The sequence below is a fragment of the Pempheris klunzingeri genome, chromosome 2 (assembly GCF_042242105.1).
Source record: "Pempheris klunzingeri isolate RE-2024b chromosome 2, fPemKlu1.hap1, whole genome shotgun sequence".
In the NCBI taxonomy this organism is placed as follows: Eukaryota; Metazoa; Chordata; class Actinopteri; order Acropomatiformes; family Pempheridae; genus Pempheris; species Pempheris klunzingeri.
This window is the reverse complement of record NC_092013.1, coordinates 12,045,920-12,331,743: the sequence shown is the minus strand read 5'-3', so window position 1 is coordinate 12,331,743 and position 285,824 is coordinate 12,045,920. Positions and strand designations below refer to the sequence as shown.

At 40.8% G+C, this 285,824-nt stretch overlaps 17 protein-coding genes, 1 long non-coding RNA gene, 1 other non-coding gene and 2 pseudogenes across 22 annotated transcripts in view; 7 read left to right on the top strand and 14 right to left on the bottom strand.

The window, feature by feature from the left end:
• LOC139217185 (protein disulfide isomerase CRELD1) overlaps positions 1-3,469 on the bottom strand; it is a 3,856-nt gene extending 387 nt beyond the window's left edge. Inside the window, exons 1-6 of one of the 2 annotated variants that reach the window (XM_070848499.1) lie at positions 3,255-3,469; positions 1,969-2,140; positions 1,777-1,860; positions 937-1,032; positions 662-802; positions 1-583 (exon numbers count right to left, since the gene is read on the bottom strand). The exon at positions 1-583 is cut by the window's left edge and continues 387 nt beyond it. In XM_070848499.1, coding sequence (XP_070704600.1) covers positions 363-583; positions 662-802; positions 937-1,032; positions 1,777-1,860; positions 1,969-2,140 — 714 coding nt within the window. In that variant the 5' untranslated portion in view covers positions 3,255-3,469 and the 3' untranslated portion in view covers positions 1-362. Of the gene's footprint in view, positions 584-661; positions 803-936; positions 1,033-1,776; positions 1,861-1,968; positions 2,198-3,254 lie in introns of those variants that run through there. The other variant, XM_070848490.1, reaches the window with a different exon arrangement.
• Positions 3,470-3,524: 55 nt separating this feature from the next.
• il17rc (interleukin 17 receptor C) lies at positions 3,525-9,403 on the bottom strand. Its single transcript, XM_070848477.1, has 15 exons — positions 9,280-9,403; positions 8,635-8,970; positions 8,076-8,313; positions 7,212-7,315; positions 6,983-7,094; positions 6,834-6,875; positions 6,626-6,747; positions 6,441-6,497; positions 6,287-6,347; positions 5,947-6,161; positions 5,581-5,634; positions 5,439-5,490; positions 5,218-5,313; positions 4,787-4,825; positions 3,525-4,691 (listed from the first exon to the last, which is right to left on the bottom strand). Exons 2-15 carry the CDS (start codon positions 8,740-8,742, stop codon positions 3,991-3,993), a joined length of 2,001 nt encoding a protein of 666 aa, XP_070704578.1. The 5' UTR covers positions 8,743-8,970; positions 9,280-9,403; the 3' UTR covers positions 3,525-3,990.
• Positions 9,404-11,715: 2,312 nt separating this feature from the next.
• LOC139207342 (inter-alpha-trypsin inhibitor heavy chain H3-like) lies at positions 11,716-26,122 on the bottom strand. The gene is made up of 20 exons (XM_070837038.1): positions 26,051-26,122; positions 25,076-25,236; positions 24,879-24,983; positions 24,431-24,593; positions 24,204-24,314; positions 23,991-24,116; positions 23,178-23,294; positions 22,807-22,975; positions 22,610-22,720; positions 22,080-22,261; positions 21,561-21,740; positions 21,347-21,468; positions 18,391-18,620; positions 17,548-17,580; positions 16,274-16,354; positions 15,903-16,004; positions 13,076-13,244; positions 12,115-12,263; positions 11,920-12,004; positions 11,716-11,830 (listed from the first exon to the last, which is right to left on the bottom strand). Exons 1-20 carry the CDS (start codon positions 26,120-26,122, stop codon positions 11,716-11,718), a joined length of 2,583 nt encoding a protein of 860 aa, XP_070693139.1.
• A 1,782-nt stretch (positions 26,123-27,904) lies between these two features.
• Positions 27,905-50,994, bottom strand: wnk2 (WNK lysine deficient protein kinase 2). Its single transcript, XM_070846057.1, has 29 exons — positions 50,305-50,994; positions 46,160-46,332; positions 45,313-45,533; positions 44,258-44,415; positions 43,024-43,112; positions 42,596-42,815; positions 41,419-41,683; positions 40,839-41,150; positions 39,248-39,354; positions 38,611-38,657; positions 38,284-38,401; positions 37,668-38,094; positions 36,836-37,488; positions 36,450-36,499; positions 36,169-36,331; positions 35,961-36,077; positions 35,704-35,874; positions 35,366-35,408; positions 35,095-35,256; positions 34,011-34,882; positions 33,166-33,223; positions 32,981-33,045; positions 32,258-32,847; positions 31,916-32,148; positions 31,593-31,823; positions 31,386-31,484; positions 30,527-30,571; positions 30,108-30,430; positions 27,905-28,953 (listed from the first exon to the last, which is right to left on the bottom strand). The coding sequence occupies exons 1-29, from the start codon at positions 50,977-50,979 to the stop codon at positions 28,669-28,671; spliced, it is 6,972 nt and encodes a 2,323-aa protein (XP_070702158.1). The 5' UTR covers positions 50,980-50,994; the 3' UTR covers positions 27,905-28,668.
• Positions 50,995-55,743: 4,749 nt separating this feature from the next.
• On the top strand, positions 55,744-60,953 carry ninj1 (ninjurin 1). The gene is made up of 3 exons (XM_070847044.1): positions 55,744-55,993; positions 58,562-58,799; positions 59,891-60,953. The coding sequence occupies exons 1-3, from the start codon at positions 55,934-55,936 to the stop codon at positions 60,031-60,033; spliced, it is 441 nt and encodes a 146-aa protein (XP_070703145.1). The 5' UTR covers positions 55,744-55,933; the 3' UTR covers positions 60,034-60,953.
• Positions 60,954-61,758: 805 nt separating this feature from the next.
• LOC139220679 (U6atac minor spliceosomal RNA) lies at positions 61,759-61,886 on the bottom strand. The gene has a single exon (XR_011585855.1). It is a non-coding gene; the product is annotated as a U6atac minor spliceosomal RNA (small nuclear RNA).
• On the bottom strand, positions 61,759-65,392 carry card19 (caspase recruitment domain family, member 19). Its single transcript, XM_070842793.1, has 6 exons — positions 65,357-65,392; positions 64,714-64,853; positions 63,728-63,884; positions 63,522-63,584; positions 63,298-63,363; positions 61,759-63,155 (listed from the first exon to the last, which is right to left on the bottom strand). Exons 1-6 carry the CDS (start codon positions 65,361-65,363, stop codon positions 63,046-63,048), a joined length of 543 nt encoding a protein of 180 aa, XP_070698894.1. The 5' UTR covers positions 65,364-65,392; the 3' UTR covers positions 61,759-63,045.
• Positions 65,393-66,120: 728 nt separating this feature from the next.
• LOC139212661 (protein bicaudal D homolog 2-like) lies at positions 66,121-78,113 on the bottom strand. Its single transcript, XM_070843159.1, has 8 exons — positions 77,541-78,113; positions 73,355-73,567; positions 71,954-72,106; positions 71,249-71,668; positions 69,673-70,662; positions 69,309-69,460; positions 68,548-68,779; positions 66,121-67,490 (listed from the first exon to the last, which is right to left on the bottom strand). Exons 1-8 carry the CDS (start codon positions 77,778-77,780, stop codon positions 67,488-67,490), a joined length of 2,403 nt encoding a protein of 800 aa, XP_070699260.1. The 5' UTR covers positions 77,781-78,113; the 3' UTR covers positions 66,121-67,487.
• Positions 78,114-81,893: 3,780 nt separating this feature from the next.
• LOC139215983 (transketolase-like) lies at positions 81,894-91,403 on the bottom strand (annotated as a pseudogene).
• Positions 91,404-103,526: 12,123 nt separating this feature from the next.
• On the top strand, positions 103,527-157,208 carry cacna1da (calcium channel, voltage-dependent, L type, alpha 1D subunit, a). Its single transcript, XM_070843411.1, has 49 exons — positions 103,527-103,831; positions 105,725-105,830; positions 118,702-118,841; positions 122,747-122,922; positions 123,770-123,922; positions 125,141-125,337; positions 125,718-125,821; positions 127,346-127,515; positions 129,001-129,075; positions 130,823-130,910; positions 131,304-131,330; positions 131,814-131,974; positions 132,327-132,552; positions 132,670-132,877; positions 133,758-133,878; positions 134,199-134,286; positions 134,401-134,431; positions 134,525-134,679; positions 134,785-134,914; positions 136,448-136,507; positions 136,586-136,645; positions 137,944-138,050; positions 138,769-138,856; positions 138,990-139,097; positions 139,220-139,272; positions 139,365-139,511; positions 139,665-139,866; positions 140,141-140,299; positions 140,650-140,760; positions 141,830-141,913; positions 142,569-142,580; positions 145,979-146,011; positions 146,955-147,083; positions 147,177-147,242; positions 147,334-147,425; positions 147,541-147,700; positions 148,117-148,244; positions 148,353-148,449; positions 148,564-148,666; positions 148,852-148,953; positions 150,626-150,759; positions 151,607-151,723; positions 152,166-152,554; positions 154,379-154,405; positions 155,101-155,229; positions 155,354-155,493; positions 156,087-156,193; positions 156,445-156,762; positions 156,903-157,208. The coding sequence occupies exons 1-49, from the start codon at positions 103,527-103,529 to the stop codon at positions 157,206-157,208; spliced, it is 6,429 nt and encodes a 2,142-aa protein (XP_070699512.1).
• A 3,189-nt stretch (positions 157,209-160,397) lies between these two features.
• Positions 160,398-163,278, bottom strand: LOC139210715 (parapinopsin-like). The gene is made up of 4 exons (XM_070840851.1): positions 162,948-163,278; positions 162,374-162,702; positions 161,226-161,468; positions 160,398-160,520 (listed from the first exon to the last, which is right to left on the bottom strand). Exons 1-4 carry the CDS (start codon positions 163,276-163,278, stop codon positions 160,404-160,406), a joined length of 1,020 nt encoding a protein of 339 aa, XP_070696952.1. The 3' UTR covers positions 160,398-160,403.
• Positions 163,279-172,569: 9,291 nt separating this feature from the next.
• On the top strand, positions 172,570-206,455 carry cacna2d3 (calcium channel, voltage dependent, alpha2/delta subunit 3). The gene is made up of 39 exons (XM_070841907.1): positions 172,570-172,685; positions 174,519-174,600; positions 176,364-176,585; positions 178,036-178,152; positions 180,152-180,211; positions 184,347-184,509; positions 185,098-185,229; positions 186,536-186,596; positions 186,731-186,881; positions 187,050-187,124; positions 187,235-187,324; positions 190,034-190,147; positions 191,191-191,269; positions 192,851-192,984; positions 193,250-193,267; positions 194,902-194,973; positions 195,582-195,662; positions 195,762-195,836; positions 196,739-196,822; positions 197,093-197,164; positions 197,267-197,328; positions 197,443-197,510; positions 197,662-197,707; positions 197,821-197,918; positions 198,075-198,168; positions 198,901-198,996; positions 199,119-199,240; positions 199,909-199,986; positions 200,080-200,141; positions 200,233-200,277; positions 200,365-200,427; positions 200,998-201,068; positions 201,187-201,262; positions 201,539-201,579; positions 202,115-202,170; positions 202,306-202,423; positions 202,556-202,668; positions 202,932-203,014; positions 205,505-206,455. Exons 1-39 carry the CDS (start codon positions 172,594-172,596, stop codon positions 205,595-205,597), a joined length of 3,459 nt encoding a protein of 1,152 aa, XP_070698008.1. The 5' UTR covers positions 172,570-172,593; the 3' UTR covers positions 205,598-206,455.
• A 943-nt stretch (positions 206,456-207,398) lies between these two features.
• LOC139207335 (uncharacterized) lies at positions 207,399-226,018 on the bottom strand. Its single transcript, XM_070837025.1, has 14 exons — positions 225,984-226,018; positions 225,675-225,701; positions 225,168-225,464; positions 224,661-224,954; positions 224,473-224,550; positions 224,008-224,322; positions 223,046-223,105; positions 213,347-213,403; positions 213,169-213,225; positions 213,019-213,075; positions 212,501-212,602; positions 212,204-212,244; positions 207,592-207,669; positions 207,399-207,503 (listed from the first exon to the last, which is right to left on the bottom strand). The coding sequence occupies exons 1-14, from the start codon at positions 226,015-226,017 to the stop codon at positions 207,399-207,401; spliced, it is 1,602 nt and encodes a 533-aa protein (XP_070693126.1). The 5' UTR covers position 226,018.
• LOC139215563 (uncharacterized) lies at positions 208,419-210,031 on the bottom strand. Its single transcript, XR_011585524.1, has 6 exons — positions 209,989-210,031; positions 209,494-209,790; positions 209,306-209,383; positions 208,830-209,144; positions 208,589-208,645; positions 208,419-208,467 (listed from the first exon to the last, which is right to left on the bottom strand). It is a non-coding gene; the product is annotated as an uncharacterized lncRNA (long non-coding RNA).
• Positions 226,019-229,000: 2,982 nt separating the features above from the next.
• Positions 229,001-230,516, top strand: h1m (linker histone H1M). Its single transcript, XM_070850478.1, has 5 exons — positions 229,001-229,163; positions 229,250-229,506; positions 229,597-229,696; positions 229,777-229,826; positions 230,262-230,516. Exons 1-5 carry the CDS (start codon positions 229,070-229,072, stop codon positions 230,514-230,516), a joined length of 756 nt encoding a protein of 251 aa, XP_070706579.1. The 5' UTR covers positions 229,001-229,069.
• Positions 230,517-230,990: 474 nt separating this feature from the next.
• On the bottom strand, positions 230,991-232,028 carry LOC139207306 (transmembrane and coiled-coil domains protein 1-like). The gene is made up of 3 exons (XM_070836989.1): positions 231,691-232,028; positions 231,486-231,618; positions 230,991-231,314 (listed from the first exon to the last, which is right to left on the bottom strand). Exons 1-3 carry the CDS (start codon positions 232,026-232,028, stop codon positions 230,991-230,993), a joined length of 795 nt encoding a protein of 264 aa, XP_070693090.1.
• A 1,780-nt stretch (positions 232,029-233,808) lies between these two features.
• On the bottom strand, positions 233,809-248,109 carry tmcc1b (transmembrane and coiled-coil domain family 1b). 2 transcript variants are annotated; one of them, XM_070840887.1, is made up of 8 exons: positions 248,032-248,109; positions 244,135-244,308; positions 241,730-241,773; positions 240,142-240,919; positions 236,992-237,411; positions 235,472-235,956; positions 235,245-235,380; positions 233,809-235,163 (listed from the first exon to the last, which is right to left on the bottom strand). In XM_070840887.1, exons 4-8 carry the CDS (start codon positions 240,742-240,744, stop codon positions 234,849-234,851), a joined length of 1,959 nt encoding a protein of 652 aa, XP_070696988.1. In that variant the 5' UTR covers positions 240,745-240,919; positions 241,730-241,773; positions 244,135-244,308; positions 248,032-248,109; the 3' UTR covers positions 233,809-234,848. The 2 variants fall into 2 exon arrangements, with proteins under 2 accessions (XP_070696988.1, XP_070696997.1); XM_070840896.1 differs by having other exon boundaries at positions 241,730-241,769.
• Positions 248,110-257,884: 9,775 nt separating this feature from the next.
• On the top strand, positions 257,885-264,480 carry LOC139211415 (transcriptional regulator QRICH1-like). Of its 2 annotated transcripts, XM_070841663.1 has the most exons (12): positions 257,885-258,335; positions 259,003-259,262; positions 259,355-259,423; positions 260,216-260,341; positions 260,429-261,328; positions 261,783-261,942; positions 262,169-262,323; positions 262,404-262,518; positions 262,596-262,704; positions 262,819-262,970; positions 263,065-263,155; positions 263,247-264,480. In XM_070841663.1, the coding sequence occupies exons 2-12, from the start codon at positions 259,014-259,016 to the stop codon at positions 263,437-263,439; spliced, it is 2,319 nt and encodes a 772-aa protein (XP_070697764.1). In that variant the 5' UTR covers positions 257,885-258,335; positions 259,003-259,013; the 3' UTR covers positions 263,440-264,480. The 2 variants fall into 2 exon arrangements, with proteins under 2 accessions (XP_070697764.1, XP_070697763.1); XM_070841662.1 differs by having other exon boundaries at positions 257,885-259,262.
• Positions 264,421-267,992, bottom strand: LOC139211441 (pseudouridylate synthase RPUSD4, mitochondrial-like). The gene is made up of 6 exons (XM_070841664.1): positions 267,361-267,992; positions 266,407-266,614; positions 266,203-266,296; positions 265,942-266,092; positions 265,731-265,828; positions 264,421-264,884 (listed from the first exon to the last, which is right to left on the bottom strand). The coding sequence occupies exons 1-6, from the start codon at positions 267,767-267,769 to the stop codon at positions 264,681-264,683; spliced, it is 1,164 nt and encodes a 387-aa protein (XP_070697765.1). The 5' UTR covers positions 267,770-267,992; the 3' UTR covers positions 264,421-264,680.
• A 325-nt stretch (positions 267,993-268,317) lies between these two features.
• On the top strand, positions 268,318-278,949 carry LOC139212004 (WD repeat-containing protein 82-like; annotated as a pseudogene).
• Positions 278,950-281,573: 2,624 nt separating this feature from the next.
• LOC139213932 (cytokine-inducible SH2-containing protein-like) lies at positions 281,574-284,258 on the top strand. Its single transcript, XM_070844645.1, has 3 exons — positions 281,574-281,760; positions 282,225-282,375; positions 282,660-284,258. Exons 2-3 carry the CDS (start codon positions 282,243-282,245, stop codon positions 283,163-283,165), a joined length of 639 nt encoding a protein of 212 aa, XP_070700746.1. The 5' UTR covers positions 281,574-281,760; positions 282,225-282,242; the 3' UTR covers positions 283,166-284,258.
• Positions 284,259-285,824: the final 1,566 nt, after the last annotated feature.

Genomic DNA, 285,824 nt, shown 5'->3' with positions numbered 1-285,824 from the left:
AATAAAAATAAAAACATATTGTCCATACCAACTGAAATAAAAACTGGCAGTACAGAAAAAAGCTGATTGGACAGAGAAAAATGTTGCTTAATTTGTCACTTCAGCTGAATTCCATTAACAAGGCTGTTAAAAGGTTAATATGATCATTTCTCTTACAGGACGAGAAATGCAATATTAATAAATATCTTTCAGACCATGAAGTATTTTCACATCAATAACTTTTGTTCCTTAATACAATAAAAATGCACAAGATTCACCTGCTTTGTCTGAACAGTAGCTGTTTACAGCCTTGCTGAGCGGTGGCACATAAATTGTCTCAGCCATATAAAAAACGGGTGCCCTTTCACCCGTGGTTTTGAGCTTTAAGATCCCTTTAGGAAGTTGTCTAACAAACGGTTTCCCTTGTCAGAGAGCCAGTACCCTGCCATGGCTGCCACCGCTCCCATGAATACAGATGTGTAGACTAAATCTCCCTTAGCAGCCAGTGTGGCCAGAGCACAAAGCACCACCCCGAAGAACATCTGCTGCAGCACCTCCACCTCGTCATCCTGGATGTCCTCAAACAGACCTTTCTCCTGAACACCTGCACAGGTAGATGGACATGTAGCAGATTGCAGGTAGGTTTGGCGTTCATGTGCTTGTGTAATGTGTTGAGACTCACTAAGCTGCTGCTTCTTCACACAAGCACCGTCCTTGCGGATGAATCCTTCAGCGCAGACACAGCGGAAGGAGCCTTCTGTGTTGGCACAAATCTCATCCAGACCATGACAGGCAAGTACCCTGACACTACATTCATCTATATCTGAGCAGAGGAAAAAGAGGCATGTGAGATAATCTCATCAGGGACTTTATAACTTCAAAACTCTTTGGAAGGACAAAATTAATGCATTTCTGTGAAATGCTAAATGCTCAAAATATTTTCTTTCATGCAATCACCTAAACACTTGGACCCCGACAGTGTGTACCCCGATGCACATTTCCTACAGCGTGCTGGTCCCCTACCCATACAGCCCACACAGGCAGGGTCACAGTCTGAGGAAAGAGCATTCAACATTTACAGACTGCACTGAGTTCTCAATACAATATACGAGCAAAAAAACACCACAAACCACATTTGGATTAGATCAGGCAGGGAGTAATACTTAATATTCAATCTCACCACTGGAGCTACTCAGTTGGGCATAACACAAGACTGTAGCTACTAGGCAGATGGCTGCGGAAAACAACATATGCATGTTTCCCTGTACAGATCCCTCTTGATCAGGGGCTACAATGGAAGACTTATTAATAAAATAAAATAAACTAGAAAAAATATATGAGTAAAGTAAAAAATAATTCACATTATTAACTGGTTGGTGTTTTTTTTTTTTTTACCAGCTGATAGGAGGTTAAAGTAAAAACAGCTCTATATTTCTGTGTACACTCATAACTTATAATGTTATTTGCTGACATATTCAGATATATATATTAATATTATATAATAGATATTCTGAATATCTATATAAAAACTGATTAATTCATTGTTCAAAGCAAAAATGCTGCTTCTTCCTCTTTAATGTCATTATGAATCAAATACATTTAAGTTTTGGACTACTGGTTGGACAAAACATGATGTAAAGATGTCACCCCAGCCCTCTGGAAAATTATGAATATTAATCTTCATTACTTTCCAGCTCTTTTGAATGTTTATTTGGTTACTTATTTCGTTTTTATTCAATTTCTGTCTACAGACATAGCCACCATATTGTGTCATTCATGCCAATTCAAACGGCTGACCTGTGCACTCAAAGGAACCCTCTGTATTGAAGCAGAAGCTGTTTGTAGGGCAGATACCTCGCTCGTTGTCACACTCATTAATATCTAAAACAGATCAAAACATACATACATTTAGTCATTGGTCTGCTTGTCTTTTGCCGTACATCTATATGGTGATTTCCAGCCTCATAGACAAAGCTCTGTATACAGTACCTACACAGGAGTTACGATGTAGTGTCCATCCTGCTCTGCATTCCTCACACCGGTCATTTTCTGGACCTGAACACTGTTTGCAGCTTTCTGGACAGCTGTGCACCCGAACAGCCAACAAACAACACAGCCAAGCAGCCTGCAGCAGCTTCCTGTGAAGCATCCTCACGCCCATCTGTCCCATCAGGTCCAAAAGATAAAGTTGTTTATGTTGTCCAAAATATCACATCCAGACTTGGTAAATGTTGCTTGCTTGCAAAGTACTAAGTGCATACTGTACTAATGCAGCACTCAGGAACTTTACTTTAGTATTTTCTTCATGTGGAACTTTATACCTCTCCTTTACTACAGGTACATTATATTATTATTATATTAAACAATAATCTCTTGATGGACCATAATCAGTCTCCGCGAGCGAGTGCCTGTCAAAACAGACACACAGCACAGTGAGGACAGGAACTGGAGTGAGGGAGAGACAAGAGAGCGGGAGAGAGCACTGCTACATAGTCAGAGACTACATGCAGGACAGATGAGAAAAATGAGCGACAGAAAACGTAGTAAAATTTGGACACATTTTAATATAATTGATAGTTCGAGGGCAGAGTGTAGACTTTGCAAAATTAAAATTTCATATCGGGCAGGCTCCACAAACAACCTGCACAGGCGTGTGTACTGTTCACCCATCAATTCAGTTAGAGGAGGAAAGACAAGCAAGGGAACCTGCTGTTAATGAAGGTGCCAGTGTGTCTACTGCTCCTACAATGTCTACAGCATCATCCAGGACAACACCACAGCCACCAAGACCTACAGCCCAGAGCTCTATGAGCCAGTAAAACTAAATAATTTAAAATTAATAAAGCCGTATAAACAATAAATATAATATATAATGTGTTTTTTACATTAGTAATTCATTTTACACATAATTTGGTAATAAATTTATGGAAGCAACAAAAAAATCCGAGGAGCCACTTTGGAGTCGAAAGAGTCGGCTCTTTTTAGGGAACCGAGCCAAAAGAACCGGCTCTCTAAAAAGAGCCGAAATTCCCATCACTAATAGAGGAGTGGTGTAATTGTAGGTTTGTAGGGTTCTTGTGGTGTCCTTTAGCTTTAAAACTTTAAAACTCTGATAGCGTGCTTCCTTACTTGACGTCACATTCTGAGCGTTCATTTCAGAATTTCACGTCACATTCTGAGCTGTGGAATATAACCAGTTCGCGGGAAAAGTGAAATGGAAAAGTTAAAACAGCAAGCATTTAAGTGGACTTCAAAACTGGTAAGGCTTTCTTTACCTCCTCTGGGCGCGCTGGGACAGTCACGGCTGAGTTGTCTTTGGTAAAGTTTTAAATGTGGTGAACACACAGCTGCGTTTGATTGTTTTAAAAAAACATCCCGAGCGAGCGGAGCACACATCGGCTTCAGAGCACCCCCCCTTCGGTATGTACTGAAATATGCTTACCAAACACTTCTCCGTGTCCTTAAACTGACACCAAATTGCACCAATGACATCAACACCACTTAGTGAAAACTGGCCAATCACAATCCAAGATCCGTGATGTACAAAAATAAGCATATTTATTTATAGACAAGTGTTGACAGACTTATAGTAACGTCACATGGATATAGTTAATCTTTTAGAATAAATAATTCGTAGCTTAAGGGATAGGTCTGGTCATGTTCTAAAGAAAAGACCAAAACAAGCAATGAATTTATCTTAATAACAAGTATTCTCTGTGTAGCCAAAGTATGGTATAATTTATCTGTGAAACACAACATTGTGGCAGAATGTGACACTTTGCATGCCTGAGATTTTCACAGCACATCAAATTCCACGGCTGAAAATAGTCCCCAGCAAATACACAGTGCTAAAAACTACAGTGCCCAACAGTTTTAGGGAATTATTTCACATCTTAAGTAAAAACAAATGATTTTTGGGCTAAAAACTCCAGACAGGGAGTGTCCTGTGTGTTTATCTCATCCACCATTTAGATGAACATGTCCTTCACATGCAGAGAACAACAGTCATGTTCAGCATGACATCTGTAGGCGCTTTAAAGGCTCTGTTTCCAAGTTTTTTTCAGCTCCAGCGTATTTCCAGTGTGATGCTTTCTGCTGGTCGAGTCCCTCTTTCGTCTTTGCTCTCCGTCTATCTGAGGCACTCCATTTCCACCCTGTCCATGTCGTCCTACCTGGTTGCCTCCCTGTCCTTGCTACAGAGAGCTCAGACATGAGAGCCTGAGTCTGAGAGGGTAGCTGGAACAGGGGCAGCCCCTGAAGGAGCTCTGGTAGATTCCTGTCACCTCTTGGATGGGAGTCATATTTCACCAGAACAAAACGTTCTCTAGCTCTGCCCAGCTGCATGTCCACTTGGATGAGCCACAGGCAGGCTGTGAACACATCAGAGTAAGAGGAGCATATCTGAGACAGACCCTTGTCCTCCTCCTTCGTCTTGATAACGTCTTTGCGCCGATGGGTCCACTCCTCTGCTCTCTCCAAGGCTTTGCGGGTTAAGACGAGCACAACTCGGCCGCCCTGGCTGTTGAGCTCCAGCACCTGGGAGTGCAGCCATGGCAGAGGCCCCCAAGTGCATTGCTCCCTCCTGCTCCACTGGTCCACAGACACACTGAAGCCCTGGTTACAGAGCAGGGAGCCGAGTCGACATATTGACTCCAAAACACCATTATCCACATCTGGGGGGCTCAGCAACACAACTCGATGCTTTCTGCCTACTTTAGATGATAAAAACAAATGGACAATTGTCAGAGAGATGGCATCCTCCATCATCATCATGAATTTTTTTAAATTATAAGTAGAAAATACTCACTCTCTACAAATCCTCCATGATGCCAGCTCCACACCCATTCTTTAAAAGCAAGAAAATTAAGAGTAAATACACCAGAGGGCAAAGATACAGTACAAGGATGTTTATCATTTCAGTGACACAAATACTTGAGTCCTTAAACTGTATGTAGGTTAAACATATGCATGACCAGCGCAGACGTTATTAATAATTCCAAGATCTAGTAAACAAGATTTGGTCTATGAGGAAAATAAAGGGAGCCTTTGTGTGAAATGCCTGAGGAAAATCTGTTCAAGTTGGATAATGCATATTTTATAATGGCTTGGTTGCAAATTCCAGAGCAGAGCAATTAGACACTGCTCTGTCTTCCTCATGTACAGCATGTTTCTTCTGGTATTCTTACATATTTAACATTGTAAATGCAAAATGAAAAAAAACAAAAAACAAAAACGTACTCTTGACAAAGCCACGGAGGAGGAAGAATATGAGCACTGTCAAGCAAATCAGCAGCATAACACCAACAAATAAGAGACTCCAGCGCTGCCTGTCAGCTGCAATTAGGACAAAACAAAACCCCATTTATAAAAAGTTTAAGGGACAGGTGCTGTATTTTTGCAAAATATATCACGTTCCAACCAGAATCAGCTTCTGTAATAACAAACTGTGTCAGACTCACTGTTATTAAAACAGAATGGACCCAGTTCATGCCTCATTCCCTTTACTCTCACCTGCGCAAACGGATACAAATAAATGAGTCATTCAAGTTCAGTAACTGGGGACACTATATATATGTAACTTACAGGTTGCGAATACTTTACCATCACGCATGGTGAGAGCTGGAGGTTGATGTCTTCAAACACCCCAATTTTCTCCTGAAGAGGACACAAGTATAAATCTAGGGTCAGTCATTACAGACCCAAGCTGAGAGATCACAAAGTTTCCAATGATACCAAATATGTCAGTTTGAAATTTGGCAAAATGGGAATTGAATTGTAAATTGAATGTAACATTTTGCACCAGACATCTGCATCAGAGCTGCAGAATATATGCATATGTGCATGTAATACTGTCAGATAATTTTGGAAATAAAAGGCAACATTTAATGATAAGGAGTGTTAAAACAAAACAAAGAGAGGCTTAAAATGACAGGTACAAGGTATCAGTATTACAGTTTTTTTTCTTACCCACTTTCCGCTGTTTTGTCTCCATGTGCCATTTTCCAGCTGTTGCCTGAAGCCCTTCATCTCCCTGCAGCTGCTCTCTTTGTGACAGGGCCACACTTCGCCCTCCAGCCTGCAGGGGGCAGACAGGTTCCACAACAGCATCGTACTGTGGTCTTTCATTTGATGTGGGCCTGCAGACACTGACACATTCTGCCATATGTTCCTTTGGATTACATCTAGAATGGACACATAGGGAGCATCAGCGTTCGAATGTTAAACATCCCACCCTTCATTGGGTTAATTGAGACCAGAAAGAAACAACAACTAAAAAGCTAAAAAAAGAGGCCTTAAGACTTCTCACCTGTGTGCTTGAAGGGGCAGCTTTGAGAGCGCCTAGACTCCTGATTATCCTCATCCCACACCTAAAAACACATCCGTCATATAGTTCTGTATATATAGACACCACACTATTGATATGCTTGCCATAAGTAATCATGATGTTTAAGTGATGGTACCTGGAAACACATGCAAGGGGTCACAGAATACACTGGGATGGTCATTGTGTCCCATCTCTGTAAAGTAACATTGTACATATTATGGCTTTAATAAAACTTTCTTTATGTCTGCAGAAACAACAACAACAGCAAAACCCCAAAAACAACAACAATAACACCAGGCGCAAAAAAACAACAACACCAACCTGACATCTTCCATTTCGCTCATTCTGGATGCACACAGAGGGGCGGCTCTTATACTGGCCAGCAAACCGTAGCTCCACCTGATTCATCTCCTTGTTAAAGCTAACATTGCTGAGTCTGGGCACTGAAAGAAGAAAAAGCAAAAGGAAATGTACAGATGCAAAATGGCACAAGAAAAACTAATACATGTGTTATTTGGGGATTATTTACCATGACACTCTGCTACACGTTCCTGCAGCTCCTGGGTGCACACTGAGGACAGATAGTAATACAGTGTGTGTCAAGTACTCTTTCCGTATTGTAGTAACTAGTTAAGTGTTGGTGGATTGCAGTTTAAACTCTGACAGGCCGAGCTTTACCTTCATCTAGAGAAGGAGCAACAACCTCCCTTAGATGTGGTGGTTTAGAGGAAAAAACAACCACCTGACTGCTGAAGGAAACTCCGGCTGGCTTTGTAATCACCATGGAAAACTATAGATGTCACAAACACACACACAGTTTATATGATAAGGTGAGTGGAAGTGGGCATACAGTGTATCCCTATTGAGAGTACAGACTGTATACTTAACAGTGGTGAGTCTACAGTACCTTTGCATGGTTTTGTTGAGCAAGAGCTGCATGATTAACATTAAACTCCACCTTCTTGCACCTGGGCATGGTAGATACTGCATTGTAGCACACCGTCACGGACACTGTTGCGACAGAGAAAGTAGAACAAAGGTGGAGCTTGGAATTCAGTCACAGTAATGGAAAACTGAACTGTAAGGACGGCACTAAAAGACCTGAGTATACTCAACATATTGTACATTTGTGTATGACTTGTATTGCCAATCAGTTTTTTCAGTGGATACCACACATTTTTACAGTTTTTTCAGTTGTATCATTGCCTCTGGTGTTTATTTACTCCGCTAGATTCAAATCAACCACAATCAACGTTTTAGATTAGTCTATTATTTGTCTAAATCAATTAATCAGTGATTAAATCAAGCTAAATAGTATCTAATCTCCATGGTGGCTTGTAAGTTACATTGTTGTAGTGCGGTCAAGGGAACACTGACACGGGACACGAACAGCAACAATTTATACAAATCCAACAAACTGCTGATAATTTCACATCATCCTTTTCAACAGCCCCATGTTTGCCCATTCATTCTTCCAGTAATGATTTCTCAACATGCTGCTCTGGAGCTGGGAGTCATATCTTGGATAATTTCCAGTATCAACTGCCATGTGACAATAATGCAACTATTATTCTGTGTGTTGATTTTCATGTACAACTGAAATCAAATTAAGTCAGTGCCTGCCTCAGTGGTAGGAAATGATTTAAAAACTTGTGGTATACTTTGTGAGGTGGCCTGTCAAAGGCAGTTAATAGATTTGAATATAAAAAACAACCGGTATAGTCCTTTAGCAATAAGTAATAACAGTGACAGTGGCGTGCATGCACCTGACCTTTTGGATTCCTCGTCTCCTCGATATAATCCTCCTCATCAAGCCCAGAGTGGTCTTTGTCTTCCATGTCTTTATCTAAATGGATGATGACCTCTGTGTCTATCACCAGATATAAAGCACATGCCACTCCGTCCTTACAGCAGAGCTTGAAATATGGCGTCAGGTTTTGGACATCCACAGCTTTATTCTCTGCTTCAGTAAGAGGCATCTCATCCTTCATGTTGCAGTTAGAGAGACCCTAAAAGGAGGGAACATTTGAAATGGAGAATGAGAGACATGTTTTAATTTGTGGCATCTGGATGGTAGATTTTCTACCATCCAGATGTCATCCAGGTTCCTATTTTCTGATTAATATACATACAGCAGCTGTATATTTTGACAAGCTGTCAGATAGTTAATGCGTTATCTGTTTTTAATGTTTGAGGGTAAACAATTAATTATGAAAAGAGAAGACTGCACCAGTACTGAAAGGAAATTTAAAGTGTGTTCTGTCAACAAAAACTGTACACACTGTCCTGCAGCACAGGAAATTCAGTGTATCCAGTGAACCCTACAGTACCTGTGAGCATATGACTTCATGGCTGTCACATCTGCAAATCTCCAAATGACAGGCTGATATAGGTAGAGTCAGTAAAATGCTCCAAATGGACCATCCAGGAGGAAACATTTTGCCAGATGACACTCAAGATTTGTGTCCTACAGCACTTTTCTCCAAATGTCTGTCTCCAGGAGTGACATGAAAACCTTGCTCTCCTTCCAGATCATACGCTTAGGTTGGAGATTAACTTGATGATGTCCCGGCTGAAACTGCATGCTGGCATGGGAGGCAGTGAAATGTGACAAACTGCTGGAGCATAGTTTTGGTTGATACTTTGGTTTCACTCTTGGTTATGGCCTGTGGAAGAAGAGACATAAATTAATGCTGGTGGCTGTTTTCTGGCAGTTGTTACTTCATACCTTTCCTTTTAATGAAACTTTACAATGAAAAACACCTTGTATCCTCTTAAACTAGCTCCAGTTTTTCTGGTGTTCTGATGTTTACCAAGAACACAAATCCCTTAACAGAAAGACAAACTAGGAACCGGACAGTCCCTTCTCAAAACACCTTCAAGCAATGAACAAGCAAACAAAGCTACAACACAAGAGTTACTGTAACATTAGAAATTATATCAAGTTACACAGAAGTATCATCTAGTTTACTCACCGTGTTTCTTTTACTGATCCAAAGTAATCCATCATAAGGAATGTTTTTCCTTTCCATAGATTATTCAGCTGCACACAAGTTGCCAAAGTTGCCAACAGGTGCTTGAGTCTGGGAAAAGTGAATCATAGAGCACGTCACTGCCCTGACTCAGGCCCTCCCCCTCTCTCCCCCTCTCTCTCCCTCTCTCCCCCTCTCTCTCCCTCTCTCCCTCTCCCTCTCCTGCTGTTTGCTGGTGCCTGATTTAGTCTCTGCACCGTCCCTTGCATGTGTAAATGCACATAACACTGAGGGTTCCTGATCGAAATTCCTCATTACAGTGTAACCAGCTCGATCTAAATGGGTCAAAGTCCAAAAGTGTTTTTTATGATCAAAACAAGACTCCACCTAGAGCTGTGGGTTAAATTAGTTTTATAGAGCAGGATTTTAAACACATTTAACACCTCATAGCTGTTTTTTTTTTTTTCCCCTTGACTGGTTATGTGGAATTGTGAAAGGTCCCTCCCTTTGCAGTTCTTGCTAAACCGTGCTCTGACAAACAAGTTTATCACCTCCACTCCATTAAGAATCCACATACCTTTGACCTGCACTGATGGTGCAGTTCATTGAGAGAGGACTGCCATGCAACACAACACTCGGCTCGCGCAGCAGCTTGACTGGTTTGACCACATAATGTTGAGCTAAATACAAAACCCTTGTCACTCTCTGGAGATGTGGTGAAAGCAGCGTGAAAAAACAAACAAGAACTGTCTATTGTGCACTTCGATGTGGGAGAGTCACTTTGTTACAGCAAGAGTAGACGGTATATTTACTTAAGCTATGTGTGTTTACTGTGACTGTGAGGCACTAAACTTTTATACAATTACTCAATTTCAGTTCAGATATTTCAACCTGCTATTTTCACTCCACAGCATTTAACTGATGGCTGTAGTTATTGTTGTGTCCACAGACAGTGTGGATAAGTCCTTTAGGTGAAAAAACGACAGAAGCTAAGCTAACAACAAGTGCTGCTTTATTAGCATGCAGCAGGAACACAACAGGACTGCACGGGCCAGCTCCTGGCTGAGACACCCTCACTCTGGGCTCTCTTACACTGAGTGTATGGGTTCTAAGCGCCCCCTATAGACCTAAACACGCTACAACATAAGATACTGAGAACAGGGGTGGCATCACTGTACATCAATGCCTTTTTCACAGTATTCTTTACTGTGTGTTTCTTTTAAACACCACAGTTATCGTTTCTAGATTAAGATATGGCCCACTGCCTTTGTTTAAACTAATGACAAATAAACAGGGAGTGAAGCAGAGCCCAGAGCTCACCTGAACCAGCTCCGATGTTTACTTTACATGCAACGCATCAAATTCACTAATATTCTTTATTTCATGTGACAAAAACTTTGAATGCCAGAATTTTTATCCTAATTGCCCTGTCTGTTTTATTGTTATATTGTTATTAAAGGCTTGGAATAGGCCACTGTTGCCACAAATGTGCAGTAAGATGTGTATACTGCTCGTTGTCTCATTATCTCATTAAAAGATTCAGTAATCTTTTTTAAAATCTATACAAAATCCTCCATTACTCATTTGTTTCATAGCATTGGCTACATTTGTATACACTTTCACATACATGAAAAACAACACCGTTAACCAGGTTGTTCAACTAACAAGGCCTGGCACATGTAAACTAAAGCCTGGCTGCTTCTTCCGTTATGACAGAATATAAAGTTATGTAAACAGCAGAGTGACATTCCACTACTTCCACTTTTGCTTTTCAAACGTGGATAAAAAGGCGTATTTAGGGTTGATGGTTCATTTTTGAATTCATTCTATACCAATAAGGGTTAGGGTGCTTAGCAGAGGCACATGCTGTGTCGACAAAAGACTGCAGGGTTCAGTAGAGTCCAAACTGTGGCAGTAAGCTGTAGGTCCAGCTCTGCTATAAGAGCCTGCAGCAGTGATGCAGTGCTTGACCATGAGTCAGTATTATTCCTGGTGGTTGATCAGCAAGCATTATACATTTTAGCGATCTTTTAGTAAGTCACTGACAGTGTTTTGGCATAGTCATGTAAAACATAACAATATCATTTGAAAATGAAGAGTGTTTTTAATTACATGACTTTAATGTCTTAATTATATGTGAATATTAAATGTACAGATTCAATGCAGAAAATAACAAGTCTGAGCAATAAGGCCATTTTGGAAGGTAAGCTGATGTCATGAAGGGCTGTCGTGCTGTAAAACAAATGCCACTGTACATTCTTGATTTCCTATTTTGTCTTTTAACCTTTTTTGATTAAGACTGAGGAATTACTCCAAACAAACGAAACAGTAGATGTGGGATATTATTTATCTATCTATGTAGGCAACAGGTGAAAACTCTTTTTCTATAATGAATCAGAGTTTGGATAATTTTTTAAATGGATTCAACGTGGTTCGCAGTTAAAGTTGTGTGACGATGAAATCATCCAGGCGTCCCTGCAGAGCAGACTCAGCAGACATCAGCCAGCAGTCCCGTGTCAGGGGAGAGACGATACTGTGATCAGTAGCATCAGATCTTCAAAAGAAAGACATAAATGATCACATACCTTTGTGTATCAGAGCAATAGTAATCTATACCAACTAACAATGCAGAAAAAAACATACCTGATAACATCAATCTCCTGGTCTTTGATCTTGAGTTTTGCTGAGGGAGTTGTCTGCACCTCCTCATAAACTGGTGGCTTTAGGGCTGGACAGACAGAGGGCAAACAACAAAGTAATGAAACTGAAATGCTCACCCTGCATGAAATAGTTATATCTTTTAATGAATTAAGTAGTAAATCCAGCTTTATCACCCACCTAGAATTCCTGTAACGTTGCTGTCCACTGGATGCTGTCTTAAAACTGGCCAGAGGAAGTCTTCGCCATCCTTGGCCTGAATTAAGATGACCATGCGTGTGTCTCCGGTTGAAACATCTATTTCTCTGTTTCGCCCAATCACTGTGAAGCTACAAAAATATGCAACTTGTCTTAACTTTCATGTGAACTCTTTTCAAAGACCCTGCACACCCTCACAGGTCATGTCGCAAAACTACGCTCAGTATAACAGTGTCAAGTCACCAGACTCAAGGTACCATTACGAACGAATGTGGTTCATTCATTAAGGTGTGATTTGTCCCACTTTAGTGCAACAAAGCTAACGGGAGAGTGAGGAAGATGTCAATCAAAACACATTCTGCACACTCCAACTCTTACCATCTGAAATAATTAGAATCATCTGTGTGCCACGGATGTGCAGGTACATTAAAGTGAGCATGAGTTATAAAAGGCAATTAACATTTGTTTATAATAGTGAATTAATGACAAATTCAACATCATGAATATCATCAGTGACGTGGGGTGTTTGGGGATGACCCTGCTCTTTTTTCTCTCAGTGCTGAGCTGTTCTTTCTGTTCTGACATGCCATTATAGGAGCACTTTTTTCAAAAAAAGTTTGACATTTTAGGAACCATGCTGATTGGCTTTCTTGCAGAGAGCAGATGAGTGGATTGAAACCACCGTACAGTAAATAAGAAGCTATAGCCAGCAGCTAAGCATGAATACTGGAAATGGGTGCTGGTCACATCACTCTTCCGTAAAACAGACACGCAAGTTAAGATTGATGGCTACTAATCAATCCTGTAATAACTCTACACAGGAAAGTGAATGTGTCAAAAAAATTCTTTAAGTTGCTGTGATGTGACCTTAAGCCCCAGAGGGTCTGCACACACCACTGAATGCCATTGTAACCGAATTCTTTCCATTATAATGCAAAGTCACCTTTCAGCTGTGATGTGATCCTGTCGAGAGTGGATGGTCACTGTCTGTCCGTCTCGTACAGTGATTACCTTGGGGTCAATCTCAACATGCTGGTCAGTCTTGAAGTGGATGGCAATCTTTCTGAAGCCTCCATATGCTATTGAATCAAGCTCACCATTCACATACAGCTCTAGTACAAAAGAGAACAAATGCAGCTCAGCACCACAAATCAAACCAGCAGTAGTGGAGGAAGTATACAGATCCTTCACTCAAGTAAAACTACGGGTACAACAATGAAAAAATACATGGTTATGAATAAAAGTCTGTCATTCAAAATCCCATTAAATTAAAAGTACAAAAGTATTATTTGCAAACTGTACTCCAAGTATAAAAGGTAAAAGTAGTGTACGGTAACTCAGTGGTTGGAGTTCTCAATTGGCTTCTCTCAGAGTGTAAATGAATCAACTCACTGTTTTAACCACACTCTTGACCTTGTTTTGGCTTATGGTGTTGAAATTGAACCATCTTCCCACATAACTCTATTCTATCGGACCATTACCTGATAACATTTGATTTCTTGTTACTAGACTATGCACCATATGACAGAGAGGTCCTCACTAGATGCTTATCTGATAGTGCTGTTGCCAAATTTAAGGAGGTGATTCCTTCAGTATTTCAGCCAGTGTGTCCCTGTGCTATGGATGACCCCCATGCTAATCTTAGCCCCTCCCAAATTGATTATCTGGTCGATAGTGCTGCAGGTTCACTGCGAATGATACTAGACTCTATCGCCCCTCTAAAAAAGAAGAGAATTAAGGAAAAGAGACAAGCTCCCTGGTATAATTCCGATGACACGCGAGCTTAAGCAATATTCAAGAAAACTAGAAAGGATATGGTGTGCCACCAAATTGGAAGACTCCCGTTTAATCTGGCAAGATAGTCTTAAAACCTATAGAAAGGCCCTCTGTAATGCCAGAGCCGCCTACTACTCCTCATTAATAGAAGAAAATAAAAGCAACCCTAGATTTCTTTTCAGCACAATAGCCAGGCTGACAAAGAGCCAGAACAAAAGTCAGCACCTCCTGCCCTCAACAGGGTCTGATCCAACTTCAAACCTAGGAACCATAGAAACAGCTGTTACACCTGATGTGTATTTGGACTGTTTTTCTCCAATTGATCTTTCTGAATTGGCCTCAATAATCTCCTCATCTACACCGTCAACATGTCTCCTAGACCCCATTCCTACTGGACTACTTAAGGAGGTCCTGCCCTTAATTAATACGTCCTTACTGGATATGTATGAACACGCTATGTACCACAGTCCTTCAAACTAGCAGTAATTAAACCTCTCCTGAAAAAGCCTACTCTTGATTCAGGTGTGTTAGCTAACTATAGACCTATATCCAACCTTCCCTTTCTCTCCAAGATCCTTTTGGGTTCGGGGGGCAGACACCCTCACTACATTTAAGAGTAGACCTAAAAACCTTCCTTTTTGATAAGGCACATAGTTAAGGGCTGGATCAGGCCTTAGACCAGCCCCTAGTTATGCTGCTATAGGCTCAGACTGCCGGGGGACTCCTATGGTGCACTGAGCTCCTCTATTCTCTATCCTCCTCTTCCTCTCCATCATTATGTCTCATGTCAGCCTAATGTCTGCCACTAACTTGCTATCTCTCTCAGGTTCCTGTGGATCCTGGTCCTGGTCCTGCTGCTGTGGTTTTCTGGCTTCATGAATCACTGCTGCGGATCGTCGGACACTCGTCATGTTTTTCAATAATATCATACTACTAATCTTTTAGTCACATTCCTATTGTTAGTGCTGTTAGTGCGTTTCAATAATACTATACTGCTAATCTTTTAGTCACACTCCTGTAGCTAGTGCTATAGTCACTGCTGGTACGTTGGTTGCTGTTTGTGTTGTTTCTCTCTCTCTGTCTCTGTCTCTCTCTCTCTCTCTCCAACCTCCACCCAACGTGGAACCTGACAGAAGCCGCCCACATTGAGTCTGGGTCTGTTTGAGGTTTCTTCCCGTTAAAGGGGAGTTTTTCCTTGCCACTGTTGCTCAATATAATATCTGATGCTTGCTCATGTGGGAATTTTTAATTCCTGAATCGTTGGGTCTCTCTCTAATTAAAGAGTTTGGTCTAGGCCTGCTCTATATGTAAAGCGTCTTGAGATAACGCTGTTGTGAATTGGCGCTATATAAATAAAGATTGATTGATTGATTGAGTTTAGCTGGGAAATGTCTCTTTGGTTGAACTAAAAACGTTGTTAAAAATGTGACGAAAAGTGACAAGGGGCTCCAACTAGACACTGCTTTTTTGTAAGTGGTCACATGCCATAAATGCTGGGAGTCACTGGTTTAGTCTTTATCTATGCCTTGTGTTTAATACAATTATCATATGTTTTAATGTAGTAACTTTGGCAACATATCAAGTAAGTAAAGTAAGTAAAAAAATGTTGTGAAGTAAAAAGTACAATATTTTGATCTGGAATAATAATAGTATTATTACTACTACTACTACTACTACTAATAATAATAATAATAATAATAATTCCCCAAATAATGAGGAAGTAGTATAAAATACAAATACTCAAGTAAAGTAAATTGTATTAAGGCAAATTGTATTAAAGTACAACACTTGAGTAAATGTACTTTACACCACTGCAAACTAGATAATTATAGGTTGGTGCACACTATATAACATATATAGCCTGAGGAGAAAAGAGGGAAAACAATTTTCTATTAAACTTGGAGAGCAAAAGGCAAAATAAGAGGGGTTTAGTGCCTGGGCTGTTTAAGGAATTAAGAGGAAATGATGCTGCTGCAAAGAGGGACATTACTGACCTTGGTTGGGATGGTGAAGAAGTTTAAGGCTGACATCTCCAGTGACATCGAAGCACAGCGTGAGATTCTCTGTTTGAAGCAAAAACCTGTGGATAACAGGACCTTCAGAGGAACACAGAGACACACAGTCACAGAGCAGAAGGAAACACCTAAAACAAAGAAAGGAAATGCCTCAACAAAATAGTTAAGGCTTACTGTATACACATACGCAATGTGTGTCATACACTTGTTTATTTGTCAGTCAATTCTGCAGGACAATGATTTATTTTCATGTAGTAATTAATTAGCACACTGTATACTATTTGGTACAAATAAATAGAAATAGAGTTTATATAACCTTTAACATGAATTACGTCCATGGGATACTCTACCATGAGTTGCTGCAATTGGCATCATGGTCATCTGCACGTCACGCACTGCATCATCCACTGCATCATGAAATACAGGACCTACTACAATGGAAAGGTAGATTTCATCTCATGAGACAAGTTGTTATACCCAATGTTATCACAAACAAATGTGTATGTATGTATATAGATATTCATCTATAATGAATTCATAAAGAACAGCTGTAAATACATTTACACAAAAACAATTATATACTTTTATTTTACAAAGCTTTAGAGATTATTATATTAATTGATATACAATTTCTAAACTCAGCTTCAAAACAAACCACTTAATACAAACCTCATTCTAATCCTCATCAGTTAGCTCATACTTTAACCACACGCTTGATTTAAATGCTCACAAAGAATGTAAATCAAAATTAACAACAAATTGAAAATCTGTGCTTTTTTGGTACCTGTTCCATGAAGGAACAGCTTAATCATGTGACTTGCATTCTTAATTGTATACCAAACAAAAATACACAAATTCTTTCCTGAAAGCTTTATCATTGTCAAACTGTGTGTATGTAAATGTGGACAAAACAAAGAAAGTCAGGTCAGGGAAAAGGGCAAAATATTATACCTCTACTAAGGAGATTTGCCTCATTTAGCACAGTATCTCAAAAACTTCTAAAAAGAAATTTGGTGGAAAGTTTAGAGATAAAAGAAGTCTGTAGTTGTCAGTGGAAATTCAGATCCAACAGCCTCACCAAGTAGTTATTTGTAAAGTAGTTTACATTAGTTGGACATGGGTGGCAGGTATCATAGTTACCAAAACCCACTCCAGGATCCATTAACACAAAACTCGGAATCAGTCCTCCATAACCAGGGCTTCCCACATGTTGTCTTTTGAGAACTGGAAAGACAAATAGTCAAATTTAAGAATCTGTTATGATATCTTCCATGCACATTTTCAGTTAAAATACACATTTGTTAAAAGTATCACTAGTTATATTTAGCAATAGCTAAAATAATTAGCCTCTCACATTTTAACTCACTGCAGTCTTTGCTAGTATCACTTTGCATTCACCAAAGAAAAACATTTTGAACAACATTTTAAAATCCAGAGAAAACTATTTAAAAAATGACAATGACTTTGTTTCGTAATTGTGGGTAAAGTATTCCATATAATATAAGACTGAAAAAAACCTACAAACTTGGTTGTCACTCAAATATGAACAAGGAGTGCTTTTAAGGGGCAAAAGCTCCATATACAGTAAAATACACACCAGAGCACTGCAGATGTGTACTCATACCTCTAGAGGAGCCAACATCAAAACCACCCAGTGCTAAAGAGAAAAAATGTTACATAAAATGAAAACACAGTTATAAATTTACCTTTAAATACTCATGATTTATAAATAAGCTTGGACCCTACAAGTGTGTCTAAAGGAGTTCACGCCCTAAGGTCACTCCTTGTGGATCCATAGAGGTTTTTTGTCAAACACATTCAAATTCAAAATGCCTTTGTAGATTTGAATATTAATTGACTTTTTAGATGTAAATTGATATTGTGATTAGGCATCAATGAGCGGTATTCAAATTTTGCAAACATGCAACATCTGTTTTCATATTTTGGTTTTGATTCAATTTGAAGCATATTTGGATTAAGTAAAGATGTTCCATGTGCAAAAACCGTACACATGAGAAATAGTGCAAAGAAAGGGGGTTCACATTTCAAAATCAGTTTGTATTACAAATAACCACAGTTCTTTCTTCTTTCTTCTTCTTCTCCATTTTTTTCTTACCTGGAATTCCACCTCTTGGTCCTAAAAAGAAAATGATGATAGTGATAATATTAAATGAAGACAAAAGTACTGACTTACTTATACTTTCACTTAGTATTAGCTATTAATGTTTACTTTACTTTAATTTTAAATTACATTTTTTGTTCTCAATTATTTAATTGCTATCGGTAGATTCAAAACTAATTAATTAACCATAATTGATCAACTAATCAACCAATCAAATAATCAATTAGGCAAGTTCATTAATTAATTAAATTATATTAAATATATATATATATATATATATATATATATATATATATATATATATATATATATATATATATATATATATCAGTATGGTGTCCTCACTTTGCGCAGACCTTGATAACCCAGTCTTCGTGGGTGGCGCATGTGCTAAACGAGTTGGCCATGTCATTGGTGTTCCACCACCTTCTCTGGGCTTATGGAGCACGTCTGTGCTCTCCCCTTGAGGCTTGGTGACCACCATGGATGTGAGTGGGGTCACAAAACTGTACTTCAATGACAGCTCCAGGGCCTCTTTCTTCACCTTCTCCTTTTCAGGGCCAGATAACTGCAGCCTTTGTCACAAATTGTACACATGATTCAAACATGACAGGCAACATAACTAATAACATATAATTAACATTATGTAATCTATTGATACTGTTTTACGGTGGCCGGGAGGTGCAAAACAATTTTACAATACAAGAAACACTTTTACAAAGCTGGAGACAAATTTACATTTTAGAAAACATTTTTACAAATCAGAAAACAAAATTACATTGCCATAACACATTTACAAGTCCTGAGACAAATTTACATTTGAGAAAACAAATTTACAAGACGTGAAACACTTTTACAAACGCCGAGACAAATTTACAAGTGACGAAACACTTTTACAAGCGGCCGAAACAAATTTACAAGTAACTTTTTCAACCGGAAAGGGAATATACCGCGTTAATCGGCTTATATGTTTGCCACAAAACGGGCAAAAGACCGCTTGACTGCCGTCCATCGTGGGTCGCCATGAACTCTTTATCACTTCCGGTTCTACTCGACAGTTGGTACATTCCCTTTCCGGTTGAAAAAGTTACTTGTAAATTTGTTTCGGCCGCAAGTAAAAATGTAATGTGATTTGTAAAAATGTTTTCTAAAATGTAAATTTGTCTCCAGCTTTGTAAAAGTGTTTCTCGTATTGTAAAATTGTTTTGCACCTCCCGGCCACCGTACTGTTTGGATCCCCTCAAATTACTGTTTAATTGACACAAAAATAGCATTATTTCAATAACTTCATGCTTACTTGACAATATTAGTGAGAGTTATAATGAAATTATTATGCTAAATGATTTAATAACTTGTTTCTTTCTTTCACAAAAAATTACCACTTCTCTGTGTAGCCAGGTTAAAAACTATAGTATGTGTTTTAGTTAACAACATTTCATAAAAGGGTTAAAAACATTCATTGTAATAGACATTGTAATAAATAAGTGTTAAAAAGTACGGATGTTTGATTATAGATAGTTTGTTCTATAAATATATTATGTTTTATTTTGAAGAATTCATGTTACCAAGAGGAAGTGGTATCTGAGCATAACAGTAATACTGGTTCTTAATTGGTTGAGTGAGATGATTGAGTGTGTGTGTGTGTGTGTGTGTGTGTGTGTGTGTGTGTGTGTGTGTGAAGTGTGAGAGTGAGCTCACCTCATTTGGTTTAAATGTGCATATAGGTACATGTAAAAGGTAATTTTGAGTTGGTTTTGAATTAATCTTCAGTGACAGGGATTATTGTTTCATGTTTTGAGTTTTCTAAGCAAAACAAGGAAATTCATTATTTCTAAACTAATTCATGTTATGAGTGATTATTCCTTTACTTGTGTGTTTTAAAAGTTTTATTATAGTCATCAAAATTCAGGTTGGGACTCAAAACTAAGGTAAGCATTTAAATAGGTTAAAAATAGGGAGTTCAAGAACTCAGGGCCTTCCCTAAAATTACTGAGGAATAAATGGGCTACATCTGTTAGAAAAGGGCTGTCTAATGTAAAGAGGTGAAAATATTCTAAATATAGGGTACACTTAAAATGATTATGATTTTTTTTGTGGCTAAAATATGTTTTTCTGCTGTCCCCATCCACATAATACATTACTTAGCATCCATGCAGGGACTCCTGCCTGCTTATTCAAACTGGGAGCATGCTTACTGCAATATACTGTAGGTAGTACACAGTCTATTGATAAGTACCTCATACGACCCCATTTAAAAAAGTCTGAACTATTCCTTTAAGCACAAGGTTCTGGGAGGTGAATTGACCGTCGTCTTGCTGCCAACACCGCTGGATCGGTCCAATATCTAACGTAAGGGTCTGTTTAGGTGTCTTTTGCGTGTCCAAATTCAGTGTTCATTACAAGATTTAACCAATCGACTCCTCAGGACACGCTTCATCCTTGCCATCCAAGGACATTACAATCATATGGTTTAAAGGGCAGCCAAATGGATGGCGGAGGAGCAGATACCCATTAAGGGATAACTGGAGCTCTACCACCTGTTAAGTTATTAATATTTTGACACACAGAAGAAACAATGTTGAGCATGATGATACATAGTTTTTAAGTTACTAGTTTTAACAGTTGTTCTATCTGGCTAATTTAGTTTGTTCTAATGTTTGCTGTAACATTATCTTGCTAAACATTTCCACTGCCCAGATTTGATAGTGTAGTAATACTAGATGCAACAGTAGCAACCTCCAAAAACCTTGGATAAAAGGCTGAGAATGGCACGGCTGGCATTTCCACACATTTTTAGATGCAACATCTGAAAAGCCCCTAAAACTAAAGGGAGTCTACGACTGAACATCATTTCTATCGCCCAAGTGCATGTTCTACATCTGGATTTGAAAAGTCTGCTTTGGTTTATTTCTGTCTGAAATGGTGGCCCTGAGGCACCAATGTAAACTGCATAGGTGCCCTGCAAAAATGAAGAGCTTGAAGGGCGTAGCACCAGTAACTACGGGGGCTAATTGATTAACAGTAAATTATTCATACATTTTGATAATCATTAAATCATTTAAGTCTCAGCAAAATTGGCAAAAATTCTCTGGTTCAAGCCTCTCAAATGTGAGGATGAAAATCTTTTGGATTTTATAACCAAAGATGTGACAGGCCTTTTCCAACATTCTCAGTTCATATTATTACATTTTATAGATTCAACTATTAATTGATTAAATAGAAAAGCATGGTTTATAGCCCTTCAATAAATAATTGATTTTGAACAAGAATAGAGAAAAAAGATGGTGGACATCACACTCACTCTTTGTCTAGAAGCTGTTTGACTGTGAGGTAGGCCCAAACCCTCTGGATGTAGCTGTCAGACACTGTTTCAGTGGAGTCCATGGTTGCATTCGTGTCAGAAAACATAATCTCTCTATTCCCCTGTCATAGACCAAAGGAATCATTGTGTGAGTGTACACAGGGACTTTCACAAACCTTAAAGAATATCACAGCTGATGTGGATTGATCCTTACCGAAACAGCAACAACTTGTGGAGTGAAGGTTTCAATGTTGTTGTCAGTGATCTGACCGGCCACCACAATCTCAGATCCATTATAATACTGGCTGAAGTTAGTCTGGGTTAGATTGGTCACACCCAAGTAGATCATTGTCAGATCTGTCAACAGTGGAGTGGCCACCTCTTCATAGAAACCCTGTTGATATACATTAAGGATACTGTATGGATCTCTCCACAGCCATCCATTCATGCATTATCTATACCCCAGCTGACAGTGAGCAAGAGTAGGGTACAACTTGGACCAGACAACCAATCAGAGTCATACCTATGGACCATTTAGAGTAACCAATTAACCTAACCTGCATGTCTTTGGCCTCTAGAGTACTCAGCGTAGCGAGAGAATCTACACAAACAATGCAACAAACTCCATACAGAAAACATGATCAACCATGATCAATTTTATCTATTTTAGCAATTTGATCTAGTTTTATCTATGTAGCAAAATATATACGGCAAATGCAGGTGACCCAAATACCTTCAGCTGTAAATCAGCATCAGAGTCTTCATAAATCCGTCGTGCCACACCATTGTTCTGCAGCGACATCTTCTGAAGGAACTCAAAATTGACATCAAAGCCAAAACCAAGACAGTAGAGTGGGAATTTGCCTGCAATAGCCCCTTTTACATTTGACTGTATTGTCTTAAGATTTGTCACCCCTGCAAAGAAACAAGACATGTGGTTTAAAAAGGTAAGCTGAACTCAAAATCTCCTACTCAGTACAATCAATCAGATACAGCTATCCTGTAATTAGTAGAAGTTTCAGTGCATATACACAAATTTCACACACTTGACTGCAAATAATGGTGACATTACTTTAATTTAATTGTCCTTTATCTTCAAAGTCCTACATGGGTAGGTTCTAGCTTGCTGACAGGAGAGGGTATTGAGACTGCAGTCAAGCCAGTGACAGTCAGATCATTTGAAAATTATGGACTGTGTTGATTGGTTTCGATTTCTTAAAGTATTTGTGCTCATGTTTGAGGGCACATGTCTTTTATTGTAACCTGTGGTTGGGTCTCCATCGGTGAGAAGTATAAGGATGGACGCTGACCCTTCTCTGGGATGTGCGTTCAGCATACGTGCTCCTTCCAACACTGCTCTATTAATGTCTGTGGCTGAAATTAAATGAAAAAAAATCATTATTGCCGTTCTGCTGTCATATGGTCACATCCCTTAATAGAATACTTGTTAAAAACCTCACCTCCTCTGTCTTTAATATTTTGTGCAAATTGCTTGGCACTATCCAGGTTGTTTTTGTTGGCCTGAACAAGTTCTCGTTTCCAGTGAAAAATGTTACTATCAAAAGATATAAGGCCAAAGTGGTCATCTTCTGCCAGGTCATTCAAGATATGGATTAATGCTATACGGGTCTGGGCAAGAACATCATTCACACATTAGAACTTTTATTCAAGTGACAAACCATGTAATACATTTTGTGCGTGTTCTTAAATCAAGTAATTAATAAAGCCTGTAAGGTAAATCATATATGTAATAAACTAAACATAGATACTAAAATGCTTCCTATGCTGCTGTGGCAACCTCTCACAAAGTAACACCCTTCAAATACTGTACCTGTTGCATTTTCCTGCCGTGCATTGAGCCACTCTGATCAATAACGAAGACAACATTTTTTGGTATGCGGGGAAGACCAGATGGAGCAAAGTGATGAATAAAGTACCCAGATGATCTCTTGAGGGGAGTAAGAAGAAAGTTTGATTGATTAAAAATAATTTTTGAAAGCACGGGGGAAGATAAAGCATCCATTTAAATAACTATGCTATCTTTTAGCTCTTACAGATATACGATGCAAGTAGACCATTCAAAGTCAACAGTCCTCCAGAAAGTACTAAAAATCCATACTCAACTAAAAGTACTGTTAATCTTATAAAGATTATTCAAGGAAAAGTTAAAATCACCATCTGAGAAACTTACTTGAGTAAAATCGTTAATAAATTACTCAAGTTACGGTCTATTTTTTAAAAAAATTAAAAATTTGGACCTGGGCTTGTGCTGAAAGCTGCCTCTTGTTCTGGATTTTGCTCCATCATCATTGCATCGTAGTCAAAAAACAGGTTGCGCTTATTTTTTCTCCAGGCAGCCGGCAACTTGGCATCTCTAGCACAGGTGCTCTTAACACACTTTCCCCCTTCCCCTAAACTCAAACCCACATTTAGAGCAGACTAGTTGTAACAAAGGGATGAATGGCAAATGTAGCAAAGTAAAACTTAGATTACTGGACCAATACTATTCTCAGTTTAAAAGTAGATGTACCATTAAACAAAAGGAAAATGAAGACTAATTGTTCCTTAAAAACAAATCCTTTTTTTGATCATGTGGCTTTTCTTGTAACTCATTACTACCTACCCCTGTTAACTCTTACTGTACCTTGATGTCTCCTGAGGCGTCCCTGTTGACATCATAAACAATAACCAGATCTCCATCTATACCCTGATCTCCACAACTGTTGCATGTTTTCTGTTGGTCCTCTGTTGGGTAAAAATACACCCAGGCCTGGAAACAGGACAAATTGCTGTAAAATAACTGCTTGAGAAGAGGATAACAATTGAATCAAATAGGGATCAGAATTGTATGTTGTACCTGTTTGTCTGCATGTGTCTTGGTGATGGCATTAGCCAGGGCTTTGGTGCTTAGTCCTCCTTTAACCTCGATGAAATTGATGCCAGCTTTCTCATTAATGTAAACATCAACCTTGCATTGAGTAAAATAAAAGTTATAAGATAGTAGTTCTGACCATGGAAAATGTTATTACGTCTGTATTGTTCTCCTGAATTGTCACTTAATAGATACAAACAAGTAAGACACACCTTGAAGTCTTTGACAGGCTGCATTGGACGAGCGTGGATTTGCAGCTCATACTTGCCAAGCCTGCGTTTCAGCAGTTCCTCATACGTGAGTTCAAAGGTGATTTTTTTGTGGGCACCTACAGTCACGGAGGTCTTAAATTCCTCAAGGGTCCTCCCTACAGAACTACATCAGAGACAATAATCATGGCGTTAAAGCAGCCCCCTACCGACCTCTTCTGGCTTGCAACCCCTTGAAATGAAACAGGGCTTATATATGACCACCACATGTGAGAAGTTCTGTAAAAAAGTGACTTATAAAGTAATAAATTACAATAATTAATAAGATGAAATAAACATAATCTTTTTCTTCTCCATTATCCCAAAGGACACACACAGCTCCCCTACAAAATACAACATAAGAGCCAATTGTTTGAATCCTGGTAATACACTAATCCACTGATGCATGTACCTGACAATGCCAGCACTTTGGCCACGGGATACAGCGTCAGCATACTGCTTCTGAGCCTGCTCCTTAGCTTTCACAACACCATCGTACACCTGTCCATCCATAAACCTGAAGAAGTGAGAAAAGATCTTAGTTTAAATAAGTACCATGATTTAATTCCATAACTCTTTAACATATGTTTCTTTATGTTTCACACACACATTCTGAATTTACTGATGAAGGCATTTTTGGGAATCCGGACGTGGAATTCTATTTCCTTTGATTCGTCCATACGATTGGCCACACGGCTTGTGATGACAGTGGTGGCATAACGACTGGCCACTGTGGAGTTGATGTGAAAGCTGTAGATGTCCCAGTCAGCCTGAGCAAATACAGGAGGCACATTTCACAATTAAAAAAAAAAGGCTTTGGCTCGTCTTGCTGGCTGACAACCAGCTGACCAAAGGTCAGATGAGCATGAAACAAAGTTTTAGTGGGTGGCAACAGTGAAATCTCATTGGTCAAACTGCAGAAACTCCCCATTCTCATTATTTCTAGTCCAGTGATTCCACATTACAATGACTTACACATACATTAGTCCTTAACCATAACCTTAACAGAGTCTTACCCTATAATTCAATAGTTACCATCAAGTGGACCAATGACCCAAAAGGTTGAGTTGAGCCCATGACGTCAGTAATACACATTCACACAGACAGTAACATGTTTTTGCCACTTAAGAGGACTGTTATTTCCTGGAGTTTTACACTCATCCAAACCTTTATCAAATGCCAAGTTTTAACTGTGAAATTGATAGAATCAGCTTAATGTGACTTTGATCCTACAACAAGAATAATCCAAGCACGTTCACACACACACACACACACACACACACACACACAATGTCTTTCAATCAGAAAACTTTCAACAGCTATCAACTTGTCTATGGATATTTGTTGTAAAATAATTTACATAATTCAAGCTTGTTCAAAATAAGTTTATGTGCTACAGTGCACAAACTGCCTTGACAAACTGCAGCCTCAGTGTAGATACAGGGGCCACAGTTTGTTAACATTACTGTATCTGCAGATGTAATGACAGCAGCTGGATGTCTTCCAACATATTACTGAATATATTCAAAAGATTCAGGTTCTTTCAGTATGTAGCTCTGTCCTGTAGCTTGACTGTGACCATACCTTGTTTGGTAGTGTGGTAACCAAAGCCAGCAGCAGCCCAATGAGGGTGAGTTGCACCACAGCTCTCTCCATGATGGCTCCCACCAAAGTGCAACCCAGGCAGCTGAAACTGCCTTTTAAACTCAAACAGACAAGGACAACATTAATGTGTACATAATGTTTTTTTAAGGGGCAAACTCTTCTTTCCCTCTCTGCTCTTTCATCACTATCATGTGACAAACACACACACACAAAAACAAACTTCCACCCACACACATACACACTGCTGGGAAACCAGCACACACAGCTAAAACACATTGGTATGACAGGATGAAGAAGCAGGAATGCAGCAGAAATTCAGTTGCTTTTGAGCTTTAATGATGACGTCAGTCTGGCCAGCTCTCTTTACCAGGACTTTGTAACCACACTGAAAGCTTTTCATATGTAAACACAGACATGACATACTGGTTTGAAAACTTGAAGTGAAAGAGATACACAGTATTTGGTTTTATATGTCCAGTGTGCACTGTTAATGAAACAAAATCGTTACTAATGTATGGTGTCAAGCAAAAATGAATTTATTATTTCTGTCTTCAAGTATGTACAGCTTTTGTGAAAGAGTACCGATCTGGCAAGGCCAGGAAATGGCAGGGAAAACAGGTGACACAGCAGGCAAAAGCAATCATACATCTAGCTTTCACTGCAAGCATTAAAGAGATCAAACACAGGAGTCACTGTGAAAAGCACAAAGAAAATAGCAGCATAGAAGATGTCCTCAAGAAAAATAAAAATGTCATCATGGACGAAATATTCAATTTGAATGAAAATATTGTCACACTGTGCAAACGTAGAAAGGATTTTTGACCTCTGCTGTATCATGTTGACCATTCTTTTCTAAATCTGTCTCTTGTGAGTCTCCCAACTGTATGGAACTGTGTGCAATACTAAATCGCTGGAAAAATATTTTAAAACTTTGGGTTGGGAAACAAAAAGATCAGTCAACAATAACAAAAAACTGCATTGACCAATTTGTCTATAATTATGTCTGCCTCATTACACCCATCCTGCTTCTTGACTTCATAGGTTTTTGCCACTGTTATCTTTGCAGAATACATAAAAACATTCGACAAACTATTCCGAGGGAAGTCGTAAAAGAGAAGCAATAAATGTGTACATGTTATTTTTTTTAGGCTGTACTGTTGAAGCAACTGAAACCGTGGCAGCGTAATATTTGTTGGAGATTTTTGAATCAAGTCAGCCACAATACATTACAATGAGCTGTATGAGCCAGATGATCCTGCGAGGCCGGCATCTAATAAACACAATTTAGAAAACCTATGCATTGTACAAATAACTTGTCAAACAATTGTGGCTTCTCAATGATTCACATTCTTAATGTGCCTCTTACATTTTCATAGCATCAACATTTATCAAACAACAACCAACCACACAGTTGTCTCTTAAAAACCACAAAGGCAACAATATGTAAAGCTACAGATTGCATTAGTAGAGGTATGGTATGATCATGATTTTGACTCATATGTTGAGTCCTTCAGCCCTCCTTGTCGTATGGTTTTCAGTGCCAATTTCTCTTAGCTATATCCTCCTGTAACTCACCACATCAACCTGTGCACATTCAGAATATCAGTGTATTCATGCAGGCGATGGTGCAGGTGGTAGAGCATTCCCACAAGAAAATGTTTTCAGTGAACGAGATTTCTTTACAATCTGTGATATTTTATGGACTGTAACATGACCAGATTATAGTGTTTAATTATGTTTTGTTGTTAAATTAAATATGCTTCAACCCACATCCATTATTCAAATCACATAATTTACCTTTGAAGGTGAAAGCATAGAATATCTAGTGTCTGCTTTGAATCTAAATGCTTTTCTTCATAAAATTGAAACTGCAATTCAAGGCACTCTCACAGGTGTTTTTACACCTGAAGATAAAGTTCAAGTTCATTCAAATCTCTTTAAGGATATTTCAAGCGCTTGTGCTGGAAGCATTTCATCGATGAAGAATGAAACCTATCCTTGGACTGAGAGAGCAGAGTAAAGCAACCGGTCCTAGTGACCAGGATGTCAAGTCTTCACAGTGACGGCATGATGGTGGCTAATAAGGTGTTGCATTAAGACACATATCTGCAGCACCAACCTATGGATTATCTAATGTTTACTGTACAAACACAGGAGCTATGTACAGACTAACGAGAATTCATATATACACACTGCAGCTTAAATACATATAGGGATGATATGAGCAACAGAAATATGAACAATTTATATAAACACAGCATGAATGAACGATACATTATGTACATTCAATGGTTGGTAATGTGCATACATAAGCAATGCAAAAGTCTGCACTTGTAAGCCTGATTGGGCTAATTATACATCTTTTAATGTACTACTACCATTACACTGCACTCAAGGATTATGTACTGCAATATGGGCATGAGGTATGTTGATGCAAATGAAACAAATAACATGAAACTCAAGAATAGAGACGAGTATGTACATATGATTAAATACATGCTGGTTAAATATATACAGTATATGCACATAAGATTGACTAGACCTATAATGAGATTCTTTTTGGTAACATAATTGGAAGACACAATGCTACTCAAAAATTAGAGAGTCCTGGCTTTGGGGTCAGGCGGCTGATATGACGGAGCTGGAATGGGGTTGGGGGCACCCTGGTCTGTGGGCATGGCAGGAAAGGCAAAGACTCCTGAAGGAAGGGGGAAGAGAAACCCAGGCCACTGGCTAACAGAGAGAGTTGAGGACAATGCCCTGAATGGAGTAGGACAGTGTAGCTGATAACTGGGATGGGGCCCTGTGGAGGGGCTGGTCATCATTGTTGACCTAGGGCTGTCAAGCCATGACGAGGGACCTGGAGCTGTCCATGATGATACCTAAAGGGGTTAAATAATGGGCAGATATTGAACTCCACAGCAAAATGGTATTTATACAATGCAATGAATTATGTAGGTAAATACACAAGCATACAGTAGTATCCAGTGAGGCCTGATAACCTGTAGCACACTCAAAACTTAGTTAAAACTTTTCCATTTTTTAAATGTTTGCGTAGTTCTTCTGTGTGTGTGTGTGTGTGTGTGTGTGTGTGTGGTTTTATACCATTGTTGTAAGGACAATTCTGCATTGCAAGGACATTTTGCCTGGTCCTCACAACTTCAAGAAGCCATTTTAGGGTTAAGGTTAGAATTAGGTTTAGGTTAAGGTTAGGGTAAGGGTTAAGGTTAGGCATTTAGTTGTGGTAGTTAAGGTTAGGCTAAGGGGATAGGGAATGCATCAGGTCAATGAATGCCCTCACAAAGATAGAAAGACAAAAACTTGTGTGTGTGTGTGTTGTGTAATTCACAAGTAACAAGTTGTCATAAACAAGAATGTGTGTATGCTGCGGTTAAAATCAAGTCAGTCAAGTTAGTTGAATAACTTCAAATGTGCATAGAATAAGTGAAGGTTCAAATGTTAAAAACATGTATTTTATTTACATTGATCCTTAGTGTGTGCCACACTGCCATCTGCTGGTCAGTGGTAATTCAGCAGTCAGACAGAAGCATTCTGTTGAGGAGACAGACGAGAGAGTGCTGGATTCAATTTGCTGCTTTTGAGTGTTTTTCTACATGCTTCTGCCTTGGAAACCATTTGTCAGTGAGTGCAATACGTTTGAATTACAAGCAGATGCATTTTTAGTAAGGTTCACGTTAGATAATGTTTTCTTTTGTTTTGGTGAAACATGCTGTATTGGTGTTGTGTGGGCATCCATTAGTACATTTCACAGTAGGTGCTATCATGCATTAGGAAGTCAAATACACTCATAACAGAATAATAGCAAATGACTATATTTATGTTGACTGCTGCTATCTGACAGGGTAAATAATCTCTCATAATTTAAGACGTTTAGTATTAGCTATGTGTTTAGTTTCAGTTAATGAATTGATAGTGATTGCTCTGCTCCATTTCAGGCCTTATCATCTAAAAACTGCATGCATATATAATTTTAATCATGTTGGTTATTTTGGCCACAGGGACAGTTGAAACTCACATCTGAAGCACTAGCCAGTTGTCCATGTCTTGGAGGCACACTCTGATCCCAAAGGTGCTGCCCGCTGATGCTTAGAGAGTTAGTTCGTGGCCTGTGGGTGACAATGAGAACCTCCTGGGCCCAGTCGTCCATCAGTCGTTGCAAGTCTTCCTGCATGTTGCTTTCATTGGCATTCATGGATGTTCCCCTGTATGTGCCTGTCTTGTTGTTGCTGTTATTGGCCTGAGCTTGGGCCAGTCCCATCACTGGCTGATGGGTAGGAGGTGTGGCACCGGTAGGCGGCTGCTGCGATTGATTGAAAGCCCCCGGCCCGGCTCCAGACCCTGAGAGAGCACACACACACACACATTCAATGACACCGTGTTTAATGATTATTTTAATTAAATTCATTTTAAATGAGACAATGTAGTTGTACGTACTGCTGCCACGCTCTTTGCCAAGACACAGTCGCTTCAGTGTTGACCCTATAAGACACAAAGGGCTTTATACAAATTATCATTCCCATACGCTGGTAATAATGTTCAGTAATAGGATGCAGTGCAAAATAAAGCTGCTGACTATTGCCACAAAACAAAGGACAAACAGGTAAAGCAATCAGTCCCCTGAAACAAGACAGTCCATTTACTATGAAAATCATGCAAGTGATCAAGACGAGAGCCATATCAAAGTGCAGTGTTAGAGAGTTAGAGAGACAGAGGTAAGAAAGAGGACAGAGGGAGAGGTGAAAGAGACTTGAGAGATAACAAGTTTTATTACAGACGGGGATGCATGTGGCATGCAGATTGCCTAGTACTGCAGGGTGGATAAGTCATAAAAATTTGTTATTGTTATACAGTGAATAAATAGCACAAGCATCAGTAGGAGACACTTGGAATGTAAGTTTATGCCCATCAGTGTTAAAATGATCCTTGATTATCCAAACCTCACACTTCAGAAAAAAACGCATCCCATTAAAAGGAACAATTAGTAAAAAATTATCAAATATTGTATTGGGCAAAATTCTTGGTCTTTTTGTTTAGAGAAATCAATCAAAATGTTTTCTTCTTCAAAATAAATTTCACTCGTCAAGGGTTTGAATAAGCACTCTATTACTGTGCATGCAAAAATACAAGATAAAGGTAAGTGACAAGGATGAGGCGAAGCAAAAGAAAGCCCAGTGGTATTGCAGAGTAGTTTCACAAAGACAGAAAAAAAGATATCAGTGACATAAAACTAGAGAAGTAGAAAATATGGAAGACAAAAAAAGTGAAGCTATGCAGGAAGAGAGGAGATACAAACAGATAGACAAAGACACAGGCCCACTGAGAAATCTAGCTCGTGGCTTGCTACTCGATTTATAGGTCACTCTCTCAGATGTTTGAGGGTGATTAGACCAGCCTGTAGAGGAGTATAATCAAAGAGGGAAGAAGATACCAGTGTAAGAGGAACACACATGAAACCATATCCAACTAATATGATGTTCTGTTGTGTGTTGTTGGTGGTCACCTTGTCCGGGCGGAGCTTGTGTGCCGGTGCCATCTCCGTGCAGCCCGGCGTAAATATTATCAGAAGACAAAGAGCCCTTGAGGGAACATGGCTGCTGAGTCTGCACAGGCCCAGAGGTTGAGCTGGGAAGGTGGCTGGTGCATGAGCGTGCTCTGCCGTGAGTGGGGAAAGACCCTTTGGCTGGAGAGCCATTTAAACTCACTGTGGGCTCACCTGTACCTGTAGCAGCACCTGAACACACACACACACATACACACATAATCATCAGAAGGTATTTTCCTTACTCTTGATGTAAATATTGAACTTATAATACAGGTACTCACTGGACCTGCTGGAGTCACTAGTTTTGGCTGTGACGTTTCTAAATTGTTGAACCAGAGGGCTGAGTAGCTTGCCAGGCTTCAGTCTGTGCTTGCTGGATCTCTTTCTGCGGCCGGCATGCGGTGCAGTGTGTGAGAGACCCAGGCCAGGAGGAGGGGCTTTGCCAAGGCGGCGATACAACAGCTCCACTTCTCCCCGTTGATGGGCTTGCAGCTCAGAGATCTCCTTCAGATGTCTGAGGGGATGGGGGCAGAAATATGTTGGTCACACACAAGCTAGATGACAAAATATTTCCATGTTAAGACACTAAATATGGCCAAAAGTAAATCACTGGTAATACTTACTTCTCCCTGAGTCTCTGTAGTTCCTTCTTCATGTCCGAGTCCTCCATCTCTGAGTCATTATCACTGCTGGCATAGGCTGAACCGTGAATGCCTCCATGCCTACTTGGTGAGTCAGAGCTCTGCACACTGCTGCTGCGCCCTGAGCGACGGAGGAAGGCCACTGCCCTCTTCATGAGGTCACTTCCTCTACGCTCGGAGCGAGTGTGTCTAGACGGGGTGGCAGGAGCCAGCTTTGCAGGACTGCTCTCAGCCCCTGAGTCTGAGGAGAGGAAACGAGCGTGGACCGTGACATCCACAGGGACAGAGGTCGAGGTCAGGGCGCGAGGCAGGGAGCCCCGCTTGGCCATAGAAGGAGGTGTGTCCAGGTAGAAATCAGGCGGGGCAGAGTAGCGGCTGCAACGCGTCCTCTGTGTGATGTCATCTTCAGTGCTAACCACAGAGAAACGGCCAATTGTGGTGGAGGCAGTCATGGCCTCAGTCTGAACGTAGTCCTCATTGTATCCTACAGGATGTGCCGGTGAGGCAGCGCTGCTCCAGCTCCTTTGCTTCACATCTCGTCTGTTGGCCACATCAGGAGGAACAGAGATTATCTGCCAAGACCAAAGAACAAAGTGGGTATACACAGGGCATCCGGTAACGCTTCTGAAATCACAAATGCACTTGAACTAAACTGAAAGACATTTTATTTTCCCCTTAAATGTGGAGAAAATCTCTCTTTTGTACCTTAAACCGTCCTCTTGTTCCAGAGCAAGAAGCGGAGTGAGGAACATGCCTTCTTGACAGGGAAGCTGCAAGAATTTCCACAACAATGAACACTGCGGCACGGCAGAAATCAACTAACAGTAAAAACATAGTTAGAAGTTAATGGTGCCAGTCTTGTCAGATTAATTAGTGTCTGGAGTACATACCACACACGGCTGAGTCACTCAGTGTGCTCAAACTATCCATTCTCTCGGGAATCTGAGGCTAATAGAGGTGACAGGAAGAGAGAAGAACAAAACAGAGACATGGGAAATCTACAATACAAACCATTAATCATTGTCCTGTTATATAACTGTTCGTGTTGCCTATAAGGTTGAGGAACGCTGATGATGATATCTACCTAAATATTTCTCCTGAAATCTATAGCTGGTGTAAAATTAGGCATGTATCCAACTGACATGCAGTATAGTTAATCATATATATCCACTCACCACATATAATCCTGAATGTAAGAAAAATCTGCTCATAAAAATGTGTCAAAACTGCAAGATATTGTTAAATACAATATTTATGCACAATAGTTTTCTATGTATGCAAAAATATGTTCATTCTGCCATCACTCTGAAATTGTATGACAGGTCTTACATACTGTAAATAGACTAATATTAGACAACTACTATTAACTATCATAAAACTATTAATATTTCCTGATGTTGTTCACAACAATAATGAAAATTCAATTCACTACACAAATACAAGCACAAGGTCCATTTAGTTGCTGTTCCTCCCCTGCAGATTAAAACTCATTACTAAATGGACCTTGTGATTTTGTAGAGAGTAAATGAACATCTGTAATTGGAAAATGGACAAGCTCCACCTCCTGAGGAAGATTTTAAAGCTCAAGAACATCTTTTAATGGAGCTTGTTTTGTCAGCTGCTCTCTGAAAGGTCAAGAATGAACTGTCAGTTACACCTCTACGAGAATATACTGCAGCTGTTAAGTTAATCAAAATGTGACATAGTTAGAAAAATTACTGATTGTTGTACTTACGAGCTGTTCTCCAGCCCTGTAGCGTCCCTCCCCTATCGGCCCCGGCGTGCTGTTTCCTGACCCTCCTGTGGCGCTGTCTGGACCAGGAGGAGACTGGATGTACTCTGTGCCAGAGCCTGGTGTCTCTGCAGCGCTGCCTGATGGATACATGGGAGCATACTCCTGGTAGAGCAAATTCCTTAGTTTCTCATCCAGTGTTTTTATGGTACTGTCTACAAAGCCCCCGCGGCCCAGCCGTCCTTCGCCGTCTGACTCACCGGGCCCTGCAGCGTGCTGTGACGGTGCTGGGCTCTGGGGTAGTGAGGGCACTTTGGTACCCCCTACACTGGAAAAAGGCTGATGGAGGACCACAGGCTGCTGTGGGCGCTCGCTCCGTGTTGCAGATGAGTACGAGACAGACAGCGGCTCTTTGGCTGAACCTGGCTCCTGGAGTGGAAGAGGAGTGAGAGGAGATCCAGCCTGTAAACTGCTCACATCCAGAGACAAGGGCATGACCAGAGGGCAGCAGGGCACCTCGTCAGCTATAGAAACAGGACACGACAAGTCGGGCATGTGCTGAGCTGCATGGGTTGGGGAGATGGAGCCCAAAGGGGACCCTTGTGTTTCATCCATGGGGAAAGACGTATGTGGAGATGACGGGGGCAAAGTTTGAGCTCTGGCTGGCTGGGCCTGATGAACACTGGGCTGCATCGAGCTGCCTGGAGCCTCCACTGACGACACTGACTGAAGAGTCGGGGGGGCAGACACAGGGGGAGACAGAGTAGCCAAAAGTAGAGGATCTGTGTTGGACATGATCGGAGGGCTGCAGAATCCGTACACATCATAGGTGAAGCCTCCACTTCCCCCAGACATTGTTGAGGATGAACCTTCTTCTGCGGAGGAGGAAAAACATGAAGATGAGAGAGAATCATAAAACACTTAAAGATTTGGAAAAATATTACTTCTATGTTTAACCTTTTTTTTTACAATAATAATTGCATCGAGAGCTGCAGGATGTCTTTCATTCAGCTGCCATAGGGTGGTAGTATTGTTCCATAAAGCCATCAAATTTTGTGCTGAAGTTGCTCTACGGAAACAAAGTCACCTCTGGATGCAAAAGGCCTTGCAGTGCCGCTGTCAGCAGGCTGAGTAGTGGCCGAACTCCCAGGAGACTGCATAGTTGTACCATCAGATGTGATCTCCTGGCTGGATGGGGGCGTCTCCTCTACAGGGCAGATTATGAACCATCTCTTGCCTGTATGAAGAACTGCAATACAATCCAAGAGTTCAGATAATTACCACCTTTTTGCTTTTTACGAGTGAATGGATTTACTAGCCATGTAGATGGACACATTTTTGAAAGAGAATTGTTTTACCATTCTGCTGATAGACAGGCTGAGGCGCTCCAGGCTGCTGACTCTGTAGGAGCGATAGAGAGATAAGATAAGATAAGATAAGATAAGAGATAAGATATTCCTTTATTAGTCCCACGACTGGGAAATTTACAATGGCAGACAGAGTAGATATAAAAAAATATGTACAGCTACAGTAGAAAGTTGTGAGCTAAGTCAATAATGCCACTTGCCTTGCCACTCATTAATGTGTCTATAGCCATATCCATCAGTGTGTCTCTGTCTATGTCTAAATCTATGTATAAGCATGTGTAGTGTATCTATACAGACTATATTCATATCGATGACAAACATCCGCTTACCTCTCCAACCAGCCCTTCACAAATCTGACCTTGTTGAGGGCTACAACTCAAGGCGGAGGTCCTTTCACCCTCCATGTCTTCATTCAGCATGTCTTCAGCTTTATCCACAATGTCCTTTAGCTGGTCAATGAAGATCTCCTTCTCTAACAGCAGGATAAAGCCATTCTCTACCTGTAGGCATACAGGTTTAAAGATGTTGAATGATGCCACAGATATAATCAAGACCAAAACTTCTAACTGCAAAAATTTGAACAAACCATGTATGTGGCAATTTCCTCTGGAGCGTCTCCATCCAGATCAAATTTAAACGTCACCATTTTGTGATTGTGCGTCTCCAGTTGGCATTCGACCATTTTATCACCAGTGTTGCAAACCTGTGGGGGCAGAGGTTACACTTTATAATCAGACACATTAAGATTTTAAGAAATTGTCAGCTCAGTTGTCACAAATTAAACCATAGCTCACATTGAGCATGCTCAGTTTTGGTTTGCTGGTCTTTTCTTGCCGGGAGCGAGTGCGGGCGGATTTGCGGTGGTGTTTCCGGGGTTTTCCGTCCCCTTTCCCTCCACTAGCCAAGCTGTCATAGCCGTCACTTGTTTCCTTACCAGATGCCACATCAGAGTTAAGACTATAAAAGGAAAAGTTGAAAACACTTTATCACCTCCCGGCTGGTTTCATCAAACAAAGTTATAAAGAGAACAGAATCTGTGAAGAGCTGAAAGCAAGTGAAAAAACGCGACACACACCTGTCATAGGCATAACTGGGCAAAGACACTGGTTTGTCCTGAAGCACGTCCTAAAGACAGAGAAAAATGGGCAAGTGCAAAACAGTTAGGAGACATAGGTAAATTATTAATTCATACCGACTGGATAATTTCAAGACTATATACAGTATTTATGTAAATGTATGCAATTAGTTATTTAAGCCTCAGTTGGAAAAGTTGGTTTCAATAAAGGATGGAGGTATAAAACTGATGTGAATGTAATTTGAAAGGCAGCTGAGGCTTGATCATAAGTAACAATTAGACATCACTGATTCAGAGCAGACATATATTTTTAAGAATATGCATAAGCATATAGATCAGTATTACACTTGAAAATGAAAATGAGCAAACTTTGGCTTTATCCCCACCTCTACACAGGACTGTTGTTGAAGGGTGGTTGATGCAGATGTCGACTCGAGGCTTTGCTGAGTTGTGGCCAGGCTGGCACACTCAGACACTGAGAGCGCTGTCCGGATGCCAGCAGGCTGCAGAACTGGAGCTGGGACTGAAGCCGCGACAGAAGCTGGAGCATGAACGGGGGCTGGCAGCGTGACGGGGATTGGGGCTGAGGCTAAGCCTGGGTCTGAGAGTTTGGGTTTGCCTATTGCAGAACACTTGTCTGAGCTTGTTGATGAGCTCATTGGTGGCTCCAAAGTGGGACCAGATGCAGAGACTGGTGCTTGAACTGGGGCTGTGGCTGGACCTTGCACTGCTGTTGGAATTTGTATAGGGACTGAATTTGGGGCTGATGCTTGAGCTGATACTGGGACTGGTGGTTGGTTCTGTGCTGGGACCAGAGCTGGAGTTTGTGCTGGGGCTTGAGTTTCGACTTGGGCTGTAGCTGAGACTGACGCTGGGACTGGAGCTGGAACTTTAGGAGCTCTAGTTAAGTCTATTCCAGCTACAGTAGTTTCTGCATCTACTCCACTTCCCCAGAGAGGAGTCTGAACAGTAGGCAAGACGGTGTGGACCGGAGCCAAAAGATGAACATCTCCCAAATTCCCCTGTGGTGCAGCCGTCTGTAAATGGAAAAAATAGGTCATTTAGGCAATTGTTCATCAGTTACTACAAATATTGTTCACCTCTAAATCCCCAAACGCATGCCCTGCATGCATTACACCAACAATTATGACACACTACCACCTTAGAATTACAGATTTCCCATGACCCAACCATTACAGTGAGAACTCAGTCACATATTCACCTGGACAGGCTGTTCAGCCAGTTCCTGCTCAGGGTGGGGGACGGGGTATGGGGTGGGTTGTACCTGGGAGAGAGGTAAGGGACGGGTGGTGTGGAAGCTACCAAGGTTTGTCTGAGATGTGAGGGGGCCGCACTGCTGCTGGGGCACTGCAGGGGGCATGGCCATGGCTAGGAGGGGAATAGGGAGTGCCACATTGGGCACGTGCTGAGGTGTGGACAGAGGGGTCTGAGGGGTGCCGAGAGTAGGTATAGAGGGCAAGGCAACATGAGGGGTCAGAGGAAGGGAGGGGTGGTGGGGTGAAGGTGAGAAGTGGCAGCTAGACATGGGAGGCCCACTGCTGCTGTAGGCACATGGCAGAGGAGTGAGGGGGAAGGGAGGGGGCTTGATGCCCCCTGTTTGAATAACGGGATATGGTGAGGGAAACTGGGAAAGAAAAAGGGAAAATGATATCAAATGAACAAAGACAACCAGGCGATAGAAATAGCATTCACACATGCCCGAAATGTATGACTCCACCCTGTAACCTATGTTAACTTTTGATGGATGTTCATAGCAAATTCTGCCTCTAGCTTTGTTTGATCTCGGATTTCTAACACTGCCAAACTAACGCACCTGTGTGCTGATCTCTAGGGGCAGGAGCGGGGGAGGTGTGCTGGACACTGACTGTGGAAAACTGGTAGATATATCAGGAGGACTCAGGTGAGATGTGGGCTGGTCAGCAGATAACAGCTAAGGAAGGAAATCAAACATTTGTTTTTCATTTTCACTGGAGAGTATGAAGTTTGTGATGGAAATACAAATTAATTCTGAATTAAAGATATTCTGGTCTGAAAGCTCCAGTTAAATAAAAGTGAGCTGCGGGGCAGGCAGAATTAATGTGATTCAAATATTCTGTGACGTTTGCAGTGTGTGTACTGTGGCCCACGGTTAGTTATAAGAGATGTTGGCTCTACCTGAGGCAGGACAGCAGCTGGTTGGAGATGGCACTAAAGGAAGGAAAGACAAATGGGAAGGAAACATACCACATGAAAAGCCATCCACATACACACACACACACATATAGATACATTATACAATACATGGTGGAGCATTTAAAAGGGGACAGCAGATGCACTTTTTACACACCTCACACAGAGATTCACTATAAATAGTGTGTTTTCAGTGGGCTGGTGCCACTAAATTGCACATTAATTTCCTGCATATTTGCATGTTTTAGTTAAATGATAATCAGTTTACACTGAATGCCCTTGACAAAATTAGAAATCTTGAATGTCAAATAAGCATTAAAAACCACCTATAGTTTTATAGCTATTCACCCTAAAAGGCCTTTCAGCATAGAGCTAGCCCACATTCCAAACATGCTCAGTAGCTGGACACTAAAATGTAATGTTTAGTTGAGGCTGATCAGCCAGCAATCTAAACACACCTATATGAACATAACCTTGTCATGCAGCTCTAAGTGGGCTGCAAGGGGTGATTTTGCAACCTCTCCCTCCTAATTCTGCTTTTTCTGTCTCACTACAGCTGTTCTGGGGTCCCGTCGATGTTGGATGATGATATTAGACGGATGCAGTACCTGCTCCTGACTGGGTTGGGCAGTAAGCTGCGGCTGCAGCATGGGGTCTGCAGCTGGAAAGCTCTGTGCTGTCTGTCTACTCAGGTGTACGGTGGGGGCTGGCGTCGCTGGAGCAGACACGGTCTGTCAGACACAAATAAGAGAAATGGCATTTATCTGACCCTGTTTTCAGATACAATGTGAAATTATTATGTTTGGACATTTGCTTCAACAAATCAAGCTCAAGGTTAAAATGTTCAGTGTTTGAAAGCTGAGGTAGTCATAAGCAAGGAAGTATGGAGGCTGGCAAGATTCAACAGGGTAAGCTAAAATGGAAAAGGGAAGCGTAAATCTTTCGTCAGCCATACAGGCATACACTGTGCTGGCACATCATTTCATATGCTACAACACAACTTATCAAAAACACCAGAATTTGAAGTCTTATTTTGTATTAGGCGGGAGCAGAGACTCGCTGTAGGGTTGGCTTTGTGACTGCCATGGAAAGGCCAGAGGAGCAAAGCAGCTGGCAGAATTGTGAAAGATACAGCAGGCTGCTGCGATGGCAGGATTTAGCCTATATGAAGCCTCCTTCTCTAACATACCAGTAGATCAGGTCTGCCTTCATTGCCATGTGGTGAAAACAGCAGATTTCTGTCCAGGTTTTGGCTAGAGAAGAACGGGACATCCAGACTCAGCCTCTTGTCTATATGCTGAATTATTGAGGTGGTCGTATCCCCAAACTCTCCTTGGTTGTGCATTGGATGATTAACTGAGAGGGTGGGGGAACTGGTCCTGCGACTGACGATGTGATGGAGACAGTGGTTGAGAAGAGTTAGACCTCCATTGTCATACAAACTCCGTGGGATCCCAATTGGTGAAGGTGGGGAAAGATGTGAAGGTGAAGTCAAAAGGGTTGGGTGACCGTGTGATGATGGGGGAGAGGGTGAGGCCAAAAGTGGAGGAGACCTTGTCAGATGAGGAGATGTAGGTGAACCTGGCTTAGAGGCTGAAGTAGCCTGGGCAGATGTAGAGGAAGAGTGCATGTGTGTGTGTCCCAGAGATCCGCCTCCCTTTGTCCTATCCCTCAGGAGGACAGACATGCAAGCCTTGCAGTTGCGGTGGGTCTGTGGGCTGTGTGGGACGCTCAGACGGAGCTCTGAGCGAGGTTGTAAATTTGGGGGATGGAGAGATGAATTGAAATGACTAGCTGCGTCATGATGAAAGTGCTGATGTGGGGGCAGGAGAGGAGATAATAATGATGGATTTTGGGCAGAGTTAGAGGACCGATGGTCTGGGGCATGCACTGAGTTCTCTGTGCTATCTGTTGAAGCCAGATCCTCTAAAGGACACAGACTCATTGGATTCATTGTCTTAGTGAGAGAGCGTTTCCTACACCGTAACATCTCAACCAGGGATGCGCTTCCACGCCTAAAACACGCTGCGCCCTCAGTGATGAGCAGGTTGTTTTGGCATACAAAGGGATCACTGTTGTGACGCTGATCGGGTATCATTAAAAAAAAAGAAAATGAAAATGTTGTTATTTCAGAAAACAACTCAGAAAACAAAATGAAGGATTTTAGAAAGCTGCCACAGAAACAAGAAATGCATTCACTCACTGTTTGAGACTGATAGGTCCCCTGGTGCAGCTGTGCTTCAGGATGTTGATAGGCCCCAGAATGCAGTTGACCTGTGGTTTGCTGGTAGGCTCCCTGGTGTAATTGAGTGGATGTTTGTGTGTAGTTTTCATGCGAGGCCTGTGCTGTGGGTTGCTGGTAGGGCCCCTGGTGCAGTTGAGGGTCAGCCTGTGCAGGAGGACTATACATCATCTGAGGTGTGGAAATAGGCTCTGGAAGCGACTGGTAGGGGCCATTTTGCTGATTGTTTAGGTCATTTAATTGCATGGTAGAGCTCACCCCACTGTCAGCTGTAATAACAGAGGGAATAAAACATTATAATTCACCACAATGCCCTCTGCAGGAAGGACAGACGCTGAGGAAGGGCAGGGGGAGAAGTGGAGTAGCATCTCATTAAAATTCAAAAGCAGCTTGATGATGTCTCATTGCTGACTAATAGGTGTTACTCAGAGGCTGCAGTCACCTTTTCTCTGTTTACTCTCTTCCTCATAGATGAATTACCAGAAAGGTTTATGATACACTATACATTCATGTGTGCTTTTAATTGCAGGTCCTCACATGTGGTAGATGTGGCTGGCACGGTGCAGATCAGGGTCTGCTGCTCCACCTCTTGATCCTCACACTCTGTCGGCGCTAATGTGGCTGCCTGCGGTGCACCGGTACCGGGTACCTGCAGTAGGTTTTGCTGCGTCTTCTTCGCAGCTGCCTCGCCATTTCCTGACGAGACAGTCCGCTCCCTCCTCCATTTGATGAGAGCCACACGATCCCGGATGGACTTCCCAACTATCTTCACATCACAGTCCAGGAAAAAACCCGATTCCACCTACAGGACACAGGTAAGGTGCTCGCTACAGCTCATAGCCAACTATGTCGATGTTGTAATACAATACTGTAAATGACAAATCAACAAATCTAAATTCTATTCTTCCCCCGCCTTTTCATGCTGTCTCATAAGTTTGCATGGAAGAGTAAAGATTAACTGATCAGTTGCTCATGTTTCAATCAATACAGTACAGTGCATACCTCGTTATAGACATGACCACTAACCAACTCCCAGTTACATTACACCTAATTAAAAGAGCCTGATGTTTTGTTCCAAAGTAAAGATGGCTGCATTATTACAAGACACTAAGTCTTCATGCAGGAATCTATGCAGTGGAATGATACGATGTGTAATAATCCACAGCTTCATTGCATTACCTTGGAACCTCAATATGTATAATTGTGCTTATACACAGGCGAAACAAGATACTGTGATCAAATGACTTTTTCCCCCAAAGTTTGTAGGCAATATAATTCATAGTTAGGCCTGTTTTACAAATCAGAGTTAACTGGTGACACAGCACTTCGCATGTAGTATTGTCGCTATGGTTACCTGCAGCTTCATATTGCTCACACACTGACTTTGAACTATTTGTAGTGTCCATGTATTTTCAACAGATTTTTAACAGTCACCTCTCAGCCAATCAAAACTGAATACGTTCCAAGGCTGTGGCTGAGTTGACAAATGAACCAGCTTGTGGAGGAGAAAATGCAGTTTGACCAGTACCAATAAAAGCCAAGGTCAAAACCGAGCACAGACATTCAAACCAGTCCAGAAAAGGGCATTGGTCCTTTCTTTGGAATACCTGGTTAACCAAGTTTCAGACATCTGCAAGGTATCCACCAAGTAAAACATAATTATAGTGAAGTTAATACCTAATGGTGTGAAGAAAAAGGCCAAATATTTACTTACCATTTCTTGGGCAACAACCTCTGGGATCTCTCTCACCAAGTCAAAGGTAAACTCAATGGCACCAGTGTCCTTGTACTTCCCCTTTAGCTTTTTAGGATCCTCAACCCACAGCTTCAGAGCAATGGATGACTTCTTCCCATTGTCCTCTTCATTGAGTTCTACCCTAAGACCTGTATCTTCTGCAAAGAATGCATGATTCAGGAGGTCCTTAATTGAGTACCTGCAGGAAATACACAAACACAAGGTCACTTCCACAGTAAAACCTAATGGTGCACAACATACAGAAACATCAACTGTGCCAGTGTCAAATACTGGCATCAGCGTCACACTGCTGGAACAGACACAAGACAACACAATGTTAAGGTAAGGCTCAACTTCTGCCGACATACAAGCTCAGAGACACTGCCAAAAGTCCTGTGTCTACTTACCTTTCCTCCCATCTGTGACAGATACATTCCCCGATTATTTCCTTTATTTCTGGGTCACTGACTTTAGTGAAGCTGGCAGGTTTCACCCCCTGCAAAACAAACAGGCATTATCATGTCTCATCTCACCAACTGACACACTCAAAATAGCAGTACCTACTGCACAACAGAGGAAGTAAGTATTGTCTGCAGTGTCAAAAACATTAACTACACTGTAGAAAACACATTTTCTTCCCCAGACATTTCAACAGTGGGCATTAAGAAGCTACTGCTGCCCAAGAGGACTTTTGGTTAGTTCTGAGTGATTAGTCAACCAATGAAGAACTGATTAAATTATAACTGATTATAGGAGTCATTTATAAAATAAAAATGCCAAACATTTGTTGGTTAAAGTGAGACTGTGTCAATTCTGAGGGAATGACACACTCTGTCCTCTTCTTACAAAACTTGAATTCCCAAGAACTAAAACACAATGGAGTGCAAGTTAACACTAGTATAGCTTTACTTGGTCTAGTCTGGCCACCAGCTTTAGTGGCTAATGTTAGCAAACTAAAGGTAAATATTGGAGTTTGTTTGCTGACTTCTTCCCCACTTATTCTATTGTAACATTCTGCATCATAGCTAAATGCAGTGGGAAAAAGTAGTTTAACTGTAATTTAACATTTAGCATTATTCCATAAATGTCATTTGTGACAGGCAGTGGCTGCTATCCAGCATAAGGTGAATATACTTTTGTTGGTCTCTATATCACAATAAATTGATTATTGGTCTTGTTTTGGCTGCTGTCAGTCTAAATTTGAGAATTTAAGTAAAAAATAATAAAGTAAAAAAGTAGAAGAATTGAAGTAATGAAATGCAACTGAATTACTAACTTTTAAAAATGACTTACATTATCTTAAGAAATGTGTGTGTGGTAAACACATTTGTCAAGTTGAAATGGTTGCATATGAAATGAAAAATAAATTTAGAACTGATCAAATGGCCTCTTTCTCCCACCTCGTAGTGGGTGAGGTTGCCTGTTTTGGGCTATTGTACTTAATATTTTTTTTATGTATGTGTTCATTTAAGCGACAGAGCCAAGTAGCTTCTTTTGGGCTTGTTTCTGTAGACCTGATTGCTTGTTTCTTTCACAGGATCTTACAACACTCACAGTAAACAACTCTGAGTCTTCCAAAATCTTTCCAATACTGACTGTTGTAGCAATGACAGAGTTGAACAGCTTAGAAAGTGGACTCACACTGGTGACTTTGCGGTAGATCTGAGCAGCATTTTGACACTCAGAGTAGGGATATTCTGAGGTGGCCATTTCCAGCATACACATCCCAAAGGCGTAAACATCCACAGCCTCATCGTAGTGCTCCTCATACATCTCTGGGGCCATGAACTCTGGAGTGCCTGAAAAATTAATGCAAGACAGGGAGGTGAATAATAACCTCACATCCGGTTATCAGTGTTTCATCCTGTTTCAGTTGGATCAATACCAGTGTCAAGGACTGAAATCCAACACAGCAGCTTTATCATGATTCCAATCATTTAAAATCACTCAAATGACAGACAGGAGAGAATTAGCAGAAAAGCAAAAAACACAAATGTTGAGCAACTTAAACACAATAATAATCTTTCACAAAAAGGTCTATTTTATGATTATAAACCATTAAACTATTATATATAAAGCAGACTGTCAATTACATTAATCACAGTGTAAAACATGTCAATAGCTGTTATCAATATTGTGCATGTGGAAGGATCCAGTCATTGTTTTTGTTTTATAGCAATGTGAGCTAATACAATTTTAAATGGCCTGTGGAGAAACTGATTGTCAAGCACATCAATATTCATTGTTCATTGTTTTGGATCCCATCAGTGTTGTTTCTGGCTGCAGCAGGCAGCTGTTTTCAGTAAAAAGAAAAAAAAACAAACACTGCGCTACCTGCTCAGCAGACAAAGTTAGCGACTAGCTGGTGAACACAGTGGACATATGGCAGCTAAAGAGTCAGATATTTCCCTCAGGAGTTGGTGGAGACCAAAACAGAGCTAAATGGAGAGTTAGTATTGGACTTGAGATTTATTAGGTTACCAAAATCTGAATTCCAAATGAATGCTAACATTATGCTGTACCTGCTGGAAGTGTAAATGAGTTTGCCTATAAAAGGTAATATGTTAATGTCGTGTTCATAGCTTGTTTCTGCCGCCACTGAGTGCCTAAAGAATCAGTTACTGCAGGTTTAACACAAATATTGTGTTTGTCACAATTAAATAAAACAGTGTCTTGCTAACTGGCTGGTGACTAACCAATAACACTTTTGGCAAAGGAGGCCCTCTTCAGTGTTGCCAGGCCCAGGTCTCCTATTTTGACAGAGCCAGTAGGACCAGTGATGAAGATGTTGTCACACTTGAGATCTCGGTGGATGATCGGAGGAGTCCTTGTGTGGAGGAAATGGAGGCCTTTGAGAATCTGTCGGCACCAGCTCCTAAGAACTTTAGGCTTCATCACCTTGAAACGTTTCAGATACCTGTGGGAGGATAAATACCGTAGATGTGTTCCACTTGTCACCAGGTAAAGACACTTGCTTTTCAAAAAGAGATTGAAAAATAACTTGACGTATCAAGGTCTGCCCTCACTAGTTATTATGTTGATAAAATGTTTTCAATTAGCTGTTTCTCTGTTAATGCTTTCATTCATCAAGTATCAGCTGCAAACACACAGTCTTTGTAAATCCCTGATGACCACTGTATACTTGAACTAATCTCCTCATATTGACTGTCTGAAAACTTCTTCCCATTGTGTTGCCCGAACTGTATGCTGGATTAATTTCGTTTTTTAAACTAAGTTTTGAACAAGAAAAACAATGCTAAAATCCCAACTATTCATTTTTTAACACAAACATATTTTAGCATTAGATTTACTGTATTCACGTTATTCAGTGACATGATATATATGATGATGATATAGACAGTCTAATGGTCATTACTGTAAGCAGCAATAAGAAACTGACATTTGTGTCATTTACAGTCAAGTATAAGGCTGAAAAGGACAGATAAGATCCAAGATGGGGGACATGCCAATACAAATCAAGCATATCAATAAAGATCAATAATTACAAAATGATTTCTCTCGCATTCTCATATTGATGCTCACGTTTTTAGTGTCCCTGAGGTCATTAGCTCCGTCACTAGAACAATACACTTCTTCCCTTTAACCGGTGATTCCCAGAAGTCATAAAATCGCACAATGTTGGGGTGCTGGAGAGCCTTCAACATCTCTGCCTCCTCTTTGAACCTCTGTCTCTCAGCTTTGGACAGTTTCCGTTCCTGGGGAAAAGTGGAAAAGGACAGTTCATTTTCATGAATGAGAAATAATGAATTCCATGTCCGCCCACTCATATTTTTTGTCAGTATTCTGGAGCCTTATCAGACGAGAGGCTTGAACAGTGGTCAATTTGTCCAAATGGTGGTGGAGGAGGAAGGAGGGGCTGAATCATCATCATTTTCAATGTTTTTCTTATATAAAGTGGTGATGGAAGAGATACAATATATTTTCTAGGTCCTTTAAATAGTCGGCAGTTGGTTGAGGAGTATCGCTCTGTTAGAACAGCCTGTGGCTCATGTTTAGAGTGAACACAAATTTGGCATTTTGAGTCGGTAAACATGGGGGTCTGTAACCGTTTACTCTTTGCATCACCAGTGTGTATTAAACACACAGCAAGAAAACACCTCACAACTATGAAGGGGAATCCTGGCCACATTTTTATAGAGGAAATAAAAGGCTTATTTAATCTGGTGTTGCGATACAGACAGATGATGATGATGATGTCAAGACAGATGAACAAAAGATTAAATTGCATTTTTAAGCAGTAAATGACAAATGTGATGCTGGTAAAAAAAAAAAATGGAACAAAATAAGACCATTAAGAGTTTATAACAGCAAGCTGGAAACTATTTCCCATCACAAAGCCCAAAACATCAAGAATAACTATCTTGATCTGATACGCTTACTGTGAACAGTTCTTCTGAGTTTAAATGTTACATCTTCGGGTCTACAAGGCTGAGTGAATCTGTATAGACTGGATCAATATTTTGGCCCCTGCCTTCCCAGAGCTGTTGTATAAATAGTAAAACAGCTGACAGCGAACATCCTCTACATTTCTGCTTCTCTCCAGTCAGCATGACAGATACAACCCAATGGCTTCAGCCACGACAAATGCTGCATGATGTCCAGATTTTTTAACGGTAACAATGAGGGTGCATTTAGTGTTTTAAACGTCAGGGATGCACAATAACCTACTGCACATCTCTTGGCATTGATTATTGACTGATGCTGGGGAATCAGATTTCATTCAGAGCCCATAGTGACCTATGCAGTGCACTGGCTAATGCGTCTTAGATTACGCGCTGCATTGTCAAGGATACACCTCCAGCTTTGGCTACCTTCATAATGCCAATTCTTATGGCAAACAAGTGTATACAGTATACAGTCATCTCAGTTCGTGCATATTGCCCAATTTTCTAAGATGGTCACATACAGATTTTTAATGACTCTTTGTAAAGACGAGATCTAATCAGGGTGTGGCACTTACAGCACAAAATCTGCTTTACAGAGAATTCATTTTGCACCATAAAAACTGAGCAAGGAAACACATTAGCAGCACCGATATTTGTAACTAATGGAGTGTGGAGTGGTGAGGACGCATCCCTGGAATTAATATAAATATAGACCTTTTTTTTTGCTGTGTATGAAATACTACACGTCTCACACGCTGTCCTTAGCTGAACCCACCCATTCCCTCTCTCCTCTCTCTCTGTCTTGGTGCAGAGGGCTGCATCAGCAGGATTCACTCTCCAGACACATCTGTGTGGTAACCACAGGGGTATAAATCCATGTTTAGTATTCATTACTAAGCAATCAAACACAACAAATAATAATGTATAACAGTGAGGCACAGATCTCAAAGTGGAAATGTGTTGGCATTTTACTAAATCATGCTGTATAATTTGCTAATTTGGGAAAACAACTTGCTCAGATGTTTGATCGTCATTTAGTGGATAAATAAGTAGCAAGACTAGTAGTGTGGTTTGCTCTACACCAGGCACCAGCTCTTCTTCAAATCTGATTTAGGAAGCTTTCTATGAGCGTCTATGTTTTCTGCTGTCTCACGCTTAGCCTGACTCCCAAACACACACACATACACAGTATACAGACAGTAAAGGCATACTGTGTGAGTTACAGTGGCTTTGTATGAGCTCGACACACAGACGCAGAAGCTCTCTGAAGGGCAAGGCCTCGTCTACTGGGACAGGATGGTTGAATCATCACTAGAGTTCCCATAAGAACCTGCTCAGACGTCACACAGACACAGATACGCACACACACACACACACACACACACACACACACTGTACATATAAACTTCCTGTAGAGATCATCATGCATGATACATGCCTCTCCTGGTATACATTCAAAACCACCTCAGTTAATAATGTAGAAGTGTTAAAAATACCAGAGGGTGGTTTCTCTACTGGCAGATGACAAGAAAACCGTCATCTGAAGTTAATGTTTTACTCATGTATAGGCGATACTGAGCATTACTTTACACTTTGTTATTTAATTCAAGTTACAAAAGCATAGGACTGAGACAGAAATGTGGGATTTAACCAGAAGACAATTAATTTCCTTGTGCACAATCAATTGGGATCTCGCTTTGTTAATTCCTACAAGGATTGATTGAAGTTCCACATCCAAATGAGCGTCATTACATAAATATTGTGGTGCTGACATTAACAAAACAGAGAACTTCAGTTTCATCCTTTGCCTCACTGGAATCTAGACCTATGCTGTTGCCAGCAAGAGCTGAGAGATAAGCACAATGTAATAGTGATTTAATCCCATGTCTGAACCTGATTGAGTTGGGCTGAAATTTTTATTACTTAGTCCCTTGAGCCTGACAGGGCGAACCTGGATTCTGAGTAACAAGACAAAAAAAGCATCAACTCCCTTCCCTCTGAAGGCGGACTAAATCTATACAGTCATGCTGCAGGGCTGTGCCTCAAGTCACAGCATTATTACCATTATTGTAATTTACTGTAAATTAAAAGTACATAAAATGATGCTGAGGTGATGACGCAGCCTGGACTGGCTTGATTTGTTGCCTCGGTAAGTACCAACCGGTGCACTGATTTAAACAATACAGCAACAAAATAGCTAATCAAAGTTTGGAAACATTATTTAATGGAAAAGAAGAATATAATCCTGAAAAAGTCTTCAGAAAATAGCAATAGCAATGGAAATGTGAACTATCTGTTAAAACCAGATAGTAATTCTGGTTAAATTCTGTTTAAAAACCAGGTGAATATTTTATAAAGATAGTAACTCTCAGCAGTGTGATACTTAACTTAATGTTTTCAAAAGTAATCAGTTGTTTGCTCTTGGCAGAATATGAAAGTTTAGCACATTTTGATCCCTGGAAGGGCAACTACTGTCTAGAGGTCTGAATACAGGCTAATCTGTATATCACATGGAGAGCATCTAAACTGATCATTAGATTACCATACACAGATTAGTGATACAACAAGCTGTCACTGCTCTGAAGCCATGCATTTATCTTAGCCCCCTGCTACAATTCTGACTAATTACAGTGTCTTCAGTTCGTCTGCTGACGCTGTGAATAAGGGCTGATTGCTTTGTAGGTACAAGAGCAGAATGACTGCAATGAAATTCAATTATAGAAAGTATAGAAGGAAAAGCAGAATACAGACATCTAATTAACACCTTTGGGTGATGCAAAACTAAATGATGACGACATCTCGTTCAAGAATTATAATAGGGAAAGCTTGTGCAACGTGAGCACTGATAAAAAGTAAAAAGCTGAAGTGGCTGTGCCTAGTAAGAATAAAAGGTAACAGATGGCCATAATAATACACAGAATAATCATGATACATGTTCACTATTAGATGTAAAGGCCCCTGTAAGCAGGCAGGGTCACTTAATTAACAATATTTAACCTGAGAGGCCCTGAGTTTGTCTAGTCATGACCTGTGTGTGTGGATGGTTCATGATCAGAAAAGAAATGTTCACTGCTCCAACTAAAAATGGATGAAGTTACACTATAATTAGACTGGTCCTTTGCTCTGTGGTGAAACAGGGTTCCTGTGTGTCCCTTTGGGCCACATGTTGGTAACCTGTGCACAAAGCTGACTTTTTGCTCTGTTTCTTTTAAACAGACATCTACACACCTACAAATGCCAGATAACTGACTGATGCTGGACTTCAGAGACCACTGAACCCACCTGGAGTTCACACCACGCCACCTCAACCCAGGTGTCGGTGTCAAGACCTTTGTAGACCGTCTTGAAGGACCCTCTGCCCAGCTCAATGTCAAACTTGAGGAAGCGCCCCCCAGGTGAAGTGGACACAGCCTTCATCCCGGGCTCCTCTTCGTTCTCGTCACTTCCTGATTTACCTGAGACATCCGAGGGCACAACCTCTACCTTTGGCTCGGTTTCGCTCTTGTCTCCCTTCTCCTCGTCGGCGCTCACGCTCTCTGTGGCGCTGTCCTTCAGCTCCACCTGGCTCTCCGTGCTTGAAGTCTCCTGGAGGCCCAAACGGGCACCCTGCAGAACCCGGGTCCGACTCCGATCAACGATGGTCCGCAGGTCGATGTTGAGCACCGGGATGCTGTTGACACACTCCGGCGTGTCCACCGGCTGCTCCTCGGAGTCTGACAGCCACAAGCTGCGCCGGATGAACCTCTGGCGCACCAGCCCCAGGTAGTCCGTGGAGGGGTATGCGCTGGGGTCACTCGCTCCTCGCAGGGCTGCGTTTTGGATGTTGACATTGTGGTCTGCCCCGTTCTCATAAACAGGCCTGCGGGCATTTGCATTAATGTCCGAGTCTAAATTGGGGGCTGAGGAAAACGTGGATCCCAGCGGCGGATCTTTCCTCGAATCGTCCGCGGAATCCATCCCCGGTAACTTGTTAAACACTCACCGGCGACATTGTGCAGGGAGGATGATGAGCACGCTCCCCTCCCAGTGGAGGGAGAGTTTGCTGCCTACCTGCAACACTCGCATGCAGTGACGCAGTTCGCCAGCTCAGGATGTATGGCCTTATGCCTTGAATTTGTTTAGGACACAGAACATCCCCGCGAAATGTCCAGCACGGAGGGCTGCGTGCATTGCTCCTTCCCACCTCACGCCCCGGCCCCGCTTGCTGCAATACAGCGCAGAGCTATTCAAGTTAAGCCTGATGTCATTGCCAGTTCAACCTATGAGCTCACGAACAACACTTTGCTCCACATTGCATAAGGTCCCCGCTCCGGCGCATAGTATAAAAATGTGATCTGTTCCGCAGACAGATCCCACTGGCCTGCAGTGGACAGGCCGGGATGTTTAGGCTGTGGCACGGACTAATCCCCCCCAAAGACACACCACGGGACGAGCAAGTGCGCAGCTGTCATCGCCTGTAAACACTCATCGATCCGGGCTCTGGCTGATGCAAACAAATCGCAGGTGTTCCGGGTGAAAATCAGAATAAGTTCTGAGAAGTGTGACCTCAGCTTCTCTGTATTTTCCCTTTAACTGTCTTCACGTACTTTTCTTCTTTCCTCTCCACGGTGTCCTGGAGCGGAGTGCAGGATGGAGAGACGCGCTTATCAGATTATGCTCACTGCGGCACAGTTTCCTTCAGGTTGGAGCAGGCGGCTCTCAGAGCATCTCTCGTCCAGCTGATACGGCTGTTGTTGTCTTCCTTCATTTCATCTCTTTCAGGTTTGGGGAAACTAGAATAATTCACGCCACAACCCACGCCCCTAGCAACAACACGTATCCAATAAGTCTGCGCGTTTTTAGGCGGCACCCTCAGCCTCCGCTGGCACAGGCTGTGTGGACCACACCACCGTCCGCCCTCATCGTGACGCGCTAAACTGCCAATGGGAAGATGTCTGTTCAAGCCTGCCAGCCGGGAGGGACGCTGCCAGGAAGTATGGGCCACCGGATAAGACGCACCGGCCCCCATCTTAATATGATACTCGTCCACATGGACCCTGTGCTGGGAGGCTGAGGAGTAACACTCCTCCAGGAGTTGTTTTATAAAGAATATGGAAATGCTTAGTATAGTAATTTCCCTATAAAACTCACAGCATACAGTGTTTTCATTCACTTTGTTTTATGTTATTGTTTAAGTTTCTTTATAAGCTTTTTATAACATGAGTTTTCCAACTTTCTTTAATCCCTGAATGTGTAAACGTTTTGCATGCTGTGAGCCCCTATTGTTAATACTGTTTAACATACACTACTCACAAAAAGTTAGGGATATTCGACTTTCAGGTGAAATATATGGAAAATGTAAAAAGTGAATGCTACAGTGATATTATATCATGAAAGTAGGGCACCCAACAGTGGTAGGTATACCACAACAAAAAATTTTCAGTGTCTCAATAAATTGGGATGTGGCCAAAGGACGTCCACTCCTCTCCTTTCTGTGACTCTTCCAGTCTCTGTATCTCTGTTACAACCTCCTGATGACACTCTGTGACCCTCTAAGCTCAGTGAACACCTCCGTCTGAGGACTTCCTGTTTGAAGCCTCGCAATGGCGAGGTGCTGTTGATCAATTGTTAGGTGTCGTCTTGGTCCCATGATGTCAGAATGTGAACAGCATGATGAGGAGGACTGTTTAAATACCAATTCTAACTGAAGCAGGAAATGTATTGATCGATTCATGGATCAAACCTGCTGTGAATTTTGCTGTTAAGCTTCTTGTTAGAGAACAGCAACTTGTGCAAAAAGTACTGAAACACTGAACAGTTGGACATGTGCATTCAAAAGTTTAGAGAAGGTCACATTAAGTTCACCTGGAAAGTTTAGAATGCATTTTAGGTTCATCCTGAAATTTCACCTGAAAGCCAAATATCCCTAACTTTTTGTGAGTAGTGTAATTCCACATGAGTTTCTATATGAAATAATACAAATGTTAAAAATCTACCTTCAAATCTTATTATCAAAAATCTCCACCAGTAGAATTAAGAAATGTTTTTAAGAAAGGGGACCAGTATAGACCACCAACTTTTATAGCTTTTTCTTATGTTTTTTTTTTGTAGCATAAACCAGGTTACATATTCACTTAAGATTATGATTATCACCAATCATCAAAGTCCACTGAATATCCACCATGACACCCTTTAATGAAGGCCCCTTACAGCTTTGTCTTAAAGCCCCTTTAACATTCTCTCTCAGTGTTAATACAATACAGTGATTATTAAATCTAGTAAATATACTACAGTTTACTATCATTCACAACTTTCCTCAGAGAGTTGCCTCAGGCTGCATTCAGTTATGTTACAAATTGCTGCAATACAGAGGGATTTGGGTATTAACCTTTTAAAGGTTGTCACTGATGTGCAACTTTATACCATCTTAATAAATGTAACCTAAATACACAAAGTGGACATGTGGCATAAGTAAAGTTGTTGTTTTTGTAAAGGTCAGGGATGGAGGTTAAGAGGCCATACTGTCATTCTATGCCCTGTTTTAGGCTTGACACATGAATTAAAACTATTTTTACATTATTACACTATATTGTATACTATATTATTGGTTTGTTTTATACCACAGAATCATAACATTTGAAGTGAGAGAAATGAAGGGCAGAAAGGTTAAAATTCTCTCTTATGGTCTCTAAAGAGTTCCGTTTCTCCACAAGGATGAACCTACAGGGACAGTTTTACATTTTATGGGGTCAAACCTTAAGGACAGACCTGCCCTGATCACCAAGGAAACAGTAGAAATAACAGGAAACAGCAGGCGGGTGTGGTCAGGCCTTCGTTTACAATGTAAAACCATGAATAAAACAATCAGTGTGTGGTCCTCCGTCTCGTTCCCTAACACATGACCACGGCAACCATGCTGCTGTTTTCTCGCTTCGCTTTACACACATAATCTTAAAGAATATGACTTGTCTGAGAAATCAACTGGTAGTTTGGTTTAACATATGTGTAGTACTGTTGCCAGTCTTTGTCTCTGCAGTATCAGCTGTGATACAGAAACGAACTCTTGTGGTTTAACTGCTTGATCTCTAAAACTCTTTGGTTTTTCAGGTAAAAAGTGCTATGAGTTGTCATTAATGTAAAGGTGAAGATCACAATCATGCCAGACTTCACTAGAATTACACCTGGAAGTAGTGGAAGAAGTATTCACATCATTTATTTCAGTAAAAGTAGTAATAACACACTGATACAATACTCGATTACAAGTTAAGACCCTGCATTCAAATTTTCACTCACATTTTCACACTAGTATTAAAGTATTATCAGCAAAATGTCCTCAGGCTACTGATGGCAGATTAACAGTGAAGAGTGTGAAACCTGTGAACAGAATAGTCATACTTATACAGTCTCTCATTAGGCTAGCCTCTAGTCATTCATTCATTGTTTTTTTAATATTGCATTTATTCTTTTATTTGTATCCGTTTATATTTTCAGTCTTTGAGTGAATGATACATGAACCCAGACAGTCTGCAGCGAGTAGCTACATTACGCTCATGCGCTTGTGTGTCTGTATTTCCAGACCTAAAGAAAGGAATTAAAGGTCCCATATTCTGCTCATTTTAAAGTTCATACTAGTATTTGGAGGCCCCACTAGAACAGATTTACATGGTCTAATGTTCAAAAAACACAGATCACACGATCAACGGATCCATTTATGACACCGTAAGGGGAGCCAAATCTAAACAACGTGCTTTCACTCACATTTACGATGGAGCAGGAGAAAAAGAGAGAGGGTGGTCTTTACTCAGGGTTGGACAGGCGGCACACAGAGGGACACGTTTATGTTGAAAAGACACTTAAACATGCGTTTTGCATAATGTGGGACCTTAAAAGGAATTACTCTAAAACTCATTCAGATCTGGAGGCCACTTCTGAGTCCAAGTGTGTAGCATTAGATGTCTTTATTGTCTTTTATCTATTCTCCCATCTGTTTCTCTTTCTTCCTTCTCTCTACTGTTTCTCTTACTGTTTCCTGTGCATGTTGCTCTTTGCTTTTGTTTGACCCCACCGTTTGGCTTCCTGCTGTTAGATTGCCCCACGAGTATCCGGCTTTGCTTTGTCTGTCAAAGAACTTTGTTTTTAAAGGTGCCATATAAATAAAGTTATTATTATTACAATGAGATAATAATCCATCAATCCAACCATCCATCATCTATACAGTTTATCCTTCAGGGTCACAGGGGTGCTGGAAACCCCAGCTGACTTTGGGCGAGAGGCGGGGTACACCCTGGACTGGTCGCCTGTCAATCACAGGGCAGAGACAGACAACTTAGAGTCACCAGTTAACCTAACCTGCATGTCTTTGCACTGTGGGAGGAAGCTGGAGTATCCGGAGAAAACCCAAACAAGCACGGGGAGAGTCCGCAAACTCCACAGAGAAAGACCCTGAGACCTTCTTACAGTGAGGCAACAGTGCTAACCACTGAAATAATAGTCCTGAAATAATAGTCATACTGAAATGCTCTTCTCCTTTCTAGGAACCTCCTCATGGCACCACAGGTTGAGAGCCACTGCTCTACAACATCCTGTAGTACCGCATTAGCGCCCATGGTGGCAGTAGAGAGCCATGTAGCAGCTCTCTGCCTGTACAGTGTATCAGTTTAAGACTAAAGCACGGCTCGGCTCGGCTCGGGTATATTACATCAGCATTTCAGAGCCAGTTAGGGAAATTACCCCTTAGTTAGATGGTTTCACCGGAGAGGCTCTGTGAGCTCAGCCCCCCTGTCTGAGGGCGGTAGAGTGGAGCTGGTCTCCAGCCTGTCGTCACTGCAGCCTTTGGTACACTGTGTGTCTCTGTGCCCGCCGACCAGACCACCGACTCCTGCGCAGCCCACGACATATATGTGAGCGACCTACCGGGGGTTTGATCGACAAGATGGCCTCGGACAACATGGAGATGAACGGAGATGCTGACCGACACGGCGAGGCTGCGGAGGTAAGGCCGAAACAGGGGAGAGACTTTTAACTAGCTTCTGGTTCACTAGTGTTGTCCCAAATCCTCATCAGACTCTGATCCCAGACCAGTTTCACAGCAGGCCGGTGTCCACCCATCTCTGCCGCCCTCTCAGACACCGCGGTGTGACCGAAAAGAGCATTTTGAAGTCAGATAATGTGACCCGACCGCTTCGGATCAGCTCAGATTTCAGGGCACATCTGAAGGTTTCAGCTGTGATCGAAGTCAGCTGCTCCTCAGCTGGTTAATGTGAAGTCCGAGGTTACTCACACAGACCAGGTGGGCTGTCTGTGTGTGCTGTGAAGGGGTCAGATCAGTGACCTAAATCAGGGGTATGATCCGGACCAGATGGTCTAAAACTGTGCTCACATTCAGGGAAGCAAATAGAGGCTTAGGCTGCCTCAGGAGAGCCTGTCCACGTGCCATGCAAAACATGTATGACAGTGGCATGATGTGCCTGTGTACAGTTTCTGTTCATGTCATCAGAACTTTCAATGAGAAGTGTCATTAATGATAAATTCAATTCAATTCACTTTTATTGATCCCCCAAGGGGGTATGTTCCCTATTCCCTAAAGAATATAGAATAACAGGTTATAACTTGTGTCACAGACTGTAATTTCTAATGCGGGCTGTAGAGGAATGTAGAGCTGCAATCAGCTACAAATCATGTTGCATTATGCCACATTAGGCCTGTTGGTCTATTTGGGACCTCAACTGTATCATATGTATAGACGGAGAGTTCAGGTTTGTGTTTGGTTGAAATAACAGTGTGGTGCTTGGTTAAAGGTAAATAAAGCAGCCACAGAGGAGGACCTGGCTCTGACCCGGTGGTCAGTAATGACCTGTACTGTCCTTGTTGTTACTTAATTAGACATTTGACAAAATGAATCTACAACTATTTCAGTAGTTGGTTGATATTTTAACTTCTCTCTTGTCTTCTCTCTCTTTTTAAGTGGAATATCGTTGATTGTTAGTTGGACAAAACTAAAAGTATTTAAAGACATCAGCTTGGGGCTCTTTTCTTTCTTTTAATAGATTGACAGAAATGCAACCATTGATCCAGGTTAACTGATGATAAAACATGATCATTTGTTGCAGGCCTACTTGTTTCTCAGCTCCAACATTCAGTGTGAGGAAAATGATCATTGGAAATATAGTATAGCTGTAGTTAAAGTGTCACTATTAAAATAATAGGGGTGCTTGGTACCAAGCTTATAAGTAAATAAGTATGACAGGGACTTAGAGCATGTCAACAGTGGGCATGTCAGGCTTTCTGTCTGCCAAAACTTGTCAATTAGAGACATTAATGGTAAATCGAGTCTGCTTGTAGAGCTCAGTGTCACACATAATGTCTCAGTGGGCTTCACAGGCTCATGAGCAGCAGCAGCTCCAAGCCAAGTTCTGTGGGAAGACGACAACAAGGCTAAACGTGTTCCCAGCGCACGAGGAAAAAGAAGACCACAGAGATCACCACTCCTGTCGGTGCGAAGAGGACTTCAATATAGCTTGTTTGTGAAGACGGCTTGTAGTAGTAGAAGTGAGAGTGACAGATGCAGTGAGCCCCAGCTCACTCATCTGCTGGTTAACCACATGAGCGTCTCAGGGCGCTGGGTTGAATCTTGGTGCCTGATGTCGCCAAATTGGGCACAAGGGCTGCATTGTGCATTGCAATGAGCGCTACAGACTTACACTCCACCCAGATGAAAACCTGAAACAGGTGTCCGCGGTGACTCTGGTTTCCTGTGATGTGATGTGTTTTTTCTGTTTGTTTTTAAATGATTTACCATGTACTCGTTTCACTTGTGGGATAAATGCACCTCCTCTCTTTCCTGCTCCACCAAAACAAAGGAAATTGATTCTTCCACATTATCTCTTCCTGCATACATTAGTCAGTCCATTTCAGTGGAAATGGAACAAGAAATTCTGCTCATTTTGACTTTCCCCAACACTATACATTTCAGACTCAGTTTTATTTATTTAAGAAACAACATTGAATATTAAATACGAGTCTGTTTCCTTCTCGTGCTTCAGATGTCACGACTTAAACAGTTCGAAAGAAAGGATGTGGTCAAAGATTGACTTTTAACACCTCAACTGAAAGCAGCTCAGTGGTCTGGATGTTCCTGTTGCAGTTCAGCCACTGTAAAACTTTCACTTCCATCAGTCTCTTTCTAAGAGAGAAAAAAAAAAACTCAGATTGCCTAAATCAGGCTTTTAGTTTTGCAACCTCACCGATCAGTTCTGGTTTCTAATTTTGTTGGTGTTGATGGAAAAAGTCCCCATTAATGCTGACACACTTCTATAAGTCGTAACGCCCAGTAGGAGACAGCCAGTCACATATTTATATGATGGCAGCGCTCTATTTTTCTTCATGTTAAAATAACTATTTACACACTATGTTTAGTTTCAGGTGCTTGATTTTTATCACAGAGCAGCAGAGAGGGGTCATTCTCAAATACTGAGTTTTCAAATGCATAATATCAGCTCGTTCTCGATTGCAGACGTCACTAATGTGCCGTACTGATGTCTGGGTTTGTGTTTGCCTTCAGGCCCTGGTGCGAGGCCGCATGAGGAGGCAGCAGGGACCTCTGAACATGAACCACTATGCCAACAAGAAGAGCGCGGCAGAGAGCATGCTGGATGTGGCTCTGCTGATGGCTAATGCCTCCCAGCTGAAGGCCGTGCTGCAGCAAGGACAGGACTTTACCTTCTACGTGCCCCTCATCACTCTCATTAGCATCTCCCTCATCCTACAGGTGGTGGTGGGAGTTATGCTCATCTTCATAGGTGAGGTTATTGTGTTCTGTTTTGGGCCACGAAAAATTATTTCAGTGTCTCCTTTTGCAAAGCTGTGTTAAGTATAAATAATGTTTCATTTACTTTGTTCCAGGCGAGCGACTGTCTATGTGACAACTCAGCAATATCAGTAACCAAACCTCCTGCACTTTGCATGACACTGAAGTTACACATTGAAGTTACAATTATGACTTTTGGCCCTGTTGGGTCTACGCATGTGTGTGACTTCAGTGTCACGACCGACAGCTGCTTTCAGTTTGTACTCAAATGATCACAAAAGTAGTTCTTCTTTTTTTGTTTTGTTCTCAGTGTTTGTGTAACGTCACCGTTGTTATGATTTCAGCACAGACTCAGGCTCTACAGCTACAGACATTCCCTACACGTTTACGGACTTCAGAAATGGACAAACTTGAATTTCTGACTATGTCAGGGTTTAAAACGAGCGATTTACAGCCGCGGGCCTTATGCACATGGTTTCACAAGCTGAAAATCCTATTTACGCTTATCTGGGCACATAAATCTGGGAGCACAATCTTTGTTTTGTCAATACAACTGGCTAATGACTAACATACTGGGCTGGTAAATTGAAAGGACTGAGCTTTGCAGGACATACATTGGTGTGCTCCCCCCCACACACACCCCCGACCGTACCCTTATCTTACCCTAACAGAGAATACTATTGTGATGTAGAGCTGACTTTAGAGAGCCACAGGAGGAAGAAACGCCTCTCAGTCACCTCTGCAATCTGCTGTTTCCTATTTTTAAGAGTCATAGGAGATTTGCTAGTCCTCCGATGGACAGTAAAAACTGCACATTTCCTCTCTGTCTTAAGACAAATGTTCTTTCTCAGACCAGCGAGGCGTGTGATGTGCTAATAAAGGATGAAGCTGATGATTCACCTGAGGGGAGCGCTGTCAGATGCTGTTCATCTATATCACAGTGCTCAGTAATGATTACCTCACTTCACTGCTATTCTGTCAGGACACTCTGTGCTGCCCCCTTGAGGACAAAGGCGGTCACTCCTACTGACTAAGCAAAACTCGGTGAGGGCCTCATGTTTCGTTTCTCTTTTTCTTTCTCAGTTAAGTGGAACCTGAATGACGAAAGCACGCACTATAAGCTGAACATCATGGAGAACTTCACAACAGCCTTTGTCTTCATCATAGTCGTGGTCAATGTCTTCATCACTGCCTTTGGAGTCCAGCAGCCCGCCTCACCTGCTTGATCACCTTGGACGTGACACTCCAGTCCTACTGGTCAGCCTAGTAAAGATGGACCTGCACATTATTTGTGCAGATGAACAAATGGACAGTTATTTATTCACCATAATGAATGGCTAATGCACTGATCAGCCATTCTGTAATTCAACCTCCCAGGCTTAAGGTGACCCAACATACCGTGAGGATCAGGTTACATTCCTGTGTGTGTGTGTGTGTGTGTGTGTGTGTGTGTGTGTGTGTGTGTGTGTGTGTGTGTGTATTGGAGGGGTTGTCTTCTTCTCTAAACATATCTGTGGATAAATGTGTGGTCAGTCTTTATTAAACGGGGCAGTTCACCAGTCTGTTAACTCTTATAATGCTCAGGTTACAGGTGCAAGTAAATGATTGCCTTTAGTTATGAGAAACATATCAGGAGCAATATACTGGATGTCAGTCACAACCTTTGTGAAGACCGACATTCTGCTGTTACTGTAAGAAAAACTGCCTCTTCTGTCTAGTATCTGTCAGCCTGATGTATGCTTGCATCTTAAAAGAAACAAGAACAACACCATTACCACAGCATGATCCAAATGAAATTCTTAACAATAAGTGCATCTTGACCTGTTGCTGCCTAATGAGACATTACATGATATAACAGCTTTATAATGAGGGCAAATGTACTGTTTACAGTGTTATAAACCTCAGCCAGTTAATGAAGTGGACCTTACAGGCTTTATTTCTTATGTGCTATGCAAATTCTGGTGTGTAATGTTTAGACAAATTAACCTGTGTATGTTAGTGTTTGTGGGTTGTATGTATAGTCGTATATATAGTGGCTACTTTTAGGCATCATTATCAAGTTTTTTTAAAGACCAAAATATTTCACATCTTTTACTGTATGCTCTTGTACTACACTGTGACTATTTTACATGAAATTTATAAATAAAACTGCAAAAGTTATTTTCTATCATGCATAGTTTTTTATTTTATTGTACAAAGACGAAAAAATCTCAATCCTACAAATGGTGGCACTTCCAAATTTAAGGCTTTTTAACACACGACACAGTACACGCAGAAAGTGACAAACTACAAGGCACTGGACCTCATACCATTTTACCAAATACCATTATTTCCTTTTAGAATAATGTTACAAAATAGATACAATAACAACAACACCATGCAAGTTGCATGAATGTTTTCATGTACTTCTGGTATCCTGAAGTTTAACCGTAAAGAAATACAATTTAATAAAGCACCATCATGATAGTTATATTCAGAGGCCCTTCACTGTCATACATTTTAATGGAAATGTTTAATTTACCGTCATTTCAGTTCATTTTCTGCCACATTTTGTATCTAAATTAAGCTCATCAGAGAATACATTATCAATATATAGTCAAAAAGGCACAGTAGGAGCAAACAAATATCCAGCCTGCAGGATACAATATCCATCAATAGATTAGGGTGGAATTTACAAACAGTTAAATGTACTTTTACTTTATGAGACAGACTGTATACTGTGTATATTTTTTTAAAACACTCCATGTGTTCAGCAGTGTGTTACAACAGGAAAAATAAATGTTTCCATCCTGCCCGCCCACAGGAAACAAAGACACGGGAAAATATTCAGGCAGCTTCCGGTCTGTAAGTACTTTGTGAAAACATGAGACGAGGTCAGAGATCAGTAAATGTAAGGCAAGGAAATAATAAATCGCCAATTAAAGAAAGTCGAAGTGTAACAGATGAGTGGGAAAAAAACTTGGTTAGAGATGCCACGAAGTAGGTGGCAATGCCTTAACCGTATGTGTGTTGAAGGCCACAAGGGCCAATTCCATCCTTGTCAAGGGGAGTGCTAACCTTCTCTCCTTTCATACAACACAAGAGCATTACAGGGGCACGTCACGTTATATACACGAAAATATGCCACTTCGTTTTACTTACGGTGCAACTTTCGGTTTATATTTACCACATTCACACAGTTCTTGCGTGTTTCAATGAAAACCAATTGATCTTTGTTGACACATCGTTACTATTACATTACGATTTTTCATACGACATTTCTGTTTTAGTTTGGTCAGAGGTCTACCCATAATGCACCGCGCTCGTAGTGCCGGATATCATTGGTAGAAGAATTCACGTGATGACAAAGCTCAGTATTTAGTCGTCTATTGTTACCATACAGACACTGCTCCGTTATTTCTGCCTGTTTAAATGACTTTTTTTTTTTAATGAAGAGCACAATAGTCGGGAAGCTCGAATGAAACCAGCACAACCCAGACTATGTTTAGTGATGTAGTTCACTTTTGACCACAAGGGGGCAGTTATGTTGTACCAAGAGCTTGGCCTCATTGGACAGTGATCTTTGTTTCAGTGTGGGGAGTGCATTGTAGTGTGTTTAAGTAATCTTGACATCAACTGAGCACAAAGGCAAGCATAATTATTCCTTATGCAAATAAACGTGGCTGAGCGCACTGCAAAGAAATACACATAGTGCTGTATGAACCAAAATGAAACTCAAGGAGTTGGGACACCAAAGTGTACCACAGTATATAAAATTTAAGTTATTGGTTTTTGCATTTAATGGTAATGAAACATGTACTGATGAATTGGCGTCCATCATTTTTGTAGTGATGAAAAATGCTCATATTTAGTCATTTAAAAAGCCTTATTTTGACACTACTGAGTCAATGTTTTCCTAGTTTAGTTGGTTTGTCAATGTTGCTTTGTGCCATATTTGAAGATTATAGCAAGAACCTGATTAATCAGCTTGTTTTTGATTTCACTGTGATCATCCCTTGAGTGCATTCAATCCCTTTAACCCACTTAAATAGGTGCATGTGAGGAAACAAGAGCTAAAAGCAGAATGACGCTCTGAATTTGCCCCATCTTCCTCATATTAGATCGCAAGCAAAAAATATATACAACTGTGTACAAAATTAGTATTCAGCTCTTGAAAAGATGTGTTGTGCTGTGCTTTGGTATAAGTAGCATTTAAAGGAGCGGCACCACTGCAGCACCTGGTGTGAGGAAGTCACCCCCTACTTCATGAGGCTTTCTTCAGTGTACCATATGAGAACCTCCTGAGCTTTTCTTTTCAGACCCAGAGCAGCCATCCCGAGGGCCCGGCTGCCTCCGGTCACTTTAGCCTCTGCAGAACAAAGACATTGAATTGTATTGTAGTGGAATTGTATTTTCAAAAGCATGCTTGTGCTGAAGCTGATTTACAACAATATCTGATCATCACAACTGCAATGTCAGCTGACGTTAAAAAAATCTGTAAGACTACATACCACTGTAGTAATAGAGCAAAGCCAGTCCTACTGCAACACCTAAACAGCCCAGAAAGAAGTGGGGACCTGGTGGGAATGAACATGTAACAATGTACATGTAGTTAATTATCTGGTGTGTTTGTAAGTGCTGAGTAACTACCCAGACTTTTCCTTGTTTAGTGATTTTTGCTGTTTATTGTATTATTTATCGTATTGACAAACAGACTTTTCCATTTAAGTCTTACCTCTGTCGTTCAGAACATATTTCTGATGATTGACACGTGGATATTTGAATGGATCTAAGGAATCTGGATTAGGGACAGATACGGTTTAGTAAATATACTAGAATACACAGCTAAATAAACATAATCCTTTCTGTGATATTTAAATAATGAATAAATATGTCAGTGGGATCACACGTGACACAGTGAAGCAGTTTTCGGGGACTAACCTCTGAGGCGGAGCCGTGTGGGCAGGCTGTAGTACACCTCTTCTACATGCAAGTGAAGAGCGCGGTAAAATTCCCTGCACGCTTCCTCTCCTTTCGCCTGCAGGTGTGTCAGGAGCTCACCAAGTCGAACGCTCGTGGGCACATCCAAGTTTCGGAACTGGAAAACAATAACAACAGTCTTAACAACAACAAATATTCTTTCCTGGGATGTTTGCGGACACAGCTCGCCCAGGCCAGAATGGAGCATCTCCACTGGGCACGGGATGTGACATCAGTGCATTTAGCAATCAATCAATCTTTATTCATATAGCAACAGGTCATAGCAAATGTTATCTCAAGAGACTTTCCATAAAAGAGCAGGTTTGAGCAAGACCAAACTCTTTAATTAAAGGAGACCCAATGATCCCCACATGAGCGAGGACAAGGTGGCGAGCGGAAGAAAAAACTCCCCTCGAAAAACTAAAAAACAGAATCTGATTCAGAGGTTGGCGGCTTTCTGTCTGGGTTTAGTAAATAAATGTGAGCAGGGGCAATTGTAAGGTATTTATACTTTCCTTGGGTATTTTCATTTTATACTACTTCATTCTTTTACTCCAATTCAAGAAGAAATAATGTATTTTTTTTTACTCCAATATATGTAACTCACAGCTACATTTACTAATAATACTCTTCTGATTATGTTTTTCCATTGAAAACCTACAATGAGTTTATAAAATATGATGAATGGATTCAACTACAACACATATACAGCTACAGCACTAAATGCTGCTTATAACTAACCACATCAATAATAACAGTAATTTAATATATGCTAATATAAGTTAGACAGAGGCTATTTTTCATACTTAAGAAGAACATTGTACAAATGCACCTTTACAGTACATTTCTTAATACACAACTCATTTAAAACTATGTGTAATTTGTGCTGAATCTCCTCCACCCCTGGGTGCATGTGACCCACACGCTCTTTGTGTATGAGGACTTACTCTGGTGGCCTCCTTGTCTGTGAGGATCTGCGGGTAGATTCTGTTGAGCTGCAGGATGAGTTTGTCCACCAGCTCCGTGTCCAGTCTGCAGTCAGCTCTGAGGAAGGCGCTGTCCTCGATCAGCTGCTCGTGAAAACTGTCTGTCCATGTTAACGGAGACACGTGTCAAAAAAAGTTAAATGACCTCGTACATTAGCTAAAGACCCTGCTTCCTGTGCGGCTTTTGAATGGGACGTCGGTTTTCAGTAGCACAAATACACAAACAGGCTACTGAGGGGTAATTATTATTAACATCATGTTCAGCCTGTTTTCGTAACTGTTGCAGGAGAGAATCAGGGCACGGAGGAGCGTGAATGTGGCGCAATAACACTTCATATTTATCTAATTTGCGTGTTGACAGCGAACTGAAAAGTGAAGCCTCTACCTTACGTCAAAAGTGTTGTTAACAAACTTTCCCTAAACCTCAACAGGACTTGGGAAGAGACGCTACACTGTCGGCGGCAAAGCGAGGCGACTTCTCCGGCCTGTAGTACTGCGGTAATGTTCGTGTTTAGGACCTAAGCTGAAGACCTTACAAACATGAAACAGCAGGCTGACTAAATGGTAAAAATAAGCGTTATTTTGGTTAAAGAAAGACACGAACCTCCCATTGTGGAGTCCCCTCTGTCCTCTGTCTGGACACGCCCCCTGACGTCATCCCGCCGGCAGGGAGCGGCTACGTCAACGTCTTCAAAAAAGGAAGGAAAAAAAAGTTCCCCTTCACCGGAAACGGAAATGGATGTAGTAAAGGCTAGGCTAGGCTAATTGGCTAATTATGTTGTTATGGATTCTTTACGAATAACACAAACTGGAATTGATGTTGTAACTACGAATGAAGACATGACTTAACTTTAATGTGATAATAAATCTGTTTTATAGTGATTCCTACAATTCAAATGTGTATATTTTAAATACACAAAACATGTAGCTTCCCCTGGTTAAAATGGCGTTTGTGACTGAAAAACTGCATTTTTGTAAAGTGGCCAGTAGTACATTTGAAGTATTGTTAGATACGAGCTCTATAGTTGTGTTCATTTATATATTCCTTACAAGATTTAAAATGATGCATGCACAAAGATTCATCTCTTATTAAAATAATTTCCTTCGGGATTAATAAAGTTGATCTTTTCTTATCTAGCTGCAGAGAAATCTGCATGTTTCAGAAAAAACGGTCAATACTCGACATGCACAAAAGAAGCAATAATACAGCCAGTATCCACCCCAGGGTACCATTAATATTGTACTCTCTACTGACTTGAGTGGTATAGGATAAGTCTACCCATCTCCAAATGTTATATGTCTTTTTAAGTTATCAACAGTGAAATGGTTGTTAACTTATGTTTTATCAAAAAAGAACAAAGACCTCAGTCCTGTTAAAGTTAGATTTATTTCTTCACCAGCCATAACTGTTAGCAGACTGTGGCCCACAGTCATGAATCTTGCTAGTGTTTTACCACAAGTTCAGTCTTATTGATATTCTGACCAGACAACTCCACTCAAACTCCCTTATGAAACAAAAAGGATGAGGACACCCTGTAGTCTGGACAGCGTCAAATAAATACAATTGCAGTTATAGTAAAAACATATAAAATCAATTCGGACCGAGTATGTGAGCAACAATGTGTGAAATATTTTAACATAGCATAAACATTTAGTCGTTTCTTTTCTTGCCATATTTGCAAATTGCACTTGTATAAACAACACAAAAATGGCACTGCAGGCTAACTGTGTGCAGAGCAGACAATGAATTTTAGGACTTTAAAGGTTTACAAAAAGTTGCATTGAAACAATCCATTAAAAACTCTCCTTCATGAATAAAGTTTATGAATACTATTCACATCTGACCTTAACTTAGAAATCTTTAAATAAACTTTGCATTAACACTCTTCCATAGACATAACAAGCATACTTGAATTTGTTACAGCTCTGTCATGTCTACAAAGGAGGAGCCCAATCATACAAAATCTGGTTTAGACCCTGAATTGAAGTTCATTATTTGCAGGATCATATCATGAAAATAGCATATTGCATATATTTTTTCAAATACACGAAACAAGAGAAATGGTTATCAAAAATCAGACAGCTTGTTTCTATGGGTTGTCAGAAAGCCGCCCCCTCAAGGCCAAAAGGAAAACAACTAAGGCAGAAAATCTTACTTGTCTCTTTCATTTGATTTCAACCTGTGAGTTGAAAGTTCTGGCTTAAAAATTAATACCACATAATCTCTGGCTTTGTTGTTAAGAAAATAAATAGGGATAAAAAAATGTCATCAAGAATGGCACATAAACATGCACAGCCAGTAAAAATACTGAATAACACAAACAATTAGTGTGATTTTAGAAAGAAAGAGGAACCACCTAAGAGCAAACAAGAGAAACAAAAAGTGCTCAGTCAGGGTAACAGGCAACGAGTATTCAGCAAAGCACCCATCTTGATTCTTCCTCTGGTTTAGTAATAATAGTGGTGCGTGTTGTTGGAAGACTGAAGGACTGCAGTGGGCTGCTGATGCGATGAGTCATTCTTTCTGCAGTCAAAATGTTCAACAGAATTTTACATACAGGTTTTGGCACTCTAAAACAAGGACCTTGGCAAATACTGTTGGATATGTTCTTGTGTTGGCGATAACATGATGTGGACCATGATTAGACAAGAGTGAGGGAACCGGGAGCAGAGGTAACCGGCAACAGTCACAGACACTCTGACGGACCTCCTTAAGGACACTTGGCATGATTCATTTACTGAAAAGAGAAAGATAAAACAGAGGATAATCACATTAAATTGATGGCTGAAATCTCAGTTTCAGAATGAAGTTAGCGGTCATGAAAGTGGGATGGCTGCAGCAAGCAGAGGACTGAGGTGTAGTATGCATGCAGAGCCACAGATACTACAGTCAGTGTTTCAGCCATCTCAAGACAATTTCTCTTCAGAGATTTTAAACTTTTTACCCACTTTTAATTTTTAATACAGAATGGTGTCTTATTTGTTATTAATACTGAACTTAAAAACTCTATCAACATATTGTTTCTTGGTTTGTGTTTAGTTTTTTTTAGCCAACATGTAATTCACAGTTTTACCTTCGTTTAATTTATATCTCACTAGCTGTTCCCAGAGAAATAATGAGGAAGATAGCATGCATTATACGCTGACAGATTTGTAGTCCAACTGTTGGGACTGAGATCTATGTTCATATAACTAAAAATGCATCTTCTAATATCTCGTATAATTAAATGGTGACTAAAAACAATAAGATAAAACCTGTTCCAGAAACTGTTTTGGGTTGGAATTGCTGACCGGTTGTATGTTCATGAATCTGCGTGTGTTGACTACATGTACCATTATCCACCAACAAAAAAAATAGACATGTCACAGAACTCAAACATGGATGAAAGCTTGGTACCTTGCATGACACTTTATACCTGCCTATACTTATCACAGCAAATGTGAGAGGGATGCAGCCTGGAGGCAGATGTCAGTTGAATTAAAATTAGCACGCAGGGTTTCCAGTTTCATCTGGTTCTCGGTCCAAATAATATAAATATCACACAGAAAATAAGACTCATACACCATGCTTGGGAGACTTGTGCCTTCCCTCGCCATTATGTGTTAATTATAGTATCAAGATTAGCTCAGTGTTAGGAAGAATGAGTGTATGTGAAGCCTTACAATAATGCAAATGCGACAAAAATATAAATTTAGAAGCTTACAAAGGCCACATAAAGCCTTGCAGATGAACCCAGGGCCTCTGCTGATGCTTTGTGGCTCAGGGTTGGTTCTGCAGCACGGCCTCTGACTTACATGATGGTTGGAGGTGGCTCCCTTGCCCTTTGATTTGCCCTTGCCTCCCACCGCCGTGGCACTGCTGCGTCGCGCCTGCTCATGGTCGAACTCCAAGTCCTCCAGGCGCTGAGTTAAGGCCAGTTTCTGCTGTATGGCCATACGTAACAGAGAATTCAGGGTCTTCTTTTCATCCTCAGCAGCAACCAGCTGCCTCTGCATGTCGTCCAGCTGGGTCACATACTCATCGCACCTGAGAGGCAAAGAGGGCAGAGGGGAGGTGAAGAGAAGAGCAAGAGAGGAGAAAACAAAGAAACGAGAGATAGATGTTATTTCCAGCAGGTGGAGCAATTTGCCTGCGCCTGCTGCTCTTGTCACATGTTTTCTCCATTCCCCAGACAGCATTTTCCAGATGGGAAGATGAGGTCTGTGCTCAAGTATTACATCAGACTGTTCCCACAATGCTTTGTGGCTTTCTCACAAACATACACATAAGCTCACACAATATAACTGTCCAAGATAAGCACCCAGGTCTTTCTTTTTTCAGTTTTTCATTTAAGAAAATATACTGAAGAGATGCAGAATTAGGAAGATATAAAGAATTTTGTTCTTTTGGTATTTTTGTAACGCTTCCTGTAACGGATAGAGTATAATGGATTTCATGTATAATGGTGTGAGCACTAGAACATCTCGCCACTACAAAACCACATGATGGTTAATTTCATGTTTCATATCAGGAATGAAATGTTAACAAGTGATTATGTACATATATATAATCATACCTTGTAGCAAACATGGCACGAAGAGAGGAGAAGGTAGCAGCATCCTCTTTCAGAGCCTTGAGTTCGTTGCGGAGCTTCATAATTGTTTCAGTCACCATGGCCTTCTCACTCTCATACTTACTCTTCAGGTTGGCCAGAGCCACCTCAGCCGTCTAAAGAGAATAAGACGTTAAATAATTATCTATTTCTTGAACTTTCATAAGGTCTAAGCTCAGTAGTTATTTTTAGCTTCAGCCAATTATCCTTTTCTGTTGTACTTGTTAGTTTGAGAAACAATGGACATCCTTCCTCTGAGAAGCACGCACCGCAGGCATGCATACACACAAGCACGCACATATAGATACGCTCAGAGTGGTCTTCTGACCTGTTTGTTGGCCTTGAGCACAGCTCTGAGAGTGGCGATCTGTTCCCTTTTGGTGCTAAGCAGTGACTTCAGTTTGAGGATCTCTTCCATGCAAGCCTCTTTGTCCTTGTCAGCCACGGTGCTCAGCTCCAGGTTGGCAAGTCTCTGTCGGGACAGCTCAGTGGTGCGATCCACTGCCTGCTGCAGGTGGCGGATCTGGTCCCTGATGATGGCTACGAGGTTATAGATGTTCATGGGTTCTGGCCGGTGCTCTGGAGCCGGGGTAGCTGCTGGAGGTTTTGACTTTCCAGGGTCAGTCTCAGTGATCAGCCCGTTAGTGAGAAGCACAGACTGGTGCTCCTTCCCTTCTTGCCCCTTTCTTACTATGGCCTTGCCTTCCTTGTAGTAGTCGAGCATGACACGGTTAGGGGTCTCATTGTTGCACATGCACACATGGTTGTAGAGATTGGCCAGCTCCTCACTGAAAGCTATGAGCTCATCCTGGGCCACGTTAAGGCTGCCAAGTGATTCTCCTGCCGCCTCGCTGACCAGACGGAGCTCCTTCTCCAGACGAGCCACCTCTGCTTTATCTGCTTGGCTAATCTTCTCCAGGGACGCCAGCCTTGACCTCAGCTCCTGGACATCGCTGTCCAGCCGCACTCGCTCATCTTCATACTGTGTTCGACACTCTTCATACTTTGCCTTCACAGTCTTCAGCTCCTGCCTCAACTCCCCAGCTTCGGACACCGCCACTGTGTATTTACACTGCAGAATCTCAGGTCCGTTGATGTCCAGCTCGTAGTAGTCTCCATCATCGTGGCTGTCCCTGTCTTTTTCACTGTCAAAGGCAGACTGGCGCTCTTTACTGGCCTGAAGTTTCCTCATTGCGCTGAGGTTCTCAGTCAGCCTGTTGACAGTTTCCTTCTGCTCAGACACAGTCCCATAGGCCTGTTCCAGGTGCTTCTGGCTCTCCTGGAGAGAGTTGATCAGGGCCACTTTCTCCCGCTCCACCTAACATAAAAGCAAAGGCATTTTCAGTCAGCTGGCCAATTTTATGTTTCAATCATTTGTTTTTGATGTTTTGACATTAGGAAAATCAATGAAATAACTTCAGCACTTAAACTAAATCCTAGTCATTGCAACCATCTTTCAAATAAAACGTGATGTCAGTCGATAAATGCTACTTTGCAAAACTTGTGTAAACTCTTTAAATTAATTTGAAGGAATGTAGATAATGAGCGATGTGCATTCAATTAGCTTTGTCTATTTTGGTCAGATAAATAGAATCACTGGGAACAGAGAATAAAAGAGTGACTGCCACCAATTTAAAAGTGGAAAAAGAATATATGAGGCTCTGTTCCGAAGCTTAACCAACAGTCTCTTTTCTATACATGTCTTACAAGGTGTCTGTGATAAATGGAGACGTTACTGTGTTACAGATACACATATACGCATACATGATATACAGTACGTTTAAGCCTAAAGTGGAATCTACTTTTGAGTGAGTTTGTTGAAAAGATGGGATGGAGCAACACACTGCAGTAGTTCAGCAAGTGGTGTTGCTGGATGGTCAAAAAGGATCTTATGGATCTCATACCTGAACAAGCTGTTGTTTAAGTTTCTGGATCTCAGAGATGTTGAGCTCGCTCAGCAGGTCGTCCACCAGGCTTGGAGCTGGCTTGCCTTCACTTGCCTTGACCAAACCGTTTTCAAAGCCTCTGATTAAATCTTCGTTGTCTGCCTCGCTGATAGTAGAGGGATCCTCATGGAGCTTTAGGTTGTCGATGGAGATATTGAAAGAGCTGTTGTACACTGAGCCGCCAATGGTCATGTAGTGGGAGAGCTCCTTGCGCAGGGTGGCCTTCTGCTCACGCTCTGTTTTAATCGTTTCTAAGGCCTCCGTCAGCTGTCGCTCAGCGATTTCTCTCAGACGCATGGCTTCCTCCAGCTGGCTGTGTAGGCACTGGGAGTCCTCTTCCAGGCGGCGGATCTCGTGCTTTAGACCTTCAAATTCCACCTTAACAGATTGTCAAAAATATAATTAAGTCTGTAAGTAATTTTACTCCACTGATTTGTGCCAAAGCAGCTCATATTGCCCAAAATGTTGTTTTATTGTCAATAAAAAAAGGAACAAAACATTTTTTGACTTTTTAAGTGTTGTTTTTGATGTCTTTCCTTGTCACTTTCTTACATGACCTACAGATTATGCAATTATACCAAAATGTGTCATAAAGGGTAGGAAAAACATGGCTATTTCTCCTCTAAGTAAGTAAAGTATCATGTCTGATCTTCTTTGTCTCACCTGGCTCTGTTTCAGCACAGACACTTGTTTCTGAAGAGTAATGTTCTCATCTTCCAGCTCGCTGTAGTCCTGCAGCAGACGAGCCTCCCGGACCTTGTACTCTCTGATGTCATCACGCAGCTGACTGCGCTGCAGCTCTGCCAGCTCTGAACTCTTTACAGAAGAGTGGGGAGAAACATATGAGATTATACTCAAATAATCATTGATTGAAAAACTTTTATCCGGACTGTGAAAACTACATCTTTAAAACGCTCAATCACTAAGTGGAAATAATCTGTTTGGTTTAGGTGAGGGGTGGCGTCTGGGCAGAGTATTCAGGAGGAGGAGAACTCTAATCCATAATGATGACTGTTTTTTGCATTGATATCCACGTAACACGTATTTGGACATGTAATGCAATATCAACAAAAGAGTAGAAAGCAATATAGAGGCAAGCAGAAAAGATTATGAAGCAGCTACACTCCGTGCAGTATCATGAACACCCCCCCCCCCCCCCCCGCTCGCTGAGGAGTCTCCAGATGATGACCTGCTATATTCACAAATGGGCTAAATCCGACATAACATGGACTTAATTCTATGGAGCAGGCCAGCTAATGTCCAGTTCAACTGATTTGGACATTTGCATTCTCGCATGCAGCTCCTCCGGGTTATGTCTAGATAAGTTCAGGGTTGCAGTGCATGTGTGAAAGGGGCTACTGTGAGTGAAATGAGGATCGGCGTGTCAGCATGTTTCACATGCCACAGGGGCAAGACTTTGGCAGGCGAATGTAATGACGGAAGGAAGACATGGTCCACTTACCAATTCATGCTACAGAGAGCCCTGGCGGAGGACATCCTTTGTGTCACTCACAGTGGACCATTACATCATCTTTCCTGCTGGTTTCACCGCAATCCTGCTAACTGACCCTCCCCCCACTATGAGCACAGACTTCAACTCTCACAACTCACACTTAGACACTCAGTGGTGATCTGGTCTCCATGTCAATCTAAAACTCCACTAGCTTTACTGACCTGCTCTTTCATCCTATTTGGATTATAACTGAGGCACACCATGAGCCTTTCAAGCACAGACATATTTTGATTCAAAGTTACTGGCGCTCATTTACAACTGTGAGATAAACTAATCCAGATTTTAGCCCCAACATAAAAATTAGAACTGATGTTAGAAAAACAGTTCAAGTTTCCACAGCTTTACAACATAAAAGGCTAGCACAAAGACACATGACACAACACACACGTAAATGGTGGAGCAATTTCAAGTTAACAAACGAGACGTTCACAAAAGAAAGATCTAACATTGATATATACTGATCAACAGAGTGTGTAATTAAATAGAGAGATTACGGAATTTTCAAATATTGTAACTCTGCTTTTTAAGATTTATACAATTAAAACAATCACCTCTCTCATCTCCAGGGCAATGGACGACAGCCGTTCGTTTTCACTCTGCACACTGGTGAGGGAGGCTTTCGCTTGTCGCAGCTCATTCTGCAACTCTAGGACCTTCTGTTGGTACTGAGCCTCCTTGCTGGCGGACTCCAGGATCAGTGACTCTTCCCTGCTTTCCCCGTCTGCTGCCACCTTCTTGTGGGTTGAGTAAGCTTGTCCAAAGGCCTGTGGGGCGGACAGGATGAATACACATCAGCGCAAACTACTTTGATCAAGGACAAATAGCAAACCTTTTCTGCACACACACAACCACAAGTATGACTAGAATAACCACCGACTATAGATAAGTGTTCTCATACTTACCTAGAGATTATCTATTCGAAAATACCAGCAGCGAGTCATTCACTGCATTTATTACTAGTTGTCTGTTCGCCTCTTGTGTCACAGAGGACCATTCATGTACAAGTGCTGTGTCACCCTGCTGCTACATTTTGGTGTTATTTCATGGTGTTCATATTACGCACTTACAGAGCATGGAAAGAGATTGCTGACAGCACTGACTACATTTCAACTGCAGAAATTTGAGTTCGTCATGCTCATATGACAAGTTGGAATCAAATGGAGGCTGCTGTCTTCCAGTTCACATTCAGGTAATAGAAATACTCTCATTCAGTTTCCTCTGCCTTGGAAATCTGACTGAGACAACTGATTTTACAGATAATTAAATCAATTTCAATTAAAAGTCACGTTTTCATGTGCAACAAACGTGTGCTTTGCCATGACTGGTCTTTTCAGCATGCAATAATTAGATTACAATCACTGTTACAAGTGCCTGTCAAATACAATCAAACCTAAACAAAATGACTTATTTCATACTCACACTCATACAACAGCACTCAATCACAAGCTATCCATGTGTCATCAATTCCAATCTCTTGAAAACCTTCCTTCTGTTACATCCAAATTTGACCTAAATTTACCATTTGGCTCAGAGCTTGTTTGGAATGACACTCAGCCTGGGAGTGAGCACTTCCTGACATGTCGACTCAAGGCAACAAAAACACGATGGATTCAGCAGGAGGGACCACAACCTGGTCATATTTATCCATCAAAATAAAACTAAGTAAGTAACTTTTGGACATTTTACATACGTTTTGTAACTGATCTGAAAAGCTGCTGCCTTTTTGGCTTATTCAATCATTTTGACCCACAACAAAACTCCACAAAGAAATGATGACAAAGGCATTTGCTCTTATGTCAGTTAACGGCTTTTCCAGAGCAGAGGCAGCCATTGCAGCGACTAATGGAGGCGACCACAGTGGGGTTGTAAATGCACTAATGGCTAGAACCCAGGCAAAGTTTATAGGCGGAAGGGCAGAACTTTTATCTCCCCTTTCCGCCGGTGGAAAGGTAATTACACAAACACTGCTAACGTGTGAAGATTTTATGAGTTTAATTAATTCATTTATCATGAGTTTTATTTTTCATCGGGAACACAAGACCTTTTTTCTTAGACACAGGTTTTTCCCCTCATACTCCTTGTTACTACTACCTACTCTGTCACTATGGGTGCTCCCCCCTTTAGCTATGGCAGACCAATGATTGCTGGCTGAGGGAAAGCACATCCAGCACACCAGTGTGCCAGTGCGGAAATGTGGCCACAGAGTCCAGATTTTAAAACAACTGCAAAATACAGAGAAAGTTACTTAACTGGCTCAATCAGCATTGTGTGAACTTGTTCCACAAGGGGTTGAATTAAATGCAAAAATCACACACTCTAGCTTTAAACTAACAATATTGGCAAAACATTATGCACAAGTTGATGTCAGATTCCCACAGCAAACTGACTTAAAGGTTTGTAGACCTCTACAGCCAACAAACACTGACACTGAGCTAAACTGGTGTTGTAGCAACTGCAGTCAAAGACGGTCCTGAAACCCACCCACAGCTGCAGCTCTCCGCCCCACCAGCACCTACCCCACCGGTCTGTGCACTACAGTTTTTAGTCAAACAAACTGAGATGTGCAACAAGCAGTGGTCAGCAGTGATGTGAACTGGTCTGTGGACTTAAGCACAGTGAGTACTTATGGATGAGTCCTTTTCCAAAGTCAGCCTCCGTGACAGTCAACCAGAATCACGAGATACCAAGAGGATGACTACAACAATCAACAATGACTCACTTAGTGACCACACTGTGAGCTACACCATGAATAACCTTAATGTCGACAGAAATCATCATCAACATAAGACTGAGAATAAGTCATTGAAAGCTGCAGGGAGAGGACACAAGTGACTTCCTCATCATGACTACGTAATTTATTAATTGAAAATGGATCTGCAACAATTCTAAAAAATAAATTGTTTCAGTCCTTTCTCAGGCAAAAAGGCTAAACTGACTCTGATTGCAGCTTCTTCACTGTGAGGATTTGCTCATATGATATTAACCTGACTATATTTAAGGTTAAACAAACTAACTGTATATATGACATTTGGCAGTGGGGAGCTTCAACAGGGACTGTCCAATGTTTTGTGACATTTCATAGACCAAACGATTCACAGTTTGAGAATATAAACAGATGATTAATCGATGATGAAAATAATCGTTAATCACAGCCCTCGATCAATATGGATAGAGGAATAAGGCTTGTAATTAAACAGAGCATTTTTTTCAGGTAAGTGACAGACTGGCTTCTATCTTGTTCACCATTCGACTGGCTTTTATCTTGTTCACCATTCAGAGCAGTTATCTGTACACAATATTATGCATTTGTGGCCTCATGGCTCCCATTGAAATACCAGACAATTAAGTATCCCAACACACTAAATTATTGAGAGCAGACAGACAATAACAATTCGCAAACATAACTTCTGAATGCTGAAGCCAACGTGGAAGTGCTTTAGGATGCAGTTCCTCTAAAGGGTGACAAACTGGATGCAAGAAAACTGTGGCTAAACTGAGAAGAAGGGAAAACCCCAACTTCTCTATTGAGATTAAAAATGTTCCAGAAGTTACGATCTTAGTAGCTAATGTCACTTCTTCTTATGTTGTCTGTCTTGGCCTCTCCAATTCTGCAATGATGGTTGTTGCTCCTTTTTAGCGTCCCACCTCAGATTTGGCTCTTCCTCATTCTCCATTTTTTGAAATCTTATGGCTCCAATAACAGAGATGGCAGCAAATGGTAAAACCAAACTACAAATCACACCTCAAGTCATCAGAAGTCAATGGTTGATGTTCCAGACTACAACATCACATTTACTAAAGCAAGAATTAAATCGCTCGACAGGCGTTGGAGTCATACTGAATGTGAAAAGAGGTTCTGGCTTAAAGTCAGAACATCTTAAAGCTGAAATTAATTGGATAAAACAGGTCTTGGGCAGCTTAATTTATTGATGATGACAGATGAAAAACTCCTTACCATCTCCCCTGACTGCTCCACTGACCTGACTTCATATTGACAAATGATCCCAAAAGGCTATTCAGGGAAACATGAGACGGGCTCTGTTGTAGTTGTGGGTTAGAAATGTCTCTCCTAAGAGCCAACTTGGACACCAGGATAGAGGAGTTATGAAAATACCATGGGAGGGTATTAAATATCTTAGGATTTACTTCTGACTGAACTTCAAAACAAGTCTGAAACATTTCTTTATTACTACCGCCTGATCCTCCCCGTTTCTCCTAGACACAATAAACCAGCAGCTGGATGGCCACACAGGCATGGAAATCTGACATCCAACTGCAGCTGCAGACGTCTGATTTGAAGGCCTCAACCTCACATACCAAGAGCAAGTAGGGGCAAGTACCATAAAGTAACATCAGTTTATATTCTTCAGCATGAAGAAAACATCCAGCTACACAGCTATTAGCATTTAGCAACCACATGAAAACCTGTCATAACATTATGACAGACTTCATATATGGACTCCACAGACTTTGAGCTCATCATAAATACTTAATGGCACATTTAAATTGCGGCTGAGCTCAATATGGACCATAATTGATAGTTTATTTAAATAAAATAACTTATGATGCTTCTGATTGCGGACTGTGTGGCTCTGACTGACACGTTAAAAGCCGTTGGTTTGACCGTTGACGTGTTGCTAACCGAACAGTTGCTAGGTTACAGGCCGGGTTACAGTCGGAATAACGTAACAACCACCGGTAGTTTATTAAAGGTGTGTGGCTACAACCCGGGGGTACCTCCTTCAGCTGATCCAGCTCATGCCGAACCGTCTCGTACTCCGTCTCCAACTCATCGTATCGCTGCTTGAGCTGCTGCTTCTCCTCCAGCACCGCCAGTCCGTACTCCGCCGCCTGGATCTTCTCGTGGGTCGTTTCGCGGAGATCCCGGGTAAGACGCTCCACCTCGGCTCGAAGCCACTGCGGCCCGGCCTCCGTCACCAGTACCGCTTCGGGGTATTCCTGCTCCTCCATAGACATCTTGGTGAGCCGCCGTCTCACCACTGTGACGGGACCCAGCCCTGGTTAGAAGGAGCAGCGCAGAGAACCACCAAGACCGCAAAAATCACTGCCTTCTTTGTCTGAGCCGCATTGTCGGGACTTAAATGGCGTTTAGTTCCCTTTGCCTTTTCCCGCCACAGACTTCGACAAAGCTCAACCTAGACGATACTTTTGTCATTCTCGAGGAGTTTCTTCAGCCTCCTCATGAAGCCAACGGAGGAAACTTCAGTTGAGATCATCGATTGGAAAAAGCTACCCCTGAACGACATTCAAACATGTGTGACCGGGAAGGGAAATGTAGTTTTAAGAGAGATATCAATGTCTCAGCGACTACGTACGGCAGCTCTTGTATTACCTTCAAGTACCAGAATGCATTGCGTGGTCTCGGATTTCAGTACAGTACCGCCATCTAGAGACATTACAATTAAACTACAACTATATCCATTAGACTGATAGTGTATTGAAGTTATAAAAAGGACAAATTGTGATTATGGTTGTAAATGATTGATTGTTTTCATAATAAATATTCTTTAGAATGTTTTCAGTTTAAAAAAAAAAGGCTTATCATGATTTCACAGAGCATTTATGTCTGTTTTGTCTAATAGCTCTGAACCAAATGAACCATTTAAGATTTAAAGTACGATTTAAAGATTTAAAATACAGAAAAACAAGCTGGAAAATAATTCAACAACTGATGTGATTGATCAATTATCAAATTAGTTGCCATTTCTTTTACTGTTAATTAATTGTCTAATTGTATCAGCTCTGTTAATGATTTAAATGTAAATGACCCTGCTTTTAATCCTGATTGAGATTTTCTTAAACACATTGACTGGCACTATAAAACTATAACTGTTTTCTTTTCTTTATTTATAGTCACATGCGAAATGCATTAGTACTGGCAAATGCCAAACAAAAATGTTTCATTTTTTCTAGATGTCAAACTCTTCCATTAAATTATAAATATAAAGAATAATGAAAGGTCTCTCAGGTTTTCCATACTTTTTGAGCCTTGATACACTCTTTAAACACCACAACAGACAATAAAAGGATATGAATGTGAAAGCAAAACAGTCTTATCTGGGAGTTTCCTTTGTACACAATAGTTGGCAGAGTGGTTTGACCAGGTTAAAGAAGTATGATTGTCTTGTTGCTGCTACACTTGTCTGGAGAATTAGCCCACAGCTGAGCGTCAATGGTGCGTACATCTGTATCTCTAGGCCTAAGGGTCTTCGGGTCCATCTGTCACAATATTAATCCATTGTCTTGCTATATATATTGTTGATATATATTAGTACATTACGTCACTATTTATACTGATATCTATCACTTGCTTTCAGTCTCTCTCTCTCCTACCTGTATTTACTCATCAGGCTGCTTGTGTTGATCTGTCTCTACCAAGATGTCATAATAATCTTTTCTTACAGGAATATGGAAGAGACTTCAATCTTGACTTTTACAAACACTGTACGTACATTGAAGTCCACATTAAAAGAGGAAATTGCTGACACACCACATCCTTAAAGAAATTCAACGGTATAATTTCATTCTCTTCCTCCAAACATTTCAGACAAATATCTCCATTTTTATTCAGTCTGCTTTGGTCTGGGATGTGGGACAGCACTCTATAGGCCTTTTCGTTGTAAGTAGATATACTTTCTAAGTCATCATCCTCAACTCTGAATTGTACCGTGTGAAATAATTTACACTTTGTACAACAATGTGCAGTTTCAGTTATCCAATTCGTGGACAAACCTACCTAGTCTTGTTTGGCATATTTTAGGTTAGTAGCACTGTAATCATTTAAGAATGTTTGTGTTGCATTCACAGCACTCCTCCTTCCTTTGGTCCTTGCCATGTTTTTCACCATAGTGTTTGAGATTATTGGCATAGTCTTTGGTAAGATGATTATTGTTCTAAAATTTACACCAAATTTTAGCTATTGCTGTATTTTATGTTTTGAATATAATTTTTGTCTTATAGTCATGTTTTGTCAACAGTGTTTGTTTTGTATGTTTCCTGTCAGACCTTCCTGCCCATACTAAGGAATGTAAAGGCCCTCCCTATGACAGAAGAGGTACACAAACTGGATAAATGATTTGGTCATGATTTGTAGCAGATTTATAATAATAATTTATCTGTAACAAATGTGTTCAAATAATCTTTTAGAATTAATATCCAATAGACCATACATGGTTTATAGTAATGTTATAGTACATTTTTAAAACGTGAATATTGTCAATCAGTATTTACCAAATGGAGTAATAACATTGAAGGCAAGCTAAAGTTACCATTGATTGATTGATACATACTATACATACTACACATTCAGACACGTTCTTTGTCAAAATTAACATTTACCTTTAACTCTCTTCAGATGTTTACTGGGGATTTTGTTTCGCACTTTTTGTGGCCATTTTGAACCTCAACACGTACCACGGTAAAACCATATGAATGTAGCTTGTGAGATATGCAGACGTCTTGGGAAAATATGATTTCTGTGGTTATATGTTGTGCTTTGTTCCAGTCTACACGATGTCTTACGGATGTGGAATCATGGTGTTTGCTCTGAGAGGGGCCAAACGAAAATACAGCTCTCTGTGGTAGGCAGGCTTAAAAAAGCAGATTTCAGTTTTGCACATTGTTTCGATAGATTGGCAGCCTGCATCACAGTTTATCACAGGTTGAATTCAGCATCTTTAAATGTCTTTGACAGTTGAAGTGATGGCATTCGTATGATCTAACAGTGATCTTTGTCTCTTCTGGACAGGAAGCTGAGACAGAGACGATGCCCCCGGTGGTAAAAAAAGAGTTTTACAGCCACAGAGGGTGAATTTCCAGTCAGTGAGATCTGTGATTAGTTTATTACAAGGTCAGAGAGCAAAAATGTGTTGAAATGAGCTTTGGACTCAAAGATGCCGAACACTACCAGGAAGTCATGCAGATTTTTGCTGGAAGAACTGTGTTATATAAATGTATGTTGTCATTAATCTTCCTCTTGTATCACTTACTTACTATTTAAATGAAAACTTCAATTCCCGTGTCCTTCCTTAAACTACACACATCAACACAAATATACTTCTAGGGGGAAAAAACAAACTATAAACACTGAAATTCAAATGCAGAGGGCTTTATTACATGAAAGTAAGGTACATACAAAATTTCAAGTAACAAAGAAAGTGTTTGTTCTTGGGTTCACAAGTTAGATGTAACTCTACCTTCATAGTCTCACCCAGCCATATTCTCCATTCTCCAGCACTTGAAGAGCCTTCAGCCCTTCACCTTATGTAAAAAAAACATGATGCCACTGACCACATAATGATTCTCGTCACACTGCTGGTATGGTGTCCAGTTGCACAGCTAGCACACATGAACACTGAGGTGTGTAGGTTGATGGTAATTTTAAAATCAGTAACAAAAAACAATACAGTGCTGAAGAGAAATTATACAACTTTTGAAACCACAACAGTTTAAATTGTCTGAAGATGGGATTTGTGGTTTTGAGTGACTACTCTTTATTACCTACCTACATTTGTTTAATTTTTTTCTCCACTACCTTCTACAAACAACAACTCAGTTAGCTTCTTTCTGATAGTTTTTGACATGATAAACACTTAGTTTAAAACTATACCCCACCCAGTTCATTAAGAGCTACATCAGAACAATATAAAAAACCTTTCCAGTTGAATGAAGCATTTAAAAAACACATGAGAGCATCACATAGGACTCATGTTGAACATGTAATAATGTATTGTTTTGTAAGGTGAGCAATCACCAACAGAAATGTCAGTCATGGCCACATTTGTATTACTGAACTAGGAATTTAGACATGAGGATGTGTGTGTTTGAATTTGTGTATCTGTCCGTGTGTGTGTGTGTGTGTGTGTGATGTGGATGCATGAAACAAAGGTAAACGTGGAACTCTACTTCAAAGTGTACAGCACAAAATCACATTACTTCAGTACACACTTAGGGGGATTCACAGTGAAGGAAGTCAAAGAGCTGGGTGTTATGTGAATCAAAAACATATTGGACTGGTTATCTTCATCTGCAGGGGGTGTGATCAGTTGGGTGGGTGGGGCAGAGAGATAATTACTTGGCGTTGGTAGAGCTGCTGAGCATCTTACGGACGGCCTGAGCGATGGCGTCACGGTCGATGCCATAGATCTTGAGCAGCTCATGAGGTTTGCCACTGCGGGGAACGTGGGACACAGCCAGGCGATTCAGACTGAAGCCAGACTCATTGACCATAGCTGAGGACACTGCCTCCCCAAGGCCACCTGTGGAACAACAATACATCACATCTGAGAGATGAAGGGTGAAGACAAATTCTCCTTGAAGGATGGGGGCTGTGGTGGAGGAAGTATTCGGATCCTGTACTGAAGTACTAATGCAACACTGTGAAAATACTGTGGTAGAAGTAGAAGTCAGAATAATCTAGAATATGTACATAAAGTACTACTCTGACACACCAACTGTGCAATATGTTTATTTATCTCTTTACCTCACCTCACAATGTGCAATACCTCTTATCTTATCTTATCTTATCTTTGTGCAGGACTGCAAATAATTATTTTCATTATGGATTTATCTGGTGATTATTTGTAAAAAAAAAAAAAAAGTAATTATTGTAAAAACTCTGAAACTGTGCAAAATGCTTTCACAATTACTCAGAGTCTAAAGTGACACTTTCATAAACCTTGTTTTGTCCAACCAATAATCCAAACCTCAGAAGTATCAAACAGAAAAATAATCAATTAATCTTATTTACTGCAGTGGAATAAAGAGTTAAATGTTCTGAATATTTTTTAAATGTAGTGGAGCAGAGGTAGAAAGTGGCTTAAAAAGAAAATGAAGTGAAATACAAGTGCCCTAAATTTGTACAGTACTTTTGGGTAAATGTTACATTTCACCACTGGATGGCAGACGCCCAGCAGCCTCAAAAGCTTCATCAAGCACAATGTCATCACATGCACTATACATGTGCAGTAAATAGAGAGGGTAAGAACACATTACAGGTTCAATTTAAACATGTCCCCTTGATCACTATACCACTATCCCTCTTGGTCCAGATGTAAAATGAATGAGATACCCAACAGCAGACTGATTGCAGTTGCCAAAAATCCTTTGTCTAGTCAAGTCCATGCCATCACCCATCCCCTTTCTCTTAACAGGCACAGGGCACGGCTGTCTGTGCTATCTAGGTCACAGAGAGCCCCATGGGCACATGCTCAGTTAAGGAAATCTGACAGCACTCTGCCTCTCTGGCTCTCACACTCACAAAATACACCACAATACTAATACCTTTCCTGCAATGAGGGCACACAGCAGTCAGCCGCCGCTCAGCCAATAAGCAAATGCCTCGACATCGCGTCTTTGTCGCTGCACCAATGAAAGCATGCCACCACAACATACCCGAGGATTTCGACCAATGACAGAGCCCCAGCTGCATCATTCTCAGACGCTTGTTGCTGCTAGGTTGGTAGTGGTCATACAATATGCAGAAGCTGAACGGTAGTTTTACGGTAACCTACCTTCATAGTAGTGGTCTTCCACAGTGAGGACTCGTCCCCTGGTGGCACGTGTGTGGTCGATGATGGTTTTGACATCCAGAGGTTTGAGTGTGAAGGGGTCAATGACCCTGACAGAAATCCTCTCTGGAAATTCAGTGAACTTGCTTGAGAAATACAACTCATAGCATAACACTAATAATGACATTGCAGCAACTGAGATGTGCAGTTCATATAGTGGTTCTAAGGCCTTGATGGTTTTGGAAAGCCTGGTTTGAATCAGTAACTAGTGATGAATATCACCACAATACATATATGAAATATCTCAGTCAAGTTAAAATCTCGAATGTATCTGTTTATGGTATTTTTCCACCTCAAACAAGCATTGTCTATGTATGCAACAGCAGGGAAAAGGTCTGGATTCATACTAGGGAAAGTCTGAAAAGATTAATTCAAATCGCTTCTAAAAATAGATGTTTTTTTTTTTTTACTCAGTAATGCTCAGAACTACAGCTGGTAACATTAAAGGATTCAGCATTCATAATACGTTTTATCTGAGCAAATTTAAAATGGAATTTATTTAAACTAATGTAAAATTCTGTGCTGGTTCTGATAAATAATGAATCATCATCAAGTGATCATCATCACACACTACACTGGATGTGTAAGAAATAATATGGTACATGTCTCATCTTCTTATGAACAAAAGCAGTATTTACTGTACTTTACCTTTCTTTAAATGTTCAGCTGCAGCCAGGGCCTCATGTAAAGTCACTCCAGCTGCCACCACAGTCACCTGGTCCTCTTTGCTCTGGTACACCACCTGGCAAAAGGAAACATTTTATCGTCTGTTACAGTGTTGATTTTTTATGTGTAATTTTGTAAAGTATTCTTATTTTCTTTGCACTGCCTTAACAGCTATGCAAGTGCTGTCTCACCTTGGCCTGTCCAACATGGAAGTCCTCGTTGCTGTTGTAGATGATGGCACTGTCTTGGCGGCTGGTTCGGATGTAGCAAACGCCCTTTATGAAGGGAAGCATGTCAATCACTACAGGGACATTTTTATGATAAATAAGCTGCTTTACTAATAAATAGATGTTCCACGGATAGTGTGGGAGAGTCTGAACACAGCATTAAGGTTTTGTGTACCTTTGTGGTTGCTGCCAGCTCAACAGCCTTCTCTGTAGACACACCATCGCTGGGATAGAAGATGGTCGCTGTGGGAAGGGCCCTGAACATGGCCACATCCTCCAGACCCATCAGAGAGGGGCCTTCCTCACCTGTTAAATGTATATTTAGAGTTGATTTCATATGTCCAACATTCAGAAAATCATCAAAAGTTATTGACAGGTCAGGTGAGCTGATTCATGCAGATCCACAGACATAAAGCCAGACTTTGCATGCAGTGTACCTGCACTAACAGAGGGACACCTGGTTCCCTGTTGACAGCATCCAGGGCAGACAGGAAGGGAGAAAAAGGGGAGGACTGAGTACTAGCTGTAGGGCCAAAGGGGGTAAATTGTAAGGAAAACACAGGATTAGAGGGAAAGAGAGAAAGGATCGCAACAACTTCACACTCACAAACACACATAGATCGTTCTTTTATACGTTTGTGACCATGAGGGATTCTGTGAATGTGGGTGTTGGGAAATGTCTGGCTTCAAGGTGAGGGAATACAGGTGAATTTTGTGTGTCAGAGGGGTTGTGGTGTACATGTCTCAGTAGCAGCGGTTTACTAACCGGTGGACAGGCCGCAGTGGGAGCCACACAGGTTGATGTTGCTTTCTGAGATGGCTGCCATGCGGAGCTGGTCATAGGCGCGGGTGAAGAAGGAAGCAAGGGTGCTGGCAAACACAACGTTCCTCTCACGGGCGGCGCATCCCATGGCAACACTTACCTGAGAGAAGAAATGTTTGTTTCTTAGTACCTTTCTTAGATTTATAACCTTCCTGTGCCAAATTGGACAGACACAGGTCACACATGGCTGATCCTAAAAAGATCACCCAGAGGGTCAAATATCTGAAGCACAAACCGTATATGAAAGCCTCTTTGAACCAAAGATCACGTTAAGTAGAGAGGCAGTGAGATGAGTTTCCTTCAAAGCTGAGGAGCTTATTTTCCCATATGGCAGAAATCAGTGGCATACCTCCTCTTACAAATAATTTCCTTTGTCCCGGCTCCAAAATGCACCCTAGTCCCAAAACGTCTTTCCTTGCTTTGCCAAAAGCATCCATGAAAGTGAAAATGTGATGTTAGATGTGGCTTTAAGGTAAAATCAAAGAAAACAAACCACTTATTTAAATAGTGCCGATGTGACTAAAAGTATATTTATCAGAGTTGTATGTTTTCTGGTCATTTCCCTACCTTAAAATTTAAAGGTTTTTCATCCACTTTCTATAACAAATGCAGAAATGCTGCCGTTTAATTTTTGACTTTCCTTATGCATTCAGCCAGATGGTCCCATCCTCCCACCCTGATTAATATTTTACTTGTGAATACACTTGTCATCACTACTCATCATCATACACATGCCTGACCTACATTGGAGTCGGCTGCTGCTGGAGCCATAGCGGCACGTATGAACGCCTTTCTCCAAATTATTAATCAAAGGTCAGCTAAAATAATGACACAGCCAAAAGGAGGGCACTGCCTAATCAATAGTGTCAGCAGCAGCCAGATTGACCATAAGGAGGAAAAATGGTCGTGTCTTTGCCCATCTTTACATTATGGATGGACAAGTCATGTATAATTAAATGACACTGGCCCAGACTCACAGCTGTGACATGCGAGGTTGTACTCATTACCATTCAGAGCTAAGGAAGAACCATTTACTCAGCAAAAGCCCCACATTAAAGAGAGAGGGAGGTTTTATTTGTGTTTTTAATAACCTTTAAAAAAGGTAAGAAAAAATATTTTTAAAAGTAAGATAAAGCATTAGACAAAACAAACAATAAAGAGAATATAGATAGCTCTGTTGATAAATATCTCTCTCAAACTTTGTGAAACAGGCTTAATTCTGGGGATTCATCAGGGATCGTACCATGTTCTGCTGAGCGATGTAGCACTCCACAAAGCGGTTGGGATGCTCATTCTTGAAGATCTCTGAGTAGGTGAGGTTGTTGGTGTCTCCATCCAGGGCCACAACACGGTCATTGTAGCGGCCCAACTTGGCCAAGGCCATCCCATATGCCTTTCGCGTGGCAATCTGCGAAGAAAGAGAGACCAAACAATTCAATTGTGACGTCGGAATCATGAAGTTTGTCGGTTAATTTTTATGCAAAATTTCATTATTTGCGTCGGTGGTTTCTGGAGACACTGTGTGAACATACATGGCAACAGAGGCTGAGAAAATGAATGAAGTGTGTTTGTGCACAGGTGACAAACCTTTTCTCCAGCCTTGTAGCTGGGTGCGCTCGGCATCCTGATGTTCCTCAGGCTGACCGGTGGGGAGTCCTCCATGGGAGCAGGAGGGTAAAGGTGCTTGCTGCTGTTCATGATGCGGCTCTGCAGATCCTTTATAACCATCTCGGCCATGTCTTTGGGCAGAGGTTTGGCATGCCACCCCAGCTTATCCTCTGCAGCTGAAACCAAATAAACATGACATAAGCACCGCTTGGTGGATGGATTACACACTTAGGCTGGAAAGCTGATGCTGTATGACTTGAGTGAGAGGGACACATTTGCAGATGAGGGGTGGACAGTGAGTGACATTTACCTGGAATGCCTTTGCCCTTGATAGTCTTAGCAATGATGGCGGTGGGCTGATGGCGTGCCTGGCTCAGAGCCTTGCAAAGCTCCTCCACACTGTGTCCATCCACAATGATGGCATGCCAGCTATACACACACACACACACACACATGCACATCAAAGCCACACATTAAAAGACACTTGGTATGGTATGGACACAGACCAGGACAGTATATACAATATGTAATGTCATAGTTATGGATAGGCATCAGATAATGCATGTTGCTCAAATGCTAGTTGTATTACCCCACCTTCTACATTATCTTCCAGCACATACAATACACACACTGTCAGCCTCTACTATAATATGAATTTTCATAATCATTCACTATTACCCGAAAGCTTCACAGCGTTTCTGATATTTCTCTACATGATGCTGCAGGGGTGCAGGGTCACTTTGGCCCAGACGGTTGATGTCCATGATGGCCACCAGGTTGTCAAGCTGGTAGTAGGAGGCGAACGACATGGCCTCCCAGACAGCACCCTCTGACATCTCTCCATCCCCCAGCAGGCAGTACACGCGATAACTGAGGTGGAGAACAAGGTGAGACGACACGATTAATGTGCGTCTCTATGTGTGCATCTCCATCTATGTCTATGTTCAGATGAGGATGGGACAATGTGCTTTCAAGAAGTGGCAAATCTCATGAAACACTTCTGTGACACTTTTCCAGTCAGATTGACTGTCTTTCCATTATCTGACAGTTGAGTCAGTCACCAGCTGCGACATGATAAAAGCTTCCCGAGACCCCTAAAGGTGTTGCTGCTGAATTTCGCACATGCCTCTGAAACACATCTGTCATAAGAATATAAGTGGTCCATTTAAATGAAACAAATTAGAATCTTATTCTATAAGAATTGTTCATGCAAATCAAGTCAAGTGCATTTTATGGGTCAGATATTAACAGATAAGTCAAAATTTTCTCCATATACAAAAGCCTTTTAATTCTTTTTTTTGTGTGTTTTTTTTTTTTCTTTTGGTGTCATTGCAAAGGAAACGGAATCAATTTGTAATGATAAATTAGAGCAATAGACTAAGGATGAATACATGGTTGAAAGGACAAAGCCTGAATTTGATTCTGAGATTAAATCTGCTTGGATGGTAAAAATAACTGAGATGTGACTGCTGGCCGTGTGATTATTAGAGCAGAAAAATCGTGAGAGCAGACCATGGAGCTGCAGCACACACCCACAGAATCTGGAAAATCCGAAGCATTGACCACTCAGAAAACCCAAAAATGATTAGTATCAGGACACTATTGTGGATATTGCTATTGGTATAATAATGAAGTTGAGATAGTGTCAGAATTTTTAATGCATGCAAGAAATCTAAAATGTATATAAACAAAGAAAACAAAATGCATATAAAGCTACTAAAATGTCAAACTACCATCATTTTTTTGTAACCTGTGTGTTTGAGTCCACAACATATAAAAGATTACCTGGCCTTGTCAAAGTATTTCCCAGTGTAAGCCATTCCACAGGCCACACCAAGACCCTGCCCCAAGGAGCCAGTGGCCACATCCACAAATTGCTGCTTCTGAAATGCACACATGCACAATAAAGTGTTAATTGTTAAAGTGTTAAAAACACAGTTTGTGCTCCATCAAATGTTTCCAAATGTGTGGGACAGTGTGTGACAGCTTACAGGGGTTGGGTGGCCCTCCAGGGTGCAGTCAACGTGGCACAAGCTGAGCAGCTCGCTCTCCTTCAGGAAGCCCGCTTCAACCCACATGGAGTACAGAGCCGGAGCAGCGTGACCCTGTGGAAGAAGAAACAATCACAAAGCAAAGTTAGCTTTGCCATACAGCGCTGAAGTGAATATGGATGGAATATGGACACAATCAAAAAGATTAAATGATGGCCTCCTTTCCAGACCAGCAGGACTGACTGACTCTCACCTTGGACAGGATGAAGCGGTCATTGTTGAAGTTCCTCGGGTCATCATAGCGGTACTTCATGGTGTGGAAGAAAAGCACCGACATGATTTCTGCCACACTGCAGCATGATGTGGGGTGTCTGCACGACAGAGGAGACGGTGCAGTTATCCTTGTGTCAGATGTAAGTACAAACAGACGCACAAAGGAATATAGAAAAGACACACACAGACTGCCTCAGTTTCATCAGATTTATTATTGAAAGCATATGGTTAAAAATCAGGTTGCTATGGATATTATTATGCCTTTTATTACAGGGGAAAAGTGATATTACTATGTGAAAATGTTATTGTATCATTGCAGATTTGTGACTATAGATGCAGCCCAGGCAATCATGCTGTGAAATGATCCTGAAATTCAAAATTGATGCACATACAGAATGAAAAGCTCAAGGTGTGGATGTATTTTTGACGACCTAAACGCAAGTGCTGATGATGGTTAAACCTGTGGAATCAGTGACCAAACACGAAGCAAATAAAAGTGCTATTAACAGACCAAATAACAGATGTAAGACAAAAAGTTGCAGAGCCTCAGGAAATCCCTCACATGTTGGACCAGTAACTATGTTGGCAATGCATTCAGAAACTCCATTTGTGTTGTGGATGGAGCCATTCACAGCCCCACCGGCAGCATGCTCTATATTTCATTCAAAGGCTCTCCAAAGATTAGACAGAGACTATCTGTAAATGCAGTCATTAAATGGGAGCATATTTCTGTTTACATAAACTATTATTACATAAAGTCATTATATTTAACCACCCACCAGCTTTACACATAATCGCCAAGAGCTCCATCCAGTGTTATGGAGCCTGAAGGATAAAGTATTTTGGTGCCCTGATATTAATGGCTGGTTACTGGCCTTTCTCCCATACAAAGGTACTGGAGTATTTCCCTCGATAATTATGTCAAATTGATATAAAATTATTTAGCATTTTAACACAGCCATTAGTCATCATTACTAATAAGGCTTTGAATATTTTAGGTTAAGCAACATTTTGTCAAATATTCTTTCGTGTTTCTCTTTGTTCCCATCGGTGTCTGTTAGACACTGCTGAGCTGTACATTAGAGTATATGATAACCTTCAAACAATAATAAATTTTCATACCAAGAGAAACATTTTGGGCTTCACATAGCTGTTCAAACAGCGAGCACTCTGTGGAAAAAAACGCCAATTCGACTTCTAAAGAGATATTTCTTTTAAAAAAATGATATTGTGATACCACACATTAAACAATGCAACAGCATTCTTTTCCATAACTACAAGACAACATGATAAACAAGATAAGAGGACATGATACACACAATTTTAGTTTATCAAAAACGCTTCAAAATACTTCTTCCTGCAACAACAAAGCAATACTCAAGTCTGTCTGCAACATGCAGTTCACCCAGTGTTGCACACGGTAGATTGTGCCCAATACTGCATAGAGACACATTATATTTCCAAAGTCAGAAATCAAATACAATATCTATCCTGCAACCAAAATAAATAGATTATTTGATAACATAAATGCACTAAAATCACATTATATGAAAATATAAATTTTTAGTAAGACTTTTACAGTTTTTATAGTAATAAATGTGATCATCTGAAAAGACTGAATTAGTCACTTTTGATATCCTCTGTGATTTAAGTTTCTTACAGTTGCATAAGTTAACTATACAACAGTCAAAAGAATAAACGGATATATTTAAATTTCCATTTTTCATAAACCACAAATATTGTATAAATCAGAATAAAGCACATTGTGTAACATAATTTATTTTCATTGTATTAATTCAACTGATGAAGAATTCAGAGCACGACTTATCAAATAACAACTGTGAACGTTCAGATTAATCTGCCAGTTGACCAAAGGAGGAGAACAAAGGCAGGACATGATGTTCCTTTGGCCCCTCACTTGCATCTATGTCTGAATGGGTGCATCTGTACATGCATGTATTTAGTTCAGTAGGAGTGTCTGTTAGTTTATGCATGCTGCAAAGAAATCTAACTTTTCATTATGTTTTGCACACACTGTGTATGTGCACATTGTGCATTGCATTCATGGTCTTAAAGCTCATTTTTGAGAGTCAGTGGAAGCAACTCACCCGCTGCCCGCTGCAGTTGTTGCCTTGATGGAGTTGATTCGGAGGCGGTTGGCAATGTTCCTCAGCGCCTGCACTGTCTGCTGGTCAGGTTTGTGGTAATCCTCCATGAAGGCAAAATGTCAAGTTCCTCAGCACCAGAAAAGTGGACCAACTGCGATCCTGTGTCGAGTTTGTGTGTTTTGAATGTGTGTGTGTGAGAGTGAGGGTTGCCAAAGAGCAGCACCTGTATGTGTGTATGTGAGTGATGGAGTCAGAGAGAAAGAGAGAGAGAATGGAGCAGAGGCTGGATTTATCCTGTCAGGCGTGCAGGCACATAGATGCACAAGGACACACTGGACACACACACACACACACACACACACACACACACTAACACAAAAATACACAGAAGAGGAGGGGAGGGGGGAACCCAGTGACGTGAGCTGGGTGTTACTGCTAAAATCCAATGGCACTCATGTTATTGGCTACTGTGTTATTTGGATGGTAGAGGTGTGTCACAGCTATGGATGTGCAATTGTGTGTGTGTGTGTGTGTGTGTGTGTGTGTGTGTAAGGAAGGGCTGGATAATTGGGAGGAGGGGGGGGGGCATTTGAAGCATCTCACCCTGATTCACTTTGGCTTCATGTCTAAACTAATAATTCAGATCTTGATGGTTGATTGTTCTTTGTTATTTACACACACCAAATACACCACTCTTATTGCCAAAGCCCATATCTGAACAGGCTCTAATTTGTAGCTCTCAAAAATTTAACAGGAAATGAATACGATGAATGAAAGTGGCATTAACAGGAAAGGGAAAAACAGGGAAAGAACAAAAGACAGAATAGATGGAAAGCAAGAGAAATATATGTTTTAAATATGTAATAATTATGTTTGTATAAAATCAGCATCCACAAAAAAACAGAATTTCATATATTTAAAAAATGTATGAAACTTTCTCAACACAAGTCCAAAGCAGCTCACTCAGTTCAGCAGAACATTACACATGTTTAAAAGGTCAGACACTGCTGAACTTCTCTACATCTCTCATCACACTGTAATCATTATAATCAACTTTTAGTCTGGCGCCAAAACACAAATATTGCAAGACAGAAAAATGAACGCTATATATCATCTTCATCATTTTTGTTCATCTTTACTTTTGTGAGTGGTTTCTTTTCAGTGTCACTGCGGTATACGACACAGTATAGTAATGTAGTTGTGTACTTTATGTTTTATAGTGTAAGGTCTATGAAGTGTTTTTTTTCATCACATTCTCAGTTTACATACTTACATTGCTAACTTTGTGCACAAGCGTTTTATGAGATGGACATTTACCTCTCAAAGGTCAGAACTGCACAGAGTCTCCTCCTCTTCTCTTTTGTTTTCTTTCGGTCTCCTGTCTCACATCATGACGCTCAGTGAGCTCAGTGACTCTACAGACAGAGGACACTGTGTTCTTTCCCCATAAACCCTCTGTAGCAGATTTCATGGACCAGATATACACACATGCCTGAATCTCACTGCTGAGCGCTAATTCTAAATTACCTGAAAGGTAAAACAGCTGTAGTGCAGCAAAGAAGCAACTTAAACTGCTCCTCTGTGAGAGTTGCTGCCATGAAAATAAAATAGGAAATCCGACATCATTTTTCCTTTTTGTAAAATATTGAAATTTCCCATTCACACACTTTGAAGTTACATTTTTGATTGTGTAGATAGAAACAGCACACACCGGTTATACAGGACACTGCAATATATTTTTACTGTACATGAATTATATCGCGTGAAACTAGATATGTGTCGAATCAAAAAGCTAAGGTGTTGCTCTTACTTATAATATATGCGAATTGTAATAAGTCTTTTGATGATTTCATGATTTTTTAAAAACCGTTTGCTGATGTTTGATTTGCAGCATTTGCACAAACATGCATGCACACAAAACATCTAAGAGGATTATCACTATGGAGAGAGCTGGCCTGCCATCTAGAGGATAATCTTTGATGGTACATTTGAACTGTCTCCACAGGTCACCTGCTGTGTCTTAACATGCCAGCTGAGCAGAATCAATAAAATATGAGGCACATTAAAACATTGTTTTGTCTGGGACCTTTTGCCAAAATGTGCTATTTTTAAAGGCACAAAAGTACAAACTGTCATTGAGTGACTGGATTATTTAGAAACAGATTAAAGTTTTTCAGTCTTAAACTGCAGATGTGGTACAGTCCAGAGTCTTCCACTAAACAGAGAAGAGGGGTAGTAACAAAACCATTGTACAGTGTCAGTCTTATTGGGGAGCAGTGAGCAAATATTACACAAACATCATACACAATCCAACATCTTTTGGGATTACAATAGAGAGTGATCTATTTTATTTGAGCCTTGACAGATCAATCATTGTACTGTTTGTTGCATGACATGCAAGGTCACCAAAAAACATACACTGATGTAAGTAGAATATAGAAATAAATCAGTGAGGCATTATATATGGAAAAATCAGGAGGATGTTATCTTGCATGTGCAGCATGAACACTCGCTATGTTTTATTACTCCATTTTGAACGACCTTTTGTTACAGGCCAGTTGTATTCCTAACATTACACAGCAGAGGACACTGTCTCCTCATAAATGTAGGATGATAGCCTCAATAAATGATGACTCTAAGGACAGTTCAATCCACTTTACCAGCCAATAACTGAAGTAAGAAAAACATTAGGACCAAGCTGTTTTTTTCTTTTTTCATTAATGAATTCATTATTAATCAATCAATCAATCTTTATTTTCACTCAATCTTTATTTATATAGCGCCAATTCACAACAGTGTTAGATGAAATCAGAGAATACTCGATCAATTTTTGGGGTCAAATTTATTAGAAACCATCACCTTATAGACAAAATCCAAATGTGGATAGTGTTTTTGTCAACAGTGAAATAAAGTGACAACGAATTTGAGTGTCAGCTGAACTTATATGATCATGACATGTGCTCCCTGAGTGTCATTCCTGCAAATCATCGTCCTCTTCTGTCCCTCATTCATCTCCTCTCTTCACCTCTTCAGCCATGTGATCATCTCTTGCCCTTTGCTGTAGATGGGAGGTCACATCCCGGCACCTCCACGCTCACAGCCATGGTGATGCCATCTCTCAAGCCCCCCCACTCCTCTCCTGGTTCCACCGACATTGTCCTTCTCCCAGTTTCCAGCAACTCCTCTGGGCTCCTGGGTCCTGTCAGAAAAGCTTTTCTTCACAGAGCCCCACAGGTGCCAGCCAATGGTAGCCTGGGAAGAAGATGCCACGTGATGGTGTGTAGCCAATGTCAGACACCCACAACTGCACACTTCCTGGAGGGAAAGTACATTCAGAGAGCATGAATGTTTCTATTTTTAATCTCTCTGGCAGAAAAAGAGGAGCAAAGCAACCACTTTTGAAACAATGCCTTAATATAACACAGAGCATGTGTGTGGCTCTTCAAACACAATGCACGACTCGGGTAAACAAAAGTGTGCTCTGCATTGTTGGCCTTGAATGATTGATAGGTTTTTTGAAGCTGTACAAATGTAGATGCACAACGCACTTGCACATAGACAGGCCTACATATGTGCACATGCACTCAGGCATGCTGACATGTGCACGTGTGCACACTTACACACAGCAATGAACTCAGGAATATTCTCACACTCATATGCATAGAATCGCACACAAACATCCATGAAGCTTGGTACATTGCTTTAATGCCAGTCGCTCCTTCAGGCTTGAGCCTCTTCCACTCTGCTCTTATCACTCCATTTCCTTAAATTGCTCTGCAGTCACCATGATGACATAGCGCTTGCCCTTCTATCTGAGAGCTGTCTGTCAACCAAATGTCCCACCCCCTGACAGTGCATGAGACAAGAGCATAGGATGATTGACTTATCAACAGCGCATTCAGTCATACAGCTGTTCACAGCTGGACTGCTAGATCATCCTGGAGGTAGGGGTTTGGGCTGGGTTAAGGGCACAAAAGAAATGAAAAGGACTGAGGGAGCGATGCCAGAACATGGCCACGGCAGACGGGATTGGTGAATAAATTCGATAATTTAAGTGGTGGATAAAGGAACTATTTGAAGATGATAGATATAAAGATTCAGATGGCGAGCTTTAGATAAGCAGAGAGAGTGGATGAGGAGGAAAAGGAGAGACAACAAAGAGAGAGAGGAAGATTCAGAGAGAAGAGTGGAGTGTGCGAGCAGGGGTTAAGGCTGAGCGTGTGTTGTGGGCTCAGCAGTGAAGTTGACGATGCACTGGGAGAACAGCTGCGCTGCAGGGCTTTCAGGCTCCATCACTACTGCTCTCCTTCAAGCAGCTCCACCAACACACTCCCTCTCGCTCTCTCTCTCTCTCTCTCTCTCTCTCTTTCTCACACACACACACACACACACACACACACACACACACACACACACACACACACACACACACACACACAGATCTACACACAGCTCTCATAAACATGCAAAAGCACTGATTGTTGCATGGGTGCTTTTGCATCAGTGCCTTCTAACCAGGTTTTGTATGCCTGGTCAGGCCAGGAAATTGGACATCAAGTCGCACGTGCTAACATTCAAACTCATTTCAAATATCCAAAACCTTCATTACCACCATATGATTTAAAAAAAAGAAGATTTCAGATGTGCAGCGAGTGAAGATACAGAAATGCTGAATGAGACTGAGGTGAAAATGAGGCAGATACTGGGAAGAGAATAGCAGTTTTCCAGCTTATGAGCACATGAGTGAAGTACTCATGTAGATTTATTGCAATCTGATTTAGAAAGAGCTGCGGAAAAGAGAGGAGGGGATAGGGTGAGAGGGCGGGTGAGGCTGAGGGATAAAAGACATAGAGTAAAAGCTATGTGCGTTTACAAAGAGGTAGAAATAGAACACAACAGCTGTTCACTATAAATTGCATGTGTAAACTGAACATATTTTTATTGAGTCAACACATCCTAATCCTTTTAGGGGTTGGCTGAAGACAACATTTAACCAGGGCCTTCCCCAACAGCTGAATTAGTAGTCGAAGCTTAGTGCAGAATGATATTTGTCTGATTTGCTTATGCACGGATTACAATCTGCTCAAGGCAACATCCTCATAGAGATCATTGGAAAGACAGAAATAGAAAACAGTGAAAATAATAAGATTATAATATTCCTTTCAACCTGTTCCTTTATCTGTTGTTGTTATCGGTTGTTGAATGATTCAGGGTCAAAGTGAATTACCATATTTGAATTCTGTTCATTTTGGTTGGGAGAGTCTGGTGGCACCGAGAGTGAAGAAACAGATCAAACTGGAGGTGGGGGGTAGTCTGCAGTACTGAGCCAAATGGCATCCATGGTCCCTGGGGGCCCCTGCACCCTCTGTCTGTGTTTTTACTCCATTTTCAGTAAAAATGAACTGCATTGCGCTTTTCTACTGGCAACTACAGGCTGGGTTTGTGTGTGTTTGAAGGGGAAGAGAGAGACGCAGCGTTTGAAGACAATCTTACAACACAAACGCACACAGATACATGCACATCAGCTACCACCATCCTCACCGCCATAGTGCGATCTGTGTAGGGAAACCATCAGTGCAGAGATTCTTAGGCTGTGAACAACAGGAGAAAAGAGAGGAAAAATGGGGAAAAAAGAAACGTTTCTTAAGAGTATAGTTGGGGAAAAGAAACAATAGTAATGTTTCCTAATGAAGTGAAAAGCACTTCCAATATTACGTTTAAATCGGAGTCCTAGATGGGAAGGCTGTCAGCACATTAGAAACCATTGAATAGTTAGTCGTTTTGGGTATTCTTATTTGCTTTCTGAAGCTAGAGACTGCAGGGTGTTTGTGTAGCTTAGTGTAAAGACTGGAGGCAGGGGGAAACAGACGGCCTACCAGCTCCTCTAAAGCTCACTCATAAACACTTTCTACTATATCTCGTTCATTTAATCTGTAGAAAACCAAAATATAACAATGGAAAGTTGTGGTTTTTGTGAAGGCTTCTGTGCTGGAACTATTTCTTAGGTAGGCAAATTATTAATTAAATATGAAATGGAATTTGTTGGTAATTTAAAGGATCAACAAGAGACACACCTCAAGAAATATATTTCAGTATTTACTTTGGCATTGGAATACACAATTCTTTTTTACGAGAATTAGATGAAGAGGTCGATACTGCTCTAATTTTCTATGTAGTAAATGGGAAATTGGAGGCTGCAATTAGCAATTAGCCTAGCTTAGCATAAATGCTATAAAAAGGGAGAAACAGCTAGCCTGGATATGCACCTCTAAAGCTCACTTATTAAGACATTACAGCCTCGTTGTTTAATCCAAGCACACGGTTTTATTCATGTGTGATTCACAGTGACAACAAGACTCCAGGAAGTCAGTGCACCAAAGGATCACATAAGACAGGAAATAAGATTCTGGTGTCACAGAAATTGTGCATTTCTTTTGTATTCAATTAAGAAAATGTATTGTACATTAAATCACATTGCCTGTTTCTCTAAACGCATATCTATGATAGAGTGCAAAAAATAACAGAAATACCTCCCAGTTAAACCCAAACCAGAAACTGATTATATTTGGCTTTGTATGAAGGTGTTGATTGAACTCAAATTACACCCTTTGAAGCTGCTCTTAATCACAGTAAATCAAATACTACATTAATCATCTTTCAGTCCGTGTTGGTAAAAGGGACAAATGTGATCATTGTTCCTTTCTATCATGTATTTCCTGAAGTCTCTTGCCCACCCTTGAATTACAAGACAAAGTGTTCAAAATCATATTTAATGAATAAATTGCCTCTTAAGCACAAAATGTACAAAAAATATGACCAAACCATTTCCTGCCATTTGTCACACACAGCCACACGGTTACCGGGAAAACACACACACACACACACACACACACACACACACACACACACACACACACACACAGACACACACACACACACACAGACACACACACACACACACACACACACACACACACACACACACACACACACCACCTTATCCATAGGTGAATAATTCAAGGCGATTCAAGAAGAAACCATTATCCTGGGCAGACAGGTAAGTTGATACTGTGAGCCTCGTCGCTCCTTCCTCGCCCAGTTGTTCTCCACCTCTCACCGAACACCACAGCTCACTCACTGACCAGCCCGCCAGGGAAGAAGATGAGTGTTTTCTGCTCTTTGTTGTCAGCAGGGACATATAGGTGAAGCAGAGGCCTCGTCTCAGCTGCTCTACTCAGGCAGGTAGGATTTCTACAACGCTGACAATAATAGCTCAGTAGTACTGAACTGTGGACGCTGCTATTTGGGGAAAAACTGCAACTAAAACATTTTACTTTATCAGTTTCTGTTTTTATGCTGTACTATTGTGGATTTTAATGAAAGTAATAAGTAATAAGACAATATTATGTAGAAAAAAGAAACACTTAATTGAAAAACTTTTATATCACAATGCAACTACAAAGCCACCCTTGCTTAGTAGTTGCTGTTTTATCAGTGTTTGTGTTACTAAAGAGGCTTGATACTTACGGAACAAGTCACTGACAATAAAATCAAGAGAAGAGTTTTTAAAGGGTCCTCTGTGGGTCAGAGCTATCATTTGGTCATTAGATTTTCATGAGGGTGGGATTAATGTGTAAGCTGTATGAATGAATGATGTACAAGTGCCTTGTGGTGCTGTTGCAGTTACCAGACTGTCTTTTGCTACTTACAAATAAAAGTATTTTTGTGGTTGGAAAATATTAACAGTATTGGCTTAAGACGTCATGCCTTTTGCAAACTAACACCACAAAATGACCAATGAGAATTTACTCTTCCAGAGTCCAGTAATGACAGTAACAATGTATTTTTTACAACATCTTATGGAAAGCATTTTGTAAAATGTAGTTAATATTAAATTAATCACACTTTCTACAGATAAAATAAGTAGGTAAGGGGACAGTGCTTTATTTAGCTACATACAACTGGAAAATCCCAGAATCTACTTGTTTACAAAGAGCTGGTGTATCGGGAGAGAGGTGTGTGTGTCACAACTAGATCAGGCAGGGTGGTGTTGACTTACTTTGTCATCAGGGACATTTGCACTGGAGGCAAATGGGAAATGTAGTTCAGAAGGAAGCAATTTGATGAAGGGCGACAAATTATCAGAGGAAATGACACATTTTCACAGACTTTGGCAGGAGAGACATATGATTAAAGCAGAGATTAGTCTGGGTTATGGCGACCTCAGCTGAATGACGTCCTCATCATGTCAATTTGATTCAAGGAATAAATTATTTGAAGCAGCTAAAATTGATAATTGTCAAATGACAACTTCAAAACAATGTGAGGAGGGTCACTTGTAGTGATGAACCTACAGAGAAGTATAACCTGAATCTGCTTTATAGAGCTTATTGCTTAGCTGTACTGACACAACTTCACTGTTTCGGTTCACTCTCACACTGCATTCATATTGTCGGTTTAGTCCACAGCTGTTTACTGTGAAAACCTCTGAAAACCCACTGTACTCTACCTGCTTTGCTCTATAAACGGCACACACACACACACACAGTTAGTAACTAGCTGGTGAACACAATGGAGCATTTAGCAGCTGAGGAGCCAGATGTTTCCCTCAGGAGACCTTAACACACCTTCAAGTGAATATTGCTCGGTTTCTGATGGATGTATAAATAACCTGCTGTTTGCCGAGACGTTCACCATTTCACCATAAAATGTGATGACATGTCAGTGTTCACAACTCGTACGCTGCGCCAAAGTGAACACAAAAATCAGTTAATACAGTAGTATTTATAGTGGATGGCACTTGACTACAGTTCAAATGATTCCTGTGTACAGGACCTGGTAACCGCACCAGAGCATTTTGGTGTATTACGCCATATGGCACTAAGTTCTTGTTTGACTGTTTCCCATCATCTTAGAGCAGACATCCGCAAACCTGCTGTACTCTTATACCCCCAGCACGACGTCCCCCAATGTGGACCCGGTGCAAGTTCTCGGCTAGCATTGGGGACGGTTTGCAAATTGGGTCAACTTGCGAACCTTCTAAGAACCATTTTGCTTTTCCACAGGCTAGAGAGCCACGTCATTACGTCACTGTATTTGTCTAAAGGCCGATACGTCTGCCAGGTTTTCCTGCAACACCAGCGCCAACTTCAAGTGCAACAAAAATGGCAGACCACATTGTTTCTTTACAAGTGCTGCTCCCAGCTTACGTTGGCATCCAAAAATGACTGGTCCAATATGTCTGTGCTATTCAAATGCTATAGATGGTGATTACATTCAAGAGGACGGCTTTTTAAAGGGTTCACAGGTTGCTCTGATTGGTTGATATATATAATTTACTACTGCTTTAAAGATCACTAAATGAGCCATTAATAAGAACATTTTACTTACACCTTATTACTTACACCTTATTTCTAAAAAGAAAAAAATGCTACAGACAATCAATATATCAATAACTTATTAATGCGTACAACCCTATGTGTGATAGCTTATCAGAGAGTGAGTAACCCAGGAGGATTTATTAATGGATTACTAACATTTAGAACAGCATTATTTACATGGGATAGGAGTTTTCAAACCATGGCAACTTAGGATTTGTTCTTGTTTATGACCCATGAATCACCTATAAAGCTTTATTAAATGATTTAGTGACCATAATAAAGCCATTAGCTACATCTTATGAGCCCTTTGTGAATGGTGCCTTTTAAGAAAGCGGTATGTGTTTAACAAGATGAGCTGCTGAGCCTGTTCTTGAACATTTCCCATCTTCAGCTCTCCATCTGTAACCTGGAAAACACAGACTCCCACAGTTTGCACCTCCTCACGGGCTCTCTCTCCCTCTCACAGTGACCTTCACGTGATTAGTGCACGCTACATGTGACACCCAGTTTGCAGAGTGTCACCTTCTGCAGGAGAGCCACGAGCAGGTAGCGCTGGGGTCACCTACTTGATGTGAGCTGGGTGTTGTGCAGCAGCAGGAGAGCGGGGACCAGGAGGAGGATCGGGAGCTCGCTCGCTCTCTGATGTGCACTCGTTTCACTGTTCACTGGCGCCGTGACGATAAGCAGGCAGCGGACGAGGATGCTCTGTTGTCTGGTGCGCACTCTCCCGTCTCCAGCTCTCCAGATCACCATGGAAGAGCTTAATTAATGCACAAGGCTTCATGTGTCCCTCCTGCTCTCTCGGACCGGATGAATTTTAGACCTCCCTTTCAGACCGGACCTGCGTTTTTCGCCCTCCGAAACACTGGAGCCGCGTTACCGAGCGGAGAGGACCGCGGCTGAATTATAAAGTCTTCAGAAAAAAGGTACCGCACCGTGCTGGTTTCTGCTCCACAAACTGAAGTTAGCCTCTTAGCATAGCTGCGTTTTCCTGCATGCAGGCAGTGATGATGCCTTTTTTCTTTATTGTCAGAGGACAGCAGTTATTAATGGCCACTTTCCTCTCGACGCTGTCATGCTTAGTGGATTCAGAGGAGGGGACTCATCTCCTTGTCATAACAATACATGGGAATAGATTCTTTAGCAGAGCCTGGTCAGGGCTGGGAGCTTTCCTACAAACTGAGGTGGGCTCTGCTCATGTGGACTGTCCACTATTTTAGCCCTGAGTGTGAGAGCACTGCTGATTGAGGTTTGTTGTAACAACGTTGCCAGCTGTTTCTGCTGAGCGAGGACCATCTGACGGCCGTGCGCTGCTCAATTTTCACTATGAGCGCCCGGAGTGGGGCTGTCATTTCACATCATTTTTTTTTTTTTTTTGGGAGGGGGGGGGGATTTCACCATATCCTACCTTGGTGGTGTCCAAGGAGAAATATGCGGACGCTTGATGATGGTTATTTTGTCACGAAGCGCTCATGGAAACGTCAGTGTTCATTCCCATCACGGGTGCACGGTCGACGCTGTCGATGCAGCAGTGAAATTAATATTCCAAAATAAGCGCATTTAATACGCATTGTTCACATATTGGGCTTGCACTAGCCTCGGCTACATGAAGGCACCCATCGTAGCACAAAGGAAATGTGAAGCAGGCAGCCTGAATTCACCACCAAGATGTGCAGTCTTACATCACAGCAACGCTCGTATCACATTTTCCTGTGCAATATGAAGAGCAATTCTTCTTTGGAGCATCACTGCAATGTGACCTTTTCTGTTTCTTCCTCTGCGGGGCCTGCTCGCAGTTCAAGGACTTACACAACTGATGTGACCAAGTGATGCCTGAGAGTGGCAGCTCTGAATTTACAGCTTAATTTGTGTGTGTGCTTTGGCTTGAGCTGTCTTCATCTGCTTTTCATACCCCCCCCCCCTCCTCCCCGAATATGCTATGAATATGTTCAGGTTGAGTACATTTTGGATTGTTGACTAAATGTAGACACTCGATTGCAACACCAGAGCCAGCCTGCCATATTTCTTTTAGGTTTGATGCATACAACAGGATGCATTTCACATTTGATGACATTGTGGAATCATTTCATTTGCTCCTTTACCCTTCAAATTGACTTATTGTCCACCTTTTACTCTTAAATGTTAATTATGTCTAAGCTAAACTAAAAGTTCTCATATGGTCTAAAGCATTAATTATAGACCAGTAGTATGTGCTCTATATACCAATATGAATGACACCTACACCTTTTTACTTCACTGACCTCCCCTTGCCTTTGAGCCCATTTGGAGCAACCACTGTACTGTACAGGATGTCAAACCACTGGGAAAGACATCTTTTGATTTAGCTCCATCTTCAAGCAGAAATATTAGGGTTTGTGCTGGATTGCCGGTACTTAAGTTGGACAAAGAAAACACATTTGATTGATACAAGGCAAGCTTTATTTATACTGCACAGTTCATTAGAAAAAGGAAAGAGAAAGAACAAGAAGAGAGATAAAAAAAAATACACGATAATAATTATATTAACAGTAATAAAAATAGTAATAATGACACAAAATAATGCAAATTTAACATCTCAGGTCCTCAGGAAGCCTATTAAGCATCTTGGGGCAGAAAACTAAAGGTGGCCTTGTAAGAACTGACTTGAGAATGATGAAGAAGATCAGAGCCAGCTGACCTGAGAGGTCTGAAGAGCTTTTCAGCAGGTCTAACGTATATGTTGAGGAAATCGACATGCAGAAGAACCTTTAAAGTCTAATCTTGTGTTTTATTGAAGAGAATGTAGTGATTTGAGGACAGGTGTAATGCGCTCTGCTCTTTCCTAAAAGCAATATCAATGATTCTTTTATTCCTAGAAAAAAGTAAGAAATGTACTGATACCTCCTCTTCTCCCCTTTTTTCCTCATTTTCAGAGGCAAATTATGCCAGCAGCACCAGAGTCGCTCCTCCTGGTGACGTGCCAGCTCATTGGTCAGACTACTCTGCCCTTCTCTAGTCTCCCTGTCTACCCTGGCAGATCCATGCTGCTGGATGCTCCTCACAGAGCCACGCCCGCACCATGAGCGCCAACGGGCCCGCCCCAGACCCAGCCCCCGCGGCCCCAGAGGCCCCTCCCGCCTCAACGCCTGCCCCTGCTGCGGCCCCTGCCCCAGCCCCCGTGGCACCACCCGCTCCTGCCCCTGCCCTGCCTGCCCCAGCGTCCACTACCATCCCAGTAGGTGCGTTGGCACAGAAGAAGCGGCAGCAGTATGCCAAAAGCAAGAAACAGGGCAGCAACGCCAACAGCAGGCCACCGAGGGCTCTGTTCTGCCTAAACCTCAACAACCCCATACGCAGGGCCTGCATCAGCCTGGTGGAGTGGAAGTATCCTTTACAGCGGCTTTGTGTGGTGGTGTGTGCGGATCTGAGTGTTCAGATCTAACCAAACAGCAGCGCCTACTCAAAGAGCAGAAATGATCGATTAATTAATTGATTAGTAGGTTTACAGAAAATGAATAGTTTGATAGTTAATTAATCATTTAAGCAATTTGTCAAATAAAAAAACTAAACATTTGCTCATTTAATGTGATAATTTTTCTTTTTTATGGTTTGGGTTTAACAGTACAAATTGAGAATATTTGGGTTTGGCATTGTTGGTCAGACCAACACTTCTTTTTCACATTTTTCACTATTTTCTGGTTGTGTTTAATAGACTAAATGATGAATGGATAGGTTTAGAAAACTATTTGATGTTTAAAGTGGTCATTGGTTGCAGCCCCACTTGTATCCCGTGTGGATACCATTGTTGGATCTGAGATGTGGTAATTATGTGACTGCCACTTCAAGTGACTTTATATAGTGCTTTTTAAGGCTAATGACAGAGGTTAAGTTAAGCTTTGAATTCCACAAGTCAGCACATTATTTATGGCTGTAATAGATGCAAGCTAAAACTTAATGTAAAGTGTTTTCAAGAGCCTATATATTGTATCGATAAGCACACAATAGCTCATATAGTTTTTGAATCTTTTTCCTGAGTCCCAGTTAGAAAACAATGTTAAACTGAGGCGCAGAAACATTGTCACACAGAAGACACAGCGTAAAGTCACTGAATCTGAAAATCCTAGTGGGGTGTGTGATAAAGGGCATCAGCTCTGGTTCAACACAGCTGTTTGACAGTCTGGTGGGTTTGCTGCTTAGGCAGATGCTGTCATCACAAAAGCCATCAGATGTTTTAAAGGAGATTGCCCAACGTGAATCGCAAAGACACATTTCATAATCCACCTTTGTGTGTTTGTTGAAAAAAAAAGTCAGTGGGGGATTTACAAGTTCACTTTGGGAAATGTAGCTGTGGCCATATTGGGAGTCCCAAACAGTGCAATATTGTTTGCTTCTGACAGTTAGGATTGCCTTGTCAGTGATCAGAAGAGTGTGAAAAATGTGCTAAATTTAAGATGTTTTCTTTATTTTCTTTGTTATGACATTTTACAAATGATGTAAAATAATGTTACAGTCACTGTGTGGTCACTGTCACTGTTATGTAGAAAGTAGTCAGTTGTTTAAGTGAAACAACAATCTTTTGTCCTGACGGTGTGCATCAGTTCAACATTTAATGTCTGTTTTCAGTAAAACTTAGAAGATGTCGCTCTTAAATCCATCAATTAATAGAGGGATTGCAGGTGCCTTGTAGTTTCAGTAGTTTAGCTTTTGATGCCATTCTGGTGAATGAGCCGATTGAGATTTAATCAGGGAAATAAATCTTACTCATCAGTGTAGTATACCCCTCTCCACAGGTTACATATGTTTATGGATTAAAATCAGGTCAACCAAAAGGTCATTTGGTCTTTTCAGACTGTTTTAGATGTGAAGAAGCACAATTATCCAGTAATTAACCAATATGCTAAATGCTTTCCCATCTTATTAATCATGCTGTGACCCCTTAAATGTATGATCTGAATGCCTAGGTTGGTCTAGTAGACAGTCAAAGAAAAGCAATTACACAGCTTAAATAGCAGCTAAGTTATACAATAGATAACACAAGCAAAATAAGACAGATCATGTAGGGCTCTGCTCTGCCATTTAAAACCATTGAAAAAGCCATAAAAGATTTGGGACTAGTGTCTTCTGATGTCTGGCTACTTTAGTTCGGTGAATAGTTTATAAGTTACAAATAGTGCAGACATTTTAATGTTGACAAGTAGTTTTTACCCATATTATGAATTATTTATTTTGCTGTGTTGCATCATTTTCTCCCATGTTTTCCTTAACTTCTTTTCTCAGGCCATTTGATATCTTTATATTAATTGCTATTTTTGCCAACTGTATGGCCTTAGCTGTCTATGTCCCCTTCCCTGAAGATGATTCCAACTCCACAAACCATGACCTGGTGAGTTGACTGCAAATGCCATTATAATCCATTTATTCCGTTGGTGCTGGTGCTTATGCTAAGAGGTTGCACTCAAAAGACGCATTGTCAAAATCTCTTACTGTCTGGCTTGAATTAAGGGTTGCTGTCTGTGAAATGAATGAATGAATTCTTTGTTTGGAATATGAAAAAAGATGTGTGTGATAAGGAGGAAAAGAGCGGAAGATTATCTTCCTGTTTGTTCAGCTTTTATGTGCTTTATTTATCATGTAGTTCCGGGACACGTTAAAAATGAGTTGTTACTTCATAATCCTCTCTCCGTTTGATTGTATCGCTCTTTTGAGATGATGATATAGTCAGAGAGTTTGCAGTAATAGTAAGATGTTGCACACAGATTGTGTCTTCAGTATACTGCTTCATCATGCAAATTTTAAGTGTGTGTGGTGCCTACACAGAGAAACACTTTGACAACTAGCCTCATTGGTGCTTTATCATGTCATACTTTCCCTGTACAGAGGTTTTATTCAGCTTTCTATTTTTAGAATTTCTCGTCATTGCACCACTCTGTGCACCTTGTGCATTTATGTCTGTGTGATGAATTATGGGTGATGTAGTGTTGTAAGCATTGTTCCACAGCTGAGGATGAGTGCACTCTCCAAAAGCCAGACAAACACACAGAATGTGGTCCTTACATGAGCAGAATTTAGCTGTAGCGTTCAATCATTCATGAGCAGCTTATACAGTACAGCGTGTCTGCAGACATTTGAATGTTCTTGAAATCTTCGTCTGAGAGCAGGAACATGTTAGAGAAAGGTTACCAGCCTGCTGTAAAAGACTGGTAGGAGTGTTTCTCTGTCTGTTGCACTGCTTAACTCACTGCGCAAGATAAGCCACAGCTTTGGTTAAAAGTGTGTCTGGTCTACTTTAGAGGGAAGGTGTACTGCTTCTCAGTTTGACCTCCTGGAGGGTGACCTCAGGGTGTTTGTTTACACAGCAGTGGTGCAGTAGAGAAAAGTGGGCCATCTGGGACATTACAGTGTCTGATAGAGTGTTATGTACAGTATATTGTCAGTGTTCGCGTGTCCTGATTAAGTCTTTGTTCTAATGGTGTCAACTGGAAGAGGACGTGCGCACTTGTATGGAAATATTGCAACATAGCATTCATAAGAAAGGAAAAAGATGTGGCTGGTTGGACTCAAACATCTGTGCATTTTGCTCCCCTAATATGAGCATGCATACAGCAACAATAGAGTTCATGTATATTTGAGTGGGGAAACTATTTTTGTACTTGCTGGACTGAAGCAGTCACACAAACCAAAGCTCTCTTTTTGTCTTTGGTCCACGGACTCACCATTACAACCTGTTGGATTGGTATCGTTGTCCATACTGACCATATATACATATCAGATATCGGCCAGACATTACCAATCTACGTTATCACTACAGTGGTGAGTTTATTATGATGTTTAAAGCTACTATTGTGCCAAATCCCCACTGTTTCAGTGAATGAAGGCTTTGATATGTTAGGCCTTTAAACTGGAGGTGTTGATACTGACAGCTGCAGATAACTAACTAAACTGACTCAGTGTTATATACAGTATATTTCAGTATTCATCTTGTTTACCAGGAGGTTTACTGATTTTAAATTAGGGAACATCATGTCATGTTGTATTGGTACACTTTGTTTTAATCCACCAATTAAATATTTCACTACAAAGTCTAAATGTGAGGTTTATTTAAGTGTCAAAAGAAGCTACTTTTGACTGAACAGCAGCTCCATGGTCCAGATGACTGTTGAGCTTAACAGCTCTCGGTGACAGATGCCACTTACTAATGTGTGACCCATCTTCAGACTGATAATGGGCCATGTGTGTAGTGATGACAGGTGTTTGTTTTACACTGGTAACGTTTTGTGTAACCTCAGATCTTTTTTTTTTTTTTTTTTTTTTTTACAGATTTGTAACACAACCATTATGGAGCCTAAGTGTGTTGCTAATAATTTCAGAGAGTTGACATAATTTATGTTCATATGTTCAGAGCTTCACCTTCTCGTGTGTTCAGATCACATCCAAGGTCGTCTGGCAGAGAGAAAGGTCTGGGGGTGTTTAAATATTGACTATAGTGATGACCAAATGGCGTCAAACTAAGCTTTCTAGGAAAGAAGCCACATTCTACGTCTCATCTCTGTCCTTTAATGCAATCCAAAGCTGCAAGTGTGAACATGTGATGGATAGTTTGACACTTTTTAATGATGCCTTCATCACTTCTGTTGTCTGAACATTGTTGTTCGTTGGGGCATCGCTGTGTGTAATATTTGTCACTCTGTCCTAATGGACCTGGCACATGTCTCCTCCAAACATGAGTGTCAGATTTGATTTATGGATGCACCCAATAAGAATGAACCGAAATGCTACATTTTGTGCACTGCCTATCGGCCCGTCTAGGACTGAACAGCATTGTTGATGCACCTTACATTACATGAGCAAGACAATTAAGTAGAGATGAAAAGACATGCTGATGATTACATTTACAATTATTTATCGTAATAATGATAAATAATTGGCTTTCTTTCAGTATAGTTAAGACAAAGTTTAACATTTTGCAAATACACAACTGCTTCCTCTGTGCTTATATGAATTCCTCTTTAACTGCACTATATACTGTATATTTTTTTCCTGCTGATTCTTATACTGATCCTTGTCCAGCACTACAGACAGTGTTACATTGCTTGCACAGGACTTTGGTTTAATTCTGCAGTGTCAACATTAAATCAGATACTAGTGGGTGAATAATGCAATCTTTCTCTTTTCAGCAGAGGTTGAACAATAGAATACTTTGTAGGGCAGGTGTGCCAGCATGGCCTTGTTGTTCTACAGAACTCACGCTGTAGTCACAGGAGGAGCGCTAGAGAGAAAAATGCTGAGCTAGTTTTGCTATAGCAGCCAGCAGGTAAGGCTGTAGTGTAGATAGCCATTTCACACCGCTCTGCTCTGTAGCCTCACAGGTGGACTGACAGCTGATATGAAATCCGAGCTGGGGTGCTGAGAAGCCTGATGTGTAAAGCAAGGATCAAATTATATCACTAGGCTGAAAGCAGGGTTTTAGTCAGTGATACATTCAAAAGTGGTGTAACTTTAAAAAAAATGACAATGAAACCCAGCAACCCAGACAAGCTGACTTCTACGCTGTGGGTCTGTAGTCAGTTTACATCGTGTATTGTCACTTAACATGCTCACAACCATTTAGATTTAACTCCTGAAAGGTAAAAAATACTGAACCTGTTTGCTTGTACTTCACACAGTGCCAAGGTGCTGCAGAGCTGCTGTGAATTAGAACAGTGCAACGCTGCAAAGTCACAGAGGCCTTAATAGCATGAGTCTGTCCGTCTTGTTAGTGAGGCTTGGTTAAATGCAGCAGCTCATTATAAATAGAAGACAATTTCCTCCTCAGGCGAAACACAGGGCAAAAGATTGGGGTCCTGCTACCACCAGGAGGCACAAGTGAGTAACAGGATGTAGCGAGCACACACACACACACACACACACACACACACACACACACACACACACGCACACACACATACATTCGTAAGACAGCAAACCCGGTCAGGAACTCACAGGCATTTCTTCATTCCTCTCCTGCTTATCCCTCTTCTTTATTGCTTTTGCTTTGTTTAGTCATTTCACTGCAAAAGTAAGAGGTCCACACACAACCCATCCGGCACGTGACTGTGTCTCCTTCACACCCGCCTTGTCTAGGGGACAGACAAATAGTCTGCAACCGTCCTCCCTTTGCTTTAAGGTCATTTCTGACTTATCTATCTGAGACTCAACACCCCAGGCAGCTCCTGCTGAAGGTAGCTGAGCAAAACAATGACCTTTTCATGGTGAATATGATTCATACATCTCATCCTTCGTAAGGCAACATGCAGTGAATTGCGTCTGGTATCATGTAGTGTTTGCCCCTACCACTGTTATTGCATAACTCTGGAGCCGCAGAGCTATTTATTTTACTGGGGACAAAAGGACACAAACATGTAAAGACTGAAATGTCCGTGCACAAACCAATTGAGAGGTCGTTTGGATGCCAACAGAGAATTCACAGCTTGAATCAGCTTCACAATTGGATGCTGTAACAACTGAGGGCGTCAACATGTTTAACACATTAACATAATAGTTTTTGCTAAATGTATTTCATATATGAATGATTGAAAATAAGAAGCCATTATAGTTTGTGCAGGAAGACGGGGACTGATTATCACAAACACGCTGGTGCCTGCTTTTACTGAGTACTAAATTCAACAGTTTGGACTAAAGATGAGAAAATAATTTCCGTTGATATTGTCATTTGGTGTCACAACAAGTTCAGGAGAAATAAGTGTCTTACACAGGAAGAGGTGGATGGGGGGGCTGGTAGACGGTCATTATGAACAACTGTCCCTGCCTTTTAAGATTAACGAGCTTTACAGCTTGTTTACGGTAATAGCTATTACATGCTTGTCATGTCTCAGTAATTTGATGTAATATTACTGTGTTTTCTGCTCTGACACACAATCAGACACCTTAGATCTGTTAGCGACATATTTTGTTGAGGGGACATATGTCTGTACACATTTCTTATATTAATTGAATTAATTGATATTCTTGCAAATCTCTATTTTTAAGTATGAAGTCATGCACAAGAATAGAAAAGGTTTTATCCTGAAAAGTCATACGTAATGGTACACATTACCGTCATAGTGCAAAAGACATTGAAGATGAATTTATACGAAATAGTGCTTAGCTTTATAGCACACTCCTGTATTTCAACATATACTGGCCATAGTTCATCAGCACCTCCTCAAGTCCGGCAGGCAGCGCAGGTTCAAATACACAGCAGTTTAATTAATCACACACATCAGTTAGCGACAGTCACGCCGACTCTCAGGCCTGCTACACGACAGGACAAAAGCCATACAGCAGTAAAGTGTTGATAATATATGTTACATCTCTGTGCAATTCTGTTATATTCTGCGTAAAATGCACATACAGTGTACCACAAAATGAGCAACTGCAGACGGAGAAGTCATTTCTGATGTAAATACATACCAACAACCATCACAGTGCCAAATCTGTGACTCGCAGTCAATGCCTGTTGAGTGATCACAGTCACCAAGTGCTTCAGTGTGACATCCAGCCACTGAGAGGCATCTGCCAGATTGCAGTGGTTCTTGTCAAAGACTATCAGAGGCATAGTAGGGAAAAGTATTTTTCTTCTTGCACTGACATCTGATGATACGGTCAGTGTCTCCACACTATCCTCCATCTGGCCTTTTCAACCTATTTTAAGTCACTGTAGTATATGTATATTTATCATGGTAAAGATTAGGAACGTGTAAAAGTACTACAATAGATATTTCACCATGATAGTTACACTGGAGTTCACACTCCTCACACTTGTTGATGTGCATGTGTAGTTTTCCTTTGTTATCCTATTGCATTAAAGTGTCCTGTTACCTATGTGCCAGCTTTAAAGTCACTCATAGACAAACCAAGATCGTAATGGTAAAACACAAATTATACATCTGTCCTCTACTGCACTGTTTCCCCATGTAGTGCTCTTCAAGCTCTGTGCCAGTTAAACAGTGCGTATTGTACGTTCAAAGAGAGGAAATCTCCCAGTGTCGCTGTCAGTCTTTGTTCTGATGTAGTAATCACACTCTGTGGTTCATGTCTATGCTGGGGGAGGTGATGACATGCGTTTCCATATGAGGAGTACTGCTAAGGTTCATGTGCCAGTGTTTTGGCTGCCTGTGTAAAGAAGAGCGCAAATGTGTACGTGTGTGACGGATGAAGCAGTTGGCTGGGTGTATGTGTATGTATGTGTGTGTGTGTGCGTGTAATGGCTGGCACAAGCAGCAACGTCTGGACTGTGGACTCCCATTGAGATGATGGTAGAAGTATGTGTTTAGTCACTTAACGTAACTGCTCATTTGTGGCTCACACTAGCACTGTCCCTGCTTGTTATGTTGAATGTGTATTTCTGCATGTGTGTGTGCAAGTGTGAGCGTGTGTGTGTGTGTGTCTGTGTGTGTGTAAGGGGGAGGCAGAGAAAGAGCAAGTAAAGAGGGAGTCAGAGCTGTGGCAGCTTTGTGTGGATACTGTGTGAGAGTGCAGCCATGATAAAGTACAACAGAGCATGTGCGCTGTATGCGTCAAACAGGCCTTCTTAAAGGGAAACAACAGATGATTTCTGAATTAATGATTTTTTTTCTCAGGCTCTGTGAATAAACCGTACGATTTCTTGTGAATGCTATGTTATGACCAACGAATATAATGTGAGACAATAATATATTCAATGAAATATTCAATTCATATGTTTTTTTGTTTAGCTTCTTGTGCTGTTTTCTCTTGTTAAGACTCTCAATAATGTAATTCTTCGGCAATTGCATTATTGAGAGTTGTTAATTCTTCGGTAATGCAAAATAATATTATGTAATAGGATTTTCAATTTAACATAATTGTACATTCTGACATACTGCATATTACTCAGCATCAAACCCACACAAGACATCAGAGCATTTTATTATTTTTCCATGACAACAAAATGACAGTTGCAATTCCAATCTGTTGCTAAGTCTGTTAAAAAGTAAATAACTTAATAGAAAATAAATACTACCAAAAATAAGTAAAAGAGGAATAACGGTTACACTCAATAATAGATAATATGATATACAGCAGTAAATAAATAGCTCAGCAAATTGGATTAATAATAATATATAATGGAAAAATAGGTAATGCATACTAGTAATACATTACATTTTATTGGGCCTATTATATTGCACACTGAAATCTTCCATGTATGAATGAATGTACACAAGTTGTTAAATTTTAAGTCTGTTTTTGGTTTGTCTCCAATATGCATAAAGAATGATTATCCTGTTATTGTGCTCATTATTACAGCAGCTGTATTTCACTAAACCTGCTGGCTGACGTAAACCGGTAAACGTAAACCAGTTTTATAATGAAAATCTTCTCTCAGGTGTGGGTACAAAAGTTCTAAAGAGCAGAGGCGGAGATCATAATCATCATGTTTCACTTGATTGAGGTCAAAGTTTTAAACCAACCCACATTTCTTTCCAAAGCTAAGGTCACACCACCATTCAAATGCTCATCAGTAACTGCCTTCAGTTCAATAGTACGTTCAATCTGTTTGTGCTCCAAAGTGTCACATTCAGTTCAGTGCAAAACTAGCCCATACAAGCACTGCATGTAAGGTTAATAGCTCAGCAGCCTGTTGTTTATGACAGAGTTGCAGCTGGTGTTCTCAGTCACCAATGAAGGGAGCTCCACTGATAAGAGCTGCTGATGTGTTCAGGGACAATGGGGATTCTATAGTCAGTACAATTAGAAGATTTACTGTTAAAGATTTGTTTGTACACATTTGGACGCCACCAGAAAGCTGCATTCTAATGTTCTTTTGCATCTCTATTGCCTTTAGTTTGGCTCATGGCCTGCTGGTAAAATACATATTGGTTGTGTCGTATGTACATCCATCAATCATAATGACAGTAGAGCAGCACAATACATCTCTCACATACTTCTGATGTGAAATGGACAAAATGTATACATTTTATCATTATCACTTGCTACCATTAAACTTAAAAGTTTGTACATTTTAGATTGTGTTTGCAACATGATTCCTTTATAGTCCGTTAATTTCATCATGATATGATGGTATTTCACATCAGCACAGAGCAGCACTGTATTTACCGGATCAGGGTGTGGAGTGTATGAAAATATTTGATTTAGGCACAGCCTTGTCCACAGCCTGAGAGAGAACATTTCACCAAAACTGAGAAGAGGGGCTGAATGGAGCACGGAGCGGAGAAGCCGATGTTTGACTTTTGGGATCTTAGTTTAATTTCCTGAGCTCAGCCATTATTTTGGTTTCCAACACAGCTACTGTATGTCATATGTGCCTCCTTAAATGGACACACGTTTGCAAGCATGAATGTGTTCTCACAGATTTACTGTACAATAATAGAGCACTAACATTCACAGCTACACTTGGTAAATGATGAACCACAAACAAAATGAGGGGGGATCATAAGACTTTACATTTGGAATTTGCATTGTGTGTGTGTGTTTGTCTGTGTTTGCAAGAGAGATAGGAGTGTGTGGGCTTGACTGGAATGAAAATACATCCCATATCCTGTATTCCCTGTCAGATGTCTTCGCATTCATGCTGCAGATTCACCATTTGCCTCTTTATCTACACTAACAGTCACATGCATACACCAGCACAATTAAACAACATCAAGGGAAGCTTTGATGGTTCAGGCTGGCAGACACTGCTCTGCATAGGTCGTGCTGCATTGTAGAGGTCTGCTTTAAAATACTGTGATGCGAGCGATGCTGCACTGAGCTATTGCTGTGTAAAGCCAAATTCCCTGCACTCTGACAGCTGCAGCATTTTGGCGATCGCTGTTCGATGCTTTGTCGATAGTGTAACTTTAGGTCAAAACTAAGTAATACATCACGGAGCTTATGCAACAAATTCTCAATGTGATGTTTTCTTTGTTTGTGAAGACACTCGCTTGGCAGAGTGGGTATACTTAAGATGACCTGCACTTGAAGTGTTTTCCTTGGCAGAGTGACATCCACATCCTCACACAACTCCTGCCCGCCTCCACAGTGCTTCGCACACACACACACACACATACACACACACACACACACACACACACACACATGAAGCTGAGTGTACACATTTACTACACGCGTTATATACTGTGCATATAAAAACATGAGCCCGGCTACTATATAAAGCAATAGAGAAAAGGGCATAAGAACAGTTATGCAGTACATCATGCATCATGGATACATTTCAACACACATTCTACTATTTCCTGATGAGAAACAGCAGGATATTGTATATAAAGTGTGATAAAATGTGAAATTACTGGAAGTTGGATGAACTGGTGATGTAGCACCTTCTTAAAAGATAAACATAAACCCCATCCATAGCCCACACTAGAACAGGCATCCCAATATAGTCTGCACACTCAAGCACACTTATTTACTGTGCAAACCTGCAGGAGTAGGCGGTGAAGAAGCACTAAATGCTGGCTGCCCTCACCCCCCTGGCTTGGCTGGATGGCACTGACTGATCCATGCAGACAGGGGAAGGAAAGAGACTCAGTGAGAGATGGAGAGAGCATGGGGGAGGGAGATGTAGCAGGACAGCGATGTGGGAAGTCCTACAGAATATATGTCTGCTCTTTATGTGCAGGATCTGATCCAAAATGACACAATGTTTCTGTGACACTCAGAAGATCTCTGCTCTCAAACTGTCTCATGGCTGATAACTGTAGAGTTTTGGTTGGTTCACAGTCATGTATTGGCTGCTGTCTCGTCTCACTGTGCTGGTTGGATGTGTGCACTCTCCTCTGTACTATATATCGCTTGCTTTGACATTGGTCTTATTGCTTATAGTTTGTTGTGTTTGATCTGCTTTCAAGCTCTCTGGTCGCACACAGATATCAAGCATGCATGACATCACTCTGACTCATGTGACTGTGGGCTTGCCGCCACACGCTCAGATGTGGCTTTTCATACACGCACATGGAGTAACACTCAGGTGATCATGTAATCAGAAATACATGAAATGGCCTGCACAGTGTATTTTTCAAAGAATTCTGCAAAGATAATCTGATTAATCGTTCAATGTTTTGAGTCATTTTTTTTTAAGAATGCAGAAATTTCCTGGTTTTTTTACACTCACTGACACAGAACAGGCCAGAACCCACAAGCACGACTCGTTATCAATCAGGTAAAATATCAAATTCTAAAAAGGTTTATTCTGGTAAACAAGGGTCCCAAAACTAACCGAGCAACCAGAAAAAGGCAAACCTAATGGAAAGGGATCAGGCAGAGAATCAGACAGGCAGGATTAGGAATCAGGTAGCGACTTATGGACTGCTCAGCATGAGAACATGATCAGGCACATGGAAAAAAGAACGGGCTGGTGCATATGGGGATGGATCTAATCGGAGGGAATGGGAAGCAAGTGGGTGATTGGGTGTAAAGAAAAGGGGTTACCTTCAAATTTCAAATTCCTCCTCTGTTTTTCTTTCTCCAGTTTGTTCCCGTTAAAAGGAAACTTTTGGGGTGGTTTTTTCATTATCTGACTCGAGCATCTACAAATAGAGGGTTTTTTATGCTGTACAGATTGTGATTTTGTGAACAGTTGTATTGAGTTATATAATAATAACATTGACAGAAAAAAATATATACAGAAAAATATATACAAATGTATTCTTAAGTATACTGAGAATTGAATTGATTTGAAAATATTTTTCATACTCCTGATCTCACTTTAGGAGGCTGCAGTTTAAAACTGGCTTAGATAATAAATAATAAAATACAAACAATGGTGCTGTAATTTTAAGTCAAGCTGTTTTATTGTATTTTTATGACTCAGTTCCACTCTTAATTAGCATACACAAAATTTAATTGGTGATTTTCTGGGTTCTGTGTGTAGTCTAGAGGAAGATACACAGAGCCTTATGAGCATTGCACACAGACCCATCTGAATTCATAATAGGTTTACATTACTGCTGTTGGCGTGGCTCAGTCATATGGCGAGTTATGTAGAAGAATACATGGTTCAGCGGGTTGGCATCCTTTGTCATATGGTGAGTTGAGCTCTGTGAGTCTGTGAGATGAACTGAGCCGTCGAGCCCGTAGACATGAACGCTTACCCCGTGGCAGAAGAGGGCCTGTATGGTTGAGGGGGGGGGGGGGCATATACTAAGCCATGTGGTCTCCTGCCCTGCATGAGTTAATTATGTGAGGATAGTGTGCACTTTAGGACATAAACATGTGCTGTGTATGTGTGAGTGCATGATGTATCATGGTGTGATGTACACCCGAGAGAAGAGCAGCAAGTGAAGAAAACATATTTACTGCTGATTATATGCATGCACTGTATGGGAAAAGGAAACACACTACAGTAAGTCTTTTTACAGCACAAATAAACTAAGATGAGTCAGAGATATTTATGGTCATCCCCAAAGGCCTCTCTCCTCACTCTCATTCTCTGTGTGTGTGTCTCTCCCTCTTTCTATTTCTGCTTGCAGTATAACGTGGATAAATTGCTGATTAATTAAGAGAGAATGGTTATCATTTGTTTTTATATTTAACATGCTTTCAGGAACCACAAAGTGGCAATTTGCATTAATTTAATGTGCCTCAGTAAGCGAAACTGTTCCAACAAACTATTACATGATGGCTTCAGTACCTCCAGTATTACTCAATTACTGGTGCAGACCACACAGGAGAAAATATTTTAGTTTTCATTCTAAATTCACATAAAAAAATTCACATGCCAGATTATTTTTGTTTCTTTGTATTTACCCAGCAGCAGTTTACTACTGGTCCTTTTGGTCTGTAAATGCTTCTAAAATTGTGTCTTTCCCTTCCACTCTCGTATGAATCGCTCCGTTCTCTCTGCTCCCTGTGGCCTGAGCTTGTTCTGTCATAGAGGCAGCTGCCCTAAGCTTAACTCAACCTTTTACTTCAGTAACAAAGAGGCCCATGTCTCTTATTGTGGGCTAAGTGCTTCTCACAATCTGCAGTAAACTGTTGGGAAAACGAGCCCTGCAGCCCACAGTGCTCTTGCGTTTATGGTGTCCGCAGAGAACAGAGCAAGGGATTAAGGACTCCCTCAGGCGGAGGAGGTTATTATGTATATAACAATATACTGCATATGTGTATGTGTGCGGCTTTTAATGTTCTTCTGTCTGTGTATTAGAAGATCTCAGGCAAAAAGTTAAACTATTAAACTGACGGACAGATATTATGAATACCAGCCTGTGCGCAGAGTTTACGTTGACCTGCCTCATGCATAAAGGATGAAGAGAGCCTCTTTCTGGTTTCATATCTCTAGGGAGGTCCCAGGACTGTCCTAAATAGCTGAGTCACCCTGTGGTGTGTCCACCTCCAGCATCTCACACATCTCACTGCACTAACATGCACATACCACCTTTATGTGTCTCTTGTCTGCTTCACTCCCAATCGACCTCAGCCTGATGGCTTGATGTTCCTGTGTTCAGCCTGTCTTTGAAACAACCGGAGAAGGGCACAATGCAAAGTTACATCACTGGTTCTAATCTCTACATACCCTCTAAAAACAGTCATTTTATTCAAAGTGTGTTTGTCCCTGCGTTCTTGCATTGGTGAGTGACAGATCTCTGACTAGTTGTTCAGCCGAGTGAATGTTCCCCCATTTGGTTTTCTCTTTATTTGTGATGCTTCCAGTAGCCAAATGTTCAATCAGTCTTTTTTAGTTCTTGTCCTCTAAGGTTGGTGTGTGATGTGTCAGAGCTATATTACTTAAAACATAAAGCCAGACAGCTTCTAGTCTTTAGGTAGCATCACACTAAATAGAATATCATTCAATATAATTTCATATTGTCATGGTTTTCATAGTATTCTGTAAATATGTGCAGAGACAAGTGCTGGAAAGTGTGAGCACCAAATGAGATCAGGTGATGTTTTGTTGCTTTGGTTAAGCAATGTTGTTCATTTCTTCCATACCGCACAACTCAAGTGGGTGTTTTTACCGTTTGAATTGATCAGACTTTGAAATGTTTTAACTAGATTGTATAGGTCATCCTCCTATTCTTGGGCTCAACAAGCTTGACTAGCTCACCCAAAAAATATCCCATTTGTTGATGCTTTCTGCACTGCAGCAATCTCTGTGTGGTATTTGTGGTATTGTGTCTCTGTGCTTCAGTGTGTGTCGTCCACCCAACACACTGTATTAATGCTCATGCTCATGCGTTTAATGATAATCCACCATATCTACTTCCTATTAAAGATCTGTTGTTCTCTTTTTCTGTCTGCAGGAAACAGTTGAGTATGCCTTCCTCATCATTTTCACTATTGAGACGTTTCTGAAGATTATCGCTTATGGTTTGGTGATGCACCAGAACGCGTACGTGCGAAACGGTTGGAACATGCTGGATTTCGTCATTGTCGTCATAGGGTAAGTCCTCAAGTTCAGTTCCTTCAAATGATTTATTAAATTAAACATCATGAAATGTCATGTTACATTATTATTATTACTTAAACAAATCATGTATTTTTATCTGTGTTGATTAAACCTATTACCTACTCTAGTGGGCATTGTGCCGGCTGATCCAAACAACTTGTTCTCTTGCCAATCACGTCACAAGATTTCATTGTTTTAGTTTAGAGGTTTGGATTTGCACTTTGATCTCAGTTTGGCAGTTGCAGTTTACAGTGTCTCTGGGAGAGGCAGTCAGTGTTAAAGTTAAAGTTGTTTAAGCCTCTGCTCCAAGTGGCCAAGTGCTAATAGAGACCCTCATACACCCACAGTATATGACCCAGAAAAGACAGAGAGAATAAATCAGAGCTTTACCACCACTGGAGTGAGTCACCATCTCTCCATACTTCATCTCTTCTGCAACACTCCCTCTCCTCTCCTCTCCTCTCCTCTCCTCTCCTCTCCTCTCTTATACTCACCCTTTCCCATCCTGCTCTGCTTTATCTCCGCAGTGCTTTCTTATACTTCCTTCCATTTTGATCTCTCAAATGGTTGTACTTCATGCTGTACACATCTCTACCTCACTCTGCCCTCATTCCTATCTCCTGCGCACTCTCCTCTTGTTATCTTCATCCTTATCGCAGCTTCTCTTTTTTCTCCTCTATCTTCCTTCCTCTCTCTTTCTCTCCTCTCATACACACAGTCCAGTGGGTAGCTGGGTCAGATCTCCGTCTGTATGCCGCATGCAGGGTTGATCTGCCATGCAGTCAAATGCAAAGACGGCTGCTCCTGCTATGAAGAGTGACTGTTGCTGCTAAATCGGCTATATAAATTCATGTCGAAGGTTAAGGTTCAGTCCACTTCACAACAGGCTTCTATACTGTGTGTTTGTGTTTCCTGTTTTTATAGATTTACAGCAAGCAGTGTTATGGTACAAAAGGTTATAGGCTCTGAAAGGTTTAGCTGTGCTGTATGGAGGGCTTGAATGTAGTATTATTATTTTTTTCGTTCAATCATGCTTTTCAGAGAGGAAAGTGTTGAAATGCAAGGAAAATATCTAAGGTTTGTAAGGAATACGGTTGCAGTAAAAAGCCACTTTTCTTTTATCTGAAGAAAAAAGTCAAAAACTAGTAGGGAAACGTATTAAAAGCATCATTGTATTAAAAGGTTGTGGGTGTCAGAAATGTAAATTAGCTTTGCAACTAAGAAAAAGGTAACAATGAGGTCATGTAAAATTACTGAATTTCAAAAAGGACATTTTAGATACAAAATTTAAGGTGAAGGTGAGAAGCGATAACAAGCGTTTGTGTTAGAACTCTAAAATATGAATGATATATTCTCAAAGCTTCACTTATCTTTATTGTATAGTTACACTGACCATGTGAAATGTGAAAGGGTTATTGTGAAAAAGCCATATAGGATGATCATCCTAATCTGCAGTTCCCCTCAGTTTTAGGGAGCATTTTATTGACTTTTAACTCATTTGTACTGTTTTACTGTTTTGGTTCACTCAGATAAACTCACTGTAAACAGCATACACAAAGTTAGAGACTTGCTGGTGAACATAGTGAAGCATTTAACAGATGAAGACACAAATATTTCCCTCTAAGGGTTGTCTTGTGTCTGCTGGACATCTATAAGGTGATAATGTGTCCATACTGTGTCCATGTGCTCCCATTCTTTTCTGTAGTGGACACATTGAAGTTGCTTAAGTTGCAAACTTGATGTTCACTGTGTTACACAAGCAAGTTTCAAGAGTCTTCTAATTGATTTTCCATACATTACATACATACATTGGAAACAATGGATGCCTAAAACATTAGAGGAAAACACAGTTGCATGGTTTGGAAAATAATTGTACGGAACATTTGATTTGTAGTAAAGTGGATAAAACATTAAAAACCACTTGTATGATTCCTGAAACACTGAGGAGACACATTGAAGTTGTCCAGCTTGACTGGTAAAGAAACCTGATGCATCCCGTTCATGAAAGGAGTTCTCCTCAGGTATATTCAGTGAAAAGGTGTCGATAAGTGAAGGATGGTTTTCTTTTGAACATGACTGGATGAGTAATGAAAACCCAGTGGCAGGCGGTCAGTATTACAGCTGTGAGTCAGTGTAACATAAGTCTGAGCAGACTGTGCTTATAGGCCCTCAGAACTCCTTCCAGCCCCTATCGGCAGCTTCATTCTCTGCTTTTAGTCCACAGCTTTGATGTGATGTGCCGAAATGATTTCCCCTCTTGGCTAGGTGAGGAACATCTAACTGACTGTAATGAAGTGTCCTCTCTCACGCTGAGAGATCCGTTCACTGCTGATTTCACTCTGTGACTACGATAGGAAACAGTTCTTGTGCTACATTTATCTGCTGTATACATTTGTGCTGTTTGTATACTTAATGGTGCATTAAGATAGAGGGGGTGAGATGCTGCTGTACTGCAGTCTCAGCATCGCTCTACCATGAATATATGGAACCTACCAGAACAGTGTTTAGTAAACTGTCTTTACACCATTCATTAACATCAATGATGCATTGTGCTTAAAATATGTGTAGTGCTCTTAATAATCCAACTGTATCCCGGTGATATCAGTATGGTTTGTGGGTGGCTGTAAAGTAAACTGATGACACATACTATATTATAGTGTCACAGCTAAATGGTACTTCCCCGGATCAACAACAGTAAAATAAAAACACTATCAGTCGGGACTTTTAATGGACAGCGTGCATCAAAAAGTTTTACGATGGCGTCACTAAAAAAATAATTGAGTCTGGACATTGCAGTTACTTTTAAAGATTCAAGAAGTCCCTGAATGACATTATTTATGTGTGAGAGAACATCCGAGGGGTTTACTCAATAACTGGTGTGAAGACAGTGAAAGTTATCAGCTATAGAAGAGGATGGAAGACAAGTCATTTCTGAAAGGAAGCATTTACAGTTGTTTTTTAATATACTTGTCTTTAGAACCAATACAACTACCAACTTTAACCACAGAAGGACCACAATTTATCGGTTGATAAATGTACTTAAATATCTTATTTAATAAAATGAGTGTTGGAAAAGTTAGTACACAGAAGTACACAGTAAAAATAATATGTAATGACGGATGATACATAGCAATCTAAGTTTTCTATTCAGTGCAAGGCCTCTGTAACTGTTACTCAGTAAAATTTTAAGTGATTAGTTAATAACAATCATGACGTGGTGGTAATATCTGGAAGCTGAGTCAAAATCTGTGAATGAAATGCTGCTGGCCCACAAATGTTGTACGAAAATGCTTATCTGGTATATTGTTTAAAAAAACTATAAACAGTAATAGTGTGAAGTAAATAATACTAAGGGCAAACAGATGATTATTTTCATTGTTAATGCATACGTGGATTAATTGGTTAATTGATGACAACAAAACACTAACAGTAACCTCACATTCGGAAGCTGGAACTTATAAAGTCAAAGTAGTGGCTGATTCATTTCCTGTCGATCAATGTTAGATAAGGTCTGCTTGAACATACAAGATACGTTATAGACGTTCAGATGTTTGTTATACAGTATGTTTTCATTAGTAGAATAATAAGCTGTTTTCTTATATGGATTCTGGAGAATCAGGTCCGATCATTTTCCATAGTTGCCCTTCTACACGTGTAGCACACAAGTGGAGACTGGCCATGAGCGACTGTTTGCATTAGGTGAGCGGTGGCGTCTGGGCAGAACATGCAGAAGGCAGGGCGTGTCTAAAAAAGTCTCCATTGGATTTTTACTTATCAACTGTTTTATACATTTTTGTTCTCACATATGGTTCTGCTGGGTAATATCAAGATAAGTTCTGGGTTGCAGTGCATGCGTGAAAGCGACTATAGAGTGATGTTCTTTCTTTGCACTCTGACAGACTCTTCAGTGTTGTCTTGGAGCTTTTGACCAAAGATGAAAAGACAGATGGTGAAGTGGGAGAACCTAACCATCCGTCAATGCATGGCCATGGGGGTAAACCAGGTGGATTTGATGTTAAAGCCCTTCGAGCCTTCCGTGTGCTGCGACCCCTGCGGCTGGTCTCAGGAGTACCCAGTAAGTACTGGGAAGTGCTGAGCTCCATATGCCAACACACAGGAAACCTATGCCACCCCAGTGTAACCCAGCACAGATTTATTATTTGTATCGTATAATGGCCTTAATCCTTATTAGTCCCACTGAACTTTAGGTTGAAGAGTTACACATGATGAACCCAGATGGTCTATGCATCATCCCCGGGGACTTGTTGTTGTTTTTCAACAACATCTATTCAACATCTACATCAGCTCCCTAGAGACATGAGCTCTGGGTGTAGTAAAACAAGAAAAAACACATACTCAGAGTAAACAATTTTATGAACTACAGTGGTGTGAAAAAGTATTTGCCCCCTCACAGATTTCTTCTGTTTTTGCTTTATTGTCACACTTACATGTTTCAGATCATCAAACAAATTTTAATATCAGACATAGATAACCTGAGTAAACACAAAAAGCAGTTTTTAAATGATGATTTCATTTATTAAGGGAAAAAAAGCTATCCAAACCAATCTCAAGACACTTTACATAAAGAGCAGGTTTAGACCAAACTCTTAATTAAGAGAGAGACCCAACGATTCAGGAAATCAAAAGCAGCATCAGATGTTATATTAGGCAACAGTGGCAGGAAAAACTCCCCAATATATTTTAAGTCATTAGCCTGTCTAATGTGACACTTCACGCATAATGTACTTGTACTTGTCTCTTTTATACAGGTATTCTTACTGTTTTAATGGAGTGTTCCCCACTAACCTGTACTATTGTTATTTGTATTTAGGCAATTTGAAAGTAAACACATTGAGATCAGAATCACGAACACACTTGTACAACCGAGCATCATGTAATGTGTTTTTTTCCTCCTTGCTTAGGTTTACAGGTGGTGTTGAACTCCATCATTAAAGCCATGGTCCCTCTCCTTCACATTGCCCTCCTGGTCTTGTTTGTCATTATCATCTATGCTATTATTGGCCTGGAGCTTTTCATCGGTAAAATGCACGCGACCTGCTTTATTCCTGGTGCAGGTACGCCCTCTTGTTTGACTGTTATACATATAAAATGAACTTTTCTATACTTGTCTATACACCTTGTATTTTATTATTGTTATGACATGACAGGACTAGACAAAATGACAAGATATGTGTTGTTAAGCATCTATTAAAACAAGAAAAAATATTTGTGTTGCTCACTAAATCCTCAAATGACCTGCTTGTGAATGTATGTGTGTGTATGTGTTTGTTTGTGTGTGTACATGCATTTGCCAACAAAATAACAAACAGGAGCTGTACGTTGTTTTTGGGAAGCTGCAGTCTTTATTCTGAACAAACTTTACATTTACTGCTAAACTTTGCTGCTGCTCACATTCTCCGTCACTTCCTTTGCTCCACCACACACTTGCCACGTACACATTACACCTTAAATGTATCAGTAAAAGTAGGGAGAAGGGTGAAGCCCAATTTAACAAGGTGGAAGTACATCAATTGTATAACAAATGTGCTGGAGTAAGAGTAAAAATTATTCTGCGAAACAAGTGCATTTATTAAAGAATTATTAAAGTAGATGTAACAGAGTAAATGTAATTCATTACTACCCACCACTGTTAAGGACCTGTTTATTTAGTTACATTTTTGCAGCGCTGCTTTAACATTCATTAACAATGTTCATGTGGGCGTTATGTATGGGTGATGAATTTTTACAAACTGACATCTCAAGTCTCTTTGAATCAGCGGAGTGTTAAATTACCTGGTGGCCACAGGCCAGGCTGTTCTCTCTAAGGGGGGCTGCTTAAACACTCAGCAGCAAAAAAATAAATCTGTGTTTGTTATTCCCCCCCTCTGCCGTACATTCATAACCAATATCAGATATCCATCCCTCTGAAACAGTTTGTCCCCCAGGTGAACTTTTCTTTAGGATTTAGAAAGTGTAAGGTGCTGTTGGTCATAGCAAATGTTTATGTTGATAAGTTCTGTTGTTAAATGTTACTAAATGTTATTTTTATCTGCTTTGCAGTCTTGCTTGAAAGTAATATGATCACTCTAAAATAAAAGAATGGGGAAAATCGAAACGGGAAAAATGGAATAAATTGATTTGTAGATATAACAATACATTTTAAACATGTTGAGGGCTTGATGAATGTGTGATGTGATATCAAATAGTAGTAGTAATAGTTGTTTTTTTTAACAATTACTTACCACATTTTTATGATTACAAACACAGTTTTTTCTCCTCTTTTCTTTCTGTAGATGCGATAGCCGAAGAGGAACCAGCTCCGTGTGCGATCTCAGGGCACGGGCGCCAATGCCCCATCAACGGCAGCGAGTGCAGGGAAGGCTGGCAAGGTCCCAACGGTGGCATCACTAACTTTGACAACTTCCTATTTGCCATGCTGACAGTGTTTCAGTGTATCACTATGGAGGGCTGGACGGATGTGCTGTACTGGGTGAGTCTCTCGCTCTCCCCTCCCAATATCCTGTGACTGTCACACGCCTTCAGCTCAAATGTCTCCTCAGATCAGACGTGCAACAGTAATGTGACTGACATTCTGATGATGAAGCTGCTGATATTTTCCTGAGGCAGCTCTTATCACTCTGATATGATTGATTGACTAAATGATTGAATGCATTCAACAACTCACAATAACAATATGATGCTATCCTGGCACTTTTAGTAGTTTTCTTCTTCTGAACAAAAGGCTACTTTTGTCCAACTTTTGATCTGCTCTTCCTTTCTGACAGTTTCTACCTTTAACAGTTTATTTCATTCTTTTCTCTCTCTCTTCCCATTCCTCCTCTTCGTCTGTGGTGGTGCTTTTCCCTCCAGATGAACGATGCTATGGGCTTTGAGCTTCCATGGGTGTACTTTGTGAGTCTTGTGATCTTCGGCTCCTTTTTCGTGCTTAACCTGGTTTTGGGTGTGTTGAGCGGGTAAGCACCTTTCTCTCGTTGCAGAGGCCTTCTGTCTGGGTTCAGGCTGGAGGTCCTCTGTTCTTATACATGTTTCTGTCTGTTAACTGGCTACTTTTGGCTCCTGTAGGTCAACGACGCCATTGGATGGGAAACACCTTGGATTTATTTTGTTAGCCTGATCATACTGGGCTCCTTTTTCGTGTTAAACCTTGTGTTAGGTGTGCTAAGTGGGTAAGAGGCAACGTTTGCAGTGGTTTTGGTTTGCAGTGTGCAAGGCACGTATGCAGTGGTTCATTGTGCACCCTGGTATTGCTTGCTATGTTTTAGAAGCATTGCTAGCCTATAAATTAAACCTGGGGATTCTTGTGATGTAAGCCTTTTCAAATGCACAGATCCTGACAACCTTTATTCAAAAATATCGAGATATTAAACCTGTGATTAGCTATTCTACGTTAGCACCTCAAGATAAATGTATATTCTTTCTCAGCCGTTCTTCTCTGACCTCCATTGGCATCAAACTATCACGTCCTTTTGACGGCAACTGCAAAGTGAGCGTTTCCTCCCCCACCCCATCCTCAACCCACCCAACCTCCTGAGAGAGAAATTAATCTTATTCCTCGCCCTTCACTCCCTCTGCGCTCCTAAGCTCTCTCAAACCCCAGTTTGCTTTTCCAGCTCTGTGGAGTGGGGGTGGGGTATTACAGTAGAATTAACTCTGGATGGTTGACCAGCAAGCAATGCCTGATTTAAAAAAAAAAAACACCAAGGTTAACATAATCAGCAACTCAGACACTCTGGCAGTAATGTGGGCTGCTTTTGATCTACATAATTTATTATCCGCAACAACTTTATAAATATTGTGCTTCCCTCTTACCATCAAGTACTTTTGTTTTAGTATCAGTTCTTGTCATATGTTTGACTTTTTCATTATCACAGCTTATCACAGCATATTTTTCTCAGTAATGACAGTATTCCACAATGCACGGAGTATATTTACCACCTGTCCTCTCAATCCCTATGTATCGTAGTTTCTACAGTCGTTGTTTTATGCAATCTATGAATTTAGACTCTGCAAATGTTAGGTGTCTCTCGAAACCATCTGTCTACCTAAATTGCCTTTTCTGTATGATTAAGATGCTCGCCTGAAGGATCAGCTACTGTACTGACTCTAAATATAGAGCTGTTGTCTTTCAAAGGTGTACATCTCCCTCCAGTGGCTAGGGTTCACACAAACACACAAGCCATCAGAAATGTTGTGATGGAAGCATGTGAATATTTATAATGCAATATGGACAGAGAGAATATTAAGGAAATACATATACAGGATATCTTCATCCAGTATAGTGAAAAATCTTCTATTGTTAAACATCTTTTTCAGTAAAAGAAGGAAGATATTTCCTTTTTTGTTTTAAAAAAAAATCTTTGTTGTTTGCTGTGAAAGTAAGTTTCTCTTTGTGTGCGTGTGTTTCAGTAAATAATGCACTCCTGTGTATTTGTACGTGTTTGCGTGTTTTGTCTATGTCTCTATCTCCGCAACCCCAGAGAGTTCTCCAAGGAGAGAGAGAAGGCCAAAGCTCGTGGAGATTTCCAGAAGCTGCGTGAAAAGCAGCAGCTGGAGGAGGATCTGAAGGGTTACTTGGACTGGATCACTCAGGCTGAAGACATCGACCCCGACAACGAGGATGAGGCTGATGAGGAGAGCAAGCGCAACCGTAAGCACCTTCTTCTCCAGCTCCCTCCGTCATGCAGAGTAATGCATCACATGCACCTTTCAATATGTCCATATGGGTGTAAGGTGCTTTATTTTTGTCATTGCTGGTCAATATAACAGGTCGATCATGTTGAGACTCATCTAGCACAGATACAGAGGGTATTAATTAGGGAAAAAGAACCTGCAGTCTAAAGCATCACACTCAAGCGTTCTCTTCTTTTAGCCCCACAATCTTGCGTTGATTTTTAACCATCACGCAGGGAGAAATCCATCGCAGAGGAGAGGATCTCAACTCTCTCCACCAGCAGTGGTGTCAATAGTCTATAACATAGTTCATGCAAATCTTCTGTTGCTCTGATTAAGAAAAATTAATTCGCTAACTGTAGATGAAGCATGTTGCTCAAACCTGGCTGCAAATTGAAGGTCAGTTACGCTACAGTAATCACAATCACTTAACAGTTTAAGAAGAGCTGATGATGGAATTGTCCTTTTCTTTTTCTTGCAAATGTATCAACTATATTTAACACGACAATATAAGTCAGTGAGACTTTCTTGGCCATACACAACCACATAGACACACACCTCTATGTCTCTATGTCTACACATGTAGACATAGAGGCGCGTTTTGAAGAGCTCCTCTTTCCTTAAAGGTGTTTAATGTTAACATGTGACAGGTGTTTGAAGCAGAGCTGTTTTTATCTTCACACTCAATGTATGTCACTGATGGAAATGGAGCATGCTGTGAGTACCACTGTGAGTTTATCTGAGAAGGGAAAAAGGGAAAAAAAAGTATATTACTTGAGCAGTAGAAAAAAAATTAATCCAAATCCTCTTTATATAAGCAGTACCCAAGATGCAGAACAGAGAAACTGTGACTGATTTACCTTATAGTTGGAGTGTAGGATCTCTGTTTTTTTACACTCTGTCTGCTCGTTATGATCTCCCCTCATTTTTAATGTGCTTTACTTGTAATGTCCATCTACTGTTGCCTCTCCCACCTGTCTTTCCCTCTACATCATATGCAAAGTCAGATGTTTAGTCTACAATCTACAGCAGCAACATTGCAGCAAACATTTACCATAAAGTGAGAGGATCTGTGTTACGAGGAGGCAGGTCCATACTGCTTTTCTTCAACATCCATCTTGGCTTTTGGTGTCTGTTGATGATACATGAGCCCCTACTTACATGTTAACATGCAAATAATTTAAATTGCACTGTAACATGTCAGTACAGGGTTTCGTCACCTGCAGGCGCTTCCAGTGACTAACAGCTCTCCATGTTGTTCTTCTGCCCTCCTCAGTGCCTGCAGCCCCTGTGGCGCCCGCTGCTTTTGTCATTGTTGGATATTGATATTTTGAATACTGTTGTTGTCCTGTGGTGCTTGTCTGCTCTGACCCATTTTGATAGCAGCCCATTCTCGCTCCCCATGTTCCTCTGCTGTGCCGTTGTGTCTGAATGCATGGACTTGCATGCATTACACATGAAGGGGTGACTCTGGCTGACCTTACTGAGAAGAAGAAAGGAAGGTTTGGGTGGTTCAGCCAGTCGTCCGACACTCATGGTAAATCCTGTGGTTTCCCTCCAGTGTTCTCAAGCTCTTTTATGTATGTGTGTTTGTGGAGACTATTGTGTGTATTTTGGATGCTCAAATTAATCTGATATAGAAATACATATTAGTTTTCCTCAAAAAAATTTTTTTTACAGACTGAACTATAAAAATGTTAAGAGTCAATTACTACAAATTTTGTTAGGAACTTGCCTAAATGGTTTCATAGTGCAGGACAACATTCAAGACAACATGCTAGTAATAAAACCATCATATACGTAAAAACACATTAAAACACATTACCATTAGTACCATTATGAAAAATAAGCTAAAAAGAAAAACTATATATGTAAAAAGATATTAGAACATGTAAAATACTATAAGTAATTACAAAGACAAAGACAAAAACTTGAAACCAAATGTACCTTTAAGTGCCAGAACTTACCCATTTGTTGTTTTTAATCACCATGCTGCTGCCTTGTGTCAAATCTTGTGAGCAATAAAGTCTTTCAGCGAAGAATCATTGATCTCTTATTCACAAGTACTCTCTGTTATTTGTGATGGTAGATTGGTACTCAAAACTAGTAAATTAATCATAAAGGTAAGCAGCAGTGACCCTAAAATTCTGGTTTGAGCATCCTAAGTGAGTGAGTCTGTGTGTGTGTGTGTGTGTGTGTGCGCGTGCGTGCGTGCGTGAATGAGTGTGTGTGTGTTGATGCCTCCGGCCTAATGTTATACTACATCACTTTGTGCTTTACTCTTGTGTTTAACCTGTCGTGTCCGAGCATCACAACCTTTTTTTTAAAAAAAATGTGTTTTCTGTTTATTCCCCCTCCCTGTTTTGCTCTTTTTCAAGAGTCTACTGGTCCTAAATAAGAAAAGCCTATCTTTTACTCATTAAAAGAGACTGATATGGAATAGAAATACAGCTGTGTTTGATAGCAGGTACGCCCCGTTTCCTTCCCATGTCCCTCTTCAAAAGCAGGGGCTCAGTATGAATATAGGAAACAGGGCTAAACCCAGATCACTACTCCAGCAGTCAGCACTATTTTCAGAGCTGAGAGCTGTCCGACCACTCAGGAATCAAAGCCAACACGTCCACATAAGCTAAGCAGCAGCACACACCACACTCCTTCATACGAGTTAAAGCACCGAGACGTTTCACACAGTTAATCATCATCTGTCTGCGCAGACAGTCTCTTTCCAAAGCACTGGCAGTACTTTGAGTGTAACATTTCAGAGAGTGCTTTATGAGCTCTGTCCTCCTTGGCCTGCTCCCCTCTTCCCTCTGCTCCTCATTGTCTGCATCAGTCAGCCCTCGTAGAGCAGCTGTCCACTCGCCTGTCCCATGTCAGCTCCCTTTCAGCACTTGGTAAATGATACTAATGATGACAGTGATGCACAGACACAGCGCTTAGCTTCTTCCTATTGAGGTTGAAAGTTTTGTAGCTGCAGCGTGGCTTCGGAGGTGAAAAATACAATAATCCTCCTCTTAAAATCAATATCAACTAATTGTGATGCACTTGGATATATCTTCTGGAGTGTAATCATTTTTTATCTTTGTTGATTTGTAATTTAAGTCCCTTTAGTGTATTATTTTTTTCTGTTTTGAAGAAATGTCTGCGTGATGTGATGCAGGCAGTATGCATTTTATTTCTTCTCTCACTCGTTGCCCCCCCACTGCACTGTGGTCCATCTGAAGACTCTGCAAAGTGCATATGATTATTTTTTTTGTAAATGTCTGCTTTATTTGCTGCTGCAGCGAGCGTTCCAGCCAGCGAAACAGAATCTGTGAACACCGAGAATCAAAACGGGGAGGATGAAAAGACGCCATGCTGTGGACCTCTGTGGTGAGAACGTACAGCACTTTGCACGATAAACCTTTTCAAACCTTTCCACTGTTATTACAGTACATCAGATTGCTTTCCCTTCTGGTGAGACCACTGCTGCTACCGAGTTTTAAAAACATCAGTCTCTCACATCACAGGATCTCAGCAGTCGTCGCCACATTTTACCCATAAGTGCTACTTTATTTACATTTATGGTAAAATAAAATGGTCAAACGGTTAAAGCAAACCACTCGCTTATATGTTCATCGTGTCCTCCTACCCATTAATGCTCTGTCTTTTATTGTTACCCTTCTTATATTATTATCAATCAACCCTGTGAACCAGTCAGTGTTCCCAACAAACCTCTGCTACAAGCTGCATTTGTAAACTTTGACTACTTCTTCTTTCTTTCAGTCAAAAAATTTCAAAGTCAAAGTTCAGGTCAGTATATTTGTGGGTCTGTGTCTCTGCATGGTGCATAAAGCTGTTACTACTGGGTCCATGCCAGCATTAGATTATACAGATTTTTATTTGTAAGTGCTTGCCTTTCATTTTGCTGTATTTTAATGAGACTTTACCGGGGATGATAAATCAACAGCCTTTATAAAGTCAGCATGTACCATAAGGTATTTTTAGAGAATAGTCTTACGCAGTATTTTTCAGCTCATTTACTGCACAGTATGACTTGCAAAAAATGTATTGATGCAGTTCCCCCGTGGCTGTACCCCGCTCACTCCTCTGCATTCTTATTATTAATGGAAAAAAGTTATAGTAATTTCCTTCAAATAAAAACCTTGTGCTGATGTATGTATTCTATTGTTAAGACACTATAATCAATGTGATTATAGTGTTATAAGATTAAGTGTTATAAGTAACTCATACTAGCCTTATGGTTCGTACTGACGTTGTTCTCTCACCCTGCAGTCGGCGCTGGCGCCGCTGGAACAGGTTTTGCCGCAGGAAGTGCCGGTTGGCTGTCAAATCGGTGCCTTTCTATTGGCTGGTCATTATCCTGGTGTTCCTCAACACTCTCACCATATCGTCAGAGCATTACAACCAGCCTTTGTGGCTGACGCAAGTGCAGGGTATGAATAGCACTACAATCTTATTAAAAAACAAAACAAAAGCTTTTGATTATTGATGAACTAATGAATTTCAATTTTTTCAGTAAAATGTTTTTTTTAGTATTTTTAAGTATTTATTTTATTATTGCATGTCATGATGATGGAATCTTTGAACAGTTTCACTAATTTCTTATGAATACTGAATTGAAAATGTGTCATGTGTTTTATGATTGATGTGTGTTTTACGTTCTTTGAATGTTTAAACAGCAGCAATAATTCTGTCATTCATATTTTTCTGTCGCACAAAATTGTCTCCACTCAGTCAGTGTCAGTGTTCTTTTTCTAATTTTCAGTCTTTTTCTCTGGGTTTCAGATGTGGCCAACAAGGTGCTGCTAGCCCTGTTCACATGTGAAATGTTGGTGAAGATGTACAGTCTCGGGCTACAAGCCTATTTTGTTTCACTGTTCAACCGCTTTGACTGCTTTGTGGTGTGTGGAGGAATCACTGAAACCATTCTGGTCGAGCTGGAAATCATGTCTCCCCTCGGTATCTCTGTGTTCCGCTGCGTCCGCCTGCTGAGGATATTCAAGGTCACGCGGTAAGACTGTTATCATGCCGTGTTTGTTTGTGTGTGTGTGTGTGTCGAGCGTGTGTGTGGCGTTCAATGAATCACCTCTCTCTCTCCTTCTCTCTCCTGCTCCGTGTTGCTCTGTAGTCACTGGCAGTCCCTAAGTAACCTGGTGGCGTCGCTGCTCAACTCCATGAAGTCCATCGCTTCCCTGCTGCTGCTGCTCTTCCTCTTCATCATCATCTTCTCCCTGCTGGGCATGCAGGTGTTTGGTGGAAAGTTCAACTTTGACGAGACCCAGACCAAGAGGAGTACCTTTGACAACTTTCCCCAAGCCCTTCTCACTGTGTTTCAGGTATTTACAGTCTGATCCACAGAACTGTCACCCCCACCTGAGTAGCACATAGAAACATTCAGTATTTGTCCATTTGGTGAGAAATACATTGAAAATGCAGGTGAAATTGAGAAGCGCTGTTGTACAATTCTTTCCACATAAATATTTAGAAAGAATTATGCTAAGAGGTTTTACAGACTAGAAGGCTTAAGAGAAGAGAAATAGAGCCAATAAGTATGAGCCAATATTAGCTTACTGCAGATTGGTGTATACGTTGGTCAATAAGTAACAAGACATTGTAGCACAGAAATACCAATATTAGGTTTGAAGACATTCAGAAAAAGTGTCACCTCTATATAGTTTGTCCACCAGGGAACACTGACAAGTTGATTTTTTAACTGTAAAATGTATCATTCAGTATAAATCATGGTTGCATGTCTTTAAAAAAAGAGATTTGTATCAATACTGCTGTTTATGTTACGTGTTTATGTAAAAAATGACCTGCTGCCGATGCATCCCAAACTGATAGCAGCATCAAAAATGCAGTATTGGGTATTAAAGTGAAACCAATTAATAAATCCAATCCTAGTGCTGAACATGAATATCTAGCTGCAATTTTGTGTCAGGCACAGTATGTTAGATTGTCCGTCTTTTTGGGTCACTCACTTGACTGAAGTCCTTGTGATTTTAATTTTGCTGATGGTTCCTAAAACTGCGTTGTGTACTACCTCAGCATCAAAATAAGGTTTGACACTCAAACCTGGGCCACATTTCATCACACACATCCATCTCCTAGTATCTCTGGGTTCATAGCTGCCATAATGTAAATAATGAATAAATAAATTCATTGAGCCTGACACACTACCATTTCCCACAAAATAAATATTATGATTGATTTTAGATCCTGACTGGAGAAGACTGGAACGCTGTTATGTATGATGGGATCATGGCGTATGGAGGCCCGTCCTCTTCTGGGATGATCGTCTGCTTTTACTTCATCATCCTCTTCATCTGCGGAAACTGTATCCTCTGTCAATGATACAAGCACACTTGAAACTGCTGAGACAGCGAATCTATGAGTTAACGTGTAGTCATCATTTGATGTATATGAAAAAAATCACTGTAGACGTGAATATGTGGCAGGTGTGTCGGTGAAAAATGCAACTTGAAAGCAATAAGAACATCTCCTGCACAGTCCACTGTGATCTAATAGATATTTCAGCATAAGCAATACAGTGTATGGAAGTTCTTGTCATGTTTTTTTTGTTTAATGTTTATGAAATACAAAGCAAGCAGTGTTTTTTACAGAGAGAGTTGTTCTTTGACTGAACACTTTGCTCAGATATCCTCCTGAATGTCTTCTTGGCTATCGCTGTGGACAACTTGGCAGATGCAGAGTCTCTCAACACAGACGAAGGAGATAAGAAAGGGTGCCAGCTTGATCTCTTACTATGTCTTTCTGTGACAAATGTCTTTTTAAATGTTAGCTTTAAATGCCCAGATTTATTCTCAAACTCTCATAACAATATCTCTGTGCGTTGCAGGGACAAAAAGGATGATGATAAAGATGACAAGGTATCCTTAACTATCTAATACCTCGATATAAGTTGCACTCACAGTTTTACAGAGGAATTTTACACACTGACACGCTTTCTGCTTGTCTGGAAGGAGGAAGAGGAGGACAATGACGACACTGCAGCAGATGAGGAGGATCCAGAAGTTCCATCGGGGCCTCGACCGGTCATCTCAGAGCTGGTAAAGAAGGAGAAGATCACTCCTATCCCAGAGGGAAGTGCCTTCTTCATCTTCAGCAGCACAAACCCGTACGAAACACGTCCACGCCGCTTCACGCAGACTTCACACATATGCACGCAGGTTGCGCCTCACGTCACGCTGACGTCACATGTGGTGTTTCCTTTGTCTTTCAGGTTCCGTGTGTTTTGCCACAGGCTCATCAATCATCACATATTCACCAACCTCATCCTGGTGTTCATCATGCTCAGCTCTGTCTCACTCGCTGCTGAGGATCCGATCCGAAACTTTTCAGCTCGCAATATTGTAAGTGCACCTTCAATAGAAATGTATTCATGGCTTGTAAGAGACTATGTAGCAAAGATAAGTGGGTGAAGTGACATTGTTATTATTATTATATCACCTCGATGATATAATGTTAGTTTAGTATTTTGAGGTGCAGTTGTGTCATAATTCTGTGGATCTTTATTAAGTGGCGATACCAGTGGTTTGCCATGTTTTAGCCTATTTATTATAACTTGCATACTTTACATTACTTCCTGCCATTTTCCAAGGTATACATCACCTAAGCTTACACATTGATTTCTTTCTTTTGAGGCAACAATCCCAGTTACGTTTCATTACACATAGATCAAGTAAAATGATGTGATATAGATCTGTTCTAAAGAACACCATTGTTAAAGCAGGATTAAAGCATTAGTACAAATAAAGAACGTACAAATAAGTGAAGCAACAAACAAAAGAATGCATTTGACTCCAGAAAATTAATACTGTTTTACCGACATGAACATTTTCTTTGTTGTTTTTTAGAGCTGCACGTTTTGTCCACTGTTGTCCTTCACATGCTAGCGAGGGCAAAGGAGAAGAATGTAGAAACAGATAGAAAGAGAGTTTAATTTCCTTGTACAACATCTATGCCGTCTATCCTGTCCTTGACAGCACATCTCAAAAAGATTATTTGCAGTTTACTTTCCAAAAAGTGTAATTGCCAGGACAAAGACTGCTCCTGTCAGGACACCAGGATAAATGCCTTAAAATATGGGCTGTTCTAATTTAATGGCAGCATCTGGTGACCCTGCTTATAGAGTCTTTGTGATTTAGGGGTTAGGTACTCAACAGCAACATTTTAAATCCAGGAAACTACAGTACCAAATTCACATTATCTTTTTGGCGATGTTGTTTATCTCTTGGAATTGGTTTTCCAGCAACATAGCTTATGAATGCAGTGCCTTTACAGCAGACTCACATATCACAGATGTCAGAGTGTCCTTAAATGCACCATAAAATGCTGCCTGCATGAACTCCTTGAGGAAAAAAAAATGAAGGCATTTTTTTCGCTGTGTTGTACTTTAAGTCAAGCTAAGTGTTTGCACATTGATTTTCATAGTGTAATGAAAGTAAATTACCCTTCCCTTTCTGGAAGGGTTGAACTTGTGGTAAATTGTGGTTGGTAATAATGTTAACGATATGCAGTTTATATTACATGAGCTGAAGCAGGCAAAAACACTGGTACAGTCCCGTGAAACAAACAATCGAACAAGGATCTTTGTGTTTCATTTTCGGTGCATTATAATGAGTTTAGCTGCACTATGATCACTATGGTTTAGTAGATTTATGATATTTACAGATGGAGAACTAAAATCACCTTGCACTTTTTTTTGCACTAGTCAGTGGATGCTTTTTGCAAGTAATTCAAATTTACTTACTGTTGTTTACTCTAACAAACTCTTTCCAGAAAAAGCTTCAAATGTTTTTTTTTTTCATTCATCTTGTTTGCATATGATGTATGAAGCTGCACGATGAACTGTCTTTGTTAAACATGTACGTTGCTTTTTGCAGATACTTGGTTACTTTGACTATGCTTTCACGGCTATCTTTACTGTTGAGATCGTTTTGAAGGTAAATGCCCTGTGTCCCCTGTCCGTGCTGTGACTAACCACACCCCAATAACACTCCAAACGTCTCATTGCCTTCCAGGTCCTAGGCTATGCAGATTATGTCTTCACTAGTATGTTTACATTTGAGATCATATTGAAGGTAACCCCTTAAATGACAACGAGAGCCTTGCTGCATTCTCTCCTTGTGTGTCACCTGCCACTCAGTACAACCTGGCTTGTTTGTTTCCTTTCTCTTATTTACTTTTTTCTTCATGGCACCTCTTTTAAGAAGCAAAAAAATAAATATTGGAGTTGTTACTTTGCACACACTAACACAAACACGAGATTTGTTCAAATTACACTAATCAAAGAACAAAGAACTTGGGGGAAGGAAACATCACATCAGCATTACATTATACTCACATGGGTGTCACGTCATTTGGGCAGTCATCGCTGAAATGATTTTGATGATGCAGATATGTAAAACATGATGCAACCCTTTTGTGCAATGCAACACATTTTAATGGGCTGTCCAGACATTGTTACGGCATTGGCTGAAGTTGAGTTCAAGGTCATCTTCAGGGAGGTGTTCGAAGTCAACTCCAGTCAAAGCTAACTCCATGCCTCTCGTACTGACTGCTCTTCAGATTACCCATAAAAGAGGGGGCAAAACCAACCATGTTCCTGCTGAGCATGGTTCAGTCTGCTATCCCTGACTGAGTGCATAGAAATGTGGAGTTGTATCTGCAGCCATTTGGGCAAAAGCCTAACGAGTCTGTTGCTGTTTCACTTCAAATTCTCCAGTGCTCGTAGTTAGCACTCTCCTCTCTCTGTCTCTCTGCGAGGCTCCACATTTACATGCACTCGGAAAATTAATCCTTTACTTTTATTATTTGAAGAAGAGTTGTTTTGGCTGGTTTTTCTTCTCTGCCTGCTGAACTCTGAAGTTTTAATTGGGAGCTGCTTCCCCCTATACTGAACTATTAAAGAACATAATGGAATGTGCTTTAAGACGACGGTCCACATGAATGTGACAGTAAGGCCATTTCTACTTTCCAATCACTATAACTAGTTCTTGCAGGTAGTAAATATCCCTGACATCATGGCAACAAAATGCATGTTTTATTGCCTCATCCCATAGTAGATTGCGAAATGAATGACTTACTACTACATTCATGTAGTTAAGGGCCGTGGGGGTGGCGACGGTAGATTTAGCCTCCTGTTTCACTGCTCTGAGCTCGCCACCCCAAATCAGAGTGATCTAAAAGAGTGTGGAGAAGTGTGCGCGTGTGCAAGATGGAGAGTGCTGTGTGTGAGACTTAACACTGTCTGTGTCCTCCGCGGTGTGGAGCGCAAGTGTAACTCTGTATTTCTGTGTGCTTCGTGTGCGTCGGATGAAATGTGTGTTTTCTTTTTCTGTGCCATTTGCTGCTCTAACTTCCTCTGTCCTCTCCTCAGATGACAACATACGGAGCCTTTCTCCACAAAGGAGCATTTTGTAGGAATTACTTCAACCTCCTGGACCTGTTGGTGGTGGGAGTTTCCCTCGTCTCCTTTGGCATCCAGTGAGCACAACAAATGCAGACACATTTACTCCCCTAATTTTAATCCTTTTTGAACAAATAGCTTCATGATCAATGGAACCACAGGAATTTAACAAAGAACTAAAAGCCCCCTGTGAGCATTCCTATTTGCATTTCCTGCCGGTCTGAAAAACCATGATAATTCGGCCAATAACTGGTCGAAAAATTAATGTGGCTTTTTAGAAACAGTCTCTGTGTGACTTAAATGTTTGAATGGACACAAAGGAGACATGCAGAGATGGAAAAGGAGACTGAAAATCCAACTTAGGTGATCTGCTGAGTGCTTTATGGTCACGGTTCATTCTGTTTGTTCACTTGATCGCATTCACTTGTGCTTTCGACATACACGCTCTTTATCTCTGTCTTTGTAGATTAGTCAGGAGGCTGACAACATAAACATCAGTAAACATTACAAGAAATGCCCTATCCACCCTTCCTTATTCTGTGAAAGAAACTGTCAACAAGTTGTAGCAGTTGCACAGTTGAATAGCAACGCTCAGCCCTACAAACACCACCAGCGCCATCACAAAGTAGAAACTAAAAGTAATTCTTTGGTACTATGAACTATGGCAGAGAAAGTTTAGTTCCTTTTTGTTCTGCAAGTTAAGTTCCCAAGATGGTTCCTTGTCCTCAGGACATCCTTTTGCTGTAATAATTTGCTCATCAACTGACCCCACATCCATTTGTTTTCATTGCCCAGGTCCTCGGCCATCTCAGTGGTGAAGATTCTTAGGGTTCTTCGTGTTCTTCGACCCCTGAGGGCCATCAACCGAGCCAAAGGCCTAAAGGTGGGACCTCACCACAAAGTCATTCTGCAGCTTGGCCACTATAAAACACCAATCTTAGACTGTTCTGTTCAGTATGGACAGTATGGATGTCACAGGCTGTAAATAAACATGTTTATGCCCCTCTGTCTTACAGCATGTGGTGCAGTGTGTGTTTGTGGCCATCAGAACCATCGGTAACATCATGATCGTCACCACTCTGCTCCAGTTCATGTTCGCCTGCATCGGGGTGCAGCTATTTAAGGTGAGCAGCACTCAGGTTGAGAGATTCAGTATTGGACATGAAGCCAAAGATACTGAGTTATTAAATATATAAACGTGTAAATATTTGGCATGAGAGTAAAAATTTTCTGTTTTCTTCTACAGGGAAAGTTTTATCGCTGCACGGATGAAGCCAAGTCCAGCCCAGAGGAGTGCAAGTTAGTTTAGTAGTCTTGTTCCATCACATCTTATTACGAAACTGCCTTTCTTCTTTCAGTCTTAACGCCCATGCAACATAATCTTCTCATAGGGGCACCTACATCCTGTATAAGGATGGAGATGTGAACCAGCCAACCATTCACAAACGACTGTGGCACAACAGCGACTTCAACTTTGACAACGTCCTCATGGCCATGATGGCTCTGTTCACTGTGTCCACGTTTGAAGGCTGGCCTGCGTAAGATTCACGTTTTAATCCCCATGTTAAAGCTTTGATAACAAGAGAAGTCAAATTTCTGTATTGTCAACACTATATGAAAAGTTCAAACAAAACAAATGGTATGTTAGAGAACCTGGATCACATGCTCATGCTGTTTTCCTCTCTTCTCAGTTTACTCTACAAGGCAATCGACTCCAACAGGGAGAACCTCGGCCCCATTTACAACTACCGCGTGGAGATTTCCATCTTCTTCATCATCTACATCATCATCATTGCTTTTTTTATGATGAACATCTTTGTAGGTTTTGTGATCGTCACATTTCAGGAACAAGGAGAGAAAGAGTACAAAAACTGTGAACTCGACAAGAACCAGGTCAGATTCAGCAGGTTCACAAAATGTGTGTGTGTATATTAGGTGAAACAGTAAAAATAACTAACATGAAATATCTTTTTGGTATTAAATGAAGAAAAGATAAGTACTTGCAATTCACAAATGTCCCATTTGGAAATTCTTTGTGAAAATCCTAAGATTGATTGTTAGCCTTGTGCCGCATATTAAGTATTTAAATGACTCAAAGGATTCAAATGAGAGCACCAACTGTGTTCTCAGCTGAGCATTAAAACCAGTTTTGCATATTTCTGTGCAGCGTCAGTGTGTGGAGTACGCACTGAAGGCACGTCCACTGAGGAGGTACATCCCTAAGAACCCGTACCAGTATAAGTTCTGGTACGTGGTGAACTCCACGGGGTTTGAGTACATCATGTTTGTGCTCATCATGCTCAACACACTCTGCCTGGCTGTGCAGGTAGGAAGTCACACTGTTTACACTGCTTAGATCAACCAGTCCTGTGGGGAAAAAAGATCACACTTTACAACAACCATTTTTCAGCTGTGGTACTGTGATTTGACACAAAAGTCAACATCAAATACATTTACACAGTTATAATGAAGGTATTTTGTATTTGTATTTAGCTTGAGAGTTTGTTGTCAGTTGACATTTGATATAGTCAATATAAAACTACCTCTACTCTAGTGCTAAAACTATAACTATTACTTTCAGCTTTATAAAGTCCTGTATATGTGTGCATATGTATATAAAGCAGCTCTCTGTTCTTCAGGGTTCTCTAACTGTCCGTCTTTATTTCTTTCCTGCAGCACTACGGCCAGTCGGCCCTCTTTAACTATGTAATGGACATTCTCAACATGGTCTTCACTGCTGTCTTCACTGTGGAAATGGTTCTCAAACTCATCGCTTTCAAACCCAGGGTGAGTCACACAGACAACCACTTCCACCAAACACACAGCTAAAGCAGAGACAGAGACACTTACACTGATAAACAGAGAATGTGACTCACACACACACACACACACACAGATATCCTACCTTAACCTACATTTATTGATACAGTTTTATCTATTAAAGGAATACATCAACAGTTTGGAAAATAACACATATTCACTTTCTTGCCAAGAGTGCCGAAAATGTTGAATTATTGTTTAAATGTTTAAGAATGGAGCAGCGCACGTGATCGTGTGAAAACTCAAAGTCTTTGAATGTCTTTTTCATTTTTCCCTAAACTGGCTAACAGCTCTGTGTTGAGAAGAAGGACAGGATGCTAGTAAGAGACAGAGTGTGGGGTGCAGTGCTGACTTTTTTTTTTTGTACTACAATAACATTCATGGTAAAGTTCTTGGTAGCTGTGCTTTTGTATTTAACATTGATAAAATCAATTTGGCGCAGATTTAGTAATCTGGTGCTCAACCGCAGTCTGTGTAAATCAGTAAACTACAATTCTGTCCCCTCCAGCAGGGGTTCCTGTGTGTTTTAAATTACCGGATTAAGTCTAAATGAATTTCACTGTACGAGTAAAGACTTTCTTTTTGTGCTGATCTCACAACCAACCTGCCCATCACTCGCTCCACCTCACTCAGGGGTATTTTGGGGATCCCTGGAACGTGTTCGACGCCCTGGTTGTGATTGGCAGTATAGTAGACATAGTTCTCAGTGAGATCGATGTAAGTAAGCTCAGCTATAACAAGCTCCGCTGCTCTGTGACCTCTCTCTGTTCAGGCTTCCTCTGTTCACACTGCAGGCTAACATGGCAGGACTCAGATTTCTGGCTTTTTATCTGATAACTCTTAATACTTTATCTCCTTTTTTCTCTCTTTTTGTCCTCCTCTGACCCTGACCCTGCCATCCCATTACATTTTTGGTTTGTTCCCTCTTTACTTGCCATTCTTCCGCTCTCCTCTGTGTGGTTCTGTTTCCATCCCATCACGGTCTGTCCCCGTCATTCCCATCTTTACCCTTACATGTAACCCACTGCGTTAACAGCACTATTTCGCTGATGCTTGGAACACATTTGATGCCTTAATTGTTGTTGGTAGCGTCGTCGATATCGCTATCACTGAAGTTAATGTAAGTACTACCTTCTTCTGCCTCCCAGGTTGAACTGAAGCCTTACTGGAAAGCCAGATGGTGACTACAAGAGTTTACTGTTAACTTGATAAGTCATTGGTTCCCAACATTTTAGTCCTGAGGACCCTTGAAAATGAAGCATTGTCTACCTCAGACTTTATTTGGGAACCTTGCGTTCAGTTGTAGCCTCCACTTTAAAATGTTATCTGCTAAACTACAGTTAGAGCTTCCATATATATCATGATACTTAGCATGTTAAAGCTTTGCATTATTATGTGTGGAAAGGTATTCATAGTTGTTTAAGTGCCATTGGCTTATTCTGCAAAGCTTCAGTTTGACCTTCATTCCTGTCCTGTTGTTTTTAGTGCCACATCTGCAGTACTCTGAGTTAACCGAATAGTCTCGTGTTGTTGGAATTTTTCTTCTGCTAAATGTTTTATTGTCACTTTGTTGCAGTAATGTTTGTTGCAGGAATCATAACAAAATGTCTGCTGAACATGCTGATTGTTAAACCTTGGACATGGCAGCAAAAATACGTGTGAAAAACAGGAGCTTTTCACTTTTCTTTGTGAACTGAGGCCTGTGTTTGGTTCAGATCACGATGATTTATGATGTGGTTTTCTAATTCTTGCTCTTGTTCGTTTTGTTTCCATAGAAACTTGTAGAGGCAAGTATGGCAATGAACAACAATGTTTTCTGTGTGTAACCTGTTGTGTATAACAACTTTATCTTCGGGACCCCTTTACAGTGGATTAAAAACTAAATTGGTCATGTGATGTTTCATTGACTCAGGCAAAATAGATTTTTGCAATTTTGTAGTACAGTAACACATAGGTTTAATATTAATTGAGAGACTATTTTAGTATTGATCAAAGTCAGTCACAATTCATGTCAAGGCTCGATAAAATAATGGAACACAACTTCCTCACATTAACCAGCAACAAAAATACTCTCTTCTTTATGACTTGGCGCTTCGCAAAAACACCCTAAACAAAGACTAAATGTGTGCGACCTACTTTGTTGTGCTGTGCTTTGAGTTTAACCTTTACAAAAAGAGTAAAGATCATCAGATTTCAAGATACAAAAACACCAGGAATGCTATGAGACCAAATTTGAAGTTTCTGGGGAGTAGTTATGATGGTGATGGTGCTTGTTAGAGGTGCAGAGCAGTGCACTGCTCAGCCTGACCCCCCTCCACCTCCAGCGTGCTCTGGTGTCTGAGCTGCAGTGCTGTTTTTCTGGAGTTCTACTTTTCACGTTTTTTCTGTGTTTTTTCAATTTGTGTTTCAAAATGTGTGTCTGCATGAGTGTATAAACAAGCACTAACTTTAAAACGTACAGTGGTGGTGTGTGTAGGTTATTCTTGTTATGCATGTGTGTTTTACATGTGTACAGTTTGTACTTAAATGTGTTGTGTGAATGTATGTGTGTTGTGAATGTTGGGGACATGATTTTGATTTCACAAGGGCTCTCAAAGTGGTTCTTGTGAGGCACCCTCCATCCACCATTTACATTGATTTGTGGTTTGCATTGCATGTAGTTGTTGCTGTTTGTGTCATTGTGCAAACAGACTGGATCAGATATTAAACTTTTCCATTTCATCATTTGTAATAGCTGATCTGCAAAGAGTTTGCATTTTTGATTTATTGATTTTTTGCTACTTGCTTGCCATTCAGGTCAGGTTTAGTTTCTCACCTGACCACTGTGACCTCTCCAAATGCATGCTGGGAAGCGTCAGCTATCCGCCTCATTCCCTAACATCCTTTCCATGTCCCGCCTCTCACAGATGGCGCTTGGCCACCCGCTCCATTCCCCGCCGGTCAGTTTTTTCCATAGAGCCTTGTGATGTTTGCCCTTTCTCCCTCGCCATAACCCTCCAGACAGAATGGCCCTGGAGCTCAGAGCTTGGAAATTTCTGTCCTACACAACATTAAGGAGAAGTTTGATAGAGAATTTGTGAAGCTCAATCTGAAAATCATGATGAGATTCTTAAGACACATCAACCGTTTCTTTCCTTAACGTTGTGTAGGTCACTGCAGCTTTGACTTAACGCATCAATATTAGTTCAAACAGATCAGTCATGGTGTAAACTGGATAGAAATAGAGGCTTTTTCCAAAACTAAAATTTATATTACAGTTCTCATATTAAAATAAAAGTCTAAACACCCTTTCACTGTACAGTTATCAGGTAAGAATCTGTGATGTGAAAATTCATCAGCGGATCAGAAGATGCTAAATTAGTTCTTATTTTTGTACATTTACCGTGATGGTGGTTTAATGCAGCTGAGTTTGAGGTTCTTTGATGATCTTGTGTTTGTGTCTCTGTGAGTGATTGTCTCTGTGTTTTGTTCTGTCTTCCTGTAGTGAGCTCTTAAAGCTCAGAATGGAGCTCATGTGTAGCGCAGGTGTGTAGACTCCAGTCAGGTGCATGAACACTCCAACAGTAACTCTCTCCCTCTTTACACCTCTCTGCCTCTCCTCCTCTTCCTATTTCAGTATGACTCAATCTGTCTGACTTTCATATCTATCCCCGTACTGGTTCCTCCTCCTACTCCTCCTCCTCCTCTCTCTCTCTCTCTCTCTCTCTCTCTCTCTCTCTCTCTCTCTCTCTCTCTCTCTCCCCTTTCCTGTTGTTTACCCACCTCTTTCTGCACCGGACTGTGAGAGCGCCCTGCTATGGCAGTTTTGTTGCAGGGCACCACTGGCATGCATGAGTTGCTGCATTGCTATGAGTTCACCAATGGCTCCTCATCATCCAAATGTCTTGCGTGTGCGTGCAGTGCTTCCGCAGCAACGTGGCAATGCTGAACGCATGCTCCATCAACGCTGTGGCCAGGATTACCTAAAGAACCTCCTCAAGCTAATTCTACATTTTTATCATTTCTGCTCATTCTGCACCTCATATTGACGGTTTGTCAAGTACTGTGATGAGGGATTTGAATGAAGCCATATCTGTCTGGAGTATCTCTTTGTTTTCAGTGCTGAGCCTTGTGATATTTTCAGCATTGAGTTAATCTCATTTTTTTTGCAAAAAACTACATTACCATTACACAGGTTCAGTCTAACCACCACCACTACGATTGATGTTTCTATTTTATTTTGCACCTGGACTTTCTCTGCGTACAAATGCTCGCCTAATACTGCTGATATCCTATTATTTATTGTTAATGACATGAATTGCAGACAATAATTGTGTATGATTGTGTGTGATTTGTGTGAGTGACTGTAGATCGAATTATTGTATTACTCTCAAACGCTCAAGCATTTTCATTTCAGCAGTGGAACAAAATTTTATTTTCGCAATACTTGGTTTGCATAAAATCATTACAGCCCAGAGGAGAGCGAGATTACAGCTGTCATACATGTGCTCCAATCCTTTGATGGGCGCCATTAATGCTGCACACAATGTATGATGTTTGTCCAGTCAGGTCATATGTTGATGTGCACTTGCCTCAATGTGACACCTAAATATTGATATACAGAAAAACAAATATGAGTCGAGGCTCTGTGACAATAGCAGACAGTGCTTTTATCACGACATGAATTCATAACATTTGTTATGTCAGCCAGTTAACTTCTCATCAACATTGTCTAAAGCTCCGCAGACATCTCAACCATAAAATCCATTTAATCCCATCAGTAATAACCATCACATCGGGGGAGTGATAAAGTTGTGTGCCAGTGTTACATGTTACTAATTAATTAAGTAAATTTTATGTTGTTTGTCAGTCTGACATGTAATTGCTAAGTCCTACCAAGGAATGTTAAGATGTAAACCTGTTTTGTGGTAGTCCTTTAAAGTGTTAAGATAATGTTTTATGTCTGTCATGATATTAAGTGTACATACACATAGTGATTCATGAATGTCTGTCTTCGTCATAGTGAAACAATAAGACAGTTTTGTCCTGAGAAGAGTAGTGACTTTGTTCTGTCTACGTCCTGACTGACGTGTGCTGACGTTGTGTGATAAAGACTTTTCAAATGTATTGTTTACGTGTTTGGCCCAATGTGTGTGAGACTTGTGGGCTCTGTACAAGTCATTAATACAGGTCTTTGATTTTAAAGCCAACGGAGACTCCTCAGGTGGATGAGCAGGGGGTAAGATGCTCCGCCCCCCCCTCACCCCTTCAGGGTCATGCCATGTTTAGATCTACATTTCTTTGTTTGGTATTTTTCCGTTGTCTACTATACCTTCTATGATCTATTGCTTATTTCGATTTTGTTTATTTTTCTCATGGTAATGTTTCCATTCTCTTTTTTGTTTTCATTTTATTCTCCTATTTGTTTTGTTTGATCATTTGCATATATCCTCCAAAAATTTGCTTTTCATTTTCCTAAATATTTGGAGTTATTTCCAAGGAGAGTGTGTCACTCAAACGTGACGCTGCGTGTCCTGTTAGGTGGGAGCGGCTTAAGGCCTCCCTTCACGTTTGCACTGTTGACACGGCTACATGGTCTCTGCCACCATTCTTGCGTGGGGTAGTGACCCATGGATGACCCTGGGATCAGGTCACCCAGGTCTGACCTGTGAACCTCCTGGCCGACCCGCTCGGGTTGGCCCCACTGTGACTCCGCATGCAGTGACTCTGGACTGAGGGTGCCATGCTTGTGCAGATGTGTCCTGTCAAGTATGGCAAGGTTTTCTCCAGCATGCCTGCCTCCTTGCTTCCTCCCCTGTAGGTTTGTACAGTGACAGGGCTCCTGACAGTGCTTTCGACGCAGACAGAAACATATCAGCTGCGGCTACACTGCTTTAAAGACTCTACTTCATTTTGTTTTGACCAGAAATCTACAGCCTTGTATAGAAGAGATGTTGCTCCCACACCAGTGAACTATTCATGAATTCATGCTCAAATTCAATTATCTAAGCATGTAGTTTTCTAAGACATAAAGATGCAGTGCTGCTTTGTCAGCCCATATGTATCTGGCATTGAGGTCTCAGTTCAGACCTGATCATCCTATAAAGCACAGCCAGGTGCTCTGTGTTCACCACACATGCTGCCGCTCTCCCAGCCTCTGACTCCGCACTGTTTCCCCACAGAACACAGAGGACAGCGCTCGCATCTCCATCACCTTCTTTCGTCTGTTTCGAGTCATGCGGCTGGTCAAGCTCCTCAGCAGAGGGGAGGGAATTCGGACCCTGCTTTGGACTTTCATCAAATCCTTCCAGGTGAGGCGCAGTACAATTATGTGATCAATGTCTGGGGGTTAATATTTAAGTCACTCATGGTTTTCTTCTTTCTTACCTCTCTTTTGCCTGAAGGCTCTGCCGTATGTTGCTCTTCTGATAGCCATGCTGTTCTTCATCTACGCTGTCATTGGCATGCAGGTTGGTAACAAAATGTGGCAGGAGATGTTTTTTCTCTCTGATTTACCAGAGTTGGTAAGACTGCAGTTAAATTGCAATATTTCTGCTCCAGGTGTTTGGAAAGGTTGCCATGGTGGACGGCACACACATCAACAGAAACAACAACTTCCAGACTTTCCCTCAGGCTGTGCTCCTTCTCTTCAGGTGTGTAGGATTTTGGGGTCAGAGGTCATCAGGGGAATGATTTTCTGTGGTTTTAATTTTCTGGGTTGCTCGATGAGGGATTCATTTGTGTCTGTCCTGCCGTTCTGTTTCCCAGATGTGCCACTGGAGAGGCGTGGCAGGAGATCATGTTGGCCTGCATGCCAGGGAAACTGTGTGACCCAGAGTCCGACTACAGCCCTGGGGAGGAGATGACGTGTGGCAGCGGATTTGCAATAATTTACTTCATCACCTTCTACATGCTCTGCGCCTTCTTGGTACAGACAAAAACTATTGTCTTACTATTAGTTATTAGTTATTAGTTACAGTTCTGCAGATATTCCATCAACAACATGGCTCCAAATAGAGAACTAAACAAAGTGGTAATTGACTGTAACTCAGTAGTAATCTGTGCAATCAATATAAAACCTAGAAAGAGAGAGCAAGGAGCAACACGGCACCATCTTTTCCAATAAAGTACAACATTACCACTATCAGTATCACTAATTTCACAACAACCTAGGTCTCGTTTTGATTTAGTTGTCTAGTCTAGTTTTTTTAGATTAGATTAGTTCAAGAAACTACAAATGTTCTATTTATAGGGATTGTACTTGATCATGTGACCACTTTCCCATTTCTAACATGTGAAAATGCAAATTAATGTAAGACAATTTTCTTGTGTCACTCCCTCCAGATTATCAACTTGTTTGTGGCCGTCATCATGGACAACTTTGACTATCTAACACGTGATTGGTCGATTCTTGGTCCACACCACCTCGATGAATTCAAGAGAATTTGGTCAGAGTACGACCCAGAGGCGAAGTATGTGCTTTATTACCTACAGTATCTGAAAGTACTTCACATTCATGTTTCTGTGTCAGTAAGTATATCCACAGTTAATGTCTTATACCTGTATTTTTCCTCATACAGGGGCAGGATCAAACATCTGGATGTTGTAACACTCCTTCGTCGTATCCAGCCTCCTCTTGGCTTCGGCAAACTGTGCCCTCACAGAGTCGCTTGCAAGGTCTCTTTCCTCCCTTCTTTTATTAACTAATTTACTTAATGCACACACAAATACTGATCATTCAGCCGGCCTGCTCTACCATGTTAAAGGCCTCTATCCGCCCTCCTCTTTCAGAGGCTGGTAGCCATGAACATGCCTCTGAACAGCGACGGCACGGTCATGTTTAACGCCACTTTGTTTGCACTGGTGCGCACCGCCCTGAAGATCAAAACAGAAGGTATGAGCCAAATATAAAAAACATTTTAGTGAACTGCTCCTAGAAAATGCATTCAATACTCTGCTGATGCATTCATATTACAGAATATTCTCTGTTACCTGTGGTTGTAACAGAGCTTGTGTGGATTTGAAAAGGCTGAGTTGGAGTGTTGGTTTCTCAGGGATGTTTGTGTCCCTGTGGTGCAGGTAATCTAGAGCAGGCCAATGAAGAGCTGCGAGCAGTCATCAAGAAAATCTGGAAGCGAACCAGCATGAAGCTGCTGGATCAAGTGGTGCCTCCTGCTGGTGGTTAGTGGAATCAGCTTGTGTCTTGTCAATGAGATCACATACACCTCCCAGTCCTTCTGTTATAGTTTGACACACACCACCACGCTAGAGCAGCTTGCACAGAATCACACACACACCATATGCTGCCCACATGCTGTTTGCGTAAAATTACAGGAAGCTCCAAACTGCTCTTTCGTATCAATGTCCTTAAATAAAAACTCACACGCATAAATTCTCACACACAAGTAAAGCTGTATCATGCTGTTTCTGCTCTGCTCATCTTCTCCTGGTTGCCCCCTCAGCTGTGTGTTTCTTATCCATGTGTGTTTGATCCACACTCCTCCCTCCTGCCCTGGATGCTGATGGAGGCCACTGACTGTCTGCTGGGCTTTGGGCTTGCATGGCCTTGTAGACCAATGTGCAAGTGCATGCTCTGTCTTTCTCACTAATCTCTCTCTCTGTCGCCTTCTTAATCTGTCTCTCTCCTTTCTGTCTTTGTCTAACTCTCTCTGCTGTCTTAATCACTGTCCTTTTCCCACTGCTTGAGCTTCGACAGCTTATTCTTCTCACACTTTTATATCTCTGTATCCAAAACTCTGAGGCACTTCAGAATATTCTGAAGCAGTTCTGTTTTAGGGTGGTGGCATGGAACTAGTGTTGCCTCTCTCTCCGATCTCTGTCCCCAGCGTGCTTGTTCAAAGTGATTCAGACCCCTGCTTCAGAATGATTCTCACACACATACATAAAAATGTAAAAAAAAAAAAAAAAAAAAACACGCAAGAACATGCCCAAACTCAGTTTTAAGAACACTATTTACTGCGTAAGCACACATCATGTATAACAAAAGGCGTACATGAAAAGAAAAAGGTGAATTCACACAAGCATACTGACATGTATGATGCATACTGTAGTTTTGCTTGCTTGCATGTGCTAAAGTAGTAAATTAAATGGCATCCTCAGACATTAAAAAATGGTTCATACACCCCCCTTCCCTCCAGGAAAAGACATAAAAAAATTTGAACAAATTAGTCACAAGTCACAAAGGTAAATTAATGTCAATTTTTCAGCCTGTTTGTCACTGCTAATTACACGCTGCTAATCGATGCTAATTGTAGCAGTATCTTTTAATCATACTGCATGTTTATTTGTAGTCTATTTGATCATAATCCTGCTCATTCTGTCCTCTTCATCAGTAGCGCAGCATTAAGAATGAAGGGACAGAGAAGTTACAGTAGTTAAAACTCACAGCTTTCATGGTCACATTGATACTGTAGGTGTTTCAACATTAATTCCTCCATTTAAAGCCATCCAATTTGAAATCAATCATTAACATAATGATTGTTGGAGATTTCACTCTTTTCATCTCTTCACATGTAGAAAAACACAAAACACACAAAGATATTGTAGCAAATATTTGATTTTCTGCTCTTTTTGAAACACAGCGAAGGATCTCAAGTGGTGCAATTAGAGGTACAGTATATACACCATCAAGATGGATGTATATAATCAGAATATAAATCATTTTGGTTGATTGGGGTTGAAGAGTGCCTCACTTGTCTGCAGTCTGAAGGTGATGGACCCTCATTTTTAAGGAGAGTGGACAAGGGAGAAGAAGAGTCTCTCCCTCTCTCCCAGGGTGCTGTGTGTAGTGACCTGCTGACACAGGAAGCATTTATGTGGTCTGTTCACTCAGATGATGAGGTAACCGTGGGGAAGTTCTATGCCACCTTCCTGATACAGGACTACTTTAGGAAATTCAAGAAACGTAAAGAGGAAGGCCTGGTGGGTGCTCACCCCTCCCAGAACAACACGGCGATCGCCTTACAGGTGAGTCTCACAAGTGTTTGCACGTGCGTGTTAGTTATGAGAGAGAGGTTGTTTGAAATCGTGTGAAAACATGTATTTATGAGCACTGTAATTTTGTCGAGTCAAGTCTGTAAAATGTGTCTTTGTACATTTCATTCAGATTTCATTAAGTGTGCTAATGTTATGGTTTATGATCCAGCAGGACGTTCATGATGTTGGTGTACAGTATGAATCTGTTACTGCGATTTATATGTTTCCAATGTGTGAATTTGGTATTTGTGTCTCTGTGTCTTTAAATATCATAGATGTTGATGTTAAGCGTGTGTCATCGTCTCCAGCCATCATTTCATGTGTTTTCTGTGCATCACAGTTCACTCATCGATTCATGAAATTCACATGCAAAGCTTGTTGCTATTTCTGTTACCTTATCATGTTCGATATATGGATATAAAATATCACCATATATCACAGTAAACATTTTAGTTTATTAATAATGACATGTTTGTGTATGTTGTGCTAATTTGGTTAAAGTAAACCTACAAAGGAAAGCAGAGGCAGAAATGTTATTTACCGCACTCACTGCAGCATAAGTGAGACAAAGCACAGCTGGATGCTGCACAAGACATTTCAGCTGAGTAATACTCGCAGCAGGTTGCATTCAGGAGAGCACATTTGTCTGTCTGTGTGTTCTCATCTCTCACAGTCTGTCAGTATTGTAAATGTCAGGTGTTGCATACTCCAGCACAGGTGTGTGTATGCTCAGTATGTGTGTGGTGGTTGTGGCTGTATGATGTCAGATTTCGTACTGTGAGTTGTAAGATGAAGGTCCCCGCTGTAGCGTTTAGCCCTCTTATTGTCATGGTTACAGGCTGGCCTTCGCACGCTGCATGATATTGGGCCCGAAATTCGCCGAGCGATATCATGTGATCTACAAGATGACGAGCTAGTAGACTTTATTCCCGAGGAAGACGAGGAAATTTATAGGGTAACTGATTTAATTTTGCATGACAGGAAGAATGTGTGTGGCAAAGTTAAAATATTGTGCAAGTTGAACATTTGTCATGGTAACGCACATATAAAAAAAGTGACTTATGAAAGGAAATGTACTGTGAGAAATATTAATCAGCTAAATATGTGGTAGATGTACTGTCTCTAATTCATATTGCTACAATATGTAGCTTTTTGATTGTTTGGTTTATTTTGGCTTCCTTTGTTTTTTCCCGCCATTTCCAATTCCAACAAACTGCAAACAGTGCATTCATTTTGCTCACGTCATGTGCCATGAAACCAGCTTCTGAACTTCTTTTTGCTCATACAATTTCTGTAAAGAAAATCAGCCCCCAGACTTAACATCAATAGCACATTTGTTCTGCTGCTTTGTGAGGAGTAGAAACCCTGGAGGTTTTACTTTGAACGTTCCTCCACAGCGTAATGGCGGACTCTTCGGTAACCATCTCATGAACGGTGGTCATCGGCGATCCAACGGCCACCAGACCAACGCCACGCAGCGGCCTCTACAGGTGCAGCCCCCACCTCACTATGCCCATATGGAGCAGCCAGTGGGACGCCTGTCGAGAGCCAACGCAATGTCTCACCCCAACCACCATCATCACCACCACCACCATCACCACCGCCACCACAACTCCTACGGCAAGTCTCCCAAATCCACCAACATCAACCTCAACAATGCCAACGTGTCCAGTCTGCCCAACGGAGGACACCATCGTTACTATGAACACGCACCTCCCAATGGCTACCCAGGTCTTCGCAGCTCCTACTACGACTATGACAAGCCCCGGACACCCCAGGGTCAAAGGTATCCACACACTGATCATCAGCCTTTCATCTGCTGTAGAAATGGTCCAAACAATAGATGGAGAGTCAGATATGTCTCTGAGTTTGATGTTGTGTTCTTGTTTCTGAACTTGCCAAATGTGTAGAAATGACACGTACTGTAAATTAGTCACACCGCATCTAACACTGAAAGCTAAAATCTTTGTCCTGATCTTCTTCCTCAACTTATCACTTCGCAAGAGTCAAAACTGAACATTCATAAAAGGATCAATTCTTTGTAGCATACACAGGTAGCACATTTGTAGCATACACAGGTAGCACATTTGAGGTAATGACGAATATTCAGTCAAATATTAAATGCAGACAATCATGAAAATAGAAAATCTCTTTTATTTTTGAAGTGCAAATCGTACCATGGGTTACACTCCAAGTTACAACCAAAACTTTATTCAAGTGTTGTTTTGTTTTAGCTCTTCTTATAGAGTTAGTGAGACATTTAGGAAATTCGCTCACATGCTCTGTTAGATGAGAAGACTGATAGCACTCTCATGTCTGTATGGTACATTATGGAGCTATAGCCAGTTAGCCTAGCTTAGCATAAAGACTGGAAACAAGGGGAGACAGTTAGCCTGGCTCTGTCCAAAGGTGATAAAGTCAGTCTAAAAGCACCTTTAAATCTCAATTATTAACAAATTACATCTTGTTGCTGTTTTTAGTTCATGCTAAGCTAGGCTATCTGACTGCTGGTGGTAACTTCAGAATTTGCTGTACAGAAATGAGACTGGTATCAATTATCTCATGTAACTCATGTAATCTACCAAAATTTAGCATCGTTTAAGATCCCATGCTGTGACAGATTTTGGTTTAAATGAGTTTATTCATTAAGATACATTTTTTCAAGATACATTTATGAAGAAAAGATGCCAGAGTTGGTAGTGTTTTTTCCTATTAAGCAAGGCTTTCTCGCTATTTTTAGGACACGTCACATTCACGACAAACCAAGAGAAAGTAGATGCAGTTAACATCTAACTTTAAACACTTCAACAGAAAATGACTGATTAGAATACATAGAATAAGACGCAATGAAAGCGTCTGACAGCAAGTGTAAGAGTTTTAAAGTATAGATATGGATTACAGATTTAAGTGTTAGGGTAAGACCTCAGCAGATAGACAAATGAGACAGAAGTATAAGATCTCTTCTTGTTCCACTATTTCACCTTTCTTTCTCATTTCATGGTATCTTAGTGTGACAGCACATAAATGAGGAAATTAAAAAAAACATTAATATTAGTTTCTATGCCTTGAGCGCTACAACGAGAAGAGCTGAGGACGATATCTGTTGCATAAGTGTGTTTTTTTCCCGCAGGCAGGACCCAGCTTCTTATCAAACCTTCCCGTTTATAAACCCTTCACTCCATAATGAATCACTAGCCTACGCTCATACTGACAGTTAATTTCATAAGTGACCAATAGTACACTTATCTCCTGATTTCCCATGCTATGTGTTAGTCAGCCGCTCCAGTATTGGGCCTGTTTTTCTTTAGTACCCAATAAGTTTGGGGGACAATTTCATTGCTGCCACTTTACAAGTAAGAGAAATGATTTTTAGTGTGGTTTGGTTCTTATCTTAAGAATAGAAAATGGAATTGTCAACCAACACTGGAGTCGATGTCCACCATCACGCTCTCTCCTCCTCATACATATATATGAGAATGCTGTATATGTTTCATATACTGTATGATATATATGTCACACTTTCTCCACCCTTTTCTCTGTGTTCTGTCCTCCCTTTCTCCTTCCTAACCAAAATGCTTTCTCTCAACCATCCCTCTGCTTTCTTGGACAGAAGGCGCTACTATGAGACCTATGTTAGGTATGTTGTTTTTCTAGGTTTGGCTCCAGCAGTATGTCTCAACAGCAAAAGACGGACTCTATGTTTATGTTTATTTGCTTTGTTTTGACTTGGTTTTGGATCGGTGAATGGTTGCATCCTTGCTAAGTCACTGTTAATGTGCTATATGCTGGCCAGTCATTTGTCTGGTTATCATCAGCCTCTCTTATGACATGGCTGTGTCAAAGTAAAAGGAGAAATAACAACAACATCAATATTAGTGGCCAGCATATCGCTGAGAGCAGCCCTGCTTTATGCATGTGTCAAAATGACGTGCTTGCTTGGAAGAAGGACCCAGATGCTCGTAAACAAGGAAATGTATGAGAATGTTTTCAAAAATCATAGTTATTATTACTACTAGTTCTGTTTTATGCTCACATCCCCAAAAAAGTCCTACACTTAATTCACTCCTAACCTGAAGAAATCTGTGTTTTGATTAATTTAATGAAGGACCTGAAAGTGGATGGGATGTTTAGATGACATAGTGATGCTCTTTAGCCCAAGATTTCTGCCTGTCGTCCTGGTTTGGCTGTGATTAATATTTATGAGGGTGTTCAGTTGCATCGCTGCCCCCTGGAGGCTTGCGTCTGCATGGCAGTGCATGGCCCTATTCCAGTAACACTTCTGAACAGCAGCAGTGTGCACACTCTGACCCCTGCGCCCTGACCTCTCATCAGGTCCCATGGAGTGGATGGACACCACCCCACCATCCGCAGAGAGGAGGAGTTTGATGAAGACCGCTTCTCTGCGGAGTATTACAGCGGAGAGGAGTTTTATGAGGACGACAGCATGCTGTCCGGGGACAGGTATTGCTGTTTATTGCTGTTTAACGGTGTATAAAGAACCAGAAATGTGACCAAAATGAATGGGTTTGGGGATAATGTGTGCCAAATCATTGCTCTCCAACATGCTTTTTGTACATGCTGACAGGTATCAGAACAGTGACACAGAGTATGAGACTCCCAAAGGTTACCATCACCCTGACAGTTACTATGACGACGACGAGCAGCCACTCTACCGAGACTCACGGAGGTCACCAAAGAGACGGCTGCTTCCTGCCACACCTCAAGGTACCTTACTCTCTTGTATCCTGCAGCAGTTACATGTTTACATTATACATGTATATATATACGTGTGGTTTTCTAAGTAGATTCAAATATTGGTTTCCCGCAGTTTGTGAACCTTGAGCTGGCACAGCATCACCAGTAACACAGAAATAAAATATAATTGATATATTTTTTCTTAATTAAACATAATATATGAAGAATAGAAGCAAATATAATGAAATATTTAGATATAAATAAATATTCCTGAATTAGGCTCTTATACAGGTGGCTTTGTTAGTTTTTGTTAATCGTTTACAGCACAACTGTTCGAATCAAGATGTCCAGATGGCTGATGTTGCATTAATTTGCCCGAAGCAATAAAAAGCAGGTTGTAAACAAACTATAAACCAACAGTAAATTATGTTGCATACGCAGCTCTGGATCAAAGGAGCCATAAAACAGCTTTCTTTGTCACTCTACCAAATGCAACCATACTAACACATGTAACACTCACCGTGTAATGTACCCACTCACCCAGTCTCATGTTCTTTGAGCGTTGGCAACGTTGCATGCTGGCTGCATGAGTTCACTCACTGGTCCACTCATGACTCGTTCAGGTCACAGGAGGCCATCCTTCAACTTTGAGTGTCTGCGCAGGCAAAGTAGCCAGGACGAGCTTCCACATCAGCGCACTGCTCTGCCACTGCACCTCATGCAGCACCAGGTAACACAGGCACCTGTCTCACATGTTCTGTTTGCTCACTCACATTGTAAGAACACTGTGTCACATTTTGGCCATTTTTGAAGTACTTTATTACTCCTCCACCTCTAAATTTATACAAGCATATCTTATTTCTAATATTTCACACATCCTCCTGGAGTAGTAGGTGTTGTTAGTACTGTGTATTCAGCCACAAGAGGAAGCTTGTGAAGTTTCAGCTTGTGAAGTTTCATTTGTCTCTCCTGACCCGTCAGGTTATGGCTGTAGCAGGCCTGGACTCCAGCAGAGCCCACCGTCTCTCCCCGACCCGCTCCACCCGCTCTTGGGCCACTCCCCCTGCCACCCCGGCCAGTAAAGACCAGTCACCGTACTACACTCCTCTCATCCGTGTGGACCACCCACACAGGGAGAGTGCTGCTAGCAGCCAAGTGTCGGTGCGCAAGAGCTCCTGGTACACAGACGACCCGGAGTTCTCCCAGAGGACGTACTCACCCGTCCACCTGCAGGTGCCACCGGAGTACCATAACCAGTACCACCAGAAGAGAGGCAGCGCCACCAGCCTTGTGGAAGCAGTGAGTTTGAGAGAGGAGAGATGTGCCTGACCAAATTATTTTATCTCACAGGCACATTTTTAGATGAACACTGCAAAACAAAAAAAATCATTGCAGAAATTCACAATAACATATTTTTTTCCTCATATTCTGTCGAGCAGGTTCTGATATCAGAGGGTCTCGGGAGATATGCCAAGGATCCCAAGTTTGTCGCTGCCACAAAGCACGAAATAGCAGATGCCTGTGAGATGACAATAGATGAGATGGAGAGTGCAGCCAGTCACCTGCTGAATGGAGGGATTGCCCCGAGCGTCAACGGGGTCAACGTGTTCCCCCTTCTGACTCCAAGGGACTATGAACTGCAGGACGCCGCAGCCAGCTACAGCGACGAGGAGCCAGAGACAGAACCAAGAGCTCCTTATGAGGAGGACCTGGCAGACGAGATGATCTGCATCACAACTTTATAGCAGCGGCTGGAGAAATCTGAGTATTTGAACCATGTCAGACTATATCAGTGAAAATTTTAAAAAAAAAGAAATGCATCTGTTGGCTCTGACCAAAAGAAGTGCCTTTTACATTGAAGAGAAAAGGCATACAGAAGAGAGACACATTAGTCCCGTTCATTTAGTTGTTCTCCACCTGCCAGCAAAGGAGGTCACAGCACAGAGCCAGATACCACCCTGCTGAGCACAGAGGGACTGACTTCACCCTCCTGTCAAAGGCCTTGACCTGGAGGTGACATACAGGTTCGGCCAGCAGCCAATCAGAGATGAGGACATTGATGCCAGTGAAAGATGGACCAATTGGCGAAGGTGTGAGATACTCTCTAGGGCGGGTCTCTAAGGGTGATGACAATCAGATGTACGATGTCATTACCTCGGTCACTTTATTAAGGTTTGGCATATCATGCAAGTTTTCAATGCAAGCATAGAAAGGCATATCTCCTCCCGTTAGTCGTTAACGTAACTTGATCCCTTTGTTGTTAGAACAGACCGTTAAACGATTGCTGCAGCTGAGTCAGAGAGTGAAGAGCACCCGAGGATTTGGACCAGATTATGCAGGAACTAACTGTCCTACTTATAGCATCATTCAACTTGAGATATGTACTTTTGAAGCGACAAACGCATTTGTGATAAATGCACTAGCAGGCAGGTTATTTTAAAATTTTAGAATAGCCTGATTAATATTTCATAGTTGATATGCTGTAAATTGTATTATATAACAAAAGAAACTTTGTAAAGAGATATTCTATATTTTGTAATTATGTATCATTTAAAAGATCAGCAATATGGACCCTTGTGACTCCTGTTATGCTATAAAAGCAGACATGCATTATTTTATTAGGTACAATATTCAGATATTCATTTGCCTTTTATTTTTTTTGCTAATACGCACCCTTTATTTTGCCTATAAAAACAGCATTTTTAAGACGTTCTGCTTGTGTTAGAACACTACTGCACAAGATATGCAAATGGCTTAGATTTTCTAGCATAGGAGTACATATGTTACTTCAGTTAACCAACACCAGTTGCATAAGGTCAAGCCCCCTTTAAAGGAGCATGTTTAGAAGGCAAGCCTCAAGGATGAAATTTTATACAGATGTGATGACCACATTTGTTTGCATATTTTGTGCAGGGCATGCACAAGAATCTAAAATGCATAGTGCATTAACAATGCTGCTTTTTTAGTTGGTTTCAGAGTCAAACCTAAGTTTCGTCAGCCCCTACTGAAATGCCTTTTTGCTGCTGAAAGAAAGAATAATGGTAGATGGTAATAACAGGGATAAATTCATATTTCTCATAGCTTGTGCTGGGATTTACTCCTCGTTGTTCACGGTGTAATTCCATTAAACCTTTGTACTGAATCTTGGCAATCACATCTTAGCCTTCATGTAATGTGTGAGGCCTCGGAGCCTGCGGTGGCAGCAGACACATGCACACATCCAAATGTCAGAAACAGTCCAACGTGTTGAAGGAGGAAGGACAGAGGGTGTCCTGGTGTCAGGATGCTGGAGAGAGGCTAAGCAATACTAACCCCCCCGTCCCTTTCTCTCTCAGCCTGCCTGGTTCCTGCATACAGTATACCTCGTTAGGCAACGGTGACAACATATCATTGTCTCAACTTACCTGTCTGTCACAGTGTCCCACAGTGGAGTCTTTGAAAGAGATTAGGTAGGGTTGAACCTTGACTTTGTGTTTTTCCCCTAATCATACTTATTAATGAGGCCAAGAGGGAAAACTAACCTTGGATGCATGAAAAGGAGCAATTGAAGCCCACAAAGTGGAACAAATACGACAAAATATCTTTCAGTTTTTATCAATTATCATTTGTTTATCTATTACAATACGGATACTTGACAAAATGAACTGAAGTGGGCCTTTTCAGGCGTTACCATGGAGAGTTTGAATTAGCACCAAGAATATTTAGGGTTAATGTGATCTGTTGTTCATGAGTGTTTGATTTGTAGGCGAGTGCGTACTGTACTCTAATTCAACCGAATACTGTCATGAAAATGTAGGTTTTCCATTTTGTGTGCACATTGAAAGGGCTCTTTGAATTGTTTGTGAGTAAAAAAAAAAATGTGTTCTAGTCCTTTTGTTGATGACTGTCATATAAAAGGACCAATGCACATAACAGGCACATTGTACTATTCGTAGCAATTACAGTACTGATGAACTGAAGATATGCATTATTTTGTAAACACTTTTAAAAGTTGTGTTAAACTAAAGATAAAAAGAACTTACTTTTACCTCATGTCAGGGATTCCTGAAAAAAGAAAATAATGATTTGGTTCAGTCTATACCAATGGAATTTAAATATTAGCACATAGCTGTTTGTCTTTGCACAAGTAACTGTATAGTGCTTTTGTTTCTCCTTTTTCTAAACAGATTTGTGTATTAAGGTGAGACAATTTTGTACTTTTTGTGACTGTGTGTATGGTTTAGTGGAATCTATATTTGTCATTTACACCTCACCTTACAATGCTGGGAATGAAAGAGTATTAAAAAATATTTTCAAGGTGCACTGTTTCTCTGTTCGCGGGTAGGGAAAAAAAATAAAATGGTAAAGTACCAGTTTACAGAGAAACACATATTGATTTGAACATTTCTATTAGTTTTCTTCATATTGTTATGATTATAATTACTATTACAACTATTAATGTTCTGAAAGCTGTATTAAAATAGAAGATAATGTAAAATATGTACAAACGTATGGAAAGACCCATGGTAATGTTCTCTACTTGAAAGTCTTGATATTTGCTCCTTAATGTTTTTATTCAGTAAACATCATTTCTCTTAGTAGCAAAATGCTTTACTATAACCTTCTAGGTTTTGTATCAATACATTTTTTTGTATTTTTCATTTTATTTTGGCCTTTACTTTATTTGAATCGATACTGATATTTTATTTTCTATTGATCATTATTGAATAAACTTATGCTGAATTACCGTTCTCATTCATTTGCATTCTGTTTTCAGCACCACTACGTTTTTACCCATGACTTTTAAAGAAATCTTCATATCCACTAGAAATGTAAATCATAAACAGTGTATTTATAGTTTTACTGATGGTGTCACAGGTGGTTAAAAGGATGTGTGAACTGAATTATACACATTTCAGGCAAAAATGTCTTTAATGGATGGTTGTAGGTGTGTGTACATTTCAGGCAGGAGACACTTTGCCGATTGCAGTCTCCACAGTCGTTGCCATGTCTGATGTCTCATCCTCCAGCGAGGGCTCTCTCCCACACAGCAGGAAGGGCACTGCGTATTTACGAAACTGTAGAAAGCAAAATGAGCCATCACATAAACATATCACACCATCTCTATTTTAATGTATTACTTAACATTCAGACATCTTCAGACAAGGTGCATTGTTGTACATGCAAACATAACTTCAAATCATATAAATTATGCACATGTTTGTTAATGTAGTTGTGACACAGTTGTAATAATATAAAATATGTCTTTATAGAAGCAGCCATAATTGTTGACAAGTATGGTTTATCAATAGACACTAAAAATGAGCTCACCCCTGCTGACTACATTATACTGTGTTTTACGCCATTGATTGAGTGTTTATGTAGTCTTTAGAAATGCTAAATAGGGACAGTTACGGTTATGTAGATCATTTAAATTAAATAAAATAAAATTTTAATCTAAATTAAATATAAATAAAGTCATTCTATGAAAAACTTAAGAGTAGTTGAAAACTTAATTTTGATAAAATTATTGATTATTTATAATAAAACAAAGAGCTATTGTTACATTTCACTGTAGTTCTGCCTTTAATCCCAATTACAACACAAACAGACATTCCTGTCCTCATATTAAATTTACTGTCTATAAATACCACTAGATGGTGCTGACATCCCAAAACAGCAAAAAGTATTTTAGATCTGTTACACAGCAGGATTTTCTACCCACAATTTGTTCATTATATCTGACTGAACTCAGTTATTATCCGTAAGTGGCGTCACAGTACCTGTTTGTTGAGGTAGATGTAGATGATGGGATTGTACACAGTGCTGCTCTTGGCCAGGTAAACTGGCACTGTGCCCACCAGCGGGTGAATCTCCACATCAGGGTTGTAGACAACCAGCATGGCCAGGCTGGCATAAGGCAGCCAGCTGACGAGAAATGTCAGGACCATCAGAACCACCATGGTCGCCACCTTCATCTCTGCTTTAGCTGCTGCTCCTCCTTCCACACAGTCCATATTTGATACCTGTAACACAAAATGTTGACAAAAGCAGGTCCATTGACATATACATACCACATGACTGCAAAGTGTCTGGTGTGATACCGACAGAGTGCCACTATTTCGATGTATCATCTCTCATTTCATGTCTCTGGTCTCCTGGATGCACGGTGCATCATGGGAAAAATGGTAAACTACAAAGCAGAAAACTAACAGATGAACCTATTGCAAAATACACAAACTGTCCACTACACACAGTATGTTCAGTGGCAGGAGAAATATTCTTTATCAGCAAAACTACCAACACAACAATGTGGAAACACTCCATCAGAAGTGCAGTACTGCATACAGAATCCTACTTAACTAAAAGTACAGAAATATTATCACTTAAATGTGCCTTAAGTATGAAAAATAAAATAGCCCCATGAGAGTGATATACTGATATAAATCACATTATGAAATTGTTAATACAGATACACTAAGTCAATTTGTGTGGAAGAGGTGGAGCTAAATCTGAACATGCAGTTATGTAGTTTAGTCCAGTGGTTCCCAAAGAGAAAACTGAGGGGTCATGAGATGATTAATGGGAGAGCAAAGACGAAAAAACACACACAGAGACAAAAATGTTTGCCACACAAATTTGCATTCTTTTTGGTAATATATTCAATAATTTTACCTCTTTCGGCCTCCAACAGTCATGAATAAATAAAATCTTGACCTTTTTTTTAAGGTCAGGAGCTACAAGTCTAATCTTTAAGAATTCACTGTATTTTACAAACTTTTCTGATGTTACATCTTATTTGAAAAATAACTACCGACTGCAGCTGTCAGATGAATGTAGCAGAGAAAAAGGTAAAGTATATCTTTACTGAAATGTCTCAAACTTGTACTTGAGTAAATGTCCTGATGAAGCCAGATGTATAAATTCTCACCTGGTGCAGTGTCCACAATAGCTTTGTGTAGGACGCCAAGATCGTGGCAAAGGGGACGGCAAAGCACACCGCAAAGTAAGCCAGGATGTAGGAGACATTTTGAGGGTCTCTGTTGTGCCAGTCTGGTGCACAGGACGTCCCGACACCCTCTAGCTCATACCTGCCCCAGCCAAACAGGGGCGGTAAGTTCCATGTGAGGGACCACAGCCAGGATAACGCAATACCTCCAAATGCATGCTTCTTTTGAAAGGTTATATGCCCCAACGGTTTACATACAACAAACATCCTCTCCACTGCGATGAGGGCAACTGTGCACAGAGATGTGATGCCTGCAGACAAGTGAGGGAAGGCAAAGTCAGCGGAACACATGAGTTCCTGCTGAATATTGTCCTATGATAACATGAAAATTATAGTGTGCTGTCCTGTTAAATGATTGACAAGCAAAAAACAAGTGTTAGCATTACAAAATAACAGGACAAAAGATGAAATAATATTCACGTTATACTAAAATTCTGTGACACAATGAGCAGTTAAAGAACTACTTAACCTGTCCTGTGCTCCTCCTTTCACTCACCAAACAAGGACACAGCGAAGCCCTCCATCACGCAGCCTGTTCTTCCCAGGGAGAAGTACCCCTGGGCGTTGTTGACCACAGACAGCACGCCTCCAGTCATGGCTGTGCCCAGGTCAGCCACAGCCATGTTCACCAGAGCATAATTGAGCGGCTGCCTCAGCTGCTTGTGCATGAGAGACACAATGATCACTGTAGCGTTGAGTACGATGGCCGGACCGGTGAAAATGGCCATAATGATGGAGAGAATGATGAAGCCAGTGCGTGACAGAGGGGGCTCCGCATGGGGGCCCACGTAGGAGGAAGCATTCGGGAAAAAGACAGATGGTTGCATGGATGCAAAGCTTTAAAAAGTGGCCCGGTAGTTTCTTCTCGTCCTGGAGATTCAAGATGTTCAATATCTCACTGCTCAAGTGTGAAAGCTGAGATTAGATGCCCAGAGAGAGACTAAGAATAAATCCTCCAGATTGGGATTTAACAAAGAGTAATTCCTCCAAACGATGATCCTTGATCCCCCACCACCACCTTTTGCTTGATTGTAAAGGCACTTAATCAGGATGACCCACAGTGTTCCTCACCAGGAGTTCACTAGGCAAGTGCAAAAAACACAATAAACTCTCTGACCACTCCTGAGTGATAAAGAGCTTTCTGAGAAATGCACAGAGGAGGTATGTCACAACATGTAGTAACGGCAGTAAAGATTGATGAGCGTCACTCATCTCTCATCACATTCTTTCTCTCCGTCTTTCTGTCCAGGGGTCAGTGAAAGTTTAATCAGTACCAGGTCACCACAACTTATTTATAGAGCAGGTGTTACAGCAACAGATCTCGACCACAGTACATTTACACTATTAAAGTGAAAACAAATAGATAAAAAAAGTCATCATGAAGTCATGCTTGGTGCCAGCAAGGCGTCTACACATGGATCAGACTTATGGGCAGAGGTGTGGACTTGAGTCACATGACTTGGACTCGAGTCATGAATTTGATGAATTTGAATTAGACTCAACTTGACAAAATGTAAAGAGACTTGCAACTCGACTTGGACTTTAACATCAATAACTCGTGACTTCACTTGGACTTGACCCTTTTGACTAGAAAAGACTTGCTACTTTCCCCAAACCCAAAGATTAAAAAGTATGTTGACATGGACCGCTATATACAGTGGGGCAAAAAAGTATTTAGTCAGCCACCAATTGTGCAAGTTCTCCCACTTAAAACGATGAGAGAGGCCAGTAATTTTCATCATAGGTACACTTCAACTATGAGAGACAGAATGAGAAAAAAAATCCAGAAAATCACATTGTCTGATTTTCTGGAATTTATTTATTTATTTATCTAAGAATTTATTTGCAATTATGGTGGAAAATAAGTATTTGGTCAATAACAAAAGTTCATCTCAATACTTTGTTGGCAATGACAGAGGTCAAATGTTTTCTGTAAGTCTTCACAAGGTTTTCACACACTGTTGCTGGTATTTTGGCCCATTCCTCCATGCAGATCTCCTCTAGAGCAGTGATGTTTAGGGGCTGTCGCTGGGCAACACTGACTTTCAACTCCCTCCAAAGATTTTCTATGGGGTTGAGATCTGGAGACTGGCTAGGCCACTCCAGGACCTTGAAATGCTTCTTATGAAGCCACTCCTTCGTTGCCCGGGCGGTGTGTTTGGGATCATTGTCATGCTGAAAGACCCAGCCACGTTTCATCTACAATGCCCTTGCTGATGGAAGGAGGTTTTCACTCAAAATCTCACGATACACGGCCCCATTCATTCTTTCCTTTACACGGATCAGTTGTCCTGGTCCCTTTGCAGAAAAACAGCCCCAAAGCATGATGTTTCCACCCCCATGCTTCACAGTAGGTATGGTGTTCTTTGGATGCAACTCAGCATTCTTTCTCCTCCAAACATGACAAGTTGAGTTTTTACCAAAAAGTTCTATTTTGGTTTCATCTGACCATATGACATTCTCCCAATCCTCCTCTGGATCATCCAAATGCTCTCTAGCAAACTTCAGACGGGCCTGGACATGTACTGGCTTAAGCAGGGGGACACGTCTGGCACTGCAGGATTTGAGTCCCTGGCAGCGTACAGTCGTATGAAAAAGTTCAGGCACCCCTCTGAGGCTGCATAATAATTTACTCTGTCTGCACAGAAAACGCTCACAGTGGCATGCCATTCATTTTCTAATAAAAGCTAAGTAATGGGGTATTTTCCAGACAAAGATTTTTAGTGTAGCAATATTAAGTTGTATGAAATTGTATAAGATGTGAAAAATAGGCTGTGCAAAAATTTGGGCACCCTTGTCATTTTGCTGATTTGAATACCTGTAACTACTTAGCACTGATAAATTGGAACACAAAATTGGTTTGGTGAGCTCATTAAGCCTTGAACTTCATGGACAGGTGCATCCAATCATGAGAAAAAGTATTTAAGGTGGCCAATTGCAAGTTGTTCTTCTCTTTGAATCTCCTCTGAAGAGTGGCAACATGGGGGCCTCAAAACAACTCTCAAATGACCTGAAAACAAAGATAGTTCAATGTTACGGTTTAGGGGAAGGCTACAAAAAGCTATCTCAGAGATTTCAGCTGTCAGTTTCCACTGTGAGGAACATAGTGAGGAAATGGAAGACCACAGGCACAGTTGTTGTTAAGGCCAGAAGTGGCAGGCCAAGAAAAATATCAGAGGCAAAGGCGAAGGATGGTGAGAACGGTCAAAGACAACCCACAGACCACCTCCAAAGACCTACAACATCATCTTGCTGCAGATGGTGTCACTGTACATCGTTCAACAATTCAGCGCACTTTGCAGAAGGAGAAGCTGTATGGGAGAGTGATGCGGAAGAAGCCTTTTCTGCACACATGCCACAAACAGAGTCGCTTGAGGTATGCAAAAGCACATTTGGACAAGCCAGCTTCATTTTGGAATAAGGTGCTGTGGACTGATGACACAAAGATTGAGTTATTTGGTCATAACAAGGGGCGTTATGCATGGCGGCAAAAGAAGACAGCATTCCAAGAAAAACACTTGCTACCCACAGTAAAATTTGGTGGAGGTTTTTTTTTCATGCTGTGGGGTTGTGTGGCCAGTGCTGGTACTGGGAATATTGTTAAAGTTGAGGGTCGCATGGATTCCACTCAATATCAGCAGATTCTTGAGAATAATGTTCAAGAATCAGTCACAAAGTTGAAGTTACGCCGGGGCTGGATATTTCAACAAGACAACGACCCAAAACACTGCTCAAAATCTACTCAGGAATTCATGCAGAGGAACAAGTACAATGTTCTGGAATGGCCATCCCAGTCCCCAGACCTGAATATTATTGAAAATCTGTGGGATGATTTGAAGCGGGCTGTCCATGCTCGGCAACCATCAAACCGAACTGAACTGGAGATGTTTTGTAAGGAGGAATGGTCGAAAATACCTTCATCCAGAATCCAGACACTGATTAGGGGCTATAAGAACCGTCTAGAGGCTGTTATTTTGGCAAAAGGAGGCTCTACCAAATATTGATGTGATTTTTCTGTTGGGGTGCCCAAATTTATGCACCTGTCTAATTTTGTTTTGATGCATATTGCACATTTTCTGTTAATCCAATAAAACTCATTTCACTACTGAAATATTACTGTGTCCATCAGTTATTTGATAAATCAAAATGAAATTGCTGATCCAAACACCTCATGATTTAGAAATGAAAATAATGGAAATTGTCAGGGGTGCCCAAACTTTTTCATACGACTGTAGTGTGTTACTGATGGTAGCCTTTGTTACTTTGGTCCAAGCTCTCTGCAGGTCATTCACTAGGTCCCCCCGTGTGGTTCTGGGATTTTTGCTCACCGTTCTTGTGATCATTTTGACCCCACGGGGTGAGATCTTGCGTGGAGCCCCAGATCGAGGGAGATTATCAGTGGTCTTGTATGTCTTCCATTTTCTAATAATTGCTTCCACAGTTGATTTCTTCACACCAAGCTGCTTACCTATTGCAGACTCAGTCTTCCCAGCCTGGTGCAGGTCTACAATTTTGTTTCTGGTGTCCTTTGACAGCTCTTTGGTCTTGGCCATAGTGGAGTTTGGAGTGTGACTGTTTGAGGTTGTGGACAGGTGTCTTTTATACTGATAACGAGTTCAAACAGGTGCCATTAATACAGGTAACGAGTGGAGGACAGAGGAGCCTCTTAAAGAAGAAGTTACAGGTCTGTGAGAGCCAGAAATGTTGCTTGTTTGTAGGTGACCAAATACTTTTTTTACCGAGGAATTTACCAATTAATTCATTAAAAATCCTACAATGTGATTTCCTGGATTCTTTCCCCCCATTCTGTCTCTCATAGTTGAAGTGTACCTATGATGAAAATTACAGGTCTCTCTCATCTTTTTAAGTGGGAGAACTTGCACAATTGGTGGCTGACTAAATACTTTTTTGCCCCACTGTATCTATATCTGTGTGTGTGTGTGTGTGTGTGTGTGTGTGTGTGTGTGTGTGTGTGTGTGTGTGTACCTGAGCAAGTGCGCTGTCGGCACAACATCCAATCAAATTAGATCCACGTTGTTTTGATCCGACAGCATCCAACCAATCAAATTACAGGACAACCAATGAAGCGGATAAAGCAGCGCGCCAGTTGGCAAAAATGATACCAAAGATAGTTTCATTTGGGTATAAAAACTACGAGGTGGTCGACAAAAAACGAATCGCAGTATGTAAAACATGCGGAGACGCAACAACTTCCAACTTTGTTCGACATTTGAAGCTGCACAAAGAACGGTAAGTTAAGCTAACACTAGCTTATAGGGCTAAGAAAAGGTTAAGGCTAGATTTAAGTTAAGTAAAGTAAAAGGGCCTGTCTAGTTGAAGGTGAAAACTGTTTTGCAATATGATGTGAGATCAATACAATACAGGACAGAAACTGCTGTGCAACTAGTTATAGTGCAGTATGCTATGGAAATACAATGTCAGCACTTTTTGTGCAAATTACATTTGCATTTGTTTCTTTCAAATGTGTTTGAACAATGTTCTTGCTAAAAAAGGTTTGAATAAATACAAATGTTGTAGCATACATGATCTGTGTAAATATTATTTCTCTGTTGTTAAAAGGACTCGAAAGGACTTGAAACTCAAATGGTAGGACTTGGGACTTGACTTGAGACTTGTCGGTCTTGACTTGAGACTTGACTTGGGACTCGAGGGCAAAGACTTGAGACTTACTTGTGACTTGCAAAACAATGACTTGGTCCCACCTCTGCTTATGGGTGATTTAAGCTATGGTTAAAGCTGGTGTTGGTGAGCATGATCTAAAGCAGGCACCAGGTCACCCCTAAGGACCACATGAGTCGCCCACAGGCCTGTTCTAAAAATAGCACAACTCACCAGTGAGCTGCGTCTAAAATTTTATTTTTTTCTGTTGCTATTCTTTTTTAATCACACTTTTAATCATTTATATAGATTTGAAAATGACAATATCTTAAAAATAAAAGAATTAGTTTAGATAGTTTTAGGTGAACTCTGACCTCTTCTAGTTCAAAGGTCAGTCTTGTGCGCATGACGCTTGTGTAGAGTAAGCTAGCGGGGGCAGCGAAGATGGGGAGCTGGATGCGGTTTCTAACCCAAAAAACATGGCAGAAAAAAGAAAGAAAACTCATAATTTTCACAGTGAATGGGAGGAAGAGTTCTTTTTTTACTACTGTGGAAGAAAACTGCATGTGTCTCATTTGCGGGGCGACTGTGGCGACGACAAAGCGGCACAATGTGGAGAGACGCTTCACTACGTGTCACAAAGCTAGCATGCTAGCTACCATGCTAACTAGCATGCTAACTGCCCACCGGGAAGCGCGCTACGGGCAGAAAAAGCCCGTGAGCTAAAGGCAGCTTTGGGTAAGCAGCAGTCTTTTTTCACGAGGCCGGCGAAAAAATGTAAACAATTGCTGAGATTAATAGAAATTAAATGTGTAATGTTGATATTATCTGTTTCCCACCTTGTTAAGTCATTGTTGATCATTATTATGAGAAATCACTAACGTGATCAGTGTCTTCACATGGATGAGTATCATTAAACATTAATAATAATACATAACTAAAGGCAAACTGAGCAAATTTGTTATTTCAGAGGAGTGTGACAAACTGGTAGCCCTTCGTATGACTCAGTACCCATGAAGTAGCTCTCAGTTTCAAAGATCAATTTGAATTATTGTATAATTTAAACCTGCTGTGAAACATCATTATGTGGTGGAAATATTAATTGCACAAATCAGTGACCAGTATAAGAGCGTATGCAGCTAGATGGGAAAGGTTTAGAATGGCTGAAGTGCTAAACTGATCAATATTCAGTCACTGACATACTCGCATGCAATTTGGTGGATGTGTTTTCTTCACTATTATTGAAGCATTTCAGTTATTTTGATTCTTATATTTATGATCAAGGTAGGTAGATAATGACAAGTGAATTTCTAAAACAGTACCTGTAGTAAGGAATAAAGATATTTGTCCTCCGCTGCGGAGGGAGGAAATGGATTTCAAAAAAAAAAAAAAAACTATTACTAGTGACACTTTGATTTTTATTTGTTTAGATACATCAGTGTGTGTGTGAAAGATTTACTTTATCGTACAGCTTAAAGGCGCCTTTGCCAACTTTTATCTGATCTTGGGGCTTAAAGAAGTCAACCTGATGTACCACCCAACTACATTCCTTATTATAGTCGATAATAGCTTGTTTTGGTAGCCAGACAGGGATTAAAGTGATGGAAACATGAACATCCAACAGCAATGTAACCTACTAGGTTAAATGTAAAGTCAGTACCTGCGATGAAGAGAATGAACGTTATACAAGCTTCACTAAATGTGTATGGGTTATTACTGTGATGTGTTTTGGTTATTTTGTCCACTATCTTCAGTGTTATACGCCGTACATTATCTGCACTACATATGAATGAAAACATTAGATAACTTCAGATGTGAATGGACCATTTTCCTTTTTTTATCCATCTTATAGATAAGACCACTGCATGCTCCTGCAGTGAGACGCCGTTTTGCCCCTCTGGTATTCTCCAAAATGGTGAAGTCACTGGTTAAGCTTCTATTTATGGAGTGTGCTGTCAGGGTGTGATGTGCTATAAATAAGTCTGTAATAAACATGTTATCAAACTCGGAGCGAGATTAATGCTGATTTACACGTGAGTCTTAACAGTGATGTAAACATGTCGAGGCATTAAAGCTTTATGGATGCTTAAATACAACAATGGATCCGTGCATGTATTAGAACTAATACCAAAATACGGCACACTGCGGCGTGATGTAATCTGTTTGCGGCCACAGTTCACTGGATGAGAATAAAGTGACTGTTGCAGGTGGTCTGAGATGAATTATTCCCGGCTGCAGAGGGCACGAGGTGAGGTTAAGCCCCCAGACTTAACATGACAACAGGTGTCCGATGTTTAACCTCCTAAGAGGTTTATGCCCAATCAAATCAAGACAGAGATTACAACTGTTTGGGGTGAGAGTTCAGCAGCAGTCTGGCTCCAATTATGTACATAACAATGCATTTAATTTTGATTCATCTGAATTGTGAAAACAGAGGCCCATCGATCTGTAGCGGGACCAAAGGTTCACTACAAACCTTCCTTTTCAGAGCTTTTTCAGCGTTTTTCTGGTTGCAACTCTTTACAGTGTGAAACATGAGACTATATACGCTGAGCCAACATGGACACCAACTCTTCACAATGCTATGGAACAAATTGATAACAGCATGTCTGCCGATCTATATCCATGATCAGTGAGCAAACATCCCCTGGTAAAGACTGTGTGGTGTGGCTGAAAGCTTCTGAGCTGACCTGAAGTTTTGATAGTTTAAACATGTGGTCAGAGCACACAGACACTGCAGTGCAAACCAGATTGAGCACCATGGAGAGCACCTACGGACCTGAGAGGCCTGACGCAGGGTTTAACAAGTCTCTGAAATCTATTTCACTTGATGATGATTGAATTTGTGCCCACTGGAAACCGAATGCACCAGAAGTAATATTGCATACATGCAGACACAGTGCAGCATGTGTGTGAAGCTCCTGCACTTCTTAATGTGTTTGTTTGACCTGCTGCACCATGTGGGCGGAGGTCATGACATTATTTAAAAGATCCAATCAAATGGAGAATCTGGTTTGTATCTTCCTGCCTAAAGGACTGGCGCAAAGACCCGGAAGCTGGTAACACATCCCTTGCTCGAGGACTCTTCAGCAGGAAGAAAACCAGAGGATGGTGAGGGAGAGCTGCTTTTATTGGCCGTCGATAGTTAATTAAAGCATTCGGGGAGGCGGTGTTGTGAGAGACTGGATGATATTGTCCGTCATCCAACATGCAGGCACCTTATCGGCTCGTCCCAGACAGTACAGGCTCCTCACAACTTTGATGTACGATGCAATTACCAAACTAATAAAAGCCTCAAGTCGAAACACGGTGCCTGTGGTGGAGGGGTGGTGTATCAAGCCGCCCGCTGCCTTGACAACATTATCGCTTCCTAATCAAAGTCTACGAGATTTTATAGTAACCGCTGATAAATGTTGCGCACTGTCCAAAACTTCACTCATCTTCACATGTGAGGACTTCGGCAGCTCAGCATCCCTGAGGTCCACGTGGAAAAGTTGGTGGCGAGTGACGTGACGTCATCGGTGGAAGTCGACTTCAGCCAATCACAGACAAGAGCTCCAATATTCACTCAATAACGACGCGTCTTTGTCGTTTCGTTTGTTTCGTTGCATTCATTATCTGACTGAGTGCAAATCTCGCCCTAAACCCAAATCCCAGCCCTGATAAACTCTTTTTTTTTCTTTCCATTTTGCTGCCGGCAGTGCGGAAGCCTTCATCAAATATCTGCAGTCTCATTATCGCCCACAGAGCAGTTTTCTATCAGGGATCTATTATCGTGTTTTAACCTTTTATGTTCCAAAGAAGTCATCGTTTCACCCCGTACGTGCTCACTTTTCATCTGTGTGGTAATAAACACACGCTTTCACGGGTTTTTGCGTGTGCAGCGTGGAGACCGGAGACAATACAGCACAGCAGACCGAGCGTGTTTAGTGGGCTGTAATGCGGCGTCAGCGTTTAATGCAACAACTTTCGAGCGGTCGACGTGAGAAAAGCGCGTCGCTGAGAAGAGACAAAGTTCAGTAGGTTGTGTGAATCCTCCGCGTTTGCCAGATTGATTTCATTTTTTTTCTCTCTGTAGCTCTGAGGCCGATACACCTGTGCACGCTGCTGCTCTCAGCTGAAAAGCTGAATAAAGGAACCGGGAGTCTTTTTTTCCCCCTGCAGAGTTCACCTCCTCGAGCTCTTCGGGCTTCGTTTTCTAACGAGCAAGACGCGTTTCCAGGAAGAAAAGGTCCGCGATTGTTGCAGCAGAGAGACGACTGAGGGTTTTTTTTTTGTTCCCCTTTTCAGGCAGGAGAAGCAGAGGATGGAGGGTGATGCTCTCTCTCTCTCTCTCTCTCTCTCTCTCTCTCTCTCTCTCTCTCTCTAATCTGATACAGTAGGGGACGTGCTGACAGTGCCGCGGTTGGAGACGGTGCACCGGGGTCCAGCACGCTGCTGCTGGGAAGGGATTTCTACTGTACAGACATTTTTTATAAGCAGACCTGAAGATGCTGTGGAAGTGGGGGGTCCTGGTCTCGCACATGTGCAGGACCAGCTTCCTTCTGCTCTGGATCCTCGTCGGCTTGAATGTGGTGGAGGTGTCGGGGTCCCAGCAAGGGATCCCTCTGTCAGTGTGAGTGAGAAGCAGCTCTGCAACTTTGGAATGAACTAATAAGCTGATGTCTTACAGGGAAGAGATGTAGCCACAGAAAAGTATGTTTTGTTTTGTTTTCACAAGTTTTTTCTTTTAGATTTGAATTAACTTAAGGAGGTTTAAACTGGTTGAAGTTAAAGATAGATTGAGAATTTTTAAGTGAAAATCTCTGTAAATGCATTTGATTCTTTTCTGGTCTGGTTACATGCGGTTGCTCCACCATCTGGAGTTTAATTTAACCACAGTTCTCTGTCTGCATCCCCCCACACAGGCCTGTAATAGGCCATTACAGGTATAACTCACCTCCATCTTACTGGTAGTGGTAGTAGTGGTGGGAGGAAACAAGCAATTACAAATGTGATTTTAGCAAATAAGCAGCAGGATTTAAAAAAAGAAGAAAAAGAGAAATTCAAAATGTTGATTAAACTGCTTTAGCAAATAGGTTAAGACTTCATTTAGATCAATTTATTTTTTCTTGTTTTGTTATATGACTGCAGTATCTATACCAATACATAGCCAATGGTTATAATATGTGTCATTAATAAGTCAGAAATAATAAGTGTCACTGTTAGGTTCCACTGTGTGGCTCTGCCAAAACCAAGACAGACATTTTTATAGGCATCATTTATCGCAATCTTTTTTTAAAAAATGTTTAATAATTCAAATTGATTAAGAGCAGGTCATTTGTTGTTTAGCTGATTAGCAGATTGAGAGGCTTGTTAAATTGCAGAACCATTTATTCAGCCAATCTTTTTTGCAGGTTTCCTAGTTAAACCCACAACAATTGAAAAACAAAACTATAGAAAAAGACAAAATGAGAGCCTAAAATGCAGATTCCTATTGATAATTGCACCCAAGAACAGTCATTTCAAGAACGACATTTTTTTCTTTAAACTCTGTCTACAAACTAATTCCAAGTTCAGTGGTCAGAAAGACTTTAAATTGTGTAAATAAGACACAAGACATTTTCTAGCAAGGTTTTCAGATGGTTAGTTTAGTTTAAAACCTGCATTACATTATATTACATTATATATTACTTTAAAAATCCATAAGATTTGCAAATTGAAATGAAATGATTCCATTTTCGGGAGTCTTTCAGAAAATTATTTTGGAAAAGTTGTGCTTATATACACCTCAGTGTTATTTAAAAACTGGATTCTCCTGAAGAGAACAGTTTCACCACCAAATGTAACAATATTCTTTTAAACACACTGTGATAAATGTAGTTTTCCTGAACTCTGTAAACCTTAAAACTGGCCACATTTTTAAAGCAGTGCATATGTTTCCTGTTGGTCGGGACCATTCAACTGTGTTTTACATTTTAGCCACAGTCATTTACAGTTCAATACAAGAGGCCCGACAACTACAGTATAGATCATCAAAATTACAAGCAATCATCTGTCAGGAGAGTGAAGGTCAGGCACGCCGGGCCTTGAAGTTAATCTTTCAACTGATAGTTTCAGGAATAAAGCTTTAAAAAATGACAGCTGAGGAGAGATTAAAGCAGCTGGAGTGAGGAGAGGACAGGGAGGATTCAGTGGGGAGAAGGTGACATGAGATAATAGATTAAACCTGACTGCTGCTCGAACTTGAACCTCATATCATCCATATCATTTCTTAGAATTAGTTTCTGAATGTGTTCTTTGTAACACCAAAATTAAACTTAAATATAAATTTATTTAACTCAATCACTTACCTGTCCATGTATTTCCTTTTTCATTTTTATGTGTATTTTTCCAAAATATTTGTGATGCTGTTCGCCAAACATTTTGTCATTTGACTTGACTTGTCTTTTTTTTTTTTTTCTTCTAGCGTTAAGCTCTGGGCCTCAGCATTTGGTGGAGAAATTAAATCTATTTCTGCTAAATACTCCGGATCTCAACTACTGCAAAAGGTATTTTTTCTTTTTCTTGGTCTTGTATGAACACAAAACCATTTTCCCTTTTGTCTGATGGTCATGTAGTTACACACATTGCACGCTGTAATGCCGTATTCCCTCTCTAATGGCTGCAGAGACATTTTGGTGTCTCAGCTGAATGCTGATGCGTTATTTTAGAGGAGACTCAGGTGTGTTTGGCAGGGACAGAGGTCTATATTTGCACACGTGTGTGTGTGTGTGTGTGTGTGTGTGTGTGTGTGTGTGTGTGTGTGTGTGTGTGTGTGCGCGCACATGTGTGTTTGTACTCGATATGGCCCATTAACCACGGCTCTGATTCCTCCCTCATCTCATCTCTCCAGTTAACTCTCTAGAGTCAAGAGTTTCAACCTCAAGATATGAATGCGACAAAGAGACAAATTGAATAAGTGTGTGTCTGGGTTCGATTGTGGGCGAGGGGGGGGGGGTTGATATGATGAACAAGTGAAACCAGCAGAGAATGAGCGATGATCCAGCGCAGTAGATCTACTCTCTGACCACTTGATGGCAAAGGTGCACTCTGTTTTCACAGGCCTTCGGTGGTCAGAGCTGAGTCTGGTGGATGAACGGCGAACCATCCATCAGAATGCTTATTATTATGCTTTCATGTTAAATTCATGTAGTGATGCACTTCATGTATTAATGTATTTTTAAAGCCATTAAAGCTTAATAAAGCAAATTATTTTATCCGTACATTTTCCCACAACAAATAGATTGTAAGCGTTTCCCTTTATAAAACAAGAGAAATGAACACAAGAGACAGACTGGATGATAAAAACATTGCCATGAACTGCACAAGCTACAAAATCATTAAGTTATAATGTAAAGTTGGTATTTTAGGCAGCACTAGCTATCATGTAAACTTATTTTTTAGAGAAGCGCTGCATCTAGATAAAGAATGTCCCCTCTCTGTGACAGACTTACATAAACATCCATTTGTTTCAGCAGTGTGTGATACTGATAAATGCATGTGAAATATAAAAACCGTGTTTTTATTGCTGCATCATTACATCAGAGGTAAACGTTCTGGAAAATCTGTGTTTGGAGAGGTCACACCGTGATGAAGCATTATGTACCTACATATACAGTAGGTCACCAAAACTTAAATGTCTCCTTTTTGTCTACATAGCACTAAAAGCCCTTTATTAGTTATTAAGATGAACACAATTCTTGCCTTCGTTTGGCCTTTTGAGTATATACAGTGAAAAAACCACCACTGGGTCTCATTCATGGGTTTTGTAGAAAATATTACAATACAGTCACCCTGCACTAAAATAAAACCGTACCCAAAATGTCCAGTTTTAGTTTTTCTATTCCAGCTATTTGCATGTTGACTCAATTCTTTTGTATGTCATGGTGCTTTAGTTTCTGCTGTGGTGTTGAATTTAACTGCATTGTATTGAAAGGTGTTTTCAGTAATCTTGTGTGCATATAGAACTTAAAGGAAAAATATTGGAGACACCTTCTTATGCTTTTCTCCTACAAAACAGAGCCTCAAAAATGACAGCAGAATTGAATCAATGCCTCTGTTACAGCAGTGCATTACAGTCCACAATGATGTCTGTTTTTCTGGTCACTCAGTGAACCGTTTTACTCATGCACAGTATAAGTCTTGTATAAACCATCTCTCACACTGTGGTCCCTCCATCTATAACAACTCTTTGCTTTCCTCTTGTAGGTTAAGTAACTACATGAATCATGTTTGTTAACCCTCTGCATTTGACCCGTCCTCACTATTTTAGGAGCTGTGGGCTATCACACCGCCGCGTCCGGGGACCAACTCCAGTTCTGAGGCCAGTGCCACGGTCAAGGGCAGCAGCAGGATTAATCCTAAAAGCTCCGCTGCATGTCTGTGGGAGGAGAGCGGAACACCCAGAGGAAGTCCACGCAAACATGGGGAGAGCGTGCAAACTGCATTTAGAAAGCGCCTCATGGGTCCAAACCCTGGACCTTCTTGCTCTGAGGTGACAGTTCCTTAATATAAGATCAAGTTTAAGCTCAAACGTGTGGTGGAAGCCAAAGCGTTGGCCTTCCATTTATTATCAAATATGCACTTCATCTTTGTACAAAAACATTTTGCAATTCGCCCTGCAGATTTGTCCCTTTTTTGTGTGTGTGTAAGCATTTTGCTCATGTTCCTGTTCATGGAGGCATGTCTGGAGAGAGCTGTGCTGAGCCAGTCAGCACAAAGCAGTGAGCTGTGAGGGAACTGAAGGGTCGTTAGGGGCTGGTCATTAGGGCTGATCATTAGATGCTTTTATGGTGAATTATCCGATTTTACTAAGATTTCTCCAAAGGGGGAAACACTGGGGCTCTTTGGGCTGTAGGCAGGCAGGCCTCAGTCCTGCACTGGTCATTACTCTAATCAATAATCATGATCAGTGCTTTTGATGGATGGGGCTTAACCTCCTCTTGATGACTGGGGGAGTGTGAGGGAGGAGGAGGGGGGACTGGGGACTCGGGGTGCTGAGGCGAGGAGGACAGGCGTGAAATGAACTGTTCTGCTCCACTGCGAGCCCACACTCTTCCTTTCAGTAGGTAATTTGTCGCCTCATGTACTGGTGTGTGTGTGTTTTTGTGTGCGCCCTGTCCACACAAAGCGTAATGTGTTTGAATGTGTGCTACAAGCCCGACGTGGCTTATGTTTATTTTTAGATAAGGTTATTGGAAGTGTGTGTGATGTGCCTGGCTGGACAGCGTGAATGGATCAGATTTTTGTTTTTATTTGACACGTGTGTGTGTGTGTGTGTGTGTGTGTGTGTGTGTGTGTGTGTGTGTGTGTGTGTTTGCCAGGCAGGTGTGGGATTATGTAATGTTATATTCCTCCGAGCTGTGGCGAGCTTTGTTCTGTATCACTGGAGGTCCTGTGCATCCAGCAGAATCAGCATTATGTGATGTGTAGTTCATTACCCAGAATCGTCCAAGCTTGACACGTTATTATCTTTCTCCTGTGCTTTGACTCCATTTCAATTACCCTCTTACCATGCATAGCCTTCAGATCCAGCCCCCCCCCCCGGCCACCCAACATGACCATCTCCAGCCAATCAGAGAAATAGAAGCAGCATGTGCAGCCAATGACTGAGACCGGATAAAGACTATCAATCATTCTGTGTTGCAGCAAGGGTTTTATCAACCCTTCATCTGAGACTGGCTGCATGCAGCTTGTCAGCCAACATGTGACGGTTTATAAGCCTTGTTTAACAATTCCCACCTCGGCGGAGTGGGATGCAGTGAAACAGTGTCGCTCTAAAATGCTGCAACACAAACACACACAGACAAAGATGATTATCTTAATGTTTTTTTTGTCTTGTCTTGTCTTATTAAGAGGGCATTTAAGACACAGTATGGCTCCCTACAGTCAGTGTTATAAGATTTACTGTTGTCCCCTCTGTTTCTGTTCCTGGTTATTTTCAGAAATATAAAGAATTTGAAAAGTCAGTCAGAGTGGAAGAAATCGATGGTGCAAAACTGGTCAAAAACCTGGCTGTGAAGATGGAAGAGGTGTTCCGGAAAAAAGCAGAGGCCACCAGGGTAGGAAAATATTAAATATGTTTTTTTATCTTGTAAATAGGTGTTCATTCACTTTATTCTGTTTTAGGATAAAACGGACTATATATTAGTTCATTATTAGAGCAGTGGGGTGAGGAGGTGAGGGGGGAGCGTGAGAAAAAAAGCGAGGGTATTTTTTCCCCCTTTTTGCTGAAGGTGGAGGTTCAAGTTTTGCTCTTCCCCTCATCAAAATGCAGTGGTACCTAATAGCACTCAGCTTGTGTTTAGATGTTCAGTGGTGAACTGTTCTCAGGTTAACAGGCACCATGTGACTGCTTTAGTTATGACATCTGATCACAGAAGACGAACATCATCTGATCTAATTCATTTTTATCTTATTGTTTGAAACCTGGGCCAAAGTCCCTCAGCGCAGGAACTGTGGCTGGAAACATCTGTGAACAACATTTTGTTGAGTTTGCCATCATTTTTACAATTTCTAACTGTACTTCTAATGTGCAGTTGGTGGCTATGTGAAAATTACTGTTTTTGGTAACATGTTTAGGTTTAAATGGGGGAACTCTGATATATTATACTGAGATATTAAGGGGTGGTGTTGCCATATGTAAGTATTGATAAATATGGAGCGGGTCTTGTGTTTGTTTTAAAGCCAAACCTCCCCACTAGGATTTCCTTTCGTACACAAACTGAGCAGATAAGTCACGTGGAAAAGCAGACTAATGTTCAAAGATCAACTCTGTATTCAGTGTTGATGTGAGATGTCATTACTGCGTACAGTCTTGTAGTGTGTTGGAGTCCAGGCCTGAGCTGCTGTCAGCCTCACAGCAGCAGCAGCAGCAGCCTGTCTGCGACCTCAGCGCACAGGAGCTTGTAACCATTTTAACGCTGCACCTCGCAGGGACTGCTGGGAAATGATAAGGTTTATCTCCTGCCGCCTGATCCCACGTACGCCTATAAATTACACTCATAGGAAAAGCGATTAATTTGATAAACCTGATTTGATTCCTTTAAATGCAACAACATTTATCAAAGTGTTTTTTTTGTTTGTTTGTTTTTAAATTATATGTAAAAAAAAAAAAAAAAATGCCAGGCTCTAACTGCCTGTTAAAAAAAAAAAAAAAAATCCAGTCTCAAATTTGAATCCTAACAGGATGGCTCCATTACTTTGCTCCAAATTGAAAAGCATGTTTAGAAATGAGGCAGTGACCTCGATGAAGTGGTGAAGGTGAGGTGTCTGTCTGCTGCAGGTTATTTCATTAGGGGCAAAATTATGCATATGGGCCCACCAAGAGTTTTTTCTCCATCTGAATCAGAAAACATTATATTTATTTCATGATGTTTTTATTATTATTATTATTATTATTATTACTTGTCAGCTGCTGACGACATGAGACCTCATCTGAGGTCAATTGAATTTGGCCACCACCGCTCAAAAGCCTCGGTTGTGTTTACATTGCAGTTATTTTGACACGTGTGACAGATGTTAATTACCCGCGTGGCTCCGAGAGTGACTGTACCGTTTAGGTGGCACTTCCCCCGGAAACACAGAGCCAAGCACATTTTCCACAATCCAGTTATTACAGAAGCTATCGCATGAAATCCTGCTCCAGCCTGCCTCCATCAATCATTTCACAGCCGCACCCGCAGTAGTGCCCCACATTTTATGCATATTTTAGACCTTAAAAATAACGTAGCTTAAGGCTTAAGGAGGGAGAGACTTTCTGGCAACATGTCTTCAGTTCAGCTTAAAACAAAAGTTGGAAGTACTGTTGATTTCATCCGAAGATTCATGTAAAGCCTGAGAATTTTTTTTTTAGATTTGCAACAGAAAGTCTGAGAAACAGCAGTGTAGAAACACGTCTGGAAAAGAGGTTTGTGGAAGAGTAGTGTGTGTTACCTAATGTAGATATACATGTGCGTCATGTAAGAAACTGTGATGGAAATTGGGTCGTTTACGTATATATTTTTAAAACATATAACATTACGTTGTGCTCTTATTAACTAATTTTTCCCCTCCTCACAGCGGCTGGTGGAGGCAGCAGAGGAAGCGCACCATCAGCATGAGGATAATCCTGACCTGCAGGTGAGGTTTATTCTGGAGAAAAGAAAAGTGGAACACAGTTATTAAAAATGTGGCGTGTCTTGGTGAATGCCTTTAGCTGGGCTGGGGAGGAGCCGCCGCAAGGTGAGAGAAGGGTAAAAGGCCCTAAAAGTCTTTAATTGCGTTGGCATCGTCCTTCACACTGATTCACTGTCAGCGCTTTGATACATAATGCGTCTTTGATAAGCAATGCGATACTGAAGGCTGTCATAACTCACGCTGGCTGTTTTTTAAGTGTGATCATCGCTCAGGTGCGGGTCTGCACTGCTGCTGCAGCCCCTCCAGGTTCACCACAGTAACAGAATAACTGGAATACAGTGTTGGAGAAACGGGGAGCAAGATGTATTACCCGTGTCCTGATTTTTTTTTTTTTGGGTGCAGAATTAAAGGCAGCGCTGCGGGTTGTAATGCACGATGAAATATTGTGATTAAAACATTTCTCTTCTCAGGAGATACTGAGTTGGACTCGGTCCGCGTGGTCACGTAGGCGGAAGCAAAGGGAGAAAAAAACGGGAGGCAGAAGTCAGCCTGCGTTTCTTTGACTTTTAATTACATTTCACGGGATCTGCTCGTGCGCTCTGACTGTGTTCAGGACATTATTTAGCGGCTCTCGTTGCGGATTTCCAGCGCACAGCGAGTTTCCTCAGTGTCTGCAGAGGGAATGCAGTATTTCTCTCTCTCTCTCTCTCTCTCTCTCTCTCCGTCCACTGGACTAAGATAAATGAAACTCTTTTGCGCGGCGCATTGTTTCACTTTCATGGCCCCGGATTGGAAATCCACTCGAGCAACAAAACACTGAAATAAAGGCAGCACTTTGCAGTTAATAGGAGCATTTACATCATAGGAATACATTTCAGCCCCCTTGTTTCCTGCCCGTTTCTCTGCTGCTGTGCACGCAGTCATAACAAGACAGGGAGACTGCACCTTTAAACCATTAAACTAAAATAGGACTAATATGTTTTATCTAATCATTTTTCTTGTTTGTTTCCACCACTGTCCTTTAAAATACTTCACATAGACTTTAATGCACCAAGCCTACAACATGGATTTGTCTCTCTCAAGCAGATTGCCTACAAAAACACACTGTACTGAAGGAGGTATGCTACAGGGCTTGTGTGTGTTTTTGTTAAATTAAATTTGGGGTGTTATTACAGTAAGAAAACCATTTCCATGTTCACATACAACATAGATAGTTAATCTTTAAATCAGTGAACATATATGTAGCATCCAAAAAATGCTAGGATTGATTCATCTATTTATATTTTTGTCACAAACATGGTCTGAAATATTTCTTTAAACTTGATATAATTTCCCAATAGTTGCATTGGCTTTCTTTTTATACTTTGCTGTAGGTAATTATCTATCTCTGTGTATTGCGCTGCATTTGCTTTATCATAACCATGAATGTGTTTTAAGAAATTATATGGAAAAGAAAAAAATCTTGCCATAAAAATCTTTTTTTTTTTCAACATTTGTATTCAGCACAGGCCTATCACACAGACATTTCATCATAAAGGCCATAAAAAAAATGATAAGGCAAATTCGATATCCACGTGCGATAATGATGTGATGTCATGATATTACTCCTTGTGGCATCATTTAGCCAACCTCGCCTCCCCTGACACCGCACATTTTTCATGCACCATTTCACTGACCACAATGAGATAAACCGGCTGCTCTTATCTCAGCTGCTTCGTGTCAGGACAGTCGGGTGTTTTGCATTGACCCGAGTGCAGTCCGTGGTTCAAGGGTGTGCAGATCAGGTCTGATGGCTCTTACTTTGGCTCTTACCTCTGAAATGTTATTTACTGCGTCATTACTATACTATTACTATAGAAGCGATGCTTCTTTGGTTTAGTTATTGCTAACAGAGCATTGAACTTTTCAACATCAATGTGGGTCTGAATGAAAAAGCCTCTAACAGATTTTTAAAATCAGGGATGTTTCCGAAATATGAAAATTTAAATTGGACAAGTCACACCAACATAATTTAAACAGTTTCAATTAAATATTTTGGCAAAACCTTGTCAAACTTCAAGTTAAGGGCCTAAATTTCTGCTTTTGGGATTTCGCCTGAATGATAATTTAGCGATGTTAAAAAAAATTTAATTGCCTGTTGATTTATTGGTTGTTTCTAAACATCAAAAAAGTGAGTTGACCCAGTAACGCTCCTAAAATATGATGCTCCAGAGTAATACTTCAAAGCATCTTTTTAAACATCTTAAACAACATTTCACCTTGGACAATGTGATCTGTAACACCAGCAAAGTAGGCAGCTGCAGAACGAATTAGTTTTGACTCTCTGAAGCTGTTAGTTATGACAAAGAGCCTGTTAAAGCTTCAGTGTGCAAAATTAATCTTATCGGGACCCACCGTCTCCTGATTCTGGAGTCTGGTTGTACAGTAAGGCCGCAGCAGCCTGTAATGGAGGGCAGATCTCTGCAGTAGGGCCCACAGCTAACTGCAGTGGTGTAAGAGTCAGTGGGGCGTCTCAGAGAGCTGCAGTGTCCCATGGCCTGCTCTACAGTAATAACCCTGGTGGTTAACGTGCCTCTCTGCAGCACTATCAGTTCTGCTGAGCGTGCACGTTTCTCTCCCCTGCTGCTCCCCCTCTGCAGCCCCCTCCCGCCCGCCCGCCCGCCCCGCCGCAGCTCGTCAGAGAGCTGCTCAGGCGTGGTATGAGCTGTCAGGGGCTGCTTGATGGTGATGCCCATGCGGCCTCCCCCGAGTGTGATGCTGTGGAGTCCATCACCCATCTCTGCCTCCCTCCCTCCCTCCCTCCATCTCTCCCCTCTCTCTCTCTCTCTCTCTCTCTCTCTCCCCTCCTCTCTCAGTGCAGACAGTAAGGACCAGAGGCCACAGAGAGGCCACTCACACAGGATGAGGTAGTCTTTCTTCTGCAGCATCAGGCAGTGAAGGACAGGACAGAAAAACTGTTGGGTTTCACTTCAGGGAGGCCAGACTTTATACTGGCAGTCATGAAGTCATGTGGTCCCTTTTAGGCCGCAGTGACAATTACATCTGCTGTAGTTTATCAACGTTGTTTCCATACTGGGATATTTAAAAGAATCAAAAAAGGAATCGACACACACTCATACTTGTTATTATGTTTAATTAAAAGACTGTTCATCAACTATGAGTGGCTGTAGTTTATAGGTGGTAGAGCAGATTAATCGATCTCTGGCTCCTCCTGTCAGTGTGCCTAAGTGTCTTTGAGCAAGACACTAAACCTCTAACTGCTTCCAAATTGTATGTGCAATTTTTAAGGTGATTTTGTACAAAAGACAAATCAATTTCATTCAAAAAAATTTGATATTTCTACATTGTGAGAATTCATACTATAAGAATATTTTAACTATTTACACCCTATTGTTTCTTTTTTTTGTTATATTGTGAAACTTTATTCTGCACTCTGTTCTGTCATTTTTACTTTTCTGATATATAATTTGAGTATTTCTGATCTGATAACTCCTAATACTAGATACATTGCTGTACATTTGATAAATAATCTGTGGTGAAAGGCCTAACCTGCATGAGGAAAATGTGTCTAACCCTTTTTCACTGATAGGTTCACATGTTTTCAAGTCTGCCTTACGGAAAGGACACTTACAGGTTTTGGATTCTGTAATAGTTTGTGCTGTCTATTCTGGCTGTGATGACATCCTTTCCTAACATGACTGCAATATGTAAGAAAAAGGCGACCAAATCCATCCTGGATCCCATCTTCATTTTATTATAACGCTGCTGCAGCAGCCCCATCAAGGGAAACAGTTAATAAAACGTAACTTTGAAGGATTCTGGCTTGATTTGACTAGTTCAGAGCGGTCAGACTTTGCTCTGACTGAACTTTAGGATGGATTTGTTGCACAGAATGAGGACTGTCGATTTCCTGCCCCATCACTTACTTTGAAATCACACTGGGAGGGGACCTCAAGATGGCCAGTATTGACTTAAAGGAGTCATTACAGCAAGTAAACGGTCTTCAATATACATATGAGCATGTGAATACTGTTTTAAGGAGGACTTGTGAACCTGTCCTTTAAGTATTAATATCACCATAGCTGTTTTTTTGGAGCTAAAAGTGGTTAATATTTGCTGTATTCACTCTTTTCCTCAGTATGAGTATTTCAACGCTGTGCTGATCAATGAAGTGGATGAGGAGGGTAATAACGTGGAGCTGGGAGGAGAGTTCCTCCTGGAGCCCAACGACCATTTCAATAACCTGTCAGTCAACCTGAGCCTCAGTGTGGTGCAGGTGCCCACCAACATGTACAACAAAGGTGAGAGCTCAGAGTCTGCGGCCTGCACACAGTCAGACGACAGGATTATGTGAGCGTTATTTAACCTTACTGTCAGCTGAAGAACAGGGAGGAGAGGAGGAGGGAGGAGAGTAAGTGGTGAGAGACGGTAGCGGAAGCTGTATCAGTGTCACAGGGTCCGGAGAAGTGGAGTTGGGGGATCGATAACAGTCCAGACATGAAGAGAAAGCAACTACAGACCCCTCAAAGAGACTGGAGAGAGTGCGGAGAGGGGGGATGGGAAACATGTTCGTCATACGCTTGCTGTTCAGTCGCTCCTTGTTTTGTAACAGAGTGTGTCACCTCTCCCTGTGTATCACCCGGGCTGCTTTTGTTTGGCTTTAATGGACTCCCCATAACTCTCTGTTTACAGCACAAAGGGAGGCTCGCCCGACTGGAGGAGGGGTGGGGAGGATTTAGTCACAGGCATTGTATCTCTTTCAGGGGGGTCAATAAGGGACAAAGGTCAACTGTGCACTTGGTGACCAGAATGACTATCATTATCATCATTTAATTTACTTGTATTTCTCTCTCTCTTCCCTCTCGGCGTCTTTGCCCGCTCCCCAACAGATCCTGACATAGTGAACGGAGTTTACTGGTCCGAGGCTCTGAATAAAGTATTTGTGGATAATTTTGAAAGAGACCCAACACTGATCTGGCAGTACTTTGGGAGCGCCAAGGGTTTCTTCAGGCAGTACCCCGGTGAGTGCTGCCGCTCTGACGGTCTGTCTGTTGTCCTGTGTCACTGTCTGTCCATATGTGTGTGTGTCTGTCTGTGTGTGTGTGTGTGTGGGGGGGGGAGGCTTGTCTCAAGGGAGCCATCAGCTGTCAGCACAGGGGGAAAAAAGTCAGATCAGAACAAATGATTTAGAATTACTAAAAGGGTAATTTGGCTAATGTTGTAATTTTACAGACCATCAGAGAGGATGCATATAAACAGACTGTAATTAATCAGAATTTGCCAGTGTGGGTCTACAGTCGTACTGAGGAACAGTGCATGGCTGCTGGATCTAAGTGAGATTATCAGACTGTTACAATGATGTGAAACAGGCGGCTGGTACACTGCAGTGCTGCAGCAAAGCCACAGAGATGATAGATAACCGTTACTACTGTGATACAGATATGGGCGCTGTATGTTTAATGTATTAGGAGCCATTCACATAGAAAGAGATTTCTTTCACCATTGTTTTACAACAGTTTTACTAATTTATCATTTAATCATTAAAATTTTATTTAAACACACCGCATTCTTCTTGGCTACTTTTTCTATGAAACATTAATTATGATAGTTAGATCATTTAATATGTAGTTTGTACTGTGGGTACAAAGTACCAATTTGAGGTATTCATATTTGAGTATTTTCATTTCATGGCGCTAAATCCTGATTGGTGCTCAGACCTGTGACATCACAATTTTCCATCCATTTCACACCCGTGAGGAGACCAGAGATATTTAGAAAAATAAATGAATACAGAAATCTCTCATGTTAAACGAATATTTTGTCTTCATGCAAAAGAAAAAAGAGGACGGAGAAATTAGTTTTTCAGGGTCTTTAATGGATCTAATTGCACACTAATGTCTCAATATCATAATAATGGAGCCCTGGCAGAGTTCTTTTACTGTTGATGATTTTGCTTTTGGTAGTTTTGTAGTTTTACTTAAGTGAAAGTGTTTTTATAGCACGGTTTTGCTACTTTTACTTTAGTGAAGGATCTTTTTACTTCATCCACCACTGACTATAGGGTTCAATACATTCAAAACAAAATGATTGGTCACCAGTTTGCAAAGCCAAAGCTTTTGAGTAATAAACTATTTTGGCAACCTTCCTGTAAATTACAACAGTACAGCATATACTATGCAATGGCATGCTGCAGCACATCAGCAGGTGGATTCAAGTTACACCTTGAACTGACTTTTATTACTGATTTATTTCTTTATCCACCACAAAATTGTCTCATTTTCTGTCTCTTATCCTTTTTCTTAATCAACTTTGTGATGTGTTTCCCAGGAGTAAAGTGGCATCCAGATGAACATGGAGTCATTGGCTTTGACTGTAGAAACAGGAAGTGGTAAGCTTCTCCACACCAAACAAAATGTTCTGCTCTTGTTTCTGCATCATATTGTTTGTTAATAACACATTTCTTTCCTTATTCTTCTGCAACACCCATGTTATCAAAATGTGTAATTTAATTCCATATTTCAGGTACATTCAGGCAGCAACGTCTCCTAAGGATGTTGTTATCTTAGTCGATGTTAGTGGAAGCATGAAAGGACTGAGGCTGACCATCGCCAGACAGACTGTCTCCTCCATTTTAGACACACTTGGAGATGACGACTTCTTCAACATCATTGCAGTAAGTTTTAGTTAAACCAAACACTCACTCTTTTATGTCTATTTTACATCTTATTAATTGTGTCTGTTCATGTGCGTTTGTTTGTTTGTACATCTCTCTGTCCCTATATTAGTTTAAGTGTTTCATGGAAAATAGTAATCTGTCTAAATGGTCTTTGTATGTCCTCAGTATAATCAGGAGATCCACTATGTGGAGCCTTGTTTGAACGGCACGCTGGTCCGAGCCGACAGAACCAATAAAGATGTGAGTGGCGATCAAACTGACACGTGATGAATGTATGTGGATCGTATCAGGTTGAATATGTGTGATTAATGCCTTCACCTTTCTTTTCCACTTTTGTCGTTATCTGTTAGCATTTCCGCGAACATCTGGACAAGCTGTTTGCCAAAGGGATCGGGCTGCTGGGTGAAGCTCTGGCTGAAGCGTTCACAATCTTGAGTGACGTGAGTTCCAGTAGAGCAAACCTCTTAACGTGAGCCTGTTCTGTGTCTGTGAGAGTTAATAGTGATCCTGTTCAAACGCAAATGTTCCCAATCTGTATTCCACTGAAAGAAAGAATCACAGAGCAGATCAGCTGAAGTATTTTTCACTGTTTACTGATTATGTGACAGTGCTGTTGAGTATTCGTGATTTTCCACAAAATTATGAATTTTTTTTATTGATTCTTTTGACGTGAAAAAACTGAATATGTGAATGCACCCAGTTGTCTCGTATATACTTTGTTCTAATTTAACTGACAGACTCCACTTGACCAGAACATTAGGAAAACTTTCATTTTACAAGCAACATTTGTTTCCAGTGACAGAAAGTGTTAAAAAAAAAAAAAAGGTACAACACTCTGCATGTTCTCAGCTAATCATAAAAAGTAGCACACTCTAGTCAGATATATTTGAGCGTTTGGGAGGTGTGTCGCCTGTCGAAACGCTCCAGTGCTATCCCTGTTCCGCCCTCCAAACACCGACACATCTATTCTAAAGCGTGATTAATGGCTCTAATTAATGTCAATGATTAATAACGGGGCTGATTGGAACACAAAACAGATAAGGCCAGGAGCCACGCCGCACTCCTTTTATCTCCCTGTTTTCAGGCGAGCTTTCAGGCGCCGCTGAAGCTGAGGGACTGCAGCTTTTACGTCTGCATTTGTCAGATTAATTAAAGCCCTGCAATGAATATGGTAATCAGGTAGCCAGTAACCTACCACTGAAATTCGTTGTTGCTCCACTGGCCAGTGAAGACAGCCTATCATAGACCAAATCAGAAAGAAAATCACCTCTCTTGAAGAGCAGTGCACCATTTTTACACCCAGTCTCGGTCAGCTGAATGAGAGCAGTGCTGAGATACAGAAGCAGTTTCTCCCTCTCGCAGGCCGATAACATGAAAGACTCACAAAACAGCAAGCTTATATCAAAATATTTTACCATCACAAAATATGTAAAGCCATCCCCTTGCTGGATGACTTTAGAAGGAGATAATTGATTTGCTTCTCAAACAAGTAGAGCTTGGGATTGATTAGATTTTATCAACATCAATTACTTAATGGTCCCTGCTATTGATTTTGTCTTTTATCATTAACATTTATATTTACTAATTCTTACTTACTCACTAAAACTGAAACAATTTAAACAAAGGCTTTAGCTAAAGGAATGACTTAACACCGTCCCTGGCTGCAGGAATGTCGCAAAAGGCAAGTCTGTGTAAGTGATAAATAAAAACAGCATATAAGATGATGTTTAAATCAGCAACATCAGCAGTGAAAGCACACATAGTTGTGTAGGGTATGTGCTATAGAGCTACTGAACAGAGAAAAGGAAAAGGCACAGATGCAGGGCACCATCTGGAGGAAGAGAGAAAAGAGGTTAAGCACACGAGTGAACTAATGAAGCTGCGGACCGTCCACTGTCAGCCAGTCACTTCCTTCAGCTTGACACGATGTCGCACAGAAGAAAATGTGACATGTAATATCACAGGTGTAAATGATTAAAGTCATGATGGCTGAATTCAATTTAGTGGCTTCACTTTCATAGTTTCAAGGGTTACGCAGCTTTAATAGGACACCGTTAATGTTATTAATAGCTCCTGTACTTGACAAGTAAAAATAACTCCTGTGGAACAAAGCAAAACTGTTTACTAAAGGTCCCATATTCTGCTGATGTTAAAGTCCATACTGGTACTTTAACAGGTCCTACTAGATTTTTCCATTTTTCTTCTAGCAGACATGGCTGGTTTCAACTTCTCTGTTTTTCTGTTTTAGAAGAGCAGAACAATCTGTGTGCTTTGCTCTTGTCTTCAACATCTTGGGACAATCTTGTGGATGTTCATCTTACTTTAGAGTCAATATCAGGAATTTCAAAATGAAAATTGTAGCTTACAATTAAAGATTTGCTAGTATCAGATAAATCTTAATAGTTAATGTTAATGTCATATAATTCGAATACCTTTGAGAGTACTTACAGCACTGTGTTTGTCTCTGACTAATCTTTAATATCTAGATAAAGTATTTCCTCTTTTTCCTGCTGTTTCCTCCTTTTCCTAATTTAAGTACAGCTTTACTGTTTGGCCCACACTAGATGCATGTTGTGCTGTATCCATTACCAATGTTATCTTATGTTATCTTATGTTGCTTTTATATTTTGTGTCATGAGCATGTGGATGGCTCACATGAATTTATAAGACACCACAAAATACTGTTGCAGTGGTGAATCAGTTGTCAAACATGAACGTACGATCAGTTGCTAACAAATGTAGTAATACGGCATTGCCTTTTTTTTTAAATTGTATGTATGTGCGTGAGGGAAAGATCTGAAGGCCTCCTGATGCTCGTCCTGTGTGATTGTAGAGCAACGGTGCTCAGCAGGTTTTACCCTGTGATCGTGACACTACACGCTCCTCTTTCTCTCCACATTTGCACTGTTACAGGTCAATAAACCACTTAATTACTGCGATGCATCTTCTGGCATCAGAATAAAGTGTACCACACTCCTCAGGTTTATTTACTAAGACACTCTCTGTATTTTATTGACTGCTCAGCTGCCAGACATCATCATCACACACAGTGGAGTTGGATCTGTTTTTGTAATTTAATTAATTAATGATGTAATGACTACACATATGTGATTTGGGTATATCTTTTTGTGTTTTCTCTCTTTCTGCAGTTTAATCAGACTGGACGGGGCAGTGTATGCAGCCAGGCTATAATGCTTGTGACTGACGGGGCAACTGCAATGTATGACGATGTTTTTGAGAAGTACAACTGGCCAGAAAGAAAGGTGAGCCTCTTTGTCTTTTTTCTCTCCTCCGTTCAACACGGTGCTTAATTTTCAATGTTATACATGTCCTTTTTCTGGATTTTCTGCTTGCTCCGCGCTTTCCTTGCAGCAGGGATAAATGTACATTTTAATGCTTCACGCTGGCTGGAGCTCTTGTCGTGACATTTTGAGGAGTTGGTTTTCTTACTTCATCACCAGCCATAACTCTGTAATGTAAAATCCAAGTCAATCTGATGTTTTTCAACATGACACATTACAGGGGATTATTTTCCCCTACAAGAAATAAAACATGGGAAATGAACTGCTTCCAAAGGCAGGGTATGTAGAGGCAGCTCAGTCCCACACTGCTCTGCTCTCTCCACACTTCTGGGTTTAACACTGGGTTTGAATTTTTTTGTTAGCCTCCCTTTGTAAGACCTAAATGCAACTGAAATGAAATGGACTGCTGTGCCATTCACAGAGCGATAAAAACAACAGCTCAGGGGCTTTTGCTCAGTCCTATCAAGCATATGTGTGTTGGCAGTGTTGGCAGGGTACAGGGCAGTATTTGGCAGGGTACCCCCCCCCCCCTCCCCATACACCCTCAGGGCCACTATATGGCAGCCACTCAGTGCTTTCTATATGCTTTGTGCTTAGCAAAGCATCTGGAGCCAATGAGCCATGTAGGTTTGACAAAGTGTCACACAGCGTTCTATGAAGGGACAGTGGAACATGCCCTCTTGCCCAACTCCCAACAAAAGGAAATTAATTGAATTTTACTGCAGAGAGTGCAAACTGAAAAAAAAAAACACAGCTTACTTTTAAAGAACAGTCAACGATTTACCAGAAAAAAATGAAGCCACAGAATAAAAAGAATGAGCTGGAAAACCCACTTAATGCTCAGTGTTTCCTCATGAGGATGTAAAAACATGCAGCTACGTCTTGCACCAAAGCCAGATAGAATCAGGACAGGAAGATAAAGTACTGAGGAGACACATCACTTTGCATGTTTTTTTAATCCTTCCATCTTTGAAACAGGCGACATCTATGTGTCCTCTGCACAGGTGCGGATATTCCCTTACCTGATTGGACGAGAGTCTGCATTTGCTGATAACCTCAAATGGATGGCTTGTGCCAACAAAGGTTTGGGACTTTTTGATAAACACTCTTCAAGACAGCCTCATGTCAGAGTGTCGAATACGTTCTGATGCGGTGTTTCTGTGGACAAGTGTGATGAGGCTGAGGATGTGTGAGCATTCGTGTGGTTTGGCCGTGTGTGTGTGTGTTGCGTGTGTTTTTGTGTGTGCATGCATGTGTATGTGCTGGCTCAGACTCTTTCTGCCAAGAGGCAATGAAGTGGCACTTGGGGGGGTCAGGGGTCAATCCGCTCTAATCCCTCTTCCTGTCAGAGTGTCTTCCCCTTGGCTGCTCGCTGCTGATGGCTCCCACGTGTCAACGCTCCGGATGAGTGCCCTCTGGAAGGGAAAGTCGCAGCCAGGAAAACAGATCACAGGGGGACTGTGGGGGAGACGAGCCCCAAACATCCGTCCCCATATAGACCCCCGCTGTGAAATAACCTTACATGTCCAATATGAAGCATTGTCAGCAACAGCAGGACTGACACCAAGTCAAATGGCTCCTGTGTCGCTCTAAGCTGAACCACTGGAAACCCGTTTCCAGGGTGCCTCAGTACAGTCCAGTAATGTCAGACACATCAGCAGGCTGAAAAAGTAACTAAGTGCATTTGCTTAAAGCTGGAATGCAGCACTTTTACATATAAATTAATGTCTGTTACATTTAAGGTCTTGCAAACGAGTTCACACAGTGCTGATTAAGCCCAACACAGCCAGAAAACTCTGTGTGTATTTCATAATATACCAGAGTTTTTCAACCAGCAATGCTTGCTTTTTACTGTATTGTGTATTTTTTCATGTATTGTGATCTGTGCACTACCTCGAGCTTACATTGTCTTGTTACTGTTTTTGGAACGGTAAAGCTCTTGTAAGTACCACTGTGTAAATAAAGTTCCAAGGAGGAAGCGACCGTAGTGACAGGAGTCAAGTTTCTGATGCTCCAGACAAAAATTAAACTTGGCACTCAGAGGAGGGAGTCAAAAAGAAAGAAAGTAATTGACAGCAAAGACCTGCAGGCATACTTCATAAGCAGTCACCGACAGTGTTTGTGTAATTATATTTACTGCCAGAGGGGAGAGACAAAAGTTCTGCACTGCAGGTTTAAATACTGTACGTCAGCTTTTTTTGGCATTAATTGGATTAAAGCGTCTAGCATGTAAATGCATTGTAAAAATCATGAAACAATATAAAATATACCCACAATGACGATCTGAAAGAGGCCATTCTGCACAATGACTACTTTTATTTCTGACATGTCCGTAGCCACCACGGAGGACATTGAAGTCATGTCCTTGGTCATTTCTATGGGAATTTGGAGGGTTTAGTAGCCCGACAGGGAGGGTGGCCTTTAGAATTAAAAACATACACGTGGTGGGTATATTATAAGCTGACTCTGAATTTTTTTGATTCAATATGTTTCAATATGTAAATTGAACTGCTGACAATACTTTGGTTATTTAAGGTCCACCCCTGGTTATCAGTTTTAATGTTTTATATTGTGTAGTCTTAAATGTTCCAAACACATGTAGGGCTACACATGTTAACATGATAAGATATGCCTCTTTTAAAGATGTATGCATTTTTACTGCAGGATACTTCAGTCAGATCTCCACCTTAGCAGACGTTCAGGAAAACGTGATGAGGTATCTTCATGTCATGAGCCGCCCGAAGGTCATTGATCACGAGCACGACACAGTCTGGACCGAAGCTTACGTGGACAGTGCTGTAAGTATGTTGCACTGCTTTACTTCTTAGTTTGAAGTTTATGGTGTCCTCCATAGGATCATATTCCAAGAAATTCATGTTATTTTGTCCCTCCATGTAATGTACAATAAGCATGGACATGTGTACGTTTGCCTGGTCATCATTATTCTTCATGCTGCTAGAGTGATTCCTCATTATGAGCTTCATTAATCTGCATGCACCCCGCCTCCATCCCCCCCAACTTACTATATGATTCTATTTTTATGTGTCTCTTCTCTCATTTCAGCTTTCCCAGGCTCATAAGGTAAATATCTATATAGATATGATTCTACAATTATAATAATATTTATATAAAAGACAATTCTTCTTATTCTATTCTTATTATGAATCATAGTTCTGAACTAGCATCGAATGGGAACCATAGGAAAGTAGTATTAGGTGTCCACTGGGGCTCGTTACTTTTGAGTCATATTGTATGAAGGAGAAGTGACTTGAGAGGTTAAATAGCTGCTTATTGTCTCTGGTTTTCAACATTATGCTTTAATACTTCCTGAAAGTCTTGAGTGAGGAGACGCTCTTCACTCTGAGGTGCAGGAGAGGGTGGGGGGGGGGGCATTTATTGTACTTCTTTCCAGTATGGAGACGATGAGTATGCACACACTAACACACACACACACACACACACACAGAAGGGTTGGGAGATTGTCCTCTGGAGTGTGTGCTCTTGTATCTCAGCCTCAGACACACCATTCATCATTCTGTGGATCATTGCATTTTATCTCCTAAAGCCCATAATAAAACTGACATTGGAGGGGAGACCAAGAAAGAGAGAGAGAGAGAAAAGGGGGGGCGAGAGCGAGCGAGGCGGGGAGGTGGAGGCGGTTAGGCGTCCTGGGCTTACCTGTGTGTGTGCATGTGCGTGTGTGTAGATTGAAGCAGTCCAGTTTCCGCATCCATTGTGTGTTGTGATGAATTTAAGGACCCACCATTCTTCATTTTGTCAAGCGAGCTCGTCCACACTGCAGTTCACAGCTCGTTTGCCTCATATGCATGCACATACACAAATGAACATCAACCACACACACACACAAACACGGACGCAGGCACACTCAGCTGTGTCGACTCACGAGGTGAGGGAATAGCAGACCTACTTTAACAGCGCTCGTGTGCTTAATTATGTCAACCTTCATCTTACCAAACTGACCTCGTCTCCCCCTCTGAGCCCCACATGAGACTTGCATGGTTCAGGTTTGACAACAGAAAGGCTGTGACCAGGGTCCTGTATGATTCTGCAGGAATTAATTTAGATGTTGCTTTTAATCACTTAGAGCCAGTAATTAATGTCGCATCTGTGTCTAGCACTACTCTGTTTCTAGTTTTATTGCTACTTTATTTTGCAGCCACCTTTGACTCAGTTATTGTCAAGTTCTGAAGCTGTTATTCCCCGCTGAATAACTCACGCTCCTCTCTTTTCATTATAGAATTTTTAATTGAATTTCATGTCAGTTAGTCTGTCTCCTCGCTGGCAATTAGTTACTGTACAGTACGGGTGAATAAACAAAAATGTTTTTCATCTATTAACATTTTATCAATATCTATGGCTGCTGTTATTGCCTTTAATTTGGTTTCGTTTAGGATTACAGTGATTGTTTTACCATAGTCACTTCATCTGTTGAATCTCAATTTGTCTAAAAGTTTGTATGTATGCAGTATAATGTATGTATAACTGTGATTATTGCTCTGAATTTCTAAGAAGTACTGATGCAGAAATTTTGAGTAAATTAAAGTTCTGTATGGTGATCAGATATAGCCAGAATAACATTGTTTAAATGTTAATGTATTTTTTTTTTTTGCGTATGACTGATGCTTACAAAACTGATCAGAGAACATGCTGACATGCTCAGCTAAAATAACAGTGTTGAACTGATTATTTTTCAGTTGAACGAGAAAGCAGGCCCAAGTCTGATGACTACTGTTGCCATGCCTGTCTTCAGCACAAAGAATGAAACGGTGAGTGAGTGAGTCAATGAGAGACTTAATTCATATATACTGTGTGTGTGTGTGTGTGTCTATGTATACATATATATATATATATATATATATATATATATATATATATATATATATATATACTCATAGACATCTGAATATATATATATATATATATATATATTCAGATGTCTATGAGTTGTTATAAGTTGCTCTAAACTTCTCAGATGGATCCATTAAAATAACGTAAGAGGTAAAATTATCGAATATTTCACAAAACACAAAGATTAGAGGAAAGTTGAGGAGATGAATATATATTTTTGTGGCAGAACAAAGTTTTTTGCTTTTTTCCCAACACATTAATTATCTCACAGCCCCTCAGTCAGTTAAAACTAGCACAACGCTCATCACTTGCAATAGTATAATGATGCCTACACATTGATGTATCAGTATGAACAATCTAATAATGTTATACTAAACTAAAATAGAGTTTTGAATTTAGGACTTCTAATGGATAATTTTTACAAAGTGGTTTGGTACCTTCGCCTAAGAAAAACTACTTTTTTTTTAATATTTGTGCAGATTTTCGTCTGAAGTTGTGTTTGTGTGTTTTGAATCTTGCCATGCAGAAGAACCAGGGTATTCTGTTGGGGGTCGTTGGAACAGACATCCCTCTGCAGGAGCTGATGAAGCTCATCCCTAAACATATGGTACAATCAGCTGTTCTTTGACTTTTTCTTAGAATAAATGAATTCATAAATATGCATTTTTCTTACTTCTTCCTCATGTGTCTCATTTTGTGTCTCTAGTTAGGAATCCATGGGTACACATTTGCTATCACAAACAATGGCTACATCCTGACACATCCGGACCTCCGACCTTTGGTAATACAGCTTCTTAACACCAGAACTGTCTCTCAGCATTCCCTGACTTTACCCTGTTTTTCTTTTTTTGTTTTCTCCATGCAATTGTATGCATAACCGAAATGATGAACTGAAAGCCTCCATTAACGAGGGCGCGCAGAGACAAATGTGCTATCTGGTTAGGAGGCTAAATGGGCTCGTATAGTCTGTAATCCCCACCTTTTCCTTTGATGTATGCATGCAGGGATAAAGGCCACTCATAGGGCTGGCTGGCCTGAGATTTCCCAGAGGTAACTTAACACTCGCTGGCAGAGACCACAGCCGCTCACCCTGGGACCGCTGGTTCCTCAGGAGCTATGGCTGTGCTAGTGGATCTGTGTGTGCCAGTGTTAGTGCTATTCCTCTCTGTGCTGTGTGTGTTGGTCTGTGTTGGTTTTTTGTGACTGTCTCTTTGTGGCTAAAACTGTGCTGTGGTTGTTAGTCACTTTTCGTTTCTTGTGGACTAGACGACATACAGTAGGAGAGTTTGACATGTAGGCCACAGTTTAATGCTTTGATGTAGACTTGTTTGAGCGTGGATTTCCTATCAATCACATTAATTATTTTTAATTTACCTGACAATGTTAATTTCACAGACGATTTGTTAGATAATTACACCTCCCGAGCAAGGCTTGATAAATAATAGCATACAGCAAGTCTTCTTTTTAACAGTGAAACACAAAAGACAGATTACATTAAAGCTTTTCTGAATGGATTTGTTTATTTAATATCAAGCTCCTTTATTTGAAAACTATGTGTTACATGCAGATTTCACAGTTTAGTCAGGCTAGATTAGCGGACATTGCGGACTTTTCATTAAGATAATAAAACACCATTTCATAAAAGGGTTTGTCAAATTATGTATATTGTGTTCCTGTGTGCAGTATCAGGAGGGTCAGAAGAGGAGGAAGCCCAACTACAGCAGCGTGGATCTCTCTGAGGTGGAGTGGGAAGACAAAGATGATATCGTACGTATTTAGCCCCTTAAAAAAAGTCTCAGTCTTCAGTGCAAATACATTGTGTGCAAAATTAAACACTAGATGTACTTTGGTCTGCATGTTCATTAGTTTATCCAGCAAATAATTTATTATTTCAAATGAACGCAAAGATTTAATAAAGTACTCAGACTCAGGCTTTTAGTATCCCAGTAAAATGGCAGCCACATACAGATTGCCTGATCAATGACCCAGCCTTGACTTCTCTGCTCTGTGTGCCTCTTTGTGCGCTCTATCTTTCAGCTACGCAACGCTATGGTGAACAGGAGGACAGGGACTTTCTCTATGGAGGTGAAGAAGACAGTGGATAGAGGGGTGAGGCTGCAGATAAAGATGTTTAGTGTCTCCCTATCAGATGAGCGTTGTCTCTTACTAAAGGAGCAAATCTCATCTGCACTTTTTTTCCTTCTCTTTTAGAGGCGTGTCCTGAAGATGCACAATGACTATTACTACACTGACATCAAAGGAACACCGTTCAGGTGGAGGAGTTTTTTTTTTAAGTACTTTCCTAAAATGTCTTTCTGAGAGCGTGTGCGCCATTTGCACTCACATGACTGACTGATTCTGATTCTTTGCTGTGATTGTGGCTCCAGTGTTGGAGTGGCTCTCTCCAGAGGTCACGGAAAATACTTCTTCAGAGGAAATGTATCAGTTGAGGCCGGTATGTCACTCCACTTCTGACATTTACTCTATTAGCCAAAGCCTGACTACAGTGAGATGGATGTCACTCTGACCTGCTTGTTTGGGAGGGCTTATTGTATCAGTCTATCCAGGCTGGCATTGTTGAAGCGTTACTGACTTGTGTTTTTCAGGGCTCCGTGATCTGGAACAGCCAGATGTCGCCCTGGCAGATGAATGGTAACGCTGGGGTTATGGGAGTGGGCATTCATGCGTTATGTAGGTTATCCCTCTGTGTTCATCAGGGATGTTGAGGCCTGTGATGTAACAGTGTGGCTCTGTTTGGACCGCAGGACTTACTGCAACACAGAGGAGCAGCATGAGCACCGTCACCTGACCCAGATTCAAGCCATCAAGCTCTTCATGACGGGCCGCAGACCACACTTCAAATGTGAGTCAGACCCAAATGAATTAGACTACTGCATGTTTTTTAAATCAAATTCTAATTATCATATGAAGTGTTATTGTCCTCAAAATAAGTGATTACAAAAACAGAACAATGTTTTGGGTCAGAAAGGTCTTTAAACTGGTCTGCAACACTGTGCAGGTGACAGAGAGCTGATCCAGGAGGTGTTGTTTGATGCTGTTGTCACTGCTCCACTGGAGGCCTACTGGACTGGACTGGCCCTCAACAAGTCAGAGTAAGAACATTTTGCTACCACTTTCTATTCTCTTCTCAAGTCTACAGTCTACAGGCACAAGTGTTAGTAAGTCATTACTAGGTAATTACTGTAGGTTTTCTAAAAAGCCATTAGTAAATGTTTGTAAGTCATCTGTAATAATAAATGTTATAGCAAATTACTAATGGAAGGTTCTTACAATAATACAATTTAATAAAATTCAAAAATGGTTCTTATGGCTTACAACAGATTTATAACCATTGCTATCCCATTATGGTAAATGGTAAAATACCTGCAGTTGTAAAGTGTGTCTCTAGTCTTTCGAGTGCTTTTACTCTACATTCACATTCACCCATTCACACATACAGTCATACACTGATGGAAAGGGCTACCATGCAAGGTGCCAACCTGCCGATCAGGAGGTGCTAATCATTCACGCACACACACCAAACCCACAGTCCTCAGGAGCAATTTGGGATTCGGTATCTTGCACAAGGACACTTGGATCAATAAATAGACGTACATCATCCGCATCAAGAACTTTCCACTCTGTTTAATCAGCAGCAGTTTTCTCAGAGAAACAACAATGTCGTCACACTAATACATTAATACAGTTCTAAAAGTCCTACATCATACATTTAGAAGAAAAACCTAATTTGCAGGTGGCATTGTACAACTATGTTTAGACAGAACTGTTCGAGGAAAGCGCTCAGAAAGGATGTACAGATGTATTCATGTGGCTCATGTCAACAGGAACTCGGACAAAGGAGTGGAGATTGCCTTCCTGGGTACACGCACTGGCCTGTCTAGAACCAACCTGTTTGTGCCTGCGGATCAGCTCTCCAATCGGTGAGTGCCGCCGCTCAACATTTCTCTAATCATTACTTACAGCACGAGGCGAGACCGTGATTGCACTTGATGAATCTAATCCTTTGCTCCTCACCTCAGCTTCATTGTGTGTGCTTCCTCAGAGATTTCCTGACAGCGGAGAACAAGGAGGGTGTGTTTAATGCTGATCACTTCCCTCTGTGGTACAAGAGAGCGGCAGAGCAGGTCCCCGGCACATTTGTCTACTCCATCCCCTTCAGCACAGGTATGCAGAAGAAAACCAGAGATTAGACATAGTAGCTGTAAGTGTGCAGTACAAAATAAAAAATCCCTGAGCCTGCACAAAATTGCTCTAATCTACTGCTGCTAAATTATCTGCATTATACATTATACAAGGTCCTCTTGATATTCTTTAAATAATCAAGAGCAGTATTATATAATGTACTTTTTTGGAAATTTATCCATATGCCTTAGTCAGTAACTTCTTAATCAGTCTTTTTTCTATGTCCCTCTTTTTGTCATAGATTGTGGCTTTTACTGGTTTCTACTGATAGGATGTGCAGCACAGCTCAGCTCCCTCACAGCTTTTATGCAGTTAATGTGGCCCATGATCTGTATGCTAGCCAGAGGATGGAGAGTTCAGCTTCACTCTCTGGGACATTTACCACCTTTCCTCTAGTAATGACGACTGCATCCACTCAGGCTTCACCATCATAACCTGAAATGTCCTATCACACCACCCATTTCAGAATTATTAGAATCATCTTGCTGTAGAAAAAGCTCTGACTGGCTCCATTACTGTAAAGTAATGGACTGGTAATGCGGTTTCTTTTGAGCCTGCCAGCACGGGCTGCTGAGTAAAGGGCACCATCTAGTGAGTAGAAAGCGTAATCAGGACAAATGACTCGTAGTTTCTCTGCTCTTTCTCTCTAGCTTTAGAAAACAAGAGTGTGGTTTTGGCCAGCACAGCAATTCAGCTCCTCGATGACAGAAAGTCTCCAATAGTCGCAGGTACAAGCCTCTAAACCATCCTCCATGTCAGTATTATCTTCATATTAGTTTTGGACATTGTGCAGTCTCTTATCTGGTGGTGTTTGTGCTCAGCTGTAGGGATCCAGATGAAGCTCGAGTTCTTTCAGAGGAAGTTCTGGACTGCCTGTAGACAGGTTACTACACGACAACTACTGCAACATGTTTTACAATAAAACGATCGACCAGATAAGGTGTGAAACTGAACGAGTTATGTTTTGTGCTCAGTGTACAGCTCTGGATGGAAAATGTAGCATTAGCTGCGATAACGAGGTAAGGAGAGTCACGTAACTTTGGCTTTTGAAGGTTTTTTTCAGGTTGTTGTGTTAACGTAATCTTTTTATTCATCCTTTCTGACAGGACATTAATTGTTACCTCATTGACAACAATGGCTTCATTCTTGTCACAGAGGAGCTTTCTCAGGTACTGTACACATGTTTACACTGTATACATGTTTACATCAATGAATGAAGGTTGAAATAGTGGAAACACATAAAGATGTGCCCCCTTTTTTTTTTTTTACCACAACTGCTTCCATTTGCCTTCCGTTCTCTCTTGAACATGTGCATAGAGCGACACTGGACCTTTCTTCCAAAAAGGAAAGTTGAAAGATCTTGAATGACGAAGGATGAAATGCAATAAATGTCTATTTTGCATTTTGCACATTAGACATCCCACAGTGACCTATAATATAACTGGCCACACACTGCTTGCATCAAAGCAATCACCCAACTCCATAAAATATTGATTAGCAGACAAACATTGAATGATTCCTACACAGTGACTTCCTATGCCATAACAGCAGCCCTGACGTAACAACCAGTTTAGCAACCAGTTCCTGGTATAATAATTTTGTTGAATCTTTCCTAAATCCTAAACTCAAACTCACAACATATAAGTTGACATTCTTTTCCTTTGGATGTTTGCATTATCTTGTCGACCCAGTGTGTGTGTTAAGCGATGTTGTGCTCTCTGACATAGCTTCTCTCTCAGACAGGGCTCTTCTTTGGAGAAGTGGAGGGTGCTGTTATGAGTAAACTTCTCCAAATGGGGTCATTCAAAAGGTCTGAGACACAAAATAACACATCTCTGAACCCTGAACTGATAAGAATTAAAAGCATGTTGTTATTCCTGTCATATTTAATGTTTATTTCAACCGCTGCTGCTCCATTTGTGTTGCAGGATCACACTGTATGATTACCAGGCGCTTTGCAAAGAGTACTCTGGGAGCAGCGACAGTGCACGCACTTTATCAGACGTAAGTGTGCAAGACAAGAACATCAGCTAGATCTCAAGATACATTGGGGCAATAAGCGTATAATCTGCAGTACGCTACTGCGCGTCTACATTTTTATGACCTAAGTTAAAATCATCAGCCTAGACCTCAGTACAGTTATGTGTCTCACAGTTTATGGTCAACACTGTTTGCACACTGGTGGATCATCAGTATTGAGCTTTCTCAAAGATTTAAACAACCTTAACTGTTGTTTCATTTTTATATTATTAACATTATATGCTTTTCTCTCTCTTTCAGCCCTTCACTGTTGTTAAGTGGCTCCTGACTGAACTTGTCATGTAAGAATGTCCCCGCAAAACATAAAAGTATACATTATATGGGCCCATGAATTACACTATATGATGTACACAATGTGGTAATGATGGTATATTGATTAATAACTCTAATTTTATTTAAATTCAATTTAATACTATTTAAAATTAATAATATTGATTTTAAATATGTTAGAAGTTCAGGGATGGAGATGTAATTAGATAATCATCACCCTTTCATATAGATTTTAACCTTTCATATAGATTTTAAAAAATGTAATTGGTCTATCAATTAAAAAAAGAAAATCACATATTACATCCTATAAATTAAGTGCTCCTATTTCACAACTCAGCATGTGAACAACATGAACAAGAAACATCAATTAACAATTGGTTAATAATGAATGTTTTTGATCAATTTGTCATTACTAATGGTAATGTCTTTATTCACTCTACTCCTTTATAAAGGCATTAGTTAACTATTAATTAATGCTAATCCTTGTATTAACTCATATTGATTAATATAATTGTTTTATTGTAGTCTTTGTGTTTTTCTCCTCAGTTTTCTGCTAGAGTTTAACCTGTACAGCTGGTGGAATGTCGACCTTTCAGTTAAAGGTAGCTGTAGCTGATTGTTATAGGCGTGTGTGTGTGTGTGTGTGTGTGTGAGAGAGAGAGAGAGAGAGAGAAAGAGAAACTGTGTGAGAGTGAAAACCTGTGTTAAACTGGGAACTTGCTCTGTCACACATTCAGCTCAGAGGTCTCGGGGGAAAACCATGATGGTGCCATGTGACACTGAATACCCTGCATTTGTCTCTGAACGCACCATCAAAGAAACAACAGGCAACATTGACTGTGATGGCTGTATCAGGTACCGCTTAGTGCCAGCTTTGAATATTTATTCATCAAACAACAAAATCCATCCATATGAAAAAGTAGATGTTCAGTCAGCTACTATTCATATCATAATATTTTAATTCCAGTGTCTCTGTTTGGGCTGCAGATCTTTTGTCATACAGCAGATTCCCAGCAGCAACCTCTTCATGGTTGTTGTGGATAATAAGTGTGACTGCGGCAGTGCTCCTCCAGTGACCATGGATCCTATTGAGATCATGTATATCCTTTCTGAATGAAACACAAACACGGACATGGGGAAACTTTTTCTAAAAGCATTTTCACTTCAGTACATCATAGATCATAAGAATACATGTGAATTACTGCAAGAATGAATTCTTTTTTAGGGTTCATGAGTTGCACCACTTTATTGTTTTTTTTGTTTGTTTCACTTCACAGTTTCACATGAGACTAAATGAGATGTGTGTATGCTCTGAACTTGTGAAAATGCTGTTACTTTATTTACATCCTTGACGCCTTTGAACACAACGAGTCACTAAAATGTGACAGACTGAAGTTTCAGAAGGACAGAAAGAAGCCTGAATCATGTCACCCTTTCCACCCTGAGGTATGAGAATGTGTTTGTCTGTATACAAATGATAGATATACAGTGGTGTGAAAAAGTATCTGCCCCCTTACAGATTTCTTCTGTTTTTGCTTTTTTGTCACACTCACATGTTTCAGATCATCAAACAAATTATAATATCACACAAAGATGACCTGAGTAAACACAAAAAGCAGTTTTTAAATGATGATTTTATTTATTAAGGGACAAAAGCTATCCAAACCAACCTGGCCCTATGTGAAAAAGTAATTGCCCCCTAAACCTAATAACTGCAATCAAGCGTTTGCAGTAACTGGCAATGAGTCTTTCACATCGCTGTGGGGGAATTTTGGCCCACTCTTCTTTGCAGAATTGTCTTAATTCAGCCACATTGGAGGGTTTTCGAGCTTGAATGGCCTGTTTAAGGTCATGCCACAGCATCTCAATCAGATTTAAGTCCGGACTTTGACTAGGTCACTCCAAAACCTTCACTTTGTTTTTTTTGAGCTATTCAGAGGTGGACTTGCTGTTGTGCTTCGGATCATTGTCCTGCTGCATAACCCAAGTGCGCTTGTGCTTAAGGTCATGAACTGATGGCCGGACATTCTCCTTCAGGATTTTCTGGTAGAGAGCAGAATTCATGGTTCCATAATTACGGCAAGTTGTCCAGGTCCTGAAGCAGCAAAGCAGCCCCAGACCATCACACTACCACCACCATGTTTGACTGTCGGTATGATGTTCTTTCTCCGAAATGCTGCGTTAGTTTTACGCCAGATGTAACAGGACGCACACCTTCCAAAAAGTTCCACTTTTTTCCCGTCAGTCCACAGAATATTTTCCCAAAAGTGTGGGGGATCATCAAGATGTTTTTTAGCAAGAGTGAGATGTGCCTTTGTGTTCTTTTTGGTCAGCAGTGGTTTTCACCTTGGAGCTCTCCCATGGAGGCCATTTTTGCCCAGTGTCTTTCTTATTGTTGAATCACGGACACTGACCTTAACTGAGGCAAGTGAGGCCTGCAGTGCTTTAGGTGTTGTTCTGGGTTCTTTTGTGACCTCCTGGATGAGTCGTCGATGCACTCTTGGAGTCATTTTGGTAGGCCGGCCACCCCTGGGAAGGTTCACCACTGCTCCATGTTTTCTCCATTCGGGGATAATGGCTCTCACTGTTGTTCGCTGGAGTCCCAAAGCCTTAGAAATGGCTTTGTAACCCTTTCCAGACTGATAGATGTCAATGGCTATGTTTCTTGTCTGTTCTTGAATTGCTTTAGATCGGGGCATGATGTGTTGCATTTTGAGATCTTTCAGCCTACTTCATGTTGTCTATTTAAGTGATTTCTTGATTCTACAGCTCTGGCAGTAATCAGGCCTGGGTGTGGCTAGTGAAATTGAACTCCGCTTTCAAACATGTGGTTAATCACAGTTAATTCATGATTTAACAAGGGGGGGCAATTGCTTTTTCACATAGGGCCAGGTCATTTAAAAACTGCTTTTTGTATTTACTCAGGTTATCTTTATGTGATATTAAAATTTGTTTGTTGATCTGAAACATGTAAGTGTGACAATAAAGCAAAAACAGAAGAAATCTGTAAGGGGGCAAATACTTTTTCACACCACTGTAACTCTTGGAAAGAGAGCAAATAAGTTGAATATTGTATATATACATAAATTATATTATATAGTATATGTTTGGAGGGGTGGGCAGCATGGTGGTGCGGTGGAGGCCTCACAGGAAGAAGGTTTGAATCCACAGGTTTACACTTTGAACCTGGGGCCTCTCTGTGTGCAGTTTGCTTGTTCTTCCTGCGCTTGCGTGAGTTTTCTCTTGGTACTCCCTTCCTTCCTCAGTCCAAAGACATGCAGGTGACTCTAGATTGCCTCTAGGTGTGAGTGTGAGTGTGAATGGTTGTCTGTCTCTGTGGTTTGCTGGCAACCACTTCAGTGTGTTCCCCGCCTCTCGCCCAAAGTCAACTGGGATTGGCTCCAGCCCCCCAGCAACCCTTAAGGATAAACAGTATGGATGATGGATGGATGTTTGGAGAGTAACAGCATTAAGCAAATCTGTGAAGCTAGACTGATAATCTATGTATCTAATTGTATGTCAAAGGTAGATCTTTCCAGTCATCCATGATGATTGTCTGTTTTGATTAGCATACTTGCTGGTTATTAGGGCCAAATCTTCATCCTCATCAGCCTCATTCAGTTCAGCTGTGTGAATGTACTCAAGTTGAAATAAACTAAAATGGTTTAGATAATTTGGCCAAATTTGTACCTGTTGTCTTGTTTATAACCAGTATGACCGCTTGTGTTTCCTACCCTTTCTGAATTGTGTATTGATGCTCGATTAATCGATTAAAATAATGGCCAAAATAACAACTTGTTCAACAGCAACTGTTCACATCTATTAGCATTCTCTACTGTCTTTCCCAGATAAAACAGAATTCATCCACCCAGTTAATGTTTAATATCATATCCTGTACAGCTCCACGTGTATCACAAATGACCCTGTCTTCTGCAGGAAAATGCCATGGAGTGTGGTTCAGCAACACGCCTCTCCAGTCCTCTAACAGCAGCTCTGCTGCCTCTGATAGCAGCAACCATCAGCAGGTGACCATTAGCAGCAGGACTGGACGTCAGTAAGGACTAAGTCAACAAGAAGATGCTTATAAACACATAGAGAACATGGTCAATCAGAAATGAATTTGCTCATAATTCTGCAACAGGCAGCGCTCTAAGAAAAAATCTTTATCAGTAGCACTGAGACTCACATCCATAAATGCAGAAAACAGAAATGATGTGGTGCAGCAAAAGAAAATGAAAGTAATGTGAATGTTTGGTGGTTTAGCTCAGAGCACCACTGACAGTTCGCCATATTGTCCTGAATGTGTGCTGAAATTAAATATAAGAAAGAAGCGCAGTGTGTAAACAGTTAAAAGGAAATGCCTGGGAGTTCAGGTATTTCTTGTAAACGTATAAAACAAGTCCTTTGTGTAAAGGATGATAGTAAGACATCAAATATGTTGCTTTGTTTGTTGTTAGGGGAAAAAAAGAAGGTTCATCTAAATGTCTACAGAATGTAAAATGCACTTTTGTCATATGTGAAAAGAATGCAGAACGGTCTATATTTTTGGCAGTGAATTGCTAAAAACAATTGACAGTGCCGTCATAGTTTTCTTTCATCAAATATTCAAAGTTTATTTTCTAAGTTAATTGTTTTTGATGCCAGTAATAATATGGATCATGTAAAATACGAGACAACAAAAAATGTTATCTTGCTTTATTCTGCCAATTTGTCATTGTTTTGAAGCAGAAGACATTTCAGACAAGCAAAAGATGCATGATTAAGAAGATGTTAGAAGAATGTTACATGATATACCCACCCATAATTTGTCAAGGTGACCACATGCTCTTAACCACATGTTTGAGAAAGGTGATGAATAAACACAGAGAAATATTTTCCTCCCTTCAATTATCCCTCGTGTAATTATTGTGTGTGTGTGTGTGTCTGTTGTGGGGACATTAGTTACAGTAATCTCAGACAAAATATATCAAACATTACAAAAATAACATTAACATGAAACAGAAAATCCTCCAAAAAAACAAACGAGTAAAGCAAATCTTTATTTAAAAAAAATCAAAATACAGTTTGAAACCCATTTTGTGCTTTATCTCTAAATTGCAACTTAAAGTTTGTATCTGGCTGTTTAAAAACATTACAGTAGTCTAACATCAGTCTAGACATCATAACAACAGTATCAACAGTTCTTCAGGCTGCTTTCTCTTCCTCTAACAGTATAAAACAGTTTACATCACACCCTTCAGGGCTGATGCAGCTCACTCCTCTGAGATGGTCGCACAAATATGGTATATGTCAGACTGGAAAAAGAAATAAACCAGCTTCAGTGTTTATTAACATATACATGCCAAAAATATTAAATATCGTCTTTCACGTTAGACTTACATTGCTAATTTGGGACCTCCGTCTTTCACGCTGTCGAAACCTGTGGGTGAGAAAGAAACACACATTATAGTTTTTCATGAAGTTGGTGTTTAAATAATGTTTCTCTGAATAAAAATAAGTCAAACTTATTGTGTATGATCATGCTACTCATGACTGTGTGTATGATGGTGTATATCCTGGGCAGCATTACACTGTATCTTAGTATCTTAATTGATCTTTTAGTTGAAACAAAATAAACCAACTGTTAAGATATCAACTCTGTACCATCTCTTCTCATACAGTATTTTCTTCTCATGTAATTTGCTTGAGTTATTTTTATCCCAGCACAGCGGTGGTCTACCACACGCATGGTTTACTTTACGGGTGGTTTACTTCAGTTTGAGAAGCAAACCTGTTAAATTGAATAAAAATAGTTACCTTAGTAGCTGTGAACTACGTTAACAACGCTGCATCAAAATTTTCTTGAAAAGCGCAAATGGCTTTTAAAATCCAGGTCAGAATGTGTGTATAGGACAACTGAGTGGCCCATTGCCCATTCATCAGTGGCTCCTTGTGCCTGACTTGACAGAAGATAGTAAAATTACATTACAGCAGTCCAACACCAGTCAGTCTTTGTCTCTCTATGTATAGTTTACAGCACTCACGGTGCTGTACACCATGTCCTTCCATGCTGACGCAGCTGGCTCCTCAGAGATGGTGGAGTACAAAAGGTATATGTCAAGCTGGGAAAAGAAAGAGACCAGTTGTTAATGTATTTGACAAACATAGTTAATGATATATTTAATGCTGTGCCTCATGTCAAACTTACATTATCATTTTGAACCTTATGCCCTTTCACTTCCTTAGGTCCTGCCGGTGAGAAAGACGAACAGTTAATAATTGTTCATTATAGTTGTACTATAATTGTTTCCCATGAGCTTTGGCATTTTATTTTTCTCAGTCTCTATATCAAATCACAGGTTTCTCAGAATGTAAATACAAGTCTTTAGTCCAGCTGATTCTGATTGTGTGTATATTGTGTGTATCTTGGACAACATTATGTGTAAATATCTACATAAAAATGGATTCAGACTTTGTTAGAAAAATAAACCAACACAGTTCTCACCAGCTCTTCTTTTGTTACAGAGAATTGCTGAAACCAGCAAGATGACACCAACAATTACTCCACAACCAGGGGCAGTTGCAGTAAACTTCCAGATCCACGTTTCTGCTTTGAAACAGCAGAAAACACAAACAAGTGTCAGTTACGCTTCTCACAACAATGACAGAAAATCAGGAAGACACGTAAAAGGGAATAAATTGTGATTTAACATTTCATGTTTTGTTCACGTGAAAATAACCTTGTTTTGTCTTGCTGTTAGAAAGACAGAGAGCAGACACTGTTACCACTGTGGGAGCTTTGAATGCACAACAGGAAGGCTAAGTTCACACATGCATGAGCACCTGCATAACCATTTTGTTACCTGATGTTTGTTTCCCAGGAACCAAAGTGGAAGCACCAGACCTGCTAACAGTCACACCTGGTGAATAAAAACACAAAACCCTCTGACAAATTTTAAACTTAAGTTTGAGCCTGAAATTATGCTGAAGTTCTTTGTAATAATGTGCTGGATTTCTACTTTAATTTATAAAATGTCCTACCTGTGGTCGGACCAAATGTCTTTGTTTGGGTCGTGGTTGATTCTCTTTTCACAATTTCTACAGTAAGAGAAGATGGACTTGGGCTGATAATTTCTACAAAAAATATAAGAAATAAATTAGAAAGCTTAGAAGTGCACATTTATGCATAGGACAGCCTTATTGTTTGTGCATTTGTATTTTGTTGTCATTGTGGTGAAGTAAAGTTATTGTAGCATGTGTGTTCATATCTTCTCTGACTTACCCCTCAAGCTGTATCCATCACTACGAGGGGACAAAGAGTTGGGATCACTCCTCAAACTGTAATCACAGCTGGCATCACTTTGTTGAATAAAATGCAGATGTCTCAGCAAATCATCGATTCTGACTGTAAACTGGCAGAAACTCTGATTGGCTTTTGAGGTCCTTTTCCTCCAGATGGTTGTTGTTAGAACTGGTCTACTTGCTTCTCCAAAGTACAGGTTACATCTTATATCATGATTAGAGGATAGAGGCAGAGAGCAAGTAAAAAGAACGTGTTCACGGCTGAAATGCTGAACACTCATCTGTGGTTTCTGATCTGTAGGAAAGATTTGTAAAAGAAAAAAAAATCAATAGATACAAAGTGCTAATCTGCTACCAAGTCTTACTCTGATACAACAGCAAACTTGTATGTAATGCAAACAATTTCTATCAATCTAATCTAAGTAATAAAATCAACAAAGAGCATCTCTGTATCACCTTCACCCACAGGCAGCACTGTAATGGGTGCAGAGGACGTCAAATCAGTCTCTCCCTCTTTGTTTTGAGTTTGAACCTCTAAAAACAAAGTCACACATAACATATCATGCCACACTACTATTTTGTGCTCATACTGTATCAAGACATATGGCTAATAATATCAGCAGATGGGAGGAACAGTCACTCACTGTGTATGCTGATGGAGGATGGGTCACTGTGTGGAGATGGATGATTTATCTCTCCAAGCTTTACAGTGTAATAACATTTCACTTTGACCTCAGCAGGTGAAGTCTGATGTGCCATTCTCAGCAGCTCAGTTCCTGTCAGTGTCTGCAGACAAGAGAGGGCTCTGACCTGTCCTCCACTTACAGTGTAGAAATAACACTGAGACACAGAAACAGGTGACGGAGTCTGACAGTTCAGAGTGACTGAGTCTGCCTCTGTGATCACACGTGAATTCATCATCAGTTTAGGTGGAAGAAGAGCTGAAAATTTAGCATATGTTGAATTAAATCACTGAAAATGTATTTAAAAAACAAATTCTGATGATAAGTTTATAATGGCAGACGATTCTGATACTTCCTCTGAAGACTCACACTCAATGTCAAGAACCGCTTTGCTGTTTGTGCTCATAATGTATAAAGCTACCTTTCTATTAGTCCTTAGCAGTAGTGTGTACTTACAATGAATGCTGATGGAGGATGGGTCACTGTGTGGAGATGGAGATTGTGTCTCTCCAAGCTTAACAGTGTAATAACATTTCACTTTGACCTCAGCAGGTGAAGTCTGGTGTGCCATTCTCAGCAGCTCAGTTCCTGTCAGTGTCTGCAGACAAGAGCGGGCTTTGACCTGTCCTCCACTTACAGTGTAGAAATAACACTGAGACACAGAAACAGGTGACGGAGTCTGACAGTTCAGAGTGACTGAGTCTGTCTCTGTGATCACACGTGAATTCATCATCAGTTTAGGTGGAAGAAGAGCTGAAAATTTAACACAAACACATTATATCAAATCCTGAGTAACTGTATCAATATGTATTAATATTCCTAATTGTGGTTTTATCCAGGGGAAGAAAAGATTTCTATACTGTGCAACCAAACTATGTGGAAAAATAATCAAATTAATAACAAATTATAATAAACTTCTCCTACAGTGATAATGACACAAAAGATCAGAGACTGACCTTGTGCTTGAATCTTGTGAAAGGAATCTGTTGGAAATACAATGCGTTAACATGGTAAACACACCTAATAGTCATTTAAAAATGACTAATCACCAAACTCCCCCCAGTATGCAATTCTGTTAATCAGAGGTGAGAGTCAGTATCCAGATCAACATACATTTTATTTGTCCCAATGATGAAATTAGTTTTGAACTTTGCACAACAGTTCCACTTTAAGTTTACAATACACAGCACAGGCAGTAAGAACAAACATAACATGTAATCAACAACCATAAAAAAGATAAAACTTAAATGCGGCATGATGTAACATGCTGACACAAAATGGCAGAAATTACATATTAATATTTGGAATATTTGGAACCGTAAATCTGTATTAGTCTGATATCCTACTGTAGCCTGCCTTAATAATTAAAAAAAGCTGTTTAAGGTTTACTTACTCATGAGAACGACAAACAGCAGGCGTCCAGCCATGATGAGGGTGAATATTGAGGCTGTCTAAAGACCTCTGCAGAAGATACGTTTGTTTCCTGAACTAAAGGGTCACGTAGAAGAATTGTCTCTCAGGAAAACCACAGCAAGCATCACATGTATGGTCACATTAACAGGCAGGCCACAGAAACACGTGACAGGCTTTTCAAAGTCGCACATATATGTGGTTTTGTTCTTTGATCAAATTAGATAGAGAGTTGGTAACGTGTCATGTTAGCTAAAAGATATTTTCAAATTGCCTTCAAATATTATTATATATTGTGATTGATTTTTGTCTCCTTGATGGTTTCCACTTTTCACTGCACCATTATGCATTAACTCTTGATTTGTCGTTATCTTTTTCTGTGTATGAGAGTCATATGTATTTGTGTACATGTACATGTGTGAATCACCCTCGTGTGTGTAGAACTTTGGTTTCTAATAAAAATGATAATAAAGTTCATTTGAACCCTTACAACATTTAAATGTCTGCACTTTGGGATAATGATGTAAATAATGTGAACATCATTTAACTTGTACATAAGTGAAAAAGATGCTAGAAAAACAACGCTTGGGTTTTAAAATAACTTTGGAGTGCTGTACACTGAATCTCCCAGGGCTGATGTAGCCGACTTGTCTGAGAGGCTGCTGCTGTCAGTCAGTGAAGAGAAAGAAACAGAAATGTGACTCAACTGCCCTCTGTGAAGTGTAGATGTGTGCCAGAATTATGCATTCATTAAGATATAAATGTTTCACATGTTTAGATTCTGTCATGCCACAGCATGGCAATTTTTATTTTACATCCATTTTCATTATTGTGCCTGTTATGACATGTTTTGTCTTTTCAAACTCTGGCCACTTTTAAGCATTTTAGCAGAACTTGTTCCACCAGGTGGCTAACTTGACACCGCATACAGGAAGAGGAATCCAGCTCACCAATGTTACATTCAAAGGTGACAAAACTTTAGGTAACATAAAATACATACAATTTGTGCCTGACTTGACAGAATATAATAAAATTACATTACAGCAGTCCAACACCAGTCAGTCTTTGTCTCTCTATGTATAGTTTACAGCACTCACGGTGCTGTACACCATGTCCTTCCGTGCTGACGCAGCTGGCTCCTCAGAGATGGTGGAGTACAAATGGTATATGTCAAGCTGGGAGAAGAAAGAGACCAGTTGTTAATGTATTTGACAAACATAGTTAATGATATATTTAATGCTGTGCCTCATGTCAAACTTACATTATCATTTTGAACCTTATGCCCTTTCACTTCCTTAGAACCTGCCGGTGAGAAAGACGAACAGTTAATATTTGTTCATTATAGTTGTACTATAATTGTTTCCCATGAGCTTTGGCATTTTATTTTTCTCAGTCTCTATATCAAATCACAGGTTTCTCAGAATGTAAATACAAGTCTTTAGTTCAGCTGATTCTGATTGTGTGTATATTGTGTGTATCTTGGACAACATTATGTGTAAATATCTACATAAAAATGGATTCAGACTTTGTTAGAAAAATAAACCAACACAGTTCTCACCAGCTCTTCTTTTGTTACAGAGAATTGCTGAAACCAGCAAGATGACACCAACAATTACTCCACAACCAGGGGCAGTTGCGGTAAACTTCCAGATCCACGTTCCTGCTTTGAAACAGCAGAAAACACAAACAAGTGTCAGTTACGCTTCTCACAACAAGGACAGAAAATCAGGAAGACACGTAAAAGGAAATAAATTGTGATTTAACATTTCATGTTTTGTTCACGTGACAATAACCTTGTTTTGTCTTGCTGTTAGAAAGACAGAGAGCAGACACTGTTACCACTGTGGGAGCTTTGAATGCACAACAGGAAGGCTAAGTTCACACATGCATGAGCACCTGCATAACCATCACACTCTGTCAGAGTAACCAATCAGCAACCATCACCATGGTATGTGCTTTAACTGACATCCAGCTTAATCACTTTGTAAAACATGTTAAATGTTTGACATGTTAATAAGTGTTTATATCGTCATTATCTAATGAGTCAGTGTGAATCCTCATGAAAAATGATGTCACCTGATGCTGGTTTCATTGATGTTAGGGGCGTAGAGGTGGAAACACCAACAGTCAAACCTAGTCAATATATTTCAAATATAAAACACACTGAATGATGTATAGTTTGCATTTAATGTTGCTCTTAATACTCTCAGTCTGTTATTTTGTTACCTGATGTTTGTTTCCCAGGAACCAAAGTGGAAGCACCAGACCTGCTAACAGTCACACCTGGTGAATAAAAACACAAAACCCTCTGACAAATTTTAAACTTAAGTTTGAGCCTGAAATTATGCTGAAGTTCTTTGTAATAATGTGCTGGATTTCTACTTTAATTTATAAAATGTCCTACCTGTGGTCGTACCAAATGTCTTTGTTTGGGTCATGGTTGATTCTCTTTTCACAATTTCTACAGTAAGAGAAGATGGACTTGGGCTGATAATTTGTACAAAAAATATAAGAAATAAATTAGAAAGCTTAGAAGTGCACATTTATGCATAGGACAGCCTTATTGTTTGTGCATTCGTATTTTGTTGTCATTGTAGTGAAGTAAAGTTATTGTAGCATGTGTGTTCATATCTTCTCTGACTTACCCCTCAAGCTGTATCCATCACTACGAGGGGACAAAGAGTTGGGATCACTCCTCAAACTGTAATCACAGCTGGCATCACTTTGTTGAATAAAATGCAGATGTCTCAGCAAATCATCGATTCTTACTGTAAACTGGCAGAAACTCTGATTGGTTTTTGAGGTCCTTTTCCTCCAGATGGTTGTTGTTAGAACTGGTCTACTTGCTTCTCCAAAGTACAGGTTACAACTTCTATCATGATTAGAGGATAGAGGCAGAGAGCAAGTAAAAAGAACGTGTTCACCACTGAAATGCTGAACACTCATCTGTGGTTTCTGATCTGTAGGAAAGATTTGTAAAAGAAAAAAAAATCAATAGATACAAAGTGCTAATCTGCTATCAAGTCTTACTCTGATACAACAGCAAACTTGTATGTAATGCAAACAATTTCTATCAATCTAATCTAAGTAATAAAATCAACAAAGAGCATCTCTGTATCACCTTCACCCACAGGCAGCACTGTAATGGGTGCAGAGGACGTCAAATCAGTCTCTCCCTCTTTGTTTTGAGTTTGAACCTCTAAAAACAAAGTCACACATAACATATCACGCCACACTACTATTTTGTGCTCATACTGTATCAAGACATATGGCTAATAATATCAGCAGATGGGAGGAACAGTCACTCACTGTGTATGGTGATGGAGGATGGGTCACTGTGTGGAGATGGAGAATTTATCTCTCCAAGCTTTACAGTGTAAAAACATATCACTTTGACCTCAGCAGGTGAAGTCTGATGTGCCATTCTCAGCAGCTCAGTTCCTGTCAGTGTCTGCAGACAAGAGAGGACTCTGACCTGTCCTCCACTTACAGTGTAGAAATAACACTGAGACACAGAAACAGGTGACGGAGTCTGACAGTTCAGAGTGACTGAGTCTGCCTCTGTGATCACATGTGAATTCACCATCAGTTTAGGTGGAAGAGCTGAAAATTTAGCATATGTTGAATTAAATCACTGAAAATGTATTTAAAAAACAAATTCTGATGATAAGTTTATAATGGCAGACGATTCTGATACTTCCTCTGAAGACTCACACTCAATGTCAAGAACCGCTTTGCTGTTTGTGCTCATAATGTATAAAGCTACCTTTCTATTAGTCCTTAGCAGTAGTGTGTACTTACAATGAATGCTGATGGAGGATGGGTCACTGTGTGGAGATGGAGAATTTATCTCTCCAAGCTTAACAGTGTAATAACATTTCACTTTGACCTCAGCAGGTGAAGTCCGATGTGCCATTCTCAGCAGCTCAGTTCCTGTCAGTGTCTGCAGACAAGAGAGGGCTTTGACCTGTCCTCTACTTACAGTGTAGAAATAACACTGAGACACAGAAACAGGTGACGGAGTCTGACAGTTCAGAGTGACTGAGTCTGCCTCTGTGATCACACGTGAATTCACCATCAGTTTAGGTGGAAGAAGAGCTGAAAATTTAACAAAAACGCATTATATGAAATCCTGAGTAACTGTATCAATATGTATTAATATTCCTAATTGTGGTTTTATCCAGGGGAAGAAAAGATTTCTATACTGTGCAACCAAACTATGTGGAAAAATAATCAAATTAATAACAAATTATAATAAACTTCTCCTACAGTGATAATGACACAAAAGATCAGAGACTGACCTTGTGCTTGAATCTTGTGAAAGGAATCTGTTGGAAATACAATGCGTTAACATGGTAAACACACCTAATAGTCATTTAAAAATGACTAATCACCAAACTCCCCCCAGTATGCAATTCTGTCAATCAAAGGTGAGAGTCAGTATCCAGATCAACATACATTTTATTTGTCCCAATGATGAAATTAGTTTTGAACTTTGCACAACAGTTCCACTTTAAGTTTACAATACACAGCACAGGCAGTAAGAACAAACATAACATGTAATCAACAACCATAAAAAAGATAAAACTTAAATGCGGCATGATGTAACATGCTGACACAAAATGGCAGAAATTACATATTAATATTTGGAATATTTGGAACCGTAAATCTGTATTAGTCTGATATCCTACTGTAGCCTGCCTTAATAATTAAAAAAAGCTGTTTAAGGTTTACTTACTCATGAGAACGACAAACAGCAGGCGTCCAGCCATGATGAGGGTGAATATTGAGGCTATCTAAAGACCTCTGCAGAAGATACGCTTGTTTCCTGAACTAAAGGGTCACGTAGAAGAATTGTCTCTCAGGAAAACCACAGCAAGCATCACATGTATGGTCACATTAACAGGCAGGCCACAGAAACACGTGACAGCCTTTTCAAAGTCGCACATATATGTGGTTTTGTTCTTTGATCAAATTAGATAGAGAGTTGGTAACGTGTCATGTTAGCTAAAAGATATTTTTAAATTGCCTTCAAATATTATTTCCTTGCATAAAGTTGTGATTGATTTTTGTCTCCTTGATGGTTTCCACTTTTCACTGCACCATTATGCATTAACTCTTGATTTGTCGTTATCTTTTTCTGTGTATGAGAGTCATATGTATTTGTGTACATCCACATGTGTGAATCACCCTCGTGTGTGTAGAACTTTGGTTTCTAATAAAAATGATAATAAAGTTCATTTGAACCCTTACAACATTTAAATGTCTGCACTTTGGGATAATGATGTAAATAATGTGAACATCATTTAACTTGTACATAAGTGAAAAAGATGCTAGAAAAACAACACTTGGGTTTTAAAATAACTTTGGAGTGCTAAAATACACACAACTTGTGCCTGACTTGACAGAAGATAGTAAAATTAACTGTACAGCTTAAAGCACTTTCACTCTCGGTGCTGTACGCCATGTCCTTCCGTGCTGACGCAACTGGCTCCTCAGAGATGATGAAGTACAAATGGCATATGTCAAGCTGGGAAAAGACAGAGAGCAGTTGTTAACTCTTAAAAGGGTTTCAGATTTTTGTCATGAACTGCTACACTTCAGAATCAAACAGCATGTGTGAACACCCATATAAAAAACCCATTCTGACTTTATTAGACAAGCAAATCGACATTGTTCTCACCAACTCTTCTTTGGCTCCAGAGAACTGAAACTAGAAAGATGAGTTACTCCGCAAGCTGTCACAACTAAAAGAAGCTCCCGCACCCACATTCCTCCTTGTAAACAACAGAAGCCATAAGTGTAACTTTCGCTTCTTACATCATTAATAAAAAAGCAGGAAGACATGTACTGTACATCTGTATAGTATTTCAACCACCAATACTTGTGCTAACCAAATATGTACAATAGAAAGCAAAGTATTGATTTGTTACTGATTAATTTAGGGTAAAAGATAGTTGCAAAGTTAATTGTATCACTGAATTCAAGTGGTCAGGAAGACACACATACTGTAATTACTCAAAGCTGTTTTCAGCGGGGTTACAGTGGAGGAACTATCTTTAGTGCCAGGTGTATTAGCGCTCAAACCTTTTAAGTAAAGAACCATAAATGTTTTCAAAACATCCACACCAATGCATGTTAGCACTTTGATGAAATAACAACAATCTTTAGTCAACAGCACTTGTTGTTTCATCACCAGAGTGATACCAGGGAGTGTTTCTTGAAGGCAGTAAACTATACATTAAACATTAAAACTATATATTGTTTTCCTTTGTACTAGGTGTGCAAATACTAAGCAACACATTAGTGTATATCCATTATACACTATCCAATCAAGCACCACATCACTAATCATCACTTCAGTCTGCACTTTGATAGACATTCAAGATCATCACGTTTTATAAACATTATTAGTGTTTCATGAGTGGATATTATATACAGTAGTGTAGCATATATATTTACATGGAAGTCAGTGTGAAATGTTGAAAAAATTATCACCTGAAGATTGCTTTACTGATTTTAGCAAAGTAGAGATAGAAGTACCAATGAGGCTTGGCATACTGAGAGGCCAACCTGGTGAATGAAGAAAAGTACCTTTCAGTAGTCAAAATACTCAGACACATGATTACAGGATCACAGCTAGATGAGTGGGAGAATTTACAAAACAACAAAATAGTGAGCGATTTGTGGTAATATTCTGGATTTCTGTTTAAATGTATAACATGTCTTACCTGTGGTCAAAGTGAGTGAGCTGACTTAGTCTGCATCATGGTTAATTATGTTTCCACTATAACTACAGTAAAACAAGATGGATTTGACAGTGTAAATGTGCAATCACTCGAGCAGTGATTTTGACTTTGAAATTGCATAATCTAAAATAATTCTAAAGATTAATGCATAATAGTAGAGCATGCCGCGACAAGGCACATATTACATGTTTTTTTGGCAATGATTAAATCTGCTGCATTCTAAAGCTTCTAACACTTATTTTGAAGAGTCAACCTCCATGCTAAGAGCCACTTTGGTGTTTGTGCTCATAATGTAGCAAGATATCCTAATATTAGTCCATAGCAGCCGTGTTCACTTACTTCAAATGATGATGGGGGACATGTCACTGTCAGGAGACTGAGACGCATAAAGGTTAAAACATGTCACTAAACTCAGCAGGTGAGCTTTAATCTATAATCTTCAGCAGCTCAGGTCCTGTCAGTGTCTGCAGACAAGAGAAACTCTTGGCAGTTCTTCCTCTTATAATGTGGAAAAAACACTAAGACACAGAAACAGATGATGGCATCTGACAGTGAATCTGTCTCTGTGGTCATCTTGTCAGTTTAGGTGGAAGAAGACCTGAAGATTTAGAGGGAAACATGCATTTGTTACATCAAGGCAATGAAATTCCTAACAACAAATTGTGATTTGATGTATAGTTTTAAAAAAAAGTACAGTACAGCCAAGCTATGTGTAAAACAAACTAACTATACACAAACACAAACAGACTATACTAAACTGACCATACTGTGATATACAACAGTACACCTGCCCATAAAAACTAATATCACACTTAGGAACTGACCTTGTGATTTCATCTCAGAAAAGGAATCTGCTAGAGATATAAATAACAAGTTGACATGAGGTAGGGTTAGGATTAGAGGGAAACAGATGTAGATAGTAAACTCTTAATGTTGTTGTTTTATTTCTCTCAGCTTGATGTAAAAGTATAACGTGCTAACACCAATACATGATGGACATGACATATCAATCTGACTCTGACAGAAATTGTACCTTTATTAGTGTGTAATTGCCTAATTTTACATTGAAAGAAGCTGACAAGAGGTTCAACTTACACATGAGGATGACTAACAGCAGGTGTCCAGCCATGATGAACCTGAATAATGTGAATGTCCAGTAATCCTTTAAAGACTACTCTTGTGTGTCTGACTACATGGACTGTGACACACTGAACAAATGGAAGTAGAAAATAATCTAATGCAGAAGATCAAGACTAAACAAGTTCTAATAACTTTTGTGACATACACAGATACAGATAGTAGGTTTGCGTAACTACAAACACAAGCACACACACGCAATTATTTCCTATTCTGGTCCCGACCATCTTACAAAGAAATCTGCATTTCACTTCATACAGTATATTCAGAGTTGTGCTGCTGTGCGGCTTATATGTGTGTTTGGGAGGATATCTTGAGATAAACTACAACACGCATGATTTGTGCACAGACAGGTGACCCCACGAACAGACTGTGATGTGGGACCGCATCTTTTTGAACAGGTTGAGGGGGATGAGGAGGAAGAGGAGTCCAAGTCCTCTGTGGTGTGGTTATCACCATTTGAGACAGTAGGTACCATCTCAGTCTTAGGTGAATGGTGCCACCTGGTGGCCGAACAGTTCACATGGCAGTGTTATCCCCTGTTAGCTGCATGCATGCCTTGATCTTAATGGAGTCACTAACTGAACTTGGAATTATATTTTCTTTAACTCCTGGCACAGTGTAATACGCCTTTTTAACTTGTAACTTATAATATATTATTCAAGTTGCAAACGTTACTTCATGTACATGCCTAAAATGACTTAAATTTTACTTTTTTACTTTCATGTTAGTATTTGTGTTTGACATTTGTTTTTGTTTTGTAATGTACTTACATACGGATCAACTAATACCTGTTTCTCCCAGAAGAAAATTATCTGCATATAAGAACAAAGCACATGTCCTGGCAGTTTTCATGTCATCAATATAGACCAAAAACAATTTTATCAAAGGCTTTTTGCAGGTCAACACCAGCTCACAAATATTACATACAGTACATCAACTGTTTCTCTATACAGCATGTTTCAATGTTCCTGCACAACGCTGTACACCATGTCCTTCAGGGCTGATGGAGGCAGCTTCTCAGAGATGGTGGAGTACACATGGTATACATCAGACTACAAAAGAAAGAGCTTTTTAAATCTATAGCATCTATAAATCCATGTAGCTAAATTATTGAATACTGTGTCGCATTTTGCACTTACGTCATCATTTTGAGGCACTTGCCAGTTCAGGTTTTCACAGCCTGTGAATAAGAGAGAACAACACCCACAAGGTAACAGTTTCAGTTAACTTTGGAATTTTGTTGAACTGTCTTCATAGAAGATGTGTAGGTTTCTAACAGTCATTGGACTCCCCTTGCACTTGTGTTGTGTTTGTTCATTTTCATGGAGTGAAAGAAGGGACAGCAACCATGTTATTGAATGTTTTGCTTATTTAACTATATAGATATACAAGTTTAGAAAAATTAACCAAAGCATATTTGTCATACAATAATATACGCTTTTTAAAATACATCAAAAACTAATATGACAAATCAATTGGGAGAGTTATTTACTGTGTAGTATGTAATATACAGCATGAAACCTGTTCTCCATCCTGTACAATAGCCTTATACTATACGTTCAAGTTGTTATAGAGGAGAAAAGCAGCTCACCAGTAGGGCAGTTGCCAGGTCCTAAGGTAATCACACTGTAGGCTTCCTCAGTACCTGCAGGTAACTTAAGATAACAGGAAAAGAGGAGACAGGAAGTGAGAGGAATCCATGAATAACTTTACACATGAATTGCTATTTAAATGTTTGACGTAATTGATGTGAATGTTAGATTTGACAGAAAAAGGGTTATTTGATTACCAGTCCTCCATGGTCAAGATTTCTCATGTACATAATGTCATCTGCAACAGAATGCAAATTATAATTCAGTACACTAGAGGACCAACATATAAATGCAACACATACTGTATTCTGTTTGTGTGAATAATATAGAGATGTTGTCTGACCACTAAATATGTACATTACCAGTGGTATTGGTTTCTGTCCTATACAGAAATGAAAGCAAAAGCAAAACAAAGTTTTAGTGAAGAGTGTGTCTTTGTATTTATTTATGTATCAGGAAAGCAGAATGCACTGTAGGACTAAAACATAATATCCGCTGGGAATTTATTTCTTTCCCCAAAGACCTCCTTGACTTATGTGGCCACTACTTTTAAGCCCAAAAAACTTTCCTTTTTTAAGGAAAGTTTAATTGAGGAAGGTGAAGAGCTCAGTTGCTTGAAGTGAATGAGCTCAACTTCAGTATGAAAAAGTGGTAATAGAAAACACCTAATCAGCTTTTGCTGAAAGAAGATTTCTTACCTCTTATGAGAATTTATCTCTGAAAAATGCAAAAGAAGAGAGAGAGAGAGAGAGAAGCACAGCATTGAAGTTTCAGTACACTGAAGTTGTGCTTGTATTGGCCGATTGGCATCAGCAGTTTAATATATGCTTCATAATTATTGGCCTATTCAGAACTGTGTGATTAGAGATGTCCAACCACGTTCACGTAGGTGTACAAAGCAGACATAACAAACTGACACGTGTTATTATCACTCAGCTGATTTGCACATGCTAACACGGTTTTGCCACAGCTCCCTCTGCCACCCCTACCTTCTCCTTATGTAGGAGGTATGTAAGATTTATGTTCCTGTATGTGTTCCATAAGGGGACATAAGGTCTCTCAGCAGAATCCTCAGCTCTTTAAGAACTCTTTACAAAAACAACAGGAAGGAAAAATACACTCAAGCTTTACTGGACACATAATCTCACCAGTTCTTCTTTTGCTACAGAGAAGTGCCAGTCCCAGTAAGAGAACACCCACAGTTACTCCAAAACCAGCCACTACTGTCAACACCCATATCCATGTTTCTGTTTTGGAGACCACAAAAGTATCAGTTTCACTTCAAACACAAAAGTAAGAAGACTGTGTGTGGTGCCTGCTGAATTCCTTCCAGTGCATGCCACAACAGATATAAAACATGAATGACAATGTATTGCTATGCAATTGTTGAATATGTAAATAAAGTTGTGAACATGATGAATCATTGAATTTAGGTTTAGGACATGCTATGGACTGTAATTATGCCATAAAAGGTCATTGCAGAGCTATACTTACTGTAATGCTGTGTGTCCACTGTAAATGAGATGGTTGCATTCATTTATTAATCATTAACGTTAATTAACATTATTTTGCTGCAAATATGTCAAATTGACTGCATGTTGTTTAAGACATATTATCACAAGCAGTATGTGTAAGTAATTACATCCTTTTTGCTCACCTGATGTTGGGCGTTGTGGGGTTACTGGGGAAAAGCTAGCTGTATTAAATAAATAGTCAGAAACATTAAAAACATTCACAGCAATGCATCATGGCATTTTTTTACGCACGCAAGAATCTCATCTGTAACAATGTCTCCTGATGCCAGATTCATAGGAGTTATGACAGTGAAAATATTAAACAGGAAATAAATATTAAAATGACATATTTTCCCCAAAGTTTTATGAAAGTATCTATTTGCATCTCTTGCTTCCTCAATTCCAGTCATCTTTCCTCTATCTCTATCAAATAAAGGCATTAAATGCCCAACTAACAATTTAAAAGACATCCATGTGAATATTTGAGAAACTGAGTAGTTGTGTCACCTGATCCTGGTTTCAGTGGCATTGGGGAAGTAGAGAAGAAAGTATCAGTGTTTGTTGGTCTTCCCACAGTCACACCTGGTAAATGAGGAAAAATACAATTCAAAATAGTCATATTGCTCAGAGACGTATATGATTCTGTACATATGGATTATTCATCAAGGCATTGATTCTTCTATCAAATGTTGATGGTTAATTTTTCAATAGTTAAAGACAATATAACAATAATTACCAGTTGATGTTTTTGCAGGAGTTACATGAGTGGAGGCATGAGGCCTGGTAACAGTCAGACCTGGTGAATAAAAAAAAAAAATTCCAAAATAATAAATATAGTAAGTCATTTGTGATGATGATGTAGGCTTATATCAAAATGCATTGGATGACTTGCCTGTAGTCATAATAGATGGCGGCATACTCTGCGCCATACGCGAGAATGGATTTGGATCTGTCAGTGTCATGTGTGGGACTGTGTGAGATAGTGTATTTGTGAGCATCACATCACTCAGCAATAGAGAAAACATTCAGTTTGTGATTCACTAGTATAATTTTATAGAAGTGATATGTGATGTTCCAGCTTTCTGTTTAGCTGCATGACAGGTCCTACCTGTGGTCATTGTAAATGCTGATTTTGTGGAGACCACACTTGATTCTTTCTCGGTAATATCTGAAATAAAAGGAAAGGATTTGTACCTGTCAGTATAATGTGTGTACAAATAAACAGTCATGCTATTTCTTTTGACAGAACTACAAACCAGTGAACATGTAGTCCGTTTTTAGCCATGCAGGGCCCACTGATTTTGGTGATCTCCTGACTTCTACTAGCACCACCATGAAGTTGACATTTTTTTAGACATCATGACAAGATATTATTGTCACTGTCGTTAAAACCAGCTCCTTCTACTTGACAAATCAGCATGATTCTGATTGTGATCTCAGTGTTATGTTCAAATATTTCTAATGATATGCAGTTAAAGACTGACTCAAATGTGGAGACATAATTTGTGATGTTTGTTTGAATTTATACATTAAATAAAGGCGGTCTTATTCTTATTCCTATTAAGTGATAAAGACTCTGAGCCATTAATCTGTACAACTCTGCCCTCGGTGGGAGGGGGAGGGGTGAGGGGAGGTGCTAGACAGGTGTGTGAATTTCATCTTGGTCAAAACACTACCCTTGTATATATATTAAGATATTAATTATTATTATTATTTAGTTTATTGTATTTTATATATATATATATATATATATATATATACACACACACACACACACATATACATATATATATATATATGTATATATGTGTGTGTGTGTATATATATATATATATATATATATATGTGTGTGTGTATTTTTTTTTTTTTTTTTCCTCTTTACTGTACTGTTGGTGCTGTGCTGCTGCTGGAACCTCAATTTCCTGAGGGAAGCCTCCCAAGGGATTAATAAAGTGCTATCCTATCCTATCCTAAATCACTTTGATAAATCCATTCATTTCAAACAAAGGTGTTGTGTCACATTTTCTACATGTCATTGTAGCATGTGTGTTCATATCTTCTCTGACTTACCCCTCAAGCTGTATCCATCACTACGAGGGGACAAAGAGTTGGGATCACTCCTCAAACTGTAATCACAGCTGGCATCACTTTGTTGAATAAAATGCAGATGTCTCAGCAAATCATCGATTCTGACTGTAAACTGGCAGAAACTCTGATTGGTTTTTGAGGTCCTTTTCCTCCAGATGGTTGTTGTTAGAACTGGTCTACTTGCTTCTCCAAAGTACAGGTTACATCTTATATCATGATTAGAGGATAGAGGCAGAGAGCAAGTAAAAAGAATGTGTTCACCGCTGAAATGCTGAACACTCATCTGTGGTTTCTGATCTGTAGGAAAGATTTATAAAAGAAAAAACAATCAATAGATACAAAGTGCTAAGTCTTACTCTGATATAACAGCAAACTTGTATGTAATACAAACAATTTCTATCAATCTAATCTAAGTAATAAAATCAACAAAGAGCATCTCTGTATCACCTTCACCCACAGGCAGCACTGTAATGGGTGCAGAGGACGTCAAATCAGTCTCTCCCTCTTTGATTTGGGTTTGAACCTCTAAAAACAAAGTCACACATAACATATCACGCCACACTACTATTTTGTGCTCATACTGTATCAAGACATATGGCTAATAATATCAGCAGATGGGAGGAACAGTCACTCACTGTGTATGGTGATGGAGGATGGGTCACTGTGTGGAGATGGAGAATTTATCTCTCCAAGCTTAACAGTGTAATAACATTTCACTTTGACCTCAGCAGGTGAAGTCTGATGTGCCATTCTCAGCAGCTCAGTTCCTGTCAGTGTCTGCAGACAAGAGAGGACTTTGACCTGTCCTCCACTTACAGTGTAGAAATAACACTGAGACACAGAAACAGGTGACGGAGTCTGACAGTTCAGAGTGACTGAGTCTGCCTCTGTGATCACATGTGAATTCACCATCAGTTTAGGTGGAAGAGCTGAAAATTTAGCATATGTTGAATTAAATCACTGAAAATGTATTTAAAAAACAAATTCTGATGATAAGTTTATAATGGCAGACGATTCCCACTAAAAAGCCTCTGATACTTCCTCTGAAGACTCACACTCAATGTCAAGAACCGCTTTGCTGTTTGTGCTCATAATGTATAAAGCTACCTTTCTATTAGTCCTTAGCAGTAGTGTGTACTTACATTGAATGCTGATGGAGGATGGGTCACTGTGTGGAGATGGAGATTGTGTCTCTCCAAGCTTAACAGTGTAAAAACATATCACTTTGACCTCAGCAGGTGAAGTCTGATGTGCCATTCTCAGCAGCTCAGTTCCTGTCAGTGTCTGCAGACAAGAGAGGACTCTGACCTGTCCTCCACTTACAGTGTAGAAATAACACTGAGACACAGAAACAGGTGACGGAGCCAGACAGTTCAGAGTGACTGAGTCTGCCTCTGTGATCACATGTGAATTCACCATCAGTTTAGGTGGAAGAAGAGCTGAAAATTTAGAAGTAAACACATGTTGTATCAAATGAAAAATAGCTGAAACAATATAATAATGTTCCTAATGATCAAATCATGATATAACATGAAGGAATATAAGAAAATTATATGACAAATGGAAGAATTTATAACACTACAGTCTATAATAAACTTCCCATACAGTGATGACGGCACAGCTGGACATAAAACGGATCAGACACTGACCTTGTACTTGAATTTTGTAAAAGGAATCTGTTGGAAATACAGTGTGTCAACATGGTAAACACATGTCATGACAATTAAGTAATACTTTCAAGAAAACTTAGAGAGACTGAAACGCCACCCTGTATGTAGTTCAGTCAATCAGAGGTGGGAGTCATGATCAAGATCAAAATATGTTCGGCCAATAAGAACACACATAAGATAAAATCACAGACCATAAAAAAGATAAAAACATAAGTTTGGTGTAGTATAACATGTAGTGCTTTGTAATAGCATGCATTAATAATAAAAACATTTATCAGCTTAACTTACACATGAGGATGACAAACCACAGGCGTCCAGACATGATGAAGTTGAATACTGAGACTGACTAGAACCCTCTAAAGACGTAACTTGTGTATCTGACCACAAGGACTTCAGTGTCATTTAGCAGAAGTTACTCTCAGGAAAACCACAACTAGCATCATGGGTGAATCACACAAACAAACAGACCACAGGAACACATTTTCTACTAAAGCCTGAGCATGTAATATACACTACTCACAAAAAGTTAGGGATATTCGGCTTTCAGGTGAAATTTCAGGATGAACCTAAAATGCATTCTAACCTTTCCAGGTGAACTTAATGTGACCTTCTCTAAACTTTTGAATGCACATGTCCAACTGTTCAGTGTTTCAGTACTTTTTGCACAAGCTGCTGTTCTCTAACAAGAAGCTTAACAGCAAAATTCACAACAGGTTTGATCCATGAATCGATCAATACATTTCCTGCTTCAGTTAGAATTGGTATTTAAACAGTCCTCCTCATCGTGCTGTTCACATTCTGACATCATGAGACCAAGACGACACCTAACAATTGATCAACAGCACCTCGTCATTGCGAGGCTTCAAACAGGAAGTCCTCAGACGGAGGAGTGTCATCAGGAGGTTGTAACAGTGATACAGAGACTGGAAGAGTCACAGAAAGGAGAGGAGTGGACGTCCTTTGGCCACATCCCAATTTATTGAGACACTGAAAATTTTTTGTTGTGGTATACCCACCACTGTTGTTACATTTTCTTTCAATAAATTGTTTAAGATGAATAAAATTACCATTGCATGCCTCTACTTAAATGCCCTACTTTCATGATATAATATCACTGTAGCATTCACTTTTTACATTTTCCATATATTTCACCTGAAAGTCGAATATCCCTAACTTTTTGTGAGTAGTGTATTTAGATCAATCTACCACAGTGCCAGCTAACTGGTTCAGAAAAGTGCGTTTGTTAATCATGAACTGCTTACATCTGCACGCACATACTTAGCATGTTTATGGTCTACTCTGGCAAACATGCAGTTATTCCCATTTTTCAGAAACAGAATTTAACTGCATTTAACTTAATGTTTCCAAAATTATACTGCACAGTCTGTGATTTTTTTGCCCTAGTTTGCATTGAACTAGTCAGTGTCTCCATGTTTCTAACTGACTCTTTAACTCAACTGGTGAACTAATAATAATTGTCCACGTCACCTGGACCAGCTGGCTAACTGAATAACCAGGTGGGACAACATGCCATGCAGCATTATGCCCTTTTACTTTAATGAACTTACCGGAGAGCACAAGGTCAATAGTTTTACCAAAATATCAACACTAACATATTTACAGTACATAATTGTTTTGGAGAGGGCAAAAAAGGAAATTTCTATATTGTGTTTTTATGAAGTGTTTTCTTGCCTTAGCATTTAGTACTCCCAAAGATATACAGATGCCACATATTTATAGACAGTTGATATCTACAGCACCACTGTGTGGCCAGGATCCACTGAACGATTCACCTGTTACAGAGTTTGACAGTTCTACCTTATAAGCTGTTCTTTTCCATGACTGTAATAAATGACGGAGTGGGGGCGGAGGGTGGTTTGCCCCTAGTAACCACTTATCCCATAGCCACTTGCCAACAAAATGCCACGTCATCAAATTAAAAGTATCAGTTGTTTACACATATAACTAATTTTGATCTCAAGTTTCTGTTTTAAACATCAAAATACATACTTCCTGAGCCTCTAAATTTCTGTTGTTTGAGTTGGTTGGCAACACCTATCTAAACAGCAAGAGATTCAAAGGCAGGGCTTTATAATGCTGACAAGTTTTGAAACCAGGAGAGAAAGCGAAATGTACTGATTGCTGCCAGTGACTAGAAGAGAGAATAGTGCTGCACTCAGGTCACAATATCATTAAAACTCTCCAGCTCCAGATTATGTTGCTTCACTTCAATTCAATTCAAATGCTTCCATGAGCATGAAAGTTTTAACAACAATGTTGCCAAAGCATCATTTAATCAAAAATAAGTATAATTTGTTGAATAATGTCAACAGCAGGCCTGTACAATAATATGAACGTCAATAAATTAAAATTGATCTGCCTATCATATACAGTATATAAAGTATTTTCTATATCTTCTATAATTACATTGCAACACATCACAGTGCACTGTCCCGCTCTTTCTCTCTTTACTACTCTCTATTGCTGTGGAGACACAATGCGGCTGATCTAAGGTGAGTATCGGTTGCAACAATCTATTGTTCATGTCCTTTATATTTAGATCTAAAAGGGTGCAGGCTACCTGGTGACAAATGGAGACAGAATGGAGTTATTCTACTGTTGTGTTTGTTGTATTTGTCTCATATCCCAGCAAAAACTGGGCAGGACTGGTGATACAGGACTGGTTTTCCGTTCAAACCATTCAAGCTGTTGTCATGATGAAATGCCAGCGTGCCTCTTTTATCCTTATTTATCTATCAAAATAAATAAAATTCAAAGTCATCCCAAATGTTAGTAGTGTTACATTCCATATTTATTGAACATCACATTAAATATTGATTTGTGCATTACTCCTTCAAATCACCTACAGGCTGTATTCATGTGCTCTCACTGAATTTTGTCTGTTTTCTACATGACACTTTGGCCACTCTAAAGCTGCACAGTGAGACATCTGACACCAAGAGGTTTGTTTTGTGCACCTTACACCTGATTATTTTGAAATCATTGTTTTAGAGTTTGCAAAAGTTTTAAAACATTTTTAAAGTCCAACACTGGAAGTAGGATTTTGTACTCTTGCACGATTCATATTTTTCTGTGAAATACTGCAAAAGATTGAAATGAGTTTCAAGTCAAAGAAGTCTAAAGAAGGTGGATGACCCCCTATGTGTCGATCCCTGATGGCTTTAATTTACAAACCCTGATGAACTGCACCTGACGGGATGTGATGCACCTGGTCTCACTTTACCGGAAGCAACCGCATAAAGGCGGAGACGCTGGACGTGCAGGTGTAGCGTAGGCCTGTTTTTAGACTTCACGTAACCTGCTGCTTTTGTGTCTTGTTTTTTTCCCCCCCTTTTTAAATTTGATCCTCAGTCATGCCTCCTAAAAAGACAGCAGCAGACTCTGCTGACCCGCTTGTCCCGTCCTCCACTGAAGCTGCGGTGGACGAGAAAACAGAGAAAAAGTCAGGTCTGAACGCACACGCCATTACGTAAAATCAAATGGCAACAAATAATTGCGTAAGTAAGGTATAATTGTGCACGTTTGTTGCGTAGATGCTGCGGCGCTGCGCAAACCTGCAGCTCACCCTTCCACAGCCATTATGGTGAGAGAAGCGCTTAAAGAGTTGGATTCGCGCAAAGGTGTTTCATCCCAAGCGATTCAGAACTACATTAAACAGAAATATCCCACAGTGGACTTGGTAAGGCTGAAGCACTTGGTCCGTAGAGCCCTGAAAAAAGGAATCGAGACTGGCACGTTGGTCCGGCCTGCAAACTCCAATGTCACTACAGGCGCAATGGGAAAATTTAGGGTAAGTTTATTTTTTTAAGTTTTTAAAGCTTCATCAAAGAGGGTCAAATAACGCCAGTAATTTGTTTGTTTCTTGGTCCTCTGTCTTAAGCTGGCACCAAAAGTCAAGGAAACCAAGCCAAAAACTGAGAACACTGATCCCAATGTGCAAAAAGCGGCCAAGGATGGAGCCAAGAAGCCCAAAAAAGCAGGTATGAATAAAGTGACTTCAGTCGGTATTTAAAGCAGTCCTATTAGGTGTCTGACTCTAACGGCCTGTAACTCCTCCAAGGTGCCACTAAGAAGAAAGAGGCTGCTGGTGAACAGGCAAAGTCACAAGAGGTGAGTGTTTGTGCTTTGAAACATGGGAAACTACAGGAGGTCATGTCCTCTGTTTATCTGGGATTATACAGGCCTGCAGTGGAGCTGATGTTTTATTTAAAATAAGATTAAAAGAAGTCTATTTGACATCTTTCTCAACTCAAACTCTGGGATACAACTGTTTAAATGGGCACATAATAAATAATGGAATTGTTTTTGTTCTCATTTAACCTTTTATTAGTCAGTAAGTGCATGCTGTTTTTACAATAGTGCCATGTTAACCGTTTACAACAGACAATACTTAATGTTAAGTATTTCAAAATGAAATATCTGAGTTGATGGAGAAATTAATAGTATTTAAAGTGTCTAAGATGGTAATGGATGCAAAAGGGGGCTGCTTGAACTTGGCATTTTAGCCTTGTCTGACTAGCGATTTGTTTTTTTTCCTTTTTGTAGGACTCAAAGCCTCCCAAAAAGTCTAAGAAAGACGAAGCGGCTGCAACCTCAAAGGCTGCACCAGTGAAGAAGCCCAAAGCTAAGAAGGCTGCAGAGAAGGGGGATGGTGAGGGCGCTTCGGCCAAAACTAAAGCAGCAAAGACCACCAAGGAGACAAAAGCAGGAAAGGTGAACCAGGGCAAGGCTGCTAAAGCAGACAGCGATGCCCCTGCTACTAAAGCAACTGGGAAACGAGGGAAGAAGACCACAGAGTAAATGTATAATTCTTAACTGTTTTCATACTGTGTTTTGCAATAAAATGTATATCTGAGCTCTTGTCTGCTTTTTAAACTCTACATTTGGAGCACAGTGTACATCTTTATTCTGCTTGTAAGTTTGTACAGTAGTGGAGCTTCAAATATAAGTGCTTGTTTTGACTGATGGCCTTCCACTTCAGCAGCACAAACTGCTCTTGTTGATTAGGTGGCCTTCTATACAACGTATTTGTATTTTTCCCCACATTTGAAGATCAAATACATTTGTGGTGCTGACACAGTTTAAAACACAATCTATTGAAGTGAATGTCCTGTGAAACTGGAAATTAAAGCTTGTAGGTAACTTTAATTAAGGAACCAGAGGTAGATGTGTTTACCAGGGGAAATGTTGCATTACAGAATGTGGGGAAAATTGGGACCTTAATGCTTTACTGGTGTGTCTTACTAGCTTCCTCACATATGCCAGTGATGGGTTTTATTGATGGCCTCCCTTTTCAGGATGTTGACTACAGAAAAAGTAATGCTGATACTCTAAAATGGCATCCCAATGCCTCCAGAGGAGGGAGATGAGAAGTAGAAACAGCAGCGTGAAAAACATGCAGCTGCATGTTTTCATCAAGGAGATGAGACAGCTCGCCCCCGTGGACACGAATACTAGAATGACTGCCATAACAACTAGGAGCACATTGATTAGTTTTCCAAGTAGAGTTCGTGCTGTGGTGTTCTCCAAACCTTCAAGCTGTACAACCTGCTGCTGCTCCATCTTGAAGAGACGTTTTTGACAAGCCTCAAGCGCCTCCTACAGGTTAGAGACAAAATTATCTGTGTTGGTGACTTATCAGAGGAATTAGATATATACAGCACCACTCATTTTATTTATAGACTTTTTTTCTCTGGCAGATATTCAATAAGCTATTTAATCTTGCTATATGTCAAAATGTCTGCAGTGAAAAAGACTGGTAAAGCATACATGAACATCCATTGCTTTTTCATAGGGCTGATAAGTAATCTCCTCCATGCTGGCTAGTTCCTGGCTCAAGTTAAATATTTCATTCTGATGCAGCTCTGTCATGTCACTGAGCTGTTCCTCTAAACGCTCACATCTGCAAAATAGTAACGACAGTACATCACAAACAGGACGGGCTCCTTTCAGTGCTACAGTAAGCAAGTGCTACCTGTATTGTTCCTCTTGTAGGGCCTCCATAATCACTGTGTACTCTTGTTTGTGGCAGGCTTTTAGGTTTTCAAAACACTCCTCAAGTCGTCTTTGGTTTTCCCGGAGCTCTTGGATCTCATGGAATGTAGCATCAAAGCTTGAGGCCTGGTCGTGGTCAGGGGTGTTGTCCATAGGGCTAGGGGATCCTCCAGGGCCCAGAGCAGCACTACTAGTGCAGTCATCATTACTGCCACACAGCTGCCCTGTCCTGAGGGTCCTTGTTCCCCCAGGGCCAACACCCTCATCTCCCTGGGTTTCATCCAAGTCTTTCAGGGCCGCGATGGTATCAGCTTTCATCAACTATTACAGATGAGGGAGCTTTTGTTCAGCGAGAGAAGTTGGAGAAGCTGTCACCTGTAATGGGAAGGTTTGGGTAGGTAGGCTATTACTCAGGCCACTGAAAAACCTTGCCATTGCAATATTACAATTGAGACTATGGGTTTTGGCCTGCTAGAATTAAGTTAAATACAATATATTAAAAAAGATTAGACTTTCAATTCATAGTTTTTTAACGTGGGACTCTCGCCATGAGACCTCTGTCAAATCAGGTAGAGGTAAACTGCTTTTAATTGAACAACCTTCCACCAAAAAATCCCCTACAAAACTGTTCAGTGTGTATTGGTGTCAAAATGTAATAGCTGTCAAAATGCTAGTTTAAGTCCAAGATGTATCGTACGCTTTTCTGAAATTTAGCGAACAGCTAAGAGTCGATTCGATGCTCGAAATTAAAACCCAAATATGCATGGCCACATATCCCTAGAAGTGGGTTACGTGAGAAAATGTGGATTTTCTCATTATATTAGTAAATACTTACCCGTCTTCAAATGAAGTGTTTAGTTCAGTGACTTCCAACCTGCGGGGCGTCGATCATATTAAAGGTTGTGACAAACTTAGTTAGCTGTTAGCTAGCTTCAAGTAACGAGTAGCTAGCACCACTATGTAGCACTTTTTCCACTTATGCTAACTGTTAGCTTTGCTAGCTACAGTTCCACCGACCCAAACAATTTTCATGTTGCTTAGCAATGGTAGATTATTCAGAGAAAGTTAATTAGCATAAAGTTACCTCGTTTTGCAGCCTCCGATATTGACATCGATATGCCATTTGTATTTGTCATGTTAAGAGTTGCTTTAATGCTAGTTTAAGTCCATGTAGTTAGAAACTGAAGGCACCATGTAGAGAGGGAGGCTGGATGGAGTGAGTTACTGAATAAAGCGGGTCTTTTGAATCAGTGGGGGGTTCTGCAGAAGGGAAATGACCTGTGTACCTATAGCCTGCAAACAGTAAGTTACATTAATGTGCTTATTAGACCTCTTGTCAGGACTTTGTGGGCTGTACTTGACTGACTCTCCTGTTGGTTTTGGTGTACCTGTTATAATAACAAATAGTCGCTTATTCCTGTGTGCATGTTAGACACAAAATACACTAGGACATTAAAATAAAATTTAAAAAATGGGCCAAATGAAAAAGCACAGGGGTGATTAATTACACTGATGCCTCAGTTCAGTGAGCCATCACAATAACAGGGCTTCCTGTAAATGCAATGCAGCCATCATTAAGTTATTTAACGCTCATGTGCTTTTTCTGCTCAGACATGTCAAAACATCTGCTGTGGAGGTCTGTTAGTGTCCTCCGTCACTAATCCTCACACACTTAAAGGTGTTAGTGGTAGGAGGAATGAGTGATAAAAAGTTTGAGAGTTAACTTAATTGGTGCTGGGTTTTGGCTTTGCAAAAAGTAATACAGCAAAAATGACATATCTGGAGGATAATGTACCAACTACTATGACTGGGTTAATATCACAGCCTAAAGTCCAATTCATTCTCTTCCATGTTAATGTTTACTTGACTTGACTCCCTTATCTCCTTTAAGTTAATACTTCACACTGGGTTCATAAAACCAGTAAGAATACGATTAATACTACTCTTATACACAGTATATTCCACACATATTCCCAATAAGAGGTTTTTGTAAGGTTATGTGTAATCAACAATTCAGTTAATTTAATGACAATGTAGAAAAATACAAGTTAGACTTTGAATTTCACCTTTTAAAACAGCAAATTTATTTGTCTTTAAAAAATAAAAAAATCAACTAAAAAGTATTACTATTTCATTGTCACTAATAGAAACAGTACGGAAGCACTGAGTCTTTGAGCACTTTAACCGCTCTTCAAGTATGTTAATTCAGTTCATAGATTATTCTTCTGCAGTGGAAAAACCACCAGGATAATAGGATCCAGTTGGCCCAGAGGGCAGGGTCGCAACTCCACATAAAAGTTCTTGATAGTATCCTGGTTGTGGCAGAACCAGTGTTTCTGACTTCACACATCCAAAAGAAACAAGCCAAGAACCCACTAATGTTTGATCCAGTGACAAGTCTGATTCCAGAGAAATGTAGCTGATGTGCAAGCACCCCATTCTTCAGAGTGTAGTGAGCAGGAAGAGGAAGAGTTGGTCACACAAGCTGAAATTTGAAAAGACTAAGTAAAAGAGGAAAGAAAGGGCAGACTGGAAAACCAGAACGGCGAGGCCAGGAGAGAGAGAGAACTTAGAAAAACAGAGTGTGGACAACTAAATCAGCAGAACACTGTCGGCTCATTACAGTTAAAAAGAAAATAAAAAGTCATTAATCAGCATGTATTAAAAATAGCAGTGACTTCAAAACAATACTACTTGAATCAGCTCAAAAGTAATAAAACTCTGAATTACAGTTTCTTCTGTGGGGAAACAATGCAAAGTTTTCCACATGTAAACAAATTCACTCAGGAGAGAAATCAAGTGTGCAGTTCTCTCAGCCCCTCCTTCAACTATGCCCTGTTCACCCTCACCGTGTGTGTGCCTGTGCCACAATTGCACCAAAGATAGCAAGTCAACACCAACCATCCGTCCTTTTCTCCACCCAATTCTCCATTGTGTTCTCCTCATAACACATTTCAGAGAGTGATAAAGTGACAAACCTCTGGCGCAGTCCTCCTGAGGGGTTTGAGAAGCTGCTGAAGAGGAAGAAAAGGCGGGACTATTGAGATTGAACTCCCTGTCTGGGTCAGTGTCCTCCCTTTACACATCAGCCTCAAACCCTCTGTACCTTCATCACTTAAATAAGCCTCTCCAAGCCGGTCATCTGGGGTGCAGAAGAAAGCGATGCAGATACTCTGAAATAGCATCCCAGTGCCTCCAGAGGAAGGCGAGGAGGATTACGAGGAGCAGCGTGGTAAGCGTGCGGCTGCGTGTTTTCATCAAGGGGACGACACAGTTAGCCACCGTGGACACAAACACCAAAAGGACTGCCATAACAGCTAGCAGCACATTGATTAGTTTTCCAAGTAGAGTCCGTGCTGTGGCGTTCTCCAAACCCTCGAGCTGAACCACCTGCTGTTGCTGCTGCTGCAGCTCCATCTTCGAGATTCGCGTCTGACATGCCTCCAGCGCCTCCTGCAGGTCAGAGACAAAACTGGGAGTGAAGTGGCTCTGACGTCAATGAAGAAACATGACGTTAACTGCGGTGAAGCTTACCTGAATGTCTCTCGCCCTTTCGTAAGACTGGTAAGCAATCTTCTCCTCCATGCTGGCTAGTTCCTGTTTCAGGTTCAGAATTTCATTCTGGTGAAGCTCTGTCAAGTCATTGAGCTGTTCTTCTAAACGTTCGCATCTGCAAAATAGTGACAACAACAATACGTCACAAACAGGGCATTTCCTTTTTACCCATACAGAACAACATTGTACAGAACATGATACGGGACCTGTATCGTTCTTCTTGCAGGGCCTCCATGATCATTGTATAGTCCCGCTGATAATGGGCTTTCAAGTTTTCAAAGGATTCCTCCAGTCTGCCTTGGTTTTCCCGGAGCTCTTGGATCTCATGGAGTATGGCATCAAAGCCTGAGGCCTGAGTGTGATCAAGGGTATTGCCCTTGGAGCTCGGGGGGCCTCCAGGGGCTCCGGTCGTGCTGTTGGCTCCTGCAGAGCCAGAAGTGGCGCTAGAACAGTCGTCATCACTGCCATACTTTGGGCTGGACTGCAACTGTCCTGTCCCAAGGGTCCTTGTTCCGCCGGGACCAACACCTTCATCTCCCTGGGTTTCATCCAGCGAGTCCTTCAGGGCTGCGATGTTATCAGCACTGCCAAACTTGTTGCGGATGAGAGAGGCGATTTCTCTTGGCTTTGACACCACGGCACCGGCTGCAGAGTGAGTGGCTTGAGAGAAACTGGAGAGGCCCCCTGTCACCTGTAATGAGTGAGATTATGTCAATACTCGTCAAGTTGCTATAGCAACATGAAGACTAAGGTTATCTGACATCTGCACTGGTGATGGACCTCATGCTTTACTGCCCTTATGGCGATTGTAATGTTGATGTGCTACCAATATACAGCTGAAAGTATTCAGGTTTGAAATTGCAGCCAATAAATCTTTTTCTCTTCTTTTGAAGAACTCATTGGTAGAAAGTACAAACTGCACTGGCAAAATAATACAGACTAGTTGCCAGCAGGATACATTACTGTACACACTGACCTAATATGGGAGCCATTTGTTATTTTTGTGTGTGCACTTCTGCATCTGAACACTATGTGTGGTGTAGTTGGAGCCTCAAATGTGATTTTGAAATGTTAATTTAAAAAATGATTTTATTGCTTCTGCTATCAGAGCTGCATCTATAGCAATAATGTCATGTAATGTTAAGCACAATCACAACTATGGGCTTTTAGCATGCCCACTACAGATGCTCAATAAATGTAAACAATAAAAAGACTGATGTCTCTTCACTCAATTAAACAAAGAAAAAAAATATCACCTGGTTGTAGTATGGTTTCCAATGACATGTCCAGTATTTAGAGGTAAAGCAATTTAATTAAAAGCACAGAAGCTCCCTAGACACACACACATACCGTTAGTATGAGAAACTTTTTACATGAAATTCCTGCTGTTTGACTACTGCACAAGGGGAGCGCAGAGGCACAGTTGTTGTATTTGTAAACATTACCTCTTAGAAAAATCCTGTTGTTTCATCAGAATATACGAAACACCAGATGTATTGGTGTAAACATTCGTATTTGGTGACTGCAGTGTTAACTGTCAAAGATTCACAAACTGTAAGAGAATCTAATCAGTATTACTTGTAATACTGACTGAACACTTGAGGTTTTTCCTCTGAACAATAATAAGGGGATGCATTTTCCATCCACAGCCAATAAAATGAGGTAAAACCCTTTAAATAATGCTGAGAGAGTGGCTTATCATTGAGGGCACCAGAAAAGCACGCACCTTGGCTCCAACATCTTTCAGCCCCTGGTGCATGTCTCGGAAAACGTCTTTGGGCTGGCGAGGGATGCCGTTGTGCTCCACCTCTCGAAGTTTCCGGTGGTAATGCTCCAGCTTCCTCTGCAGTTGCTGGATAGTCTGAGCGGACTTTTGGTTCTTCTTCTCAAACACCTGTTTGATGCGTGCACTCTGCTGTTTGTCTGCATTATTAGCGAGTTTCAGGTATTCGGCCACGTTGTCGTCACGTGCAGTTTGTTCGATTTTGATTTGTTCTGTGAGCTTGAGGATCTTCTGTTGTAGTTGGGCGATGGCCTGCTTAGTTCGCTGGGGGTCTGGGGTACTGTCAACTACATCATACCCATCTGCACCATAGGGGAGGGCATTGGGTGACACGGCAGGGCCCGATCCATCATAACGGTCCAGCTGTTCAAAAGAAGTGAATTAAATAAAGGGTTAAAAAAAAAGGGGGGGTGGGGGTGGCAGTGGTGTTTATCATGTTTTCCCTTTCTCTTTCTCATGTTTAAAGTTTAACTAATGAGAGCCTTTAGAACATTCAGTGGAAACACAATGTAAAATACTGTGCTGTACTGGCTTGAATTTAAGTTTATGTATGCTTTTTTCCCCTCTGGAAATTAGCATTTGAAAACCTGAGGTCACCTTACATTTGAGATGCATCTGTCACTACATGTTCACAACAGCAGATGGCGCCTGTAAAACTAAAATTCACTTCCGACCACAGCTGCAGCTCAAAGAGCCATAGGTGGAAAGATACAGTGACTGGGGGGGAAATAAAAGGCCAAAAACAAGATGGGTTAACTGAGGATTGAGAAGGAGCTTTGACATTGATTTTAATTTTACCCCTCAGGAGTTAGCCGAGTTAAAAAGCCACTTAAACAGCCATCAGAGCCTTGAGGCTAAAACTGATGCAACAAAATGGGAGGAAAATATTAAATCTTTTTGGTAATTAACATTAACTGAATTGACCCCCGTCTTAAGAGCTACCAGCTCCAACTGGAACAAGCTGATGAGCTCCTTTTACTCTGAACTAAATGTAAAATAGGAGAGAACCAGAATACAACATGGTATTGTCTCACAACATTCAGTACAGCAAGATTTACTGTAATACTAATTTTCCCCTCACATAATTTTAGTGATTATTATACAACACAATTGAAACCAATATTTATACCCATCATACAACTCAATGGATCAGTCGAGTCAAAAATGCTAACAAGCCAGAGAGCCCTGCAACACTGACAGGCTGTTAGAAAGAGCTGCTAATGAGCAACTTCACAGTTCCTTTACAGAGATGTAAAGTTGATTATACACCAACGTTATCAATAGATGACCAATTTGATGACATGTATTTTAACTTAAACTGCAGGTAACTAGCACTAATACAATTATGTAGAACAAACAGGTTCTTAGACAATTCATTTTAATCTGTATTTGATAAAAGGGCTATCAAGCATGGTGGCAAAGCAACAAAGATACAACTTATCATTACTGATTACAAGTAACAGGTCATAAGGTTTTCTAAACAAGAACAGGGGTTTCCAACTTGCTAACTTAAATCCAGCTTCCACTGAGTTGCCAAGAGCTGCTATTGGCCTGGTCCCTTGTTTTACAACGTCTTCTTTCTCCCAATTTATCATTCAAGAGATTATCCTGTCAAACTACTGACATCAAGCCCCCAGCTCCAATGGCTCTTTAAGTGTGTGTTTATTATCATCTGCTCTAATTACCATGTCCAGTTTATATAATATTGTACCTTTTTTTAAATGAAGCTAGTTTCTAATAAAGCCCCGTTTCAAGTGTATTTTCTTCACTTATTTTAATCTGTTATGTCACAGGCATGCAAATCACCCTCCCCCTCCCCGAAAACATTATTTCCAGATTTCTAATTTTCAATGTAAAAACAAAACAACCGTCCAACAAGTTTGAGTTTGTTTATCCCTGCAAGCACTCTGACCTGAAGTACACTCAGAGACAGCGAAAGCTAAATTTAGAAAGGCTTAAAGCACATAGTGACCAACCACTCAAAGGCAATCTCTGACCTTCCACCGCTGACAGCTCATCTCCCCTTGTTCACCGCTTCATCCAGGCACATCTGAACCATTAGCATTTTAACACGTTTTCTCAATTGACTTCGTTTTGACATTCTTGCAATGATATTAGTGTATGACTCAGTTTTATCTTTTGTTTTTGCAGCCAGGTTGCGAATACAATGCGTTTATTTCCTCATGAATGCACAGTGTCTCTTTATATTACAATCTAAATCTCAATGTTTTATGTCCTGAAGCCAAATTTTCTATGAATGCAAAACTGCAGGATTGAATTCAGTAAAATACTAATGATATTTTGTTACGAATGTTGTACAATGTATGTTCCAGGGAAGATTTTCTATAAAAAAAGATTTGTGTTCAACACTGAAAATATTCATATATGAATAGAGGGGACTGTCAGTGTGTCTTCTTGGTGGGTCATTAGGAATAATGTATTGATGTATTGAGTGCAAAACAAAAAAACGCTTATATTCACGGATTTTGTCACTGCTATTGTTTTTCATTTTTTTTACTTTTGTTTGGAATGGAATGGATTTCTATTATGCTTAGGGGGATGCAAGCAGGAAATATGTTTCCATGCCTAATTTGGAAAATTTGCATCTTGGAAAGTGATATTACATTTGCTGTTAGTAGTTCTGAACCAGTGACTGGACTACTTTTGATACCGAAGCAAACATTATGATGACTATGCCTTCTTGAGGTATAAGAAGCCTATTTCTTTTCTATGACTTCTAAGAAAGGTTGTGGTCATTTATCTGTGACGGGCACTGGAGATAACATTGTCCCTGTAAAGTGTAAGTCTCAGTGATTCCAGGAGTGTGTGCGTGTGTGTGTGTGTGGATCTTGTCTGTGTGTTCAGATTTGACTGAGTTATGACTCGGAGGAGTGTGAAGGAAGAGCCGAGCAATTTTGTTCTCCGCCTCCGCGCGCCCCCACACACTGGCACTCGTGATGGTCTTTGTAAACCTATATCACAAACCTCTCAAATCTTCTAGCGCATCACTTCCATCCAAACTGGAATTCCTTCTTACTGTATGACCATGGTTCACGTCTTTCCTGCACCACCTGACAGGGCTGAGACACTCACCTTGTCAGGCTCCTCAGTTGAGTGGTAACCAGAGGTCAGCAGCATGTCAGCCAGGGCTGGGCTGCTGGGTGTATCGGTGGTCGAGGAGGAGCGTGGGCGTCCAGCCTGCAGCAGGGCTTCATGGGTGCTGCGCCGGTGGATCTGTGGGCTACCTTTCTGGGGAGGATCCGCAGAGCCCCCCACCTTACTGCGGCGGCTCTGAAGGCTGGTGCCTCGCTTCATCATTGGTGGAGCACCACGGATCTGCTGCAGAACACGACTCAGAGCTGCGGGAGGGGCGGAAGCGGCAGGGTTGTCAGAATCCAAAGGGAGGGCCGAGGAGGCAGGAGCGTCCCCTACGTCTGACCCTACATCAGTGGGCTCGGAGGAAGGGGCACCTGCGCAGGATGAGGCGGAGTCATGTGGGGAAACGGAGGAGCGTCGGCGCTGTGGCTGGAAGAACTGCTTCAGGCCATGGCCCAACGCTCCCATGTTCTCCAGGGCATTATGGGTGATTTTGGACAAGCCGTGCTCTGACTCCGACGCCCTCCTGCCGACCTCCGACTCCGCTCGGCCTCCTGTGTCCGGCTCCTCTGGACTCTGTTCACTACTACCCTGATCCATCAGAGACCTCCAGTTTCACAGTGAGGTTCTACTTGGGGGTGCAGGGGACTAGCTACGCCCCGTCAACACCCCCCCCCTGAAAGACTGGTTGAAAGCCGGGACGCAGAGGGGATGGTGCTCAGTTGGGCCTTTTGAGTGGACATGCATCTGTGGCTTGGCTCAAAGTCATGCTTGTCTACCACAAAAGGAAAATAAAATGAATTATGACATGCAGCAGTGAGTGAGGAACATAATAAGCAGCAGCAGAATATAAACCAACACAAAGCAACATGACCTGGGTTGATACAGACATAACCACTGTTTTTGCAGCTCAATATAAGAAAGTATCTAGTTCATTTTGTCCAAAAATCAATTTGTGATTGAAAAAAGCTTTATATTTTTTTTCTCTGCTGAATGAAAACAGTAGTTATCCATTGTCGCTAAACAGCATGTGGCATGTCGGACGGTGCCAACCCAGTAACGCAAAAACACAAATTCTACAAAATAAACAAGCTTTGAGAACAGTTTCTGAAATGTCAAGGATTGTTATACTACACATGTTGAAGGTGCCTTTGACGGTTTCTGGAATCACTTTCCATTGTTTGTTTCTGGGCATTTAAGCCCAACCGTCCAGAAGCCCTCATGAGAGCTGAATAATTACATTTCAGAAAGTATTCATTATGGAAATTAATAATCAACATAATTGAGAGTGCTTGGATGACGCTAACACAGAGACTACAGAGTGTGAAAAACGTAAATGAAATTTTAAATGGACACTGACGGTTATCCAATTCTCAACTGATAAAGGTGTTCAGCGATCCATGGTGGTCTCCTCTGTGCATTTCATTTCATAACAAGGCTAAACCCTGCAACGTCAAGGACCATTCCAGGTCTGTGCCTCTCAGATGACAGCTTATATTAAAACATTGTAGTTTATCGACATGTAATGAGACAGAGAGGACGAAAGCAAGAGAGGACGTGAGATAGTGTGTGACAGAGAGCTTACCATCAGCCCAGCTTCTCCTCTACAGACTCGCAACTCAGGACTGGCTAAATGAAGCAGAAATATAAACAAAAAGAAGTCAGAAATGATATGCTCCATACAACAGAAAAGGTTCAAAATTAGGCATACTGTAGTGACTTGAACACAGACCTTCGACTCAGCGTTTACTGGTGATAATGGTATGTAAAGGAATGCTACACTAGATGAGAGACTTAAAAGCTTCTAACATGCTGACCATGAAAAACTGTCAACAACCTAATGGACCTTTGTTTAAAAACTCAAGAGCCAGCAGTCGGCAGACGCATGATGAGCCTTGTTATGTTACAACGGCAGCTATTATACATTACAGCATACATGACATGGCAACATTAACATGACGAGCAGCTCTAGACACTGTTCAAGTATTAGTGCTAGTGCATAGAAATAAACATGAAAACATGGCATGAACACAGCTCAAAGGAGGAGGAGTCACTGCACGACTCATCTGTAGCACTAGAAAAGATCCCTCCTGTCCTTGGCCAACAAATGTGCACGGTATCCTTGAATGCAAACATCTAGTTCTGTATTTTGGATGGTTTCTCACATTTTTCGATATTTGTAGATATTTGACACACTAGTAGGAGGCCAAAACATTCCTAAAACCTCAAACCAAATGGTACACTGATTTGCTTTTGGGTACTGTAAATTGTATTGTGTTTAAATTCACAGATTTGCACATTTACTAAAAAAAAAAATGTACACTGGTGAAATTACAAGCTATTAACACATTTTGGGAAATTCAGCACTCCCATTTCCAATTACTGAAACAGGTACAGCTCATCCAGTTCTGCTTTGCCTCTGCATGCCTGAATCACATGGGATCAAATCAAAACATTGGCTGTCCCTGATTGCACTGCTCATGAAACATACATTGTTTACACAGCATGAGATCTAAATTACATATTCACATAGTAAATTAAATCTGAATTACTCCCATTACTAACAGGATGGCTATTGAGCTTTTTATGAAGACCAGGATGCAATTAATTTCTTGTTAGTTTCTAATGTAACTTCCTCTAGTCTTCAAGCATCCAGACAGGTTGTTTAACACTGTGAGCAGTGTGTTTCTGTAAAGGAGATATCCAGAGCCTTAAGTGGTGGGTCTGACTGTGAAGTACATGGATTATTCTGCAGACGAACAGAAAAATGATTCCACGAGTCAGCAGAGCTACTGAGTATCACTTACCAAGCCAGCAGCACAACCTAGCACCAAAAACCCTACGAAACGCTCCATTAGTGATACACAGTGACTCATTACTGCTGGTCCTGCTGTTAGATCTGCAGTGTTGGATAAGAAAGCGCTTTGTTGAAGGGTAGCTGGTGGTGAATAGTACAATAATGAAAGGAGTATCCTTACCATTTCTTGCTGATTAACATGCTTGGACAAAGGCTGTTTCATGTTTAAACTGCATTAATGTTCACTTCCTGTCATTGCTCATTTCTCTTATTACTCAAAACAAATGAGAACACATTTAGCATCCCTCCTTCTCTAGGGGAAATACTTACACATCACCTATATTACTATGTAACCAACAGATCGTCAACTGTGGACTGCGCTGTATGAAAGGCAGTTACTCTTCAACTACATTTCCTGATCCTGAATCACTGAATCACAGACAGAGATGCTCAGCGATTCAGTGTAACGTATTGCAGTACGCTTCGTAAGCATGAAACTCAAGACAAGACATGGGAACAAAACTTCCACACAGACATGGAACCATATCCTTTATCTACAGTGGAAATGCAATGGCATCCGACTCCTCCAGGCTAAGGGCAACGTGCTCTCTTTGAAATGGGTCAGCCAACATTCGCCTATCACTCTCTGTACAAGCAGTGCTCGAAGGTCACACCATCTATCAAGTGCTGTGCATGTCTAGCAGCATTCAAGATTTTACTTGCGTTAAAAAGACATTCCACAAAATGGCAGCAGGTCTATTTTTGATCTAAAATCAGTCTTTTCTCCCCTCTTAGGTCATTGCTACGGCACAGGCCTTCATGCATTATTCTAGTGTCCCTCCATCTGCACACTTAAGATTATTTCAGATTGTATATACAACAAATGTGGCAAATTATTTATGTATATTTTGAATATTGAAAATGGAGCAGAAATCATAAATTCAGCTGCTACTTAGCATTTTCTCTCAATTTTTCTCTTCACTTTCTATTTCTGATCCCATGTTGTCAGCTGCACTTGCTGAAAGAGGTTGTTGTCTACTAGAAACCAGAGCAGACAGTGTCTTCTTATAGGACGTAACACTACATCATTAGACTGATATTCCTCTTTTGTTCTGCAAAAATCTGTGAAAAACAAAAATGATTAGCATATCATAAAGGGACACGCAATTCAGTCCACGTGCAGATAAACATACCTTCAGATGTGGTCATCAGCAGATGATTTGTGGATCTGTTTACACAGGAAAGGGCTTAATCCGAACAAATTTCCTGCAACGCTTCCTCTGGGTAATTTTTACAAATGGAAAACTGGTGGGATAGCTGTCAAACTTTAGTCAGCTGTTTCCATAGACATTTAGAAAAATCACATGCTGCAAAAGAAAAACAAAAGACAGAGGCAAGACAGTGTGAGAAACAGTTTGTTATGAAAAGAATCTTGACATTTCTTAAATGACAACCACATCCGCACAGGTGACATCCCTCTAAAAAATGTTGTTTGTACAGTAGGTTTTCATTGCTGCATTGACCCGATTTTAGAAGGTACCCTGTGGGCGTTTTGATTGCTGATAGTACTGTAGAGAAATGTGTGTGGACCCCGACACAAATGTTACATATTATGCTTTTTCAAGATGAACTGCACCTCCCCTGAACAGCAGACGAGAGCTGCAGCAGCAGGGGGCAGTGGAGATGGAGAGTTTCTAACAGCTTTTAATCTGTGCAGGAAGTTGCAGTGACAGTGACTCACATCCTGTTAGACCCCATCCCAATTTAATAAAATATTACTAGACCAATTTATTCATCTTGTACTCCAATAATTGTTGTTACAATGACATTCTCCTGTATGACAGGGTCACAACAGTTTGCTACTATGTATGGTGCCCCACTTGATTGCTGGGCCCGGCTCCCTCAAACTAAATAAATTCAAAGCTTGAACCAATAGTCAAAACACACAGGAAGAGAAAAGCAGACAAACAGGACAATAGTTTCCATTGATCTGTCAGATATTTAGACATCAGAGGTTATTTAAAGAATCCTGAATCCTGAATTCATGATACTTGAGGAATAAAATAAGTAATATTCATACTGTAGAGTGAACCTATGATGCAGTGTATCAGAAATCTCTGTCATATAAAGCTGAATGCACTCTAAATGATAAAAGCTGCGATTCTGGCAAAATTAAATTAAAATTAAACAACAAAGGAAAAATTGCTATAAAACATCACATTGTTGATCCAATATCTAAATCAATCAGCTCATAGATCAGAGGAGAGCCAGCCATTTCCCATCACGCCCTGAATTTTTGCAGCTGGTTGAGCCTTGATCTTGTGAGTTTATCGTTGGCTCCACACAGATATTATTAGGAGTTGGTGCAGACCAAAACAGAGCTAAAAAGGAGATATATATATCACATTCATCAAGCACACAAAACGAAAAGTCAAGATGAATGCTTATTTTTTTGCTAGTTACGTAATTAAGCAACAGTCAAACAACTATTAACCATAACAGCTTTCTAAAACAAGAGATAATACATGGAGTGTCTGTGTTTTTTTGAATATGTGGACTTATTCTGAAAACCCCACAGGGTGCCTTTAGTTTCAAATAATTTAAAAGAACCAAATCAATTCCCATCTGGGCTAGGGCTTGATCACAGCTTGTAATTGAGTATGGATATAACATTGCATTAAATGTCTCTCCTACTTTCAAATGAACCAAGCTGCTGACTGTACCTCTAATGCAGGGCATCATGAGAAACATTTTCTTACAAGAAGCTCATACAAGTCTCTGGCCTCATTACTTAAGTGGCAAAATGAATACAAGTGTTTTACAGCACAGCTCCCCAAGGCCTTTTAGCTTAATTCATTGTGTAATGTTAATTAATAGTACCGAATAGCCCCTTGTGAATATCTAAAGGACATGAACTACTCGCCTGTCCCATAGAGCCACAACTGTGATGACATGATTCAAGATGATAATAAAACAAACAAATGTTAAGCACAGCTCGGCGTGTATTAGTGCACGCATGGCTCCGTGCATGAATACGCGGATACAGTCATACGTGGGTTCCGATGAGATCATCACCCCTTCAGTAATAACATCTACTGGCCTAACAATAAAGTTTGCTTTCCTTCAGACTATTACACGAACAGAAACTTCATTAAAAAAAACACTCGGACGTTACAGAGCTTACCATCAGCATACAGCTTATGTTAAGTTACTTAAGTAAACCACTCAATAGGTTACAGGTGCATTCGGTGTCATTACACGTAGGGGTAACTGTAGTAACGCGAATACTTCAAAATTAAACAGATGATATTAAAAAGTAAATCATGTACACAAACACTAGGCTGTATTAATGAATAGCGTTATTAACTTACTGCAAATAGTCGGAGCCCCACGGTTTAACGTTAGCTAACGTTACAGATAAGAAGAGGATGAAATTAGCAGCTCGCTAACCACCGTCCGTAGGCCTGCCCTTTAAAACACTCCACTGTAGGGCGCATTCGCTGAAAACGTCAATGTAGTTACTCGTTTTACTGTAGGGTGGTGCCGACCGTGGTGGTGGATAAAGTCAGAAGACATCGTTGCCCCCGGTTTGATGGCTTGTCTGCTCCTCCTGCAGCTAGCAGTGCAAGCTAACGTGGTGCACCGGAGGGTGTTTATTTTACTCAACGGTGCACACCGGTGCTGCTGTGCGGGGCGAGGTCACAGTGTCTACGTGTGGACACTTAAGGTCTGTACGCCCCTTTATCACCCCAGACTCAAACTTAAATAGTGTAGCTTGGCTATGTGACAACACTGAAGCTGGTAAGACACAAATTCTTTTAAAATTTTACACCGAAGCATGAACTCCTGTGTGTGGTCCCATTTGCTTACTGTTTTTGGAGGGCAATGCAACCAAATACATGGATAATAGGTTTAAATAAATGGCAGAAAATGTGCTACAAATGATATTTGCTGCCAGGCTGGGAGCCAGAGGGTAAGACCTGCATCTGATTACACAAAGAAATGACCTCTCATCACCATTACAGCTGCTGATAAACAGATCTCAACATTACTGATTTGAATGCATAAATCAGATGGTGGCCAACATGCAATGTGATACACAAGCTTTCCTGTACGAGCCAATGGAGAAAAGTCTCATCCCCCACCTCCCCCTTTGGTTGCTGGCCAAACATGTGGAGGCATTAATTGTTCAAATTGCATCACTGAACTGTGACTATGTGATCAAACTCAAACTCATGTATCTAAACCTTAATGTTGCACTAAAAAGCCTGCTGTCATACCCAAATGTCACATTATTGCTAAAAATGTTGAGGCGTGCTACATCAAATGTGGAATCACTTTACAGTGATGCAGAGGAGTGCTGTCCACCTGACACCACCTCCATGAAACGGCCCTAGCAGGTGTGAAAAGCTCAAACACACCAGGTGAATTTAGATTGGAGGTATTGGGTAGCCATCTGTCACACACTCCCACTAGGCTTTCTTAATCACACCTTGGAGTCTAGTGTTTCATGGTGGCGTATTTAGTCCTACAGTTCTTACAGTGTAGGTTTACACTCGCTTTTCATTAGTGATATCGGCCGGTGATCAGCTAACCGAGGACAAAGACTAAACAGCTCAGAATCAGCTCAAAGTAACGCTATTTGTATTAATCGAGCATATCCTGGTCTGACCGCTGTGAATACATCACTGCATCCGGCCTGGGTGTCGTCTCCAAAGTTCAACCTTTACACGTTTCATCTCCACAGCATTACGCACCATCTCGCTTTAATCCCTCACATGTAAATGTACTTAACATCGCCCATCCAGACTATCCTGGCTGGCAAAACAGGCGCTTACTCGCCGCCTGGCCACTCAGCCTGTCAGTTAGTTAACGTTAGCAGCCTGGCTAGAAAAAAAAAATCATCGCTTCTGCTACAGCCATGGTTAGCTACAGGCGTACAGGGCACCTCGACCAGGCGGCAGCCACAATAGGATAAACAGCCTCTATCGGCCGTAACTCCTGCGCACAGCGGACAGCAGCGCACGGAAAAAACACATTTCGTTCACGCAGCAGATCGTAAAATGTGTGTTTAGCTGGCTTGAACTTACATGGGCGCTGAGAGGATTGTGTTGATGACCATTCATTTCTCCCGATGGTGGAACACTCCCACGGTGACGTCAAATAGCGTGCTCCACGTCACAGCAGCTGAGTTCCAGACAGTCGGCTCAACATTCCATCTGACCCATGCAGGTGATCCAGGGAGGCAGGACAGGACTGCTTTATCTCTGTGGTTAGGACGGGATATGATGTGTGCTGTGAGTGACTTCACAGCTGGAGCGACCCCAGAGGACACTGATGTCTTCATGCAAGCTGCATTCTACAATTTCAAAAAATACATACTTGGTCTTTTACTAATTCAGAGTCAGAATATTCAAATATTATGCCAGCAAAAAATAATACTCAGTAGGCTAGTTGCCCACTCAAATGTTATTCCAGGCAATGTGGAGAAGGCTTTGTTGCAGGTGAAGCTGAAATGGTTAGTGGACCTACAGAAAACTATTTTGATAAATGGTTGTTTGAGTCATTTTTTAAAAATATTACAAAAAGTTGCTGCTTCCTTCCTCTCAAATGTGAGTATTTGCCGCTTTTCTAAGCCTCTCATGACAGTGAACTTGATATTTTGGGTTTTTTTCTTCTGTCACCTTGTGCTGTGGAAAATTGTGATTCATCATCTTTTTTGCACAGATTAAATGGTGATGATAGATGAAACAATGAAATAAATCATTAGATAAACTGATATTTAAAATAACATGTGCAGAATTAACAATCAAAATAACTGAAAAAAAAAAATTCTCCTGCATGTCTTCACCTATCAGTACCCCAAACATCAATACAATTCAGGCATTAATTGTGTAGCTCACTTACACTTGCGCTTTATTTTTCTTGAAAACATTCACATTTTGAATCTTTCTTGATAAATGCGAGGCAGGACACTCAGATCCTTGCCTTGTAACATTTTTGTTATTTTCTATTCAGCAACGGAGGATCCTCAGAGAGTTTGTCACAGGTTTAATGTCCAAATCTGCCAGTTTAACCAAAATGCCTGTAGGGGTGTTTGTGATGTTCCTGGAGACCATCAACAGAAACTCAATCAGTTTCTTTAGCCAATTTTGGCCCTTGATGAAAATAGAAAGGCTGATATAGAGGCTGATCGGATGCTGCAAGTTTTTGCAGGAGGCATAGTTGGAGGATCAGGAAATACCAGCATGGACACCTGCTGAGGCATATAATAAGATGGCATATAAAGGTGTGGGTAATTAAACTGCTTTGGCGCTGCAGGCGTTTGGGTGGTAACTGCACTGGCTTTGTGGGTGGTGACAGGAGCAGCAGTTTGAACATTTTGTTTTTGAGACAGATACTGAGGAGGAGGATACAACACAGGGATGTGGTCAGTCTGAGGATACACCTAATATGGCTTGGGCTGCTGAATTACAGGTCTGGGATCTTGAAGAGCTTGAGTTTGACCTTTAGGGGGAGTTTGGGGAACGGCAGGAACGGATATTGAGGGGGCTCAGGAAACTGTGGCTGCTGGGGAACACGGGGCTTCAAGTCATGCTTAGTGGCGGGGGCAGGTGTATCTACCAACACCTCTGTGCTAGTGGCAGGAAGAGGAGGGGCTTTCAGATGGAAAATTCCAGGTACCATGGGGAATTGTGGGGAAAAAAGGAAAAAGGAAAAAAGGATTCTGTGGAGACTGCAGCATCTGAGGTAACTGGGCCGGAGGCGCAGCAGTGTCCTAGCCAGCACTAGATTGTTTTGGTGGTACAGGTCTGGGAAATGGGGGGTATTGAGGGAACTGTGGTATGAATGGAAATGCCAGCTACTGAGATGCAGGTGCTTTTTGGGTTTTAGTGTTGGAGCCTTAACCAGCACCTGAGGGAAGCTGTGGATATTGTGGTTGGAGCAGGAGTGCGTGCAGGAGGAGTGGGCCATGGAAACAGGGGGTATTGAGGAACCATTTGGAACTGGGGGTACTTAGGATTCTGTAGGACTTGCCCACCATCACTAGGAGGCGCAGCTGTCATTGTGGATGGCTTAATGTCAGGTAATAAAGGGCATGTTACTAAGTTCAATATCCGCCAACAGCAGAGAGAGTAAATACTGCTCATCCTGCAAGAAAACAAACAGGGTAAATTAAAAGTATGTTTATGTCAGCTTCCATTTTTGACCACAAGGGGGTGCACCATACCTTGATCTCTATGCACAAGCCTCTGTTGTAGGGTGCAGTGAGGGTCAGTCCTCCAGAGAGCACTTAGACAGCAAATCCACAAGTGCTACAGACCGATGAAAGGGACTCCTACATGCCAGGCATGCAGAAGTTTTAATATCAGGTGAGGAAATGAACTGGAACAGTTTTCTATAGCCAATAAAATGCCAATATGTCATAGTCACCAACCCTTAACCGTGTGTTCATTTGGTGCAATACCACCAATCTTCAGCACCAACCCAGATGGGAAGCATGAAACAGAGGGTATGGCAACACAGCGGGACAAGACATGGTCACTGGTGCCCCCCATAAACTCAGTGGTAGTACATAATCTCCTCCCTGCAGAGCAAGATGATGAGAGATGAGAAATAAGAAACAGGCCATATCCCAGAAGTTTAGATCAATAGAGGAATGAAGGCAGCAAATTGAGTTTTATTAACAGAATGGCCAAAGGCAAAAGTAGAAAATTCAGTTTTGGGGAAACAGGCACAAGTCCAGTCAGCATGAGAGGCTGTGAGTATTGACTCGGGAATTGAACCTAATCTGCTGGGTAATGTGACAGCCGTGGTAAGGTGCAGTAAAGAGCACATTTAGAAGGCATTTGAGACAAAGGAGTAAGAGGTCCCTCACCTGTTTGACATTTTCCGTACTGGCCAAAAAAGGATATGAGGAGCTCTGACCACTTTGACCTTCAGAGTCATCACGTTGTTGATACATTTCACTGAATTGTGCAACACTGGAACAACAAGAACAAATTGTTGAGAGAGAAATCTAACACACAGGAGACGCCCGTGCCTTGGTAAATTATAATATTGCATTCATTGCTCACTTAAAACTGACCTTTTAAAAAAAGGACCTAGACGTTTTTGGAAAAATAATCATGAACACATTCCTCTACATCTCAATTGTCATCAAAAACTACAACTTGTCTTTAAATTCAGGAGCACTTACCTTTGTATTTAAATTATGAAGCTTAAATGTTGAGCTCCCTCATTTCTTGTTGGGTTTCTTAATGAAAAGAATGCCCAAAGATATGATCGTATTAAATGAGTTACATTAGCTTTAACTGCTAAGAGGCAAGAAACTAGAAAGAATACTAGATCCTGCATGGGGACAGATATTGGGAGGGTTGGTCATGTAGTTTTGCCACTTCCTGGATTAATCTGACTTCCAGCTGTAATAAAGCAAAAACAAAACATTTTATTATCTACTCTCAAACTGCTCATCCCAGTTTGAGATGAGTAAAGAGGGAAGGGTTGGACGTAGTAGCTTATATTCTCCATGTTGGATACAAACCAATGCAGCACAAATATTTATGCCTAATGCAGGCTGCATCTTTCATAACAAAAGTGAAGTAAAAGTGAATAGACCACAAGTCATGGAGGTGAACTTCGTGTAAGGAAACAATCAGCGCCATTGTCCATAAGGATCACTTTGAACTTGTTATTATGAGACATGAGAGGACCTGTGACTCACCATGAGATGAGTTTTGGTCCAGCTGTTCCTCAATTCTGAAGGTAAGTGAACCGTGCCGTGCTGAGGCAGCAGGTTGTTGTTTTCCATCAGACTCCGCTCTTGTGAAGAGGACACTGCCTGGTGAGGAAGGCCTTTGCACAGCAGCCTCTGAAGCAACAGCTTGTCCTTTACAAAGCTGTGAGCACGTTAGGGTCGCCATCACCACCAAATATATCACAGGATTTTTCCAAATCATCGCAGCACTGAACATCTAGATGTAGGTTTATATGTTATGAAAAGTTTGGTCCCTGATGCATATTTGGGTTTGGTTACCACTTTTTTGTTTATTAAATAATTCCATATGTGTTTCTTCATAATTTTGATGTATTCATCTACAATGTAGAAGATAATAAAAAATAAAGAAAAACCATTGAATGAGAAGGTATGTCCAAACTTTTTACTGGTACTGTATTTTTGAAAATGAAAAATATAAATAGTAATATTGCTTATTAAAAAAGATCTTGCAGATGTTCTGTAGATATATTAGTTGCCATTCTAGCATGAAGGCAAGGGTGTAAAATGACCATCTTCTTTTTATTCAGTTTTCATGTTTTTTCAAGGGAAAACACATAAATGGCTTTCTTCCATTTGGTCAGAGCAGCATTAACACACCTTAAAATCAGTATAAGTACACAAGTATAGTGAGGCTTAACTCCACCACTATATGTCTATTTGAACCTGTTTCCTCTGGATGGACTTAATCAGAAGTACTTTGATGCCTGTTATGATAAATAACTACAAAAGTATTTATGATTTTTTAAGGTTACATTTCAATCAAATTTATATGAGTAATGTTTGTCTAAAGTATTACTCAAACATCATTACACCAATATAAATGTATTTATGCTTTCTAAACATCGCTGCACGTGAAAGCATGACGATAAAATGACTCCAGCTGCTAAAGTTAAATGCAACATTTCTGCACACCCCCCTTTATTTACATACAACACAATGAAAACATCCAGTCGTATTCCTTTTTGCAGAGGTAAATAGCGCAGCTATTTTCATATTGTAGAAGATATAAGACAAACAAATGTTCACATGACTTTTGACCAGTGATGTTACTACGGTAATCTGGTAGAAACAGGAGAGAGGTGCTCACTCAGATATTTCTACATTTTTACAATTTTACACTTGAATTCTGGTCCAATACAGATAACACTGGTATATAGAAACATAACAACATAATAAAACTCTATAATCGGGAAATATAAAATAAAATCCACTGGGAATAATTTCAATGAACACATAAAAAACCCAATGCAAATTGCAATGGACAGATCAATGAATTGGTCAGACATTTCATTTCCAGGCCTCACCGTTAACAAAACACACATCTGATAAAATGACATAAAAGCATTTGTGTATGACTGAGGGGGCTCTTGTGTTGATTTCATGAAGGCTACACGATTGAGAGTGGGAAGTTAGTAGACAGCTTAGAGGTCTGTGACATCGTCATCAGACCAGTCGTGCTGGCGCATCCCTAAAGGGAACACGGAATTAAGTTCTTCTCCCTGATGTGCAGCAGCCGGAGACCCAACAATCCCATTATGATCAGTGGCAGAATTGGGCGACTGTATCGGCTCTTTAGCTTGGACAGGGTCTAAAGATGTGGAAATAGACTCATTAGCCACCGTCCACCCGTAATCAACATAAGCTGGAGGGAACGTTGCTGCACCATCAATGGTGTCTGTTCTCACAGAGTGAGTCCAAGGGGCAGGTGGAGGTGTGAACAGGCCTCCTGCTACAAGCTGTCCATGATGAAGGGCATCGTCGATGCTGCGTCTGAGGTTAATTGGAGACAGGGGCCGCATGTCAAATTCTATAAGTGAAAGAACACATTCGCGTTCACCAACTTTTTGCCACAGTAGCGTAGTTTGCGGGTCAGAGCTGCTGTTGCTAACAGGATCAGGCTTATATTCTGATGTGATGGTAGATGGCTGATCATCATACGGACACATTACATTGCTGCTGAAACCTGCTCTAGAAAGGTTATACTTTGCCCAGTTACTTGGCATTAGATCTTCCCAGGTTTTCTCCGATGTCCTTAGAGGCCCTCTCCGAATGTTGGCCAAGACTCTATCCCACACGCTTGTCCTCTCCACCCCTTTAGACACCTCACCTCTGCCCTGTCCCTGATAGCTCCTTGAATGACCCCTAGATGGCGTCCAGAAGATCCAGGATCCTAGGACAAGCAAAGAGAACCCCCAAGCTAACTCAAGAAGTCTGGCCCAAAACTGACTGACCCACCAGCCCCAGCCAAAGCGCCTCCAGTTCCCCAGTAGCCCATAAAGCCAGAGGAGACTATGCATCTGAAGGCTGAAGCAGAGAACCCCTAAGAAGGCGCACACCGCTGTTACCCGCTTTGCATGGCTCTCAATCCTCTGTGAAGGGACCCACTGAGGTATGGAAGACCTGGGTAAGGGATGCAGGTAAGAAAAAGACATAGTGAGGATTCCTGTGCAGAATGGGATGGCCCAGCAGATGGAGAGAGTCTGTAGCAACAGAGGGAGAGCGGGGGAGATAGTAGGAGAGAGAAGGTCCGCTACAAGTAATAGAATGCAATGTGATGTGGCCAGTCCTCCAGCCACCCATGTTTGCTGCAGCTTTAGCGGGAGAAGTAATAACTTCAACCCTCTGAGTGTGACCAGAGTGAGGGCAACCTGTGTCCACAGGAGGAGCTGCAGAGGGACATTATGGAGAGCTGCCAGAGTAGCACGAGACAGGATCTGACAGGTACCATAAGGATCTAGCAGAAGGAGGACACCACGCAGAGTACCACTCAGGATCAGCAGAGTATTTGCCAGGGTCAGGGCATCGCAAATGGGATAAGGGAGAGTGCATGCGCCAGCCGCTCCCAGAGCTGCCATGACAGCCATCAATATGAAAAGGCTGGCAGATCCAAAGACATGTAGCTCCCAGGCAAACGCCAGCGTGCGCTTCATGTCATCCCAGAGCAGATTGGTGCCATTAACGTTTTTAAGAACACCACAAGGACCGAGACCAAGGGAACAGGGACCTCCAGATCCTGACAGGTTCCGGTTCGTCATGGAAGTAAACACATTGTTTTGAACGGAGAGTTTAGGCCTGTTTGAACCTGAGAATAAGAGACAGAGAGAGGGACAAAGAGGAAAAATTTCATTTTTGATGCAGGTAAATTTGATGGTGACTTTGTAAGCATTCACTTTGAAATAAATGTGTATTTTAAGGTGTGGCTAATGGGGAGTATTTTAATGTTACATTAAGTTTTGTGACACACTGTATGTTTTTACCTCAATTATTACATTCACTTACCATCCAGAAAACCATCCTTTACTATGGATGTATGACTCTTTAAATGTTCCTCAGTTGCTACGTGGCTGCCGTCCAGGAGAACTTCCTCTGAGATGATGCGCACACTGGCGTGAATGTATCCTGTAATTGAAATATTAGCTTTGTCAGCTCCTCTGCCACGATTTTCATTTCCAGCTCGCTCCGGCTCCTTTGGACTGACAGTCCAATTGATGAGTGTCTGCGGTGCCATACTGTCTGCAGTGTGTCCACTGCTCTCCACAGAGTCATTGCTGCCATCTGATAGGTAGATCACTTCAACTGGACTGCTGTGTTTGCCTGTGCTCTGCGCTATTCCCACTGAATCAGAGTTTTCCAGTGAATGTGAAGGTTGAATAACGCACCCAAGTGAAGAGACAGTCAGCGTAATGAAGAGAAAAGTTGAGCGCCCCATTTTTGTTGAAATCTTCAAACCTGTAGAACAACAAAGAAAAAAGAAAGAATGGAACAATTGAAATATATGTTTTTGCATCTTAGTGGAAATATTTGCAGCAGACTGGCATTAGTAATAGAGATCACTGTTTGGTATTAATTTAACTTCAAAGTTAGACCCTTATGCAGTATTTCTACAATACACTTTGACTGTGAAAGAGTTGATACAACAAAGACTTTAAAGGTTAGGTAGAGGCAAAGAGTCTTACAGATTCAGATCATTAATGTTGCGCTTCAGTCCTGTAAAGGGCAATTATTTATTTGCACACTTATCAATATATACATACATACATACATACTATACAATATCAGCGGTTGGTTTATCTCAGCAAAAATACCACACAGCTTGGCAGAAACATTAAAGTTCACAGCATGAGCCAGTCTGATCTGTCTGTAATCTCAAATGTCAAGCTGCTACTTCAGTGATATGCAAATCACATGAATCATATGAAAAAGGATGAATAATAAATTACACAAATATCATGCATGATAATATTTTTTTCAGTTCAAGTTCAAGAAATGTCCTGATGCCTTTCGTCCTGACAAAGTTTACTGTTTGATAAAAAAAAGTACATAAATATCTATCAAAATAAAATACATAAGCATTAAAAAAGCTATACATGCACAGCTATGTGCTGTGGATTATTCCATCTATTACTATCAGTTGTTTCACAACGTCACCTAAACACAATACCACACTGCCAAAACATTCTCTCCTATAAACATATGACATTTATATCTATAAATGTTCAATAAAACCAGATAAGTCAGATGTACCTGTGATTCCTTGTGCGTCATGGATAGCACTCCGTCTGTGGCTGCAGTATAAGTGTGTGGTCTCTAATGTGATGGGTAAAGAGCATCGCAGAGAGGGTTGAACATGTTGGATTTAGTGGCATGCTGACAGCCATCTAGCCTTCAAGCTGACGTCTTATTCCTATTACTGCACCGGCTGGCTACTTGGCAGCCTCCCATCCTGGATTTCACCTGCAAAAACAAATGCAACATCCAAAATATCAGGGGCCAATTCTGTGCAAAATGCTTGACAAAAAGAACACCTTTGAGGTTATTGCCTTTACATATGTAGGTTTAAAAAAAGAAAAAACATATAGATAAGTGTCTGTTGATAAAAAGCCAACACGCCTCACCTGCCTCTTTCTACAAGTTGTGTTAGGGCAAATCCCTTCACTGCAGGATTACATTAAGATTCTTACACACAGCACAAAGTCACATGAAGCGATAATGTGAAGCCAACGAGACACGAGAACTCTGGTATTGTTTCATGCCAACTCACTGGCTTAAGAGCAATTTATGCAAAGGCTCAGACAAACATGACATGGCAGGTGGAGAGTAGATCGCATGTAGAGCATGCTTTATGACAAAATGTGTGAGAGATTAGTCCCTTAGATGGATCTCATGGTGTTTTCTCTTATGATTGGTGTGTAGATGATATTATTTCAGAAAATATATTAATATACATGTGTAACGACCACCACCTCTTCCACCAAAGAGCCCTTGCAGAATCACAGATAGTCTACAGTGAGTGTGGGAATTAACTCTTTCCAATCCAGTGTGCAGAGGGCCTAGCCTATGTACACAGCACATCTGTGTCGGTCCACCTTAAGACGGGCGAGAGGCAGTTTGTTGTGGGGAGAACAGGGGGAGGCCCTCAGTAGCACATGCCTGGCTCTTTAAGGCAGACTGGGGAAGTTAGATTTTGTTAAAGGCACATGCGTTCAAATGTTTACCAGGCATCCTCAGGAAGCATTTTAACACTGATTTAGTCTATAGATGTGTGTCAGTTTTAAATGATTCAACCTGGAGCTTGATATCCAGAGTCTGGTGGTGTGTTTACATGCAGAGGAGATTGGTCTGACAAAATAAGGACCATTTATTAGGCTTTGCCAGAGCTTTCGACCACTTCTCAAAGGCACTGGGACATCTAGAGATGACCCTGATCACCAAACAATTAAAAGTGTAAATATTGGTTTCTTCTTCTAGATAAAAGCATATAATGCATGCTTTTAATCCAGATTTAATATCCATACATTATGCATACATATACTTACATATATAAAATGTGTGTGTGTGTGTGTGTGGGGGGGGGGGGTTAATATATAATTTATTTATTTATTCATTTATTCTTCTTCTTTATTCTTTCACCTGTCATTTTTCTCTCTCTTCTTCTTAGTGGCAGACTCTTGGGAAAATAGTAGGTAATAAAATGACCTACTACCTCATTATTCACCTGAGGATTTCTAATGTTGCTTTGGCCCATTTGAACGCACAAATTACATCTTGATACATATTGTCTGTTCACTGATCTATACTCTCTGGTCCATGTGTTATTCCAGTTTTCCACAGCCACATGATACCGCTGGTGTCGGGCTCAGGACTGGAGCTGCTGTTATCAGGACACCGCGGCAGGCCGTCCCCCGACAGACGGATCGGTCCGGACAGGAGTCTCCTTGTTTTCGGGGCCTGTACTTCCGTCATTTTACATCCCACCGGATAAACACTGCAGAGTTTTCTTGATATTTTTGCATGTGTCGTTGTAGTAATACCACTCGGGATCCAGCTGGATACATACATCAGTGCTTGGCCGGAGCTGGGAAACTTGTTTTTTACGCGGAAGCCCGCCTGGATCTCACCCTGAAATAAGCAGACGTCAGACCTCGCCTGCTCGTAGCTGCTGTTAAATTTTTATCGCAATCTAATCGCTGCATTGTTTGCGGGATTACAACTGCGGCTACATGCACTATGTGGCGAAGTGAATGGAATGCTGGCGGTAGCTGTTAGACGTTTATCGGCTTTTTAGTTTTAAACACCGTGCCTTGGCGGAAAGGAGAGGATTTCGTTTTATTTAAGGTAGCATGACGGGATCCACAGCCATCGAGCTAGCCTGCTAACATTAGCACAATGATTAGCTAGCGTCGTGTTGTCGCAAAGGATAGACTGTTGCTTTCACTTTTGATATCCAATGAGTAAAATGTGGAGCTAAATGTGTATAATTTACAGTAGACATCAGATTGATGTTTGGCGCGGTTGGAATAGCTGTAGTCTAGTGTCCATATGGGCTGTGACAACACAGTGCCTTGCTAGCATTGTGAAGCTAGCATGCTAACCCCTAGCTACAGCGCAGACACTATTATTAGACAGTCGCTTCTTAAAGTCAGCATTGTTGGCACCTCCATCGGCGGATCTATAAACATTTAACTACCATTATCTTTTATAGCTCATCAATGTGGACTTAGCTGTGACCTATATCTGACTTTAACGTTTAAGTTGCCAGAAAAAGTTGCTTGAATCGTAGCACAGTCATTGTATTACAAGCCAACATGCACTTTGTCCCGAGTGCTCACTAACATGATCCACCGTCCCCCTATTTAATAACAGGGATTTAAATAGCATTGTTGAGCTAATTATCTTCATGGGACTATTCTTAATTGTAGATGATAATTGTTCTTTCAGTGCACTCCGTTGTGAGCTGTTTGGGACTTGAACAGATTCTCACGTTTGTGTTTCATGTATCCAGGTCCATTGACAATGAATGACCAGGAGAGTGGGGTGGTCTCCTTTGATGAATATGTGCGGCAGAAGGCCCGCTCTGTGCCTCAGCACAGGATGAAGGAGTTCCTGGAGTCTCTTGCCAAGGGCCCAGAGGTGCTGCAGGAGTTCAGCCAGCAGGGAGGGGCGGCCACCACCACAGCCATGGTGTACCAGCAGCAGGGGACCAACTGTATCTACACAGACAGCACCGAGGTGGCTGGCTCCTTGTTAGAGCTGGCTTGTCCGGTAAGGGCAGGTTCCTTTTTTTTAATGTGGTTGTTGATGTCGAAAGATATTACACATGTTCATCAGTGTGCTTTTCTTTCATCTATGTACAGGTGACAGCGGCAGACATCTCACCTCACCTGTCTGTGCACCAAGAGGCCGAACAGCCACTTCAAGTGCAGGTTAGTTTATACGCCGGACTCAGTTTCTCACTATGTTTGAATTGCACAAGATAGATGGAGCAGGCAGGCTCCAGAAACACTGTCATTACTCACAGTCGAGAGGAAAACATGAGACGGCAGAGTGGGGTTTGAGTGGTTAAAATTCAGTTGTAGTTGAGTGGCTTTGCTTTGTTCATTTGCTTTTTAGTGAAGGAGGTGAGGAAGGATTTACGATTTCAATACAAAAGTAAAATTTCAGATTCTGTCAACTGAGCGTATAGCGGCCATTCTGCTGTTTCTATTCTACATGTTTATATTGTAAGTAAGAGATACTATCGTTAATGCTCTCAGATAACTCCAAATCTACAATTTGTAATTATAAATCTACAATACAAGTGATGTGCATTATTTAAATTTAAATGTGAGGTGCCTTGTGAATCCACTCAGTAACACATTCACTCAATCTTGTATTCATTTTCTGTTTTCCTGCTCTCCATTGGTTATCAGGAGGCGTGGTCGTGGCTACACATTAAAGCAGGATCAAACATTCATCCTCTCTTTACTGCTGGACTTGTCTGTCACTGTGCGGCGTTAAATTTATAAATATTACTTCAGCCTATTATAGAAAATTCCACAATAGATAACTACTATGTTTTGGATTTTAAGTTTAACAACAAAAGATGAAGTTCAGCAGCAAATGTCATTTGTCCTGTGAAGAAGAAACTGTTTCTTTGGCAAATTCCCAGATAGACTGTGACCTGTAGACTATTTGATCTGCTCATTATTTACTTTACATTTCTCCCTCTTGGCCAGGTTCAGATTCAGGAACAGCAGGGCCAGGTTCTTCAGGTGGCCTCACCGTCTCAGCAGGACCTGCAGGAAATCTCAGCAGCCCAGCTTGTCCAGCAGGGAGAGCTCACAGAGGAGCAGCAGCAGCAGGTACATGACTTATTTTAACAGTCACTCACATCAAGTGCATCCATGTGATGTTAATGCTGGGTTGTGACTCTGCTGACTGTATTCCAGATTCAGGCGCAGTTGGTGGCAGCTGTAGCTGGAGGACAACAAATCCAGTTGTCAAGTGGTCAACAAATCCAATTGCAAGGAACACAGCATATTCAGCTGCCAGGGGGCCAGCAAATTCAACTTCAGGCTGGCCAACAGATTCAGCTACAGGGTGGCCAACAGATTCAGCTACAGGGTGGCCAGCAAATTCAGCTACAGGGTGGCCAGCAAATTCAGCTACAGGGTGGCCAACATTTTCAGCTACAGGGTGGCCAACATTTTCAGCTACAAGGGGGCCAACAGATCCAGATCCAGACCATAGAGGCCATGTCTCCTTCACAGCAACAGGACTCTCCCAGGGAGGCAGACAGGAGGTCTGCCACTGTCTCAACTGTCCTCCAACCTGCCAAGAAGCGTAAGGTGGATGTCCCTGTAGCTGTATCGTATGCTGTTCCACAGGGCCAGCAGGTGGCCACTGTTCTAACCATCCCTCAAGGGCAGCAGCAAAGTTACGTGTCCCTACGACCAGATTTGCTCACTGTTGACAGCACTCAGCTGCACAGCGCTGCTGGGACGATCACAGGTCCCACAGGCGAGACCTGGACCATCCCTGTGTACTCCACTCCACAGCAGCAGGGTGTAACCCATATTGCCATACCACAGGAGACATACAGCACAGTGCAAGTTACAACCACCAACGGAAAGGACAAAATGTCCCCCAGCTCCTTATCAAGGTACACACAGGAAGAAATAGTGCAGACCCTGTTCCCAGCGCAGTTCATGAACGGGAACCTCCACATCCCTGTGGCAGTGCAGACTGTAGGAGGGACTTACAACACTACGCAGTCGGTACACATATGGGACCCAAATCAGCAGCAGAGCCAAGGAGAAGAGGGACAGGAACAGCAGCTCCACCTGCAGGTTTGAACAGACTTTTATGTTACAGCCCAACTGTAAACCTAGGCCTGGCTGGAACTGAATTTGTCTTATGTCTTGTGTCTAACAGCTTATTTTAAAATTAATCTCAGTGCTGTTATGAGACTGAAAAACAATGCAAACATGCATCCCTAAAGTCAGGAAATTCTAGTAAGAGGAAATAATAATAATACCTGAAATCTACCAATTCAAAGCTGCCAATAGTATCCGAAATCTTGATGTAAGGCCGAGTGTTGTTTGTTGTTTACAGACTATCACTGTCAAAATTCACTGCTTTCTGTTTCTTTTCTGTCTGTCTTCTCCCTTTCCAGGTGGATTTCATGTGAATTATTACTACTTTACTTTACTATTATCCAGCTGAATTGTCATCATGTGATGTGCTTTATCCTTGCTGCTCAGACAGCATGAACTTTGACATTTTTACTTTGCTGTCGTGCAGGGTCAAATAGAGACGGAGGCTCCTGCTGAACCGCCTACAGAGATTCTGGTTCCTGTCTGTCTAAAGCCAGAGGAAGGGCTGGAGGTCTGGCGCCTTTGGGTGAAGCGAAAAAATGCAGAGCTAAACAAGCAGGAAAAGACGAAGCTGGCACCCATAGGGCGTGAGTCAGCTTAATATTGTTTACACACATTCACATTTGATAGTCATTCAACACTAATCTCTATAGCATGTACTTACTGAAACAATTTTAAGGATTAAATATCTGTTTTTGTTTTGATTCCTAATGTACGAGCTGTTCACGTAGTACTACAGAATACGCACATAGTAATACGTAGCACTCATTAAAAAAAATGTGCCTCTCCTCATCTCTCTGTGGTTGTGTCCAGGTCGTCAGCCCCTGCGTTTTCAGGAAGACTTGGTGTCCAGCGCAGTAGCGGAGCTAAGCTTGGGTCTTTCCCTGATGACACAGGAGGCACGAGGATCAGAGGACGAACAGTTTACGTCGGATGTCCTATATTATGTTTTCTTGTGTATACAAAAGGTTCGTATCGCCATGCTTAAATGGTGCATCATGCCAAAGGGCGTTCGAAGTGACTTAACCGGTGAATTTCTTTTTTGTAGTATCTCTTTGAAAATGGACGCGTGGACGACATTTTCTCTGATCCATATTACACACGTTTCTGTGAGTGTTTACACAAAATCCTGGATGGTTGGAAACCCAGTGTCCATCCGTTAGGTAAGAGAGAATCAGCATTTACAATTTCACTTAATTATTCTATTTAAAGGATTATTTAACGCGTGCTTTCGTCTTAGGTTATGTCATTCCAAGTCACGTGACAGAGGAGATGCTGTGGGAGTGTAAACAGCTTGGCGCACATTCACCAGCCACATTGCTCACTACTCTAATGTATTTCAACACTAAGTGAGTAACCACCTCTTGGCACTGAATGACCCGAATCTGTTCTCAAATAACAGACATGTTTTAGATGCAATGGGTGCATGTGGTTTAAAAATACATTTTTCTTATGTATCACAGGCATTTCCGCCTGATGACACCTGAACAGCACATGAAAGTAGCTTTCTCCAAGGTCCTAAGACACACGAGGAAGAATCCTGCTAACGCCAAGGACAAAGCAACCAGTATCCGACTTCTCAAAGGACAAGGTCCACACAGTGCAGGACAGAAAGGTGCTAAACATAGTTTCCCTAACTATGAAGTCTTGATAGGAAATACAGGCTTTGACAGCAGAAAGTTGCTCACCTGATGTGGCATCTGTTTCAGGAACTGATGACGCGTACGAAGAGCAGTCCGAGGATCCTGAGAATCCTCTTCGCTGTCCCATTAAACTTTATGACTTTTATCTCTTCAAATGGTGAGTCACACTCCATCACAGAAATCCTGGGTAGCTGGATAATTCTTCAACACATGCAAAAAAAAAGACTAACTCCCTTTTCCATCTTCAGCCCTCAAAGCGTTAAGGGACGCAACGATGCATACTACATGACTCCAGAGCCTGTCGTCGCACCAAACAGCCCGATGTGGTACTCCTCTCAGCCGCTCACGAATCAGCAGGTGGAACACATGCTGGCCCGCATCATTGTGGTCCGAGAGATCCAGGAGATCATCGGTGTCAGTTCAGACAACGTGAACTGCTGAGAGGACTGACGAGACTCATGGGAACCAGTTCTCTAGTCATGGACTGTTGACTATGCAGTATCCATCCTCACTCCATAAACCTCAATCTCAAATCAAATGGAACAACTTCTGAAACAATCACCATCTCTCTGAGGAGTGTATCAAGACGGCAAAAATATTTTTTCTTCTTATATTTTTTGTTTTGGGGTGGACCGTTCTGTCTCTAGACTGACTACCTTTTATAAGCCATTGCCTGGCAAGTAAAGGAGGCTGTAGTTTCCCCACTGCTGGACTGACACGCTGGGCTGCCGCCCTCTTACCTCTGCAGAGGTGGCAATTTTTCCTGTAAAAGTCGGTCTAATTAAGAGGATATTTAACCCTTCGCTACTTAACCTCACAGACCTTTAACAGAGTCTTACTGCTCTTCAAAGTCCCACTATGATACATTTTAATGGATAATTGCAGGGACCACTGCTCACAACCTTTTTTTGTATACGGACTGCATTTTGGATCATGTATTGATATCTTCAAAGCTTAAGAACTTGTGCCTGTTTTCAAAAATGACGTCATAACTTCTGCTTGTGGATCATTGAGTGAGTTAAACCTCAGATATTCACAAGGTCAAGTGCTATATTGTGGTCCTTCAGGAGATTGGAAACATTTTTCTCAGGTCAAAGCTAGCGATTGAAACACCCATCTAGGATTTTTGCCAACTTATTCCTGTATGTATGTATAGTAGGTTATTAAACAGGATATGCAGATGGAAACATCTTTGTTTAGCTAACACAGTATTAATCCTTGTATCAGAAGTCATGTCAAGCAATTCAAAAATGAAAAGTATTTAGCGCTTTGTTGTCTGTGGAAATGAAACTATGTGGACATTTGAAATAAGGATCAGTTGTGGGCCTATTTAAAACGGCGTCCACAGCCTCGCGGTGCCTCCCACGAAATGATGTACGTTTGGATGAACTACATGGACAGAAATAGTTGTAGTGATACAGCTCTGCTTCATTTGTTTATTACTAAAATGAGTTATATAACACTGTACAGCCATTTCCCACACACTCTACTCTGTGTTTGATCATTTTAGCAAACAACCTCACAGTAACCCAGCTTGGTATGAATCTAATTTCCCACTTAACCGATACACAAGATACTCTTATTTTTTTTCCCCCATCCGAAGTCTTTCGCAACTGATGCCCACTATATTTAGACTTCAGTTGGATTGCAAAGAATTGAACAAACAAAAAGCAAAGAGGTGATTATTTGTGGTTCTTCACATCAGGAAGAATTAACTGCAGTTGTTTCAATGTCTGTGTGAAGTATTTAGGCAAGGGGCAGGATACGCTGATGTCTGCTCCACTGGTCCCTGGCAGAATCAGCTGTCGAGAGAGCAAATGAAGAGGAAGATACCGGATCTTGCTCTGCTCCAGTCCGAGCTTTCCCAGCACACGTTCTGGTAGTTTCTGTGCACCAAAATAAACAAATTTGTCACTTAGCATCACAATATATGCTTACGAAGGCTATATTCTGAACACAAATTATCACACTGTCACCTGTTAATTTAAAGTGTAACAGCAGAAAAACCACACACCTCATATTGGGGTTTACCTGCCAAAGATTAACGCACACAAACAACCTCAACTGAAGAATCAGCGTGTCTTATACAACTTGACCTTTTTTCATGATTCTTTGCCATCATTCAATAGTACTTTTTAATAAAACAATTCTCCCTTTTGTTAGACAATAATTATTAAGGAATGATTCACAGAAGTGCAGAGATGAACACAGCTCAGGAGTATCCACCTGTCGAAGTGCAGCTTTAACACCAGATACGCCGGATCGACGCAGAGATCAAAAAGCAGCTAATGATAAACCACTCTTGCTTAGGAGGAATTTGCTGATTGTCGGCTGTGTGCTGCTGATAATCTACTTGTAAATAGTATGTCACTAATGTTCCCATGCATATACCATTTCTTTGTGTCATAGCTGTGCTCACTATCCAGGTACTGAGCCAAAGTGTTAGCTTATACTATACTGGAATCTAACCACTACTTGCAGGCAGCTGTAAGTTATTAACGCTGTACTATTTTGGTCGCTAAGCTAGTGAGGCACAGGTGACACACCATTTATTTCCATATGCCAGTAGACATAGCACTACTCAAAAGGACAAACCACTAAGAATCTGCCCAACAGTAAAGCAAGAGTGGCATACTATCAGCGTTGCTAACTTTTAACGCACCACTATTGAATACTTCTGGATTCATGAGGAGTCACGCTGTTCTCTGTTGTTCATCGTTAGTATATCTTACCTGAGGCGCTAGTTTGCTCCAGTGGGAATATTTGTGGTCACCCAGAATGGGGCACGTCAGAGCAAATGCCATGTGAACCCTCATCTGATGCTTCACTCCTGTGGGCACAAGGAAGCAGACAAGTAGAAGATGTGTCTCGTCCTCTTGAAAATAAATTCAACAAACTGCCTTGGCATTTATTTCACCCCCCAAAAAAGCATCGCCTCCTTACCAGTTAAAGGCTGGAGCTCCACCAGGCTGCAGCCTCCTCTGCTGTCTAAGACTCTGTACTTGGTGACTGCAGAGTGGGCCTGCCGATGTGCACGGACTCTGGTCATGCCATCACCTGCATCGTTCATTCTGAAGAGAGGACTTAGAGCCATCTGAAATTTAAAAAAAAGAGAGAAGTGAGATTGGAAACTGCACCTTTCTCAGCTCATTATTTGACTAAATGATAGTTATTACAGCATGAAAACCACAGAAGAAGAGACACCTTGTAGTGTGGCTGGGAGCCTGTGACCTCCCTCTCTATGATGGGAATGTCGATCACTCCTTCAGCGGGCACGGGTACGCCAACTGTGATGGTCCTGAGGAGGAAAAGTGAAGGACTGTTCGTCATCTTCATATTTGTAGTGTGTGCTGTGACAATTCGGTGCCATTTTAATCCTTATTCTACAATCCCCACACCGGATCTCACCAGTACTTCCTCTGCACTTGGTTATTTCTGTGAAGGCTGAGTATGTGCTCCAGTACTTCTTCACTCCTGGCCAGCAGGAGAGCTCCTGATGTTTCCTTCTCCAGTCCCAGACAGGGGAGCAGCTGAGAGTCAGACTTGATCTTCATCCCGTCCATCATTTTGGAGAGAACAGGAAGCACCGAGGAAACGGATGCACCTCCACAGTCATCTGAGAGAAAACAACAACAACAAATGTCCATGTATTCAGGTCCAGGTACTTAAACTTCAGCATGCTTTGATATTTCTGCCAATATCCAAGACCGCCTGTCTATTCCAATACTGATACTGCAATACTACAATGTGCTGTATTGTAAGCAGGTAATTGGAATAGAGCCCTTCTAATAAATCAGCAGACCAATATTATTAGCTTATCATCAGTATAGGAACACACAGTATGTCGGCAGAACCAGAAATAAAATGTTGATCATAATTCCCTGAATCAAAAGTTAAAATGTCTTGTTTTGTCCAACGAAGAGTCAACAACAAAAAGGTATTCAGTTTATTTTGTCAGTGATCGGCAGAATGTTAACTAGCAACAAGTCTGATGATTAATTATTGGTGTTATTCACTCAAACAAAAATGCCAAATATTTGCTTGTTGCAGTTTATCAAATGTGTGAATTTGCTGTTTTTCTGTATTATGTATCATTTTATTATAGATATTTGGTTTGGGGACTGTTGGCTGGACAATAGTTGGTTGCTTTTTCCTAATTAAATCAATCAGATGATCAATAGAGTAATCGGTGATGAACTCCGGAACTAGAGAGTATTTGAGTTGACGAATGACAATTAATTGGGTTAATCAACTAATCATCTCAGATTTTAAGACTATAGATCAATGGTTTTTTTCTGCCCATAATCCCACACACCTCTTCCTTCCCCCTGTGACACAAACAGACAGCTCCTGTCGGTTTACCTCGGACAGGGACACCGTACGGTTTGTTGATGACCACCACATCTTTGTCCCAGTACAGCACGCCTCTGTGCAGGTGTTTGGCCAGCACGTTGGGATGGACGTTTTGTAGCTGCAGACTGAACCGCTTCAGCTCCGCCACCCTCCTCTGCTGGGCGGACACCGGAGGCTCTGCCGCCGGTGGCCCCGTCTTCTCCTGCTGGATCTTCCGTGCCAGGTCGATGGCCCTCAGCCGGGGTTTCTCTCCCGGGTCGGAGCCTGCGTTGGGTTTAGCGGCGGTGGACTGTCCCCGGCTGAGGGACGGTGCTGTCCCCGGACAGCGGCGGAGGTTTGTCCGTGGTTTGACCCGACAGAGGACGGTGCTCAGGCCGGATGTCCAGTCACCACGAGCGATCCTTCTACAGGTGTTCATCGTGGAGTCTAACTAGACTGTTTCCATCAGCTTCAAGATACAAACATCAACCTCAGAGGACACATGCTGGCCGGTAAACAACTTCCGGGTTGTGCCTTTCAAATGAAAAATATAAAAACTTTATTATCCAAAATATAAACTACTCAAATATTTTAATAGTTGTAATAGTGTTTAATGAAAGCTAAACTCGTTCAGGTAATTATGATTAATTTTATGGGTTCGTAGTTATTATAGTTTTTATGAGTAAAATTTTACAAAATACAGTTCATGTGGATAACAAACGCAGCAATGATTTCCTGTGTTTATGTGATGTCATTTCCTGTTCCTGACGCTACATGTGCTCGTTTTAAACTCTGTTACTGCCCGTTGAGTTGAAGCCACGGAATGTTAATATGATTGGAAAACACCGCCCACCTGGTAGAGGATGAGGTACAAACCGAACATATCTCTGTTACTACAAATTGCTGTATGGTTGAAGGCTGTGAATAACACACAGCTTGAGATTTTACAGTCCTGAAAATGTGAGGGTTTGTTTCGCGCCTGTCTTCATTAATGATGTTGCCCGTGCATTATTTGACCAGAAAAACCACAGAAAAGACCCGCAGGCCTCACGAAATCAGAAGAAAGTGGCGGAGCTGAGGAGGAGAGAAACCATTTGGTTTTCTAGAGTGAAATTTTTAAAGAAAATAAAATTGCTGCAGACATGAAGATCACAGACAGCGTGTTGCGGAGTTTCAGGGTCGCCAGGACATATCGAGAAAATTCCCAGAAAGTCAACTGTGTGGACTTCAGCCCAAATGGCGAAAATGCTATTTCAAGCAGCGATGACGATTGTATTGTGTTATATGACATCGTAGAAGGAAAGTGAGTGACCAATACTATTACATTAAAGAACAAGTGGTGACTGTGTAATTAACCTAATGCATTTATGCAGAAAATAATGATGCATTTCTGTATTTGGGACCGTGACAGAGCAGCAGCGTTCATCAGGCGATGAAATAGCAGATTTAAATATTTTGTCTTCTCTCTCAGACCCAGAAGGACCCTGTTCAGCAAGAAATATGGAGTAGACCTCATCCGCTACCCACACGGAGACACACAGACTGTGGTCTACAGCTCCAACAAACTGGATGGTAACAATCAATAGAGACAGTCAGCTATTGCTAAACAAGATAATAAAAAATGCGTTACAACTTTATTTAAATTTTCATATCGGTATCTGTCCACATCATAGCATTTGCATACCTGAGTACAACAAACTGGAGACCAAATTTGTACAAGAAAAATAATTTGCAGTCACATGTTCCACTGTGTAGACTTGTTTCAGTTCATAGAGTTTGTGTCAGCAAAAGCGTTTTCCTCCAAGTTAACATTTTTCTAATGAATGAAAAAATGTGCTATTATATATCTTTGGTCTTTGCAGTCATATTTTGTGGTGGATCTCCAAGTAGAAACAAGACAGGATGCATTGGGATGGCAATTTGCATTATTATTTCAATCTCATCTCTTGCCAAATTCCCTGCAGTACTGGGCCGTCCCAGAAGATTTGAGTAAGGTCACCTCTCATCCCACATTTCCTCCTACATAGAGCTGATTGTGAGAGTTGTCAACAGAGTCCTGGAAAATTCAATTCAATTCTCTCCATAGATAACCGTTAATACCTTTCTGGTGACATAAACAGATATTCTCCCAAGTCCCAGTAATTACATTTAATTCTAACTCAATTTCTCATTCACATTTCTGCTGTTAACAATCAGCAAGCGTTTTTCTATCACCATAATATAATGTTCAGTACTTGTTGGGTCTCTTTCAATCTTATCCCTCTCTGTATGGCTTTTAATGTAATGTCTTATTAGATAGATATTAGAATGGATTGTTTACGGGAATGTGAACTGATTTTGGAGTTGAGCAAAAGATTTTAATTCATTGCCCTTAAACAGCTGGTTTATTATACTCAAGCCTCTCTCTGCCCACTGTTAGAATCCACTATCCCTCTACTCCGTTTGTCAAACTAAAATATGGTACTTTGTCTTGTAGATACGATCCGATACCTGTCACTCACTGACAACAAGTACATCAGGTATTTCCCAGGTCACACTGCAAGGTGAGTAAAAGCACCCACCAGGACCACCCTGAACCCAGAGGGAGGATAAAAATGTAACACTGGTTCACTGTAGAGCATTTCAATCCTAATTGACCTTCAATCAGATCAAACCAAGGGGCTACAGCTTGTTTTTTTTATAAATATGAATTCCATAAAAAAGCACATTTTTATAATCTCTTCATCTTTGAAGACAGATTTGGACTCTATTCCCTACATTATCCTATTCTAGTACTTAATCTTATTCTAAAATGAAGATAAAACTATGGAAAGAAATATGTTCACATTTACATCCGATGCTTTGCAAAGAAAGTTTTATTCTTGAAATGCACTTCTAATCAGAATAAAGAGAATATAAAGACTTTACCTGTTTTATTACTGATTGGAAAAGTTCATTTGTTCCTAATTTGTTTTCTTTTTCATTATTCTTAGGGTCATTACACTCTCCATGTCACCTGTGGATGACATGTTTATCTCAGGCTCGTTAGATAAGACGATTCGGATCTGGGACCTGCGCTCTCCAAATTGTCAAGTGAGTAGTCTGGAAAATGACACTTCCTCTGCTCTCTGTGGGCAGTTACTCAAATGTGTAATTACAGCTGCTGCTACAACCGTTAGCGCTTTAGATCAGGACGTCCCAAATTACTGCAGATCAAGGTGCTGCGTATCAGCAGTTACCAAAACCCCCTTTTAATATACATTTTAGTTGTGACCACTGGGTGTCCCCAGACCTGCTTGAGGAACCACTGCTACACTAAAACTGGACCAACACACAGTAGCTTCATCTAAAACTGTTTATTTAAACAATATTCAAACAAAAAAAACTCTGGATTCATATAATTATTATGTATCTGAGATGTGTAAAAACAAAAACATACTTTTAACAGGAGTTATGTGGGACTTTGCCACAGCTGCATTAACTCTTATTAAAGCCAAGATGTCTGTTTTGGAGAATATAAATGCTGTAACACACTATACTGTAAACAAAGATTGATAGAAAGAGAGACATCATTATAATCAATGTATAACAGCCGTCGGACATCAATTAGGAACGTTGAAATTTGGTGGTCATACTTTTGCATATCTCAAATGTATGTGTGTGTGTGTATATGTGTGTGTTTATGTTTCAGGGTTTGACTAATCCACTGGGGAAGCCTGTCTGCTCCTTTGACCCTGATGGTCTGATATTTGCTGCAGGGGTGGAATCACAGGCCATTAAATTATACGACCTCCGCGCGTTTGACAAGGTGAAATGCACATTTGTGTGTTATTGGTTTACGGTTGTTCACTTGTAAAAACAGGGGAGTTGACCTTCATAAACCCGCTGTCGTGTTTTCTCTGTTGTGCTGTATTTAAAATGTGTTTACTCTTTCTGTGAAAAGGGTCCGTTTGCCTCCTTTGAGATGACGTTTAATCGCGCCTGTGACTGGACAGGACTCAAATTCAGTAATGATGGGAAACAGATTCTCATCTCCACTAACGGAGGGATGATTCGCATCCTGAATGCTTTCAGTGGATCCGTTTTGCACACTTTTTCTGTAAGAGAGGCGCACAGTGCCACAAACCTCCTGGATTACATCGGTCTGTATATTAGTATTATCACCTGAAGGTGTTTCCTATCTTTGCTCATTTTAAGGGCTACAACAACAGTAAAGGCATCTCTCTGGAGGCCTGCTTCACCCCCGACTCGCAGTTTGTCATGATCGGTAAGCGGAAGAACCTCTGTTTTACGTTTTGGTCTCTAAGATTTTTCTCGATTAAAAGATGTCTTGTTGTGCAGGCTCAGAGGACGGGAGAGTCCATGTTTGGAGCACTGAGAGCGGGATGAAGGTGGCTGTGCTGGATGGGAAACATCCAGGACCCATCAACACACTGCAGTTTAACCCCAGATACATGACGTTTGCTAGTGCCTGCACTAACATGGTGAGATCAAACACCCCACATCAGTGTCTCATGTACAATAGCAGCTGGTGGACAAACTGCCATGAACACAGTGCTCACTTTGTTTTCCTTTTCTGTTCTCCTAACAGACATTTTGGCTCCCGTGTGTTGATGACTTATAGAAGGATGCTGCCAAAATGAGTCCTCGTTAAACACGTCGTAATCATCTAGTGATGCAGGATACGTTCATGTGCTGGACTACCTTTCTTGGCCCAATGAGAACCTCATGGCCTAATAGTTTATCAGAGAAAAAAACTGTTTTTTTTCTAGTTTACATTAAGCTTTTTTTACCTGCAGTATTTTTAAACTTTTAAAAGAGTTGATCCAGCTGTGACAAAATGCCACATACCTCCTGTTAAAAATATTTTACACAATTCAGGTGCATGATAATTATGTTAAATTTTATTGTTTGAATATTGTTCAAATAAACAGTTTTAGATAAAATAGTGTTATTTTCCTTTTTTTGGATCCTTAGTTTTGTCATACAACAGATCAGTCTTGACATACAGGGGCTTTAACTAATGATTATTAATCCGCCAACAATTTTTTTGATTAATTGTTTGGTCTATAAAATGTCAGAAAATGGTGAAAGATGTGAACCGCAATTTCTTAAATCTTCTTAAAAGTGACATTTTCCTATTGTTTGTTTTGTCCAGCCAACAGTTCAAAACCCAACTATATTTACTTTAATGTAATATAACACAAAGAAAAGCAGCAAATCCTCACTATTGAGAAGCTGTAAGTAGGTTTTTAGGTGGATTTATCAATTATAAAAATAGTTGTTGATTGACTAACTATTTCATCAGCTTCATACAGCCCCAATAAATGGAGCAAAGTTACTGAGAAAAAAAATGTCGATTTTTCACGATTTCTCCAACACAAAAAAGAGCGACATTAATAAGATTGTATTATATTGTATTGTATATAACTCATTGTATACAAATAATTACAACCTTGAATAACGCAGGGTCTTTATAAACTTTTTTAGGTAATTATAGGATTAGTATATCAGTGTTGGTACACGTACATGAGCTCACTTAACAGGTGCAAACAGAAGTTCATTCAGTCAGTAAACCAATCAGTGAAGACACATGCAAGCGTGAGAGAAACGCAGGCAGTTTTAATCAATTTGATGAATGGGTGTCTTTCCTTTTTTTTTTTTGTGCACATAAAGTGTGTCTTCCTGAAGTAGAGGAGGGGGGTGGGGGATCTGCTGAATAATGTATAGATGCTTGGGTTGTGTACTCACCACTGAGTGAATAATGGATGATCCCATCACAGGTAACCTCACAGGTACACACTTATCTTTCTCTCACCTACGTGTGTGTGTGTGTGTGTGTGTGTGTGTGTGTGTGTGTGTGTGTGTGTGTGTGTGTGTGTGTGTGTGTGTGTGTGTGTGTGTGTGTGTGTGTGTGTGTGTGTGTGTGTGTGTGTGTGTGTGTGTGCGTGTGTGAAAGATGTGTGGAAGGAGAAACGGAGAAATAAGGTGTGATAGTTTAAGCGTTTGGCTCTCACATTCTTACCAACTTTTTTCACCCTCACCAACCCCCCCATTATACCTACTGTACACACTACACTAACCTGTGTTTGTTGTTATCAGTGTAATGGGTAATGGGACCTTTAGTATTTTAGTACTTCCATTAGTACCGACTCTTTTAGTGTACACACACAGGATCTGGAGCTCTTTACCTCCACTGTGGGATAAAAAGTGTTTATATCTTGCCATAAGAAACATCACATTCTCACATTTTGATAGCGTGTAGTTGGGGCTTGAGGTACCTTCCCTATTCTCACCTTTACATTCACTGTTAAAAATAACTTTGCCGATCAAAATCCACTAAGCACAATTACATGAAACAGCCAACTCTTGGTCCATTGAACAATGTTGAAATGAAGCAGTTAGATTCTTGCTTGGTGTCACATTTCTGTGACCAGGTGGCTGGAATTTGAGATCATGCACTTGCGTCTGGCTGAGTTGATCGGCCACTCTATGTGAATGAGTGATAAAATGTCGTTACATGAGGCCCCCTGACAGCATCTGAAAACAACCGCACTGACCACTGATGTCATGAGGCTGGTTTCCCCCTCACACACAGTGCAGGACAGGACAGTGTGTGACTTGGGAGAGGCTCCCCCACTGAGACCTTTAAAGTTGTGGTCATCGATACGCAAAGAGTTTTAGATCAGTGGTTAGGGTGGCATATCCACTGACAGGCACGTTATTACTCATCAGCCACAGTTCCGCAGATTGTATTTCAAGTGTTAGGAATCTCCCAAGTCACCCTCGAGGCGTTTATGTCACTGATGCGCGTGGGTCCATCTGTCTGCCATCAGTGTAGAGGCAGCCTACCTGCTGAGCAAGAAGAGCTAGGACACAGAGACCTGGACCTGGTCCTTCTTGCATGAGAGGAGTGTGAAGCGACTGCCAAAAGATGTCACACCAAACTGGAATTAACGGTGAGTTCAGTTTTTCAGGAAAACTCTGTAAACTAAACTAAAGCAGGGTGTTTTTCTTGTATTAGTTTAGTTGTCACCAAATTCAGCTTGGGTGCTTTTTTTTTTTTAAATATATTTGAGCTGTGCCATCGCAGATGTAGAACATCCTCACAATCTCACTAATAATGACCTATATCCTCAAAAAAGGAGTTTTAGGATCATCTTAAAGTGGCCCCTTGTGGATATAAATAATTGTGGACTTTAAAGGCTAAACATCTATAAATTTGTAAACTGGCATATGAGTGATGGTTAAATATCTGCTGTCTATGTTGTGACAACTGTAATGTTGATATTTAGCACCTACAGGCACTTATGGATAGTTTAGAGGCTCCGTATATATGTGTGTGTTATGGCATTTGGTAATTGGAGCGTAGGGGGACGGGTTGGCAGAAGCGTACCTCTCTCACCTTTCTCACCTGCTCTTACATCATTTATGAGACCGCTGTGTTGGGTAACCATGGTGAGAGAGAAGGAGGGAGCGCAATAAAAGGCTAAATCTAGTTTTCGGTACCAAACTGCAATTCTCTGGTTTGAAATTTGTGGAAGGATGAGGTTGTTCTATCCCTCATACTCAAATGTGTCCGTGGTTCTTTGTTACATATCTCCCTCTGTCTGAGCCACTTTAGGTGATGGCGTGACTATCTGGCAGTGGATCAAATTTTCTCCCTGAAGTGGAGTCTCAGGTTCTTACCTACCCAACTCTGTCTCTCTTGCTTTCAACCCCCCATCCTCAGTTTTGACTTGTCTGCCTTATATCTGATTACTTTAGCAACATCTGAGCTGAAAGAGTTTCTGGCCCGCGCGAGGGGAGGTGCCATCAGAGTAATGAAGATTGTCATCAGAAATGGTAAAAATGAGATGTTGTGTTCAGAAGATTTGACACAAGCGAGCTTTCAGTTGACTTGTTCTAAATCCGGAGAAGAGTTTGCTGATGCACGTTTTGTGTCTGCAGAGGAGTTGGTGCTAGATTGGTACAGAGAGCCGGCACAGAGCTGGGACAAGGATTATGATCAGTTCCTGCTTCCTCTGCTCACGCCTCAGGAACCGTGCTACATCCTCTACCGTCTGGACTCCCAGAATGCACAGGGATATGAGTGGATCTTCATCGCCTGGTCACCTGACCAGTCACCAGTATGTCTGTTGATGTGTCATCATAGTCATAGCCATTGTCATAGTCACATTTTAAAATAAAACATAAACCACATTTCTGAAAAAACTTAAACTGAACTAAATTAAACCTCTCATTAAAACTTCCGTTAAACTTTCATTAAAACTTCCATTAAACTTTCATTAAAACTATCGTTAAACTTAAGCCAAGGCAACATTTTAAAGTTATTTTTTTAAATGCAGGAAAAAAATATATAAACACATGTTTAGGCTTCTATTATAACAGTTTTTACTGGAAACTAGTAACAACAACCACAGTTGTAAAAGCATTCGAATTTTTAAAAAGGTGTGATGATTTATTGTTTGTATGATATTAAGCTTTAAACACATCCAGCATTTGTTGTGTAGTTACGTCATTCCACCTTTAAATTACAATTTCTACTAAATGTAAATCGGATACTAAATAAAACTCCATAAGAGCAAAGTATGTAAAATGAAAAATACCATTGTGTTTATTGAGTATACAGTCATGTTTTAAGACATATAAAGTCTGTGCTTTGAATAATAATTTGTATCTGATACAGTTTTTCCAAAAAGGTGTTCGATTAACAAGTTAAAAATGCTTTAAAATGATATCTACTCCTCCTTCATTCTAAAAACATAGATTTTGAATATGCAATTATTGTTAAATTCCAACGTTGAACTGAATGAAAAGTCCTTTCTCACTGTAGTGTATGTGAACTGAAAGTTTCAGGTTAAATGCATAAATTACAAACTGGATATTGGACAATAATCCAAACTGCTTGTATGTACACGCCTTTAAACTCAGATCTAAAGCGAGCACAGAGAAACGTTCCTCCTTCAGCAAGTGAATGCAAAAAACAGCCCTCTGGAGTCTGGAGACTCAAACATCCAAGTGAAGGAACAATAAAAAGCAGGGTGTTAAATTCAGGAGACTTTAAACACTAGCAAACCCTCCCTCAGCACAACCTGCATAAAATGCTCAAATTAAAATAAAACCATATTAATGTTCAGTATATCCTCCTGTCTGTCCCGGCACTGACAGGTGAGGCAGAAGATGGTGTACGCAGCCACCCGTGCCACACTGAAGAAAGAGTTTGGAGGAGGTCACATTAAAGACGAAATATTTGGCACAGTTGAGGTGAGCGAAATCCCTAAAGTGTGACAGCTGATCGGTGAATCTCCAGCCGCTGGTGATGAAGTAGCATCCTGTTTGCGTGCCTGTTTGCAGGATGACCTGTGCTTCCAGGGATACCTGCGCCACATGTCCTCCTGCTCCTCTCCAGCTCCACTCACAGCAGCCGAGCGGGAATTACAACGAATTAAAGTCACAGAGGTAAAGTCTAATCAATGTAAACCACCCGAATAAAACATGAACGTTGTACTTAATGTATGTATGTGTACTCATCCTGTATGTTTCTACTGTTTTCCTGCAGGATAAAGTTGTATGGGTAGGTAGATTTTCTTCTTAATACAAATCCAACTGTGCATGTGTGTGAGAGAAGAAGATAGAGGAGGACTGATGTGAAAACTGTCTCTTTCCTGCAGGATGAACGCAGACGAATTGGGACTCCAACGGCACGAGCGAGGGTTTGTTACTATGCTGTTAAAAATTATTTTCTGTCATGTGTTGGCACACATTCTGTTTTATTGTGCAGGTTACCATGGAGTTTGGCTTAGACAAAAGGGCACAAACTCTTCAAGGTCTCGCATTCCCGTTACAAGAAGAGGCCAAACGAGCTCTGCAGCAGCTCAAACACAGACGCATCAACTACATACAGCTGGTGAGCCCGAACAGAAAACCTTTATGACCAGTGACAGCATGCAAAATCTAACTAATCTAAATACTCACAAAAATGAGCTGTGTGTCAGTGTTTGTCAGTATAATTGACTGTGCATGACTTGACCCCGAACAAAGCTTGTTTGTGTATGTTGTGTTGCAGAGGCTGGATGTAGAGAAAGAGACCATTGAGCTGGTTCACACCAATCCTACAGAGACCCACGAGCTTCCCTACAGGATTCCCACAGATTCACCCAGATACCACTTCTTCATCTTCAAACATTCCCACCAGGGTCAGCTGCAGGAGGCGCTGGGTCAGTCCTGTCATGTTGCTGTCAAGTAAACTGAATTTGTTTTTATTATTAGCTTTTTTCAGTATTTTTATCCCACTCATATCCTCCCACCAAGTGACGCCAGCTGCAGCCTGGGGTTTGCACTAATCTGAATTTTTACGTATCTTAACATTGGAGTAAATGACGTGCGTGTTTCGCTCGCAGTGAAAAGCTCGACTGCAGTTCCTCTCAGCTATACGTTGCGTTTTGGTGCTTTTCAGCTCACTGCTTTGGTTTTATGTCCCGTCTTTGCTGCTTTGGTTTATTCTCGCCGCTCTCATCAATCTCTGGTCGCTTCCAGCAGCAACAGCAGGCAGCTTTTTCAGTGAAAAAGCTCTGATGATCCCACTGTACACTAACTGTTCAGCACCAAACAGCAGAGAGAAAGAGTTAGCGATCTAGCAGGAGGTGGTGGAGACCAACACAGAGCTAAAAAGAGAGTGAATATTGAACTTTCATTCATCAGGCACACAGGTGATATGTATCAACTTTAAAAGACAAAGCCTTAAACTGTTGTGTTTTCAGCTTACTCCACGGTCCCCAAGTGGCTCAAAAAATAATTAATTGTGACCAAATGTTACAAGAGTAAGGTTAACTTTTTCAAAACTGCAACTGTTGATTAGTTTTCCAGTGGCTCAACACAAGCACTTCTGCTCGTCTTCTAGATGTTACTAGATGTTGTGGTACTGTCTGGTTTAGAGATGGTGGGAGAGCTTTAAGAGCAGAACCGATCTGATAGACCTGATCCAGTGAAGCACCAAATATCAGCCGCTCAAGTGACGACTTTATGTGTCTTCCAGTGTTCATATATTCGATGCCTGGGTACACCTGCAGTATCAAGGAGCGGATGTTGTATTCCAGCTGTAAGAACAGGCTACTGGATGACGTGGAGAGAGACTACCAGCTGGAGGTCACTAAAAAGGTGCAGGTCATCCAAATCAACTACAAATAAAAAATAACACACACAATCAGTAATGGTTAAAGAGAGATAAACAACCATAATGTGTTAAGATTAAAGGATATGATGGTAATGAACATTTTAGTTCATCATACTGTTAAGAGTAGGCGTTAATCTGTTTGTTGCTCTGTGTGTATAGATGGAAATAGACAGTGGCGACGGCCTGACAGAAGACTTCCTGTACGAGGAGGTCCACCCGATGGAGCACACCTTAAAGCAGGCCTTTGCCAAGCCCCGCGGACCGGGGGGGAAGAGGGGCAACAAACGCCTCATCAAGGGTGCAGGGGAGAATGGGGAAGAAAGTTAGACATCACACACGCACATCAGACATTATACACAAGTACACAAGCAACCCAACACGATGAATCTATGAATTTACTTGTTATTTAACTGTTTAGCTTCTAGCCATTTCTTCTTTTTTCTTACGCACGTGAATTTCACACTGAAAACAGGACAAAATAGATCCACCATAAAGCAGAATTTCATAGACATTTTCTTGTGGTACAAGAATCATCAATCAAGAAACATTTTTTTCTGAAAGTGATGGTTAAGACTCTAAATTGTCTTAAAAATACACTCCAAGGATTTGAGTTGTAACTAGGGTGACGTGGACGCTTTTGGTTCATTCAAAATAAATTGAATTTTACATGACTACATGATAAAGTCGAATCTACAAACGCGCTTATTTGTTTAAACCCTACTTAAGTACCGGTGTCTGAGTCATAACAAACACAATTTTATTTTCAATTGTAGTGGATTTCCTTTCCAGATATACCAAACATGTCGGACTATATTTTTGAGAAAATGTGTAAAAAAAAAATGATGCACAAAACATTTTGAATTCTTACATTTCACCATTTCATGTAATGCTTAAAGTCATTAAAACACAGCATCGTAAGTCTGAATTTGTCATTGTGTAAAGACAAAGATAGCTTTAATAAAGAGGTTGAACTGCAGACTTTACTCAGGGCTTGGCTTCACTTTTCAGACCCTGAAGCTTCGCCCACATCTCTTGTTCGGTTCGATGTATGATGCTGTCAGACCATGTGGAGCCAGTAGGATTTATTACTATTAATATTTTTTTCTTGCTAAATGTTAAATATGAAGATTGATACCTCTCTCGTGATTGCATGCTTAATATGAGGCTACAGGGAGCAGACAGTTAGCTTAGCTTAGCATAAAGACTAGAAACAGGGGGAAACGGCTAGCATGGCTCTGTCCAAAGTTGACAAAATCCACCATCCGCTACCTCTAAAGCTCACTAAATAACACATTATATTTAATATATTTATTCCGAACAACAAATGTAAAAATGACAAGTTGCAGCATTATGGTTGGTTATCCCAGTTGCTAGGCAACCAGCAGATCCCTCAGATAAAAACTGGATGTTAAAGAGTTAAAATGCTTTTTATACATTATATGATTTTCTTGATCAATTAAATCTGCCAATGACTGTCCCTGTTGAATGAATGTCACATCCCCTCTGTAACATTGATTCGACTTTGTCACAGTCATTGAGAAATGGCCATGAAATGCCTGTTTTAAGGTGGATTATCCTTTCAGTTGCCTCGGTGAAGCTGTATCCACAGTTCAGTCTTGACCGCACGCAAATTCATCCACATCACATTCACAGTTGCCTTTGCCTTCCTCAGTCACCTGAGCAAGGTCAGACTGAACTCACCTGAAGGCTGCTATTTTACATGGTCCTACAATAAAATATTTTCTTTATTTTCTACCGTTTGTGCCTTCATTTCTGTGTGTGTGTGTGTGCGTGTGTGATGTCCTATAGTCATGCAGGCCAGCAGCAGGGATCACAGCTCAGCAGCAGAGGTCAATCTGTGTTGTGTGTGTGTTGTGTGTGTGTGTGTGTGTGTGTGTGTGTTTCCAGGAAGCCTCTCTACTCAAAAGCCTTCAGTGCGCTCTGCTGCTTTCAGGCCTCACGGGAAAAGCGGTGAATGTGAACACTTCTTTCTTGGAAACGCAGTTCAGAGCTGAATGACAGCTTTTAAGCGGTCATTATCTTTTTACATGGGAACACAGTTAATTTCCTGGAAATCAAATCACCCATTTGCGCCACGGAGGTAATTTCCTTCTCGATAGTTTAACAAGAAATGTTCACTGCGGCTGAAAAGTTCATGTTAAAAACACGATGGGGAGCCTGGGGAGAGAATTAATGAGACAAGAGACTGGAGGTTAATACATTTCAGTGTTGTACACCACAGTTTTAACCAAACTGTACCTCACTGAGTGTATGTGTGCTGAAAATAACCTTTAAATGCTAAAGTTATAATGTTGAAACAACACAAACGTTACATCGTGTAACAATGATGTGTAAAGGTTGGAAAGCTGGATTTCCATTGGACCGAAAATGCATCATTAAACACATTACTGTCGACAGCTCCGTCAAGCCAACCAGAGGTAACGCACACAGGACCGGAAGTACCGCTACGAATCTTCAAAATAAAATACTGAAAACTGCCAGTGTTGAAAGAACTACAGGTGATGGACAGATCAAAACTATTAAAACATCACAATCAGTCACATTTGATTCTGTGTTGGATTTACAGGCTCTTAGGCCTACCTTACGTGGAGACCCAAAGTGTATTAAAGTAGTTTGGATGGTGGCTGAGCTTATTCCAAGTCATGTCTTTTTTAATTACAGCAGCTGTTATTGGAAATGTAAGTGTCAAAGTCCAAATGATTACATCATTGGCTCAAATTTTTGGGGTTGGATCAGGTTGCAATAGAGGTCCTAGACTCACGAACTCAATACTTCTAATATTCACAAACTTTTCAATCACAACAGGGTTAGGATGAGCTTAATTTGAAGGCCTTACAGGAAGTGGTGTGTGTGTGTGTGTGTGTGTGTGTGTGTGTGTGTGTGTGTGTGTGTGTGTGTGTGTGCGTGTGCGTGCAGAGAGCAGCTCGTCTGTCACTGCGGGCGCTGAAACACAAAACCTTTTCCTGGAAACAGATTCCTGGAACCTGCGTCCGTCCGCAGTGAGCTGAGCTGTTTTCTGCGCCGCAGTTGACTGAATAAAGAGCTCCGCCTCACACACACACACACACACACACACGGATATTTCTCTCATTTTTTAGGACTACAACACATAGTTGCAAGGGATGTTTTCTTTTTCATTCTCATTTATCGACTGTGATGATTAATTATTTACTGTGAGGAGCTGCTGGATTATTCCCTGCACTGTTTTATTTACTCAAACTGGTCGCGATCCTTATGATTTTCCTTGATTTAAGGTAAGATTATTTTAAACGAATGACATAAATACAGTTAATCTGATGTTTCAAAGTTTGTTGTGTTCCAGCATTCTTTATGAATATATAACCTAATGTAATTGTCATGTACCTGAAAGATTATAATGGAATTTCGCTATATAAACCTGTTAATTAGTTATTTTTCACAGTTAATTTTAATTCTGTGTTGTGGAGTATTTTGTTGTTGTTGTTGGTTTATTTATTTTATTCTTCAGTTGAGTTGGTTGGTTTTGTGCTTTTCAGATCATTTTGGTCAACACTGGTGATGATATGTTAAAGTCACTTGTGCGACCAAAACATACATTTAACAGCTGAGATGAAACTTACTTTACTTTAGAGAGCCTTCGGAGCAGAATACTTTATAAGCTTGTACAAAAGTCTCACTTGATATTTCACATTTAAGTTATTATTTTGTTGATGCACCAGTGTCAACATCACGCCAACAGGGCTGCTGTCAGTCAGAAATGGTTGCAGTGACCATTTCCCATCAGGAGGAGCGAGGAGGTTCGTGTTGCCCACACCCTTCTCCTCCGCCGTGGGACCCAGCAGAGGACCTCCGCTGCATCACCACCACCTTCCAGTATCTACACACCTCAGGTACACCAGCGGTCTCACTGATTTAGACTTCACATTTTCATCAAAATACAAAGTCTGACTGTTTTTTTTTTGTTTGTTTTTTTGAGTCCATCTCATATGAGCATTATTCATTTTATAAGTTAGACGTTTGTGCATGTGTTTGTAAGTGTCAAAAGAACTGGAGCAAGTTTAGGAATCAACACTAGCCCACACTGTCACTAACACTGTTTGTGTGGTTCATCAAAACCTCAATCGTGTAAAAATAGAAATTAAAACTGATATCCAAACCATCTGTCTGGTCTCAGGCTGGTACTGGGGTTCCATCTCGGCAAGTGAAGCTCGGGAGGCTCTGCTAAAAAAGTCTGAAGGCACGTTCCTCATGCGGGACAGCAGCCATCCTCAGTACATGCTGGCCCTGTCGGTGAAGACCCGCTGTGGACCTACTAGTGTGCGCATAGAGTACAGCAGGGGCTTGTTCTGGCTGGACTCCATTACCCCCGGCCTGCCTCACCTGCAGTCCTTCCCAGACGTGCTCAGCCTCATACAGCACTACACGGGCTCGGGCCACGCGCCGCAGGGCCAGGCGTCCAGTGACATCCATCCTGAAACAAAGCCTGACCCTGCCAAGCACTCAGCAAAGGACAGCGGAGTGCCTCTGAGGCTCAAGCACCCCCTGCATAGACCAGAGGCCTTCTCTTCTTTGCAGCACCTGACCCGCCTCGCCATCAATAGACACACGAAAAGCCGCGACCAGCTACCACTCCCAAAGCCTCTGCTGCACTACCTGCAGGACTACCCTTTCCACATATGAGGGTCCCTGTCCCTCTGGCACGGGACACAGAGACAGCGACAGGGGTCATGGTCACACTCCATGAACACACACTGTGAATCTGGGACAGTCTGACACCCGAGGCAACAGAGAACAGCCCAGAGGGGGAATATCGAAGCGGTTTAAGTACAATAAACGTCAATGTGACCTCACTACTCAGTAATGAGCTCAGTCTTACAACAGTGCTACTGTTGTCCTCAAAAATTCTATTTTTCTATGTCTGTTGCAGCTACTGTAATATTTTTACTTTTCCAATGCCAATATGTTTCTCTTTATTTTGCTTCATTTCTGACCAGTAAGAAGAGGTTATATATATAATATATAATAAGGTTCTTTTTTGCATGATTTGGACCAATGGTTCTAATTGTTTTCCCTCAAGAAAACCCAGACTTACTGATAATAAATCAGCGAAAAAAGCAGCAACTGTTTGGTTTGTTGCTCTACTAGAGATAACGTCATGATTTGGGTTTTCATCTTGGGATCTCAGTTTTTTCTGCTTTGGAGCTCATTCTGCAGGCGCTGTAGAACCTGAAGTTTGCAAAGTTTTAATCACTTTTCATGAAATCTGGTGAAGTGCGTCTGAAGGCTGAGCCAACAGTGATCTCTTGTAAAACTTGCAACTTTTGGGCACCACTGTGGTCATCAGAAAATCTCTTAGATATCTCTTTTCCTCCTGTTTCTCGGTGCTATGGCTGCCCTGATGCAGCATGTGTTTTGCTCATTAAAATTCAACAGAGTTCTGCGCAGTCGGGGAGAGACACAAGAGGTTTGTTCCCTGCTGGGCGTCACCTTAATGACTCTCTTCTTCTTTCTGCATGTCTGGGTTTCAAATCCAATCAGAGCATAATGTAGGATTTAAATAGCTGAGGGTACAGTGCTAAGACATGCTGTTACAGATATTACGAGTGGTTTAAGGACTGAGGTGAAACACTATGACATGCTGACATGAGAGCCAGAGGTGGCTGATGAGTCATTTTAAGGGATAAAATAAAAGACAGGGTACGGTGTGTATTTTGTATTTCTTTTATGTGCAGAATCCTTCCCTAAAATCAGATCTTCCATTTGAACATGTAAAGCTCTGACAGCCAAAATGACCGTTAATAAAGTTATTTGTGAAAAACTGTTGTTAGCTATTGAAGGATATCTCTTTACAAAATGATTATGTTCTCAGAAGATGGTCATACATCCCTCTGGGCATCAGAAAAATAAACCTAAGAAAATTTTTTCACCGCCCACTTGAACATACAGTTGAACGTGAGGCTTTAGTATTGCTGTTTTCATGGAAACACGCCTGAGTTGGTTTCCACGAGGTGGAACTGAGCAGTGCTGAGAAAGCCTCTTATCAGGATTAGCATGAGAGCTGCAGTTATTAATACACTGCTGCAGCAACTGAGAACAGACTATCTCCCTCTGTCCATCTCTGCGTTAACCCATCAATCTGAGACATTTTAGTCATTTTTCAGTCCACATTTAAACAATCAGCATCATCAAAACTCTTTTCTTATTACAATCTCTATCCAGATCATAGAGGCAGAAGTTTCTGCCACAGTCAACGTCATCCTTCTATCAGGTCTGACTGAGCAACTAACAGAAGATAACAAGTTGTAGCTGATAACTGTCACTACTATGTACTATTTAATGTAATTTCTCTCACTTGATTGCGGTCTTTCTCATGCAGCATTAAGCTAAATGCATGTATCAATTTTGTAGAGGAGATATTCAGATCCTTTATTTTATCTAAAAGTAGCATGTTTAGTCAGCAAACTTAAACGTTAAAGTAGTTCAAATACAATAGCCCCTTTCATAGTGTTATATCATGACATACATTTAATTATGATTTTATCAGTGTGTAAACAGCATTTAAATATGCCTGATGCATACTGCTTTACATACTGATGGGTAGTTTATTCTCTAACAGTGCAATTAGATCAGTCGCCTACATGGTTCGTAAACTAACTACAGAACACCACTAAAATAAATGTAGTGGAGTGAAACATGATATTCCCCTCAAAATTGTGTAAAGTAGCATAAACTGGAAATACTTAAGTGATGTTCGGGTGTGTCACATAACTGGATTACCGGTTGGGAAAGTGGGAACAACTGCCTGCAGGGATCCAGACCTACACATCAGCTGGCCTGAGGTCAGTAGCTGCAAATTTGTCAGAGAATTTGCACGACTACAATAGTTTATCAACAAATGTGGGTTCTGACAAAGTTAATGGCGGCTGTATTGCATTTAGCTGCTTCACTTTCAGGGTGCTTGTGTTGTTCCTGCAGCCTCACTGTCACGGCTTACTGAGCCTTAGTTAATGTTATTAGTACCACCTGTGCTTTTCAAAATGGCAAGTCAAAATGTCTGCTGTGGGAAAACATACTGTGCCTAAATGGCGTGTATTCCTAAATGAATTTGTTTTTCATTGAGACATTTGATGAAACTTTCATCAAATTACCAATCAATAATCAGTTTCCAAACAGCAAACCCGGGGCCATGTGTTATTATTCCAGGAGTGATGTACACACTTCACAGAGAAGGACAGCTATGGGCAGTAAATAGGGGGCCAGCAGCTCGCCCCAAAGCAGGTTAATGTCAGCCATGATGACTCAAAATTACACTTAAGTACTGTACTGATTGTAAATGTTA

What these genes read in the sequence shown, in the direction of transcription:
- il17rc (XM_070848477.1), bottom strand. Translation starts at nt 8,742, where the DNA reads ATGTTTCCTCCTGGATGGTCCATTTGGAGCATTTTACTGACTCTACCT. An exon ending in ATGAAGTCATATGCTCACAG is followed by an intron (nt 8,314 to 8,634) that starts GTACTGTAGGGT and finishes CCCTCCTTTTAG; the next exon opens with GGTCTCTCTAACTGCAACAT. An exon ending in GGAGACGAGGAATCCAAAAG is followed by an intron (nt 7,316 to 8,075) that starts GTCAGGTGCATG and finishes CTGTCGCAACAG; the next exon opens with TGTCCGTGACGGTGTGCTAC.
- LOC139207342 (XM_070837038.1), bottom strand. Translation starts at nt 26,122, where the DNA reads ATGGAGAGAGCTGTGGTGCAACTCACCCTCATTGGGCTGCTGCTGGCT. An exon ending in TGATGTTGGCTCCTCTAGAG is followed by an intron (nt 16,355 to 17,547) that starts GTATGAGTACAC and finishes TTTCCATTGTAG; the next exon opens with TAGGTCCTGTATTTCATGAT. An exon ending in GATCACATCACAGCTGAAAG is followed by an intron (nt 12,264 to 13,075) that starts GTGACTTTGCAT and finishes ATATTTTTGTAG; the next exon opens with CTTCACAGTGATTGGGCGAA.
- wnk2 (XM_070846057.1), bottom strand. Translation starts at nt 50,979, where the DNA reads ATGGATTCCGCGGACGATTCGAGGAAAGATCCGCCGCTGGGATCCACG. An exon ending in TGAACAGCCTGTCCAGGTGA is followed by an intron (nt 37,489 to 37,667) that starts ATATGTGACTGA and finishes TTTTCCATTTAC; the next exon opens with AGACGGCTGCACCACAGGGG. An exon ending in AGGAAATTGCCACATACATG is followed by an intron (nt 35,875 to 35,960) that starts GTTTGTTCAAAT and finishes GTATGCCTACAG; the next exon opens with GTAGAGAATGGCTTTATCCT.
- ninj1 (XM_070847044.1), top strand. Translation starts at nt 55,934, where the DNA reads ATGGCCTCGGACAACATGGAGATGAACGGAGATGCTGACCGACACGGC. An exon ending in GACACGGCGAGGCTGCGGAG is followed by an intron (nt 55,994 to 58,561) that starts GTAAGGCCGAAA and finishes GTTTGCCTTCAG; the next exon opens with GCCCTGGTGCGAGGCCGCAT. An exon ending in AGTTATGCTCATCTTCATAG is followed by an intron (nt 58,800 to 59,890) that starts GTGAGGTTATTG and finishes TTTCTTTCTCAG; the next exon opens with TTAAGTGGAACCTGAATGAC.
- card19 (XM_070842793.1), bottom strand. An exon ending in CACACGGCTCCGCCTCAGAG is followed by an intron (nt 63,585 to 63,727) that starts GTTAGTCCCCGA and finishes TCCCTAATCCAG; the next exon opens with ATTCCTTAGATCCATTCAAA. An exon ending in TTTGCTCTATTACTACAGTG is followed by an intron (nt 63,156 to 63,297) that starts GTATGTAGTCTT and finishes TTTGTTCTGCAG; the next exon opens with AGGCTAAAGTGACCGGAGGC.
- LOC139212661 (XM_070843159.1), bottom strand. Translation starts at nt 77,780, where the DNA reads ATGTCTATGGAGGAGCAGGAATACCCCGAAGCGGTACTGGTGACGGAG. An exon ending in TTGCCCTGGAGATGAGAGAG is followed by an intron (nt 72,107 to 73,354) that starts GTGATTGTTTTA and finishes TCTTCTGTAAAG; the next exon opens with AGTTCAGAGCTGGCAGAGCT. An exon ending in TGCTCAAGGCCAACAAACAG is followed by an intron (nt 69,461 to 69,672) that starts GTCAGAAGACCA and finishes TATTCTCTTTAG; the next exon opens with ACGGCTGAGGTGGCTCTGGC.
- cacna1da (XM_070843411.1), top strand. Translation starts at nt 103,527, where the DNA reads ATGAGCGCCAACGGGCCCGCCCCAGACCCAGCCCCCGCGGCCCCAGAG. An exon ending in GTTTTGGGTGTGTTGAGCGG is followed by an intron (nt 125,822 to 127,345) that starts GTAAGCACCTTT and finishes CCGCAACCCCAG; the next exon opens with AGAGTTCTCCAAGGAGAGAG. An exon ending in ACGTTTGAAGGCTGGCCTGC is followed by an intron (nt 139,512 to 139,664) that starts GTAAGATTCACG and finishes CTCTCTTCTCAG; the next exon opens with TTTACTCTACAAGGCAATCG.
- LOC139210715 (XM_070840851.1), bottom strand. Translation starts at nt 163,278, where the DNA reads ATGCAACCATCTGTCTTTTTCCCGAATGCTTCCTCCTACGTGGGCCCC. An exon ending in TATTGTGGACACTGCACCAG is followed by an intron (nt 161,469 to 162,373) that starts GTGAGAATTTAT and finishes TTTGTGTTACAG; the next exon opens with GTATCAAATATGGACTGTGT. An exon ending in ACATCTACCTCAACAAACAG is followed by an intron (nt 160,521 to 161,225) that starts GTACTGTGACGC and finishes TGCTTTCTACAG; the next exon opens with TTTCGTAAATACGCAGTGCC.
- cacna2d3 (XM_070841907.1), top strand. Translation starts at nt 172,594, where the DNA reads ATGTGCAGGACCAGCTTCCTTCTGCTCTGGATCCTCGTCGGCTTGAAT. An exon ending in CAAGGGATCCCTCTGTCAGT is followed by an intron (nt 172,686 to 174,518) that starts GTGAGTGAGAAG and finishes TTTTTCTTCTAG; the next exon opens with CGTTAAGCTCTGGGCCTCAG. An exon ending in TCTGGACTGCCTGTAGACAG is followed by an intron (nt 200,142 to 200,232) that starts GTTACTACACGA and finishes TTTTGTGCTCAG; the next exon opens with TGTACAGCTCTGGATGGAAA.
- LOC139207335 (XM_070837025.1), bottom strand. Translation starts at nt 226,017, where the DNA reads ATGTCTGGACGCCTGTGGTTTGTCATCCTCATGT. An exon ending in AGCATTTACAATGACCACAG is followed by an intron (nt 213,404 to 223,045) that starts GTAGGACCTGTC and finishes CTCTTACTGTAG; the next exon opens with AAATTGTGAAAAGAGAATCA. An exon ending in ATAAGGTTCAAAATGATAAT is followed by an intron (nt 207,670 to 212,203) that starts GTAAGTTTGACA and finishes TTCTTTTCCCAG; the next exon opens with CTTGACATATACCTTTTGTA.
- h1m (XM_070850478.1), top strand. Translation starts at nt 229,070, where the DNA reads ATGCCTCCTAAAAAGACAGCAGCAGACTCTGCTGACCCGCTTGTCCCG. An exon ending in GAAAACAGAGAAAAAGTCAG is followed by an intron (nt 229,164 to 229,249) that starts GTCTGAACGCAC and finishes TTTGTTGCGTAG; the next exon opens with ATGCTGCGGCGCTGCGCAAA. An exon ending in AACAGGCAAAGTCACAAGAG is followed by an intron (nt 229,827 to 230,261) that starts GTGAGTGTTTGT and finishes TCCTTTTTGTAG; the next exon opens with GACTCAAAGCCTCCCAAAAA.
- LOC139207306 (XM_070836989.1), bottom strand. Translation starts at nt 232,028, where the DNA reads ATGAAAGCTGATACCATCGCGGCCCTGAAAGACTTGGATGAAACCCAG. An exon ending in CTACAAGAGGAACAATACAG is followed by an intron (nt 231,619 to 231,690) that starts GTAGCACTTGCT and finishes ACTATTTTGCAG; the next exon opens with ATGTGAGCGTTTAGAGGAAC. An exon ending in AAAAAGCAATGGATGTTCAT is followed by an intron (nt 231,315 to 231,485) that starts GTATGCTTTACC and finishes TCTAACCTGTAG; the next exon opens with GAGGCGCTTGAGGCTTGTCA.
- tmcc1b (XM_070840887.1), bottom strand. Translation starts at nt 240,744, where the DNA reads ATGGATCAGGGTAGTAGTGAACAGAGTCCAGAGGAGCCGGACACAGGA. An exon ending in CAACTGAGGAGCCTGACAAG is followed by an intron (nt 237,412 to 240,141) that starts GTGAGTGTCTCA and finishes TCTTTTGAACAG; the next exon opens with CTGGACCGTTATGATGGATC. An exon ending in AAAGGGCGAGAGACATTCAG is followed by an intron (nt 235,164 to 235,244) that starts GTAAGCTTCACC and finishes TCTGACCTGCAG; the next exon opens with GAGGCGCTGGAGGCATGTCA.
- LOC139211415 (XM_070841662.1), top strand. Translation starts at nt 258,993, where the DNA reads ATGTATCCAGGTCCATTGACAATGAATGACCAGGAGAGTGGGGTGGTC. An exon ending in TGTTAGAGCTGGCTTGTCCG is followed by an intron (nt 259,263 to 259,354) that starts GTAAGGGCAGGT and finishes ATCTATGTACAG; the next exon opens with GTGACAGCGGCAGACATCTC. An exon ending in AACAGCAGCTCCACCTGCAG is followed by an intron (nt 261,329 to 261,782) that starts GTTTGAACAGAC and finishes GCTGTCGTGCAG; the next exon opens with GGTCAAATAGAGACGGAGGC.
- LOC139211441 (XM_070841664.1), bottom strand. Translation starts at nt 267,769, where the DNA reads ATGAACACCTGTAGAAGGATCGCTCGTGGTGACTGGACATCCGGCCTG. An exon ending in GTACGGTGTCCCTGTCCGAG is followed by an intron (nt 266,615 to 267,360) that starts GTAAACCGACAG and finishes GTTTTCTCTCAG; the next exon opens with ATGACTGTGGAGGTGCATCC. An exon ending in CAAGTGCAGAGGAAGTACTG is followed by an intron (nt 266,297 to 266,406) that starts GTGAGATCCGGT and finishes TTTCCTCCTCAG; the next exon opens with GACCATCACAGTTGGCGTAC.
- LOC139213932 (XM_070844645.1), top strand. Translation starts at nt 282,243, where the DNA reads ATGGTTGCAGTGACCATTTCCCATCAGGAGGAGCGAGGAGGTTCGTGT. An exon ending in CCAGTATCTACACACCTCAG is followed by an intron (nt 282,376 to 282,659) that starts GTACACCAGCGG and finishes GTCTGGTCTCAG; the next exon opens with GCTGGTACTGGGGTTCCATC.